At 41.7% G+C, this 278187-nt stretch overlaps 6 protein-coding genes, 2 non-coding genes and 1 pseudogene across 10 annotated transcripts; 6 read left to right on the forward strand and 3 right to left on the reverse strand.

The window, feature by feature from the left end:
- Nucleotides 1–14903: 14903 nt before the first annotated feature.
- ITK (IL2 inducible T cell kinase) lies at nucleotides 14904–80038 on the reverse strand. The gene is made up of 17 exons (XM_069484313.1): nucleotides 79901–80038; nucleotides 56143–56247; nucleotides 53803–53884; nucleotides 51833–51961; nucleotides 47563–47603; nucleotides 43031–43182; nucleotides 39378–39443; nucleotides 35047–35101; nucleotides 28346–28428; nucleotides 26344–26477; nucleotides 25895–25969; nucleotides 24078–24249; nucleotides 23420–23636; nucleotides 22383–22447; nucleotides 22174–22292; nucleotides 19027–19184; nucleotides 14904–14975 (listed from the first exon to the last, which is right to left on the reverse strand). Exons 1-17 carry the CDS (start codon nucleotides 80036–80038, stop codon nucleotides 14904–14906), a joined length of 1863 nt encoding a protein of 620 aa, XP_069340414.1.
- A 13554-nt stretch (nucleotides 80039–93592) lies between these two features.
- On the forward strand, nucleotides 93593–96104 carry GARIN3 (golgi associated RAB2 interactor family member 3). Its single transcript, XM_069484314.1, has 2 exons — nucleotides 93593–94198; nucleotides 95013–96104. Exons 1-2 carry the CDS (start codon nucleotides 93593–93595, stop codon nucleotides 96102–96104), a joined length of 1698 nt encoding a protein of 565 aa, XP_069340415.1.
- Nucleotides 96105–107118: 11014 nt separating this feature from the next.
- LOC138393304 (small nucleolar RNA SNORD60) lies at nucleotides 107119–107201 on the forward strand. Its single transcript, XR_011235130.1, has one exon. It is a non-coding gene; the product is annotated as a small nucleolar RNA SNORD60 (small nucleolar RNA).
- A 5210-nt stretch (nucleotides 107202–112411) lies between these two features.
- MED7 (mediator complex subunit 7) lies at nucleotides 112412–116260 on the forward strand. Of its 3 annotated transcripts, none has more exons than XM_069484315.1 (2): nucleotides 112412–112464; nucleotides 114858–116260. In XM_069484315.1, the coding sequence occupies exon 2, from the start codon at nucleotides 114875–114877 to the stop codon at nucleotides 115574–115576; it is 702 nt and encodes a 233-aa protein (XP_069340416.1). In that variant the 5' UTR covers nucleotides 112412–112464; nucleotides 114858–114874; the 3' UTR covers nucleotides 115577–116260. The 3 variants fall into 3 exon arrangements, with proteins under 3 accessions (XP_069340416.1, XP_069340417.1, XP_069340419.1); XM_069484316.1 differs by lacking the exon at nucleotides 112412–112464 and adding an exon at nucleotides 112672–112731 and having other exon boundaries at nucleotides 114858–115769; XM_069484318.1 differs by lacking the exon at nucleotides 112412–112464 and adding an exon at nucleotides 114111–114208 and having other exon boundaries at nucleotides 114858–115769.
- A 20506-nt stretch (nucleotides 116261–136766) lies between these two features.
- On the forward strand, nucleotides 136767–154117 carry HAVCR2 (hepatitis A virus cellular receptor 2). Its single transcript, XM_069484001.1, has 9 exons — nucleotides 136767–136824; nucleotides 138202–138540; nucleotides 139700–139789; nucleotides 144431–144471; nucleotides 145950–146076; nucleotides 149814–149850; nucleotides 152586–152729; nucleotides 153433–153598; nucleotides 153941–154117. Exons 1-9 carry the CDS (start codon nucleotides 136767–136769, stop codon nucleotides 154115–154117), a joined length of 1179 nt encoding a protein of 392 aa, XP_069340102.1.
- Nucleotides 154118–162734: 8617 nt separating this feature from the next.
- LOC138393328 (U4 spliceosomal RNA) lies at nucleotides 162735–162864 on the reverse strand (annotated as a pseudogene).
- Nucleotides 162865–171230: 8366 nt separating this feature from the next.
- On the forward strand, nucleotides 171231–196157 carry HAVCR1 (hepatitis A virus cellular receptor 1). The gene is given in 8 exon segments (XM_069484319.1): nucleotides 171231–171276; nucleotides 173834–174175; nucleotides 178386–178469; nucleotides 181183–181287; nucleotides 185887–185942; nucleotides 190073–190190; nucleotides 193509–193557; nucleotides 196043–196157. Coding segments are annotated over 8 exon segments (915 nt in total).
- On the reverse strand, nucleotides 176640–176746 carry LOC138393337 (U6 spliceosomal RNA). Its single transcript, XR_011235158.1, has one exon. It is a non-coding gene; the product is annotated as a U6 spliceosomal RNA (small nuclear RNA).
- Nucleotides 196158–230206: 34049 nt separating the features above from the next.
- On the forward strand, nucleotides 230207–265857 carry TIMD4 (T cell immunoglobulin and mucin domain containing 4). The gene is made up of 9 exons (XM_069484320.1): nucleotides 230207–230266; nucleotides 238820–239158; nucleotides 241619–241870; nucleotides 242924–243004; nucleotides 244465–244539; nucleotides 261815–261861; nucleotides 263316–263412; nucleotides 264634–264673; nucleotides 265628–265857. The coding sequence occupies exons 1-9, from the start codon at nucleotides 230209–230211 to the stop codon at nucleotides 265710–265712; spliced, it is 1074 nt and encodes a 357-aa protein (XP_069340421.1). The 5' UTR covers nucleotides 230207–230208; the 3' UTR covers nucleotides 265713–265857.
- Nucleotides 265858–278187: the final 12330 nt, after the last annotated feature.

Here is a 278187-nt window from a genome sequence, read left to right on the forward strand (position 1 = left end):
CACCCATTTTGTTCCAAGCACTGTGCCGGGACTTCGGTATGCACTGGTGTACAAAACACGGGATCCCGGCCCTCTTGGAGCTTATCATCTAGCAGGAGACACGGCATAAATTAACATAGCCCATGTCCCGTTCCAGCTGAGAAAACTTCTGTGCAGGGAGGGAGCTGGGTGCAGGGACAGAAGGTACAAGTGGGGGCTGGGGTTAGGGGCTTGCCACTAATTGAGACGGGTCCCTCATGCTGCTGCTTTGCTCAAAAATAACTTCTCCCACTCCTTTTCAGTTCCCTGGAGCACAGTCCCTGAAGCTGCCATCTCTTTATCAGTGGCCTGCCTCAAAGAAGAATCGCCCAGTGGGTAAAACGGTGTCAGGAAGCACTTCCCAGCAAAGCCCAGGGCCAGAAAGGAACAGAGAGGACAGACACCTTTCTCTTCGAGGCTAATCTGCCACTCAGGGCTCTTCAAAGAAACAATTCTCATTGAGATACAGCTTGGTGCGCCTTCAAACCAGGCTGAAACGAGGCTGCGCCAAATCCTAACCTTGAGACACCTAAGCAGGTGACTTCATCTCTCTGCTCCAGAGAGGCCACTGAGTATCCGTATCGTAGGCAATAGTAGTTGCACTTCTTACCTCCCAGGATAAATAATTTCATGTGAGACGTTGTGAGGTGTATATAGATATAAGGGATTAAAGTCTTGTTATAAGGGAAATTTTCTGAAATGATTACCTAGGGCCCGCAAACGTATACTTAATCTCTCAGCTGTCCCTATTAAGGGCTATTTATAGAGGAGCCACATTATCCAAGTCTCAGCAGAGGACATATGGAAGTCTTTGCCCTCACTGATCTCCTGTCATTTCCCAAGTGCCCAGAATTCATGATCATTTGTGGTTTGATGTTAAATCACTCATTCCAATTCAAATTGCTATTTCATAAAAAATGACTTTTATATATATACATACATTTCTGTCCCTGATGCTATGTGAGAAGGTGTGGGCGTGTTTGTGGAGGATGGGTTTATAAATGGAACTGAGGTTTCTTTTTATTTATTTTTTTTAATTTTTAATTTTCCACTGTGGTCCTTGGGATTTTAAGTGTCAGTGATTACAAACACCTCATGATGAGAATCCCAATAAATCAGATTTTCATTCTAAAGGGCATTTTATTTTAAATATTAAAGTTTTCTGGAAAACATATTTCTCCCTGTTGTTATTTTCCTGTCATTTCAGAAACAAGTTGCTTAAAAACAAAAAAGACTGGTTAAATCTTAGGCAAGAATAGTTCCCTGACCTCTGAATTCTAATTGCTTATAAGAGCAAGCAATTTGGTCTTTTGGAGCCGCTGTGTTGGAAATTCAGAGGTTTGCCTTTTGGTCCTAGTTTTGCAACTAACAGAAGAATGATCTTAGGCAAGTAACTTCACCCTCTCTATTTCCCCATCTGTAAAATGAAGTAGGTTGGATACACTTCAATGTCCCTCCATTTGTGGAAAGTTACATGAATTAAAACAAAGATCATGCCTCTCCCAGGCTTAAAGCATCTCACTAGCTCTCCACTGTCCTCAGGATGAAGCCCAACTGCCCTCCCACCTATCTCTCCAGGCATCTATCTCTCCTGACTCTTCTATGTGAACAAGCTTGCTACTCTACAGCTAAAAGGAACCTCTGTTGGTTCCCCAAACTTGCTGTGTTCCCTCTTGTATTTGACCTTTTCACAAGCTGGGCTTCTTGCTTGGTATACTCTGTCCCCACTTTCCTCCCCCTTCCACACTTTCTCCCAGTTTACCTGCCAAACTTCTGTTCATCCTTCTGGTATCCCCTTAGATGTCACCTCCTCCAAGATCCCTCCATGTCTGGGTTAGGTTAGGATTAGTTGTCTATGTTCCCATAGCTCACTGGGCTTCCTCTGTCATACTCTTTATTATGCTATGTTGTAACTGTCAATGCACTTTCCTGCATCTCACCGTTAGACCCTAAAATCTAAGGGAGCAGGAATATGTCTGCCTTGCTCTCTGTTGCATCCTCAGAGCCTGGCACAGAGCCTGGTACTTCACTGGAGTTCAGCAAAAACAGGTTGAATGAACAACTGAAGGTGAAATCTTTGCACTTTGCCATTGGAATGTGTAGCCCTCTGTCTCCTGCTTTCAGATTTCCTCCAGATTTCCTCCAGGCTGCATCATGGGCAATGAGAGGACAGCAGCTATCAAGTGAGAATTGCTTTGCCACTTGCAAAGCTGTGGCCCACACATTGTCTGTGTATGGTAACATTGCCTTGTTTTTAGAAAAGCTTCAAATCGCTTAGAAAATCTATGTCTCCATGTACAAATCATCTGCAGACCCTGCTTCATAGATACCAGGAGTGGAGTATCCAGAATGGGCATGAGAATTGCTTCTGGAGGGAGAAAAACATAGACAACAATAATAATAATGGCTAACATTTTTACTGAGTGCATTACCTCATTTAATTTTCACAGTTATCCTATGAGGAAAATACAATCATTTGTCCCATTTTATAATTAAAGCAACTAAGACAGGTTAAATAATTTGCTCAAGGTAGTGAAACCAAAGCCATGCTTTTTACCACAATTACGTACAGTATCATTTCCCCCCCCTTCCAAACTAAATCTGTATGTTTATTAATACACTACTTTATGCCAAAAACATATTTAATGTAAGTTACAAGGGTATACTAAGAAATTAAAAATCAGTAAGAAATTTAAAAAAAAAGAAAGAAGGAAAAGGCTACAAAGATGAAATGGAGAGAAAACTGTGCATAAGACAGAAAGCAAAGACAAAAACACCCAACAACTCCATGTGCTATGAGCTTGCTATATAGATTAACACATTTGGTTCTCAGCGTTTATGTAGTTAGCAGGAAAAGGAAACTCGATGGGTCAGTTACACAATTTACACTGGCCATTGTGTAGACGGAATCTGAACGCTTGCTCAAAATTGCCTCATTTTACAGATGAAAGAACAGAGACCCAGAAAGGGGAAGGGCTACCCAAGACTGGCTGGATCCAGACCCCAGGTCTTTCCATGGGAAACCGGGTTGCCCGTCTCTTTCTTTGAATCTGAAATAATTTGTTAAAACATATACTTTGAACTGACATTCATTAAATGTTTATTTGGGGCCAGCCTATGTGCGAGGTACTTTACAAGGTGGGCTCAGCTCATTTCATGCTCACAAAATTCCAAGAAGGAGCCTTGTTACTTTATAGATGGAAACTTAAGGACTGCGTTGTGGTTTAAGCACCACAGCTCTTCCCTGGGCCACTTGGAAATGTGGGCCTCCACCCTTGCTGTATTTCCCTCATTTTGCTCATTTCCCACAACTTCTGAAGCCCTGGCCTCCTTCGAAGGTCAGATCTTTTACACATAACTTGAGAGCAAAGAACATTTCATCTTTATTTAAACAAATACTATTTGCAATAATTTCAGATAAGAACTGATAAGGAGGGTCAGAGCATATTCGGAACTGGGTTTGGAATGCAACAACATAGGGGAGGTACTATGGGTCCATGGGTCGGTGCTGCTGTAGGCCCAGAGGGGAGCCTCAGTGGCCTTATCATCAGTTCCGCAGAACCGTTGAGAGCATTGGAACTTGGGGACAGACAGGTTTGTCTTCAAGCCCCTGTTCTGCCACTTGCTAGGACCATGAGTGATTTCTATAATTTACTGAGCTCTGTTCTCTTCATCAGTAAAATTGAGTCTATAGTAATGGTACCTATCCTTTCGGTTCTTGTGAAGACTCAATGAAATAACAAATGTAACACACTAAGCATACGTAAGAAATGCTCCTGTTGCTTTTGTGGTGCATAATAAATGCTCAAAAAATGGGAGCTATTACTATTATTATTATCAAACATGGTTTGAATTTCTGTGTAATCTCCAGGAAGAATACAGGACTTGGAATAAAATCTAAATTCTAATCTTGCTTGGGTTAAGTAGCTGTGTGACCGCAGGTGGGCCAGTTAACCTCTCTGTGTCCCTGCCCTCCTCTGTCAAGAGAGATACCCACCCCCAGGGCCGTCCCAAAACTGCTATAGAGATCAAATAAAGTCTTAGATGAAGAAGTGCTTTGAGAAGAACAAAACAGAAAAGCAAATAAATGTTTGTGTTGCCTGTCTCAGCTTATGTACACCTGGACTCAAAATCAGCCTTTGAGATAATCAAAAGGAACCGGAAATTTCTCAATAGCTCTAGATGAGTGTAGAGGGGTGGGAGTGGGGGGCCAATTTAGAGGGGCAGGAATCAGAATCTACAGTTGACCCTTGAACAACACGAGTTTGAACTGTGCAGGTCCACTTACACATGAATTTTTTCCAATAAATATATTGGAAAATGTTTTAGAGATTTGTGACAATTTGAAAAAACTCACAGATAAACTGAATATCCTGAAAATATTGAAAAAAATTAAGAAAAAGGTATGTCATGAGTGCATAAAATAAATTGTAGATAATTGCCTATTTTATCATTTACTACCATAACATACACACAAAATATTATAAAAAATGAAATTTATCAAAACTTACACACACAAACACAGACCCGACACAGTGACACTCACAGTCAAGAGAAACGTAAACAAACAAGAAGATGCAGTATTAAATCATAACTGCATAAAATTAACTGTAGGTAGCAATGCTGAACTACTGTAATAATTTCATAGCCACCTCCTCTTGCTATCGTGGTGAGCTCGAGTGTTGAGAGTATCTGCTTAAAAAGGAGTTTGATGCTAATCATCTCTGTGTGAGCAATTCTTCTCTCCAGTAAATTGTGTATCATGGTAAAAAGTGAGCTCTCATGGTTCTGGCATATTTTTCATACATTTAGTGTGTAAAGGAAAATAAAAATCTCAGGACTGCCCCCAATTCCTTATGGAAAAGAGGTCAAGCCTGAGGTTGAGTTATGCAACACCCCCTTCCAAATAAATGGCTGTTACTAACATTACGCATCGGCCAGATCCCCATGGAAAGGCAAAAGCCCCGGCATCTACAAGGACTGCCCCCACGGATCATTCATAAGGAAACCTCTTGCTGGCCCCCGATAAGCAAGGACATACAAATTGTAACTTTAGGTCTGCAGGCTAAGTCTAGCTCCTAAAACTAAACTCTGTTCAATTCCACTCTAATAATGAATGACAAGTTTATCTTCCCAGGTGTAGAACAGAGACAAGGCGAGATAAAACATTCTTCTACCTACCCAGGAACATCTACATAATTGATGCTTCCTCCACTCCCTTTTCCTCTTCTAACAATCACCTTATCTTATGTAAAATGTAGATTTCCCAGGCCTCATAAGAACATAACCATTTTGCCTCAGTGCCTAGCTGCTCATCGTTTTTTTACTTTCTGTATACCCTATCCCCTTTAAACACTGAAATTCCCAAATTCCCCTTTGGAAAAATAGTCATAGATTTGTCTATGGTTTGTGCTTTTCCCAGGCATGTCCTCCAACTTTGGCTTAATAAACCTCCATGGATTAAGACCTTTGCCCCAGTCACTTATTTTGAGTTGTCAAGTGCAAAACCATAAACCTTGAATAACACCATGAGCCCCATACAAAGTGCTAGTGATGCTGGAAGTGCTTCCATGAAGCAGAGAAAAGTCATGAGATTGCAAGAACAAGCTGAAGTGCCTGATACGTACTTTAGATAGAAGTCTGCATCTGCAGTTGCCCACCATTTCAAGATAAATGAATCCAGTATAAGGACCATTATAAAAAGAACAGAAAGGAAATTCATGAACTTGTAGCTGCAACTATGCCAGCAGGCGTGAAAACCTTGCACATTTTATGAATTACATTCTTATCTCATATTGAAAATATGAGATTTTTTTATCTCGTATTTTTATCTTTTATGTGAGGGCAGGATTGCTATAAGAAAGGCATACCTATAGACTCTAATAAGATTCAAGAAAAAAGAAAAGTCATTATATGACAACTTAAAGCAAAAGGAAGGTAAAAGATCTAAAGCTAGAGAATTTAATGTCAGCAAAGGATGGTTTAATAACTTTAAAGCGTTTGGCTTAAAAAATGTCAAGATAACATGAGAAGCAGCTTTTGCTGACCAGGAGACAGCAAATGAATAAAGACACCATGAAGAAAATCACCGAGGAGAAAGGATATCTGCCTGAACAGGTTTTTAATGCAGAGAAAAATGCCCTATTCTGGAAAAAAAAAAAATGCCACCAAGGACATTTATTAGTAAGGAAGAGAAGTGAGCACTGGTATTGAAGGCAGGAAGGGATAGGCTAATTCTACTGTTTTGTGTAAATGCAGTTGGGTTTATGAACTAAAATAAAATCTTAAGCCCCCACTCCAGACAACTGAATGGACCCCTCTTGGCCAAGGGGACCCAGCCCCTCTAAAAACCCTTAAAGCTGAGTTTCTGGCCATGAGGAGAAGGAAGGCCAGATATACTTAGTTATGCCCTGTTGCTTTTGGAGTTATTTTTTGTAATACTAAGATGCAAGATCCTTAGCAAGCCTAAGGCCATGTAGGACAAAGGTTAAACCACACCTGCAGGTCATCTATTTACTTAATAGATCACTTGAGTCTCGGTATATGTCCGGTGGCTTGTCTATAATTATCAGACTTCCTTATCTTTTTTTTTTTTTTTTTTTTTGAGAAAGAGTCTCACTCTGTTGCCCAAGGTAGAGTGCAGTGGCATCATCACAGCTCACCACAACCTCAAACGCCTGGGCTCGAGTGATCCTCCTGCCTCAGCCCCCCAAGTAGCTGGGACTACAGGCACACACTACCATGCCAGGCTAATTTTTTCTATATTTGATAGAGACAGAGTCTCACTCTTTCTCAGGCTGGTCTCCAACTCCTGATCTCAAGGGACCCTCCTACCTCAGCCTCCCAGAGTGCTAGGATTACAGGCATGAGCCACTGTGCCCGGCCAGACTTCCTTATCTTAATTTAAACCATTCCAAGCCTTTAGACAAAGCTTCATTTCTTTTATCAATTACAAATCAAAGAATGTTTAAACCCACCTGTAACTTGTAACCCCTTGCTTCAAGATGTCCTGCCACACCAATGTACCCTTTCCACGTATTGATTTATGACTTTATGTGTTATTCCTGTCTCCCCAAAAATGTATAAAACCAAAGTGTAACTCAAGTACAGTGAGACCACTTGCTCAAGGCGTCTTGGGCATGGCTCTCCAGGCCAGGGTCACACACACAGCTCAGAATAAACCTTTTTACATTATTTTACAGAGTTTGGGTTCTTTTCCCATTGACAGGTTTATGATCAGGACATCCCTTATCTGTAAAGCTGCTAACCCCTGAGGCTTGAGGGGAAAAGATAAACAGCAGCCACCAGTCTTTTGGCTGTACAACAAGAAGGCCCAGATAATGAGAACCCTTTTTCTGGATTGGTTCCAGCGATGCATTGTCCCTGAAGTCAGGAAGTACCTTGCCATTAAGGGGCAGATTTTAAGGTTCTTTTGATATAGGACAATGCCCCTGGCCACCCAGAACCCCATGAGTTCAACACCGAAGGGGTCAAAGTGGTCCACTTGCCCCCAAACATGGTGTCTCTATATTAGCCCCAGATCAGAGGGTCATAAGGACCTTTAAGGCTCATGACACATGGTACTCTATGGAAAGGATTGTCAATGCTATGGAAGAAAACCCTGATAGAGAAAATCAAGAAAGTCTGGAAGGATGACACCATTGAAGATGGTATAGTTATTATAGAAAAAGCCTTGAAAGCCATCAACCCCTAAACAATAAGTTCTTGTTGGAGAAAACTGTATCCAGATGTCGTGCGTGACTTTGCAGGATTTATGACAGAGCTAATGAAGTCAATCACAAAGAGATGTGGATATCCCAAAAAAGGCAGGGAGTAAAGGGTTTCACGATATGGATCTTGGAGGAATTCAAGAGCTAATACACATCACACCAGAGGAGCTGACAGAAGATGCCCTGATGGAGACGAGTACTTCTGAACCAGTGCCCGACGATGAGGAAGATGTAGAAAAAGCAGTGCCAGAAAACAAGTTGACATTAGACAATGTGGCAGAAGTGTTCCAATCAGTCAAGACTGCCTTTGACTTCTTGTACAGCAGGGACTCTTCTATGTTATGGTTACTAAAACTAAAGCAGGCCGGGCATGGTGGCTCACGCCTGTAATCCTAGTACTCTGGGAGGCCGAGGCGGGTGGATCGCTCGAGGTCAGGAGTTCGAGATCAGCCTGAGCAAGAGCGAGACCCCGTCTCTACTAAAAATAAAAAGAAATTATATGGACAACTAAAAATATATATAGAAAAAATGAGCCGGGCATGGTGGCACATGCCTGTAGTCCCAGCTACTTGGGAGGCTGAGGCAAAAGGATTGCTTGAGCCCAGGAGTTTGAGGTTGCTGTGAGCTAGGCTGACGCCATGGCACTCACTCTAGCCCGGGCAACAGAGCAAGACTCTGTCTGAAAAAAAAAAAAAAAAACTAAAGCAAACAGTGGAAGAAGGATTGCTACCATACAGAAACATTTTTAGAGACATAAAAAGGGAAAAAATTGGACAGAAAGTACAAAGTATTGCCATAAAGTTACACTGAGTGTGCCTGTCTCTCCTGCCTCCCCTCACACCTCCTCCACCTCTTCTGCCTCTGCCACCCCTGAGGCAGCAAGACCAACCCTCCTCTTCCTCCTCCTCGGCCTACTCAATGTGAGGATGATAAGGAGGAAGACCTTTATGATGATCCACTTCCACTTAATGAATAGTAAATATATTTGTTCTTCCTTATGATTTTCTTAATAACATTGTCTTTTCTCTAGCTTACTTTATTGTAAGAAAGTTTCCTTTTTGAGAACTCCCATTTAACCTTCAACGTACAGCTCAAACTTCACTTCCTCTGTGAGGTCCTCCCTGGTCCCTTAGATGTTTTTACTTAGTTCTTCGTGTTCTTGCTATGCTGTGACTATAGCTTCAGCACATAACCTTTGCAATTACAGTTGATTCTTATTATTCAGTAGTTATATTCTATAAGGTTGCCAGGAACACTGAATTATCAAATACCGAACCATTGCTTCTAGGGGAAATATAGAGTTAGGTTCCTGCAAGCCTCTGGTCACATGTTTTTCAACTGATCGATCTATAGCCTTGTTTTATGTATGTTTGTGTTTAAAAAAAAAACAAAACCCTTATTTAAGATATCATTGATTCATTAATACTGAACTCATGGCTGAATGAAGCTTTTCTGACACATATTTTTTGTATAAAGCATTACAGCCTTCTTGCATTTAGGAACACTAGACAACACTTCAACACTACATTTGGGGGCCATTTTAAACAGAAAAATCACCAAGAAGAAGCACAAAAGTACAAAATATGTGGCACTAAATAGACTTCAAAAAAGCTACTTGTTGAAGCATTGACAGCTGAGACAAGATGGCAGAAGGCTGTTTTATTAGACCACAGCTGGGAAGGTACATGTCGGGTGATGCAAAATTTTCACTGATCTACACATGGGCATGTCATGAATGACTACAGAAAAAGCCTCCAGTATTGGTTTTGGGGTTATAAATAAATTTTGGCAAATAGGCAAATTTGCAAATATAGAATCTACAAATAATGAGGATCAATTGTATTAGTTTATGTGTTGGACTTTTTTCTTTATCAGCCTGAGACCTTCTGATAGAAGGAGTTGGTGTCTGTACCAGGTACCTTCTCTCTGTCCCTCCAAATCCACTCCACTCTTCTTACCCTGCTGTCTGCCCTTGGAGACCAACCTCTACAGACTACCCCATTAGGGCTGTCTTATCCTCTGATTTCCGATTGGGTTTGACCAACAAAAATCCCAGCAGTTGATGGAAGGAAGAGAGGAGAGTGGGGGGCAGGGTACTTATTCCCCTGGATTCCTCCCTGTGATGTTGCCTTGGGCTTCCTCTGTCCCTCACTCAAGTTTCTCTCTTCTCAATGCAACATTCTCCAGGTGACACCTCCAGGTGTCCCTTCAGGCCTAGGGGTGGTAACTATTTCTTTCAGTCCATTCAGGATGCTATAACAAAATACTGGGTAATTTATAAACAATAGAAATATATTTTTCATAGTTCTGGAGGCTGGGAAGCCCAAGATCAAGGTTTTGGCAGATTCAGCGTGTAGTAAGGGCTTGCTCTCTGCTCCATAGATGACACCTTGTTGCTGTAACCTCACATGGAGGAAGAGTGGAAGAGCAAAAAGAGACTGACAGAGAGTCCCTTAAGCCCTTTTATAAGGGCGATAATCCCATTCATGAGGGCAGAGCCCTCATAACCTAATTACCTCCTAAAGGTCCTGCCTCCTTTTTTTTCCACTCCCTCCCTTTCCCAGGCCCCATACTGCCTCTTCATACTATTGCATTGGGGATAGTTTCAACAAGAATTCCAGAGGGAGTCAAACATTCAAACCATAGCACTAGTTCCCAGCTATTATTTTCCTCTGTACCACTTCCTAAGGTTTTCCTAAACCTGATCCACACAGTTTTAAAAAGACCTTTTTTGTAAAGAAGCTCTCCTTGAATTATCCTAATCTGAGAGTGACATGTTTGGTCCCTAACTGATAAGGTATCTTAGACGTCTTTTTAGATCCTATGCTTAACAAAGAACGATAGTAGTTGAATCATCTCTAAAACTCCAGACGGTATCTGCAAGATTCTGTTATCGTACAGACCAACTATGCATTATGCCTTGGGGAGAATCTCAAAGTCATTGTAGACATGCTCATACTAGTGCTGACACTGAGAGGTGGCTCTGAGGAGTGGACTTTCGTGCACCAAATGTCTAGCACCTCCCTTAAAGCCACTGCAAATTAATATATTAAATATATTCTAAAGTAAAAACGTGTGCTTACTGTGCAAATGCAGCTTTCACCCCTAACCTGCTCTTCCTGATCAGATCACCCTCCTGAACCCTGTAACTAGGGAACGTGCAGCTCCCTTGGGACGTGCTGACACACACACTCGCCGTCTTGCTGAATGAGCTATGTTCTGTCTCTTCCCGTGAATGGTGGGCTCGTTTGTGAAAAGATTCCAAGGAGAGTAGAGTCTGCAGGAAAAATCCTCTGAAAAGCAGATCTGTTTATCCAACCTGCTTTAGACATTTCTAGTGTGGAATATATGCTGGTGGGAATCAAGCCCAGAGGTGAGTCCGAGGAGGGACTGAAGGGAAGCCACAGGCTTTCTCACCCATGCCTGGTGGCCCACTGGTGCATGAGCTGGCTCCTGCAACGGACAAGAGCATGTGATGGTGTGAAAGGTACAGAGTGCTCAACACACCCAGGCTAGAACAGCCCTGCCTTTTTTTCACTGAGATTTCAAGACGGAGAAGAAAAGCTATTTATTGCTGTCCAACAGCGACTGAAGAACTCCGAATTACAATTTCCATATGTCACCCACACAGCAGATGACAGTGAGTGACTATGAACAATAATCTGGTACTGTGAACAAGGCAAAAATCATCTCCAAATTGATTTTTCTTCCACCAGCTTTGCCTTTCTCAAATCCACTCACCACAACACTGCCAGAATATGTTTTTAAATGCAAATTTGACCTTCTCTCACTGTGCAATGACATCTTTTCTATCTACAGGAAATTCCAACTTCTTAGTCTTTTCAAATATAGTCCTTGCTGAGATTTATAGTCTCAGTTTCAATTTGCCCACTCTTCTACCATCTTTACCCTTGCCGAGAAAACACACATACACTCTCTCTCTCTCTCATGTTCCAGCAATAGTGAACTGATAATAGCTCCCCAGTACATTCTGTTCCCTCTACCTGGAAAGTATTTCTTTTATTTCTACCCACTTGCTTACCTAAAAAAAACCCATGATTCATCTTCAACACTGAGTTTGACCTTATATCCTCTGTGACAGTGCTTCTCAAACTTTAATGTGCATATGATTACCTGTGGATCTCGTTAAAATGCAGATTCGTGTTCAGTAGGTGAGGATGATGCCTGAGTATTTGTACTTCTCACAAGCTGGTGGTGCTATTGCTGCTGTTTCAGGCACACTTTGAGTAGCAAGGCTCTAAATATTTCCCCTGATGTCAGCCCTCCCCTGGTAAGTGCCATCACTTTTTCTGGGCTCGTCTCTTCTTTGACCATATTTCTGTTGTTGCTCTAAATTGCTGTATTATCATTTTATTTGTTTATATATCTGCCTTCTCGACCAGACTGGAAAGTAAAGACTATGCCTTTTTGATCACTGTTTCCATGGGGATACCTATACTCTGCCGAGTGCACGACACATAGGGAGCATTTGCTATTTACTTGTTGAGTTGACGTTGTTGAATAATGTGTAGTTTTTACTTTTCTGTGGAAGATGAAACCATATAACCATTTTTACTTAAGGAAAAGTTTTGAGAGTTTGCCATTTGCCTAAATATGGAACCCAGGCCACACATGCTATGTTTATTAAAGCACAGCTTTATTTGCTATGTATAAATTTTAACTTTGTGCACTCTACAAAGGATAAAAGATATTTGTAATATTTTCATTTTGAACACTAGCAGTGACTGTACACTAATAAATATTCATCTGATCCAAATATAAATACAAAAGGTACAAAATGCAAAATCTACAATATGCAAGTAGAACCAAAGCCTTGTATAAGGGAATTCTCTGTGAACACAGGGCACCATTTACAAAATGTGAGAGGGGGAAAAAGCCAGGCAGGAAGCCCATTTTGAGGGATAGGACACCAGGAGGTGAAATATCTATACATGTTTAGTTAAGGCCCCAATGAATCTGAGCTTAAAAAAGATAATACTATGCAGTGGGGAATTTTCTAAACCAGACCACAGAGATCAGTCAATTCCAATGTTTTTCTTCTAGGCTGAATGTTCCAGAAATCATCTCTAATTAAGGGTTCCAAAAGAGAATGTACAAAATGCTAAAAAGTAAACAAGGATAATTTTGGATAAGTTGAGTAGATCATCTTCTGAATGACAGAGTTTTATCTTGAGGCTCCCCATTTTACAATAATTATAGTTAAAAGTTATGCGTCTGAATCTCAAGCCAGTCAAAATATTATATGATATAGAAAGAGCTAATTGCAACTCCATCCAATAATTTCTCTAAAAGCTTTATCTGAGCACTGTAGGAAAATTAAATCTCTCTTACATAAGGGAATATCCCTCCCCACGAAACATCCAAGGAGACTACTGCTCAAAGTTGGAATGATAATTAAAGGAAGCATTCATACTTTTTCAGGAGATCTTTTAAAGCTGCTTTGAAGCTCATCTATAAATGGCTTCATGCAAGACTTTAGTGGGTTGGGAGAATTAAAGGGTTAATTAACTGAGTGACTCCAAAGTCATTAACTATGACCAAGGTGAGGATACAGAAGAGGAAAAAGAAGATCCTATTCCAAGTTAAAGGGCCATACAACCAATGCCAATGGCATGTGCAAAAGCAACATTACTTGCCGGTGGTTCCATTTTGACTTCTTCATTGGCTTCTTATGTCTGTCCTTCCCCTCCGCTGTATTCATCTCCTCTGCAATGCCTTTCATTCTCAGTAGGAGGCAGTGTCAAATAGGAATAAAGAATCTATGCATTGGAGTCAGATTTGGGCTAGAATCCTGGCTCTAGACTTCCTAGTTTCTGTCACTTTGGGCAGGTGTCTTGGCTTTTTAAGGCCTCAGTTCTATCACCTGTAAAATGGGAATAATAACACTATCTCATGGAGTGTGAACTCGGTGAAAAACTCAGCTCGGTACCTAGTGATCATATTCACTTTGCATATACAAATGCTCAGTCGACAATGGGCATCCTTGTGCATCTTGGAAGCACCTCAGTCAGCGTCTGACTGTTTCCACCCAGATGGTTGGAGCAAGAATGGGAGTCTTGAAGTCTCAACCTTTAAATTGCTAAACCCTAGGGGCCTGAACAAGCTTCCATGTCTCTGCAATGCCACACTGACCGACACAATGCTGCCCTCTATTGATGAGGGTGGGACAGTGCGGAGAGGAGGCTGATTCCCAGAGGCTGGAGCAAAGGATAGAACAGTCATCTGCCAGAGTCAGTACTCAGAAGCACTCATTTCCTCCTGGGCTGCATTCTGTGCGGAAGAGGAGGCATCGTCCCCTGCATGGCGCGGTACAGAAGATGAGCACTGGAGTGGTAAAACCTAAGGCCTTTTTCGGTACTACTTGGTTCCCCCCCATCAGATGCCCCCTTGTTCCTGTCCAGACATCGATACCAACACTCCAACCACGGGATCTGAACGGCTCACCCCGATCCATCCAGTGGAGCTCACCACGCTCCCTTGAAGGAGAGGGGTCCCACTGTACTCTGTAAAACCTCATAAAGCCGCTTCTCAGAAAACCCGGCCTGCTGTGTGAGCAGCTGCTTTGCTACCCTCTGCGGCAGGAAGCTGTGGCCGGCAGCATCTTTCTGACCTTAGTTAACTCACTGCTTTTTCTAGAAAAAGAGTCATAGTCCCTGTGCCCCTTGTCCCCATATCCTGGGATACTGTGTTGCTGGTTCAAATAAATTTGATATCCTGGGATACTGTGTTGCTGGTTTGAACCGTAAATTTCAGATCCATGTTTAAAATAATAATAAAAATAATATCCGGGATCCTACCCCTGTCTCTCCCTATTGCTAAGAAGTGCAAGCAATGTTGCCTGAAAGCTGTCAGATTGAGGTTTGTGCACCGTGTACGACGAGAGGCTGGAGGAAGGGCAGAGATGTCGCCTCTGTCCTGGCCTGGCTCCCAGCTCTGTGGCCGACGCTGCTGCCTGTGGCCTGGCTGCTGGCTGCAGTCAGGGTCCTGCCTCCGTGGCAGCTCGGGGACAGGCGCCACAGGCCACGCTACCACTGGAGAGTCCTGGGCTGGTGGCAGCTTCTAATGCTCTGTGGAAAGGAGGACGTCCCTCCTTCGTTCAGGATCTGCAGCCCATGGCCTGGCCTCGATTCTCTACTAAAGTCCTGATTCTGCGATTTCAGCCAGTTGACCCAACAGTCTGGAGAAGGCTGGCCGGTCTTCTGGTCTCTAGAGAAGGAAACAAAGGACTTTGTGAGTTCCCTGTATGTGTGTGTCATAAGTCAGTCCAAAGCAAACTAGAATTTAATAGCAGTACCCTTTGCTGATGTTTTAAACATGCCTCCATATAGATTGTATTCCATATAGATTTCCCTAAGTTGTTAACAGCAGGTATTCTGGAATCAGATGGCCTAGTTTAAATCTCAGCTTTACCCCTCATTAGCTGTGTGACATTGAGCAGGTTACTTAACCTCTTTGAACCTCAGTTTTGTTATCTGTAAAAATGCTTGATAATAGCAGTATCTACCTCATGAAATTGTTTTGAGAATTAAATAAATCACATATAAAAATGCATCATAAATTAATGCTAAAGAACACCTCCAAAATGGAATGTTTAGTTATAAATCTCACAGTACTGGATCTGGATGAGGAAAATATAAAATTCTAACGAAAGAAATCAAAGAAGATCTAAACAAATGGAGAGATATTTCACGTTCTTGGAATGAAAGACTCTGTGGTGTTAAGATATCAATTCTTTCCCACTAGATCTATAGATTCAACACAATCCTAAACAAAATCTCTGCAAGTTATTTGGTGGATATTGACAAACTGACTCTAAAGTGTATAACGGAGAGGTAAAAAGACCAAGAATAGAAAACATAATATTGAAGGAAAAGAATAGAGCTGGAGGACTGACTCTCCCTGGCTTCAGGACTTATTCTAAAGCTACAATAATCACAACAGTGTGGTATTAGTGAAAGAATAAACAAACACATCAATGGAATAGACTGGAGCCCAGATATAGACCCATATAAATCTAGTAAACTGATCCTTATAAAAGGATCAAAGGATAAAAGGTAATCTTTTCAACAAACAGTGCTGGAATTATCAGACATCCATTTATAAAACAATGACTCTAGTCATAGACCTTACACCTTTCAGAAAAATTAACTCAAAGTGGATCATACACCTAAATGTAAAACGCAGAACTATAAAACTTCCATAAGATAACAGAGGAGAAAATCTGGGTGACACTGGGCTGGGAAATGAGTTTTTAAATACAACATCAAAAGCACAATTCATGAATGAATAAATTGATGTTGAACTTTGTTAAAATTAAAGATGTCTGCTCCGTGAAAGATGCTGTCAAAAGAATGAGAATACAACTCACAGACTACAAGAAAATATTTGCAAAACACATATCTGATAAAGGACTTGTATTCAAAATATACAAAGAACTCTTAAAACCCAACAAAATAAACAACACAATTGAAAAATGGGCAAAAGATCCAAACAGATATCACCAAGAAGATATACAGATGGCCAAAAAGCATATGAAAATACACTTAACATCAAATGTCATTAGGAAAATGCAAAGTAAAACAACAATGAAATATCACTACACATCTATCAGAACCTCTGAAATCCAACACAACAAATGCCGACGAGGAACTCTCGTTGCTGGTGGGAATGCAAAATGGTACAGCTACTTTGGAAGACATTCTGGCAGTTTCTTACAAAGTTAAACATAGTCTTGCCATATGATCCAGCAATCACACTCCTAGGCATTTGCCCAATCGAGTTGAAAATTTATGTCCAAACAAAAACCTGCACATAAACGTTTATAGTAGCTTTATTCATAATTGTTAAAAACTGAAACCAACCAAGATTTACTTCTGTAGGCAAAATGGATAAACAAATGTGGTATATCCATGCAATGGAACATTTAGTGATAAAAAGAAATAAGCTATCAAGCCATGAAAATACATGGAGGAATCTTAAATGCATGTTACTAAGTGAAAGAAGTCAGCCTGAAACGGCTACATACTGTAGGATTCCAATTACATGACCTTCTGGAAAAGGCAAAAGTAGGGAGACAGTAAAAAGATCAGCAGTTGCCAGCAGTTTGGGGATGGGAAGGAGGGATATATAGGTGGAACACAGGGGATTTTTATGGCTGTGAAATTATTCTATACTGTAAGGGTAGATACACGGCATTGTGCATTGGTCAAAGCCCACAGAACTCTCCAGCACAAGGAGTGAACCTCAGTGTAAACTATGGACTTTAGTTAATACTAATGTATTAACAGAGGTTCCTTAATTATAACAAATGGACCACACTCATGCAAAATGTTTTTTTTTTTTTTTTTTGAGACAGAGTCTTGCTTTGTTGCCCGGGCTAGAGTGAGTGCCGTGGTGTCAGTCTAGCTCACAGCAACCTCAAACTCCTGGGCTTAAGCGATCCTACTGCCTCAGCCTCCCGAGTAGCTGGGACTACAGGCATGCGCCACCATGCCCGGCTAATTTTTTGTATATATATATTTTAGTTGTCCATATAATTTCTTTCTATTTTTTTTTTTTTTTTTTTGAGACAGAGTCTCACTCTGTTGCCCGGGCTAGAGTGAGTGCCGTGGCGTCAGCCTAGCTCACAGCAACCTCAAACTCCTGGGCTCAAGCGATCCTCCTGTCTCAGCCTCCCGAGTAGCTGGGACTACAGGCATGCACCACCATGCCCGGCTAATTTTTTCTATATATATTTTTAGCTGTCCATATAATTCTTTCTATTTTTAGTAGAGACGGGGTCTCGCTCTTGCTCAGGCTGGTCTCGAACTCCTGACCTCGAGTGATCCACCCGCCTCGGCCTCCCAGAGTGCTAGGATTACAGGCGTGAGCCACCGCACCCGGCCGCAAAATGTTAATAAATGAGAAACTGTGTACAGGGGAGGAGGGTATATGGGAACTCTGTACTTTTTGCTCAATTTTTCTGTAAATCTGAAACTTCTAAAAAACAAAGCCTATTAATTTAAAAAAAATCAATAAAAGTTAAAAGAGAAAAATTAAATGCTAACCGAACGTCAGCCATCATTATTCTCATAGTGGTTCATCCTTATGAAGCGGACAAGATTTATTTTGTGCCCTTGTGGATGTCTTTATTGTTTGTTTCTTTGTTTCTGATTATAAAAGCTCTGTGAACTTACAGACCAAACGTTATTTAATTCTCTTACTGGAAAGAAAAAGGAAATTCAGAGAATTGTCCAAGATTCATGATAAAGAAATGGTAACGCTTGGGTAAAATCCAAGTGTTTTATTATTTTTTGCCTTCTACCTTGTTGTCCTTCAATGACCAGAATTTTTATTAACTATTTCGGCAACTTTCCACGTTGGCTGAAATTTACAATGTTCTAACTCGTCCAAGGCCATCTAAGATTCATGCTGATGTACTCAAGGCACGGCCTGTGACCCACGCACGGGGTAACTGAGCCATCCAGGTGGGTATGGGGTAAGTGGCTCACCATTCTGAATTGTTGAATGAATAAAATAAACCTTAACTAAGTTGTTTTATAACATTTTCATAGCATAAGTGAACTTCTGTTCCCCAATTTATATAACTAACCTCATGTACTTTTAATGGTTTTAGGATGTCACAGATTTTTTTTTCTCTCCTCAGAAAATCGAGGAGGGAGCTGACATAGGCCTCACCTCACCTCCTCTCTGGAGCTAGGCTTATGGTTTGTGACATTATGTAGCAAATGGAGTAACATTTTAGGTCGCTGTTAGCTCTGTTAGGACTGGGGAATCTATCCAGTTAATAGACCCTTAGAGGCCAGGTGCGGTGGCTCACGCCTGTACTCCCAGCATTTTGGGAGGCCGAGGTGGGAGGATCACTTGAGCCCCGGAGTTTGAGACCAGCCTGGCCAACACAGTGAGACCCTGTCTCTATAAAAAAATGAAAATAAAAATATGAGCCAGACGTGGTGGCACACGCCTATAGTCCCAGCTATTCAGGAGGCTGAGGCAGGAGGATCGTTTGAGCCCAGGAGTTCGAGGTAGCAGTGAGCTATGATTGTACCACTCCACTCCATTCTGAGTGACAGAGCAAGACTGTCTCTAAAAAATAATAATAATAATAATAGTAAAGACCCTTAAAGTCATGTTTTGCTAATCGATTTTGGTCATCCTTGTGGCCTTATCTTTCTAAGACGGTTCTTTTTTCTAGGGAAGGGAGCAGGCCCTGAAATTGTATATTATAACGCAGGGGCAAACCACTTCCTCTACTGACCTCTTTCCAGCAATGATTCATGATCTGGTAGATATGCGAGGAGGCCAGTCGGGGCTTGTATAACCGAAATCCGGTACTGATGTCTTCCACCACCTCTGAGTTGCTTCGGTTTTCGTATGGGATTTTGCCTTCGCTGAAGACCTCCCACATCAGCACGCCTATGAGAAAAGATGAGCACAGCACAGCTAGTGACAAAGGCTAAAAATATCAAACAAACAAACCTACCTGGAGAAATTACAGCCTCCTTGGCATTAGGTTTCAAGTCCCTACCTGCAGGAGTACACCGTCAAGCCCAACTGAGGCTTATTGGGCCTGTCCTATTTTTAAAGAACTGCAATTTCCCGGGCTTCCTAGTGGAGAAGGATTTTCAAGCTCAGTCCTTTGTTATATCTAAGTCAAAGTCTACGACTAAAAGTTGCAGGGGACTTAAACTCAACTGTCTACACACATGACGTAAATGAATGGAATGGGTGAGATGTGACCAATAGGGACTGGTGAGGACTGTGGAAAACTGGAGATCAAAAATTCTATCTTAAGGGGACAGCTACGATTTGGTGTCAGCCAAAGTACGACACACGGAAACGAGGGCTCAGGATTGTCACATCTTCTGATGTTCTAAAGGAAGTCAGAAATTGAGAGTTAAGCCCTTTTTGTGCCCTTCCTTTTGTTCTCCCTTTGCTGTGACAACGGGTCTAGCTCTCCTCTGTGGCATATGTGTCATGCTCTGTAAACCTACATCTTGCTCTTGCCCTATAATCCTATCTTTCTCTCCTCAATAAACCTGATTTTTATGCTGCCTTAAAAAAAAAAAAAAAAAGAAAAAGAAATTGAGAGTTAAAAAATATAAATACTGTGTAGACCAAGCAAAACACATCTTTGGGTTGTCTATTTTTGACTTCTGAGTGAATCTGTTTTCCCCTTCTGCCCTTGGTAGAAATGTCACAGCCAGCTTTATCATGTGCTAGTACAGTCATGGGCTGTCAGAGCAGGAAGGGAGATTGCAGATCATGTACCCCAGAGCTTTTCAAAGTATATTCCAGAGAATCTTCGGGCAGAGTTTCCCAAGGTATGATCCTACAAACACCTGAATAACAATCATCTCAGACGTCTGTTCAAATATCAGATTCCTGGGCCCCAGCCCAGACCCAGTGGACAAGAATTTCTAGAGGGTCCTTAGAGGTGCCTCACGAGTTGGAAATTCAGAACCTGAATGCTACATAAGAATGCTAAATAAGAATGCTCATCACCCCAAGATGCCAGGATTTCTAGTGAGATTTCTCTTGAAAATTGGGACTGCTGCTAAAACAGTTTGAAAGCAAATGCTTTAATATTTAATACAAACCTTCTAATGCATACAGGAGAAAACTGAGTGAGGCCCAAAGAGGTTACTCGCTCAAAGCAGCACACAGCTAATTGGGGCACAAAGTTAAAATGATGACGAGGTCCAATGGGCAGAGGCAGGCATGGAGCTCTCAGCCCACTCATGTTTCTGTTGCTCAGGCTGCCATCTCGGTTTTCTCTCACTTTCTTCACTGAACCCTTTCTATTCTGCATCCATCTACCAACCTTATCTCTGGACTCTTCAAATAACACATCCTGGGCAGGGACAAATTTCAGCCCAACCCCTCATGATAAGATGCAGCAGAAAATTCCCAGGCTGACACCCTGTGGCTGAATAAACCCCATTCAGGTCAGAAGGCAAATGTGCCAAAGTGGTCATTGCTCCAGATACGTCTTTACAGGGCCCTGGCTGGGCGCAATGTGATCAGTTTCATCACTCACAGAGACACGGCTGCACGTCAGCCCTAACTTCCTGGTTATCACACTGCGGAGAGGAGAGTAGTCCAAGAATGCTGTCAGAGCAATGTCTTCCAAGTTCCTTCTGTCACTTAAAACTGGCTAACAAAGTAGCAGCTAGGCCTGGTGAATTGGGGAACTGTTTTAAGGAACTGATCAGGAATGATAATTAACAAACCACTTGGCACCTGGAGATGGATGTTCTAAAATGCTGAAGATTTTGAAATCCATTATTTTCCTCCTCAGAGATTTAATTAGCCATCTTCTTCATGGTTTCCACTGCTAGTAAACCCTTAGTAAACCCTTCCTTCATACAGGATGGTCAAATCAACACTCAAGCAGTTCCTGTCCAAAGTGTAACCCTTCTTGTAATCCACATCAAAAAGGTTGTCTGGTATATTTTTGTGCATAATGACTTAGGGTGGCATGACAAATCTAGCAAGGACATTTAGCCACACCAACATCATTCATTCCTCCATTCATTCCTCCATTCATTCACATGCCCACTTGCACTTTTTAGAAATTCTAATTCCTTACCAGGGCCTGCCAACTTCATTGCCTACTGTTCTTGCACTAAGTCAGTACCCCCTGTTCTTTAGATACCCCAAGCTTTTGCACTTGCTGGTCCCTCCTTCAGGGACACTGTTCCCTGGCTCTTCGAATGGTGACAGCTCCCTCTAATCACTCAAGCCATTGCTCAAGACTCACTTCCTTAGAGAGGCCTTCCCAGACCACACCATTCAAAGCAGACCCTCTCTCCATTCCATTCACTGTATCCCATTACTGTCTTATTTTATTTATAGTTTCTTTCTTTACTGCATGACTTTATCTTCTGTATGTCAGCTTGTTTATGTGATTGTTATCTGTCTTTCCTCCCCTCTAAAATTTAGCTCCAAGAGGATAAAAGTCTTTTCTATCCCATGTACCACTGCATTCTCAGCACTTGAGGTTAGCCCCTGGGATGTAATAGATGCTCAGCAAATTGTTGTTGAATGAATGAGCAAAATACTTATTGAGGGTTAAGTGACGGAATATAGTGTTGGACAAAAGCATGATCCCTGCCTTCAAGAAGCTCATATTCAAATCTCCTCACTCTTCTAGATTTTGACCTCATAGAAGCTGCCACCAGAATCCTGTTTCCACTTTTATTTTTCCTATTTCATATATCTCCAAGAATAAATACAATAACGAGAGCCCCTTTGTACACTCCAGGGCTATTCTTACACAGATCGCCAGTGGGCTGCCCTCACAACACAAGTTCAAGGTGAGCAGGGCTGCCTGCACTCGACAGAGGAAACAGCTGGCCTGCAGTCCCAGACCGTGCGGGGGGCGGGCCAGGATGGCACTCACCAAATGACCACACGTCCGATTTGCTGCTATAGCGGCTGAAAGAGAAAACTTCTGGGGATGCCCACTTCACTGGGAATTTGGTGCCTGTGGAACTGGTGTATTGATCATCAAGAACGAACCTGGGAAGAGAGTAGAGGGAGAAGGTCAGAATGTTCCGGAGGCCTGAGTCCCATTCCCGAGACTTTGCTGGCCCCACGTGCCTGTTTTACCTTGTCATCCCAAAGTCCGACACCTTGATGACTTGGTTTTCTCCCACCAAACAATTTCGGGCAGCCTGGAGAGGAGACAGGCAAACAAAAGGACAAGGGAAACTGTTGATGGGTAATCAGTTATTAAGGAGTCCCCTATAATCACAGGTCTTTGCTTTACTGGGTATGTGGTACAAGGGCATCGAGGAGCTTCACAAATGTGCATTAAGCTTCATAACTGCCTGCTGGAATTAACTAGAAAGTCGAACATATAAGCTCCATTATTGGGATAAATAAGTTTACCTTCATTCCTGGATCCTAATTAGAAGAGAAAGCCATGGTGTTGTCTAAACAATGATGGGCTCTAGTGCCACTTGACCCGATAGGAAACATTAACTCTAGAGGTGATAGGAAGAAAGCATCTCCCATTTGACTAAAGTAAGAATGTTTTGAGGTTGTTAATCCTCGTAAAACTATCCCTCAATAGGGAGAGTACCTGGTCGGTCCCTGATGCATATCACAGAACGTTGTATTGGAAGAGTCCTTAGAGATAAAAGACTCCAGTGTGTCTCAGATTTTAACATGCATACAAATCACAGGTGGGGGAGTGTGTTAAAATGAATATCCGTGAATCCCAGCCACCAGAGATTCTGAGAGTAGCTGAAGGGTTACCCCAATGTGATGCTGGTAGATCCTTGGATAACACTTTGAGACAAACTGTCCTTGTCCATTTCCCTCATTTTAGCAGGAGGAAACTGAGGCACAGAGAGGTTAAGAAGGAGTGGCTGTTAGCTCCATTTCAGAAGATTATAAACTGAAATGCAGAAGGTGAAAGTTAGAGGTAGGGCTGGGATTAGAGCCCAGATCTGAGTTCTCATGAAGCACTTTCCCACCAGGACCCCTCAAAGTGGGTAGAGGAAGGAAGAAGTCGAAAGAGGAAAGGAGATGGCCTGTGATTTGTTATCTATTAACGTGTCCCCAGTTTCGGTAGCTCTACAGTTCCGTGGGATGTGCCTTTTCATCCTGGACCCACGGGTGTCCGCTGTGCACGCTCGTACCAAGTCTCTGTGGATGACACACGCCTCTTCCAGGTAGGCCATGCCCTCACACACATCCAGACACATGCCCAGCAGGGTCTCCGCGGCAAAGAGTCCCCGCTGGCTGCGCAGGTAATCCGACAGGCAGCCGTGCTCCATGAACTCAAACACCAGGCAGATGGGGGCTTGCTCCAGACACACCCCATACAGCTGGACAAGTTTGGGGTGAGAGAGTTTCCTGGAGGAAAAAGGCAAGAGTGAGATGGCCCAAACTCAGTCTCCCGAAAGTGTTGAACATTTTATGGAACCAAAATAGCCAGTGGCCACTTTGCCCAACTCATGGCTTTGAAAACAAAATCCATTTCCTCCTAAAACAACAATATATCATTGGAGCTGAGACTTGAAGGATGGCAGGGAGTCAGCTGGTGTGTGTAGATGAACGGAGGCCAGTGTGGCTGGCATGTTGAGGACCAGAGGAAAGATGGGTAGGAGCTGAGACGGGGAAGTGGGCAGGGCCAGACCACAGCGGGCCTTGCCAACCATGGTGAGGAGTTTGATTTTATTCTCTGTGCAATAGGAAGACACTGCTGGGATTAGAACAGGGAGGTGGCACCACATGGCATTAGAATGGTATTGAAAGAACACAGGGTGTCTGCATACCCTTGTTTTGACCACTCACATCATGACTTCAGCCTCCTCTATGAAGTCCTCTTCTGACATGGCACCTTCCTGAATGGTTTTGATGGCCACCTTGTCCTTGTTGAGCCAGTAGCCAAGATGCACCAGCCCAAACTGCCCGCTGCCAATTTCCTGCACAAAAGTGAGCTCCGATGGATCGATCACCCATTTCCCTGGAAGAGAGAGAGAGGGTTTTCCAGGGTCGGCAAGTAGTGAAATATAGGGCTACCCAGGGACTAGATAGCCCTACCTAGCATTTTAGCCTATTATTTCTATAACTTAGAGATGGTAAATGGTACAAGTCCTAAACTTAGAACCATCATAAATGTAAACAAACTTTTCCCCAAATAATAACATAGGATATACATTTAAAGCTATGAAAAAATGTTTGTGAGGAGGTTACATGGAAAGAAAAAGGAGGATAGCATTAATCAAGATATTAAAGAAAGTAAAGGGAAGGGTCCTTGCAAGGTCCCAATCATTTTCTATACCTGACTGTGAATTTTTTATTGTCATTTTTCACACAGAGCAAATTTCCTTTGAGCTGATCATTCATTCATCCATCCATCAAGAGCACCCACTACGTACACTATGTACACAGCACTCAGCTAGGCCTTAGCAATGGTGGCGGTTAGAGAGGTAGGTGGATTCAAAGAGAAGGCAGGGTCTAGCACAGTGTTTGGCACATGGGAGGCTCTCAATAAAAGTTCTATAAACTAGTAAAAGGATCCAAGGCTCAATTTTCTTATTGACAAAATGATTGGGCCAACCAGCTAATCTCTGAGATTCCACCCAGCACGGACACATTAGGATTCTACAGATATTAGAATATCCTTATTTTCATAGGGAGGCTAGAGAGAATTATCCTTCCCCAGTGCTTGGTCTGGTACCACAAATAGCCAGATTTCTACCTGTTGGAGGCAGAGACTCAACAGTAGACAGTACTGAGTACCTACTATGTGCCAACATGGTGCTGGTTAAGGACGAAGAAGCCCATGGCAGTGTTTCTCAAAGTATTGCCCTCTGACCACCTGGGTCAAAATCACTGGACACTTATTTAAAATGTAGACTCTAGGACCCTGACATAAGGGATTGTGTTTTGGTAAGTGTTGGGGGTAAGGTCCAGGATCCTATATGTTTAATAAGTATTCCAGGGGACTTTGATGCACACTGAAGTTTGAGGGTCACCAATCTAAGAGATACAAAATGAAAATTAGAGCAGCTGCCTTCTCAAGCAGCACACAGTTTGGACCAAGGACATACAAACTCGGAGTCCACAGGAAATCCCAAGTGGGTGAAGCAGTTGCTTAGAGTAAGAAGGCACAGTAAGGGCTACAGCCCTGGAGATGCATGCCCTGCCTAAAGGCATTAAAAAAAATCTTAATAGTCTATTGTGCAAACAAACACTTTGGGATGCTGCCAGCTTACAGCCATTGCAGTAGACCCATACCACACCAACTACATGATGTAGAAGTTCTAGAAGATAGTTGGAAACACGTTGCTAAGGCATTGTGTCTAACGTTTTTCTGATAGCATTTAGTAGAGTGCTTTGTACAAAGTCGGTGCTCAATAAACACTTCATTAGTGCACCTTTTACTAAAACCAGTGGCCATTGCTTTGGCCTAGATAGATGTGCTTATGCAAATATATGCACTTCTCTCACTCACACACATTGTAAATGTTCATCAGTGCTGCTCGCTCCAGACATATAGGATACTTGTTTCAATGGTCATTTGAAGTCTGGGGAGCAGGGAGGCGCATAGAAAGTCCATGTAGAGTTTAGGGCCATGGGTTTACATTCCCGATCGTTTTGCTCACCGTATCTCAGCCCTGCCTTGATGGGGGCTGTCTGCCTCCAGGAACAAACTGGGTACCGGAGCCGAGTGACCAGTCCTGGGTTGATCAAAAAAGCCAAAGGCAGGAGTTAGGGCTTTGCTGTAGCAACCGTCTAACTTAAATCACCAGCAAAGAAAAAAATCTGATGCAAAAGCTACTTTTATTCTGGAAAACAAATCCCAAGTCCCAAGCACTGATATATCACAGCCTCCTTGAGAAGATTCATAAGCACAGGTGTCTGGCAGGTGATAAAATCCCACGATTTCCATACTAGAGTTCGTTAATGGAACATATATAATCAAATATATGACATCCTTTCCTATTTGTATATTTAGTTATTATTTATGGTCAGGAAGAAAACAGGCTGGGCTTTTGTCACTTTTCCCCAAGTTCCCTTTGAGGGTACCCCCCCTGTGTTCTCTAGAGCTTACCTCCTCCATTATGTTGGTGATAATTGATGAGAAGAGGGATGGAATCAAACACATATTTTTCAGCCACATAGTATCGCTTAGGATTGTCATTTGTTTCTTTGATGTGATAATGCTTGATACAGGGGTTGTTCTCGCTTAAACAAATGAAACATAAATGCGGTGATTATGAAGAAGCAACGCGGAGACACAAAGATGTCTACTAGTATTAGATTCTTATTATCTTGGTTTTGTGACCTCTCACAAGGATGGCAGAGAGAGTTCAACTTGTATGTCAGTCTTGATAGGTTGGCCCTGAATGCCTCGCTTCTGTGTTAAGAAGGACTCTGAGGTTGCATCTGGACCCGGTTGGCAGCAGTGCTATGATAGATTGGTGATGTTTCCCCCATTGCTACAAAATGGGGGCATGGTATTATATGTGCTACATGTTTAACATCTCTGTTTTGTGAATTATTTTGTCAGCATACGTTGAGGAAGTCTCTCTAACCCCTTCATACTTATCTGACTTTGTGCCATGAAGAATTAACATAGCAGGCCTAATTGTTATCCTTAGAAAGGCCTGCTTGCACCATAACCCTTTGGCTGGTGTTTGGGAACCTGGATTTCGGGAGGGCTCTCACCATTCCCTAACTGACTAGGGTGGCGGGTTGTACTCAACTGTTTGTATGAACAATGTGCTTCACGCTGAACACCTACTTTCCTTCTGGGAGTCTAGAATTTTAGTATGTGCTCGGCAGAGGGTGTCTGCAGACCCAGCCTTCGATAAAATCCCTGGGTGCTGAGTCTCTCACGGGCTCTCCTGGTAGACAATACTCCACATGTGTTGTCACGACTCGTTGCTGGAGGAATTAAGCACGTCCCGTGTGACTCTACCGGAAAAGGACTTTTGGAAGCTTGTTCTTGCTTTCCTCTGGACTCTGCCCCACGTGCCTTTTCCCGTTGCTGCTTTTGTTTCGTATCCCTTCGCTGTAACAAGCTTTAGTCCTGGGCGTCCTCTGCGTGAGCCTAGCGGTGGTCTTGGGAGCCCTAACACAGGCTTTCTCTCTCATTCCTTCTCCATCACGCCTTGCAGGTTTCAGGTCACTCTCCTCACTGTCTCCCGGCCCCGGCAGAGGCACAGCCCCTCCGAGCTGTGCCCTGTGTTCCTCCCCAGACCTGGATGGTGCCTCCCTCTTTGCCCCGATCTGAACCTGCCTTTGCTCTGGCTCTTGCTCATGTCCTCAAGTCTTTCACAAAATATTCCCTGAGAACACCTTAAAAAATATTTTTCTCTTCCATGAATTCCTACTGCACTGTGGTCATTGCCAAGCTGCTTAGCTCTCACTGATTTTCTAATCAGAAAAGCACTTGAGACCTAGATATGCTCTTAGACATCATTTTACAGAGAAGGAAACTGAGCTCCAGAGAGGGGCAGACAAGCCGTGGGGGTCTCGCAGTCAGCTTGGCTGGAGCGTGAATGCGGCTTGGCCACTTTAGCCCCGTTGCCTTAGGGAAGTGCCATCAGCTCTTTGAGCCTCAGTTTCTTCTGTGTAAAATGAGCAGAGCAACACCTGCCTTCAGGGCTTCTTAGGATTGGAAAGGGTCTATAAAGTTCCTGGCGTATAGCAAGGACTTAATAAATGCTAGGTCGTTTTATTTACAGAGCCAGAACTGGATTTCATGTATTTTTACTTCCAGTTGGAAATATCTTCTCTGTTACTCTATGTATTAAATTATACACTCATCCTATACAGGGCCAAGTATTTTATTTCTCTGGAGCTCTGAAATCAGGGATGCTAACTGAGAAGAGGGCCTGGCATCCACCGCCAGCTCTGTTCCTTTCTAACTAAGCCTCTTCAGTTTTGTCCTTGATCTCCCCGGCCTCGGTTTTGTCAGAGGGGACAGGGAGAACACATCGTTTCTAGGCTTTGCCTCTCACACGCTCTGAGTGTGTTGTGTGTGACCCATCACTCACCCAGTTCAGAGTTGTCCCTGCCCACTTGGCTGAGCTGAGTTAGCACCGTACCTTACGATAGCCTTGGTGAAAACAGACACGGTGTATGTCCCTGGAGTCCTGGAATCTCGCACCATGAAGGCTCCTTCTTTGCCCTGGAATGATCAGAGAGAATGGAAGGGTAGTGATCTCATGCAACCAGGCTCATGCTCCCAGCTCCACTTTCTTGTCCACAGAAGGAGGAGATACCGCAATCCAGTTTGGCATAGAGCAGACTTTCAGTGATAATGGAACCGTTTCGTGTATTCTATCAACCAATAGATATTTCTTACATTCCTACACAGGGTGGGGACTGTTCGCGTGCTGACGTTAGCCATGAACGAAGACAGACAGACATAAGCTGTGCCCTTTTAGAGCTCACCATGTGCCAGATTCTTTACAGATGTTTTCCAACCCTTACTGGGACACTGCGAGCTAGAGATTGTCATCCTCAATCACCAGTGAGGACACTGAGGGCCAGAGAGCTTAAGTGGTGTTCCCACGACCCACGACTAGTAAGTGACCTGTCCTTGATCTCCCTGGCCTGAGTTTTCTCAGAGGGGACAGGGAGAACACGTGATTTCTAGTGAGCCTTCCACTTTGGCATGCGAGCAAAGCCCACGCTCAATCCACCACTCCATGAGGCCTCAATTCTGTGGGTGCTAGAAGCCACATCACTCCCCCACAAGGACGCATAACTATCTGTCCTGAAAACTTCATCAGTTCTTTGATGGGAACATATTTCTTTAGGCCCTTTACAGAGCGCTGATTTTGCTGCAGGACAGAAGGAGCAAGAACATCAAGCTCCTAGTTTCATGAGGTGGGTAGGAGGAAGGGAGCGCCCCAAGAATGTACCTTTGACCACCCTGACAGTTTTGTGACACTGATGAATAAGCACAAGCAAATGGACATACCCGTTTATTCATTCCCGATGGAAATTAAAAAATCTGAGATAAGTACTTCATGTCTAACACTCTGTTCCTACCCCTGTGACTCTGCTCTGGTAACATTTGTAAAGCCCATTATTAGACATAGTGAGGGCCCTAAGTGAAGGTCAGAGTTAGACGGGATCCTTGTGTGGAGGACATACACTTGTGGCATATGGAACAAAGTATATAGAATCTAGAACAACACAAGTCCCTCTGTCCCTCAACTGCAAAGGTGGGTTGTTACACAAGAAAACACACACACACACACACACACACACACACACTGCGAGTAATGCTAATTGTTTGCATTTTAGAATCTCTGGGTTAGAAAGGACCTTATAAAGACAATCTAGCCCAGTGTTATCCCAGCCTTGGCACTATTGACACTTTGGGCCCAGTAATCCTTTGTTGTGGGGGGCTGCCCTGTACATTATGGGATATTTAGTAGCATCCCTAGCCTCTACTTTCTAGATGTCAGACTTTGCCAAATGTCCTCTGCAAGACAAAATCACCCCTGGTTGGGAACCACTGAGCTAATGCAATTCCCTAAACCGGTGTGTTTCTAACTTTGTTGATCATCAAATCGCCTGAAGAATCTAAAACACAAACTAAGTCAAAATTAAACAACAACAAACAGCTGTCCATGCTCCTCCGTTCTGTACCTACGCACTAAGAATCTCCAGGACCGGGACCCTGGAACCTGAACTTTTTAAAAGTTTGCTGTGTGATTCTTATAGGCATCCAGGTTTGTGACCCACTGATTTAACTGAACATGCATCTGCTCTTTGTCACAGTCCTGACAAGTGGTCCCTGCCTCCCAGAACAGTGCTCGTAGTTAGAAAGCTCATCCTTGTGCAGAGTCATAACCTGCTTCCCGTACTCGGCCCTAATCCTGCAGGGGGTGGGTTTGGGGGACAATTGGCTCTTATATCATTGTGCATTCTCGCTAAACCTATGTTTATGTTTGCCACACAAACTCTGCATTTGAGTATTAAATACTTAGACTTTTGAAACTCTCAAACTCCTCTTATCTTTGCTGGGAGTTTCAGAAGTCTATTTTGGAATTTGAAGCTGAAGATTAATGTCTGCTTTTCAGCTTGGGCTGCCCTGGCTGCTGGGGAAGAGTTGAGGAAAATGAAGAAAATTACTATATTTGTTTTTTTTTCTGAGTGACCTGAAATGGTCTTAGTATTCTATCTTTTGCACATACTGAGTTTACTTTAATTACTTCATATTTCATAGTTTTTTTTTTTTAAATTCAAGAGAATGAGTTATAAATCTTTGGAAAATAATAACCTGATCTTGGGCCCATTGTCAACCTCCCTGTGGAACTTGGGACTATTCTGCACTTGTGCTCTCTGCAGGATCTCGGGCATGGTGAGGACACAGGAGATCTAGCCAGATTCTTACTTACCTCCTCTCACTTATGAATGGAAACTGTTCAATGAAACATTGAAGACCTTTTAACCTTTTGCTTACAAATAATCCTTTAAAAAAAACCTTGATTTTTCAAAAGTCAGATTCTTTTTCCTCCCTTTGGGGTCAGTAGTTTATTCAATTTCTGAAGTAAAGGTGATTTATGGTGCATCAAAACCCCCAGATTAGTTCATTTAGTTTTTAAAAATAGCTTTTGAAGCATAATTTATATACCAAAAATTCTCCCATTTCAGTGAATTTTAGTAAATTTAGAGTTGTGCAACCATTATCATAACCTAATTTTAGAATATTTTCATTATTCCAAAAAGAAACCTTTGTCCCATTTCCACTCCTGCCACACTAATATTTTTTCTGCCTCCGTGGATTTGCCTTTTACAGGCATTTCACATAAATAGAATCATATAACATGCGGTCTTTTGTGATGGGCTTCTTTCGTTTAGCACGTTGTTTTCAAGGTTCATCCAAGTTGTAGCACGTATCAGAATTTCCTTCCTTTTTACAGCTGAATAATATTCGTGTGTGTGTGTGTGTGTGTGTGTGTATACACATACCACATTTTGTGGACATTTGTGATGTTTCCACCTTTTGACTACTGTGAGTAAGTAGTGAATTTGGGTCTGGATTCCTTTGCTCAAAATCGCATTTGTGATATTCATCCGCATGTTACATGTAGCATAGCTTGTCTTCCCAGTTTTTCCCCATTTGCCAAATAATGTAGCTTTTGCTCTTGCCTCATTGAAATGTGATAGATTAACCTCAAGGCAGGAAAAAACAAAACTTCAACAGAGGCAGATTTTATCTGAATATGTAATTTATTCTAAAGGGGAAGAAACAGACCAAAAAGATTAGAAGTTTATCAACTGTGAAGACGGGAGTGTGAATATCTCTCCCATCTAGTTAAGAATGTTTTGTTATTGTTTTTGTTGTTAATCTTTCAAAGAAGCTATTGCTTTTCTGAAAAAAAGAATTTTAATTAGAGCTGGGCTCAGCTATTGAATATTAATGAGAGTAAATAGTCCATAGAAATCAGAAAAAGGAGAGGTGAGGTTTGCAGTCAGCGCTGTCGAGTATGGAACCTCAGCTTCTCTGAAGCCCCCTCTCCCTTCATCTTGGTTGCTCTGGGTGGCACTCAGTGACAGGGACAGGAAACTGTTTGGGGGCTGAGGCAGCCAGGAGTTCTGAGGAAATTGAGGCACTCAGCATGTGCTTTATCACTGACTTCCTGTATGGAGCTCAGAGGAAGTCACAACCACTGAGAACACCAGTGCCTGGGGCGGGGGTGGGGACACGTTACTCATACCACTGCCTTGCAGGGGGCACTGACCTGTGCAATGCAGCCAGCGGGGGTCCCTGCCCCCTTGGACATGCCTAAGGTTTCAGTCTGCCTTTTACTACTTAATCTAGAAAAATAAACGGCAAAAAAAAAAAAAAATCATGATAAGGAGGCGAAATACATGTTTCACCCTGGTGGGATGGGAGAATAGAAAGCAATTCATGTATTCTCTTATTAACTGTGTGTGCATGTGTGTGTGTGTGTGTGTGTGTGTGTATGAAGAAGCAACCCTGCTTTAGTCCAGACTATGCCACTGATTTCCCTTTCTGAACTTGTCAGTTTTCTTGCCTGTAATACAAAGGAGATGAACCAGATGCTCTTTAAAAAGAATCCTAGCAGCCTGTAATTTTGTGAATTCCAGATGTTCTCTGATTAAATGTAAGAGCTTCAACTTCCTCATCTGTAGAAAACTTCGTAAGGTTGTTGGGAGAATTAAAGTGCATAGAACAGCTTGTGGAATACAATACCAGAATGAGGACCTGATAGTTATTAAGTTAATAATAGCTAATAATAATAACAAATGATTCCATTATTATTATATGCTATGGTATATTATCTGCTGGAAGTAATTATTCCATTGTCTGTCTTCATCTGAGACATGTTGGTTGTGTTAGGAGTCTATTTCTTTCATTCTGTCCATATAATTTGAAGGTGACCTTCAGAAGATAATCTCAACACACAGGGTAAGTTATTGTGGAAAGACGGACTGATAATTCATAGCCTTGTCATGCTGCGTTACACTTTAACAGTGTCTCTGGCATATAGTCATCTTTCATTCCGGAGGTGTTTTTTTTCTTCTCTTGAAACAAACCTATTATTAAGTCAATATTGCATCTTTAATGACAGAATCATGGAAATATGATAAACCCATGCCTTAGATAAGCCTCCTGTCTGAAATTCAGGTCACTCAATGTGCGAGATGCCACAGGGTATTCTAAGTGAGTTACAGAGTACCTGCTTGCAAGGGTGGGTTAAGGCAGAAGAGAAACTGTTGAGATCTAAGCAGAGGGAGAACAGAACCGCTGGAAAAGTAATAACATCACACCGTAAGGGTTTAAAGGCAAGAAAAACCATGATCCACAGCCAGGGGGAGAGAAGGCATGAGGAGCTTCTTGGAGGAGGCAACATTCGAAGAATTGATAGGACACGTTAGGAGATGCTTTTCAGTGGTTCCCAAACTTTAGTATGTCCCAGAATCACCTGGGTGCTAACTCTAGAAGTTCTGATTGGGTAGGCCTGAAGTCCAGGAGTTTGTATTTTTAAAAAGCTCCCCTAATGTCGCTCATGACCAGCCAGATCCTCCTGGAGCTTACTTGTTAATTATAAAACATTTATTAGGCATTTGATGTATTCATTCATTCATTAAACAAATATTTATTGAGCAACTATTTTGTTCTAGATACAGTTTGGATACCTGGGTACGACAGTAATAAGATAAAGAATTTATATTCTAGTGGAGAAATTTGTATGGGGCAATATACACCAGGAACTTAAGCTAATAAAGTGAAATGAATCAATCCATCTCTTACGAGTCCTCTACTTGCTAGACAAGAAGATACACCTAGAAACAATGCAACTATTGTTTCAAACAGCATACAAGAAAAGTGAAAAATAGTAAGATAATGTCATTAAATTCTAGCTATCCAAATCTGGGCTAAATCTGATTGGGACCCTTTAACATTTGCCTTCATATTTGCCTAAGAAGGAGAAGAGAATTTGGTAAAGTAGTTCAAAATATGAGTAAAGGGGAATGTTTCAACTGCCCAAGCAAGCAAAATATACTTAAATACCTCAAAAGAACTGCTATAAATTAGGAATCATCTTTAGCTAGTTATTAATGTGGGCTGTTTTACGTGCTCCATAGACTTCATCAAGCAATGTGTGATTAAAAAGAACAAAACTGCACCTGTTTAAACACAGTATAACTCAGGTTTTTGATTAATTTTACACTCCTCCCAATTAGTTCATATTAGTCAAGTTTTACTATGTTGTCCAATACACAGGCTGGGGGGACCCAGGGATTGAGCTGGCTACCTATGTGTCGTAAGTTCAACTTGAGAAAATACAGATTCCCAGGAACGAACTCTGGAGATTCTGATTCTGTAGATTGGAGTGGGACCCAGGAGTCTGTATTAACATTTCCCAGCAATTCTAATGTGTGGTCTACAGGGAAGCACAGGAACTAATTAAATGCTGAGCTGATATAGAACCAGGGAGAAACCAGAGTCCAGTAATGACTCAGCCCGATTCCTTTTCCTCTGTGAAATCTTTTCCAAGTCTCTTGGAGTTTACCTTAGTTTATTTTAGATTATCCTCCCACTCTTTCTTCAGAGTTTGTCTTGTTTCCCAATAGAGTCCCAGTGCATGGACGGTGACCAGCTGCGTGGGCCAAGGGGGCAGGAGCAGAGTGACAGCGTGGGTGCCGGGGAGTTGTCATCCCTGATTTAGTTCAATGCTCATCTTGTACTCATTGAGAAACTGAGGTCCAGAAAGAAGAGATGACCCCAAAGGCACACACTGAGTTGGGAACAGAACAGGGACCAGAACCCAGTACTTGTCCCACCATATCACGCTTTCTCTCCTCCTCCTTTTCTCCCTTAATCCTGACATCCTGGGTAAGATCAGTCCTGCTTCTCATACTATGTGGCTTTAGAGAAAAACTGTTGATGAAAAATAAGTTAAAACAAATGCTATGTTTCCTTTGGACTCACAGCCCAACCAGGCGGAATCTGAGTCACAGCCACCCTGACCTAGACAGAGAAGTAGGATGGCTCTCCAAGTTCCGCCGCCGTCACTGTCACTGCAGGGTAAGGACGCTGCAGCACGTGGCATTTGCATGGCAATACCAAGCCCTGCCCAGGCTTCTTATCCTGTGGTTTGCTAGTCCTGTAAATTCCCAGCATGTTTTCACCAGACGTGAAAACCATTGTTAAACCAACAGGTCAACCCACTGCATTGGCGTAAACCACAGCAGGACTGAAAAAACAGTACAATTCATTTTATTTTAGGTCAAAAGACAAGTTAAGGAGACTTACTGTGTCCAAAAGAAGTTTTTCAGCTTTGTCTCGGCTGATACTCTCATTGTACCACCTGAAAGCAGGAAAAAGTCATATGTCAATGACATTTTAAAGTTTCATTATTTACTTACAAAAGATAATGCTAGAAAATCTTATGGTCATGTTCTGCTTATACCAGTGGTTTTTTTTTTTTTTTCTTTTTGTTAGAGACTGGGTCTTGCTCTGTTGCCTGGGCTAGAATGCAGTGGCATCATCATAGCGGGCTCGAGCGATCCTCCTGCTCCTGAGTACCTGGGATTACTGGTGCGCACCACCATACCCGACTAATTTTTCTATTTTTTTGTAGAGACAGGTCTCCCTCTTGCTCAGGCTGGTCTTGAACTCCTGGCATCAAGAAATCCCCCTAACTTGGCTTCCTAAAGTACTACCAGTGCTTTTACACTCAAAAGTAAAGGTATGATCCAAGTCCAGGTAGTAAAATGTTTAATTGGAGAGGAACAATGAAACAGAATTAGCAAAATATTAATGATTATTGAAGCTGGGTTTGGGTACACGGAGATTCATTATACTATTCTCTTTAGCTTGCATATGTTGGAAATTTTCCAAAATAAAGTTTTAGAAAATATTCATCTTCTCCATTTCATAGGTCAGTGGGTATTTATAAGTATGAGGGTGCTAAGACAGCTATAAAAATGTAATACCAATTTGAAAGTTTGGCAAATATCCTTTGAAAACAACTGTAGTATTTTCCTCTTTAAACCTGGTCTTCCAGACCTTCTGCAAAGTAATTTCATTATTTTTATAATTTTGGTGTCTCATGAAAAACAACTAAAAAGTGGTAAGGAAGAATATGAATAATTCTTAGGGATGAAATTTTTTTATGTTTTTAACAATATTTGAGCCACATCCTGGCCTCCCTGGCTACTTACTAGGTAAGAGGAAGCAGAATGATCACCAGTTAACAGTTCCGAAAATTAATAAATCCAGGAGGAGAGAAGTTCTAGTGGGGAAGGAATATCATTTGACCAAACCTGTGTGGCTATTTGAGAGTAGCCATGAATAAGACAATTAGTGGGTTCATTTGAGCTTTTTGAACATTATATGACCGAACCATATTTTATCCCTCCATGAGCTCCTAGAGATTATCTAACTGAGGGTTGGCAGATAGGCTTCATTTCATGTGCAAGCTGCAAACAGTTAGTTGTGGCTGCTTAGAGTTGTGCACTGAAAAAGTTGTCATCAGTCTGGGCAGAGTGGTTAACAGTGTCACTATAACAAAGAGTGATGTCTGGGCTGGGCACTGTGGCTCACTTCTGTAATCCCAGCACTTTGGGAGGCTGAGAGAGGAGAATTGCTTGAGGCCAGGAGCTCAAGACCAGCCTGAGCAATACAGTGAGACCCCGTCTCTACAAAAAATAGAAAAATTAGCTGGGCATGGTGGCGCACACCTGTAGTCCCAGCTACTCAGGAGACTGAGGCAGGAGGATCACTTGAGCCCAGGATTTGGATGTTGCAATGAGCTATGTTGATGCCACTGCACTTTAACTCCAGCAACAGAGCAAGACCCTGTCAAAAAAAAAAAAAAAAAGTGATGTCTACCTGAGTTCAGTGCATGGGAGAGGAATGTCAGGAAGAGCGTCATGATTTGCCTGCCTTCCTCTCATGTGACCCTTCATTTTATGGAGAGGGGATCTTGAGCTCAAACAGAGTAAAGTATCTTGTCCAAGGTCATGATTCCAAACCAAGGCAGGAGATCTGATCCAATCAATTTAACAACTCATGCTTATGTTTCTAGGCGGTACATTTTTAAGTTCTTATGCAGCTCTCACCTGAAACTAGACAGCACTGAGTTCAAGGATAAAAAGTCATCATCCTGGTTATCTTTTATATATCCAGCTGTATATACTAAATATTGCATACTAAATATCTGAATGTGTGCTTGTAAGTCATTGTCATTTTATTTTCCAACTGAGATCTATAGTCTGGAAAATGCAAACTGACGGCTCACAGTGTAGATAGGGCCCTAGGGATTTGTATGGTGTAGAGTTTTATTTAGAAAATGGCTTAAAATGCCTTTAGGTGGGGCAATATATTTTTTTATGTACTCCAGACTCCACCATTCCCTATTGATTTATATTCTGTTAGAATTGGGAGTTTGAGCCTGTAATCATAAACAAAGAGATTCTGATTAAAAGCAAAAACAAATAAAACTACCCAGCCTAGTGGTCATTTGAAATAAATGCCTACTCTTTTTTCTCCAAAGGCACTGACTATTTAAAAAAAAAAAAAAAAAAGGGAATTTGATTTTGTTTAAGCATAGCTCATGTATGTTTCGCTCCAGCTCAAGTATTCTTGGAGATGATGATTCATCTGCTAGCTAAGGGAAGGGCTGTTCACACATACTTGATCAAAACAAGTCTCAGGTTGAGAGACTCTTCAGAAAATGATAGCTCTTCCCTACAGAATCTATCAGAATTTCAGCAACAAATAGCCACATTTGAACTACTGAGGACCCATAATGCATTAATAGGAGTCCTCATTAGCTTGTACTCTTCAGCCTTGGTATTTTATATTGAGTACTTAAAACATTTTCATTTTTAAATAATTTCAAACTTGCAGAAAAGTTGTAAAATACTATAAATGAACTCCCACATACACTTTACCCAGATGAACCAATTGCTGACATTTTATACATTTGTCTTATCAGTTCCTCTAAACAGACATACAGATAGACTTTGACATCTGTATGTCTGTTTGAAATTTGACATCCATGCAATACTATTATCTAACTGTAGACCTTATTCAAATTTCATCACTTGTCCCAATAACGTGTATTGTAACCAAAAAGATATTTTTGGGGGGTTCCAGATCCAATCCAGGATTGTCAGTGAATTCAGTTACCACATCTCTTTAGTCTCCTTTAATGTGGGCTAATTTCTCAGCCTTTTGTGTCTTTCATGCTAGTATGCATTTTTTAAAGAGCACAGGACATTTAATTTATAGAATATTCCTTAATTTGGATTTGTCTAATATAGCCACATGGCTAAATCCAAGTCATACATTTTTTTTTGAGCAGGAATATCAGAGAAGTGGTATTGTATCCTTCTCAGTGCATCCCATAAGGATACACGTGATGTCTGTTCGCTCCATTATTGATGTGAGCTTGGATCACTTGTTTAAGATGAGGTCTACCAGTTATCTCTATCTCTACTTTGTAAGTGATTTGTGAAGAAATACCTCAAGGCCACATCAATGTGCTGTGCCTCAGCAAACTTTCATCCCCTAGTTGTGACATTCATGGATGATTCTTGCCCAAATCAGTGGGTACTTTGAGTCATGAAATGGTGATTTTAAAACTTTATCATTGATTAGTTGACCTTCTCTACTATAAGAAATAGCTTTTTCATCTTATTTATTCATTTATTTATCTATCAACTTATCTATTTATTATGGATTCTTATATTACTTTCAATGGTTTGTAGTCCAATATACTGTCATTATCTATTTTGATACTCAAATTGTCCCAGATTTGATCAGTCTTTTAAAACTGACTTCTGTGCCCATTTGACATGTCCATTTCATTATAAAAATTTCTTTTTGGGTACTTCTTTTCTTTCCGGTACAACAAGATATTCCAAATTCATCTTGTGCTTTCCTTTCTCCAATCCTGGAATCCCAAGCCATTTCTCTAAGAAGTCCTCATTCTTTTCAGTGGGAAATGTTATTTAGGAACCAAGATCTGGGTGGCATGAGTGCACATTGCTACCGCAGAATTGCTGCTTCTGGGCCCTGTAGGTCCCGAGCTAGGAGATGTATATACATGATGAGTACTTTGTAACTTCAATTGAATTTCATAAAACATTCTGTAGTTCCGTTAAAATTATATCCATGTGAACTCTTCTTCTAAATGATAGCTTAGAAATAAACCCTCATATAATTTAAGCAGATATTTAATATCTATTTGTACACCTGTTGTTTCAGTATTGGAAGTATTGCATTAAACCATGTTTTAAGTCAATTTATATTTGATCCAGTTTTCATAGTGTTTTTTCCTTCTCAAGTAAGAACAATATTCCTGGCATTCCCAGTAGAACCTTGTCTTTTCACTACAATCTGCTCAAGTATCTGAGCATCATCCCTTTGATACAAAGGTAGGTGAGTGCACATACCCTCCTTTTCCTTCCACTTAGGGTGCCCCCTACTGTTTATTTAGGGGTCAGAGCATGGGAGAAGAAAGTGAGTAGAGAAGAGCAAATATCTGGTATTTTTATAGTTAACCAATAATTTACTCCTAACCTAGGGAGCTTTCCTTGGCACTCTAATTTCCAAAGACAAGTAAAATATCTTACTCGTAGGTTTTCAGGTTATTTGGAGATTTTTCCACCAGATAACTGCTTGGTACATATCCTTCATGCCTGTTAAAAGGAAAATTAGTGTTTAGATTAGATAGAACTTTTACATCTTCATTTTATAGGCTTAATCCACTAAAAGTAATTTAAAGATGAGAGAGTCTCACATTATTTGGCATTTGTGATAAGACATTTCGAAGTTTAGAATATAAGAACTGGTAAAAAAATAACAACAACCTGCAATCTGTTAAAGGCAATAAATTTCACCTTAAAATATGAAACATAATAACTAAGAAGTGGCTAGTTTATTTAAAATGCTCTATCTGCTACTTTCCTCATTGTGAAATTTCCTCTACTGGAAAAAAGATTAATGTTCAGTCTCTATTTTCTTTAAGGAAACATTTTTTGTGTGTGTGTCACAGTCAGTATTTTTTCCACTTTAGTGCCATCATTTTATAGTCAGGAAACCAAAATAATTAAAATATAAAAGATGATTTTCCAACCACAGGTTCTAAAAGATACCATCAGGTGGTTTTGTAAGCTTTTTAATGTAAGGCCTTCCTAATTGAGCTTCTTCAGATATCAGTGGTATAAACATGAGGGAAAAACATAAGATCAGGTTGGATTTGGGGGTGGGGAATCACTTTTGGGCAATGATTAATAATTGTGCATAAATAAAAGCATACATTAATAATGATATAAAAATGTTTTGCATTTGTGTATAGCTTTGTAGTTTCCAAAGCAGTTTCACATTCATCACCTTATTTAATAACACCAGGTGTGAGCTTTGTCCCTTCTACTCTCTGGACCTCTGTCTTCATGTCTGCCAAATGAGGGACCTAAACCAGATTGTACATAAAATCCCTCCATACTCTGCCAATCTGTAAAGATGCCTGATAGTTTCTACTCCATAAAGTGTTTTAATTTTTCTTATAATAAGGCCAATTTTCAATCTAGTGATTATGGTTATGGGGAATATGTAACCTATGTCACAGAATTGTTTTGAGGAATGCAGAAATCAAGAGTGGAGATGCTCAATACAGGATGATTATCTCGTGTTCTGTGAGAAGTGGACACGCAACCTCGGAATCCTCATTAACACAGTGCTCAAGGCAGCCGTTGCCAATTGACGGGAGTTGGCTTGTTCTGAAATTTGCCATTCCTTCTCTGTCTCTCTTTTGGAATCCCTTAATTATGTCTGGTTTTGCCACGCCATATGTTTACAATGCTAACAAAGGATTAAATAATATTTTTGCTTTCGAATAGAAGAACTGTGTTTTAACAGAACAACCAAGCTGGATTATCTACACAAATGATGATAATTCTCATCGCTTGTATGTGGATATACAGAATTTACGAAGTTCTGTCACTTGAATCATCTCATTGATTTTCTGAACCCTGTGAGACAGACAAAGCTGATATTATCATCTGCATTTTGCAGGTAAGGGAAAGCATTCACAGAGGTTAAGTGACTGGACTGTAGTCACACATGACAAGAGGAGCTGTTACTAAAGCCCAAGACTTCTGTCTCTCCGTTTCATGCACTTTCCACTGTGCCACACAAAACAAACCAGGGACATTCTCAGAATGCTGAGTGGCCACTGGCGTGTCTTCTCTGATGCCCTTTGAAGTGCATAGTTAAGCCTTTCCACGGGTCACTGAACAAAGAGCCAACTGTCATCTGGGGAAGTAAGAGCTAGGAGAGGAAATTTCCTGGCACGTTAGATGTGCTAAATAATGTCAGTTGATTGAACTGATGAATTTCTGAATAAGTCCCTTTGGTGTTTGTAGACCTAGGCGGTCTTGAACCTGTTTCCGATATGGGCCTGCCCCTAATAGGCAAGAGAAGGTGATGTGACCAGCCTCATTTGCCTCCGTAAGTCAGCTAGAGAGGGAGGTTCCAGGTGAGGGGCTTTAGGGTCTGCTTTTAGCTAGCAAACTACACTGCCTCTCAAACCACAGGTCTGAATCTCACTACGTTTCACCCCATCTCACTTCTGCCTCCAACTGCAATGGGGTTGATAAGGCTACTTAAAGGGAAGGAACCTTGAAAACGTAAATTTTACCATGTGTAAAAAGCAAAGCTTTAACCATAAAGGTACTTGTAGCCCTCTTTTTTTAACCCATCAAATTATTTTTTTTTAAAAGTTTAACGATACCCAGTGTTGGCACTTCCATAACCCTGTTGAAGGGGAAGTAAATTTGGCAAGCTTTTTGACCAAATTATCTACCAAAATTAAGATATCACACACTCTGACTCAACAGCTCCACAGTCAGAAATGTGACATATATATGTATGTATGTATTCAAAAATTTGCCAAGATATTCAAAAAATACAAGATCCTCATTGAAGCCTTGTTTGAAATAGCAAAGAAAACAAATAACCTGGCAACTAAATGTCCCACCGTAAGTGATTATTTAAATATTTATAACACAATCATACATTCTCACACGAGGCAGTTGTTTTAGAAACCCTGGAAAACTTGGGACACTAGAGCAGTTGCTTTAAAAGTGAGGTAGATTTGCGTATGTTGATATGAAAAGATCTCCAGTGTTTATCATTAAAGGTTAAAGGCAAGATGAAGAGTGACTGGATCACTTTAGTGCAAATGAGAAAAGATACATTTGTATGTGTATAACTTTGTGTTTAAGATACAATAGAGATTATTTTTGGATTTGATGTGGGGGGTGGGCACATGGAGAGTGGCTTTTTTTCCATATATATTTCTTTCTTTGTTAGTTTTCTTTAAAAAATAAAATATTGATGTAGACTATTTAGATGTTGCAATGATGGAGTGTTTTCTTTTCCTTTTTTATATGTTAATAATAACCTCATACTTTGAAAACATTTAAATCCTTAATATTAATATACAAGGATGTTCATTGCAGTGTTGTTTATATTTGCAAAATATTGGAAAGAATCTAAGTGCCCAGAAAGAATATTTGCCAAATTAGGGTACATTTGTGTGTTGAATTTATATAATCTTTGAAATCATTTTCTGGAAAATAGTCCAGAGCATGGGTAAATACCTCTGATATGTTAAAAGGGAAAAAAATCCTTATAAAGCAGTGTGAATCTCATGCTCACAAGATGATTTTCGTTCAAAAATCTCATAGTGGGCAATTGGTATTTGTGCAATCTTACTTTCTTCATGAGTCATTTGGATGACTAGTTCAGTGACTGCGATTGTAACTAAATCTTTAGTATGTTCTTTCTGATGCTTCCTAATATAACTGCTAATCTGCGCTATTTCTACACACCTTTTCATTCCACCAAAGGTAATCACCTCATAATGGGATGTACCTTCCACCTCACCCAAATGCTCAAGAACAATAGCACTTTGCAGAACAAGTTGCCAATATTTCAAAATGTAGATCTCAGTGGGAAAGACCCAGGGGATTTTTAGATGAGTTTGGGTCTGCCGTGCTTGAGAGGGGTACGGGGAGCAAGCGTAACAAGTGGCTGCCTCCCAGCCACTTCTGAGAAGGAAGACTCGATTCAAGTACTTCCCTATCCTCCCCCTCCCTTCTGCCTCTGCTCTCCTACTGCAGCGCGGCGGTCAGGCAGAGGGAGGTAGGACAGATCCTTCTGCTGTTTTCTTTGTTCTGACCACACCCCAGACACTGAGACAGCAACCACGAAGATGCCTTACCCATTCCTGTCCTGAACTCTCCACCAGTGGATCTCAGAACTGTCCAGCAGGCAGTATTCTTCATTGCATCGCAGCGCGAGCTCCTGGGGATCGTTGGTCTGGTAGTCGTACAAGGCGATGACCACGGTTTCTTCAGGTTCTGGAAGTGACCGCTGGGGAAGGGAGACAAGAAGACCAAGCAAAGACGTTAAAAGGAAGTGAAATACAAAGCAAGAGCAGCAAACCCCTGGGCTGTGACTTGCTCCTGGGCCTATGCCCGGTCAACACCGGTTCCTACAATCCACTGAGATATCTACGGCGATGCTCTGCCTTCCTCTCCTTGGCTTTCTTTACGAATTAGAATTACGGTGCTGAATGTGACAGGAAGACATCAGTACCTGGAATTCATCACATGTCTCAGTCTATGAGGTAAATTGTAACCACAGTGAATTCGAAGCAGCCACACACTTTTCACAAAAGTCTGCAGGTTTCTACCTGCACCATGTCATACGCTGCAGCCTGTCTCCAAAATCATCACGCTCTTGGTGAAGGAGATGCGGCCAGCGGTAAGTCATTCTGCCCAAGCTTTGTGGATATGATTTGTGGGTTTGTCCAGATCCACGGAATCGTGGGCTACTGGAGCTGGAATTCCCCTGACAGATCATTTAATCCATTAATCTTTGCGGATGGGGAAACTGAGGCCCAGGTGGGGAAACGGACATGGCCAGTTTAGCACTTGACTTAGCCTCAGTGCTCTCCACTCTGGCACTTGGGCACCCTGCTTTCTCTTGTTGACTCTCTTGCTGAGGGGTCTCTGCTCCTCAGTACCTTTCTTAGGATGAGCTTTGAGGACATGAAGAAAAGACCAGAAAGCAGAACATCAGCAGAGTTCGGGATGGGCACACCTGCTCTGGACTGGCAGACTTTGTGAGACAGTAAATATGGGATATGATTGAGTTGCTGGCTAGAATGTGATTTAGTGTTGGGAAGTCACAAGTTCTCTAAGTACACGGAAGCATTTGGTGACATAAAAACACTGGAGCTAAAAAAAGGAAAATAAATGTCTTGTCATACTGATGTAGTATATCATCCCAGCTGAACCCAGATTGGCATTTAAAGTCCAGACATTTGTGGAGCTTAGGACGAGGTGGTATATTGGGTAGCACAGACGAGAGTTGAAGGCCTGACACTGTTGCCCTAAGAGCTACTGCTGGGAGGAATTGTGTTCAAGGTCACTTGAAGGAGACAAAGAATAGCTATGGCATGGCATTCGTCTCTCTATAGGTCAGCTCAGTGGTTAATTCCTATGAAGGGAAAGGACAGATCAGGGTCCTGAAGTTATGGTGGTACCTTCCCACAGTACGTGGTGGAGCATGTTGGACATCTATGGGGCTATTTCAAATGTCACAAAGTTTGAGGTGTGCTATGGGCATTTAATGAATGAGGGCCAAGAATGCAAAATGCTCTATAGGATCCCACATTTCCTAACCCTTTTAAATGTCCTGGTAGACATTCATGTGGTGAGAAAGCTGATTATACAGTGATTATAACATATAAGAAGATCCTAGATATTACCTCTACCCTATGCAAAGTACTGGGTTTCCCAGGAATGCAAATACCTTGTACATTGAGGGAAGATTATACTTTGTTTAGTTTAGAACTTTCCATTTTGGAAAATCATATCACAGGTAGCAATACTATATTTGAGTCACCAATACAACATCCCCGTATTAGTTGCATTTGAGCTGCCAAATGCAATGGGATAATTACAGGTGCAAGCAATTGATTATTTCATTATGTGTTCCAGTGTAGTCATGCACCAATATTTATATACAAAAACACATATTAAATTATTTTCTTTCCTTTTTAGTTTTACAGTTATAGCAATTATTGATTCTTTTAAAAAGTACGTGTTTACATAAGTTGTATATTTATGAATTTCTTTTCAGGGTAACAAAAGGAGCTTTACACATCTTTGCAATTGAGACTTGTGAGTGGATTAATCAAATGTGGCATATGTATACCATGGAGCACTACTCAGCCATAAAACATGGTGATCTGGCATCTTTTGTAACAACTGGAATGGAACTGAAGACCACTCTTCTATGTGAAGTATCGCAAGAATGGAAAAACAAACAGCACATGCACTCAGTACTAAGTTGGAACTAATCATTTAACACTTACATGCACATATGGAAGTAAAACTCAAAGGAAAGCAAGTAGGTGAGAGGGGGGAGGAGGGGATGAGTAAATTCACACCTAACGTATACAATGCCCACTATCTGGGTGAAGGGCACACTTATAACTTTGACTCAAACTGTACAAAAGCAAATTACATAACCAAAACATGTGTACCCCTGCAATATTCTGAAATTTTTTTAAAAAAAGGAGCTTTACAAAATATTTGTCATAAAAGGGGAGCATTGGGTCTGGTAGGGTTGGGAACCACTAGATGGGGTGAGAAGATCAAGAGATGGCATTTGGAGAAACTGAGTCTGTGGGCTCCAGAAGGGCTGCTTGGGCACTTAGGTGAAGAGGTGAGGCATGGAGTGAATGAGGGTCCCCTCGCCTGGCCGCTCTGCCACGGGTCTCAGAACAGCCCTGGCCTCTAAGAGGTCTCCTGGCCCCAGCGGGGGAGAGCTCCACTGGGTGGAGAGGGGCCCTCCCAGACAGCCCAGCTAGCAGTGACAGGAGTAGGGTGCTTTAAAAGGGATCCAGGGAGAAAGGACACATGCAGACACATTCCTCAGCGGCCTCTCAGGAAGACCTTAAAGGAAGGACTGAGCTCCCGTGGATGCCGAGGGCCTAGAGGAATCCGAATCTGGACTTCAGTGCAAAGCATGACCTCATTTGCACCCACAGGCTAGAAGAGGCCTGGGATTGTCGGTGACCCTGACCATGGACATTCTCCATCTTGACCCAGAATAACCACCCTCCCCCTCTGGAGGGCTGGCTCTGCTCCACAGTTTTTCTCTCATAGAACGGGAGGCCTGTGGGCTCAGAATAGATGAGAAACATAGCTTCTCTATGTGCCAACCCAAGATGTCGTTACCCCTCAGGTAACAGAACACGAAGGGGAAGAGAGAAATGACTTCCAGTGGCTCAGAGTAAGAAATGCTGCAATGGATTTAGACATGTGGTTGAAACTCGAACAGTGATTCCAAAACCCCTGTGGTCAGAATGCTCCAAACAGTGCTGCTCCTCCAAGAAGTCTGAAAGGCAAATGGCAGAGTCCGAGGAGACATGGACTGGCCACGTTTTCTGTCTTTTTCACCTTCGCTGACACTGAAAATAGAACAAGTGCAGACTGGCTTAAGATGAGAGGTTTAGCCGAGATTGTCGAGGAAACTGTCTGCAAGCGAGGGCAGTGGGATTCCGAACTGAGCCTTCAAGCCTTGCGAACATGCCTTCAAGAAAGATGGTGAAACAGTCTTCAGAAGGGGTATGAGAGAGAAAGAGAGAGTGCTTGTTTCCTGCTACAGTTTGAGTACATTGATTTCCTGTTGTGAGCGAGTAGGCTGATGACAGATTTAAAAGCCAGCCTGAGGTTTTGAGGATTTAGAGCTTCCCTTTATAGGGAAGCTGCCAGTTTTGAAATGTCACCATGTTGGCTGGAGGGAAAAAGAACAGAGCTCGTTCTTCAGGAAGAAGCATGAGGAAGCAGAATCAGCAGGTTCTAGAATAAAGGGCAGGTACTCAAATGTGGATATTTGATGTTAATATTATCATAAGGTAAGGGTCATATCCCCTATCAGTATACCAGAGACCAGTGGTTCTCAAACTTGAATGTACCTAGGATTACCTGGTGGCTGATTTGAATGCAGATTGCTGGGCCCCTCCCCCAGAGTTTTGGATGCAGCAGGTCTGGGGGTGGGGCCTGTGACCTGCATTTCTAACATGCTCCCAGGTGATGCTGGTGTTGTGGGTCCATGGACCATACTTTGAGAACCACCACTCAAGTTAACAACCACCAGAAACACTGCCTCCTACTAAGTTATTGAATGGCCTTGAGAAAGCCTCAAGACCTCCCTTGGGACTCGGTTTCCCAGGCTTTACAATGGGAATAAAACTGTAACCCTCTGAAATGGAATAAGAAAGACAGCAAGTTTTAAAACAGGTAATAAATCTGCAGATGTGCTTTGAAATACATAAAGTGTCATGAAATGTACGTCTCCAAAGTGCTTGTAAGTGAAGGCCTAGGGTAAGTACATGCTTTTATAGAGATGTGAGCTGTTATTCTACTCCAGAGTGGTCAAGTGACTGGACACACAGTTCGATAAGGGTGTTTGTTGAGTGACTAAAGGAAGGTGGAGATGTAGCAGCTGAGTGGCCCTTTAAGTGGACAGACCCACAGGACAGTTCAGGCCCCAGAACACCCCCTGCACCCCACACCCGCCCCTGTGCTGAGTTCAGTTGAATCACAACAGTCTGCTGCATGCGTCCAGGGTCGGGAAACAGGGGCAGACGGGAAAATGCAAGTGGGAATGAGCCCATCAGGCCACCTACAGTGCTGCGGGCCCACCCGTGCCTGGGGCGTGGGCCTTTTCACTCACCCTGTTGTCTTCAGGTGTAGGAGGAAGAGGCTTCTTTGAAGCTGAAACAAGAAAAACAGAAAAAGAAAAAAATAAGCATGAAACCCAACCAACCCAACCGGAGGTGAGCAGCCCCGAGGGGCTTTTCAGAGAAAAGGGGCCCAGAGAGAACAACAGAAGAAAAGGGGCCAGAAGGAGACAGAGACACAGGGAATCCAGAGCCAGAGCCCACCTGTAAGCTCTTCCAGCCTGCTGCTTCCCCTTCCCCTTTTCTAGAGGACACCGGAGGTTTCTAGAAGTCCATATTCTGAGTCCTCTTTTTCTGCATTCCGAGGAAAAGCCTGACAGAGGGGTTAGACTTGCGCCCTTCTCTGTAGGCAGAGACTTCCACGAATGCCTTTGCCACTTGCTAAGCCCAGGGGTGGGAATGGATGACTCAGGGGAACAGTGACTCAGACTTCCTAATGCTATCTCGGCCTGAGGAGGGGTGGAGGAGGGAGGTCTCTGGGCTGCGCAGCGGGAATCCACCTCTAGTTGCCCTAAGGCATCTGACCCTGTGTTCTCTGTGTTCCCCTCACACCACCTCCCCCCAGCATCTCTCTCTCTCTTTGCTCATCTCTTTGTGTCCCCGCGTCTCCCTCTTTAGCTGTCTTCTCTCTCTCTTCTTTCCTCCTTTCTCCTGTCTTCTCTCCCTCCCTTTCCCTCTGTCCTTCCTTTTATCTCTCCATCCCCCTCACTGTCTCTCCTCTGTGGCACTGCAGAGGCCAGGCCTGGGACCAGTGTCACACAGGCTCGTGTGTCTATGTGTCTGGGAGCCTGTGTGGCATGGGAGGCCCTGCACAGCCTTCAGCCCGATACAAAGATTTCTTTGATAATTACAGATAATAAGAAAATGGGCCGCATGGGTAGGTGTGGGCTGTTCACCTCTGTGTGAGGCTGACTTGAAGCTGGACAGCCCGTGTCAAGGATGCGGGAGAGGAGAGTCACACAGTGACACTGACGCCGTAAGCAAGGGCGGGCTGGGGTATTGACTTGGGCAAACAATTAATGAAGAAGAAGGAAAACCCACATAATCGGAAGTATGGTTCCCATTGGCACTCAGCCTGGAGCCAGGAGACTGGCCTCCCTACCCCAGCTCCACCAATGCGTGCTGTGTGGCCTCGGGCCCTTCCAGCCCTGGACATTCTGTGACTGGCCTCTCTTTCTTTCTTTCTTTTTTTTTGAGACAAAGTCTCACTCTGTTGCCCGGGCTAGAGTGCCGTGGCATCAGCCTAGTTCACAGCAACCTCAAACTCCTGGGCTCAAGTGATCCTTCTGCCTCAGCCTCCTGAGTAGCTGGGACAACAGGCATGTGCTACCATGCCCGGATAATTTTTTCTGTATATATTTTTAGTTGTCCATATAATTTCTTTCTATTTGTAATAGAGACGGGGTCTTGCTCTTGCTCAGGCTAGTCTCGAACTCCTGAGTGCAAACGATCCACCCGCTTTGGCCTCCCAGAGTGCTAGGATTACAGGCGTGAGCCACTGTGCCCGGCCTGGTCTCTCTTTCTACTCCCTCTGGCCCCGCTCTTCCCTTCCTTCCACTCCCTCTGTGGAAAGTTGGTAGGTGGGGATATCAGGGCCGGTTCTGGTTGCAGAGATGGGTGTTGCTGTGGGTTGGGTGTAGCAGGGTCTATTTTCACTCAACCACTTCGGCTGCTTCCCAGACATAGCCGTGTACTGCTATATCCCAGCCTCGGACTCTTCCGTCCACAAATAAGAAAGACTAGTAGACACAATTACCATCTATCGACAACTCATGAAGTGCCAGGAGCTCTGCTTCCCATAATCCACTGAAGTGCCCAACAACCCTACACAGTAGTTTCTTATTGTCATTATCCCCATTTTACAGGTGAGGAAACTCAGAGGCTCAGAGGGGTTAAATAACATCTATGAAGTCACACAGCAAGGAAGGGGTAGACTGGGACTCACCTAGATGTTATTTCACTCCAAAGCCCGTGCTCACAGACCCTGCGCTGTCAGTGTGCCCCAACCCAGGCAGCCTGTGACCTTTCACCCCGGGCAAATGACCACGTGCTGTGTTCACAGCACAGCGAGCTTCTCAAAGCCTCTGCTCTCCATTGTGTCAGAACTGCGAAGGGCCAGGTTATTTAGCCAACTCAGAAGAGGGGAGAGCGAGGAGATGCTCTCAGGGGGACGTGGCATCAGGTTGCAAAGCAAAGGCAAAACCGTTAGCAGAGCAAGTGCCCGGCACACACACAGGAGGCACCGCGGTGGTCAGGCCCTGGGTTCACGTGGGGAGGAGGAACTCGGCGCGACCAGCCCTCCCTAAGCGTAGTGCTGGCGAGTCATTCAGAGGCTCCCAACACCTCAGTCACGTGTTTATCACTCAGTGGAGGGAAATACTGTGCGCCCTGAAGAGGAATAGCTGCAACACACATGCAAAAATTTTCAAAATTGCACAATGGAAACACATTCAAAGAAGTTCAGAATTGGAAGGGCGCTTAGATACCAATTCATCCTAAGCCCCTAAGACCTCCCTTACTATTTTAGAGACGAGGACATCAGAGCCCTTGGTGGCCAAATGACGCATCTGAGGGCCCACAGCAAGGTGGTGTCAGGAGTTTGGAGACCAGATCTCTGGCTCTGGAAAGGGCTTTCGCTCATGGAGGCGAGCCCATGCTCATCCTTTTATGATGGCAGATTCCAGCCATATATGAAAACCACCCCGCTCTTTTTTGTTAAATCCTGGCCTTTGTGAATATGGCCAATGGGACCAACGTGGAGGGTCGTTGACTTCTGAAACTTGTTAAGTATTATTTTTTCTGGGCCAAGGGACTGATGACATTGAAGGAATTTCTTTCCCAAGGTGCAGGGTGAGAAATGGTGGTTTTTAACGTGGCACTGAGAGGCGCCGTGACTCAGGAAGCCACGGAAAACCCAGCCGCGTGTTACATCCGCCTTGGGCTGTCAATCTGAGGTATTAAATGTTAGTGCAGACAAGAAACTGACAGATGAGAAAGGGTAGCAATGGCAAAAGAGGTTGAGAGGAGAGGAAAATGGCAGCAAAGCAATTCACATGGGCCATGTAGCAGCTGTGTGGCCTGGAGTTATCCGTCCTTTAACATCACACCATCTGCCCAGAGGGCTGAGAGGAACAAGGGCACAATGAACGTGGAAGTGCATTAGGGTGGAGCTGCACACTACTGGCTAAGGTCCCACAGTCATGACATAAGGTGAAATCCAGTTGCCGTCCAATCCCGAGGACCTGAGCCTTTGCTAAGGCCAAGAAACAATTTCTTTTGTTTGCACTTTGCATTTAGACTGTAGCCTTCTTTTCTCTGAGATCGTGGAGGTCAAGAGTGAGTTTGAGGCCGGGCGTGGTGTCTCACGCCTGTAATCCTAGCACTCTGGGTGGCCGAGGCGGGTGGATCGTTTGAGCTCAGGAGTTCGAGACCAGCCTGAGCAAGAGCGAGACCCCTTCTCTACTAAAAATAGAAAGAAATTATATGGACAACTAAAAATATATAGAAAAAATTAGCCGGGCATGGTGGCGCATGCCTGTAGTCCCAGCTACTCGGGAGGCTGAGGCAGGAGGATCACTTGAGCCCAGGAGTTTGAGGTTGCTGTGAGCTAGGCTGATGCCACGGCACTCTAGCCCGGGCAACAGAGCCAGACTCTGTCTCAAAAAAAAAAAAAAAAAAAAAAAAAAGTGAGTTTGAAGGGGAAGTGGGGAGAAGCCACACAGTAAAATGAACAGCTTTTTTTTTTTTTTTTACTTCCTCTCCCCTTAAGTGTATAGAGTTGAATTTGTGTAATTAAACACATGTAGGGTGTGATGCCACTGTAAGAAATATATAATACTGTATACCGCTCAAGGCTGTCTTATAATTTAAGATTCAAGTAGACCAAGCCATTCGAATTTCCTAACATGAAGGTGAGAGCAGGGCACCTCAAACCTTACTGTGCGCACAGATCTCCTGGGGATCTTGTTAAAATGCAAATTCTGATCCACTAGGTCTTGGGTGGGGCCAGAGAATTTGCATTTCTAACTAGCTCCCAGGTTATGCCCATGTTGATCTGAAAACCACACTTTGAGGAGTCAGAAGCTATAAAGACATCAGCATTGAGATGAGAAAGCATGAACAGACGGGTGGTAAAGACACATGATTCTCCTTTGAAAATGTAGAAGTTTGTATTCTGTCCCTGGCACCCCTGATGATGGGAAGCTAAGAGCTTTTACTCTTTTACACTCGTTTCACAAAGAATGGGAATTCCTGGTCTCTTACCATTCTTGGTTGGATCATACTGGGCACAGCCCGTTGCAAGCTTCTCCAGCTGAGAACAGCACCTCCACCTCCCATCCATCCAGAAATTGGGATGGTACTTGGACACCAAACTGTTATTATTCCTCGTTTCTGAAAGGCATTGGCACCAGCAGAAGAGTTATTTCCAGGTCAGAGTCTATCAAGGGCCACCAACTTTATAACTGCCTGAGATTGGACCCTGCTGTGTCCAATCTGCCTGAATGAGCGTTACCCGGAATTGTCAGAAGAATGGCCTTGACCCGAACACATAAATTCACCGTGCTCCTTACTGTCGGAGTACGTGTTAGATTTAGGCGACAGCAGATCTGGGTTCTTTTCTGGCTCTGCCTTGGGTTAGTTGTGTGTCCTTAGGGTAGGCAAACCCTCATTTGAGCCTCAGTTTCCCCCATTATGCACTGACATTGTTCGACTGGATCTCTGGGCTCTACAAAAGTGCCTTCAGGGTAATGGGAAGATTGAGAGAGGGTCGATTTTGAGATTCCTACCCTTCGGACCTCTCCCACCTTCAACCACAGCAATTTTGCTTTTATCCCTTCTAAATCTGTGGCTTTGAAGTAAGATTTTGGTAGGGAAAGAAGGGATTCTGCTATCAAAAAAAAAAAAAAAAAACACAAACCCAAACCCAGAACTAGACAGATAATCTCTAATGCTCCTTCCAGCTTCTACATCCTGTGCGTAAAACCCCTTCTCAGGGGGAGAATGCCAATGGATATAGCTGGGCCTTTTTGATCACTGTTTGCTTGAGTGTTTCTGCTCTGTGTCCCGTGACTGCGGTATCTGGGAACACTTGCCAGTTCACCCAGCACTTGCCTAATTCATATCCCCTCTGAGGCTCACCACAACCTTGGAGGAAGATACACTTTGTACTTTTATTCTCGTTTTCCAGGTAGAGGAGTTGTGGCTCCGGAAGTATCAGATGGTTTGCTTACCCTTCGTCCTCGTAACTACTTAAAGACAGACGAGTATTGGAGCCCAGATCCCCCAACACATCCAGTGCTTCAGACGAAAGACCAATAATGTCATATTGATTGAGAGCTTACTTTGGGATGGAGATTGTTCTAAGTGCCTTTCACACCCTCATTTAATTCTCACAACAATCCTGTGACTGTTTTTAGTCAAAATTTTTAGCTGAGGAAATGGAGACACACGTGAAGGTCAAGGAGCTTCCCCAAGGTCACAGGCTAACAGTTGGCAGAGCTGGGATTTTCACCTTGGCTGCCTGGCTCCACCCACATGCTTAAACACAGCGCTGGTTCTAATTGTGCCGTCAGGAAGAAGAGGCTTAAGAAGGACCCTTCTGATGGTCTGAAAAGCTTTCAAGCTGGCTGACATGTCGTGTTGGGTGCGGACTGTGGGCCAGCCTGGTTCCCAGGACTTTACTCACATCAGCTCTGGAGGCAGGTTCTATATTATTTCCCTTCCTCTCCTTTATTAAAAGTTGGGGAAACGGAAGCCCAGCAGCTAAGGCGCTTACCCAGGTGTACATAGTAAATGTCAGAGCTGGGACTTAAACCCAGGTCAGCCCACTCCAGGGCCTACAGCTTCTTCACACTAAACCAGGAGTCAGCAAGCTTTTTCTTAAAGGGCCAGGGAGTAAATATTTTAGGTTTGCCGGCCATGAGACAAAATCGAGGGTCTAACCCTAATCGAGAGTACTTATATATATAACTATTCAAAATGGAATGCATAAAAATATAGGTCAGCGCCTTGCAAGAACAGGCAGCAGGTTGGATTTGGCCAATTCCTGAACTGTACTTGTCCTTGCCTCCTAGGCCCAGGGTGAGAACTAGAGACCTTCCTTCCATCAACACCAAAAGGAAAAAATGCTTGGCTATCAGCTGCTTTCAAACCACACTCTATTCTATTGTGGAACCCAAACCTACTATAAGATCAAGGGTATCAAAGACCCAATGGCAGAGGAGTTTAGTTACCTTCTTTAAGGGCCAGCACCCAGCGCTGCCGGCTCTCGCGGTCTGGAGCAAACACATACAGGAGGTAGTTGTCATGCACAACCTGGAAACACACACACAGAGTCCAAGGTGAGCAGTGTGCCTGGAGATGGGTGACTGCCGGCAGACTCATCTAGCTTACTGGGCCATGGGCGAGATCTCAGGTGTTTGTTCTCATATAGGTAAATATTTGGGTGATTAGGGGATAGGTATCTTTTTTTTTTTTTTCTTTTTCAACAGAGTCTCATTTTGTCACCCTGAGTAGAGTGCAGTGGCATCATCACAGCTCACTGCAACCTCAAACCCCTGGGCTCCAGTGATCCTCCTGCCTCATCCTCCTGAATAGCTGGAACTACAGGCACACACCACCATGCCTGGCTAATTTTTCTATTTTTAGTAGAGACGGGGTCTCGCTCTTGCTCCAGCTGGTCTTGAACTCCTGAGCTCAAGCAATCCTCCTGTCTTGGCCTCCTAGAGTGCTAGGATTACAGGCGTGAGCCACGTGCCTGGCCAGGTGTCCTTGTTATCCAGATGTCTGCGTGCTATGAAAACACAGGGTGAGCAGTTTAGGCTGCTCATCTCAGATTCCATGTCACCAGTAAGCAATATTCCATTAAATTAAAATAGGAGGAGAAAATTATCCTCTTGACTAGAAAGCACATCTACCTTAATTTTTTAGTGATTAAAAACAATCTCTGTGGAATATGAAAGAGTAAGATATTAGATGACAAATGTGTAATTGGGATATTTTTGTGATTGGGATTTTTAAAAGCTTCTTATTTGGAAATAGTTTAAAACTCACAAGAAGTTCCAAAAAGAGTACAGAGTTCCCATGTACTTTTCATCCACCTCTCCCCACTGGTAACACCTTACAGAACCAGAGCACATTTTCAAAACCAGGAAATTGACATTGGTACAGTACTATTTATGAATTACAGGCCTTCTTTGAATTCCACCAGTTTTTTCATGCACTCATTTGTAATTGGGATTTTTAACAACTGGGAAATATATAATAATACATGTCATTCTTTTTTTTTTTTTTTTCAGTCCTAAAAATTCCAACTCATGGGGGTCACTTTTCTAGTAGGAAAAAAGCTCTTTTCCATGCCACACTAAAAAATGGGACATTCGTCCCGCAGGTTGGCAAACACGAATGGTACCCTGGGTTTTGCAAGGAGATATCCATGCCCTTGAAGCCAGAAATGCCAAGAGTCAGAAACAAGATGAAGACTCTAATGACGCCCTCCACCCGCTCTGTCCAGTAGGACTTCGTGCAGTGATGGAAACACTCTCTAATCTGTGCTGCTCAGTACTGTCACTGCCAGTCACACGTGGCCACTGAACACGTGAAATGTGACCTGTGTGGCTGAGGAGCTGAATTTTTAATGCCATTTAATTTTCATTAGTTTATGTTTAAATGTAAACATCCACAGGTGGCTAGCGGCCGCTCTCCTGGACAGCGTGACGCCAGAGACTTCTGATTGTGCAACCTGAGTCGTCTTACCTCAGAACCTGCAAGCAATTTAGAACCAAGGATTGTCACGTGTCGCCTCCAATCAGGAGTAAAATGCACTTAAAGCACAGGAGGCCTGGAGCCCTTGATGGCAGCTGTTTTCCTTTCCTCGGGAGCAAACTTACTTAGGGCTTTCCTTGAAGTAGGGGGCACATGGGGGGAAAGGGGAATGAAAAATAACCACCTTAAGATTTTGTGCTTAATCTTTGTTAAATAAATGAAAGAATGAATGAATGTCATTGATTGAAACAACGCAGAGTTTTCTTACTGGCGTGGTCTAAGTGCTAAGCCGGGACCAGGCCAGGCGAGGTGGCTCACGCCTGTAATCCTAGCACTCTGGGAGGCCGAGGCGGGAGGATCGCTTGAAGTCAGGAGTTTGAGACCAGCCTGAGCAAGAGTGAAACCCCCGTCTCCATTAAAAATAGAAAGAAATTATCTGGACAGCTAAAAATCTATATAGAAAAAATTAATTGGACATGGTGGTGCATGCCTGTAGTCCCAGCTACTCAGGAGGCTGAGGCAGGAGGATCACTTGAGCCCAGGAGTTTGAGGTTGCTGTGAGCTGGGCTGATGCCACGGCACTCTAGCCTGGGCAACAAAGTGAGACTGTCTCAAAAAAAAAAAAAAAACAAGAAAAAGAAAAAAAGAAAGCCTTAAAAGCAAGATCAAGTTTAGTTGGGATTAAAAAAAAAAAAAAAAAGCCGGGACCAGAGAGAGTCCTCCCCTCCCTGCCCTCTCTCTCAGTGGCTGAGGTTTTACCTGTGGTCTGGGGAATGAGGAACCACCCGGCTCAGGCCTGACGGACTTACCTGAAAGGGGTATTTATAGTGGCACGGGATGCTAATGTCACTTTTCACAATCTCGACACATTTGATTCGGGAGAGTTCGATGGAGCCCTTCAGGGTACGCTTTTTCTGTGGGAAGACAAGCACATCCCGTTTACGTAAGAGAGAAGACAGGATTTTTGTCCAGATTGCTTCTAGAATTCCACTACTATATAAGGTCCATTAGCTTTGTAAACCAACCCCAGCCCTCCCAGCCAAACCTGCAGAAGCGGGCTCCTGGCTGTCGGTCTGAGAGGGACGCTCTGGGCAGACCCCTGGAGATCATGCCCCCTGAACCATTTTCTTGAGGGAGTGAGTGGTTTCCCCTCTCGAAGGCACAGGGTCATATTCTCCACTGCCCTCGTTGGGAACAACAGCATTTATAGAACTTACAGCTGGGATGGGTCATGCTATCTATGGAAAATAGACCACACATGTGCCAATTTGCTCTGCTCCGTGCCTGCCCTTGACCTTATTAGCACAGTAATTGAGCTCAGGCCTGAGCTGGATGGTGATTTATTTCATTGGTGGCACCTTTCTTTTCTGCATCTAGCTTCTCCATGTCCTTTAATGACACCCTCGCAGGACATTCCTGACTCCGCTCTGGAGCTACTCCTTCTCCACCCTCCCCATCAAACATCACTGGAGCCTGGTCTCATGCCCCTGGAAACTTGCTAGATGGATTTCCCTGATAACTAATTCACGTGATGGTGTTTGTGATTTATAATGATGTTCCGAGTTACCCATTGCTAAGGGTCCTTGTGCTTGGAGAGTGGATCTCAGGGGATTTGCTGCCTTACCCAGCGGGACAGATTCTATTGGTAGTTTATCAGTCTCCAAGAAAGGCTAGTTTGAGAAGTGCTTTTGGAGAGACGAAGCCTTCCACAGGTGCATAGAATTAGGCTGCCATTGGGAATAGTTTAATTCAGCTGTGGGACCTATTGCCAAAACATGTCCATGTCATTGTATCTGGTGCCAATCAATCCGGAAAGACACAATCCCGAATGCCATAGTTCTGGATGCCAAAAGATCAAAATCCCTAATGTCTAAAATCTCCAAACTCACAATTAGTGCATTTTCTGTTGTGTGCACCATAATCCCACCATGGTAGGCAGAGCTATAACTTTGCTACTGTCTTCATTTGGAAATTAAGTACAGTTTAAGGAGATGCATATGGGTGTCAGGTTGACAAGGGGTGGACTTGTGGACTTAATTTTAGGTGTCAACTTGACTGGATGAAAGAATACCTAGAAACCTGGTAAAGCATAATTTTGGGTGTGTCTATGAGGGTGTTGCCAGAGGAGATGAGTGTGTGAGTCTGAGTGGACCAGGTGAGGAAGATCTTCCCTCAGTGTTGGCTGGGGGCCCAGAGAAAACAAATACAGAAGGCAAATTGGTCTCTCTCCGAGAGCTGGGACAGACTTTTCTTCTGCTGTTTTTGATCAATCTCATCAGAAGACTTAGGTTGTCCGTCACAGCATTTCAGATGACCACAATTATATATTTCTTTATGATCCAGTTTATCTGCTCCTAACTGTTACACCTGTGTGATTCTCTTTAGTATAACTGAGTGTTGATGCTTGCAAAAATAAGAATGTTATTGCCTATTTTATGGTGTAAAGTGGCCTATGAAGTATGTTATCTTTTTATGTTTCTCTAATAAGTCTTCCTTTAAAAATGTAAATAAATGTATTTTAAAGAAATTTTTAAAATTATTTTTTCCACAATTAAACTTTTTGGGATTTTGACCTTTCAGATTTAATATTTGGGATTATCTGCTTTGGAATTATGACCCAACCCCCATTATACCTTATTCTTTAAAAAGAAGTGGCAAATGGTGGTAAAATGAACTCAAGGTTGGAAAGGCTAGGTTCAAAGTAGGCCTCTGACTCTAACTAGCTCTGGGACCTTGGGCAATTCATCAAACCTCCCAGAACCCTGGGGTCTACATCTCATAAGAGGATAATAATAGCTGTCTTTTAAAGGTTGATTGGAGAATAAAATGGGATGACATAAATAAGCACCTAGTTTATAACAGGTGCCTTCAATAAAGAACACCTGCCCAACCCCTAAAGAGGTTAAGGAAGTCCTAACTATTGCAAGACAGCTGCGATACATGAGTGTATCTGGTTGGTATTTGGAGAGCTATGACATCATCAAATTCTCCACAAGTGAGCTCAGTCTTTTTGTTTTGGGGTCCCCGGCCTGGAAGCTGATTTTTGCTTTAGTAGCTGAGGCACAGTACTAAGATAAAAAATTTAAGATGTAAGAAGTAGAGCCTGTCAAACACAGGGAAGCTTTGTGGTATTTCGTTCTTAATTTCCTTTATAAAAACTACTCCATTCATTTTTGAAAGTACAAAATCTGTCCATGTTTATCGTAACAAATAAAAAGAATAGGGGTATGTGAAGAAAATATTTATAGTGCCTTATCCCACTCTTCCCCATTACTCTGAGGTAGCCAAGGTTAACCATGTGGAATGCATTTGTCTTCTCCGCACATTTACAAGGTATATAGAAATGAAAATGAGCGTCTGCTCTACTTTTGTAATCTAATGACGTATTAAGAGGTTTGTCTTCCCTCAAAAGCCTCTGCAAACATGTGCCCTTTGGACTCCAACTATCTTCTCATTTGGAGTCTACCGCAGCTAGAAATACATGCTTTGATCTTGCCCATAATCATAGTTCTTTGGAATGGTTCATCTGTTTTTCACAAACAGAAGAGCACAAAGGAGCTGTCTTTTCAACAACCATCTGCAGCTACTGGTAACAGGGAGCCTGAGCTTTGAGGTTACCTTGTTTTGACCTCTGTTGGGTTATTTCCTTAGCAGTATGCATAGTGAAATGAAACAAAAGGCTCATGGCAGTAATATGACAACTCTGTTTGCTGACATTTTTGTCTTTGGAACCTACTAAGTCCTGAGCTCCCTAAGGGCAGAGATCAAGACATCTGTCCCATATCCCCAGGGCCTAGCACAGTGGCTGGCCCACAGCGGTGCCCAGTTGGATCAGAACAAAGGGCGCCAAGTTGGAACACAGTTTAAACAATCTTAACCAGATTTAAAGCTAATGCATTTAGCCATTCAGGAAATATTTATTAAGGGCCGGCTATGAGCAAGGTGCTATTCTGAACTCAGGAAATGGAGTCATGAACATGGTAGACTGTCTTGGAGATCACAGTATAGTTGGGAAGACAAGTAAGACAAACAGGTGCTAGAAGGAGAATAGAACAGAATGACGTGATCAGCCTGCGGCCAGGGCAGGCCTCTCTGGAGAAAGGGCTTTTGGGAGGACATCGGAAAGCTGACCAGGAGCCATTTGTGAGAAAGCCCGGAGGACTGTGAACAACCGCAGCAAAATCCTGGGGTAGAAAAGTGCTGGATAAATACGTTGTCAACAGCCTGGCGTCATCGTGACAAGGGCATAAAGTAGAGGGACACATCAACTGGAGTTGTGAACAGGGATAAAAACTCTGCGTGAAGTTCTGCAGCAGTACTATCCAACAGAAATATAATGGGAGCCGTGTGTGTAAGTTAAAATTTTCCAGTAGGCACATTCAAAAAAGCAGCACAAAGTAACAGGTAATATTAATTTTAACAATGTTTTAACCTAGTATCTAAAATACTATCATTTCAAATTGTAACCAGTATAAAAAAGTGAATGAGATATTTTCCTTTTTTGTACTAAATCTTTGAAATTGAGTATTTTGCAGCATATCTCAATTTGGACTCGCTGCGTTTCAAGTGCTCAGAAGCCACACATGGCTGGCGGCTACCTTAGTGGACAGTGAGACTCCGAGATTTCCGAGGAGGATTTCTCCTCTCAACTCAGATGATCCCCTTTGTTTGCTTAATGATTGCTGATTCCAAACACGGATTTTAAGAGCCATTTGTGCCTGAACAGTCTGTCGGCTGATGCTGCTCTCAGGCTCACTCTTCTGTTGGAGTGGATTTCGTGGTCCACCATCAACCTCACTCCCAGATGAGTGCTTGGGTCCCCCTCACAATCCATTCTGTCCGTCAGTCTGTCCGTCAAAGGCCCTGAGGCTGGTTCTCCTTGGATCTCATGAGATCTGGTACTTGGTAGACAGACAGCAGGACCAGCCGCGTGCTCCCCAGATGGTCACCAGGAAGTGGCTGGTCACCGAGCCTAACACAGTTCAGTGTCCGGGAAATGCTGATTGCCTGTAATCATCCCAAATAACTGGGCCATTTCTGAAAAATGCCAGGGTAAAGCCCTCCAAGGAAACCACACAAAAGCCAAAGCCAGAGAAAGAGAAATCAAACAAAACCTGCCCTCATTCTTACTTATTACTCTGTCTGCGTCACTCGGGTGAAAGTCACAGGACCTCGCTCACCCTTATCTCTTCTCTTGGCCACATTCAAAGCCACACTGTCCTCATATTCTAATGTTCCATCCCGGACATCTGACACGTGTCCTACACAATCCAATAATGCTAACGCCTACAGATTTGCACAAAGGCAAGCTTGGGCAATCAGATTTTATATCCTTTTTCTTTTTAACTTAATATTTTTCTCTCTTTTTCTTTTTCTCTTTTAACAACCCCCTATGTGGAGGGCTGAATTCTGACAGATCGCGGCGAGGGAGCTGATCTGCTGCTCGCAGAAGCCCGACACAGAAGCAGGTCATCTACAAATGGGTTAGCACCAGCTTCCCCACAAATGTGCAATGCGTAACGGACAAGGGGGCAACTTTTTATGTTAATATTTTGTACAAAATAGAATTGGATGGTGAGCTTCAAAGAAAGAGGCAGGAAGAAAAATAAAAGACAATACCGTTTTTGAGCATTTCCCATATTTCAGGCACTCAATATTCCATCTCATTTAATCATGATCCTACAAAGTATTATCTCCTCATTTTATAGGTGAGAAAAATGGAGGTTAAGAGAAGCCAACTCTCTTAATAAGCAGAAGAGCAGCATGGAAGCTCAAGTCTGTGACTCTAGAGTTTGAGCACCTAATATGCTTCCTGGCTTTGTACTTGCCCCAACTTTCCACAGAAGGATCTCATTCTCTGAACTGAGTGCTGGAAAATCAATTGTGTGACCTATTTCCTCCAGACATGGCCTAGCAGAGCTTTGTTTCTGCCTCATCTGGTTGTGCAGTGCTTATGCTGAATTTCAATGATGGAGCACGTTCCTTGGTTCTGCAGAATAACCACTCCTCTTTGCTCTAAAAACATGAGCTCCTTTGTTGCTAGACTAACCCAGCAGATACATCAGTGAGAAGTTATGTACCTGAAATGCACGGAAAGAGGACATTTCCACCTTTCTTCCAAACAGCAGAATTTTAGCCTTCTATTCTGGTGGGGCAGAGTAGAGGAGGCTGGAGCTTTTGGGTTGGGCAGCCTCGTTTTGAGCCCTGCCCTCATTCCAACCTGAGGCAAGTGTCTCAACCTTCCGTTTTTTCTTTTTCCTTAAAGTGGCAAAATAATAGTCCAGAGTCATTGAGCTAATTTAGAGGATTTAAAAGAGCTACATAAACTTACTAGCAAATTAAAATTATTGAAGTGATAAACTCACTCAAATGTTATTTGCTTTCCTTTCCTTTTCCAAACGCTGCCCATAAAATAAGACCTTGTTTTTTTGGTCTTTATGTGGCTGTATTTTCCTTGGGGCAAATATGTAATCGGGAACCACCATCTGGGAGGACAAGATTAACTTTTAACTAGTGATAACTGGTGATGTTGACAAGCAGAGTCATTTGTCCATTTTGTCAATTATTTGTAAAATCAGGGCAAAACCTAGAAAGGGGCTTGTTTCTAGATCTTTCCAACATGAGAGAGTCCCATTCTCTGTCACAGGGCGGTAGCTTTCTGCTTCCCCTTCTACTGTCCTGTCAGAACCTCCTCCAAGCACTCACTCACCGAAGGTATAACTTAACTGATGGCTCAAAGCTTGGTTCTTTTATGAGGAGTTCGCATTTGGACAGATATCAGAGACAAGACTTAAGCCAAGAGGGAGCTTTAAGAATGGAATTCTAGGCGTCAGCTGAGAGAGTATTTTTCAGCAGAAATTGCATATAGGAGTGGGGCATTTAAGACTTCCCGGGGATCACGCCGTAAAAGTAGCTATATACAGCATTTATCAGAGTTTCTTTAAAATCAGGAAATCTTTCTGATGATGATTTGAACACGGCATTACAAATATTTTGCTCCGTGCCTCTTCTGGGTACAGCACAGCCATTGTACCCATCTGAAATCACACAATAACATAAGTGAGATCAAGACTGATGTCATATGAAATGAAACTTAAGTGACTGATTTGGGGGTTATTTTCCCCACTCACACTAAAATGCAGAATATCAGTTCTAAAATTGGTTTTGGGGGCTCTTCCTCGATTCTGCTTTCATCCCCTCAGCAAAACTTGCTTGAAGAGACCCACAGATTCCCTCCTATTCTCTCTCTCTCTCTTTTTTTTTTTTTTTTTGAGACAGAGTCTTGCTCTGTTGCCCGGGCTAGAGTGCTGTGGCGTCAGCCTAGCTCATAGCAACCTCAAACTCCTGGGCTCAAGCCATCCTCCTGCCTCAGCCTCCCAAGTAGATGGGACTACAGGCATGTGTCACCACACCTGGCTAATTTCCTTCGCTCCCCAGCCCATCTTCAGCTGGACCTAACCTTACCACGCTGGGAAGCTCTGGGCAGGGCTTGAGCGAAGGCAGTTCATTTCAAAGCTCCCTGGACCAACTTAGAGCCTGGAACCTCTGATCCATCTCACACCTGCCTTCGTTTCTTTCCTCTTCTCCACAAGACCTCTTACTCATAGCCGGCTTGCGCTCTTCGGGCTTCCTCCACCGCAGAATTGTCACACTGTGGTTTTACTATGTGCCTAGCTGTGCTGTGGGGAAAACAATTCGGCTTTTCGTAAAGCCTGCCATCCTTTCAATAGTAGCACCTTGACGACCCAAAAGAAAAGAGTGCGAATTTTACAAAAAGAAAAAGAAAGAAAAGGAAAAGAAAAAAAATTATACTCACATACAGTTTTCAGAGGGCAATTTAGAATCCTCTATTAAAATTATGAATGTATTTTCTCATAAGAAACTATTAGGAGCAGACAGCTGTGGGGTGGTCCTGGGGTTTGGGAGGAGGGGGAGGAAAGAGAACATTTTTTTTCGCCTCATATCCTTCTGTACTGTTTGAACATGTATTTCTTTCATTGTACTAGAAAACAGTTAACTAAAATAAATAAATACATTTCCTTTATAGGATTTATCCTACGGAAACATTTGTTCAAAATATATAAAGATGTAGGAAGGAGGCTGTTCATAGCAGCATTATTTTTACACTATAAAACCTAGAAAAACTTAAATATCCATCAATAGACAAAGGGTTGAATTAATTATGGTGCATCTGTCCTGTGACTATTCTGTAGCCATTAACAAAAAATAAAATTGATCTATAGGAAAGGACAAAAATATATATGTGAAAAGTAAAAAAGCAGATTTAAAGCAATAGATGGAGCATCATATCATTTTTTGGAAAAAAGAGATAAAATATACATTAGTATATGCAATATCCAAAGAACTAATACAAGAAGGGACATACTCCAAGACGGTAACACTGGTTCTCCCTTGTGAGTGCCACTGTGGCAGAATTTCACAGTGAAAGGGATACATTTCTATGATAGTTGAAGTTTTTACAGTGAGTGTGAAGCAAGATGAAAAGCAGAGAAATGAAAATATTTTATTTTATTTTATTTTATTTTTTTTTTTGAGACAGAGTCTCGCTCTGTTACCCAGGCTAGAGTGAGTGCCGTGGCGTCAGCCTAGCTCACAGCAACCTCAAACTCCTGAGCTCAAGAGATCCTCCTGTCTCAGCCTCCCGAGTAGCTGGGACTACAGGCATGCGCCACCATGCCCGGCTAATTTTTTCTATATATATTTTTAGCTGTCCATATAATTTCTTTCTATTTTTAGTAGAGATGGGGTCTCACTCTTGCTCAGGCTGGTCTCGAACTCCTGAGCTCAAACGATCCGCCCACCTCGGCCTCCCAGAGTGCTAGGATTACAGGCGTGAGCCACCGCGCCCGGCCGAAAATATTTTAAAGCAGTCAGAAATTTAAAAAACACCACAGTGTAATGCAACTTTGGCAGGTGGGAGAAGGCTAAGGGGTACACATCAAATGCTGGGTGTGCAAAATGATGCAATTCCATTTGCTTTTGTAACCTCATAACCCCATTAACAGTCAGCGGCAGCCAGGCAGCACCTGCCACCTGCTCTTCTGTATCCACGGAAGTTCAAGTTCATGACAGTCCCTCTCTTGAATGATAGCATTTTCTTCATAGATTCTATTATAACAAAGCAATTCAGTGTGCTTTTATATGGGTATATTTATCTTATAAGTAAAGCAATAATTCAGAAATAATTTGTAAGCCCCATTCACGTTAGATAAAGATAACATGATCCTAGCATGAAAAAAATGTGTTTGTTTGGATTTGCTTACAAAAGTGGGCAGATAGAAAAGGACTTATGTGCAAACTAAGAGGAGAACTAAGTGACATGGGACAAGCATAAAGCAGACCCACAAGGTGTCCTGCACATTATTTCTCTTAGCATCTCTGGTCTCTTTCAAAGCCCTTCTTCCCATGATTGGGAAATATGAGATATTTAATGAGATTGAAAGAATGTAGTTTTTGTATCTTATTTTCAAGCACAGAAGAATCAAGCCAAAGTATTTAAGTTAATAACAATTTCATTGCATTTCAGGTCATAACTCCTTGCACAGAGGTGATATTCAATTAATATTTGCTAATTGATTGATTGAGGGAACAGCAAGTAAGACCAAGTATGCAGCCGGAAGTGATAATTGTGGACCCTATCACAAAACTCTTAATGGAAATGATTTGGAATAAGATTTCCAGAATGATTGGCAGGTGGATCAAAATCTCTGGACAATAAAAAGGTATGTTAAAACTAGTCTGCACAAAGGGTTTAGCTAATAGATAAAGAGCTCCTACAAATTATTAAATAAGATACTGACAATCTTAGAGAAAAATGGGCAAAAGGAATATAAATGTTTGAACCCATGAAAAGATGCTCAAAGTCACCATGATAACAGAAATGCAAATAAATTATAGTTAGATACCATGTTTAAAACCTATCAGACTAGCAAAGATCAAAACATAAGATAATGGTGTTGGTTAGGTTTTGAGAAAACAGATTTCTCGCATGCGGCCCTGGGGAATGTTCACTGGTACAACTGTGGAGAGTAATTTGCTCGTATTCAACAAAATAACAAATGCAAATATCCTTTGACTCAGCAATTCCACTTCAATAAATGTTTTCTATAGACCGGAGTTTCTCAGCCTCAGCACTATTGACATTTTGGGCTAAATAATTCTTTGTCGTGAGACGGCTCTGTACATCCTAGGATATTTAGCAACATCCTTGGCTTTTACCCTCTAGATGCCAGTAGCATTCTCCTCCCTAGTTATGACAACCCAAAATTGTCAACTGTCCCCTGGTGAGCAAAATCACCTTTGGTTGAGAACCACTATCACAGAAAAACTCATGGAAAGTGCCATTATCTACAGGGTTAGTTATTACCCATTGTTTGTTATTGCAAAAAACTGGAACCAGACTAAATATCCATCATTAAAATTTTTCTTTAGCCATACAATGAAATATTATGCAACTATAAAAAAAGAATGAAGAGTATCTTTGTGTATCTCTATGGATAGATCTCCAGGATATGTCGTTAACCAATTAAAAGAAAGGTTAAGAAGTATTTGTAGAGTATGCTATCGTTGTATACAAAGCAGGGACAAAAGACTGCTTATTTGTATTACATTTAAATGTATAAAGTACCATTGGAAGAATTTACAAGAAATTATCCTTTTTGCATTAAGGTGGATAATTAGTGTGCCTTGGGACAAGGATTGGAGATTTTATTACTGCATAACATTTTGTAACTGTTTTTAAAAATTATGTGAACATATTATCTCTTGGAGAATTAAAAATTAAAGCTGGGTGTGGTGGCAGGTGCCTGTAGTCCCAGCTACTTGGGGGACTGAGGCAGGAGGATCGCTTGAGCCCAGGAGTTGGAGGTTGCATTGAGCTATGATGATGCCACTGCACTCTAGCCTGGGTGACAGAGTGAGACGCTGTCTCAAAAAAAAAAAAAAAAAAAAAAATTAGCCCGCATTTTGCATGAAGTCACCAAACAAAAGTGACTATTAACACACGTGAAGTCCATAGGCACAGAGGCATGCGGGCAAGGGTTCATTCCAGCAACAGTGAATTCTGTTTTGTGAACCAATTATCTCAATTTGAAACACACTTGAAAAGCAATGTGAACAGTACTAAGCTAATGTCATTGAGATTTACAATGGACTTTTTCTGAAATCAGAACAGTCTTTTCTTGAATTCAGAGAAATTTGGGGTGGGTTTGTGGCAGCAGGTTCATCTGCTGTGCTCCTGGCACAGCACGGGGGCCTGCGAAGATCCCTTTTGCCCATCTTCCCTGCCCCTCTGTGCTTACTTCTATTTCCAAGTGCCCTGGACTCTGTGGATGTACCTCTGTGTGTCCAAATGGCCAGTGGAGGTCACTATATTTCACTCTCTGAACTATTTAAAAGCAAATTATCATGAGTCATGACTTGTGTTGCTATCCCGTGGATTCACTGTTCCCAGGCTTCAGTTTGCAACCCACCTTTGCAATTTCCACCATACTCTAGTTCCCTCAAATAGAATTGTATCCTTAATAGTATTCTTTAAATTGACTTACTTTTTTCACTTAAACAAATTTACTCCAGAAAGAAACTTTAAATCATCACCATAAAGTTAAAAACACTCGTTTCTAATATAAATTGTAATCAACACATAACTATTAAATTAAAGACATGTTAAAACCAGATTTGACCATCTTGTATGCCCCTAGTAGCACCCACTTTGGGCAACACCAACTCGGAACCTTGCCATGAAATTGGCCTCAGTATGGATTGGGAAAATGGGCAAGGTTTGGTGTTAGTGCCCTCGATCTCACTTTCTACCTGGTCCTCGTTGTATGACCACTCTGGGCACAGCATTCCCAGAATGTTCTTCCCAGAAAGTGCCCAATGAGTGGTCGCTGCTGTTATCATTAGCTAATCTGGTAAACTAAATGGAGCTGAGGCTTATACAGCGTCTTTCCTTGCCAGAGGTCATCCCAGGAACAGGACCGGGTCTTCAGGGTTACAAGTCCAGAAGGTCACGTTTACCAGTTCCCAGCGTCCAGGTGAACAGAGGCACACTCCACACAGTCACAAGAGACTGGCGAATTCACAAACTCACAGTGAGAAAGTGGCCGAGATGCTTGCGTCAGTTTTTTAGAGAATTCTCACGAAAGCTAATTCTACTTGGGTAACCAAAAAGATATCAGAATGAGGACACATTCATAAATGTGGGGTCAAAGGATTGGGAACCATTACAACCCAAGGCATGGCATTGCCTTTACACTTATCACCACTACTGTGATCTTGGGCAAATTACTCAACTTCTTCATATCCCGATTACTTCCTCTCTAAAACAAATTTTACTTTTACCTTCTTCAAAGAATTGAAAGGATTAAATGAGAAAATACGTAAAGTGTTTGGTCCTCTCCTTGTGATGATACTTTTTTTTTTTTATTGTTGTTGATGATGTCTGTGCTGTCATTCAGATGAGCCTCCCAGACATACTGGAACAATCCTTGGTCCCCACTCAGGACTTCTCTTAGAACATACTAGTAACTCACCAAAAAATCCTTGCCCCAACTCTCCCCTGTCAGCTTCTATTATAAGACTTCTCAGACCCAAAGAAGCTTAGATCTGAAGATGCCCATTGAAGAACATTTAATCCAACTTTTAGCATTTGTCCCAGATTGTGTGACCTTGGGAAAAATAGTGAGCTTCCGTAAGTCTCTACCTTCTCATCAATAAAATGGGGATGACAGGATAACCTAGTGCATGTGGTTACTGTGAATATGGATGGTGTAAAACATGTTAAGCACTTAACTCGATGCCCTGAAACACAGCAAGGACTCATTAAATATTGGCTGTTATTATTTTAGATTTTATTTTGGTTACATGTGAAATGTCTGCCTTCTGTTTTTAGGGTGCATTCTTGGGGTCATGCTGGAATTTTGACAACGCGCTTGTCATATGAGCCACACAGTTATTAATCACCTTAGATGTGTTACTTCCTGGAAAGGTTTTCACACTTCGCTAATCTGTGTGGCTTTTTGTGGATTCCTGACATTATTGGCAGAGAGATAACGATCACATAGTTTCCACTTTTTAGAGCTCGAAGAGTCTTTAGAGATCATTTAGTCCAACTTTATCATGCTAGAGATGAGGATAATGAGGTTTGGAGGTGAAAAACTTTCTACACTGGTTCTTGTCTTTCCTTTTTACTATTCAGTTTACACCCTGGGGAGAACGTGGCCATGGAGTTTTATCTGAAGACATCAAGTTAGTGTCTCTCTGAGCACTGATCTTTCCTCTCACGCAGACATAATTCTCACACAGTTATAATCACGACACATGATGATCGTATGCAAGGTGCCACAGAGACACCTTGGTGACCCTTGGAAGCCAGCGGCAGGCCAACGGGCACAGGGTTCTGGGCAGCCCCTGTCTTACTTCAAGCAGAGCACTTCCACTTCCGTCTATTTATACAGGCAATGACATGTGTAATTTTGCAGGAAAAGAGAGTTCCATGTTTTAAAAAGTTTGAAAAACCATTAATCAAGTCCAATCCCTTGGTTGTATGGACAAGAAGACAAATCCCAGATAGAGGAAGGAACTGGGCGAGGCCACCCAGGTGCCAAATCTCCATCGTATTAAGCTGCCCTATTGTTGCTTCCTCATCTCATCCCACTTTTCTAGAACTACAGCCTGTCTGAGCATTTCAGTGCCTCAGACCCGGCCTGAAGTTAGAACTGACCTCTATGGAGAGCTCAAATATGGCTCATGTGACACCGTCCTGCATTTCATTTGCTCCGTGAAAAGGCCTTGTGAACCTTTCAGACCCCCTATGACAATCAGTTACGGAGGTTGAGATTTTGCAGAGTAGGAGGCTTTTGGGCACCCCTTAAATCCTACTATGTAGATAATGGGTTCACCTACATATACATAGCACTGAGTTTAAATAAATCATCTCATCCATGTATGAAATATTACATATTTTTCCTCTCTCTCACCATAACATTCAAAGCCTGTAAAAATTGTGTACTTGAAATCACAACAATGGAATTCTTTTGTTTTTATTAGTTCCTTCTTAGAAACATAATCTTCTCTAATGGTTCTGATAACAAATACGATGCCTCTTTTAGTGGCCCTGGGTGCTGCCTTGATCTCTTTGGAAGATGATGTAGCAACAAATGATTGAGACTAGAAAATGTTCTTATTCTATGACACAGTTATCATACTTGGAGCATTCTGTCCTAAGAAGCTGATTTTTAAAAAAGAGACCATCCTATATTAGGTATACTATTTTTTTTTTTTTTTTTGATTCATGATGCCTGGAAACAACCTGAATTTTGAACCATAGATAATAGACAAGTTTGTCAGTTTGTCCACATTACAAAAAATAGATAAGTATGTCCTTGCAATGAACTGCCTCAACCATTAAAGAAAATCATACATATGAAAAATTATTACTTTGGAGGCCATGTAGACATGGAAATACATTTATACAAAAGAATAAGTGAAACAATTAGAATGCAAAATTGTCATGCATTATGATTTTAACTGTGGAAGTCATGTCTGCATGATAGAAAAGACCAGTGCTCACAGAGATAGTAAATTATGTATTTAGACTAAAGAGTTACGGAGAATATTTGGGGTGTAGTTTTTTCATTAATTTTTTTTAACAGTATGGGGGTCTGAAGGTTTGCTGCTCTGTCTCTTCAGACCAGTCAAAGTTGATTTAACTGAATTCTAACTTGTGTTCAGTCTTTGCTGCCAAAGGAGCTCAGTGTTGGTCCTGACCCAGGTGATACAGCAGGTACTTTCCCATCAAAACATGGAGTATGATGATTCTGGACAAAGTACCCCCAGGAAGGAGGATGCCACAAGAAAGTTAAAACATAAAATAACTGAAGAACAACTCATAGAATGCGACATTATACAACCAACCAGAAGACCACTGCAGTGGGCGTTACCCAGTTTCCTGGCTTCTATCCTTGTCCTTTGTATAATTTGCTCTCCCCACAGCTGTTGGAACAATCACGTCTAAATGTGAAATGGATGGGATCACACCCCTGCTTCAACCCTTTGGTGGCTTCTCATCGTAGCTGGAGTCTAATCCAAACTCCTTGCTGTGGTGCACAGGGGCCCACGTAGCTTGGCTTCTGCCCTCCTGTTGCACCCCTCTCTAGAACTCTGCATGTTCACGTCTCTGCTCCTCACACAAGCCAAGCCTTTTTCCACCTCAGGGCTTTTGCACTTTCAGTTCCCTCTGCCCAGAATTTTCTTCCTCACTTATTCACTTGATTGGCTCTTTCCTTATCCTTTAAACTTCAGCTTAGATATAAATTCCTTCTCTGACCACCCTTCCTCCCAGCTTGGTCCCAGCTGCTGCCTGGTCTTGCCATTGAACCTGCCGCAGTCCCTGTCTTTCCTACACAGCTGTGCACTTGCATTTGTCTGTCTCCTCCCCTGGAATGGAAGTTGTGTGAACAGACACCTTGTCTGCAATTTAACACTGTGTTCCCCACATCTAGCACAGTGCCTGACACATGGTAGGTGCTCAAGAAATGTTTGTTGAGCAAATGAACAAGTCTCAATATGCAAAAATAGAAACATTTCTTTGATACAGTGTTAGGTAAAGAACAAAACAAATGCAAAAACACAATAATAACAAAGCGTTGGCACAATATATGTAGTATTGGGGAAAAAGGCCTACATTTGTATTTTTATAATTCAAGCAGGTATAGTTTCTACAACTTTTTAATATGGAAAATGGAAAAATCCAATGGGAAGTTTGCTTATAAATAACTTTAGGTTAATGGAAATTATATGGCAACATAAGATCTTGTATCAAATTCTTATTCTTTCTTTATTTTTTCCTGTTTTTGAGACAGAGCCTCACTCTGCCACCCAGACTAGAGTGCAGTGGTGTCATGGCTCACTGCAACCTCAAACTCCTGGGCTCAAACAATCCTCTTCCCTTGGCCTCCCAAAGTGCTGGGATTACAGGTGAGAGCCACTGTACCCAGCCTCAAGTTCTTATTCTACTAAAATACTGAAAACATTTACTGAATTTTGAGGAACTGAGCAGATATTTGATCTAGAAAGGGAATTTTATATGCATGGGAAAGAATTACTGAGCTGTTTTCTCCTCTGGATCAATTTTAGTGAGGTCCCTGAGTGTCATGAAGGTAAGTCCAAACCGACTTGTGGATGAAAACTAAGTCCTGGAAGATCTGCTTTTTCCAGTAGGCCTAATAACTCATTGATGAATGGAAGAATTTATTATTGGTTGATTAAGAATATACGTAACCTAAGCATTTGTACCCCCATAATATGCTGAAACAAAAATAAAATGGGGGGATGAGTATTTACTATTTGACCCATGAAAATTTGGGAAGAGCTTTAAAATAGTCTTCTGTGGACTCAATTTCTGAGTTTGATATTAAAATATCTTATTTAATTTTACATAAATTATGTAAAATAAGAAACTGAGCTCTTGTGCTTTCCAGTTAAACCCTTTTTCTAAACTGAGCCAGAAACTTAGCTCTCATATTTGTAGTATTTCTCTGTGGCCTATTTTTACTGATGGATGGATGCACCAGTCCCTGGGCAGTAGGAATTGAATCTAATTTTAACGTGGAGTATTTGCTTCTGGAACAAAAATTCTGTATACAGTGGTTATCTCCATAAAGCATCGACCTCACATACACAGGCAAACAACACTTCACGATGAAACTCCATTAAGGCTGGCACAGAAACTACACACGTTTGAATTGCAAAATACTTTGCTTGGATCCTTACTTTTCTTTGCTTGGCTAGACAAGGCCCACATTTTTAGCTCCCTGATGCTTTTCTGAATTCCATTTGAGTTATGTGACCTTTGTTTGTTCAGCAGATACTTACTGAGCACCTACTGAGCCCAGCCCTGTGTTAGAGGATGGTGATACCGGGATCAACAGAATGGTCCAGACCTCTGCTCTTGTGTAGCTTCCCCTCCAGTAGATGTACAAATGGAAAATAAACAGGGAAGCGCATCCGTAAACCCAACAAAGTATCTAAGTGTAGACACTGAAGTATTGAAGTATCTATGTGCTTTAAAAAAAAAAAAAATGAAACAGGATCCTGGGAAAATATTTGAAGACGTAGGAAATCAGAAAGAACCAATCCTGCAAAACTCTGGGGTGTTCCAGACAGTGGGAACAGCTAATTCAAAGACTCTGCAGCTAAACACAAAAAATGCAAAAAGAAAAACAAACAAACAAAAACCAACCAATCCCCCCATCCCCCAAACAAAACAAAAACAGAGTTTGTACTTGGATGATGCTGACAATGATGCCTCCTTAAGTGTGTGACTCACGTGCCTCACTCTGGGCCTGGCCCGGTAGGAAGACCTTGAGCTTGGCGTGTTCCAGGTTCAGGAGGAAGGCAAGCATGGTAGAAGCTCGTAAAGGGAGTGTGGTGTGAAATGAAATAAGATAGGCAGGCAGAGACCACAGGAGGAGGGGTCTCGTAGGACACAGTTGAGAATTCTTGTCAATGCTCTAAATAGCCATGGAGGGCTTTCATGCAGGAAGCAATATCTGATTACAAATGTTAAAAGTTCATCCAAGGTGCTGTGTGGCTAACAGACTGGAAGGAGCCTCACGTGTCAGTGGCAGCCCAGCTAGGAGGCAACTGAACCCTCAGGAGTGAGGAGGCGAGAGACCACGACTGATGGATGTCTCAACAAAAATGCTCAGGTGGTTTTAAGAGTATTATCTCAGAGGGTTTAGCTGTAAAAGGCAAACAAGGAAAGGTAGGACAGAGTGGAGGAAAAAAGAAAACAGAGTTGCTCAGTGCTCCTAAAAAGAGCTGGGGGCTGGGAGCTGGCCTTCCTGCCAGTTCTGCATGTGTCTCTCTGACCCCACCCTTAACATCCCGACCACCTGAATCTTCCTCCTCCTCATTCGAGGATAGGCCATGAAATGCCGCCGCTAGGGAGTCTTATTTACTTACTCCTACACCCAGGAATCTCCCTTTTGAAGTTCTATATCACTTGCCTTGTTCTCTACTCTTTGGGCATTGAGCCTTTTTGTATTTGGGGTTCATTTGTGTGCCTCTAACCTCTCAAACTGGATCTACACCTCATACCCTTCCTTCCTTCCTCTCTTTTCGCCCTTCCTGCTTTATTCCTTCTGCAAAAAATGCATGAGTGAATAAAATGTGCCGGCACTGTTGTAGACACAGGTGATGCCATCTTCAGCAAATTGGGTGTTTGCCTTCATAAAGCTTATAGTCTAATGGAGGGTGAGCTGGGGAAAGGACGTTAATACAATCGTCACGTTCGTAGATGGATAATTACAACTTTGGCATGTGGTCTGAAGAAAGGGCACCCATTGCCATGGTAGAATGTGACAGGACAGCGTGACCGAGTCTAGGGAAATCAAGGAAGCCTTCCCCAAGCAAGTGACATTTAAAATGGAGGCTTTAGGCTGGGCTCGGTGGCTCACGCCTGCAATCCTAGCACTCTGGGAGGCTGAGGCAGGAGGATCGCTTGAGCTGAGGAGTTTGAGACCAGCCTGAGCAAGAGTGAGACCCTGTCTCTGTTAAAAATAGAAAAAATTAGCTACGCCTGTAGACCCGGCTACTGGGGGGGCTGAGGCAGGAGGATGGCTTCAGCCCAGGAGTTTGAGGATGCTGTGAGCTGGGCTGACACCACTGTATTCTAGCCTGGGCAACAGAGTGAGACTGAATGAATGAATGAATGAATTAATTAATATATTAAATACATAAATAAACAAATAAAGTGGAGGCTTTAAAGTTGAAGAAAGTCTGGTGTGGGTGGAGCCCAGAGATGGGAGAACATGGGAGGTGGGCTGAGATGGAGGAGACCACATGGTAGACTCTGGTGTCCATCCTCAGGGCATTGGGGGTAACTGCTGGAGGGACACACAGCTTCTGACGGAGGTCATGGGGGTTTGACCACAGTCAGATGTGGAAAGCTCACGCTGGCTGCCGTGTGGAGATCGGGTGGCAGGCGGCGGATGAGCGGGTGCGGGGAGACCGTGAGAGGTGGTCGCGGTCGCAAGTGAGCGGTGCTGGTGGCTTTCACGAGGGAGGTGACTGAGGGAATCTGGGCCAATTCTAGAGGAACTTTAGGAGGCAAAGCTTGCCAAAGCTCTCATTTCTCTTAGGACCCATAGCGGGGCTCCCCGAAGTGAATGAAGATGAAGATTTGTCCTGGAGAGCGTGTGGAAATGAGAGCCCTCATAACATACTTCACTGCAGAAGACCCATGTGGCCTGTCCTTTAGGACTGTCCTTTACACTGAGAACTTCAGAGCAAGAATGTATTGCATGCTTTGTGGTACTCCAATGGAGTCCCCAAATGTCTACGAGTAATGACTGCTTACAGTAATGAGCACCATTTATCAGGCAGCTGTGTAGGCTCTGGAGACATGTGGGACGGCAGGCAAGTTATTTAAACTCTTCTTGCCTCAGTTTCCAGGTCTATAAATTGGGGTCATAATAGTCCCTGACTTACAGGGTGATTATAAGGATTAGATGAAATAATCTACTTTTACCACAGTCTTGGACACATAGTAAGTGCTCAGTAAATGTTAGTTACTATTTTATTATTATTAGAATAACAGCAACATCCATCTCATTGAAAGGAAATAAGATCAAGAAGGAACATTAGGCCAGGTGTGGTGGCTCACATCTGTAATCCTAGCACTTTGGGAGGCAAAGGCGGGAGGATTGCTTGAGGCCTGGCGTTCAAGACCAGCTTGGACAACAGAGAGACCCTGTCTTTACAAAAAAATAGAAAAATTATCCAGGAGTGGTGGTGTGCACCTGTAGTCCCAGCTACTCTGGGAGGCTGAGGCAGGAGGATTGCTTGAGCCCAGGAGTTTGAGGTTGCAGTGAGCTATGGTGACGCCACTGCACTCTAGCCAGGGTGACGGAGTGAGACTCTGTCTCAAAACAAAACAAAACAAAACAAAAACAAACAAACAAACAAAAAAACCCCAGAAAGAAAGAATGTTTACTCACTTAAAAAATGTAAATAACTCTTTAGAGGATTGCACAGCACTATGCGATTTACACAAAGTCATACAGCTCCAATGATGGAGCTGGTCTCTGACCCAGATCTGTCTGCCACCAGAAGCAGTGTTTTTGACCCCTATGCAATAATGCTTCCAAAAGCAAGGAAAGGGGACCATGTCCCCCACCTACTATCTTTAATTTAGGAAGGATGCGTGCTGCAGGAGATGGCTCTGCTCCTGGGTCAGACGGCAAGTTCAAGGGAAGAGACCATGAAGGGTGGAGACCCCCGTCTGGGCACTGACTGGAATGGTGATCTCGAATGTTTATGCTGCCCCACATAAATGACAATGGCTCCCACACCGTGGGGAGCACAGCAAACTTGATTCTAAGGCACAAAGAGTCACCCAAATGGGGAAACCTTTCCAGTTCTCCAGAAGGGCTTTCAGAAGATCAAAGTGGTACCTGGGAAAAATTGTGACTAATACTCACCTTACCATGTAGCAGTTGGTCCAAAGCTTATTACATACTTTTCTCACGAAAGTGTCACCATCACTTGAGGCAGGTAGTATTGGGGTCCTTACTTTATAAATAGGACACAGGCTTGAGGAGGTTACATGTCTTGCCTGAGATCCCACCTCTAGAAAGTGAGAGAGGCAGGTTTTGATCTAGGCCACCTGGGCCTCACCCATCTGACGCTTGTCTCCATCCTAGGCTTACTCAAAGTGCCTGAGGCCTTCTGTTTTTTTTTTTCTCTTTTACCCCTGCACAGGAGTAATCTGATATCGGTCATGTGCAACTAAGCACGCCGCTCAGTCAGAGACTAACTCTCCAGAGATGACTCGTACTCGGTGAAGCTTGCCAGTGGTGTGCTAACTTAGCTTGTACTGGCCCATGAGAGCGAATTGTTACATTTTCAGGAATTTGTAAGCCAGTAGCCATCACACTGCTCGTTTGAAATTGGCCGTGCTGGGAGTATTTACACCAGAGAAATCGGCAAACACCATGAAACAGGGTTCCCCAACCAGCCACTATCACAGTGGTTGTTAAACATTTACCAGCACACCCGTGGTCCTCATCTCTCACCATCTTCTGGCATAGAATTTCAGGCAGCAGGGACCACTTTGCAAAAAAAAAAAAAATTGGCAGGCACAGGGGAGCATCTGAAATCGTGCCTGCCAGCCACCACCTGCCAAATCTCTGCTTCTTTCTGGCCCAGTGCTCCAACAGGGTGAAGGAACTTCTTGGCCCCTCTGAAAGCACTTGTACATCTCAGTAGAGAAAACAGGCATCTGCCACGAGAACTCAGTCCTTGCTAAAGTAAAAGGCTCATTCCATCAGTTATAATGACAATATTAACAGTACTATAATGGCTATTTAATATTATAATGACAGTATTATGATGGCTATTTAAAGTTAGAATAAGCATACTTAATTTGCAGAATTATGGAATTTATTCTTGAGTATATGGAAGGGTTGTTTTTCACATGGGGTTATAATTTCACAGAATATTGGAACTGCAAGAAATATATTTTACAAATGAGAAAAGAGAAGAGGTTATGATATACCCCAAGAGGGACAATGGCTGGCCCAGCATCACACAGCTCATAATGCATGTGTATCTCCCCATAAACTTGTATTTAGACACAGAATAAAAGAAATCCAGGACCCTGATCTTAGCTTGACTCACTTGAAAATGAATATGTTATGTCACCTTGCTAACTTCTTCAGAGATATGAAAATGATGCAAATAACAGCTAATTTTTACTAGGTGCTCACTAGGTGACAAGACCTATACTAGGTATTTTATATATTAAATTGAACTATATGAAGTTGACAATATCTGACTGTTTTTGATCTGCCAAATGATAATTGCACATAGTTCGGCCTAACTATATTATTTCTCTGAGTCTTTTCCATCTTCCCATGAAATGGGTGCTATTATCACACCCATTTTACAGATGTAAAAACTGAGGCTTTAATTGAAAAATGAAAAAGTTCTTCCCAAAAGAGTAAGGCTATTTATTTGTGAGTACTATACAGCATACTCTTGCGTGCAAATCAATCGGTGGCCCTAAACAAAGCAACATACACAGGGCATGAACAATAACTCATAAATCTTAGCTTTCTCAGAGGCCTTGGATAAATTTCTAATCAACAAATTTTTACAATATTTAAAGAAATACTTTTAAAAATGTTATTTATAAATGTAAGCCATAGGCACTAGAAAAGAAAAAAATTGGTGTTTGGGCATGTATCTTCTGTACCCATATGGAAATATTAGAAAATATAGCCCAGGGCTCCCCAAAATGAATTAGATATCCTGGAAATTTTTCATAATGCTTGAACAAAGAAGTGGAGTGATTTTACAACATTGTCTACACACACATTATAACCCACAAAAGTCTGAATCGAGACCATCTGGTTGTGTGATTATTTGCAACTAATAGTGGACTGAATCCACAATCAAACAGTTCACAAACAGCGATGCTGCTCCTCAGTACTAAGTAAATGAGATAATACGATATTCCGTCAAGAATATAAATCCGTGAAAACTGTAAAATGGGCTTTGAAAAAAATAGTTAAAGGCACACGACTGTTCTTTCAGTAGGAAACAAGAACTTCAAATGTCTCATTCACAAAATATTGACTGATGCCATGTGATTTACTAGCTTTACATGATAGATTCCCCAAGTTCAAAACTTGGCTCCTGGCCACCTACCAAAGGGGTCTTGTATATAATTCCATGTGCTTTCTGATCTAGTGCTAAATTGCTATCAGTAAGAATCTTCTGAAGACAAGCTGCCTTTCCATGTCTAAAGAGGCAGCATTATTTCACCTGCAACTTGAAAAGGCAAGTCTGACCTCCCTGCAATGCCATGGCATGGACTGCTTCAAAGTTTGCTTTCCAAAGACTCCAAACTCAGGCCTACAGCTACTAAGTCAGGCTCCAACAAGAAACTGGAGTACCTTTGTCTCCAAGTGATAATCCGATACCTAAGATTATTTCCTCTTCAGTAAAATATCAGCAATAAACCTGCCCTACCTACCTAATGATGTAAAAATAATATAATGATATAGCAAGAAATCAAATATGCTTTAAAAAATTGCTGAGAAGGACTAAATAAGTGCCCTTGCATGAAACAAGGAATTTTTGAAGAAAGAAGGGATCTTGTAAGTCATTATTTCTGGTTTTTAAAAATTTTAGGAAGAAAGAATCTGAAGCAGGAGGTAGATACTTGCCCAGGCTGAGTCACCTACTGAGTAGAGTTTGGCCTCCTGACCCTTTGTCCAGTGTTTCTTCTACCAAACTACATACTATGTTATTAGGATTATTCATGTTGCTTTTGATATCACTGATGTTACAGAATATGAGACTATCTTCAGGTGGTTTTTTTTTTTTTTTGAGATAGAGTCTCTCTCACTGCCCAGGCCGGAGTGCAGTGGCCTGATCATAGATCACTGTAACCTTGAACTCCTGGGCTCAATTGATCTTCCCACTTCAGCCTCCTGAGTAGCTAGGACTACAGGTGCACGCCGCCATGATCAGCTAATTTTCAAAAAATTTTTTGTAGAGACATGGCCTTGCTATGTTGCTCAGGCTGGTCTCAAACTCCTAGCCTCAAGTGATTCTCTCACCTCAGCCTCCCAAAATGCTGGGATTACAGACGTGAGCCACTTCTCCCAACTGATAGAAAAATACTGATCTAACTAAGCAGCTGCTATTTTCTGGGTAAGAACTGCTGGTGTGCACCGCAGAACACTTTGTGCTTAATAACCCTAGTCTCCTGGGAAGTTTTCCAAGACACAAAGAGGTTTGCCATCTTGCTTTGCAACTTTTAGACAATAAATTTCTGGGGAATATTCTTCCAAGATGTCAGGTGAGTAATGACCATTGAGATAGAGTTGAATTCATAGAAATGTTAACACTGGACCTGTCACTTAATTATTCTAAGTACCAGTTTGTTCCACTGAAAAATAAGGAAGCTGGGCTAGATCATCCGTTAGGTCTCATCAAATGCTAATATTTTATTGATCTATGTCCATAAGGTAGTATATTTCATATGAAGTTCAAGTTCTATCCAAATCATAATATTTGCCACATAAAATATTTTTATAATTTAAAAATTAAACCTAATCTTGCGAGGAGAAAAAAATATGATGAATGTTTCTTTTTGTTTTTCTTTTCTTTTTTGTAGAAATGGGGTTTGCTGTGTTGCCCAGTCTAGTCTTGAACTCCTGGCCTCAAGCTATCCTCCCACTTTGGCCTCCCAAAGTGCTGGGACACAGGCATGAGCCACCACGCCTGGCCGTGGTGAATGTTAAACTTACAATTTTTAGAACTGAAATCGCCTAGTACAACCATCTCACCTCGACACCTCTCTTACTTACATTTTCCTCTGATTACTCTTATTGTACTTTTTTTTAGGCTGTTATGACCAGGATGTTTGCATTCCCCGTGTTCTATTTTATCCTATGTATATCTTTTTGAGTCAGCCAGTCCAAACATAAAATAGTATATGAAGAAAGACAAAAGAAGTTGCTCACATACCCCAGGACGATCCTCGAAGTATGCCAGGCTGGCTTTGGTTAGAACAAAGAAGCGGACTTTAAAGTTCGAGGGAGACGTTCTTCTCTTTTGTTGGGATTTCTTGATAAGCTGTTCTTCAAGGAGGATAAAGTTGTTCATGATCCAATTCTTGCAAAGTGATGCGCTTTGGGCATCACTCCCTAGCACGGCCGGAGGAAACAGCTTTGGGGCAAGGAATGGGATGGGAGGCAGTTGATCTTCAGAGAGCTGCTCAAAGGCAGCTTGCCTCCAGCGTTATCTTTCTATCAGGGTTCAGTCAACACCGCGGAGCTTCTCCTCTGATGTCAAAGGCCATAACCACATCCTTTCAAACTTCACAAAACTAAGAGGCATGTGTAAAAAATATATACCCCTTCTGCTACATGGTTTGAAAATGATGTTTTAAGAAACTCAGACTCAAAATTATGTTAAAAATTAGAGTTGACTCTCTATAGTTTCTGGTTTGGCCCATCCAACAGTTAAGATACGTAACACAAAGTAAGGACTACGTTTAGTTTTGCTCACTGTTACATACTCAGCAACCATCACAGTGACTGGCACATAAAAAGAATGTTCAAGAAAAACTTGTTGAAAGGATAATCATCAAGTTGGGTTGGACGATTAAAAGAAATAATGAGCATAAAATATTCATATATTGAAATGAAGAAATATGTTGAAGTTTATTATTTTTTAAAATCTATGTGATGGCTCATGCTTGTAATCTCAGCACTTTGGGAGGACCGTTTGAGGCCAGGAGTTCAAGACCAGCCTGGGCAACATAGTGAGACCCCATCTCTACAAAAAATAGAAAAATTAGCCAGGCACGGTGGTGCATGCCTATAGTCCCAGCTACTTGGAGGCTGAGGAGGGAGGATCGGATCGCTTGAGCCCGGGAGTTTGAGGTTGCAGTGAGCTATGATGACACCACTGCACTCCAGCCTGGGTAACAGAGCAAGCCCCTGTCTCAAAAATAAATAAATAAATACAATTTAAATAAAAACTCATAGAAGTCTTTCAAAGCTCCATATAGATGATTGACTTTTCTCCTAAAATTTTGTGGAAGAGCAGAAAATAAGTGAATCTTTCAGAATGTCATAATAAGCAAAACATAGACGGGCTCTGAAAACAGACAAACTTGTGTTATTCCAGCTTTGTCACTCACTGAGCTGTTTTTCTTTGAGCAAATTACTTGCCCTCTCTAATCCTTAGCTTCCTTGTGAAGGTCACTTTGAAACTAAATCCATTCACTCTGTGAATGGCAGGTGCTAGTTACGTATCTTGCCTTTGAGTTAGTACGTAGTTGAAGCATAACGTGTGAGACTGACTTCCACCGTGAAGTTAATAATCAGGAAATCTCAGGGTGAGTAGAGATGGCGTCTACTAGATGGGGATACATAATGAAACAAAACAATCATTATTGCTATATAGGAATGCAAGTCTCTCTCTCTCTCTCTCTCTTTTTTTTTTTTGAGACAGAGTCTCACTCTGTTGCCCGGGCTGGAGTGCCGTGGCGTCAGCCTAGCTCATAGCAACCTCAGACTCCTGGGCTCAAGCGATCCTCCTGCCTCAGCCTCCCAAGTAGCTGAGACTACAGGCATGTGCCACCATGCCCGGCTAATTTTTTCTATATATATTTTAGTTGTCCGGCTAATTTCTTTCTATATGTTTTTTAGTAAAGACGGGGTCTCGCTCTTGCTCAGGCTGGTCTTGAACTCCTGACCTCGAGCGATCCTCCCGCCTCGGCCTCCCAGAGTGCTAGGATTACAGGCGTGAGCCACCGAGCCCGGCCAGGAATGCAATTCTCTGAAATTTATTCTTAAACACAAATTACCAGATAACAGGCTAATTTTATTTCCTATATTAGATGCCCCAGCATAATCAAGACACTCAGGAGGAGCAGGGTAGGGGGATATTTAAATGACACCCCCATTCTGAGATTTTAAGACATATGTTTGGAAATACATCACCCAAAAGAGCTAGTATTTTTTTTTTTTTTCTGAATATGGGCTTGAGGCAGGAGTTGCTATTTTCCTCAAATATCTACTCTTTCCTCCTTGCTAGAGTAACTGACTCCCTGAAGGTTATCTAGTCATCTGGCTAGTCAGAATAAAGACTACATTTTTCAGCCTCTGTTGTAGCTAGGTGTAGTCCTATAACTGTTTTCTAGCTATCTGAACAGGGCCAAAGTGGCATGCACAACTTCTAGGAAATGTCCTTAATGGGGGTTTTCATACCCTTTTCCTTCCCTTTCTTTTCCTGCCTGCTGACTCGAATGTTGATATGATGGCTGGAGCTGGAGCAGCTATCTTGTATCGTGAGGTAGAAATTACATGTTGAGGACAATGGAGGGTAAGATAGGAACAGCATAGGGTCCTAATGACAATGGATCTTCCTTGCCAGCCCTAGTTCCCCTTTTTTAATATAAAGAGAAATAAGGCTGGGCGCGGTGGCTCACGCCTGTAATCCTAGCACTCTGGGAGGCTGAGGCGGGTGGATCGTTTGAGCTCAGGAGTTCAAGACCAGTTTGAGCAAGAGCGAGACCCCGTCTCTACTAAAAATAGAAAGAAATTATATGGACAGCTAAAAATATATACAGAAAAAATTAGCCCGGCATGGTGGCGCATGCCTGTAGTCCCAACTACTCAGGAGGCTGAGGCAGGAGGATCGCTTGAGCCCAGGAGTTTGAGGTTGCTGTGAGCTAGGCTGACGCCACGGCACTCTAGCCCGGGCAACAGAGTGAGACGCTGTCTCAAAAAAAAAAAAAGAAAGAAAAGAAAAGAAAAAAAAGAAAAGAAAAAAAAAGAAGAGAAAAAAAGAAAAGAAAAAAGAAAAGAAAAAAAGAAAAGAAAAAAGAAAAGAAAAAAAAAGAGAGAAATAAACTTTTATTTTCTAAGATTATTTTGAGGTTTCTGTCACTACCAGAAAAACCTACTTACAGCTAATACAATGCTATCTTCTTAAACTAGACCATAAACTCCTTTGGGAAGGATAGATTTATACCTGGCTTGGGTTAAAAGATTTACAGACTTCACAAAATGCTGTCATCTGGGAAAGCAAAATATCATCAGTAACTGTTACAATAGTTACAAGTCTTTCGTCTGCTAAGTGTCCAATGGATTGTAATCATAAATAACTTTATTCTCTCTCATAGAGACTTCGAACCCACTTTGCCTACTTCTAAATGTCACCTTAGGAGCTCAATATTTTTTCTATCACTTTAAGGAAAACATAAACAAAAACAAGTAATCCCTTTGTTTGTTTTGGTTTTTAAATGTTCTGTTCACAGGAGCTAAATTCAAGGAGCTCCCACTGGCCAAAGATAAAATAATTTGGAATCAAAAGGAACAATAACTGCAATGAATTGAAGAACAGTGAAAACTTCAAAATCATGAGTTCATAAGAGAATTGAAAAAAAAAGATTCCAACCCATTGATGAGTTTTGAAGGATGCTTAACAACCAAGTTTTTATTCTGAAAACTGGAAAAAAAAAAAAGAATAAGACACATTTCCCATATAACTGTATCTCAGCTCAGTAATCAAATATTTAATGAGAGAAAGTCTTTTCTTAAGAGAAGCTAATAAATGAAGGCGTGATAGAATGTTATCATCTTGCAGTCTGATGAAATAATGGATCTAGGCTGTTAAAATCGTAATGTGAAAAGCCGATAGGAAAATGTCTAATCGGTATATGAAGCTTACAATACTATAACACACTGATTAATCTTAAAAGAGAGACAGGCAGACACTCTATGTCTCCCGGGGTGACGCAATAGGAAGTACACAAAACCACCAACGCAGACGTCTTGCCAAAAGAAAAAAAAAAATCAAGCACGGATCTGATCAAACCTCTAGATCTGGATCCAAGTTTGCAGGAAATACCGGAGATAAAGGATCATGACAAATGACACCGTGGAGATGCAACTGGATAAGTCCAGCATAGGCAAAATGCCAAGGATGAATAACCCAGTATCAGTAACAAATAAGTCAGAGGGGGGACCTATAGATTAAAAGAGACGCAAAAAGACGTATCAGCATGTGAGAGCTTTGTTTGGACTCAGAGTCAACCAAATCAACTGTATGAAGATGCTACGAGATTGGGAAAATTTGAACACTGACTAGATATTTGATGATATTGAAAAACTACAATTGATTTTTTAAGGTATGATAATGACACTACTGTCATGTTAAAAGAATCTTTATTTTGTACAGAAACATACTGAATTATGATAAAATAGCGAAGTGTCTGAGATTTGCTTCATTATATTCCAGTGGAGAGGGAGAAATAGGGAGGGGAAGAGACGAAAAATGTTAGGCCACGAGCTGACCATTTCTGAAGCTGGGTAATGGGCACCCCCGGGGGCTCATTATTCTCTTTTTCTTACATTGATAAATATTTGAAAATTTCCATAATAAAAAGTGAAGGAAAGAAAAAGAAAGCCGAGTTCAGTTGAGGGGAATAATCAAAATGCCAAACACGTATTCAGCTGAATGCTTTTCCTTAATGTTTGCCTGGGTCTGCTTCAGGATTTGAAGCGTGTTGGCTTTTCCACTGATTTCTCCTCTTTCCTCACACACAAGCCTGGTTTTTGACTCTCCCTCTTCAGGCTCAGGATGGAGGCAGAGAGGAAGAGGGGCAAAGGGCGCAGCATTCGATGAAGCTGCAGCAGTAATCTGGAGGTGACGCCCTTCCCTGGGATGTGGTGGATACAAGATCGATGCCACTCTACCTGGCCGAGGAGCCCAACCCGCAGCCCTTGGGCTTCTGCTGGTCCACGTCCCTCTTGTTGGTATCCCCTTGCCCGCTAGGTTGTCCTCTTGGGTGAGATTTCCTTGAAAATGAACTACACCACTTATTCCCTCCGGTGGCTTTCTTGGAAGACTCAGGCATCCCTGCTCTGCCAGTGGTGGACGGACCACTTGCCCCAAGTACGGCCTCTTTTCCCTCTGACACCAGGTAAGCAGGTCTTCCACAAACTTTCACCATTATTTTTCTCCAAGTGGGATTTGGACCGCAGTCCTTATGTCTCCCAAACTCCCTGAGACTCATGCCAAGCTCACCGAGTGGTCCCTTAAAGTCTCCATCACTTGGCTCTGGTAGGTGCAGGTACCCACTCTGCCACCCCATGGGTTGGTGGTGAGAGAAAATGCACAGCACACCAAAAGTCTCTCTCTTGGACAGGCGTGGTGGCTCACACCTGCGATCCTAGCACTTTGGGAGGCCAAGGTGGGAGGATGGCTTGAGCTCAGGAATTCGAGACCAGCCTGAGCAAGAGCGAGACCCCATCTCTACTAAAAATAGAAAAATTAGCTGGGCGTTGAGATCTGCGCCTGTAGTCCCAGCTACTCGGGAGGCTGAGGCAGGAGGATCGCTTGAGCCCAGGAGTTTGAGGTTGCTGTGAGCTAGGCTGACGCCACGGCACTCTACTCAGGGCAATGGAGCGAGACGCTGTCTCAAAAAAAAAAAAAACAAAAAAAAACTCTCTCTTGATTTTTCAAGCCTTTTTTTCCAAAGGCTGGAGGTTGACGAACACTTTTATTAGCAGAATCTGTTTTTCTTCTCATTATGTCAAGCATGAATGATATAGTACCCCATTTTAGGGTATGGAGGTCCTTGGTTCTTTTAATCATATTATTATATTAATAGGACTTTGGGGCCTCAATTGAAACTGGGTTGGAAAAGCCTCGTTTAAAATCCTATAACAAAGAACAAAAACCAATTCAGCTTGGTGCTGGTGGGTCCCAGTACTTGATAATGACAACGAAAATTTTGGGTTTCATTTCTTAGTTCTGGGCTGGCATTATGCTTAAGCAGGCTTTCCTCTGCGGCAGAAAAATGGATGCTAGGCTGACATTTTATTAGTGGAACTGGGTTCTCTGTCCTCATATTTCCAGTAAAACTCCCAGAATTGTGAATCATTGGCCTGGCTCAGGGGACATGCGACACGGATCTCAATCATTAGAGCCAAAGCAGTGGAATATTTGGTTGTCTCATTCCAGGTCTGGACACTCCTGGATTTGGGGCTGGGGTAGAGTTAGCCCTGCCCGACCACAGGGACTGACAGTGGGGACGAGTGGGTCTCCTAAGGACACCAGAGTGTTGCCACCAGAGGAAGGATGGATGCTGGATCATTGATGAATGATCTCACCCTTGCTCTAACCTCAAGCCCATCTTTGTTGCTTTGTCCTTTGAGGTCCTACAACTCCAGTCCTCTTCTCTACTCCAGGGGACAGCCCTTTGCATAAGTGGAGATGCTTCTTATGTAACTCTGGAGCCTTCTTGGGGCCAGGACAAAGAGATCCTTCAACTGTTCTCTTAGGATGTGGCTTTGAAGGGCCTTCATTTTCCTTGAGGTTCCCATCCTAACATAATCAGGTTTATAAATATTCACTTAAGAGTAATACTCAGAATATTTTGGTAACTACGTAACCTCTTTCTTCTGAAAACAACAACAAAAATTATTCTTTCTAAAACTATCAATCCTAAAGAAAAAAATAACATGAGCACAGAGAGATATCTATATAAGATTTTTATTGCAGTGTTTTTTGTAATAGAAACTACGTATCTATGTATCAATGAGTGACAAAGTAAATAATCTATGGTATATCCTAGTACCATGGAATACTATAAGATCATGAAAATGAATAAAGTATATCCTTAATGGATCAATCTAAAAAAACTCCAAAATGTATTGTTAAGATAGAGAAGATGCAGAACAATATGTATGGCTGATATGTTTTTACATACAAAAATTCTGTGTTCATATTAATATATATTTACATGCACAGAGCAATGTCAAGAAATTTATGTATCAACCTTCCAGCAAAGGAAACTGGAAAGGTGGAGAGATGTTTCACTTTTTAATGTTCATGATTTAAAAACTGACATCATGGTAGAAATTTTTACTTTCCAATTTCAAATAGAAGAAAAATATGTCCTTTGTCAGAAATCTTTGATTTAATAGAGACAGTGATAACTGAGGTGGCCTTAGGAAGCTCAGAGCTAAGATTTTGAACTATACATATATTTCTGTTAACAAAAGTAAAATGTATTCTTGGCGGAAAAAGCAGACCAACAAATAAATAAAAATTACATCTAAGCTCACCTTTCGGAAATCATCAATGTTAATATTTATTTTACAGGCTGGGCGCAGTGACTCACGCCTGTAATCCTAGCACTCTGGGAGGCTGAGGCGGGAGGATCATTTGAGCTCAGGAGTTTGAGACCAGCCTGAGCAAGAGCGAGACCCCGTTTCTACTAAAAATAGAAAAAATTAGCTGGGCGTGGTGGTGCATGCCTGTAGTCCCAGCTACTCGGGAGACTAAAGGCAGAAGGATGGCTTGAGCCCAGGAGTTTGAGGTCGCTGTGAGTCAGGCTGATGCCACGGCACTCTAGGCCAGGCAACAGACCGAGACTCTCTCTCTCAAAAAAAAAAAAAAAGTGTTTACATTTTTCCAGTACCTTTTCAGAGTTAAATTTATTTTGTTTTTGTTTTTTTTTTTGTTTTTTTTTTTTTTTTTGAGACAGAGTCTCACTCTGTTGCCCAGGCTAGAGTGAGTGCCGTGGCGTCAGCCTAGCTCACAGCAACCTCAAACTCCTGAGCTCAAGCGATCCTCCTGTCTCAGCCTCCCGAGTAGCTGGGACTACAGGCATGCACCACCATGCCCGGCTAATTTTTTCTATATATATTTTTAGCTGTCCATATAATTTCTTTCTATTTTTAGTAGAGATGGGGTCTCGCTCTTGCTCAGGCTGGTCTCGAACTCCTGAGCTCAAACGATCCGCCCACCTCGGCCTCCCAGAGTGCTAGGATTACAGGCGTGAGCCACCGCGCCCGGCCCAGAGTTAAATTTAATATTTACTTACAATAATCATTTTCTCCCACGTCTTGATTCAGTCACCTCCCTTTACCTCTATACAGTTTCTGATCTTGATTTTTATCTTTAATATTTATGTTTTATTATTCGTGCGTGTGTTTAGCAGCAAGCTTCTTCAGTGTCACCCTAAAGCAATGCATATGAAGACTGAGGTAGGACAGCTCATGGCTTATAGACAGCAAAATAAAGGGTGAAGAGAGGGAAAGTCCTCGGCTTTGGATGAGCAGGGAAGAGTTCTGTTGGGAGTGAGGCTGAACACCCTGAGCAGGGCAGAAGCAAGATGGGAGCAGGGGGTGGGTGGAGGAAGAGGGGGGAGCGAGTTGGATCATCATATTGAGAAATAGAATTATTTTTATTGCCTATCTGGCTTCTTTTATGTACATATACTAGCTCTAGCTGATTTTTCTTTTAAACCCAAGGCACAAGCAAGCCGATTTGCATACTGGCCTGCAGGGAAAGAGTTAGGTGACTGTGGTCTTTGTTGAGCTAGAAGGTAAGGCAGGAATTGGGGTGGCTTCCTGAAGTCCTAGGTGCCCGAGGCTGACCGCAGCCCAGCCCACGCCATCTCGGCTCAGCGGCATTGACATAAAAGTACTGTGGATTATATTTTAGGCCAGGGGATTTACCCAGCAGGTACATAGTGTGTACAGTGTGGAAATCTCCCCACCCTCACATCCTGCCTAGCTCACAGTGCCCCCTGGGCTGCACACTCATTCAAAAGGCTATATATAGCTGTGTGCTTGCCTTGCTTTTCAAAGTCGTAGCTGGGGAACAAAAGTTATTGACTTGAAACCTCTTCCCACTTTTAGATGCATGTTTAGACTTCAGCCACCCATAATCTTGTATGTTTACATAGACTCAGTACTTTATATGCAGTGTTTTGTGTTACCACTCGGCACATCTCTTCAACCCCAGGCCAATTTAAACTGTATGAATAACTCTCCTTAGAACTGTGGTTTTGATGGTTTGTTTTCTTACAAAACAATTATTGTTGGTTTTGAATATAGTGGTAAAAGTTATTAGGATCACTATTCATTCAACTCACTCGTTATTACTCTACCATGTATTTATTAATATTTGCCCTCCATTCTTCCTCTCTCTTTCTTCTGTGTATGTTCTCCTACTGGTTTGTAAGCTCCCTGAGTTAGGAACCTGGCTTATACATGCTCCATCATATTCCTTGTTAAAAAAAAATTACCCAAAATTTGAAAATAAAAAAGGTGTGAAGCAAGCAACAGATACATTTGATGTCATGTTAAAGCTTTGTTGAACATGCCTGCCCAAGGATTATTTAGTTATCTAAAAGAATGAAGGAAGACAATGGGATTGGATCAATAAGTCAAGACTGAAATATTGCAATCTGTTATTTTAACAGCTTTATTGAGATATATTTCACAGACCATAAAATTCATCCATTGAAAGTCTACCGTTTGGTGTTTTTTAGTATATAATATACTCATAGAGTTGTACAACGATCATGATTTAATTTTTAGAACATTTTCAACACCCCAAGAAGGCTATCTATTACTGATGAAAGTCTCAGCTCTGTGAAGTTCCGGAATAACTTGTAGATTTTCATTCAGAAGAGATGCAAATGATTCCTGTTTAGTTGGAAAGGATAACCCCAAAGGTTATGATTTTATTACACTGTAAACATTTATGCAGTTTTATTTCTAACTTGGTAATGCTAGTCCAAGATTCTTTCTCCAATACCACTGCCTCTTCTTCTAATTCTCCTTTGTTTATTTATTTATTTAAAGTTTTCAATTAGCAATAATCGTGCCTTGGGTAAACCTCATTGATACTGCCACTGTGCAAAGCTTCTAATTCTGCTTTGAACTAGCTTTCCCATTCTGCTGGTTCCCCCATTATTAAGGTAATTAAATCCTTAACATGTGTTCCTTCCATATTTGTATGAGAAAATGGTTTAAAATTTTTGAAACATATTTTGACAACCTGAATGCTCTTAGCATAATAATGGGCACATAGTAGGCAATCAATAACTATAGCTTGGCCTGGTGCGGTGGCTCACACCTGTAATCCTAGCACTCTGGGAGGCCGAGGTGGGAGGATCGTTTGAGCTCAGGAGTTCAAAACCAGCCTGAGCAAGAGCAAGACCCCGTCTCTACTAAAAATAGAAAGAAATTATCTGGACAACTAAAAATATATAGAAAAAATTAGCCGGGCATGGTGGCGCATGCCTGTAGTCCCAGCTACCTGGGAGGCTGAGGCAGAAGGATTGCTTGAGCCCAGGAGTTTGAGGTTGCTGTGAGCTAGGCTGATGCCATGACACTCTAGCCAGGGTGACAGAGCGGGACTCTGCCTCAAAAAAAAAAAAAAAATATATATATATATATAAATAAATAAATAATAAAATAAAATAAAATAAGAAAGAAAGAATTATATCTTGATTGATATGCAATCTGTCAGATTTTAAACTTTGGGAAGAGAGAATAAATTTTCACAAGGTTTTAAGGAAAAATCAGAAAATGAATTTTAAATGGTAATTTGTACTTTTGTTCTCAAATTCTGAAATTTTGTGCTAGAAAGATTTAAATTTGAATGAAACTATTTATTTGCTTCTTTTCTATATCAAAGCTTGAATCAATAAATATTCTAAGAATATAAATTTACTGGCATAACATTTTGTAAATCTATAAACTTAAAATGTTATTTCTTTCTGTGTAGGTAATATATGCAATGGAACAAAATCTGAGAGATATAAAAGGAATGTCCTGGAAAACGAAGTCTCCATCCTGCTGCTCCCCTCCGACACCAAGTTGCCCCGAGGTACGGCCTGTTACCAGCTTCCTGTGCATCCTTTTGTGAGCGTACACACACACCTTCCATTTTTCATTCAAACATATATGACATACCATGTATGCTATTTTGCAACTTGCTTTTTTATTTGCTGATATTTATTGAAAATTATTCCATATCAGTATACATACTAGTTGCTTCAGGCTAAGTGTGTCCTGGTGGCCGATCACGTCTCATTACTTTCATTGCTACCATGCACGTCTTACCCACCGTCCTCTCCTGCGGGAACCATCTGTCTCCCCTGCTGTCTCCTCCGCACCTCTACAATCTCTTTTCAGTATGGCAGCCAGAATGATCCTTTATATATGTGGGTCAGATCATCTTCCATTCAAAGCAAAGCCAAAGACCTCACCATGGCTTACAAGTTCTATCTGACATCATCTACCATCTACCATCACCCCAGTTGCCTCATCTCTAACCACTCTCCCCCTAACTCATTCCATTCTCATCACTGCAACCTATTGGGAGGTCCTCGAACATGGCAGGTCTTGGCCCTTGCTACTCCCTCGAACTGAGAGGCTCTTTCCCCAAACATCTGCAGGGTCCCCCCAACCCCATCTCCTTTGTGGCTTTTTTCAAAGGTCACTTCTCATTGAGCCGTTCTTAACTGCTACCTCCCCATTCTCCACAGAACTTATCAGCATTGGATATACTATATAATTTACTTCTTTACTGTCTATATACGAGCTCCATGAGACCAAGGATATTTGGATATTTTGTCCACTGCTGTATTCTCAGTACCTAGAACAGGGTTTGGCACCAAGTAGACACTTAATAATATTAATGGAATGAGTGGATACATTTATACAGCATGGGGCCAAGCACAGTGGTTGATGCCTGTAATCCCAGCACTTTGAGAGGTCGAAGTGGGAGGATAGCTTGAGCCCAGGAGTTAGAAACCAGCCTGAACAACATAGCTAGACCCCTTTCTATAAAAAAAATTAAAATATTAGCTGGGTGTTGTGGCATGCACCTGTAGTCCCAGCTACTCAGGAGGCTGAGGCAGGAGACTCCCTTGAACCTGGGAGTTTGAGGTTGCAATGAGCTATGATGATACCACTGCGCTCCAACCCACGCAACAGAGTGAGACCCTGTCTCAAAAACAAAAAAATATTATGCTGCATGGTACTTTGGTACTTGTATTTTTGTGTTCTATTAGTGTGACCTAGCCTAGTGTAGTTAAACAATTCCCACATTTTGGGACTTCAATATGCTTTTGGTCATCTCTTGTGATCTTGGTGAAGTTTCTTAACTTCTGTGAGCCTTGATTTTCCCTCTATAAAATAGGGATAATAGTTGTAGCTGCATTTTATAGGGTTTTTGTGAAGATTCCATTTTTTTAAAGCAAGTATAGTGATTAGCACCATGCCTGGCTTATAGTAAGTTTTTAATAATACAATTATGATTTCTCTCATTATTAATTGTTCATCACAAATGGCATGATGAGAAGAATACATAGTGCAATCTATATATCTCCAAGTTATTTTAAATCTAATAGTGTTGAGTTTTAGTGATTATTCCCTTAGAATATAAGTCACTTTGTTCTTTTTTTTTTTTAGAAAAGTCATTCAACATCTTTAAAAAAAATATTTTAGCTCTTCAGCGGTAGAGAATTTTGTCTTTGCATTTTCGTTTTCTAGCTGATCCCAAACAAAATGCTTGCTCATTAATATGTTGAATAAATAAATGGAAGACTGAATCTCAATGGGCACCAGCAAGTTCATGTTTATCGAAAAGCTGCCATGTGCCAGGCACTGCTGTGGGCACTAGGGGCATAAAAAGGAACATTCTGTGGTTGAAGTTTATTTCAAGACCTCCACGAGTAATTATTGAGTTTGCGGGAATGTACGTTTATCTCAGAAATAGTTTTCTACCTGGGGGAGGGGGAATTTGCATTCCCCAACTTGTGCAAAGTGAAAACAGAACCAAACAAAAAAACTCCAGAAAGATACCTTTGCCACAATTTCTCTGAAGAGCTTTTCAAAGAAACAAAATGTCAATGGCGCATCAAGGAGACATCAAGCGTGAAGCAGCAGACATGCCAGTGTGGGAAATCCTACGGCGATTGAAGACCTCTGTGAATTCCTGTGGTTCTGGGTCCCTGCGCATCTTGCTAACTGTCGGGGACACCAAGAACAAGATGAGCAAGAGTGTAACAGTGAGCCGTGCAGCTTGAGGTGGAGGAGAAGCTCCATCTACCCTGGGTTACGAGAACTGGGTTAGAATCCAGCTTTGCACTCTGACCCCAAGCAAGACAATCCTGAGCCTCAGTTTCCTCACCATAAAATAATATTTTTAAAAATTAACCTGCTTCAAATGAGAAAATGGGTGAGAAAATCCTCCATATCCTGGAAACCACTGTACGAATGGGACTCTGGTTCTGATAGCCAGCAAAAGTCCCTTTCGACCATTCATTCAACACCCACTTCTGAGTGCCTGCTAGCACCGTGCTCCCTACGCAGGGGGGTAGAGAGTGCAACAATCCGGACAGGATCCCTACCCTTAGCAAACACACCACCCACATCCAGGATTTTATCCCCAGGAAGTAATTCAGCAAAAGCAAAAATATATTTGCAAGATGATTCTTGAAGGGGTCTTTGTAACAACCACAAACTGGAAACGACCCAGATATTTAGAAAAGCCTGCAGGCTTCGTCAATTATGCATCCCAACATTTTGATTAAAAAGAATATCCAGCCTACCTACACCTACCCCCTGGCAGGGTCAGCCTGGTCCCTGTGGTGGTGGTGATTTGTTTAGGGAGGAGGCTGGTGACCCTGCCCCAAGGGGTGGCTGCTTGGAGGCTAGGACAGAGGGGTGTGTGAGAGTGACAGGTCACAAAGGACAGAGGAGGGTAAATGCGGTGGTGCAAGGAGGTTTAGGCAGAAGCCCTGCAGGGAGATGGGCAGTTGCCTTCACTCCCTCTCTTTCTCAGGGACTCAATTCGAGGCTGGCGGAGCTGTCTTAAATGAAGAGAACCATGAGCAGTGAATGTTTGTTACCCTATTACACGGCCCAAACCTATCGTTCGATGGGTGTGTTCAATACGTCCATGGGGGACCTGCAACGACAACTGTACAAGGGAGGAGAGTATGACATTTTTAAGTATGCACCGATGTTTGAGAGCGACTTTATCCAGATCAGCAAAAAAGGAGAGGTGATTGATGTGCACAACCGTGTCCGAATGGTGACTGTGGGCATTGCTTCCACCAGCCCCATCCTTCCACTGCCTGACGTCATGCTGCTGGCCCGACCCGCTAAAATCTGTGAAGAGCACGCCAGACAAGGTTGGTTCACCAAGGGGAGAGGTCGCAAGACTGCAAAGGCTCTAGAGCTCACCAGGCTACTTCCCTTGAAGTTCGTCAAGATCTCCATCCACGATCGTGTAAAACAGCAGCTGCGCCTCAAGCTCGCCACTGGCCGTACTTTTTATCTGCAGTTGTGTCCCTCTTCAGATGCACGAGAAGACCTCTTTTGCTATTGGGAAAAACTTGTCTATCTCCTGAGGCCACCAGCGGACAGCTGCAGCAGTGCTCCGACAGTTCAAAATGCAGGCACACCACCTGGGGACAACAGAAGCCTAGCGGTAAGCATCCGTAGAGACTCAAGGAAATGGGGCAGGGGTCTTTGAGAGAGGAGCTCCAAGCTCCTGCAGAGCCTTGGGTACTCTCTGAAGCTCACCTGGAAAAGGCATTCCATTTGCAAGGGCTCAGGACCACATGAGTTACCCTAGTGAGTCACCACACTGGGAGGTTCGAGTGCTTCTCCAGAGTGTCCCATAAGGCTGAATTTCAGAGACCTTGGGTGTCAGCTACTCTGGTCTCACACCCAGGGTTGTAATCCCTTCCACAGCATCCTGATTGTCCAATCTTTTCCTGAACACTTACCACCCCAACCCGGGTAGTCCGATTTGTTTTGGAACGTTTTTAATAACAATGAGGAAGTCCTTCCTCCCTTTGAGTCATGAGCTGCCTCCCTGTGACTACCAGGAGCTGATTTTGGAGTAAATCAGCACAACCTGCCTGTGTGTGTGCATATATGCAATTTTAGTAGTCACCAAAATGCAACACGTGTGTGTCCCTTGACCTGGCAATCCCACTTCTAGAAGTCTGTCCTGCAGAGCACAAGTGTGTAAAATAAAATGTACGAAGATGGGGGATTGTATCAGTGCTTTCTGTAGTACTGGAATTATTCAACCAAAACTGAGTGACCATTGGCCAAGGGGTGCCGTAGATGGAATCTTGCAACAAATGGGTGCAAGACTTAGCCTTGGTAATTTCAAAGGTTCTTCTAACTTTAAGCCCTCGAGTTGCTCAGCTCTGGGATCAGAGAGGTGCAGACAGTTCTGGTCTCCCTTTCTGTTGTCTCTATCTTACCTGTTTCTCCTCCCCTTGGTGCAGGCTTCAGAGCTCCATGGAGAAGGGGATCAGAATGAGGTTAGGCTCCACAAGACTTGTGAGGTGTCTGCAGCCAGCTCTTCTGCTTATGCTGGGGGAGAGGGAATCCAACATGCTTCCCATGGAATGGCTGGTGCACCAGCAGGGACAGCAAGTGGCATGGCAATGGCAGGGGTAGCAACGAGCCCTGCAACAGGCTCTGTGAGCAGAGCAACATCCAAGTCTGCAGGCCCAGGCCAGGGGACCACTACCCTGGTGGGAGCAGCCACCAAGAATCAAGGAGAAAGTGAATCTAGCAAGGCCTTGGCAGGTGCTGCCAATATGTCCTCAGATGGCATTAACTTGGCCTTGGTGGGTGTCACCAGCACCTCCTCGGCGGGGACGTCCAGCATGACCGCAGGGGCTGCCAGTCTCTCCCAAGACAGCGGCTCGAGTCTGGCGTTTGCCGGCACCACGAAGACCGGTGCATCTGCTGCGGTGGGACCCCTCGTATCAACCTTGAAGAGTGAGGGCTACATGAGTGAACGGGACGGAAGCCAGAAGGTTCCCCCTCTCCGTGTTGAAGCCCGGAAGGAAAAAAGGGAAAGAAAACAAAAGAAGGAGAGAAATCCCAGTAGGAAAAGTTCCCATCACCACAGGAAAGGGGGGGAAAAGACCCGGAAAGCATCCTCCCACCGGTCCTCATCCAGCCCTAGGAACACGAGAGACGACAAAAAAGGAAAAGGGCATAGCAGCCACTCAAGGAGCAAGAGGCACGGCCCCTCTCGCAAAAGCTCCAGCCACACCTCCGCCAGAAAGGAGTCGAGGACAGCTCACAAACTGGGGAAGAGCCAATCCTCAGCTAGTTCAGGCACTTTGAGTAAGAAAGCCAGTAAAATCAGCTCTTTTTTTAGGAGCCTCAGACCCTCTCTGGGTTCAAAAGCTGTGGTCCCATCGCAGGATACAGAGGTGGATATCATGACTAAGACAGTGGAGAAGCGCAACATAGAGGCCAAGATGGAGAAAGCCGAGAATGGCAAGGAGCTGGAGGTGATCAGCAGCTCCGTGACGTCTGAGACGGTGGAGATGATAATTTTTGAAACCAAATCCCTTTAAAGAGGAGCCAGGGCAGGAAGCGGCAACGGAGACCCAGGGCTCCGGGACTTGTCCTGAGAGAGCCCATTCCAGCTTTCTTTACTGCAGTTTAAATAATAAAAGAAACCGTAAGACTCCAAAAGAAAATGCCATCTCCTGTTTGAATTTCTCTGTCCCATAGCCTGGCAGTGACCTCACAGTGGGTCCTGTGATGGTGACTGCTGCAGCCTGAGACCCCAGCCATCTCTCACCCAGGCCCGGCAGAGCCAAGCTGAGTACTCGGCCTTGCCTCAACCCCTTCCTGCCTTTGGCTCCCAGAGACTGTGAGCTGGGATGCACCAACAGCACCGCGTCCCCATGCCCAACCTCCTCTTCTCCCCAAAGATCCCTGCACATGGACACTCAGTCCAGCCCGAAGACTAAGCAAAGACAAGATTCATATCCCCTTGGGGGATATTCAGGGGAGGAAGGGGAGGGTGCAGCAGCATTTGTAGGCAATTAGAATAGGAAGTCTGTTTATCTAGATGGGAAATCGGCAGACCATGTTCTGAGGACCCAATCTTACCAGCTGCCTGGATTTGTAAATAAAGTTTTATTGGGAGCCGGCGCGGTGGCTCACACCTCTACTCCTAGCACTCTGGGAGGCTCAGGTGGGAGGATTGCTTGAGTTTGGGAGTTCAAAACCAGCCTGAGCAAGAGTGAGACCCCGTCTCTACCAAAAAGAAAAAAAATTAGTCAGGCATTGTGGTGCGCACCTATAGTCCCAGGTACTTGGGAGGCTGAGGCAGGAGGATCACTTGAGCCCAGGAGCTGGAGGTTGCTGTGAGCTATGATGACACCACTGTACTCTACTCATGGCAACAGAGTGAGACTCTGTCTCAACAACAGAAAATTAGGATTGTTTTTAAATCTCTGTCAGCCAGGTGGCAATTATACATCAGATGTCCTAAACAATTTGTTTTACCAATGTCTTCCTTTTAACATATGTGCAAGAGAGATTTATGACAAAAATATCTAAATCTGAAAGGTATCTTTCAATAAGTAAAAATAAAAATTCTAAGTGACATAAAGAGAACAACACTCAGAATACAGAAACATGGAAATGTTTAAATACATTGTTAAGAAATAATAGAATAGTCCAAAATACTGTGTACTAACCATGTAAATCATGTGTACATATGGAAGTTAATCCTAAAAATAAACAACATTATACATTCTAAAAACATCTATTGTAAAAAAAAATTACATCATCTTTCAATTTTAAAAAATCTGTAAAATGAGTGCTTGAAAATCATTAAATTTTTAACAACAGATGATAAAAGTTGTATCTGAGAAAAACAATTCTGGGAAACATGTGCTTTTGTCTAAGCCCAGAAGGGCGGCACCTGCCAAGCTTTGCAAGTCTCTGCTCATTCTCCTCTGCACCAATATTATCTACTAGGACAGAAGCTGGGTTTCCAGGAAAACTTAGGGACCTTCTCTGAAAAGCAAATATGTATAGTAGAGGTGAAGGAGGTGAAAAACTAGGTATTCTGGGATGGTGGTGGCTTGGCAGTATCGGGGAAGCCCTTCTCAGATGCTCTGGTGGGTGGCTGAAAAATCTCATGTTGTGACTTTTGGTAAAGACCAATAGATGCTGGAATCAAGATGCCCTGGGAGTTGACTATTGAAGCAGCGGGTATGGGTAGAAGGAGAGAGAGAGAGAGAGAGAGGGAGGCATGTTCTCAGAGGTCTGATTGAGCCTCCCAGGAATGTTGGGTAGATGAGAGAGGTAAAGAGGGAACTCTTTTCAAAGCCTTTGGCTGGAGTCCCAAATGTCAGCTATGCCAGAGGCTGAATTATTCTAGCTACAAACAGCTTAATATCAGAATTGCATATGCCATGGCTTTATCTTTTGTCCTTCTCCTACTCTTGTTTTTGCACCTCCCAAGCTCCCTGCCTGAAGGGTTTCTTCAACACAAACACAGTTTATCCACCACAGTTTATCCCCGGTCTCACTGAGCAGACCGGCAATTTACACAAATGCCACTGAAGTAAAGTGGAGGTGGGGACCTGCCCACCACAGTGTGTTCCACCTTGCGCTTTCTCTGCATTTCCTTTTCTATCTTGACACTTCATCAAGAGACACATGCTTAAATACTTACACGTTTCAAAGCAACAGGCCTCTTCCTCCAGAGGGAGATATCAATTGGAGCATCAAGTCAGTGCCCTAGCAGATAAAAGCCACCATGCTTTTTTTTAATTTCAAAATATTATGAGTGTTACAAACGTTTTTGGTTACATGGATCACTTTTGTAATGCTTGAGTCAGGGCTATAAGTGTGCCCATCACCCAAAATAGTGTTCATTGTATCCATTAGGTAGGTTTTCACCCCTCCCCCTTCCCCCTCCCCCCTGCGTGATTTCCTCTGAGTTTTACTTCCCTCTGTGCACGTGTGTGCTTATCAGTTAGATCCAATTTAATAGCGAGTACGTGTGGTGTTTGTTTTTCCATTCTTTAGATGCTTCACTTAGGATAATTGTCTCTTCCATCCAAATTATTGCAAAAGGCATTAATTCATCCTTCTGTATGGCTGTGTAGTATTCCATGGTGTATATATATATATATATATATATATACACACACACACCACATTTTGTTAATCCACTCAGGAATTCATGGGCATTTGGGTTGATTCCACATTTTTGCAATTGTGAATTGTGCTGTGATAAACATTCAAGTGAAGGTGACTTTTTGGTAAAATGACTTCTTTTCCTTTGTGTGAATACCCAGTAGTGGAATTGCTGGATCAAATGGTAGGCCTACTTTTAATTCTTTGGGGCATCTTCATACCATTTTCCATAGAGGTTGTACTAACTTGCAGTCCCACCAACACTGGATAAGCATTCCTTTCTCTCTGGATCCAAGCCAGCATCTATTGTTTTTGGACTTTTTAATAAAACCCATTCTAACAGGTAAGGTGATATCCCATTGTGGTTTTAATTTGCGTTTCCCTGATGATTAGTGATGTTAAGCATTTTCTCATGTTTCTTGGCCATTTGTCTATTTTCTTTTGAAAAGCTTCTGCTCATGTCTTTTGCCCACTTTTGAATAGGGTTTTTTGTTTTTCTCTTGATGATTTGCTTTAGTTCTTTGTAGATTCTGGTTGCTAACACTTTATTGGATGTATAGCTTGTGAATATTTTCTCCCATTCTGTAGGTTGTCTACTTGCTCTGTTGACTATTTCCTTAGCTGTGCAAAAGGACAGCCAATATGTTTAACAGCAATATTCATCACCATGGTAGCAATTCTGCTACTGCAAGTGCAATAAGGCAATGAATGGTTGATCACCACACTAACCAGTATCCTAAACTTAAAGTCTGGCATACACACATAAGTACAAAGATTAACAAGGGATATTTTGCTAATAGCAGTATAAAATCACTCGTGGTATTGTCATGTTGGAGTGGAGTCTTTCAAGCAGAGGAAACCAGTGCTATGGCAGGAAGAAGCAAGGTGCCTCAAAATAGTGGAGGCAGGCCGTCATGGCTGGCAGGGCAAGAATGGAAGGAGAGATGTTGGAGAGAATAGCAGAGTATGTAACAGAGGGAATGGTCAGGAAAAAACGGCAAAAATATTTTCTATCTCTTTAAAACATCCTCCACTCCTTCTTGACAACTAAAGCCTGCATCCCTGCCTCAGGCCAGTGGTTGGAAGGGGCAGGATAAGTCTTGTGTTTATTTGTGCAACACGAGATGGCCCAGCCCAACCTGGTAAAGGTTGATCCTGGGCAGAGGTCATGAGATTGTCTTCAGTGGAAACAGGATGATTAGAATCATCAAATGTAGTTGAATAGTAATTGCCTGAAGCTGAGAACCCATCCTTTAAAAGCTCTGTATTTCTGTGAATATTTAGGAAATCTGGATTTTGAGATGAGAAGATCTACCATCTTTCCTCCTTTGCCAGCAAAGTAAATCTCCTTCCTACTCCCCAGAACACTTGTCCTCATTCTTCTGATTTGGCCTCATGGACAAGTGTCACATTTTCAGTAACAGGGACAGGCTGTGTAAGGCTTTGAAGTCTATGCAAAGAACTTGACTTCTGTCCTTAGAGCAATGGGGAGCCACTGAAACATTTTAAGTTGGGGAGTAACTTGATGACACTTGTACTTTGTAAAGGTCACTGCTGTTGCCATGAGAAGAAATATTTGGGAAGGTTGTTGTTAATATCCGAACTTATGTCACTTCCTGTCTTTTACCACAGGATCTATAAAATGAGATTAGAGGGGATGTTTTCAAAAACACTTGCTTGTTAGAAATATCCGTGGGAGGTGGACATGGTGATGCCCCACCCAGACACCCCCCGAATGAAGGACCAGTTGCTGAGAATGAGGCCCACCCCCAGACAGCTTTCAGCTGGTAGTGAGCTTGGAAATTGTGTCAGCTGCAGAGAACTCTTTCATCTAAGGTGATGCTCTTCCCAGAGCCCACATCAAGGACTGAGTGACACAGGGTGTGAAGGTCTGGCCATCTAAGCCCAACACAGGCCAATTCTCCAGGGTTATTCCAACTCCAGAGCTTCCTTCGGGGCTGCATCAAAGCTCAACTTCTCCCTGTGTGTACTCCTACTTTCACCTCCTTCCCTTCCACAGGTGCTGGTCCTAAGGGCACTCCTTAATAAACATCCTTCCCACAAAAATCCATCTCAAAATCTGCTTCTGAACACCACAGATAAATCAAAACAGAATTCTAAAAAACTGTTCAAGTAACCCAAAGGAAGGCAGGAAAAAGAAAATAGAAACAAAAAAATAGAAAACAGAAAACAAAAAGTAAAATGGCACAAATAATCATATTAGTAGTCACATTAAAAGCAAACAGTCTAAATACACCAATTAAAATACAGATATTAGCCGGGCGTGGTGGCTCACGCCTGTAATCCTAGCACTCTGGGAGGCTGAGGTGGAAGGATCACTCGAGGTCAGGAGTTCGAAACCAGCTTGAGAAAGAGCAAGACCTCCCCCCCCCCCCCCGCCCCCGTCTCCATTAAAAATGGAAAGAAATAATCTGGACTGCTAAAAATGTATATAGAAAAAAATTAGCCAGGCATGGTGGCACATACCTGTAGTCCCAGCTACTCGGGAGGCTGAGGCAGAAGGATTGCTTGAACCCAGGAGTTTGAGGTTGCTGTGAGCTGGGCTGATGCCACGGCACTCTAGCCCGGGCAACAGAGTGAGACTCTGTCTCAACAAATAAAAATAAAAATAAAATAAAATACAGATATTGGCAGAGTGGACTAAAAAGCATACCTACAAAAAAACTCACTACAAATATAATAAATGCAAATTGAAAGTAAAAAAATGAAAAAGATATATTATGAAAACATTAATCAAAGGAAGGCAGAAATGGCTATGTTAGTATAAGATATACTACAGAGCAAAGAAAATTACCACAGAGAGGCATATTATACAGTGATAAAAGGGACATTAAAGGGACCGAGAAGACATACCAATATGACAAGTATATTAACCAAACAAAAGAGCTACAAAATATGTGAAGCAAAAACTGATAGAACTGAGAGTAATAAACAAATCCACAGTTGTAGCTGGAGACCTCCACATGCCTCTCTTGGCTATTTAAAGAACAACGAGACAGAAAATTGGGAGTACATAGAAAATATCAATAACACTATCACAGGATTTAATCAACATTTATGGAAAACTATTAATACATCCATCAACAGCAGAATACATATTTTCTTCAAGTTGCCACAGAATGTATACCAAGATGCTAGGACCACCTCCTGGACCATAAAACAAACTTCAACAACTTTGAAAGAATTGAAATCATACAGAGTATGTTCTCTGACCACAGTGGAATCAAACTAGAAATCAATAACGGAAAGATAAGAGGAAATCTCCAAACAGAATCTAAACAACACAGTTCTAACTAATCCATGGGCCAAAGAGGAAGTTTAAAGGGATATAAAAAATACATTGACTAAAAATGAAAATCATATCAAAATTTGTGGAACACAGCTAAAGCAATGTAAAGAGGGAAAATTTATAGCAGTATATGCATACACTAAAAAAGAGAAAAGGTCCAAAATCTGCTAAGTAAGTCTCTATCCGGAGAACCTAGAAAAATAAGAGAAAAATAAACACAAGCAACCAAAATAAACCCAAGCCTATAGAAAGAACAAAATAATAAACTAAGAGCAGAAATGAAATTAGCCAGGTGTGGTGGCTCACGTCTATAATCCTAGCACTCTGGGAGGCCGAGGCAGGAGGATTGTTTAAACTCAGGGGCTCAAGACCAGCTTGAGCAAGAGCTACACCCTGTCTCTATTAAAAATAGAAAAAAAAATAAATAAAAATAGCCGGATGCAGTGGTGAGCACCTGTAGTCCCAGCTACTCTGGAGGCTGAGGCAGGAGGATCGCTTGAACCCAGGAGTTTGAGGTTGCAGCAGTGAGCTATAATGATGCCACTACACTCTAGCCCAAGTGACAAGAGTGAGACTCTGTCTCAAAAAAAAAAAAAAAAGAAAAGCTATGAAATTTAAAATATTAAAACAATAGAGAATATAAACGAAACAAAGAACTAGCCCTTTGAAAGGGTCAATAAAATCGACAAACCTGTAGCAAAACTGACAAAGAAAAGAGAGAAAGGACACAAATTACCCGTATCACAGATGGAAACCAGGGATATCACCACAGACCCTGCAGACATCAAAAAGATGACAAGGAATACCACAAACAACTCTACACACACAAATTTGACAGCTGGGATGAAATGGACTAATTCCTCAAACAACACAGACTACCACAATTACCCAATAAGAAATAGATAATTTCAATGGACCTATAACTAACTATTGAAGACATTGATATCATAATTTTAAAATTCCCCTAAAAGAAATCTCTCAATCAAGATGATTTCAATGGAGAATTCCACCAACTGTTTGAAGAAGAATTAATACCAATTGTACACAATCTCTTCCGAAAGGTAGAAGAGGAGAAAACGTTTCTTAATTCATATTATGAAGCTAGTACTATCCTGATACCAAAACCAAAGATAGTATAAAAAAAAAGAATACTGACCAAACTCCCTCATGAATATGGACACACAAATCTTTAGCAAAATATTAGCAAATAAAATTCAGTAATTTATAAAAAGAATTACACACCATGAATGAGTGGAGTTTATTCCAGAGATGCAAGGCTGCTGCACCATTCCCCGCCATCAGTATAACCCACCATATTAAGAGGCTACAGAAGAAAAATCACATGATCATATCAATTGGAGCAGAAAAAGTATGTGACGAAATTCAAAATCCATTCATGATAAAAACACTCACATAAATAGAATGAGAACATCTTCCATTTGATAAAGAGAATCTACAAAAAACTTACAGCTAACATTACACTTAACGATGAAAGACTGAATGTTTTCCTCCTAAGACCAGGAACTAGGCAAGGGTATCTACTCTCAGCACTCTTACTCAACATAGTGCTAGAAGTTTTAGGCAGTGCAATGGGCAAGAAAGTAAAATAAAATGAATATAGATGAGAAAGGAAGAAATAAAACTATCCCTATTTGTAGATAACATGATTGTCTATGTGGAAAATTCCAAGGTATCTACAAAAAAGTTCCTAGAACTAATAAGTTGAGTTCAGCAAGCTTGCAAGATACAAAATCGTTTCTACATACTAGCAATGAACACAAGGACACCAAGATTAAAAATACAATACCATTTACAAGTGTTCAAAAAAGAAATATTTATGTGTAAATCTAAAAAAACAAAACTTGTCCTGGACTTATATGCTGAAATCGACACAACACTGAGGGAAGAAATTAAAGAAGATCTAAGTAAATGGGGAAACAGATCGGGTTCATGGATTGGAAGTTTCAACATAGTAAAAATGTCAGTTTTCCCCAGATTGATATATAGGTTTAACATGATTCCTACAAAAATCCCAGCAAGATATTTTGTAGATATAAACAAGATTATTCTAAAATGTATAAGGAATGGAAATAGAACAATTGCGAAAGAGAAGAATGAAAAGGGAGGAATCATTCTACCCAACCTCAGGGCTAATTATATAGCTGTAATAACCAAGGCTTTGTGGTATGGGTACAAGGATAAAACAGTTGGCTAAATGGAACACAATAGAGTATCCAGAAATAGATCCATACAAATGTGGCTGATAGATTTTTTTATAAAGGTGCAAAAGGAATTTAATGAAAGAAAGATAACCTTTTCAACATATGGCACTGAAGCAATTGGACATCCATAAGCAAAACAATAAACCTTGACCTAGTCTTACACCATAGTTTTAAAACGTGAACTCATTCCCTTTTGTGTCTTTAACTGAAAAAAAAAAGTAAAAAAAAAGTAAAAAAAAGTAAAAAAAAAGTAAAAAAAAAAAGTAAAAAAAAAAGTGAACTCAAAATTGATCAAAGACTTCTTTAAATAAAATGTAAAACTACATAACCCATAGGGAAAATATAGGATATAATCTTTGGGATCTAGGACTAAGAAGAGAGTTCTTAGACTTAACACCAAAAGCATAATGCATAAAGGGAAAAATTGATAAATTAGACTTCATCAAAATAAAAAACTTTTGCTCTTTAAATGACCCTGGTAAAAGAATAAAGACAAGCTAAAAACTAAAGAAAATATTTGCAAACCACATAGCCCACAAAGGACCAGTATCTAGATTATATAAGGAAATCTCAAAACTCAACATTAAAAAAACAAACAATCCAATTAGAAAATGGGCAAAAGATATGAAGAGAAATTTTACCACAGGATACACAGAGAGTAAAGAAGATATGCAGCCTCATTAGCCATTAGGGAAATGCAAATTAAAACCACAATGAGATAATACTATACACCTATCAGAATGATGAATAACAAGATAAAAATAATAACTAGGAACAGCACCAAATGCTGACGTACATCCAGAGAAACTATATCACTCATGTATTGCTAGTCGGTGTGTAAAGTTATACAGCTATTCTGAAAACCAGTCTGATAGTTTCTTCAAAACTAAACACACAACTACCACAGGTCTCAGTAGTTGCACCCTTGGGCATTTATCCCAGAGAAATATACTCACATAAAAACCTGTGCATAAATGTTTATAGAAGCTTTGTAATAGCCATAAACTGGAAACAATACAGATATCCTTCAAAAATCCTATGGTACATCCCTATCATGGAATACTGCTCAGAAAAAAAAAAAAAAGGAATATACTGCTTATCTATGCAACAATCTAGATGAATCTCCAGAGAATTACACTGACTGAGAAAAGCCATCCCCTAAAAGTAGCATACTGATTGATTCCATTTATATAACACTCTTGAATGAAGGAATTATAAAAATGGACAATAGATTAGTGGTCGCCAGGGGTTAAGAAGAGGTTGGGGGCAAGAGGGAAGTGGATGTGATATGAAGGGGCATCCCGAGGAACTCTTTTGTAGATGGTATGTGTCCTGAGTATAATTATCTCAATATCCTGGTTGTGATATTATACTGACGTTTTCCAAGATATTACTGTTGGGGTAAACTGGGCAAGGTGTACAAGAGATTTCTTTGTAGTATTTCTTACAAGTACATCTTCAAATACCTTGAATTAAAAATTTTATACAAAAGATATACAGATGGCAAATAAGCGTATGAAAAGATGTTCAACATCCTGTATCATTCGTGAATCTACAAATACGTCAAATTAAAAATTTTAATTTACCTAACAAATTATTTCATGGACATTGACAAACTGATTTTATTTTATTTTATTTTATTTTTTTTTTGAGACAGAGTCTCACTCTGTTGCCCAGGCTAGAGTGAGTGCCGTGGCGTCAGCCTAGCTCACAGCAACCTCAAACTCCTGGGCTCAAGCGATCCTCCTGCCTCAGCCTCCCGAGTAGCTGGGACTACAGGCATGCACCACCATGCCCGGCTAATTTTTTCTATATATATTTTTTAGCTGTCCATATAATGTCTTTCTATTTTTAGTAGAGATGGGGTCTCGCTCTTGCTCAGGCTGCTCTCGAACTCCTGAGCTCAAACGATCCGCCCACCTCGGCCTCCCAGAGTGCTAGGATTACAGGCGTGAGCCACCTCGCCCGGCCATGACAAACTGATTTTATATGTTAAAATTTATATGGAGAGGCAAAAGACCCAGGATAGCCAATGCAATATTGGAAGAGAGGAACAAAGTCAGAGAACGGACAGTACCAGACTTCAAGACTTACTACAAAGCTACAGTGGCTGGGACAGTGTGGCACTGGAGAAAGAATAGACAAGCAGGTCAATGGAAGAGATTAGAGAGTCCAGACCCACACAAATATAGTCAACCGATCTTTGACAAAGGAGCAAAGGCAGTTCAGTGAAGAAAGGACAGTCTTTTTGACAAACGGTGCTGGATCCAACTGGACATCCATAGCAATAAACTGAATCTAAGACAGAACTTATACTCTTCACAAAAATTAACACAAAATAGATCATAGACTTAAATGTAATGCAAAACCATAAAACTCTTAGAAAATAACATAAGAGAAAATCTAGGTGGCCTTGGGTTTGATAATCAGTCTTTAGATACAACACCAAAGGCATGATCCATGAAAGAAAAAATTGATAAGCTGAAATTCATTAAAATTAAAACACTCTGGGCCAGGCGCAGTGGCTCACTCCTGTAATCCTAGCACTCTGGGTGGCCGAGGTAGGATGAGCGCTTGAGCTCAGGAGTTCGAGACCAGCCTGAGCAAGAGCGAGACCCCATCTCTACTAAAAAAAAAAAAAAAAAAAAAAAAAAATAGAAAAATTAGGCAGACATTGAGGTGCATGCCTGTAGTCTCAGCTACGGGTGAGGATGAGGCAGAAGGATTGGTTGAGCCCAGGAGTTTGAGGTTGCAGTTAGCTGTGATGATGCCACGGCACTCTACCCAGGACAACAGAGTAAGACTCTGTCTCAAAAAAACAAACAAACAAACAAAGAAACAAAATGAAAAACTTGTCTGCTCTGTGAAAGACACTGCCAAGGGAATGAGAAGAGCCTGTGATGAATTGCTTTAATTTCTGACACCTCATTTGAAAGCTACATGTGCAGTCTGATTATTTTGCAAGTCTGAGGCTTGGATGAAAAGAAGACCAAAAAGAAAGAAAGAAAAGAATAAGAAGACAAGCCAAAGTCTAGAAGAAAATACTTGCAAAAGACATATCTGATAAAGGTCTGCTATCCAAACTATACAAAAAACTCTTAAAATTCAACACTAAGAAAATGAACAACATGATTAAAACATGGGCAAGAGATATGAACAGAAGCCTCAGCAGAGAAGATATACAGATGGCAAATAAGCATATGAAAAGATGTTCAACATCCTATGTCATTAACAAATTATAAGCACAATGAGATGTCAATACATACCTATTAGAATGACTAAAATCCAAAATACTGACAACAACAAATGCTGTTGAGGATATGAAGCAACAGGAACTCTCACTCATTGCGGATGGGAATGCAAAATGGTACAGCCACTTTGGAAGACAGTTTGGTAGTTTCTTACAAAAACTAAACATACGCTTACCATATGATCCAACAATCATGTTCCTTGGTATTTATCCAAATGAGCTGTAAACTTATGTCCACACAAAAACTTACACATGGATGCTTATGGCAGTTTTATTCACAATTGCCAGAACTGAGAAGCAATCAAGATGTGCTTCAGTAGGTGAATGGATAAACTGTGATACATCCAATGGAATATTATTAAGTGACAAAAAGAAATGAGTTATGAAGCCACACAAAAAAATGGAGAAACCTTAAGTGCATATTACTAAGTGAAAAAAAAAAACAATCAGAAAAGGCTATTTACTGTATGATTCTGGATGGAAATAAAAAGACAATAAAAAGATCAGTGATTTCCAGGTTTGATAGGAGGGAGGGATGAGTTCCCTAGAACACAGGAGATTTTTAGGGCAGTGAAATTATTCTGTGATACTATAATGGTGGATACATGTCATTATATATTTGTCAAAACTCACAGAATGTACAACACCAAGAGTGAACCCTAGTGTGAACTGTAGACTTTAGGTGCTAATGATGTGTCAACGTTGGTTCACTAACATCAAATGCACCAGTCTGGTGTGGGGTTGATGGTGGGGGTGTGTGGGATGTTGAATGGGACGGTGGAGTATGTGTGAGGAAGGGGTGTATGGGAACTGAACTTGCCACTCAGTTTTGCTGTTAATCTAAAATTGCTCTAAAAAATAAAGTCTGTTTATAAAGTAGACTGCTTATGTAATTACAGAACATTTTTTTTCAGCCCTTGGGAAGGAAAGGTTTTCCCCCCATTGGACATGACTCTTCAAATGCTCTTTGAAATCTGTGAGGCCGGGCGAGGTGGCTCATGCCTGTAATCCTAGCACTCTGGGAGGCCGAGGCTGGAGGATCATTTGAGTTCAGTAGTTTCGAGACCAGCCTGAGCAAGAGCAAGACCCTGTCTCCACTAAAAACAGAAAGAAATTATCTGGACAGCTAGAAATATATATAGAAAAAATTAGCCGGGCATGGTGGCGCATGCCTGTAGGCCCAGCTACTCGGGAGGCTGAGGCAGGAGGATTGCTTGAGCCCAGGAGTTTGAGGTTGCTGTGAGCTAGGCTGATGCCACTGCACTCTAGCCCTGGGCAACAAAGTGGGACTCTGTCTCAATTTTTTTTAATTAAAAAAAATAATAAAAATAATAAATTCCTCAGCCTGCAAGAGATAACTGACAATGTCCCTCAGTGGGACCTCCATATGTGGGACACAAATCCTCCTGTTAGGAAAGTTTAAACTGGGGATCATTCCTACATGCCAGGGTTACTGCTGCCCTCTGGTGGTAAGAAAAAATGTTGCTGGCAAAGCAAACCACAAGCACCCTCCCCTTCCATCTGCTGTACAAAGATCTGGGTGGTTGAGATTGCTGTTAGTGATAAGGTCATTAGTACTCACGAAGCAACAACGATAACAAAAAATGGTGATTAGAAATTGAAACTCTACTGCAGACTGAAGGAAAAATGCATTAGTGATGACTTTCACTCAAAGTATTTGCTTAAACAATATACAGTATATGAGCGGTTAAAAATCACATGACAGGAAGAAACAGAGGCTAGAGATAAAAATTTTTATTTGTTATCTTCCAATTCTTCTGCCTAGACTGACCAACAAGCCATAAAGTACAAAGTAATTGACTGACAGGAGCTCAGAGATTATTTACAAACCTGTCTACCAATGACAGAGGGAGTAAGACCAACAGAATCAATTGGGTGCTGGAACAATTGGACTTCCATTTCAAAAATAAATAAATAAAAGGAATCTCCACCCTTACCTGCACCATGTACTAAAATTAATTCAGAAAGGATCATAGACCTAAGCGTAAAACTTAAAAGTAAAACTTACAGAATAAAAAATAGGAAAAATCTTTGTGATCTTGGGTTAGGCAAAGATTTTTGGGTAGGACACAAAAAGTATAAGCCATAAAAGAAAACAACTGATAAACAGGATTGCATCGAAATGAAAAAAATCTCTGCTCTTTGAAAGACCCTTTTGAGAAAATGAAAAGATTAGCCATAGACTGGGAGAAAATATTTACAAAACACATATCTGATAAAGGACTTATATTCAGAGTCTCTGTGTGTGTATGTGTGTATGTATGTATATATGCACTTACAACTCAACAGTAAGAAGACAAACCAATTAAAAAACGGGCACAATTTTGAACAGACAATTCACCAAAGAAAAGATACATATGGCAAACAAACACATGAAAGATACATAACAGTAAGGAAATGCAAATTAAAACCCCTATACAGCTATTAGAATGGCAAAAAGTGAAAATAGAAAGGACAATACCAAGTGCAGATTGAAGATGCAACTATTACTCTCACAGATTGTTGGCAGAAATGAAAAATAATATAGCCTCTTTAGAAAACTGCTTGGCAGTTTCTCGTATAAACATGCAATTTCGGGCCGGGCATGGTAGCGGACGCCTGTAATCCTAGCACTCTGGGAAGCCAAGGTGGGAGGATTGCTCGAGCTCAGGAGTTCAAAACCAGCATGAGCAAGAGCAAAACTTCATCTCTACTGAAAAAAAAAAAAAAAAAAGTCACATTATGAATTCAGTTGAAAATCATGACTATATTCATTTCATCACTTACTCAATAAATATTCGTTGCATATTTGCCAATTTCAGGCACTGTTTGAGGTTCTGAGAACACAGCAATGAAGGAAACAGACAAAGGTCTCCTACTCATGAAACTGATATTTTGATGGGGAAGAAAAACAATAAAAAATAAACAAATAAATATTCTACATAAGATGATATCAGATAAATTCTATGAAGGTGGGAGGGGTTTGGGGTATACCCCAAGAGAAAAATTGGGGTGTGCTATTTCGTATGAAGTGGCCTGGGAAGAACTCTTGAGAAGGTCACATCTGACAGAGAATGGAGTGAAGTGAGGAAGTAAAGCACATGAATATCTATGGAAGGAGAGTTCCAGGCAAATGCAATGTCCTGAGGCAGGAGTATGCTTGGCAATTTTCTAGGGCCTTATAGAGGCCATGGGAGGGACATCAGAGTGTATTCCAAAACTGATAAAAAGCCTTGGAGAATTTTGAATAGAGGAATCATAGGATCATTCTCATATTTTAAGACAGTGTGGTAAATAAACTAAGGGAGGACAAAGGTGGAAGTTATTTCAGAAGTCCAGGTAAGAGATAACGGTAGCATGGACTAGGACCGTAACAGTGGGGGTGGTAAAAATTAGTCACATTTGGGATTTATTTATTTTTAAATAGAACTAAGACAAAAAGCTGGTATGGTAGTTTTGGTGGAATATGGAGAAAAAGGAGAAAAAGATGACTCCTGAGTTTGAGCCTTTGCAATTGGGAGAAGCACAATTGAATAAAGATGTCTAACACCGTTGGATATAGGGGTCTGGAATGCAGAGAAGAATATGTTCTAGGGTGATATCTAGGTAATATCCGACTGAGACTTGGTTCAAGAACTGAGTCCTGGGGCAATCCGGATGATGAAATTTGCCAAATGCGGCTGACGGATGGAGTAAAATGAGGACTGGGAATGACCATTTAAAGCCACTGGAATAGGACATACTGGTGTCTGTGGGGGAAAGAAAAGCCTAATTGGGGTATGCTCAAAAGTGCATGGATTTCTTCAACGAATAAATTCGTGTGTGTGCGTGTGTGTGTGTGTGTGTGTTTGAGGGGGTGAGATGGGGGAAAAGAACCTATAGATTAAAAGGTAATTAAAAGACACATCAGCCAGTCCGAAAGGCTGGATCTTACTTGGAAACCGAGAATATCAGAATTCAAATACTGACATAATATTTGATGACATTAAATAAGTATCAATTTATTTTTAAATGAGACAATGATTTGTGGTTATGCAAAAAAAAAAAAAATAGAGCTTTTAATTTTTAAAGAAGCATGCTGAAATATTTGGAGATGAAATGAAATGATGTCTGTGGATAGATAATTGTTGAAATGGGGTGATGAATATACTGTTCTCTCTACTTTTGAATATGTTTGGAATTTTCCATAGGTTTTAAAAAATGAAATTAAGGCTTATATTTAAAGTGGTAAAGCTGAGAACTTTTACCAGAATAACAATCTCTTTTTTAACTGTAACATGCTCTTTTAAGACTCCCATAAATTTAGAAATTTATGACACTTCTTGTGAAAATAATCTCCAAAAGACACCTTTAAGTCTAATTTTTTAAACTTGGTAATTTGTTTCCTAGAAATCTTTTAATAGATGTCTCTGAATTCCTAAATGAAAATAAGAGTGAATGGATGGTGAAGAAATAGAGATTCTGAATATATTACTGATCTCCAATCATGTTCACAAATATTTCCAGATTTATATATATATATATATACACACACACACACACACAGCAAATAAGAGTCCAATGTCATTTTTTAAACGTTATTTGGGGTTTGAGTTGATATAAGTTTTAAAAATACCTGCTCATCTGTATTGTCGAATTTTTACGTGAGACATACCGATGTCTTGCTTAATTTTATGAATTAAATAAAAAAAAGAAAAAGAAAAGGAATGGAGCTACCAACTGCTACTTTTGCTGATTGAAAGTACAAACACACACACACAGTGCAAAAGCGGTATGTCCACCCCTAAAAGTGAGCGTGAGGGGGCGGGGCGCAGAATACACGCAGGCGCAATAGCAAGCGATCGGTCTGAGGCGGGACTATTCAGTTAAAGGACAGCTCTTGCAGCCAATCAAAGGCAGGGTCGGTGGCTATTTCCTGGAGCAGGAGAACGGAAGGCGGTTTCGGCCTCTGCAGTGAAGGAGGCTGCCAGTGTAAACCGAGAGCTGAGGTGAGTGGGTGGCAACGTCTTGGGGCTCCGGCCTGCGTGCGTTTTTGCTTCCCGAACCCGCGGCTGCTTCTGCGCTGGGCTGGGAAACGGGGAGGCCTGGCGAGGTGCGGCCTCCGAAGGCGCTCGCCGGCCTTCACGTCCCGCGTCTCTCGGAGAGCGCGGCCTCCCCGCCGCTGGTGGAGGCCTCGGGGTCGACAGCCGGCTGCAGGGCCCTCCGCGCGGGAGCCCCGGGGTTTCCTGCGTGGGGAACGCCAAGCCGGACTGGAGGTTAGGAGGCCTGGGGTCTAGTCCCTGCGCCGCTGGTTTTCTAAGCTGTGTGGCTTTGCGAGTCATTTGCCCTCTCTGGCCTTTTGTGTAATGCAAATAACCATCCCTGTCCTTCAGCCTTTTGATAGCAGTTGTAAAATCAGCTGAGTTCATTTGCGGGGTGGAGGGGATAGATCCTAAGTCTAATCGTCAGACTCACCTAAAGAGATTTTAAAAAGGACATTTTGGGGACCGCATTCACAGTAGACAAAATGAATCAAATCTCCGGGGATGGGGCCCTGAAATACCTTTCTGTTGGTGAAACTCCCCCACTCCTTGATAGAGCAAACACTAGAAGGCGGATCTTTCCCCATATTCTCTTGGGCAGTGTTGGTCTAGCACCTAAGGGCATTGTGCAGTGGTCGTGATGGTGGCTTCTACCGTGAGAGCGGGGTGAGTGGGAGCCCTCCACCCCGGGAGGCTTCCTGGGTGTGCCTGAGCAGCTAAGGGCCTGCTTCTGAAATTGGGATGACCACGCTGGAGCAACAGAGGAATGTGACCACTGCTGGAATTCAGAGCCTACCACGTCGGAATAGTTCTCCTATTTGTTTAATGATGGAATATTTGCAATCTTGTTAGACTGCTAGATGAAAAAAGTTCTGAGACACACCGACATTAACGTTTAGATAGAAAAGGAGAGGCAGAGGCAATAAAAGAGACTGAAAGGGAGTGTCCTGGGGAGGAAGGAGGAAAACATGAATGTCAGAGTCACAAATTGAGGGAGGAGGGGAGTGTGTGTGTTGAGAAGGAAGAAAAAACCTGATGAGATTAAGATGAATGTGATTGGGTTAAGTCATGCGATTCTTAATGACTGAGCAGTTTGATGGGAGTTGAAGTCGGATTGGGAAATGACAAAAGTGAATATACAGAAGGCTGGTAAAGCAGTGAATTGTGGGTTGGTGCAGTCACAGTAATTCATGTTGTCCATCATCCTGTGCACCACTGTAGCTTAGTGGAAACTCAGGGCTGCCCTCCAGCTGCCCTCAGTACCTCTCAAATTCTAAATATAGTACGACTTCTAGTATGTTACCTGCCCCACCTGATGTTGATGGGGCTTACATCTTTTCTTTTTTTTTGAGACAGAGTCTCACTCTGTTGCCCCAGCTAGAGTGCCATGGCATCAGCCTCACTCACAGCAACCTCAAATTCCTGGGCTAAAGCAATCCTCCTGCCTCAGCCTCCCAAGTAGCTGGAACTACAGCCTTGCGCCACCATGCCTGGCTAATTTTTTCTATATATTTTTAGTTGTCCAGCTAATTTCCTTCTATTTTTAGTAGAGACGGGGTCACACTCCTGCTCAGCCTGGTCTCGAACTCCTGAGCTCAAGTGATCTGCCCGCCTCAGCCTCCCAAATGCTAGGATTACAGGCGTGAGCCACTGCGCCCGGCCCAGGGCTTACATCTTCAAACTCTGATAACATCACTCTGAAAGAGCACTGGTAAATATTCTCATTGGCTGATATACCTAGACTTAAAATGGAGTAAATTGAGGTTATTGTGGCCATAGGAGATACTGAGTTTGAATTTGGTTTTGAAATTTGTGTAATAGATGTAGAAAAGTTATAAATACCTTTTATAACTATAAAGTTACAGAGTACACTGTGACAAAAGGGTATGGAATTGGATTATCATTTCATCTGGGAACCTTGGATAATACCAGGTGTCTGGAATTTAGCAATGTTAATTTTGTCAGAGTGTTCATTAATAGAGTTGTAAGTGTTTGCTGTTGGAAATCAATCTGTAATATAAAGCAAAAGTGATTGTGACATGAGACTGGGAGACAGCATGTGAGCTTGGCTATAGAGGAGTAGAGAAATGGCCATAACTGGTGAGGGATGTGGAATCCAGAAGATTTTCTTTATAGATGAAAATATCAAGGAGTGAAGGATAAGTATGTGGATGGTGGATAAGTATGGGAATATAATGCCTAATTAGAAAAGGATGGCAAATTTTTAGAAACTAAGGAGATTATCTTGTCCTGGGCCCCAAACTGCCAGAAGAAAAGGAAGAAAATATTCTGTCTGTAGTCATTTACTGTAGCAGGCTTGTTTTGTGGCTCTACTCTGAATCTTTTGTCTGTTTCTGTAGGTTCTTGATCTTCCACAATGGGTGAACCACAGCAAGTGAGTGCACTTCCTCCACCTCCAATGCAATACATCAAGGAATATACAGATGAAAACATTCAGGAAGGCTTAGCTCCCAAGCCTCCCCCTCCAATAAAAGACAGTTATATGATGTTTGGCAACCAGTTCCAATGTGATGATCTTATCATCCGCCCTTTAGAAAGTCAGGGTATTGAACGGCTTCATCCTATGCAGTTTGATCACAAGAAAGAACTGAGAAAACTCAATATGTCTATCCTTATTAATTTCTTGGACCTTTTAGATATATTGATAAGGAGCCCTGGGAGTATAAAACGTGAAGAGAAACTAGAAGATCTTAAGCTGCTTTTTGTACATGTGCATCATCTTATAAATGAATACCGACCCCACCAAGCAAGGGAGACCTTGAGAGTCATGATGGAGGTCCAGAAACGTCAACGGCTTGAAACAGCTGAGAGGTTTCAGAAGCACCTGGAACGAGTAATTGAGATGATTCAAAATTGCTTGGCTTCTTTGCCTGATGATTTGCCCCATTCAGAAGCGGGCATGAGAGTAAAAACTGAACCAATGGATGCTGATGATAGCAACAATTGTACTGGACAGAATGAACAACACAGAGAAAATTCAGGTCATAGGAGAGACCAGATTATAGAGAAAGATGCTGCCTTGTGTGTTCTAATCGATGAAATGAACGAAAGACCGTGAAGGATGTCTCTTTCCTTGACTTTTTTCTTTTTAATACATAGCTCATATGTATTAAAAGTTATATGTTATTAAAAGTTAAAAATTAATTTCTTTTGGACAGTCTTAGAGGTATAACTAAAAATGTAAATCGTGTTAATCTTTACTCTCCAACTTCTTCGATTATGAGATATCATAGGCAGTAATTTTGGTGTATAACAAGCATGGCAAATGAGTACTCCTACATTAAGAGTGATCACTTTAAAAAGCAAAGTATGTGCTGCTATTGTGTGAGATATTCCTATTTTTTTGGAGTTGCAGTAAAACTTTGAAGATAACCTCAATGATGGCAAGCTTTCATCCTTGAAAAGGAGATTTATCATTTGCTTTAAGAATGATAAATAAAAAATAGCAAATGTGAAACTGTGAAATCTTTAGACTTAGTTCATTAAAAATTTTGCTTAAGCTCCAAGAAGTAGCGTAGCATGTTAATAGTGAAGAACCCAGTAGAGTTGTGAAACGGGAACTTTCTTTTTCCTCATGACTGCTCCTGTAAACCCACCATCTCAGCCTCTTCTCCCTATACTGGATGGAATCATGCAGGCTAGTCCCATAAGTTTGTTTCCTAATCACTCAGGTAATAAGTTGTTTGGTCATTTTCAGTTATAAACATTCATTTTAATAATTACGTCATTAGCTACACATTTTTTTTTGTGAGCGGTGCTAGGTTAGAGATAACCAGGTCCATATATGTTTGTGTCTTTCCACAGTGTCAGACTTCTGCTGATGCTATTTCAATCATCAGAGCCATGAGCTACATGGAGTTCCCAAGGATGGATTCTCCTTAGTACGGCCTGTTCGATCAGTAATCAGAGCTGCTAACACACAGGCTCGGGCCACTTCACAAGTCGGGCAATATTGCAAACCATACATAGTAGTATACTTAATCAACGTATAAAGTTATAGATTAAAATTTCCACATTTCCAAACAAAGTAATGTTTAACATCAAAAGAGAGAAAGGGGATAGAAAAGGGGGTTAATGAACACAGAAAGTGACGTGGACAAGAAGAAGGTCCTGGGCTGACCCTGTTGATTGATTGTCAGTGAAGCTGCCAGCGTCCTGCAAGGGAGAGTCTTTGATTTTGGCAGAGCCTTTTGGGGTAGAAACCTAGTTGCTTATGACCAGGGACAGCAAGGCTGTCAACATCATGACAGCCCTACGCATTTTCTTTAAAGCTAAGCTCAGACTTGCTTAAGGCTGGAAACCTGCAATGGGAAAGGGAGTGATGGCAGAGACAGGTCTACCAAAGAGTCTTGCTCCGCTTTGAGATGTGCTGTTGAGATACAGATGACCAGCCAGGGACTGCATTTCCTCACTCCCCTCGCTTCTGTGTAAGGCTGTGCGGCTTAAGTTCTGGGAAATGAGACACAGGTGTGGTAATCTAGGCCTGCCCCATGAACATTTCTTGGATGATCCTCCATTCTCTTTTCCCATTTGCTGGTTGGATGGCCATACGCAGGATAACTTTGGAAGCCACTGAAGATGGCAGAAATTGTCAATTTGAGTCTTAGAATGACTGTGAGGATTAAGTCTTCCTTTTATTAACTCACCTCTCCCTCCAGCTAATTTGACTTTGAGCACTCTCCCCTCCCCCCTGCCACCCCTCTTCCACCAAGGTGTTGGTGAAGAGTTGTCCCTGTATCTGAGGGTCTCTACCTGCCATTTTCTTTATGTAGACCAGTGGTTTTCAAAGTGTGGTCCTGGACCAGCAGTGTTAGTATCACCCAGGGACTTGTTAGAAATGAAAGATCTCTGGTTCCACCCCAAACTTTGTGAACCAGAAAACTCCGGGGGTAGGGCCCAGCAGGCTGTGTCTTAACAAGCTTTCTATAATATGTGATTCTAATACATACTCAAGATTAAGAACCACTGGTAGCCGTAATGCCTTTTCCTAGATGTCCACTTTTTTTTTGAGACTAGAGTCTCACTCTCTTGCCCAGGCTAGAGTGCTGTGGCGTCAGCCTAGCTCACAGCAACCTCAAACTCCTGAGCTCAAGCAATCCTCCTGCCTCAGCCTCCCGAGTAGCTGGGACTACAGGCGTGCGCACCATGCCCGGATAATTTTTTCTATATATATTTTTAGTTGTCTATATAATTTCTTTCTATTTTTAGTAGAGACGAGGTCTCACTCTTGCTCAGGCTGGTCTCGAACTCCCAAACGATCAATGCTCCCAACGCTCAAACGATCCACCCACCTCGGCCTCCCAGAGTGCTAGGATTACAGGTGTGAGCCACTGGGCCCAGCCTAGATGTCCACTTTTGATTCCTCTGTTTGTCTCTGGTTTCTGACACAGGGATTTGCTCCATTTGCTCTCATTGGCCCTCAAGCTAGTGAAATTCAAACAGCTACAGGCTACTTCTATGTGAAATGTACATTGTTTGCCTTCACAGATCCAGGGAGTGTAGACACTTGTTTATCAGATAGGCAGCTAGTTGGCCAGTCTTGTTTTTTTTCTGCTATGTGTTTATTACAGACCTTGGGCGACAGAGACTCCAGAGGACACGGTCCAGGCTTAAGCTTAAATTGGAGGTGGGAGCACCTCCCACACCCTTGTGAGGGAGCAAGGTGGAAATTGTATAGCACTTAAACATCTCTTTCCTTCTTTGACTCTTAGAACCTTGAGGAGGGTGTTGTACTGAGTTATAAAACCAGTTTCTGGCTACTTGAAAAATCTTTGCATGTAAAAACCAGGGAATCACATGGTGTTATAAGTCACAACAGTTATATGCATTTGTGTGTGTAGTAGGGGGAGGGTTGAGGGTTGAGGAATTAAAATGTCATCGGGAATCTTCTTCAATTTAGACCTCTGGAAGATCCGATCTTGCAGGTCTGTGAGTGTGACCTGACATAAACTTTTAAAGGGTTCTGATGTAAACTCTCGCTGTTACTGTGGAATGAAGAAGCACTATGGTCTCATAGTGGTCACAAGTTTAAAAGCTTATGGCCAAGGTGCGGTGGCGCACACCTGTAATCCTAGCACTTTGGAAGGCTGAGGTGGGAGGATCGCTTGCGGCCAGGAGTTTGAGACCAGCCTGAGTAAGAGTGAGGCCCCGTTTCTACAAAAAATAGAGAAATTAGGTGGGCATGGTGGCATGCGCGTGTAGTCCCAGCTCCTTGGAAAGCTGAGGCAGGAGGATTGCTCCAGCCCAGGAGTATGAGGTTGTAGTGAACTATCATGACGCCGTATGATGACGCTATGATGATGTACTCTAGCCTGGGCAACAGAGCAAGACCCTGTCTCCACAAAAAAAAAAAAAAAAAAAAGAAGGTCTTTCAATCTTGTAAGGATTAAAATACATGTCTGCACGCCTGCTTATAATGAATATTCTTGAAAGAGTGATTCATTGAAGTGAAATATCTAGAAGAATCAACTGAGTAGCTCTTGAAATTTACCAATGCTCAGGCCCCAGACTGCAGAGATTCTGATTTCAGTTTTTTGGACTGGGGCCCTGGCATTGGTTTTCAGAAATCTGAAGATGATTCTACTGTGTAGTGGTTAAAGAGTATTGCACTAATCAGTGGTCCGTTTTTGGTGACAAAAACCTTACTTGAACTAATTTAAGCAAAAAGATGAAGTTATTGAAAGAATATGGGGTGTGTTGATTGAAGGATAAATTGAATATCCAAACTGTGAGGAGGACAGAAAGGGTCGGAATGAAATTTTCAGTTAGTGGCCTGGAGACCCTCCCTGTTGGTGTGATTCTCTTTACAGACCAACTTCTTTAATGATATAAAGTGGAATACGTGGCTACTAATATTTCCCAAGTGTTAAGTATTTCTATATCTACTATGTCTGGGAGTTACCAACTTAAATACAATCTTAAACAACTCGCGAGGGGAGGCTAATCAGCTAGGCATGAGGAGTTAGGATTTGTATACCTGATTCCACCTGGACAAATCAGCGTGGACCTGGATCCCATAAGAATTTGACGGTCCCCAGTATGTGCTTGTGTGGCAGGGTCAGTCCATCTTTCAGAGGAGGAAGGGGTGCTGAGCTAACAATACTGTAGATATCCACTACAAATTAAGTACGTGTAAACTGTTGATATAAATAGTGAAAATGAACATTGTACAAATTCACATTTCCTTCATCTCTATGATGGTAGTTTTCCCCAACTATTCATTTATTCCCTGTATTCATTTGATGAATACTTTTTGTGGTCCTGTCTATATTTGACATTGTTTTAGGCATTGAATATGTAGAGAGAGGAAAGGAAAATGTAAGACAGACAATAAGAAAACAAATGAGGCTGGATGTGGTGGCTCGGGCCTGTAATCCTAGCACTTTGGGAGTCGGAGGCAGGAGGATTGCTTGAGGCCAGGAGTTCAAGACCAGCCTGAGCAAGAGTGAGACCCCCGTCTCTACAACAAATAGAAAAATTAGCCGGGCATGGTGGTGTGCACGTGTAGTCCTGGCTACTCAGGAGGCTGAGGCAGGAGGATTGCTTGAGCCCGGGAGTTTGAGGTTGCAATGAGCTGCAATGGGCTGGTGCCTGGGCACTCTAGCCCGGGCAACAGAGTGAGACCCTGTCTTAAAACAAAAATAAACTAATAAGTTGATTTTTAAAGGTGATAAGTTTGTGTCTTAACCACTCAGCCATTACAGCACCCTCCAAAAAATCTTGCTTCCAATTATGTTTCTATTGCCTGTTCAAAGCACCTTGTCCATGTCATCTTCTCTTTTCAAGGCATATTTATATAGTCACATTTGTTTAGGGCTTTAGAAGGCAACTTAAACTTCTGTGCTATATTTCAGAGAAAAAGCCTGTGCTGGGTGGGCCCTGAGGTCACTGGAAATGGCAAGTGCAAATGTCTTCCTGGGGAAATAAAAAGCATAATTTGGATGAGAAAGGCTATTATGGCTACACACAGTGAGGGAGGAGGATGGTTGGGGTTAAACAAGCACATGAAAGGGCTGAGCGTAGCACTCTGGGAGGCTGAGGCGGGCGGATCCTTTGAGCTCAGGAGTTCGAGACCAGCCTGAGCAAGAGCGAGACCCTGTCTCTACTAAAAAAATAGAAAGAAATTATATAGACAACTAAGAATATATACAGAAAAAATTAGCCGGGCATGGTGGTGTGCACGTGTAGTCCCAGCTACTCAGGAGGCTGAGGCAGGAGGATCGCTTGATCCCAGGAGTTGGAGGTTGCTGTGAGCTAGGCTGATGCCACGGCACTCTAGCCTGGGTAACAGAGTGAGACTCTGTCTCAAAAAAAAAAAAGCAAGCAGCAGATGAAGGGCAGAAGGTACAGGATTTAGAAGGCCAAGGGAAGGAATTCGGTTTTTATCTTAAATCTGATGGGAAATCAATTGCAAACATGCATAGGAAATTGCTGGCAGTATTTTAATTACTTTACATAATAAAGTCATTTTATTCTCACAACCACACAATGAAATCAGTATTATTTTTACACCCAGATTACAGAGGAGGAAGAGGAGGCTCAGAGAAGTTACGTAATTGACCCAAAGTCACCCAACTACTAGTGAGTGGCAGAGCCAGAATTGAAACTTGGCATTCTAGTTTCAAAGCCTACCCACTCAATCTTCATACTTTGTTGTCTCTCCATTCCATGATATTGTTACTAAGTCATATAGGTAAACAGGGAAGCCAAGAATGGAATCCAATATTTTTACCCTAAAGTCCATGCTTGTAAACACTACATGATACTGGACTGGAGGAGGAACAGATTTCAGATGGGAATTATAGGTTCCCTTTGAACATACTGAGGCACTTGTGTCTTAGCTTAGACTTCTGTATCTTAAGGAGATGCGGTGCTTATAGTTCTAATCTTCCTGAAAACTCTTCTTAGGTATTATCCTCATTTTATGAGTAATGAAAATTGAGTATTAAAGTTTCGGTTTGCTTGGGTTGGAATCTAGGTCAGGAATTGGCACACTTTTTTGGAAAGATCCAATAAGTAAATGTTTTAGGTATTGAGGACCATACAGTTTCTGTTGCAGCCACTCAACTTTATGGCTCGAAAGCAGCCACAGACAATGTGTAAACAAATAAAAGTGCTATTGTCTAAAACAGCTTTACATATGGACACTGAAATTTGAATTTCAATAGTTTTTCCATGTGAAATACTCTTTATTTTTTCCAAGCATTTAAGCACGCACAGTCAGTCTTAGCTGTGTGAGTACAAAATCGGACAGCAGACCGGATTTGACTGGTGGGCCATGATCTAGGTGATTGGATTCTAATCCCTGGAGTGTTTTCACAAAGCTACTAATAAAAACTTCAGAAATAAAAATTGCAGAAGCTTCTTCATAGGATTGTGCTAAGCATTGACTAAGAGAATGGCTACAAAGCAGCACAATTTATGGTACTTAGAAAGCTATCAAAGGTCAGCTGGTATCCTTCCTACTGAGTTTTTTAAAAGTTTGATTTTATTTTTATTTTTAGTTGACAAATAATAATATACATATTTAAGGGGAACAATGTAATGTTTTAATACATGTATACCCTACTGAGTCTTTTGTCTTGTGTACCGCAGCCATTTAGCATTAAAGATTTAAGAATTGGTTTCAAGTTGCAGTGTGACAAGGCTACCACTAAGTGGCACTCTTACCTCAATTTTAAGAGATGGTAGCTGGTTGCAGAGGATGGGACCAAAATGAAGAAACCCATACCTTAACTATGATACTCTAACTCTGGGTAGTTAGTGTCAGAATTGAATTGAATCATTAAATGCCCAGTTGGTATCTGTTGAATTAGAGAATTGGTTGATGTTGGAAAACGCCCCAGAATGCTGGCATTTGGTCTCCACTGTTTATGAGCTGTGTATCTTGGTTTGGCATGCGAACCTCCGTGAAACTCAGTTTCTTTAACCACGGTAAATATAGTACCCATCTCATAGTGTAGGTACCATCTAATGTTAAGAATGGAAGAAAGACCCACCATAATTCTTTCTGAAATTCATTTGCCTCCAAGCAACATACTCAGTCAGGTCTCAGGCCTGCTAACCACCTGTGCGTAAGCAACTGACCTGAAAAGGATGTGAGGATGCCCAGGAAGCTTTAAGTGGTGCTTGAGCCTGGGGTTCTGGGTCACTGCTACTTGCAGGGATGAGTCATAAAGAGGAAGGCACAAATAATAGTGGAAATGAAAAAGGGACATTAGTATAGATTTTACAGACAGTAAAAATTACCAAGAAAATATGAATAAGTTTATTCCAATAATTTGAAAATTTAGACAAAATGGACAAATTCTTAGAAAATTACCAGTACTGGTTTAAGAATAGGAAACCTGAATAGTTCTGTAATCAAAAAAAAAAAAAAAATGAGTCAGTAGTCAAAATCTCACAAAGAAAACTTCAAGTTCAAATAGCTTTGCTGGCAAGTCTGCCAAACATTGCCAGAAAAAAAAAACACACATACACATACAAAAATAAAAAACAATTCTAGTCTTATACAGACTCTGTCAGAGAATCAAAAAAAAAAAAAAAGAAAGAAAGAAAGAAAGAAACATTTCCTACCTCTTTTTTGCTCTTATGAACAAAATATTAGCAAATTGAACCCAGTAAAATGTAAACACAGAAGGGAATGTTTTATGACTCGTGTTTATCTCAGGAATGTAGAATAGAAAATGAATGTAATCTAACACAATAATAGACTAAAGAAGAAAAATCACTTGACCATCTCAACACATGTGCAAAAGGAATTTATAAAACTTAGTATTCATTCATGAAAAAGAAAAAAAAACCTTTAGAACATGAGGGATAGAAGAGAACGTCCTTAATAAAATAAATGGTAGCTCCATAAAACCTATAGGATGTGTTAGGCCCAAGATGAAAACTTTAACTTTTCCTTTGAGAGCTGGAATAAAACAAGGATGTCTGCTATCAAAACTTCTATTAAATATGTACTAGATTTCCTAACTAGCATAGTAAGGAAAATAAAAGTAGTATTGAAAGGGGGAAGAAACTAAACTGTCATTATTTACAGAAAATGATTGTCAACAGAGAAAACTCAATATAACCCACAGATAATTTGTTAATAAGAGTTTACTAATTGCTGAGAAAAATATTCAAAAATAAATTTTATTTCAGTATAACAAAATAAAAATTTAAAAGTTAGATACTATGTAAAATAACATTAGTAATGTCAAGTAGCAGGAATAAAATCAAGAAATAAGTTGAAGACTTCTATAGAAAAAATTTTTTTAATCTTTAAAGAGATATTAAAGAAAACCCAAATATGAGGAGAGATGAAACATGCTTCTGGATTGGAACACTCAACATTGTAAAGAGGCTAAATTAACTCCAAATTGATCTCTGGATTCAATGCAAGCCAACCAAATTTCCACCAGGTTTTTTTTTTAATTTGATAAGGTGACTCTAAAATTTACAGGAGGAGCCTGGCACGCCTGTAATCCCAGCATTTTGGGAGGCTAAGGTGGAAGGATCACTTATGGCCTAGAGTTTGAGATCAGCCTAGGCAACATAGTGAGACCCCGCTCCCCATCTCTACAAAAATGTAAAAAATTAGCTGGATGTGGTTGTGAATGCCTGTAGCCCCAGCTACTTGGGAGGCTGAGGCAGGAGGATGGCTTGAGCCCAGGAGTTGGAGGTTGTGGTAAGCTATGATGATGCCACTGCTCTGAAAAAGAAAAGGAAAGAAAAAAAAAAAGTCTGTTCAGATCATCTTTTGCCCGTTTTTTAACTAGATTGTTTACTTCTTTGGTATTGAGATGTTTGACTTCCTTGTATATTCTGGGTGTTAATCTTCTGGTGGATGAATAGTTTGCAAATATTTTCCCCCATTCTGTAGGTTATCTTTTCACTCTGTTGTTTCCTTTGCTGTGCAAAAACTTTTTAGTTTGATATAATCCCATGTGTTTATTTTTGCTTTTGTTGCCTGTGCAATTGAAATTTTATTCATAAACTTTTTTCCTGGACCAATGTCCTGAAACATTTCACCTGTGTTTTCTTCTAGTAGTTTTATAGTTTTGGGCCTTACATTTTAGATCTTTGATTCATTTTGAGTTAATTTTTGTACAGCTGAATGGTAAGGGTCTAGTTTCATTCTTCTGTGTATGTACATGTAATTTTCCTAGCACTATTTATTGAAGAGACTGTCCTTTCCCCAGTAAGGGTTCTTGGTATCTTTGTCAAAAATCAGTTGGCTTAGATACCAAGATATCAATATATGGGTTCTCTATTCTCTTCCATTGGTCTATTCAAAATATTGAAAAAATATTGAAAAATTTTATTTTAGTATAATAGCAAACAAAATAAAAATTTTAAAGTTAGATACTATGTGAAATAGCATTAGTAATGTGAAGTAGCAGGAATAAATCAAGAAATAAGTTGAAGACTTCTATAGAAAAAAAATTTTTAAGGAGGCATTAAAGAAAACCCAAATGTGAGGAGAGTTGAAACATGCTTCTGGATTGGAATACTCAACATGGTAAAGAGGCCAAATTTACTCCAAATTGAACTCCTGAGCTCAAGCAATCCTCCCGCCTAGGCCTCCCAGAGTGCTAGGATTATAGGCATGAGCCACTGCATCCAGCCTTGGACTTTTCTTTATTGGGAGAATTTTTTATTACTGATTCAGTCTCTTTACTTGTTATTGGTCTGTTCAGGTTTTCTATTTCTTCTTGGTTCAGTCTTGGTAGGTTGTATGTGTTTGGGAATTTATCCATTTCCTCTAGATTTTTGGCATATAGTTATTCATGGTAGTCTCTAATGATCCTTTATATTTCTGTGGTATCCATTGTGACATCTCATTTTTTGATTGTGATTTTATTTATTTGGGTCCTCTTTTTATTTTAGTCACTATAGCTAATGGTTTGTCAATTTTGTTTATCTTTTCAGAAAACCAACTTTTTTGTTGATTTTTTGTATTTTTTTTTTAGTCTCAATTTCATTTATTTCTGCTCTGATCTTTATTATTTCTTTCCTTCTACTAATTTTGTGCTTGGTTTGTTCTTGCTTTTCCAGTGCCTTGAGATACATCACTAAGTTTTTTATTTGAAATCTTTCTAGTTTTTTGATATAGGCATTCATTGCTATAAACTTGCTTCTTAATACTGCTTTTGCTGTGTCTCACGGGTTTTGATATGTTATGTTTCTATTTTCATTTGTTTCAAGGAAACAGCTATTAATTTATTAATTATGTTTTCTTTTTTTTTTTTATTTTTAGTAGAGACGGGGTCTCGCTCTTGCTCAGGCTGGTCTCGAACTCCTGACCTCGAGTGATCCACCCGCCTCGGCCTCCCAGAGTGCTAGGATTACAGGCGTGAGCCACCGCGCCTGGCCTAATTATGTTTTCTATACCTTTTCCCTTCTCTTTGCCTTCTGGAATTCCCATAATGCAAATATTTGTTCACTTAATGGTGAACCCATAGACCCTGCAGGCTTTCTTCATTATTTATTTTTGTTAGCCTGTGGTATTTCAAAAGACCTGTCTTCAGGTTCATAATTTCTTTCTTCTGCTTGGTCTGAGCTCTTGCAGAAGTTCTTGATTGTATTTTTTATTTTATTCATTGAATTCTTCAGCTCTAGGATTTCTGTTTGGTTCTTTTTTATGATGTCTATCTCTTTGCTGAATTTCTCATTCAAATTATAAACTATTTTCCTGATTTTGTTGAATCATCTATCTGTATTCTCCTGGTGAAATAGTTGCCTCTTCCAATTTTATGGAGTATGTTTCATAGGCAAAGACTTATTTGTATAAATGGGTCTTGGGCTGTTGGTTCAATGGAGTGCATTCTCTTTGGTTGTAGGTGGACACAGTAGCTCACTCTCCATGCAGTTTTTTCAGCTGTAATACACAATAATGACATTTGCGAGTATCTCAGTGGCATAGGCTGAGATAGTTTGTGGCAGTAGTGGGGTGACTTTGCTGGAGGTGAGCTAGCTGGGTTGTTTCTCAGGTCAGGGGCACATGTGAATACATAGTGGGTTGGCCAACTTAAGGTCTGGCTCTTTGGAATTGGGGCTGTGGGGCTTTTACTGTGGTTGGGGGTATTGGTGCACTATCTTAGCTAGCCTGGGGGCGTGGCTCTTTTTTAGCTTCAGGAAGTGGGCAAAGGGGCATGTCTCCCATGGGGCTGTTTCTTAGGCTTTCAAAGAGGCTCCATGGCTTCTCAGGTGGCCTGGGTGCATGTCTGATGGGGGTGGACCATGGGGCTTTCTTAGGCCCAGTATGGGTGCACACAGCTACACAGTTGGCATGGGGCTTGCCAGCCAAGAACACTCTTGGGCTATTTCTCAAATCCTGATTGCTAGTGTGGGGCCTTTGGGCAGGTCAGGGGAATGTCCAGGGGTTGGGGGTAGACATCACAGGGCTGGTTTTCAGGCCTTGCGCACAAGCGTGTAGCTACCCAGCTGGCGTAGGGTATATCAGCTGTGCAGGGACCTCTTTGCCCTGGACAGAACTGCAAGATTGTTCCTCTGGCTGGAAGTGTGAGTGGTAGGGGTTGGTTTCCCTGCTGTGCAGGACCAGAGTCACAGCTGATCATGGGCCCATTCTCCATGCAGTTGGGGTGTGGCATTCAGCCGCTTGTGTGGGCTTGGTGGAATGAAGATGGGGCCCTGGTGCTGGAGAAGTGCAGTGGAGGAGGGTACATTTCAGATGTAGCTCTGGTCTCAAGATGGCACCATGCTGCAGCAAGTTGGCTCACCGGGGTTGAGGGGGTGGTCATACCTTGTGCTCCTGATCTGAAGAGTACAGCTGCATGAATTCTTGGTAGCTCTCCAAATTAGGCTTAGGGCTTTTGGAGACTATGGGGTCCTCCTCTAGTAAGGACTGTAGGTATTTGTTGTTGTAATGGGGGCTGGTGGGTTTCTGCTACTTACCTCTTCCCTGCAAGGGATAGTTCCTCTTGTCTCCAGCCTGATCCAATCTGGGCAGCAGAGATGGGGCTACAGAGGCTGAGTGCCTCCATACTGTCCTCCTGGCTTCCAGTCACCACAGGTGCCTCTCCACTTCTGCACTGCACTGCAGCCACTCTCCCTTCAGCACTCCAGTCATATCTGACCTGTTTATTCATTGCTTTGGTCCTTTCTTGCATAGGAGATGAGTGCCAGTGTCTCTAGTTAGCCATCTTGCTCTGCACGATTTTTAAAATGTAATAGAATGACATTACAAAGTAGTGGGAAAACATGCAAAAATCAATTCCAGGAGGATTAAAGACCAAAGCATAAAAGACAAAGCTAGAAAGATTTTAAAGTGAATATAGGCAGATATTTTCATAATTTCTGGATAAGCGAGGAACTTCTTAAATAAAATACAAAATTTACTTCTCACAAAAGGAAAGATTGGTCAATTTCACTCCATTAAAATTAAGAAATTGTGTTTAAGAAAACATGCCATAAATAAAGTGAAAAGCCCCAATGTGGGAGAAAATATTTGCAACAGCTTAAACCAGCAGAGAACTAGTATCCAGAATACATAAATTATTTATTATAAATCAATAAGAAAAATATAGAAACCGAATGGAAAAATGGGCAAAAGACTCGAACAAGCATTTGTCTAAGAAAAGAAAAATACAATGGTTCATAACTAAAATAAAAGGTGCTTGGCCAGACACGGTGGCTCATGCCTGTAATCCTAGCACTCTGGGAGGCCGAGGTAGGAGGATTGCTTGAGGTCAGGAGTTCAAGACTAGCCTGGGCAAGATTGAGACCCCATCTCTACTAAAAATAGAAAAAAATAGCCAGGCGCGGTGGTGCATGCCTGTAGTTCCAGCTATGTGGGAGGCTGAGGCAGGAGTTTGAGGTTGCTGTGAGCTTGGCTGACGCTGGAGCACTCCAACCCAGGTAACGGAGTGAGACTGTCTCAAAAAAAAAAGTGCTTAACTTATTAATAACTAGGAAAATGCAAATTAAAGCCATAGTGAGATGCTGTTACATCCTTACTAGTTTGGCAAAAAACAAAAACAAACCCAAAATTAAAAAAATCAAAAAAGCCAACTCTGGGCCGGGCGCGGTGGCTCACGCCTGTAATCCTAGCACTCTGGGAGGCCGAGGCGGGTGGATCGCTCGAGGTCAGGAGTTGGAGACCAGCCTGAGCAAGAGCGAGACCCCGTCTTTACTAAAAATAGAAAGACATTATATGGACAACTAAAAATCTATACAGAAAAAATTAGCCGAGCATAGTGGCGCATGCCTGTAGTCCCAGCTACTTGGGAGGCTGAGGCAGTAGGATCGCTTAAGCCCAGGAGTTTGAGGTTGCTGTGAGCTAAGCTGACGCCACAGCACTCACTCTAGCCTGGGCAACAAAGTGAGACTCTGTCTCAAAAAAAAAAAAAAAAAAAAAAAAAAAGCCAACTCTGGCAATACCAACTGTTGATGAGGATGTGGAAAAAGAGACATTGTTATATGCTGCTGGTGGGAGTCTTGGAAACGAATTAGGCATATCCAATAAGGTTCAACATGTTTATGCCTTCTGACCCAGAAATTCTACTCTTAGAAATATACTCCAGAGAAGCTTCTTTACATGTGTACCAAGATTCATCTATGAGAACATCCGGAATGGCATTGTTTATGATAACCGAAACAAAAAATGAAATGTCCATCTGAAGTATTATAGAATGAACAAAGAATTTAAGGTACAGCCATTCCCAGGAAAACTATTAAGTAATAAAGATAAACAACCTATATGGACACATAACACTATAAACGGGTTTAATAAATACACTGTTGAGTGAAACAAAACACAAAAGACCACAGACAATATGATTTCATTCATATAATGTTCAAAACCAAGAAAAACTATACCTATAATTTTGGGATGCCTAGGTAGGTAATAAAACTATAAAAAGACAAAGAAATTAGTATTGCAAAGGTGCAGATGATGATTACCCATAGGAGGGAGGGAAGGTTTTGTGATCAGAAAGAAACCTATGGTCTTGGAGTGGGGGACCAAAGGAGCTTTGGGAGACTGGTAATGTTTTATTTTTTGTTGGAGTCCTGGTTACTTGAGTGTTTGCTTTATAAATAGTCATGAATTATAAATTTATGTTTATGCAACATTCTGTCTTCTGTTATATTTTCCATTAAACGACAGTTTAACCTTAAAGCCACATTGTGACATCATCACATACCCATCATTTTGGAAAAAGTTAAAAAGTACTGATGTTGACAATGACGTGGAACATTGGAAGAGTTCTCACTGTCAGCGGGACGGGAAGCTTTGGAAAACTGCTTGACATTCTCTTCTAACATGGATGTCTATGACAAGAAAAAATGAGAATTGGGTCAGAGACAAAGGGGGAAAATAGTCAAATGAAATAAAACAAGAAAGGGACCTCATCAGGACTGATGATGAGTATGTCTGTGAACTGAAGAATATGATGAGCTTAACTATCTGAACCTGGAGTAAAAGACTAGTAAATAACCAGGAAACAGAAAGTAATAAGTGGTGCCTCCCTGGAGAACGTGGTCAGAATGAGAGACCACCCATGCTGCTCCCCCACCAGCGAGGCCTCTGTGGTAAGTAGTGGGACCTGAACTTTCAAGATGACACTGCGGGTGGGCTTTCCCACAGTGACTCACAGCCCAGGAGATTTTTTTTGATGGTGGAACCCCTTTGATTCTTTTCAGTTTCTTTCTTCTTTCTTTCTTTCTTTCTTTTCTTTCCTTTCCTTTCTTTCTTTTCTTTCTCTCTCTTTCTTTTTTTCTTTCTTTCTTTCTTTCATTCTTTCTTTCCCTTCCTTCCTTCTTTCCTTCTATCCTTCTTTTCTTTCCTTCCTTATCTCCTTCTTTTCTTTCCTTCCTTCCTTCCTTCTTTCCTTCTTTCCTTTCCTTCCTTCATTTCCTCCCTCCCTCCCTCCCTCCTTCCTTTCTTCCTTCCTCCCTCCCTTCCCTTCCTTCCTTCCTTCCCTTCTCTCTTTTTCTTTCTTTCTCTCTCTCTCTATCTATTTCTCTTTCTTTCTTTTAGAAAGGGTCTCACTCTTTCACCCAGGCTGGAGTGCAGTGGTGTCACCATGGCTCACTGCAACCTCAAACTCCTGGGCTCAAGCAATCCTCCTGCCTCAGCCTCCCAAGGAGCTGAGACTCCAGGCATGCACTACCACACACAGCTAATTTTTTCTATTTTTGGTAGAGACAGAGTCTTGCTCTTGATCAGGCTGGTCTTGAACTCCTGGCCTCAAATGATCCTCCCACCTGCGCCTCCCAGAGTGCTAGGATTACATGCCCGACCTCTTTTCAGTTTAGTTACTGGGAGCCTAGCTGAGCTATTAAGGGTGTATTATTTCCACATCCCTCTCTTTCCATTCCCTCTACTGTGAAGATGTTTGGTTACTCAGGCAGAAGCATTAACTTCCCTTATAAGTTACTTGCTGGGTAATTGTTGCAATACCTCAGAATGCTGACTTGTCCTCACCGGCCGCTGATTTCTGTCCTGTGGGGCACAGAGCACTGGGGAGGGCTCTAAGCTGGCTCTTGCACTCGAGTGTGACCTCAAGCTAATCTCTCTGGCATCCATCCATAGTTACTAAATATAAAAACTCTATAAACACAAGAGCTTTTTATCATCTCCTGGGGTTGTGAAGAGCATGTCCTTGTAAATTAAAAAGCACTGCATTAGTAAAATGCCATTTTTTTTATTGGTAAGAAAAAGAACCATACATTCTTGGAGAAGCAGGTTTTTTTCCCCATCTCCCTGCCTCATCCCTTTTGGGGTGAGGAGTTTCTAGTGGACGTTTGTTTTTACTGCCCAGCGCCTGTTTCTTCTGAAATGCACTGTAGTTTTTACTTGGGAGAATCACTTTTCTCTCACTTTCAGAACATGAGGTTTGGGGAGGTGACCCAGGCCTAAGCCAATTAATGCTTTTTGACCTTTTGGGCACAGGGATTGTTCAGGAATGACTCTGACCCGAGTTGGGCCTCTGAGGGAGTGTGAATGCCTGGACCTGTGTGAAAGCAACCAAGAGATGTCCCCGGTGTGTGGGTGTGTGATCGGCATGTGCAGGAGAGGGACACTGCGTGGAATCTGAGAAAGGAGCCAGCGCTGGAGACAGCCGAACGTTGACCACAGCTAGAAACTAGGTTCTTGGTGACCTCACTGGAGGCCACTGAATCAAGTCTTCCCTGAACCTGGATTTTTCAATAATGTCAGTCAACAAATTCACTTCATAGTTTAAGCCAGTTTGAGTTGTTTTCTGTCATTTGCAGCATAAATAAAGTATGGGGTCTTTGATGCAAACAGTTTGTTGGCTTATGATCACATAAAAATCAGTGTAGGAACACACACCAAAATCATGCTATGAGAGGTGGTCCATGGCAAGGGAAGTTTATTTGTGTTTGTAAATGTGTCATTCTGAAGACCCTGAAAGACCTGGAGTTCCCTCCAGGTGTACCAGGATCTCAGTGGTCTGAAGTAGCCCCCTCCATGTTGGGATGGGGGACAGGGGACGACGAAAGTGTCCAAAGTACCTTGACAGATGTGAGAGGACCGAGACCACAAAGATAACAGTGCTTCCCTCTGAGGTAGAGTCTACGAACTAATAGGTGATTTAATGGGGAGTGCAAAGAAATGTTCCATACCTGCTCTTCGATCTGTGTTCATGATGTTCCCAGTTGTCCAGGAGTCAGTATTTCTTTTTTCCTGGTAATGTACCCATGGGGTGTGCTGATATTAATGAGGAGTTACATGTTTGTATGTGTACAGAGGTCTATAGAGAAACAGCTGCAAGAAGACCCGTATGTTGAAAGTGGTTATTTCATGGTACTGGGATTATGGCCTTTGTTTCATTTATTTATTTTTCATTCTTATTTTTCAAAATTTTCTACAGTGAATATGACTTATACAATAAAAAAAGGTTTTTCAAGTACTGTACAAACATACAAGGTAACAAATGCTCTTAAAGGGAGGTCACATAGCTAGCCGCAATCTGGAAGTCAGAAAATCTAGCTCAAAATTACTTAACCACTTACCCTTAATATTCAACTTCAATGTCTCCCTTTGCAAAATATGGGGACTAAGGGTCCACGTGACCTAACTGAGATGTTGTAATTTAAATAAGAGTGGATAATTGATTCAAATCAAGTACATATAGGGTCCCCACCTTTCGTGGTCAGTTACTCCACAATATCCACTCTAGTGTAATTCCCAATTGTGTAGGGAAGATTCTAGTTGGAGTGAGCCTTCCCTGGTAATCCCATCTATATTGCCCATGTTTTCTTATCTCTTGACCTGGATAAAATTCTCTAATTTCCACTTTACGAATTTTGTCAAGCGACCCCTTAGTTATCTATAAAAGTGTAATTCTAGTTATGCAAATTTCTAATGTTTCCATTTGGAGCTTGGAGGCTATCTTTAAAGGAATCTGAGCTTTTTCTGTGACTTTTCCTGCTAACTAAGGGGAAAAACAAAACACAAACTTCATCTCTAGCAGAGCAGCCCTCTGTTAGATTTCAGCCTGAAATGTTGGTTCTTGGTGCGCTCATGGCTGAAGAATGACCAGACACGCCAAAGTCAGGCAAGCATGAAAATGAGGTTTATTGAGGAGAGAAAGATAGGATTACAGGGCAAGAGCAAGATGTAGGTTTACAGAGGATGGTACATATGCCACAGATGACAACCAGATCCACTGTCACAGCAAAGGGAGAGCCAAAGGAAGGGCACAGAGAGAGAGATTGGCTATGGTCTGAGTCTTATTTTTATAGTGCCTGGGTAGGGACCTCCCTTGTGGTTCAGATGTCACCATGGAGCCACTTTGATTAGACAGTTGGGAGTCACATGACCTGAGCCTTAACTACGGCACATGTGGATTCTAGGTCACTTTCTGGACTTTATGATACCCATGTGGCTTGGCCCATGGGCTAAAGAGTCCTCTGCATTCTTTTGCAGCTGGCACGCCAAGTTCTGATTGGCAGATTCATAGGGAATTACCTCTTCCCCCAGGTATGGAGAGTTAGGGTTGGGCAGGACCAAGATGGCGGCAACAACACGTACTTTTGTTCCGAGGAGACCCGGACTTTTGTTCCTAGGAGACCTGGAATCCTTCACTATCAACCTAACACCTCCACATATTAGAGCTAGCTAACACTCAACAACTGGCCCTTAAGAAAATTCATGATACAGCTTTCTAAACACAATTTAGAAACTAATTAATTATAATACAAAAGACTCCTTTACCAAAACACATGCAAAGTTCCCTTTTAAAAAGCAAACTCCCCTCTGAGAGGCTGAGGTGGGAGGATCGCTTGAGCTCAGGAGTTCGAGACTAGCCTGAGCAAGAGTGAGACCCTATCTCTATTATTAAAAACAATAAGAATAAAAAAATAAAAAGCAAATTCTCATTGGCCAGGCGTGGTGGCTGACACCTGTAATCCTAGCACTCTGGGAGGCCAAGGCAGAAGGATTGCTTAAGTTCAGGAGTTTGAGATCAGCCTGAGCAAGAGTGAGATCCCATCTGCGAAAAAAAAAAAAAAACCCCGGCTGGCATGCCCGTAGTCCCACCTACCTGGGAGACTGAGGCAGGAGGATTGCTTGAGCCCAGGAGTTTGAAGTTGCAGTGAGCTATGATGATGGCACTGCACTATAGCCTCGGTGACAGCGAGACTCTGTCTCAAAAACAAACAAAGAACAAAAGCCCTCCCGTTGAGTATAATTAAAGAATCCTAGTCTTTGGGTGGGTCTTTTGTGATCATCTTTGCAAATGAGGACCTGAGACAGGAAGTATCCATTTGAAGTGACTGATAAATAGACTTTGTTATTTTCATCCAATGTTTTCATCCAGTGGAATCTATGTAGCTGTAATAAAGATTGAGGATATTTTATATGAGCTGAAATGGAAATATTTTCAGAATGTGATATGTTGAAAAAGAAAGTTGCAAGCTGATCAATCTTGGCATCTCTAAATGCGGACGGAGCAAGTAGACAGTGTGATGCGAGAGGAAACACAGAGCACCAGCTGTGATGTGCTTTTGCCAAAATGTCAAACCTGATTCTGACCAAAACCTTTAGAGCTCAGTTTCATTTCATACCCGATGCTGACCAGAACCTGCAGAGCTAGGTTTCATTTCATACCCGATGCTGACCAGAACCTGTAGAGCTAGGTTTCATTTGCAGGAAATACAACGAAAAGAGGAACACTGTAAATGACTCCACAAGGTAACAGACAAATCCAGGATGGGGGACATTCCATTGGTTTGTATAACGAGTCGATGGCAGGAGGAAAAGAGGAAAGACTGTCTTAGATTAAAAGAGACTTCAGAGACATAACCAAATGCAATGTGGGTAACTTGTTTGGGTCTGGATTTAAACAAACCGATTGAAAAAGGATGGTTTTGAGATAATCAGGGAACTTTGACTATGGACTGAAGTGTCAGGTGCTGCTGAGGCATCATGATTAATTTTGCTATGTGTGATAAGGGTATTGTGATCACATAGCAGAATGTCTGTTAAAAAAATTTTTTTTAAAACAGAGTGACGAACACTGGAGTGAATTTATATGAGCCTGAATATCAAATCAAAATATAGAGTGCAATAAATCATAAGGACTATATTAAAAAAAACAAAAAAAAACAAAAAAAAAACAGAGTGACGAAGAGTACAGAATATCCATTTGCTAAAAGAAGATGATGACGCCACTGCACTCTAGCCCAGGCAATGAAGCCAGATCCTGTCTCAGGAAAAAAAAAAAAAGAATTTGAAGGTCAGTGCTTTTAAGAGCCTTGCCCAAACCAAAGTCATGCTGCTGGTGACAATGATCCCTGATCCCATGTTTAATCTACTCTACCTTACACTTGAATATGGGCATTTGCTGGTCGTTGTTAGTTATGTTGGCAGACATACTAAAGACAAATAATAAATTAATGAAACCTAGTTGATAGTAGGAAAAATCTAGCACTTAGGGGACTTGTGTTCTCATTCTAAATCACCAATCATGTGTCTTTGGGCAAATCAATCTTCTGGAGTCTCAGATTCTCCGTCTGTAAAATGAGGAAATTGATTATGATCTCTCGAGTAACTGCCACTCTGTGATGCTACGGAGGTGCACACACACTGAGAAAGCTGGACATTTATATTACATGCATTTAGTGCCATAGAGGTGAGTGACAACTCAGAAAAGCAAGACAGAGAGGAAGGCCACTGGGTTTTCAGAAACCGCTCAGTCTGAGATCATTTCCCTTTTGCAAAAAAGCTTTGGCTTTTAAGGTATCCAGATAAAAGTCACTCTCCCAGAGCTGAGACTATCTGGGTCTGAGATACTTACTCAATGATGGACGTTGTGGCCGGAACTCAGCACTTTCTGACGATTCACGCCCAAAACCTCTTGCGTGGGAAAAAAGGGAGGAGAGAGGACACCTTGTGTGCATGAGATGAAACAGAATATTGAGGGCCCCTCAAAGTAGAGAAAATATCAACGCCACTCAAAGTAGAGAAAAAGAAGATTGTAGGAAGGAACATGTCTTTCCTAAATTGCAGAGTTTGAAAGTTTGAAGTTCAAAGTCAGATATTAGAGCAAGGAGCTGTGCATATATCATCTAAGGCAATTTCCTCATTTAATAAATTTTATAAACAAGGAAACTGAGGCCCAGCAAGGTTATATGACACAGACTAACCTGTGTTAGAGGAAGGATGAGCATTGGGCTCATGACTGGAGTGGAAATGGCTCATAAATGTGAGGATAAGAAACATGTCATTCATCATTGTGTCCTCCAGCTCCTGGTCCAGTGCTGGGCACAAAGTAGGGGCTTCATAAACATTAGTCACAGACCTGCCCGATGGACTGACTTGAATGAATGAATGAATGAACAAATGTTATGTTTGTGCTTTGTGTTCCCTATTAGCCAGCTGGGCTCGCACACGGTCCGTTTCAGACCTATTTCATCTAAGGTGTTAGAGGGCTGTCTCTACTTGCCATGACTAATACTTTTCTTCCTCTGAAGTATTGCTTCCTCTTTGATGGTATAACAGGATAAACATCAGAACGCTTATGGGATGCATGTAGTGCGGCATGACAGAGAGCTGGCGTTTCCTTTAACGTGACTGTAGACCCGGCAGTGCTAATATAGGAATCACTGGTAGTCAGACACCCCCATGTGCTGGGCCGGGGTTCAGCGAGGGCGGCTACTGGCTTATGTGATCATCGTGGAGTAAGCGGTTGGAGGAAGTACCCAGTTCAATCGGAGAGTTAAAACTGCGCCTAACAGAGCTGTCCTTTGACTTTTCTTCCGCAGAACCCATGTTTTCACATCTCTCCTTCAACTGTGTCCTGCTGCTGCTACTGCTTCTACCTACAAGTAAGTCTGGGCATGAACATTTCCAATTGAATAATGGTGTGCAGAGTGCACGAGAGAGATATGAGGGTGGTTGTCGTAATGTTGTTTGCAATAGCAAAAGTTTGAAAGCAACCTAAATGTCCAACAGTGGGGGAGTGGGTAAATAAATGTGATGTATCCATGATGCAAACAGTGAGGCTAACTAAACATACTGGTATAGAACGTCTCCAAGTTACAACGTTATTGAAAAAAGCAAGGTGCAGAATAATGTATATATTAGGCTTCTATTTGTGTGTGTGCATTGTAAGGGAGAAGGAATATGTTAAAACTTCTTAATGTATAGGCTCTAGGAGAAGGAGCTGGGAAATGGTAGAGTTGGGAGAGGAAGTCATATTTTTCATATACCCTTTATACTGTTTGATTGTTTCATATTATATATACAAGTATATGTATATATGTGTAGGGTTTTGCTTTTTTTTAAGGAATTAACTTTAAACCTCAAAACAACCTGTGAGTAGTTTCAAATATACAAGCTTCTTATTTGGCCAAGAGTTTTTATTCACTGTATACCTGGTGCTTAAAAAAAAAAGACATTTATGTTAGGATAGCCACCCTTTGTTGATGAAGACAACTAGCCCAGATGGTTAGGCTGCTTTCCTGGCTGACAATAACCCATTTTCTGATTGTCTATTTCCATCATCCCTGAATTCTCATGTTCACAGAGCTGGTCCACAATTCTCTGCTAGGGCAGTGATTCCGAAAGTGAGGTTCCAGGACTAGCTGTGTCATTACCACCTGGAAACTTGTTAGTAATACAAGTTCTCTTTCAATACATGAATTTTGGAGGAAAAAAATATGTAAGTTCTCAGGCTCTACCCCAGACCAGCTGAGTCAGGAACTCTAGCAATTGAACAATTGTAGCCCACTGCAGCCTCCAACTCCTGGGCTTAAGCGATCTTCCTGCCTCAGCCTCCTGAGTAGCTGGGACTACAGGCATGTGCCACTACACTTGGTTATTTCTTCTAATTTTTTTGTAGAGACTGGGATCTCACTACATTGCCCGGCTGGTCTCAAACTCCTGAGCTCAAGTGGTCCTCCTGCCTCATCCTTTGAAAGTACTGGGATTACAAGTGTGAGCCACTGCACCTGGCCAGCCATCTGTTTTAAAACGGCTTCTCAGTGATTTTAATGCCTCTCAGGTCTGAGAAGCATTGTCATAGTGAATCATTAGCCAAACAGGACAGCAACAGTGGTTTCCTTTTTTTTTTAATTTGTATTTTATCATTTTATTTTTTAGTGGTTTCTTCTTTATTCTATAAGGCATTGCTTGCAGTTTTCCTGAGATGGACTACCCTCACTCATTGCCTGGGTCTTGGACTTCCTTCCCTCTCTGTTCAGGGTCTTTGGAAGATGAATACATAGTGGAGGTGGGTCGGAATGCCTATCTGCCCTGCTCCTACACTCCCACCAGCCCAGGGCACCTCATACCTGTATGCTGGGGAAAGGAAGCCTGTCCTGTGTTTGGATGTGGCACCAAAGTGCTCAGCATTGATGAAACGAACGTGACCTATCGGGCATCCAGCAGATACTGGCTAAGGGGGAATTTCCACAAAGGAGACGTGTCCCTGACCATAGAGAATGTGACTCTAGCAGACAGTGGGACCTATTGCTGCCGGATCGAGGTCCCAGGCCTAATGAATGACAAAAAATTTGACCGGAAGTTGGTCATCAAACCAGGTGAGTGGACCTCTGCATGCCTTCTTTCTGCATGAGATTCATCTGAGGATCATGTTAAAGTTACTGATTGTTTTCACCTCTGATCTCCCTAATTACAGTCCTGGAAGTGGGACCCCAAGACCTAAGGTTTAACTGGCCCCATCAGTGATGCCCAGTGGTGTTTAATACCCTCCATCTATTTTAAAACTCATGCTCGTTCTATAGAATGGGAAGAAAGGCCTGGGTCAGTGGTTGGAGACCCTGACTGCTCATTAGAATCACCTGGAGAGTTTTTAACAACTACAGACGCCTGGGCTCCACCCACAAACCAGAGAAATCAGTATCTCTGGAGGTAAAAACCTAACTAAACATTAGCCTTTTACAAAGTCTACCCCAGGTGATTGTACTCCAGGTGCAGCCAGGATTGTGAACCGCCGGATATTGCATAGATGCTTGGAGGTAAATGGGCTTGCATGTTTTAAGATTTATAGAGCACATACTTTGTGGCCAGATGGGGTCAAGTTCAAATCCAACTCTACCTCTTACTAGCTATATAATCTCGGGCAAGTTATTTAAACTCTGTGTTGTCCTCCTCTGTAAAATATGATAATAATACTTATCATGTGGGCCACTGGAAGGGTTTTCTTTTTAGTCCACTGAAGTAGTAGCAGAAAGGATTTTATAAGATAATATTTTATGCAAAGCATTCACAATTTGGGCATCCCAAATCCAAAACCCAAAATGTTCCAAAATCTGAAACTTTTTGAACACCGACATGACACTTGAAGGAAATGTCATTGGAGCATTATGCTCACTGGAGTATAGGTATAATGCAAATATTCCAAAATCCAAAAACATCTGAAATCCAAAACCCTTCTGAGCCCAAGATTTTTGGATAAGGGATACTCAGCCTATAGTATGGCCATTTGTGTGGCTGTTAGTTCTATTATTAACAATTAGAATGTGACAATGATGACGGCCTCTCACCTCTGTCAAACATTTGAAGTGTGTCATACACTCTCAACAAAGATGTCCAGGCAGGTTTGGAAGCTGAGGATGTATTTCGCTTCATCTGCTGTCTTTCACGTGTTTTCTCCCGTGTTTTCTCCTGCCTCTTTGATTCCCTGAAACAAGCTCTCTGCTCTCAGAGAAGTCTCATCCTTATGTTGGTTTCTGACAGTGGCCAAGGTCATCCCTTCTCCGACTCTGCAGAGACACGTGACTGTGGCCTTTCCAAGGATGCCCACCACCAGCGGGGGATATGACTCAGGTAATTACACGTGAAGTGTAGGAGGAAGCCTTCACCCAGTTTCTGAGTTCAGAGGATTTTGAATATGGAAGAAGAGGAGAGACAGTTTCCCTGGGTCAGGATTCTGGATTAACCACAAACTGGCCAGGTGACCTGGGCCAAGGTCCTTCATGTCTCTGGATCTCAGCCTCCTCTTCTGTCCAAGGAGCAGGTTTAGAGATTTTGGGATTTTTGTGACTCAGTAGAATTCCCTACCTCCAAAGAAAGAGTTTTGGTGATCTACATATTTTGCCAAATAAAGAAAAAAACTTCTGCTATTGCCACCATTGCATTAAAAGACAGTCTTAGTCGTTATTTTACTTAAATTTTAACTTCTGAAAAAATTTGAATAAAAAACTTTAGTCTTTTAGTTAAATATTAAGTAAATTTAATCTAATGAAAAACTGATTACATTGTCCTTATTTTCTGATTTACTCACAGACTGGTAACAGTTCGTCATGAATCGGTCCCAGTCTGTGTTTGGGGACTAGGAGGTTTGGATTGAGTGATTTCTAGGATGGCTGGTAACTGGAATGAAGCCCATTAGCTTTCCTGGGTTCCAACCTCAGGGGGAGTAACTAAATTCTTCGTGTATGTAGCCAGGACTTTTCCAGGCTGTTCCAGAAAAGAACATGGGGCAGAAGGAGCAGAATTCAGGTCACACTGATCAAGGAGGATAATTTTAAGTCATTTCCTGTCAGAGTGCTGGTCTCTCCTAAAGTCTCTGGACCTCTTTTTTTTCCTGTAAAATGAGGTTAATAATAGGTAACCCCCACCTCATAATGTCATAAATCTTATAAATCACACCTTGGGAGATTTAAATAAGAAAATATGTCTAAAATGCTTAGCCCAATGTCTGATCATAGTATATACTATAATCCTAGCACTCTGGGAGGCCGAGGCGGGCGGATCGTTTGAGCTCAGGAGTTCAAGACCAGCCTGAGCAAAAGCGAGACCCCCGTCTCTACTAAAAAAATAGAAAGAAATTATATGGGCAGCTAAAAATATATATATAGAAAAAATTAGCTGGGCATGGTGGCGCATGCCTGTAGTCCCAGCTATTCGGGAGGCTGAGGCAGGAGGACAGCTTGAGTCCAGGCATTTGGGGTTGCTGTGAGCTAGGCTGACACCACGTCACTCTAGCCAGGGCAACAGAGTGAGACTGTGTCTCAAAAAAAAAAAAAAAAAAAAAAAATATTGTCAGTAAAATCAGGAGGCAGAATGAGATTGTGTTGGCCGGGCATGGTGGCTCATGCCTATAATCCTAGCACTCTGGGAGGCCAAGGTGGGAGGATCACTTGAGCTCAGGAGTTTGGAACCAGCCTGAGCAAGAGGGAGATCCTGTCTCTATTATTAAAAAAAAAAAAAAAAAAAAAGGAATGAGATTGTGGTTAAGTACTTCAGTGACAAGGAGAATGAGTTCTCATTTCAGCTCTTCTTACTGTGAACTCAGTAAAGTCACTCAAACTCTCTCAAGCTCAGTTTTATCATCTCTACAATGGGGATAATTCCAGTGCCTACATCATGAGGTTGTTGTAAAGATGAAACATGCTAATGTAGATAAAATGCTCAGCACAGTATCTGGCCCAGAGAAAGCACTCAAATGATAGTTAGTAGTATAGTTATTCACGTTAGTTCTGCCAGGGTTCAATCTTTGGTTGTCTTTTAGTGATTGGTAGCCAACATCTCTTATGCAATTAGTTAGTGAGGAAATTAAATACGGTGGGAACAGATGATCACCCATTTTGTGGGCTAATCAAGTCATACCGGATATTAATTGTATGCCATTGTTATATTTTAAAGAATCCTACAACCGCAGACCCAGAAGGGACTTGAGGGGTCATTTAGTCTCCCTTTCCCTTCCTGTGCTTCCACGCTCTTTGCATCACCACCAAGTGGACGTTCCCGGCGTGGGGCGTCCACTCCCTCAGGAGGTGGGAGGAGGTGGTGCATTTCCTGATGCTCATCTACCCCAAGGGCAGGTGTCTCCTTCCCTTTTATTTGTGTGTTCCTTCCCTCTAGGGCAACAAAAATGGGGCCAGATTTTGCATCAGGGAATACAGACACAATACCTCGAATCTCTGAGCTTTTCAAGAACCTGACTGAGAAAAATATTTAAACGAACAAAAATAGGGCAATGGCTCCAAAACAGGGAAATAAAATGAAAAATTAAAATTAATGACTATTTAATGGCTTGTCTATAATATTAATATGTAACATTATGTCCATGAGCCACTGACAAGTCAACTCTTATGTAATTATGTTATATATACCTTTTGTTTAATGTGAGTTGTGTGTGTGCATTTAATATATTTGATATAAAATGGACGGGAGCCTTTAAAAGTAAGAGGTCCAAGGATGTGGCGTCTCCTAAACCCACTTTGAACACAGAACAAATGCAAGCTCTCTCTGACCTGAAGGAGGACGGGCTGACGGCGTCATGGGAGAGTCCTCAGCTCTGGAGTAGACCTGGTTTAAATCCCAGCTTGCCCAACTAATAGCTGTGTGATCTTGGGTACAGTAGCTCTCTGAGACCCAGTTTCTTTACCTAAAAAACAGGAAAAATAATAGTACCCACCTACTGTGGTGAGGACTAAATGAGACTGTCTGTGTATAGCACTAAACACCATGTCTGGCACATAATACTTACAAGTGGTGAATGGATGGTAACTACTACATTTATGAGTTTTAAGCCCATCCCCTCCCCCCTCGCCGCTGCCCCCACCCAGCCAAATCTCGGGTTCTCCGGGATAAATGCCGCTGTTCCTCCACTGTGTCACCTGTCTTGGGTGATGGCCAAATCAGTGTGGGGAAAAAGCTGTGATAACACAACAGTGCTCAATTTTACAGATAATTTTCACAGCAAAATGAAGTTAGGAGGAAAAAAAAAAGGAAGTCTGTCAGTCTTACCATTTAGATCAAGAAAAGCAATCACAGGGAAACAGAAACTGGATTTGAAAATCTTGTGTGCAGTTAGGATTCATGTTTACTAAAGAGTGCGATGAGCACTGTCTGGGGAATGGACACGCTTGAAGCTCTGACTGAGGGGGTGGGGGGGCATGGGCAATATACATAACCTAAACTTTTGTACCCCCATAATAAGCTGAAATAAAAAAAAAATCATGTTTACTTAGCAGTTCCACCAATGTGGTTTTTATGCTTCAAATTCCTTTCAGGCAATAAGAGCACAGGTACATGGACCATAATCTCTTTCTTCATTTTTTCTTAAATCATTTTGGGCTGAGGCTACGTTTTTATAATATTTAAACTGTCGTCTGTTAAACCAGCGTTGAGTCAAACCCTTTACAAGGGTTTAGGCTTTAAGGTTTCCAGAAGGTGATAGTGACATTTAAGGAGTTTCAAAACTTCTGACTCAGCCCGAAAATGAGTAAGCGTGCTTCGTTTTCCCAAAGCTGACGACCTCTTTATTCTCAGAATGCTGTGTCCCTGTGGTCAGGGCCTGTGCCCGTCTCGTTCTCTGCTCTGTCCCCTGTGCCTGGCGTCGAGTAGGGGTGTAGCACATATTCACTGAGTAGATAAGCAGATGAATGAATAAATTAACAGAGAGGAAAGATGGTGAGCTGACAGCTGAGCAACGTGACCCTCTTCACAGTAGTGACAATCCTGAGATGAAGGCTGTTGAAGGCAGTATAGTTAACAGTGCTTTTAAAGCCATGTGGACCTAAATTGGAAGTCCCTTTCTGTCATTTGCTAAGCTGTGTGACCTTGGGTAAGTCACTTCACTTCCCTAATTCTCAGTTGTTTCATCTGTGCAATGGGGATAACAGTGCCTACTTTAGGTAGTGGTTTTACAGGCGTAAGCCACTGCTCGAGACCGGTACCGGGGGTTGAGGACCGAAGTTCTAAGGCATAAATGTGAAATTTTTAAAAAAACTATTTTTTGTTATCTTTCAAAATCTCGTTAGAATATAACGACTGAGGCCGGGCAAGGTGGCTTACACCTGTAATCCTAGCACTCTGGGAGGCCGAGGCAGGAGGATCGCTTGAGGTCAGGAGTTCAAGACCAGCCTAGCAAGAGCGAGATCTCGCCTCTATTAGAAGTGGAAAAATTAGCAGGTCGTTGTGGCATGCACCTGTAGTCCCAGCTACTTGGGAGGCTGAGGTAGGAGGATAGCTTGAGCCCAGGAGTTTGAGGTTGAGTGAGCTATAATGAGGCCACTGCACTCTATTTGGGGCGACAGTGTAAGACCCTGTCTCAAAAAAAAAAAAAAAAAAAAAGAAAAATGTAAAAATGCCTGAGTGTTAACAATGTTGTTGGACTTTTGTAGAACCCGTTAGGGTCCTGTGGACAAAAAACAAACAACAAACCTATATATTTAACATAGGTCTTTCTGGAAGAAGTCTCCATTTCATAAAACAGTAGGGTTCATTATCTAGATGAAAAAAATATGGTTATCCTAAAGTTGATTTCAAAATATTCAGTAAATTTTGTTGGTCTCCCAATTAATGATTGCGAAGCGTATAGAGTAGAATTAGTTTCAAGTAGTATTATAAGCATCTTTAAGCATAATTTTTTTTTAAACTTAGATAAAAGAAAACATTCTTAACTATTTATTCTATTGGCTATTTTACCTCTTTCTTTCTTTCTGTCTTTTTTAGCAGAAACACAGACACTGGGGATCCTCCAAGATAAAAATCAAACAGTAAGTAACTGTTTTTGGTGAGCTAACATCACACTCGACTCAGAGAAAAAGAAGTATGGCTTTAGATTTCTCCTTCCTGCCCGTCCTTTCCTTGGGGAAAAGGCCTGAACCTCCCTTAGCTTCAGATCCTTGGCTGTGGCATGTTGATGATGACAGTTCTGACCGCATAGGCCTGTTGTAAGGAAGGAAGGGGGCTCTGAGTGTAAAGTGCCCGGCGCATAGTAAGTGCTTGAACACCAACAAGATGAAACCTCAGCATTTCATCCCATCCGTCTGCTCCAATCGCACAGCCGTGCGTCCTGGGGAGGTTTCAAAGACCCTTTATCTCCCAAGAATATGTTTCTTCCTGCTTCCATTGCAATCCTGATGGGAAAGATTATTGGCTTATTTAAATTTTTTAAATTTATATATGATAAGACACTGACCAGGAATAGTCAGAGCCAAGAGTTTATGTATTTGATGATAAATAAAGCAATATTTTAATTAACCACAATTTTAATGCCCCTCCCCCCAACCTTCTCTGAGTAAAAGGAAAACAATTAGAAAGCACACTTGCAGCAGGGACTTAAAAATTCTTCGAGGACATCTCCAGGGGCCCACACTATTTCATTCAGTCTCCTGCTTGTATATTCACAGTGGATGCTCAGCATCTTGTGTCTGTCCCTCCCCTCTCTGAGGTCAAGGCCTTTTAAGTACCTGTGTGTGCTCCTCGTGCCTCGTGAACAATAATTTGCATACAGGACTCCTGCTCTGGCAGGAGTAATGTGTATTGAATAAATGGAAGATTTAACTTTCTTGACTTCTTTGTTTTAAAACTACGATTACTGTTTTTAAAAGGAAGACATGGACTACAATTTTAAAAACAGGAGGATTTTTTAGTGTGAGTCTCAGTTATCAGAAAATCAAATTAATTATAGCAATAGCAATAATAGCTACTACTGATTAAATATTTATTATATACCAGGCCTTGTGCTACTCGTTTTATATTTTTTGTCGCTTAATTTTCCCAATAACTCTCAAGGTCACTTAGCTCTTAGGGACAGGGCTGGGATTTGATCCCAGAACTGTCTGGCTGCAAAGTCCTGGCTCTTGAATCACTGTCTTTTTGTGGACATAAACCACCAAATGTAGACCACTCTAAAATTGCCTGGGGAGTACCAGGGGATGTTGAACCAATAGGACTCCACTCTAAAGCTCATTTTTGTTTTTGGGGGTAGGGATCCATTTACTAAGAGCTCCTTTTCTACTCCACAGTACAGAAGGACACATTTGTTTTCTTGCTAACTCCAAAGATTAAGCTAATCCCTTTCTTGGATGTGGTTTGAGGCTTGTCTAGAAGGGGATATAGATCAAGGGTGGTTTCAAGGACCCTGTTATCCTGCGATGTTGTAAAAGGGATGGTCTGATTTGCAAATCACGAGAGTAAGTACACAACGATTTGGCCCTTGGCTGCTTAAATTCCGTTTGTGTTTCCACAGCAAATATCCACATTGGCTAATGAATTACAAGACCCTGGAGCATCTACCAGAATAGCTGTCTACATTGGAGCAGGGATCTCCGCTGGGCTGGCTCTCGCTCTTATCTTTGGTGCTTTACTTTTCAAATGTAAGTCATTTGACCGTTGCTTCTCTCCCTCAGATAAGGAACTGTTAACATAGGAACCAATACAAACCTAGATAGAAATGTAAGTTTAGAATTATACCTAAAGGTCCTTAGACTAAATGCCCTTTTGCCTTTCCAGATCCTAACAATCATAGCTAACTTTTATTCTGTGCTTACCCTGCGTAAGGCAGGTACTGTGCTAAATGTTTTCCATACATTTTATCATCATCATCTTGTAAGATAGGTAGTATTATCTTTCCCATTTTACAGTAAAGGAAAGGAAAGCTCAGAGTAAGCCAAGGTCAAGGACTGCCTTTTAAGTAGCTGTGTGTGCTCATAAACAATAATTTGCATACAGGACTCCTGCTCTTGCAGGAGTAATGTATATTGAATAAATGGAAGATTTAACTTCCTTGACTTCTTTGTTTTAAAACTATAATTACTGTTTTTAAAAGGAAAACATGAACTCAAATTTTAGAAACAGGAGGATTTTTTAGTGTGACTCTCAGTTATCAGAAAATCAAATTAATTATAGCAATGGCAATAATAACTACCACTGATTAAATATTTATTATATACCAGGGCTTCAGAATCAGTAAGTGGTCCCCTATGTGAATTGGACTTAAAAAACAAAACAAAACAAAACAGAATTAGTGAATGGAATCCAAATATAGGCAAGCTGATTCCAGTATCTGTTCTCTTATCTTTAGTTAAGAAAACTAATCTTTTTGATTTGTAATACGTGTAGGTTTATTAGAAAATGCAGCCACAAAAAGCCATTTCCTTCTGTTCATTTTTCTGTCATTTGTTTCTCAGACATAGCTCTTTAGAGAGGGGTAGCAGACCCTTTACCACTGGGTCATGACCAGGTTACAGAAGGTTCTCCTCCATCATGACACTCAGCACACATAGTTTTCTTCTAAGTTACTTATCTTTATTTTTAAAAAATGTTATAAAGTATAATTTATGTACGATAACCTGCATATTTAAAGGGTGTTCAATGTGATGAATTTTGATGGATAATTACAGTGGGAGCCAGCACCACAATCAAGATCCAACTCTCGTTTTGAAAAAGGGGAAAAATTCAAATATTTCCATCACCCCAGAAGCCTCACACATTTTTATAATTGGATGTATTTTCTTTTCTTTGAGGGCAGAGGCCCAGGCCTTACACTCCAGAGTGCAAAACATTATAGCAGCCTTTCTTACTAATTCACAACCGGGGACTAGGTGTGAGGTGACCAGCTATCCAGATTGGCCCAGGACTGAAGGGGGTTCCTAAGATCTGGGGCTTGCAGTGCTAAAACCAGAAATGTCTAAGGAAAATAGGGATGAGTTGGTTATCCCAATTGTGGCCTGAAGCTGCCAAGTGCTTTACGTGCATTAAATCCACGTAACTACTGTATGAGATGGGTGTTAATACTAATGTGATTCCAGTGGAAAACCAGCAGGCTGAAAGGTTAAGTAACTTGCCCAAATTCACACAGTTAATTGATAGATAAAGGAGTTGAAATTTGGGCTGTTGTACTCTCCACCACCATGTTTTCTGCCATTATTGTTAAATGGTTTCCAGAGAAAGAAACCACTCCACTCATAGTTACGTGGGTTTGCCCAGAGGTAGTAGAATTTGTGAGTTGATCACATGAATATGAAGCCTCAGAGCAGTTAAGAAGCAATGATAACACTCACTACTTTCTTGAGTTCTGCCAAGGCCTATATATTAGGGACCATTCTAGTTTGTGTAAAGGGTTAATGGGGCATGGGAGAAATCTGATGCTTTGAACACACACCTATAAGGTATGTTACTCTGAAAAACGTGGCTACTTAGAAGAAGAACAGATGAGAAGTTCTGATCAGTTTGCAATCTTTTCCCTGGAAGTTGCTGGAGAAAATCTTACACTCGAGGTGACAGATTTTTAAGTCATAACCTCATAGACACAGACTGGCCCTCAATAATGTCCCAAAATCCTACATGTTTCTAGTGCCCTCTCTGAGATGACCACCTCACTGCCACTCAAAACGCCTCTGCTCCTCTCTTAACTGATGCTATATCAACTGTTCCATCTCTTTGCCTTTGCCAAGACTTCATCCCTCTTTTTATCCCTTTCTTCTGAGTCATCTGCCCCTTCTTTTCTGCTTATGCTGCTAGTTTCATTAGCATGTATGTTCTAGTCCATGCATTCCTCTTTGGCTACTCCCATTTCTCCACTCTCCTTCACAGCCATGCTTCTCACCCCTCTGTGTTCTTCCTCCCACCATCATCCAGCTTCTATCCTGAAGAGCCATGGAAATGGTTGCAGTCAAGGTCACCAATGACCTCCATTTCGCTAAATTTAATAGATACCCTTGTCCTCAACCTTTAATCAGTATTCTTCCAAGTTGACCTCCACTCATTCTAGCAAGCTCCCTTCTCTTTGCTTCCAAAACACCATTCTCCTACCTGATTGGTCATTCCTTTTCAGTTCTTCCTCTCCCTGATCTTTAGATGTTGAGATTCCACAGGGCTGGGCCCTCTTCCTCTCTCTAAACCTTCTAGGTAATAACATCTATTCTTGTGGACTCAAAGGTCATCTTTAATTTCTCTCTCCAACTCTTAAAGTTTTGGTACGGCTAGTGTAACTGTCCAGTTCATGGCTCCACTTTGACGTCTCACACATTTAATGTGTGCAAAGTGGAGCTCTAGATTCTGCATTTCACCTTCCCAGAACTCAGCCTCACCCTTCCTGGTTTTCTCCACCATCCATCTGGTTGCTTAAACCAGAAATGCAGAAGTCATCCTTGAATCCTGTCTTTCCTCACTCCTAATAAGCAATCCAACTTCAATTCCTGCCCCTTTTCTCCAAAATATATCTAAAATCCTTCATTATTCTGTAACTTTCTTGGCCACCACTTTACTACAAGGCACTATCATCTCTACTTATCTCCTCATTTCTTTCTTCCTCCTTCTAATCCATTTTCCACATAACAGCCAGAGTGATAGTACGACCCAACTCATTGAAAGACATATGTCTCTGTCTTTCAATGATTTCCTACAGTTCTTAGAACAAAATCCAAACTCCTGATTATGGCTGAAAACGTCTTACAGGAACTAGCCCTAGTCTACCTTTCAGACCTTATCTTGGGTCGCTTTCCTAATCTAGCCATGTTTTTATTTTCAGACACTTGCCAAGATTTTTCCTAGGAGCTCTTTCTACCTGGAGCGCTCCCTCTGGGTCTTCAATGGCTGACTCATTCTCTCCTTTCAGAATGAGCTTAAAGGTCATCTCTGAGAGTTCTTCCCTGACCATCCTTTTTATTATCTGTTTCAGTGTGTTGTGTTTTCTTCATAATTCATCACAATTTGAAACTATTTTATTTTCATATTTGCTGTCTGTCTTTCTTTCTTTCTCTCTTTCTCTCTTTCTTCTTTTCGTTCTTTTTGTTTGTTTGTTTTGTTCTCCACTAGAATGCAAGCTTCATGAAGTTAGGGCTCACAATTCACATTTATGTTCCCAGTGCTTAGCAAACTGCTGGACATATAGCAGATACTCCATAATATTTATTAAATAAGAAAAATGTGTCTTTGTTACTTTCTAGCATAGTCCATGTAATACACTGTGAAACACACAGAGAGTTTGATTTAATTCAGTGTAAGGTGACAGGATTTCCCTAAACAACTCTTGCCTCTGGTGGGCCTATTTTATTTTTTATCTTGTTTATTTTATAAAAGCATTTTTATTGCTGTTTCTTCTTTTATCTAGGGTATTCTCATAGAAAAGAAAAGTTACAGAATTCAAGGTAAGAATAATGGAATGGGGTAGGGGAAAGGTGGGGATCTTGGAGGTCTCTAACATGGCTTTGATCTTTGCTCTGAAAAGTCCTTCCCTGGGGCTTTGGGATCAAAGCTTATACTTCCTTTTTTGTTGTTGTTGTTTGTTTGTTTGTTTTTGCTATTGCCCTGAGTAGAGTGCTGTGGCATCAGCCTAGCTCACAGCAACCTCAAACTCCTGGGCTCAAGCAATCCTCTTCCCTCGGCCTCCTGAGTAGCTGGGACTACAGGTACATGCCACAACGCCCAGCTAATTTTTCCATTTTTAGTAGAGACAGGGTGTCCCTCTTGCTCATGCTGGTCTTGAACTCTTGACTTCGAGCGATCCTACCACCTCAGACTCCCAGAGTGCTAGGATTACAGGTGTGAGCCACCTCCCCTTGGCCGGCTTATAGTTCCTTTTTGCCCTAGGCCTAATTATGAAGTGAAAATTTAACATGCTGCTGTGTGTACTTCCTGGTACCTCTAGCTTCCTTAATTCTAAAGGTATAAAACTTATCTCCCTAATAATAAGAAATGCTTATTTATCCCTAAATTAATGGATTTTTTTTTGATGAACTGAAACTTCAACCCTTCAACTGATTGAGTGCCTACTATATCCAGGATCTGGGCTGGACTTTGGGGGTCACCGAAGTGAACAAAAACCCAGAATCGCTGGGCGCAGTGACTCACGCCTGTAATCCCAGAACTTTGGGAGGTCGAGGTGGGAGGATCACTTGAGGCCAGGATTTTAAGATCAACCTGGGTAACATAGTGGGCCCTGGTGTCTATAAAAATGTAAAATTTAAAAAAAAGGAAAAAAATGTTGAAGTAAAATTAAAAAAAGGAACCCAGAATCTAGTCTCAGGGTTTCTATAGCCCAGCCCATGCATTTGCAACTTTGATTTCCTATTAGAATCACCTGAGCACTTAAGCATCCTGACGTAGGGCCAACCCCAGAGCAATGAATCAGAATCTCTGGGGGTGAGGCCTAAGTACACATATTGCTCTAAAACGTCTCCAGTTTGAATATCATGGAGATATTATAATAAAACAAACAAATAAACAAATAAATAAATGCTCTCCAGGTGATTCTAGTGTGCAATCAGGTCTGAGAACCACTGTTCTACTAGATAGCCCTGTCTTAATTTCCGTTCCTGACTATACACACACAGCCATTCCAAATAGGCAGAGCTTATATAACTTTTACTAGATTTTGGAGTTTTAGAGACATTTGGTACATAAATAGAATGCAATATATTTTCAGGAAAAAAATGACTGCCCATTGAATGCTCTCTAAACTACTAATAATTTTAAATTAAGTAAAATACAGTGTATGATGAAGACAAAATAATCTGCACTAAAAAAGTCACATAAGGTCCAATAAAGTATTTAATTATCAGTGCTTTTAGATTACCTATGCCAGTATTCTTTACTAGAGCCAAAACTTAGATATATCATAATGGTCATAGTTAACATGTACATGTATTCATTCATTATTTGTGAAATTATATGGTTAATGTTCATCTCTTACAAATTATCAATTTACTTATACATTGTAAACTCCGTGGAAAGTTAAGACAATTAAGAACTTGCCTAAGGCTAGGTGTGGTGGCTCAGGCCTATAATCCTAGCACTCTGGGAGGCCAAGGTGGGAGGATTGCTTGAGGTCAGGAGTTCAAGACCAGCCTGAGCAAGAGTGAGACCCTGTCTCTACTAAAAGTAGGAAAAAAATTAGCCAGATGTAGTGTCTCATGTCTGTAGTCTCAGCTACCCAGGAGGCTGAGGCAGGAGGATCGCTTGAGTCCAGGAGTTTGAGGTTGCTATGAGCTAGGCTGATGCTATGGCAGTCTAGCCCCAGCAACACGGAGAGACTCTGTTTCAAAAAAAAAAAAAGAACTTGTCTGCCTCTTACCTACTGTGTCCCCAGCACAGTGCCTGAGGCATATTAGGCACTTTGTCAATATTGATGATTGAATACTCCTCCCAGTGGTACAGGTCCCACCATCCCTTTCACAAGTAAAGATACCAAGACACAAAATTCATTAATATGCAACTTATATGGAATTTTTTTGTTTTGCTCACTGCTGTATCTCCAGGTACATAGAATCGTGTGTGACACACTAAGTATTTCTTAAATGAAAAAAGACTCCACAAAACACAAAGTCACATGGCTGGTGCGTGACAAAATTCAAACTCAAGTCTGATTGGATTCATAACATATTCATTTCTTTGTCTTTTAAAAACTGTTCAAGCCCACAGACGAATTGAAATAACAGTGAAGTTTGAGTATCCCTCATCTGAAAATCCGAAATCCTCCAAAATTCAAAATTGTTTGAGCATCAACATGACACTCAAAGGAGATACTTATTGGGGCATCTTGGATTTTGGATTTTTGAAACTGGGATGCTCAACTAGCAAGTATATATAATAAAAATATTCTTATACCTAAGAAAATGAAGATTAATTCAAATTTACTCAATTGTTTCCATATTCTTTTTTTTTTCCCCCTTATTTACTGGAGCCACACCCAAGAAGACTTGAGCAAGTGGACTCCTCCATATTCTTTTATGGCAGTTTTACGGCTTTACCTTCCATTGAGCACCTGATCCAAGGATCATGCGCTGCATTTGGCTGCTGTCTGTTTAGCAAAGCCTATTCTCTTAATCCAATTCTGTGTTGCCTGGGAAATGCGTAACTCAACCACAACATTTTATTTCCACAGACTCATCTCTTTTGCCAACCTCCAGCCGTCAGGACTAGAAAATGCAGTAGCAGCGGGGATGCGCTCGGAAGAAAACATCTACATCATCGAGGAGAATGTATACGAAATGGAGGATCCCAATGAGTATTACTGCTCTATTCAGCAGTGAGTGGCGATCCTGACACCCTCTGGGTTTGTCACTTGCAACACCATGGATCCAACCATTTCATTTTTGGGCTTGGTATTATTATCTTTTTCGAAAACTATGAGATGTGTAAGCTGGCCAGTTTTAGAGGTTCTGTCCACGACGGCCAAACAGAGTCTTCCTATTTCTAAAGATACTTAGCTCACATGGGGATTGAACTGTGACCTGCACTGAACTCAGACAGGCTTGTCATCACCTCTGTATTTAAGCCAACAGGGCTACCCACCCCAGAGACCGTTAATCATGGGTGGTTAGAGCTCAAGCAGGCTTTTATATACATTAGGAATTCTGGACATGGGGTCTCTGGAGCTCCGGGAAATCCAGGCACACGATGTGTCCATGAAGCTCCTGAAGACCAAGGGAAAATTGTGTGCCGAGACAGGTGCATGTCTTTTTTGGTGCAGAAAGTCTAAAGGGGGCCACTGATTTTCAAGGAGATCTGTGATTATTAAAAGGTTAAGAAACAACTGGATCAGGACCGCATAATCTTGAGGATTCCCTCCGGTTGTCGAGGTTTAGGCTTCCCTGAGCATTGTCTCTCTAACAGTACGCACAGCTCTGCACAGCTCTCCTTTGCCTCCGTTAGAAAGACTGGCCTGGGGAAAAAGGAAGTGCATTTGCTTGGTGTGTGTTACCAAGTTTTGCTTGTTGTGCACTCAAAAGGAAATACCTCCGACCAACTTCTCCATTCGGGGAGCGAACTGGAGCTGTATTTTTCACAGAAGGAGAAGCAGTGACTGGGACACAGATTCTGCTTCCTGGTGGAAAGAAGGCAGAGGTCTCCAGCCAGCTGTCTTGTCAGCATCAGATCTTCAATGGAAACACAGCGGTCCCTAAACTTATATTCCAAAGTGGTGGAGGCGACGTCTGTCTTGCTTATTGTTGTCTCCCCAGAGCCTCGCATGACTCTGACACATAATAAAAATTTACTAAATATCTTTGGAGTGAAAAACTTAAATCAGCAGAGAGATGGTTTTCTGGAAAGACTTTTCCATTGGAGAGCTCAGTCAGAACGTGACTTTGTAACTGCACTTTGGAGAATTCGTAAATTCCCTGAAGCTCCCATATCTGCTCTTACCCAGGCCAAAGTGGCCTTTGTTTCTCAACATCATCTCCCAGCTCAGGACCTTGGGACTCTGTTACTCTTTTGTATGTTTCTCTTTTTCTGCAGAGCCCTCCTTTGCATGTAAAGAATGAATCAACAACACGGGCCTATTGCTGCCTGAAAACTGCTGCTCCCCAGGCGATGACTAAGCTGCTACCGTGCTGCATGCAGAAGACGTTGATCGCCAGGGCTACAGGCAGCCTGTTTGTTTCTAGAAGTCACTTTGGCAGTCTTGTCGTGTGAATTATAGTGTTTGGGCTGTATCTAGAGTTTCAGAAGACACTGGATTTCTACAGGGAGAAGTGTAAGGTAGATCATTTTGCAAAATTAATTATGGGAACCAGCCCTCATACAGGCTGAAAAATTAATCCCAAGTGTTTTAAAGTCACAAAATTCAAAATCATTTGAACCCAATCAATGATTCTCCCCAAAAGAGATTCTTATCCTACAAAATTCTTTAAACGAAAGTAGGTGTACAAGGATGATCATTGCAGTGGTATTTGTAAGAGACATTTACATCAATAGGGGAATAGTTGATTGCACTGTGTTATGTCAATACACTGGCGCAGCTAAAAAGAATTAGGCAGTTTCATCACTAATCTTTTTTTTCTAATTTGGCAAATCCTTATGAAGTGCATATGATGTGCCAGGTATTTTTGAGCTGGAACCATAGACGTGGACCAAATAGACACATCCCCGACCCCATGGAACTTCTAGTTGATCTCACAGAAAGGAGGATTCATGTCCATTCATTCATTCGGTGAACATTTATTGGTATCTGCTCTGTGCCAGACACTGTTCTAGTCTCCAGAAATATAGTGGTGAATGAAGCAGTCACAATCCTTGCTCTCATGTAGCTTATATTACTTGTCAGAACAGAGTGCTATATTGTTAAGTCAAAAGAAAAAAAAGTTCTATATTGATATATATAATTGATGATAATTTTTTTTGCCCTAAAAAATATGGAGGAATATACCCAAATTAATATGGTTACCCCATGGAGACAAATAATAGAGAGAGACTTTCATTTTTTCCTTTTACCTGCTTCTGCTATAGTTTGAATTATATTTTCTCCATTTTCTTTTGTAATGAAAAAATTAAACTTAAGCATTACAGCAATGTTTTTCTGCCCACCCTCCTCATCACAGAAAGAAATGAAGACATTGGATGGGTTAAGTTCACAAGGTCAAAGTCAAGGTCAGCAGTATGGTGTAGCTATCACTTAGGACTAGAACCCTGGTTTTCTGGATGGGATCCACTCTACATCAAGTATTTGGACCGGGGAAGATGGCACAGAAAGACAAAAGTGAGAGAGTTACTACAAAGGGCCCAGAAGATGGCAAGTGGTAACTCAGAGAATTAAAAACAATACTATAAGGCCAGGTGTGGCTCACTCCTATAATCCTAGCACTCTGGGAGGCCGAGGCGGGCGGATGGTTTGAGCTGAGAAGTTCGAGACCAGCCTGAGCAAGAGTAAGACCCTGTCTCTACCAAAAAAAAAAAAAAAATAGAAACAAATTATCTGGATAACTAAAAATATATAGAAAAAATTAGCCGAGCATGGTGGCGCATGCCTATAGTCCCAGCTACTTGGGACGCTGAGGCAGGAGGATCGCTTGAGCCCAGGAGTTTGAGGTTGCTGTGAGCCAAGCTGATGCCATGGCACTCTAGCCTGGACAACACAGTGAGACTCTGTTCCCCCCCCCCCAAAAAAAAACCAAAAAAAAAAACAATACTATAAGATTGAATGTGTGGTTTGCTCTTAGAAGTGCCTTAGGATTTTTCTTCCAGAGCTGCCAACAGAGAGCCCTCAGGCTCTGAAAAGAGAGGGGGATCCCTGATCTTCTCTTTAGACTGAAAAAAGTAAAGTTTTACCATGTTTTGTCTATCACTTCTTCTATTAATAGATTTAGAGTTCCCAAGGTAGAAATTCCAAGCAGTTCAATCTCTCACTGATTCAGATAACATCAAGTCAATTTATATGAACATAAATTGTTTTTTTCCCTTTTATTAAATATCATAAGAGAATGTATTTATGGAATTAACGTATTGCTTTTTTAAACAGATATAATTTACATACCAAAAATGCATTCCTGTTAAGCATACACTTTGAATTTGACAAAGGTATACACGTATGTAAATATCACCCAAGCAAGATATAAAACATTTCCACCATCCAGATGGTCCTCATGCCTACTCCCATGATGATTTACTGATTTACAAAATTAAGGTGAACACAATTTTGTCACTAGATTTCGATTGAAAAAGTCGGGATGCTTCTGGAGATAAGTAGAAATGCCCAAAGGCAATCATTTTAAAGATTTTCTATCATCCTTTTCTGGGACTCAGGTGGGAAGTGGGGAAAAGGTGAGGGACAGCTGGCTGCGGGGTTCTCAAGCTTGAGAAGGTTTGGGTTTCGATCACTTTTCAGTGGAAAAACAGTGCAAGGGAGCTGTATGAGTCAGAAATGTCAGTTTCAGGCTTCTAGATCCTCTGTTTCTTTTTCTCAGCCATAGAGACGGTGGTGGTAAAGGTTATTCCAAAGTCACTCATTCAATCACAATGGTGAATCTCTTTTGTAAATTCTTGAATTTCTTCTGCTTACGGCATGACTCTTTTTCCAAAGAGAGAAGTGGGATTTACAAAAAAAAAGTTTGAGAAGGGTTTAATTTAACTACTTATTTCAATGTTAGACAACATTGGATGATCTCTATTAAGAAAAGAAGGAAATACTAGATTTCTCCATGTATTCCCATCTACCTACCAGCCTTTTTTGTTGTTGTTACATGTGATTTTATTATTACTATTATTATTGTTGTTGTTTTTAGCATAAACAACAGACATTTATTTTCTTACAGTTCTAGAGGCTGGAAATCCGAGATCAAGGTGCCAGCAGGGTTGGTTTCTGGTAAGACCTCTCTCCTCACCGTGCAGATGACAGATGTCACTGTCTCACTCTGTCCTCACATGGCCTTTGCTGTGTGTGTACATAAAGTGGGAGAGAGAGCTCTGGTGTCACCTCTTCTTGAAAGGATACAAATCCTATTGGATTAGAACCTCACCCTTAGGACCTCATTTAAACTTAATTACCTCCAAACACAGTCATAATAGATGTTAGAGCTTCATCCGATAAATTTGGGTAGTGGGATACAATTCAGGCTATAACAGATTGAAAGGATTTTTTTTTTAAAAAAAGGTTATTTAAGCTATTCATACGTGGTAGTGATGGTGGGACATCTGTTTAAATGTGCACATTATTTTACTATAATAATTGTTTTGTGGGTGAGTCACCTTTGGGAAAGACTTTATTATAACTTTCTGTTCTATACTTAAACAATCTGCTTCATGTTGATAAGTTGTCATTTCTATATTTTGTATTTGTTGCAATTTCTATATTTTATATTCGTACTCTTTCATTTGTTTTAAACCTTGTTCATGTAAAATAGAAATATTTTACACTCCAATTCAGTGTTTTATCTTCTTTGGGTCAGTTATGAAGTATCCAAATATCTGTCTATCTGTGTCTCATCTGTTTTTGATTTTATTATCCACAGTTTTACTTGTCATCACCGCTCAATTGCGCGCTGGATTTAGTTCTGTGTTAGCGTAGGTAGGAAAGTGAGATTGAGCAGAGGAAGTATGAAGAGGCCGTGTAAACAAACGGGGTGCCGAGGAAGAAAATGCCCTGCAAGATGAGGGTAGCCCCAAGTGTCACAGAATGTGAGCGTGAGAAAAGGGGAGCATGAGCAGAGAAAATACGAAAGCAAGCAACTTAAATGGGATGCTGAGTAAGAGAACGTACTGGAACAATAACAAAGATAAGGGGAAACACAACTGTCACAAAAAGCATGACAGAAACAACACAGGACACGTTATATGTTATGGTTTGCACCCCACCCACCCCACTGTGGGCTTTGGACACCACCACACATCCGGGCCTAACCATAAGGTGAACCCCCACCCCCACCCACAGCAGGAAGGAAACAACATCCCCATTGGTCAAGGAAAAAAGGAGAAGAGACAATGTCAGGAAGGAGGAGAGACCAGACGAGAGTGAAAGGGATGATGGTGCAGAGACCCCAGTGCCTCTGTCCGCTGGGACATGTGCCCACTCCTACCCCTTCTGGGTCATGCTATCGCTTGCTGATTAGAAACCGGAAGAGACCCCAGGGCCACAGTCCGCTCGGACGTGTACCCACTCTTAAGCCCCTTTAAGAGTGAACTTTCCTCTGGCGGGAGGATCACTCAAGGTCAGGAGTTTGAGACCACCCTGAGCAAGAGCGAGACCCCGTCTCTACTAAAAATAGAAAGAAATAATTTGGACAGCTAAACATCTATATAGAAAAAAATTAGCCGGGCATGGTGGCTCATGCCTGTAGTCCCAGCTACTCGGGAGGCTGAGGTGGGAGGATTGCTTGAGCCCAGGAGTTTGAGGTTGCTGTGAGCTAGGCTGACGCCACGGCACTCACTCTAGCCTGGGCAACAGAGTGAGACTCTGTCTCAAAAAAAAAAAATTAAAAAATAAAAAAAAAAAAGAAAAAAAAATTAAAAAATAAGAGTGAACTTTCACTTTAATAAACTTTGTCACTTGCTGCGTCCAAACTGTCCCTTGCTTTCATTCTTCCATTGCGAGAAGACGAGGACTTCAGCAGCCGGTAACACTTGTTCAGAAAACACTTAAGTGAAAAGTAACAACTGTATAGATGTACGGAAGGTTGTTTCACACATTTTTCTTCTAATAATACAGGTTTCTTGGTTCATGTCTTCATCCCCAAGTTCACTACTAGAGATTAGCAAGAATCTCTTGACTACAGGGTTGACTAAATCTGAGGTTGAAGTAAGGAGCTGGCAGTGAGGGGACTTTAAAACCTGCCAGATGCCCAGGCCTCAGTGACATCCCCCAATTTTTTATTGTTTTCTCCGACATCCCTCTTACTCCAACAATCTTCCTGTTACATAAGTAGCAGTTAAACAGCTTGTAATCACCACGGGAGAAAAGAGTTATCTGAATTAAGAGAAATTCAGGTAAAAACTAAGAAATGTGACATTTATTCTAGCTGCCTTATTTCAAGCGAATGTGTTTACAAGGGACGCTTGGGCGAGACGGCCCAAACTGAAGCCAGTGGCCTTACAGTATGATGGCACTCTATAAGAATCTCTATTTATGTGGAAGACACACATCTTGTTGGATTGCTTGCTTCCTTTATTGTTTTTTTTTTTTTATTTCAGCTTATTATGCGGGTACAAAAGTTCAGGTTATGTATATTGCCCATGTACCGCCCATCCCCCCGAGTCAGAGCTTCAAGCGTGTCCATTCCCCAGACAGTGTGCATTGCACTCATCATGTAGGTGTATATACCCCCATCCCCTCGCCCCACCCGCATCTCCCCGAGTCTTTATTGTTGTTTTTTAACTTTTTATCTTGAAATGATTTGAGACCGACAGCAATATTGCAACAATAGTACACAGAGTTCCTGTATTCACCATTTCCTCTAGTGTCAACAGCTAACACAACCATGGTACGTTTGTCAAAACTGAGAAACTACCATTGGTGCTGGACTGTTAACTAAACTACAGAAGTTACTTGGATTCCTGCTGTTAGTTTTGGAAATTTAAAATTAAACCCTTTTAGAAGAATTCAGTAGAATTTAAGTTGAAGCTGGAATTCCCCATTCTCTGTCTTCCCCATGAAACCAACCCCCCAGGAGCAATTAGAGTTGTTTTTTGGTTTATCCTTCTAGATCAGCGCTGCCCAGTACAAATACAGTGGGAGTGGCATGTATAATTTTGAATTTTCAACTAGACATTAAAAAAAGTAAAAAGAAACAGGTGAAATCAATTTTAAGAATACACCCTCCCCTCCCCTCCTCTCCTCTCCCCTCCCCTCTCCTCCTCTCCCCTCCCCTCAAAAAAAAAAGAATACATTTATACATTTATTTAATTCCATACATCTAAAGAGTTGTCATTTCAACATGGATAAATATAAAAATCATTAACCAGAGAGTTTACATTCTTTTATTCATTGTAAGTCTTAAAAATTCAGTGTGTATTTTACATGTATAGCACATCTCAATTCGTTTTTATTTGTATAAATGTATAGGGTACAAGGGTAATTTTGTTACACGGATATATGGTGCAGTGGTGACGTCAAGGCTTTTAGTGTGTTCATCATCCAAATAATGTACATGGTACCCATTAAGTAATTTCTCATCCTTCGCCCCCTCTCATTTCCCCACCCTTCCCAGTCTCCATGGTCTGTCATTCCACACTCTGCCACATGTTAAGTGCTTAATAGCCACATGTAGATGGTGGTATTAGCATAGTTCTGAGGGGTAGCAGAGGCGGAAGAAGTGGAACAGGTGGCAGGGAGGCAGGAGAGGCAGGCACACTCAGTGTAACTTTTATCGAAAAAAATTTGCATATAAAAGGACCCATGCAGTTCAAAGTCAGTTGTTGAAAGGTCAACTGTAATGACCTGTTGTATTTTCTACTTTGTAGAAGAACATGAGCTTCATAGTACAGCCCTTGTATGTTTATTAAAGCATTATTTCATCATCTTCCGTCCTTCTAGATGCTTGGTGATGTTCAAGTTGCTTTCTTTTCTGTCTTCCTGGGATAAATAAAAGGATGATTGTACTAAGGTTGTGAAAAATATGTCATGTGAATATAGAAGCATTTCCACTTTTGTAAGAATGCAGCTTTGGGACTTTTTTTTTTGTTAAAACATTTTGAATACATTATGTAAACAGTACATTGGTACATTCTTGTTGTAAAATGCTCAAATGATACATAAATGTATAGCCTCAAACTGACACGCCCTCCTGTGTCAGCCTGCTTCCCTATCAGATAGGATATTCAGAATAGTTTGCTGGGTCCTTTCCCATGACTTTCCCATAGAGATGCAGATGCGTATATATGTACATATGTTGTCATTTCATTGTGCTGTTTTTGCAAAATGGGTTCCTATGAAATAAGTGGTTGTGGGAATTTTTTAAATTTAATATTTCTTGGAAATATTTCCATGTTAGAGTGTCCCAATAAAATGTTGACATTTTAATTAATGTATATCGTTAATAAACAGAGTCAAGACTTTTGAAAGCCACAATGCCCACCACCAGCACAATGTCTGGACATGGGTTTTGACAGAACTCGGAGCACATTTTACATAGTTGCTACCAGCACAGGCAGCTCCACTTGGTGTCCAGGTTCCGTGGTGGTCTTTGTTTGGGAGTGTAGAGAGTCCTTTCAAAAATTTCCCTAATCTAGGCCGGGCGCGGTGGCTCACGCCTGTAATCCTAGCACTCTGGGAGGCCGAGGCAGGTGGATTGCTCGAGGTCAGGAGTTCGAGACCAGCCTGAGCAAGAGCAAGACCCTGTCTCTACTAAAAATAGAAAGAAATTAGCTGGCCAACTAAAATATATATAGAAAAAAATTAGCCGGGCATGGTGGCGCACGCCTGTAGTCCCAGCTACTCGGGAGGATGAGGCAGGAGGATCCCTTAAGCCCAGGAGTTTGAGGTTGCTGTGAGCTAGGCTGACGCCACGGCACTCACTGTAGCCTGGGCAACAGAGTGAGACTCTGTCTCAAAAAAAAAAAAAAAAAAAATTTCCCTAATCTTCCTAGAACAGAAGGGGCTTAATGAAAAACAAACAAACAAAACTTCCCCAATTATGTCTGGTAAGAGCCGAATGCTATTAAATCTCTTTGACCCACCTATCTTCCCAAAAATGAAGGTGGAAGAAATTTCTCCATTCATGCAATGCTTATGCAGCAGGGGACACAGGTTAAAAGACAAAGTTTTAATCCCAAAACAGATCTGTGCTGTTGTCTTCAAGGTCTTTAAGCAGACAAAGCACATGGTTTGGGTTCTAGGGGTAGGAAGGCCCCATTGTCTCATAATTCCAAGGGAAATACTATGCTTTACACGGGGTAGGGTCCTGTAGCCTTGTGAACACAACCTGGTCACATCCAGTTTCCTAACACCCTTTTCATACACGGCTTCAAAAGCCCCATTAAAAAGTGGGCAAAAGACACGAACAGAAGTTTTCAAAAGAAGATAGACAAATGGCCAATAAACATATGAAAAAATGCTCAACATCATTAATCAGGGAAATGCAAATTAAAACCACGGTGAAATATCACCTTGCCCCAGTCAGAATGGCTTTTATTAAAAAGTCCAAAAGCAATAGATACTGGTGTGGATGCAGAGAGAAAGGAACACTCATACACTGTTGGTGGGAGTGCAAACTAGTACAACCTCTATGGAAAATAGTATGGAGATTCCTCAAAGAACTAAAAATAGACTTACCATTTGATCCAGCAATCCCACTACTGGATATTTACCCAAAGGAAAAGAAGTCATTTTATCAAAAATACACCTGCACTTAAATGTTTATTGCAGCACAATTCACAATTGCAAAGATGTGGAATCAACCCAAGTGCTCAATTCATGAGTGGATTAACAAAGTGTGGTGTGTGTATACTATGGAATACTACACAGCCATGAAGAAAGATGAATTAAGGCTGTTTGCAACAATTTGAATGGAACCATAGACCATTATGGTAAGTGAAGTATCTAAAGAATGGAAAAACAAACACCACATGTACTTGCTATTAAACTGGAACTAGCCAATGAGCACACATGTGCACAGAGGGAAGTAAAACTCAGTGGAAATCAAACACGGGGGAGGGCGGGATGGGCAAAAACCTACCTAATAGGTATAGTGAACACTATCTGGGGGATGGGCACACTTGTAATCCTGATTCAAGTGTAACAAAATTGATCCATGTAACCAAAAACATTTGTACCCCTGTAATATTTTGAAATTAAAAAAGGAAGCACTGGCAGTCTTAATCGACACATTATTAGCAGCTGAAAGGTGTATATAAATTACACTGGGGCACAGCTTAGCTCTACTTCAGTTTTCAATTAGCAATTATCACGCCTTGGATAAACCTCATTGGCTACGCTACTGCCACTCCGCAAAGCTAGTTTTTAAAGATAACAACTTGTTTTCCTAAACTTTCAAGGGCAGAGACTATAGATTTGTTTTATTTGCTTAGAATGTTCCATTCTTAGCATGGGAGACTCAATAAATATTTATTGAAATAATGTTCGTTGCATGGCAAGAGCAGCGGACTAAGAGTAGTTAAACCCAGCTTTCACTTCTTCCTCAGCACCCCCCCCCCCCCGCCCCCATGACTTCGGTGGGTCCCGCACTCAATTCCTCTTTTTGGATCTCAGTTCATTCATCTATAAATTGATGACGTTTGCCCCACGTAGCTTAAGGTCCCTTTACGAATTAGCAATCTTAAAGTCTGTATGATTTTTCAGGCATGGAGTCTGACTTAAAATCAAGATTTTTGCTGAATCTTTAAAAATAGCCCAGCAGAAAACAAGTACTCCTTCAGCCCACTAACAGCGACCTGTTTTTCAAGTTATAATCTGTTCAAATTAGTAAATGCATCAAATCTAGCTAAAAGATTGGCCAGCTGGAGAAATCTTATTTTCAAACCTACTTCCCACTGTTCTTATGGAAAGGTGTGGCAAAGAGATAGAGAATGGAATTTTGGGAGAAAGTCGTCTTTACATATAAACACCTGTGGCGATAGAGTTACAGACACACCTGGCAGGGGAAGGGAGCCCTGTAAAAGAGGAGCTGGAAAACCGCCTCTTTACTCTCTGGTGAGTACAGTCCTCTGCAAGCCTGTGCCAAAGAGAAAACCAGGACATTGCTGCTTGGACTTTCTCGGTATTAAATGGGATATAAGGACAATGATGATTGAGCCGATAGAAATTAGGGGAGGCCGGGCGCGGTGGCTCATGCCTGTAATCCTAGCACTCTGGGAGGCCGAGGAGGGTGGATTGTTTGAGCTCAGGAGTTCGAGACCAGCCTGAGCAAGAGTGAGACCCCCGTCTCTACTAAAAAAATAAAAAGAAATTAGCTGAACAACTAAAAATATATAGAAAAAATTAGCTGGGCGTGGTGGGACATGCCTGTAGTCCCAGCTACTTGGGAGGCTGAGGCAGGAGGATCGCTTGAGCTCAGGAGTTTGAGGTTGCTGTGAGCTAGGCTGATGCCACGGCACTCACTCTAGCCTGGGCAACAGAGTGAGACTCTGTCTCAAAAGAAAAGAAAAGAAATTAGGGGAAATTTACACATAATGGAGTTCTTTGGATTTCTTGGGAGATAGATTCTCATTTAAATGGAATCATGGACATATACCCTGAGCTATTTAAGCTTTCCTGGCCAAGTTCACGGTGAAAAAAAAATAAGGGAGGAAAAAAAAAACCTACAGAAAATTGTGTGGTACATTTGTGTTAAGCCATATTTCTTTAGGCTGGCTTGAAGCTGACTTTAGGTTCAACACATACTTTGGCTGAGCCTAGCTTCATCTGAAAGGTGGGTATTATATAATAATATGGAAATGAAAATATGTGTGTTGAGGGCAAGGCTAAATTAGCACTTTTATGATTAGTAAAAATATTTACAAAAAATAAGTCATGTAAAGTATAATGTTCAGTAAAAACAGGAGCTGGGCATCAGCTTCTGAGGTTTGAAGGTTTGGGAGTAATCTCTTCTGTGTTAGAAATGACCAAACTTCCAATGGGTACAAATGGCTTAGTTTGGTTGGAGTTTTGGGAGGCTTGGAGTGGAAGGGTGTGGCCTGCCTGGGAAGGTAGGCAGCTCTTAGAGTCTGGACTTTGCCTTGCAGGCATCGGTAAGCCATTGAATGCTTTTAAGATGGTAGAGATATTTAAAGAAATACCTAAGAAGATTAAAAAGTTATCTGTTGATGTAGATTCTCCCCACCCCATAGCCTGGAGAACAACATCAACCTCTTGAACTTGGTCTCCTTTTCATGACCTCCCACTTCCAGTGACACCCGCAGGCTGACAGATGGCTGTGCATCCATCCCTGGTCTATTCGCTCTCCCAAAGCTCTCAAATCCCCCAAACTTCTTCCCCATCTTCACCGTCAGCTTTTAACTGAGTTTCCTACTTCACTGAGGAAGCAATCAACCCCAAGCTTCCCCCAGACACACAGACTCACCTAGCCTGGTTGTGTCTAAAGTGAATCTTCCAATGGGGGACTGGATCCCAAGCCTCCATTGCTCCAGCAAGCTTTCCCTTTCCTCAGTCAATTTTTTTCCTCCTGCTGATCCTCTCCAGATCATGCAAACATGCTGTTAATTTTACCATTTAAAACTAACTTTTCAGCCCGGCGCAGTGGCTCACACCTGTAATCGTAGCACTCTAGGAGGTCAAGGTGGCAGGATCGCTGCTTGAGCCCAGGAGTTTGAGGTTGCTGTGAGCTATGATGATGCCACTGCACTCCACCCAGGGCGACAGAGCAAGACCGTCTCAAAATACAAACAAAGAAACAACATTTCCCTTGACCCTACTCCTCAACCCGCCTCTATTTTTGCTCTCCTTTTTGCAAAACTTCTTGAAAGCATTCCAGGTTTCCAGTTATCTCCTTTTTTTCCTTGTAAATTTCTTACTGAAGTATAAAATCCTAAGATCACTAATGATCTCCAGGTTGCTCAGTCCTATGACAAGTCTCATCCTTTGCCAAAACCCAGAATATTTCCTCCAAAACCTGTGGTGCATGCAGCTTTCCCCATCTGGGTTGGTTGGTGTAAGGTTTTTTGGATTGGCCAGTGCCAGAGAAAGGAAGACGAGCAGAGTTGAAATGGATAAGTAAAGTGGCTTTATTGGAGCGCTCCTGAGTGAGGGTAACGGGTCCCAAGAGAGGGGGGCCGGCAAGGTTCTCAGGCCCGGGGGTGGGGGGAGTGGGGGGGGTGGACGGAGAGGCCTGAGAAGTCACATCACCCAGAAGTCTGAGTGGGTTTATATATGTATTTTAGGGCTAGGGGGTAGGGGTTTCTTTGGCGGAAAGATTTATGGCGGGGAGAGTAAGGAATTTTCCGTTGCAGTTTTAGGGCAGGTGTGGAGAAATAGGAGGGGCTGGTGGTATAGGTGGACTCCAGGAACCATGACGGACTCCAGGAGCCGAGACCCTTGTCAGGGTAACCATCCAGGTGTGGTTATTCTTTTAACTCAGCTGGGCCTAGCAGGCATTGTTCTCGGCAGGTCTCGTGGGCTTTTTCTTTTTTTTTATTAGGGAGGGCAGGGGTGCCCGCCACCAGCCTTACAGTTGGCACCTCCAGTCCTTGCAGTTGCTCAGCCCTGAGTCCCGGGGAGTCATCTCTAGGCTCCTCCTCCTGCTCTCCTGAGAGTGCAGGAAACCGTGTGTGCTCCACCTGCTTAACACACAGAGCCTTAGCGCCCCCACTGCCACCCCTGCCCTTCTGGATAGTTTCCTGACAGGTCTCTGCTTCTCAGCCTAGCAGCTGCAGCAACTCTTCTTGAAGTCGGGGAGCTTGTCACCCCGTGTCCCTGCAGTGGCTTTCTCTCACTTGGAGTGAAACCCTACGTCCTCAAAAAATGGCTGGTAGGTGCCATACATCTGTCCTGTCCCCTGGCCTCTCTGTGCTCCCTGTCCCTCACTCTGATCCAGTCTCACTGGCTTCTCCCCTGCTCTGGAACACACCAGGCCCCTCCGGCCTTGGGGCCTTTGCCCTTCTGTCTCTATTCCTGCAAAGCTCTTTCTGGCTTGGCAAATCCTTGTTCTTTGTCTTTGCTCAGATATCACCTTCTCAGTGAACCTAGTAGACACTCTGTGTAAACCTGGCCACCTTACTAAAAATTGCAACCCTTTAAGGCGAGAAGATGAATTGTAAAAAAAAAGAAAAAAAAAAATTGCAACCCAGCCCTGCACTCCCAAGCTCCTTTACCTTGCTCTGCGTATTCCTTTTCTTTTTTCCATTAGTACCCATCACCTTGTAACATGCTGATAAAGTATATCTTTGTTAGTTTCTAAACATTTGTATATTTGTGGTTTTTTGGTTTTTTTTTCTCTTTTTTTTTTTTTTTTTTTTTGATACAAAGTCTTGCTCAATTGCCCAGGCTAGAGTGCTGCAGTGTCAGCCTAGCTCACAGCAACCTCAAACTCCTGGGCTCAAGCGATTCTCCTGCCTCAGCGTCCCAGAGTGCTAGAACTATAGGTGTGAGCCACTGCGCCGGGCCAAAATTTGTATATTTGTATTCTAGTTAAATATAAACTGCATGAAGCCAGGGATCTTTGGGCCATTGATGTATTCCAAATGTATAGGATTATGCCCAACATATTACAGATAGTAAATTTTGTTAAATGAGTACATTTTTTGGTATTATATTTTTATATATGTTCTATGTGAAACATGGGTACCTTGTGATTTTTATATCTATCTTTATGATTTCAAAATGTTATGAGCATCGTATTACTTTTAATTAAATCAGTAGCAAGTGAAGGAAAATAACTAGCTTAGGCAGGGGGCAGGGCAGGCAGGGGAGAGTAGGAAGACAGGAGACAGTTCTGGAAGGAATAGCAGAAGTCTGGGTTATGGACAGGCCTGATATAAAGTAGTGGGGATAAGAGGGGCCTGACAAACACGATGGGATGGGGTGGGCCTGATTTGGGTGAATCCCTAGTTGTGGAAGGAGGGGAGGAAGATCTCGCTCTGGTGAAAGCATGGGGAGCACCAGCAGGTGAGCTGTTCTGTGGGAGGCTGGAGCTGGAGGAATGCGCTGGAGATGGCAGGCAAGTGGTAGCTGCGGGAAACAACAGTGAATTAATTCATTTTTGGAATTCACTGCATGTTAATCCTGCTTTGCACAGATGAAGCTTGCTAAGAAGCTGCTGGAAATTCAGGTTTGGTGCCCAAATACTGTCACCTCGTTGAGCCTTACCCTGCAACTGGGGTATATCCTTCAAGTGGTCCAAAGGTGACCCTAAAGAGTAGTAATTCATGCCTCTGGTGGTGGCTCACGCCTGTAATCCTTGCACTTTGGGAGGCTGAGGCAGGAGGATCACTTGAGCCTAGGAGTTTGAGGTTGCAGTGAGCTATGGTGACACCATTGCACTCTAGCCTGGGCGACAGAGGGAGACCTCTCTCTCTCTCTTTCTCTCTCTCTCTCTCTATATATAAAAGAGTAGTGATTCATGAAGGTTGTATTCTTTCAGACACAGTGGAGTCTCATGGGAGATGGGCTTGTGTTAGAAAATTCAGTCCTATGGAATTATACAGTTACTTAGCCTCTCAGAGTCCTCATTCTACATCCCTGTCTAGGCTCTTGCTCTTTATTTCCACCACTTAAACCACCCACTACCCCTCCCCCAATTCTTCTCCAACTGTTAACCTTACAAGTCACTTTTTTAGAGATTTCTTCCTGTCCCCCTCCCCCTCACCCTGTCAAAATGGTGTCTCCTCATGCCTCCCATGCCTTTGTTCTTCCATCTGTTTATCTATTCTATCAATACTTAAATTGCCTTAAAGGCGTTTACAGGCTAGAGTTGCGTGCTGTCCAACAAGGTAGCCATGTGTACCAATTGAAATCTTAATTAAAATCAAATTAAATTTAAAAGTTAAAAATCCCCCAGCGGTACTAGCCTCATTTCCAGTGCTCAGATAGTCACATGTGGCCAGAGGCTGTTGTGCCGCCCGGCGTCCCCTGCAGAATAACAACTCATCATCAGAGAAAGTTCTGTCGGGCAGCACCATACGGGAGCGAAGGGAGACAGATACCGCGCACATCACACACGCAGATAAACATATCAAGGGAAGTGAGGTAATTGTGCTGCCTAGAGAATTAAGATAGGGTGATAATAAAGAGAGGGACTGGCTGGCTACTTCAGATTGAGGGACCAGAGAAGTGTATGGGCGGGGACATTTAAGGAGGGATCAAAATAAAAAGGGAAAATGGTATAGGGGGGAAAGGAATAGGGAGCTGGACAGAGAACACAGCCAGGGGAAAGGCCCCAAGGTCAAGGTAAATTGGAAAGAAAACTTGAGTGGCTGGGGCTGGGTGGGCAGGCGAGCGGGTGGTAGGAGAAAAAGTTACACGTAGGTAGAGGGGCCAGATCACCAGGGCTTTGTAAATCTAAGGAGTCGGATTTTTTTTTTTTTTTTTTTCTGAGAGCTATGGGAGATTTGTAATTGGGGGAGTGACATGGTCAGATTATATATTGACCATTTATCTCATTCTGCCTGATTTTATTAGTTAGTTGCTTATTTAACTGTTTCTGCCCAATTGTACAATCCTGGATTTTTTTTTTTTTTTTGCATCCTTAGTATATTGAGTCAGGCCTCATTAGCCTCAATATGTTAGTAATAACTGGTAGAATCAGCTAAATGGAAAAAAGTCTTTATCATTGACTGGGCTTTGGCCCAGTCTGAGTATAATAAAAACTAGTCATAAAATATTTTGCCTCCCAAATAAATAAAGCATGATTTAATTCAGTGTGAGCCATTTGAGAATTTATCTCCCCACCTTTGGTTTTTTTTTTTAATTTCATCTTATTATGGGGGATACAGAATTTCAGGTTACATACGTTGCCCATGTACCGCCTGTCCCCCCAAGTCAAAGCTCCCCCACCTTTGGTTTTTGAGGTGGGATCAATAGTGTCCCCTCCAAGCCTACAAAGGCAGAGAATAAGACAGTCTAGCAAGTCTCTAGAAAGGTGCTTATTTCTTGGTGGAGCTCATCTTGTTACACAGTTGAATTCAAGAGTGTGAAGAATTTGGCCTTGCAAAGCTGGACTGGCTATTAAAGATCATGGTCCAACACTTCGTTTTGTGGAAGAGCATCATTTCAGCAAACAGCCTGGGGGACAGCCAGTGTGAAGGCTCAGTGACAGCAGGGACACTGCGTTCAAGAAGGTGGAGGAAGCAGACATCTAAGGCAAGGGCCTCCTTTCCACCAGGGCCTGTCCTTGTCACTGGAGTCCCCGGGGTGGGCTGGGGCAGGCGGAAGAACTCAAAGGGAACAGAGAGGAATGGGTTGTATTGTTGCCAATCTCATTTTATTTCACAAAAAGTCAAAAAGCTGAGTTTCATGTGTGCTCTCTGGATTTTAAAATTTAAAATTTTGGCTATTAATTAAGAAATGAATTTCCAAACACTGCCACACAAAACACTTCCGCAGGCCAAATACAGTCTTTGGGCCACCAGTTGGTAGCATCCGGCTTCCGGTCTCTTCCAAGTGCCGAGGCTGTTGGAGTCGGGGGTGCGGCAGCGTGGGGTCCGTGAACACGGTATGCCAAGACCACCCACTTCTCCACAAAGCCCGTCAGGGGCTGCAGGAAGGTGGGAACCAGATCACCATTGCCCCTTCTAGTAGGAAGTTACCGAATCTTCAGAATAGAGGGGAGTTAATGAATACTAGGCAGGCTTACTCATGTTTGTGTCGTTTAATGATTAAGAGCAGAAGTCAAGAGCCAGAAGCCTGGAATCTAAGCTCACTTAACCTCCCCAAGACTCAGCTTCCTCCTCCACAAATGGGGTTGATTGCAGACGGCCCATGCCTTAAGTGTTCTGTGAGGATCCAGTGTATGTGGATTCTTGGCACAGAGACTGCTGCGTAGTAAAGTCTCCAAATTCTCCAAAAACCTTAGCTAGTATTACTAGTGTGTATTATATATAGGCTTCGTTTTTTTTTTTTTTTTTAAGTTCTCTCTGTATAATCCCTTTTCCCATTATACCAATCCGTTGAGGGAGACAGAGCAAATATTTTTAGTGCTGTTTTACAAATGAGGAGATCAAGGCCTGAAGGGGTCAGGAACTCTAAGGGTTCCCCAGCTCTGTGAATGGCAGAGCTTGGATCTGAACCCAGTTCTGGTCCAGACTTCTGCTTCTCGAAGCATTCTCTTGAAATTCCTCAGTAAGATGCAGTCTGAGTCATTGTGCCCAGTAGCATGAATGGTTGGGCACGGTGATTCACATTCTTTCTCAGTTCCTCTAGCTAATGGCAAACTTGGCAATATAACTGTTAATGATAGGAACTAACCGCCGTGGCCACCAAGCAGGAAGAGCCTCACATCCACCAGAGGGCAAGTTTACTTTCAGAGACCAAGAGCAAGTCCTCTCTGCCATTGGAAGGCTGGTCTTTGCTCTGGTGTACTATCCCTGGGCCACCCTGCTTATATTTGCCTCTAGTTTCCCTTTTTTGTTTCCTTCCTTATCTCCTGTGTCAGGACCAGCGGTTGGTTTGGAGGATCCGTGTGGGGAAGAGGCTGGGAAATGAGAGGTGGTTTCTGAGGACAGCATTCTCTGTCCTTTGGAAGGCACAGAGCCCTCAGCTAACAGCCCTGAAGTCCTTGTGTGTGGTCTGCTCTTATCTCCAGCACAGCGGCTCATGTGATTCACACAGTCAGGGAGAAAAGAGAAGTTGAGAATTGAGACCACGTTGACATCTTGTAGGGGAAAATACCGACCAGTGTGCCTGCTCATTTTCCTTCAGGCTGACCCCAAAATGCATTCTCGCCTGGTCATCGTAAGCCTCACACTACTTCTAACAGGTAAGTTAAGTAGGTGTGCTGAGGGGCTTAGAAGCTTCTGGGCTGGGGGAGTGGGAGGGAAGGGGGTGGGGAGGTGGAGGAAGATAGATGTAGATAGATGTTCTTTGGGCATTGTTGGATGGTTATTATTTATTTATTTATTTTTCTGAGACAGTCTTGCTCTGTCGCCCTGGGTGGAGTGCAGTGGCATCATCATAGCTCACAGCAACTTCAAACTCATGGGCTCCAGCGAACCTCCTGCCTCAGCCTCCCGAGTAGCTGGGACTACAGGCACACACCATGGCACGCAGCTAGTTTTTCTATTTTTAGTAGATACAGGGTCTCCCTCTTGCTCAGGCTGATCTTGAACTCCTGAGCTCAAGTCATCCTCCTGCTTCATCCTCCCAGAGTGCTAGGATTATAGGCATGAGCCACACCGCTCCTGGTCTTGGATGGTTTTGAGCTAGTGAGCAGAGAACCAGGATGAAATTTTACTCCAAAGAAATTGTTTAGCCGCTGTGAATTACAAAATCCATGGCTAAGTGAACAAGGTAAGATGCAGAACAGTGTGTCACATGCTACCATTTAGGTTTAAACAAAAAAGAGCTGTGTAGGCACAGGTATATAAGAAATGGTAACCATGGTTACCATGGGGTGGGTCATGGGATGGGGAGAGGAAGTGGGCATCAGAGGTAGAAGGGAGAGGTCGCCCTTTATTGTCTGACTCTGTGATTTTTGATTTTTTTTTTAAAACCATGTTCAATTACTTTATTTTAAAATATTTTAATTCAGGCTGGGCGAGGTGGCTCACGCCTGTAATCCTAGCACTCTGGGAGGCCAAGGCAGGTGGATCACTCGAGGTCAGGAGTTCAAGACCAGCCTAAGCAAGAGCGAGACCCCATCACTACTAAAAATAGAAAGAAATTATCTGGCCAACTAAAAAAAAATATATAGAAAAAATTAGCCGGGCATGGTGATGCATGCCTGTAGTCCCAGCTACTCGGGAGGCTGAGGCAGTAAGATTGCTTGAGTCCAGAAGTTTGAGGTTGCTGTGAGCTAGGAGGATGCCACGGCACTCACTCTAGCCCAGGCAACAGAGCGAGACTCTGTCTCAAAAAAAATAAATAAAAAAAAAAAAAATTAAAAAAAATAAATAAATAAAACATTTTAATTCAAAACATTCTATGAGATGGGGCAAAATTTTAGAGTAGGCATATCCTAAATTTTAAAAACTAATCTCTGGAGGGTGATATGATGGGGAAAGTTCATTATTATATATTTCTATTAATCTAGTTATTAATATCATAGCATGCATTATATTCATAATCCCAAACATGATATCAGTATGAGGCAAAATTAAGTTGTAAGAATTCTAGTGAGAAATATACTCTTATTTTATGTTGCAATGAGTATTTTTTCCCAGAGCGCTTAGCAAACTCATAGCCCATTTCTAAATATGAATAGTTAGGGAATCCCAGATTTCTTTTATGGGCCACCTTGACTGCATTTGGCAGCAGGGTTTTTATGCCATTACCCCACGAGATAGTTTTGTTTTTGTTTTTTATAAGTGGCAGAATTTAGTACTTAATGGAATGTTCTCTGATTCTGTGGTTTCACCTGACTAAGTGGGCCTTGCTCAGTTGCTGGGCTGTCACTGACTTATGAAAAGGGACCCTTACTGAGGCTTTTTCTGGACTGATCCTAAAGGCATGATAAGCCTCAGTTCCTCCTGGGAGTATTATAAACCCATTTGCTAAAAATTGACTTCTGAAGAGTTTACTAGACTTCTGTCTTCAAGCCAACAATGCTTTAAACAAAACATTAACTCTGCTTTCTGTGTGGGGTTGGGGGAGGGTAGTGAGAAGGTGATTTCGTTTGCAATAGTAGTTTTTAAAATAAAAATGAAAATGAAAAATTTGAAATTTAAATGCAATAGAATTAAAAAAAAAAAGAAAACATATTTCTACTGATACAGTGAATCCGGGAGAGGAGACAGGTGTACTGGAATGGGAGGAAGACTTTTCACTACATCCTCTTTGGTGATTCTTTAATTTTTAAAAGTCACATGCATGTCTTACCTATTCAAAAATCAATAACAAGCAGATACCTGGCCAACACAAGGTGGAACACAGATTCATGTGTTACTTGAATGCCATTTGGTTCAGACCTTTTGGAGAGCAATTTGCCCATATTCATGAAATGAGTGAAAATTTTCCTGCCCTTTATCCTGGTAATTTCTTTCTTAGAATTCTATCCTATTAGGAAAACTGAATACAGAAATGCTTTATGTAGAAAGATTTTGTGACGTTATTTACCATGGTAAAAATGAGAAACACCTTGACCATCATACAGGATAATACATTGTTTTATCCACAAGTATATCCATTAAACAATACTACTGATGAATGCTAACATAGGAAAGTGTTTATAATAGTAAAATTTAAAATTCAAGCTATAAAGTCATACTTATAAAACAAATAAATGGCACAAAGAAAAAGAATAAATTAAAAAGTGAAAATAAGTTTTCAAAGAGAATATTGAGGCCTCATTGCCGGTTTCTCTTCTCTTTTCATTGCAGATGCTGTGGTTGCTAATGTGCAAGTGAGTGGAGTGGTGGGTCGGCCTGTCACACTCCCCTGCGTCTACTCCGTGGCTGGTGGAGCCGTCACGTCCATGTGCTGGGGCCGAGGGACATGTCCCATATTTAGATGCCCAAATGAAATTATCTGGACGGATGGGTCCCGGGTCACCTTTCAGAAGCACGATCGTTACCAGCTAAGAGGGGACCTTTTGAAAGGGAATGTCTCTTTGACCATAGAGAATGCAGCTGAGGCTGACAGCGGCTTGTATTGTTGCCGTGTTGAGCACAGGGGGTGGTTCAATGACATGAAAGTCACCCTGTCGTTGGAGATTAAACCAGGTAAGGTTGCCTTTTTTTCCCTTTGATATTTCATGCCAGTTAATTGAGTTTTCTGTTTGGAAGTATTTTTCTCTTTTCTTTTAATAGGGAAAAAGGAAGTTCATTAGTCCTGTTTTCCAATAAACTCTTGCTCTTGGGAAAAAGAATAATTTTTTTTTTTTTTTTTTTTTGAGCCAGAGTCTCACTCTGTTGCCCAGGCTAGAGTGCCGGGGCATCAGCCTAGCTCACAGCAACCTCAAACTCCTGGGCTCAAGCGATCCTCCTGCCTTAGCCTCCCAAGTAGCTGGGACTACAGGCATGTGCCACCATACCCAGCTAATTTTTTCTATATATTTTTAGTTGTCCAGATAATTTCTTTCTACTTTTAGTAGAGACAGGGTCTCACTCTTGCTCAGGCTGGTCTCGAACTCCTGAGCTCAAACAATCCTCCCGCCTCGGCCTCCCAGAGTGCTAGGATTACAGGCATGAGCCACCACGCCCGGCCTGAATAATTTTTATCTGTGTAGATGAAGTTGTAAGACCAAGCTTGATTCAAGGCCATGGACTAGAATCAGCACACTACTTCCTAAACTGGTACAGTCCCTTGGTATCCGTGGGAAATTGGTTCCAGGATCCCCTGAGGGTTCCAAAGTCCACAGATGACCAAACCCCTTATGTAAAGTGGTACAGAAGATATTTATAACCTCTGCAATCGTCCCATATACTTAAAATCATTTCAAGATTACTTAACACCTAACACAACGTACATGCTATATAAATAGTTATGCTGTATTGTTTAGAAATAATGACAAGAAAAGTCTGTACGTGTTCAGTACAGACACAACCATCCATTTTTTTCCCCCAAATATTTTCCACCTGAATTTCATTGAATCCACAGATATAGAACCCACAGATATGGAAGGCCGACTGTACTTCAAACATGCTTGTGGGTCCATGAAATAGCATTCACTGTTTCATAGTGAAATATAGTGAATATTTTTATGAAATTGAATTGATTCAACTTAAAGAACTGCCTTTTTTCTCTGAGATTATGTCTTAGAGGAACATTTAAAAATATCCACTTTTTAATATTTTAAAACTACAATGGAGATCAAACAAAAGTTGGTAATATAATGTCCTGCTGTGTAGATACGTCACCCAGCTTTAACAATCGTCAACTCAGTCTTGTTGAGCATATACTATAGAAACATAGTTCTATCCCTTTCCCTGCCCAAACTTGCGTTTTTTGAAGCATATCTCACATCAAATCACAAATTTCTTTTTTAAAACTTAAAATGATCTGATGTGAAATCATTCGCATTCCAACAACTATTTACAGTTGTTTTCAGAAGTTTGTGAAATCCAAAAATCTGGGAACATCATATCTTCCCATCTTGATGTGGACATCCTCATTTTCCTTACTGTTTGATGAAAGAAGTAGGTTCTTGAGGATTTCCTGGTCTCTGGTGCTCTTTCTTTCTTTCTTTCTTTCTTTTTTTTAAATATTTTAATTTTAAAAATTTTTTATTTCTTTTTTTTTTACTTCTTTCTTTACTTCATGGAAAGGAAAGAAGATCTGGTGCTCTTTCTTAATGAATCTCTCTTTTTTTTTTTTTTTTTTTGCAATTAGAAGGATTTATTTTATTTTATTTATTTTTTTTTTCCATTCTTTTTTTTTTTTTTATTTCATCTTGTTATGGGGGATACAGAATTGCAGGTTACATACGTTGCTCCTGTACCGCCTTTCCCCCCAAGTCAGAGCTCCAGGCGTGTCTGTTCCCCAGGTCGTGCGCATTGCACCCATCATGAGGTATATATCCCTCCCTTCCCCACCCCCCCCTTCCCGAGTCAGCACCTTCAAGTGTTACCACTCCCCAAACGGTGCCCAATGCACTCATTGTGTAGGCATACCCCCATCCCCTCCCCCACCCCCCACCTCAGTCTGATATCCGATTGGTGTCGTTCCCAGATTTGTATTTAGGTGATGATCAGGGAAACCAATTTTCTGGTGAGTTTAATGAATCTCTTTCTGCGAAGGTTTTACACCGATAATGAAACCCAATACCTGTGGCCTTAATGAGCTGTGTTTTTATTTTTATTTTTTTTCAATTAAGAGGAACTTTATTTTGCAGTCTCTCAGCTTTTGGACTTGGCTTGCTTTTCTTACAAGGGCCAGCAAAACAATTCTGATGGAGACAGTAGCTGACTGGGGAAACTGGGAGGCAGGGCAGGGAAGGCAAAGGGCACTGGGCATGTGGTGTGTTAGGGGCAGATGTGAGGAGGCAGCTTGTGCAGAAGAGGTAGTAGATGTGTAATTGCAACTTTCTTGGAGTTGCCAATTATATTATTAATCCTTCTACATTTTAAAAAGTGACGTAAAAAGAAATTAATAGGAGACTTTTATGATATATATAGACTTTCATATTTCCTTAAATTCTGTGGACTTTTATAGAGTTTAAAGAAATTCTTTTTTTTTTTTTAAATTTAAAATATAGAACACTTCACGAATTTGCATGTCATCCTTGTGCAGGGGCCATGCTAATCTTCTCTGTATCGTTTCGATTTTAGTGTGTGTGCTGCCGAAGCGAGCACATAGAGTTTTAGATGGATATTTACAAAGCTACTGTTAGATCCCATTGGAAAATGGGTCCATAATTGAGCCAAAGTGACCCTCTGCCACATCCCTCGATAATCAAGTCATTGGTTAAATTTTCTTGTACTTTTCACAGGTTGAGCTAACTCTCAACTCTTAGGGCTTCTCCCCATCAGTTCTTTCTATCTTTGTAGTTTCCCAGCTTTTTCGCAGGGAAAATAGCCCCGAGGAAGAAAAGTTCCCTGGGCTGATTAAGTTTCCTTTTTATTCCCACAATCAATTTTTGACCAGATTTTTTGCGTGCTAGTTTTTTCCCTCTAGATTACATTTTAAATTGTGGAGGGAGGGGATTGGATTGTGCTCAAGCCTCTGACCTTGTAGTACATCAGGGCAGCAAACTATAGCCCCAGGGCCAGATAAGATTATATAATAGGTCCAAAGCCCGGGGACTATTTTTCTAAATAAAGTTTTATAGGACACGCAGCCCCACCCATTCATTTACATATTATGTGTGGCTGTTTTCAAACTGACAAGAGTTATAGTTGCCACTGAGACCACAGGACCCCAAAGCCTAAAATATTCACTATCTGGCCCTTCATAGTAAAAGTTTGCTGACCTCTACTTTAATGCCTGGTATGTAACAGGCACTCACACAAATTTTTTTTCTCCTCAAGGCAAAAACTGGCTGGATTCCAAATTAAACTGTATCCCACAGAAAGAAGAGTTTTCAAGCCAATCATCTCCTGTTCAAAGGACCTCAGGTTTTATTTTATAGTTAGCAGAGTTGAGATTTAAGGAAACTTATAGGGGAAAAAAATGTGCCTGGTGAGAATAAAAGTACATGTTCATTCTTGATTTATTCCTTCCTTGAATGACGATGCTTTTGTGCCAGACACTTTGGCCTTAGCTCTAGTCTTGCTGTCTCTCTGGGTAGCTCTGAGACCTTCAGTAAACTGTTTGGATTCCTACTGCATCTCTGCCTCTGGAAGAGGTTATTATTACCTCTTGTAAATTTGTAAATTATCTCTTAGGTAAGAAACCTTAGAAGATCTTGTCCACCATCTAGCCAAATGCATGAATCCTTTGTGCTGGCCCCTACCTGTGCTCTATCGGAGGCTGATGGGTGTGAATTTGCTCTCAGTTAAGATCAAGTCCATCGGGTCTGTGCCCTCAGGACTGACTGAAGGGACCCTCTTTATTTGGTAAATGTACTAGGCCCAAGAGCGACTTTCTTAGCCACTTATCACTGAAAGAAGGATCAAGAACAGCTACAGGCTCTTGATACTTTTCCTACAGTGTCTCATAGAGACACAACTCATAGAGGTGTTTATGAAGCTGCATAAATCAGATATGCATGACTGGTCTTTTAAAAAGCGCTTCAATGCAAATAAGAGGTATCTGTTTTCACTTGCCTTTCCTTGCAGCTGCTATTTTTTTTTTTTTTTTTAATGAGCATGTCTCCAAAGTCCTCCCCTGTCACAAATTCTAGCTGGTTAATGACAAAGAATGAGAGTTCAGGAGAGACAATTCTGCTTGAGGACAGACTCTCATTGGTGTGCTAGGGTACAATTCCAGCACGAAGCTCTAGTTTCTTGCTCCTTGATTAATCCTCGCTTACATGTTGATTTCTGTCTCCAGCCCCAGTCACGAGTGCTCCAACGTCACCAAGAGTCTCTACCTCTGCTCCTCCAACGCCGTCACCCACACAGACCCACAAACCAGGTAAAACATGTTTTGGGAGCCCCGAGGGCTTCTAATGAGAGACTGTGGACCACCTAGACCGTTGTGTTGAGGCAGAAGGACAGCTTAGGGTGAGGGTTCTTACCTGGGTTCCAAACAGGTTCTCCAAAGGGTTTGTAATTGTTCTTTCCCTCTCAAATTATATGCACCTTTTGTACATAGAAGCATTTTTAGAGTGAGGGGACCCATTGCTTTCTATCAGATTCTCAAAGGGATTAGTAGCCAGAAATAGCAGGATCACTGATCTAGGACATCTAACGGAGATTGTGTGGACCTGGCTCAGGTGGGCATGGTGTGTTGAGGGAAAAACCAGGGAATGTCGGAGAACAAGGGTCAGGTTAATGAGATTCTGCCCTCACAAGGAGCTCTGAATAGAGATCATTAGCCCATTCTGAATTCAGGTCCTCCACTTGGTAAGATTTCAATGAAGCTAACACTTACCGTCTCCTATGCACCAGGCACCATGCTACATGCATTTAATTCTTACTGACAACTGTATGCATTGTAGGTGTGGTTCAACCCTATTTTATAGTTGTGGGAACTGAGACACAAGAGTCTAAAAGTTCATTGTTGAAAGTAATACAGGTAGAAATTGGTTGAGTCAGGATTCAATCTCTGTTAATTTGAATTTGGGACCTATGCTTTAAACTACCAGATTGGGCCTCTTAGCTTGAGCACTGAGCTTTATGTTTGAATGGATTTGACCTGATCTGACGTCTCCACTGAAAAAGCTTTGACACGACCACCCTGTCTTTTGGCGGCAGTCAGTGATTTACACAGTTTTGCTTCAAGGGTCCTTTAATTTATTTATGTAGCATGAAAATTGCAAAAGATGCTATTTATGCTTATGAGAAAAATAGACATTGGATTTAAGGACTTCAGGGATTTAGAATGTACAAGTTTATTTTTTTCCCTTCAGACCACATGGTTCATACTTCAAATTTCCCATAGATGAGTTTAGATTTTATACAAATGGAGAATAACTTGACTTACAGGTGGGAAAATAACTTGTCATTCTGAGGACAAGTTTAGGTTCAAATCTTCTTTTTCCAGGATTAAAAAGATAAGTTTTAGTGGAGATTCTCAAAGCCCCCCAAACCCTTTGACCCCATGAGGTGGCTCTGGATTTGGAGGAGTAACAGAAATGTAACAACCTCTTAGCCAGAAAAATCTGATGGAACATATTGATTTCCCTTGACTTCCACTGAACCGTGTGTGCATGTAACCAGGAGGGATCTGAAGGATTGGGCTATTCGCTGAGCTTGGAAGGGAGGGCTTTTGGTAATAACTGGGATTTTAGAGCCATAAAAGTTTGTAAGAAAAACAGCTTTGTTCCAGGCAGCTGAACACACTAGAGAATCTGCTAAACTTTCTCGTATTGATTTAACTTTTTAATACTTAGTTTGTGCCTGCAAAGGTGGATGGATTAGTGGACTTGGTTTGGAGAACATGTCTAAGTTATTGACTTCATTTAAAGCTGAGAGTTAGGCAAAAAGTCTTGGTTTATATGTCCATGTGGCCTCCTGAGGGCTGGCATTCATTGAGTCTTATTCGTGTCCAGTTTCCTAAAGAGTTTGAGTTTAGAGTTGAACTTCTCAGTACAGGAAGGAGTAAACAATGGAGCAAATCTAATGTATGGATGTGTATCTTATATCTACCCCGATCCCTGCACTCGGAGCCTCTAGCACATGCCTAAAATGTCCATGGAACAATTGGACATGAGGTCGAAAGAGTGGGGGAGAAAAGAAAATGCCACAAAGACCCAAACGTGGGAAAGGAGTTAAGCTCAAGAGGTCTTTTGCACAGAACTAAGTTGGGTAAAGGCTGACCATCTGACTCTCATGTGTTGTCCTGTTTTTAGTTCAGAAAGAGAGCCACATCCTCTTACAGGTTTGAGCACCAGGGGAAAACAGGAAAACAGAACATGAGAAAGGGTGATGTTGAAATGTGAAGTTACCGAGACTGATGGGGAAGGGGAAGCAGATAGGCCAGGGAGGGACGCTAAGGAGAGCCCAGGTTTGGGAATTCTTGTCCAGCCACCACCACTAATTTGCTCTAGATTTCTGTGATGCTCTAAGGCAAGGGAATCATAGAAAGACTTTGTAAAGAGGTAAGTGGTCAACATTGCAGATAAGATGAAATGTCTGATAGGAAGTAAAGGAGAGATTTCAGGAAAGGAAAGGGACACACAGCCCTGTATTACAGAGTTCCTAGTGGAAGCTTTTTAGTGAGAATTGGAAGATGAGTCAGACAACACAGGAAATCACCCTTAAAATGGGAATGACTAGAATGCAAGTACAGAAGAACGTGGGATGGGGTCTGCCAGGGACCTGGTTTTGAGGGTTGCAAATCATTACCAAGGCCATGACATTGGGCAATATTGTCAGCTTGAAGGGACTCGAGGAATTCATATTATGAGTATCTATTCTGTGTTGGTTAATAAAATAACTCATGATAATAAATAACTAGATAGCAGTGCCATGCCCAAAGGCCATCTTGGAATAAATTTCCAACAGGAGCTGAAAGGACTAGATGTGGGTAGCTGGGAGCCATTCATGCCTCCTGAGGAAGGCTGGGTGGAGGCCCCATGGAAAGTTGATAGTAATTTCTGATTTTAGTTCTGTTATTTATCTTTCCTGGGGAGCAAATTTTCCTCCACAAATGGACCACAGTTTTTCCATTCATTTTATTCCAGTAGCTACGTCACAGTCTCCAGCTCAGCCATCAGAAACCCAGTCTACAACACTGCAGGAAACAACGACACAGGCCAACAGTTCACCATTTTACTGTTATACAACAGGTAACTGGATTCTCTTTCCTGAACACCTGGGATAATTCAAATCTTGATAACCACTGACATTGCTGAGAGCACACCTCTGGAATAAGACAGATCTTACTTGAGGGCCAACCCCAGCCATCAAAATCAGCTATTTGACCTGTGAAAATGTCTAAACTTTGTGAATCTGTTTTGTCATTTGTAAAATGGATATGATGTCACTGATCTTGTAGAATGCTTGTGAGTATTAAATGAGATGACAGATTTGGGATACAGTCACAAGGGGTGAGTGATAGATATATTAGCAACTACTGTTATTACTTAGAATATCTAGAATCCATGTGTCTGACTGGCGAAGGTAGCTTGTATGATTTGAAAACATCCACATGCATGTTATTTTTATAAATCAAATCAACCTCTTGACTCCAAACTTATTATTGGATTTGATCCCTTGGGACAGGATCTTAAAACAATTAAATCCAATCACCCATACTTCTTTCATGGCCCAGATCTTAAATACAGCAGGAGTCTCCTGCTGCCTCGGGAAGCTTGTATTTACGTGAGCATTCTGAGATGGGGCTATATGGTCTAGATCTTTGTGTCTCCCCAAAATTCATATGTTGACACCTAATCTCCAAAGCAGTAGTATTAATAGGTAGGACATCTGGGAGGTGATTAGGTCATGAGTGCTCCACCTTCATGAATGGAATTAGTGTCCTTATAAAAGAGGCCCCAGGGAGCTTGTCTGTCCCATTCCCCCCTACCCCCATGAAGACACATAGAAGGCGCCATTTATGAGGAACTAGCTCTCACTAGACACAGAATCTGCAGGCACCTTGATCTTGGAGTTCCCAGCCTCCAGAATTGTGAGTAATAAATTTCTATTGTTTATAAATTACCCGGTCAGGTATTGTGTTATAGTAGCCTGAATAAGACAGATGAATTGGGGACACCGACACCAGTGTCCAAGAGGCATGTCCCACTGAGATCTTGCTATTCCTCTCCAAACAATCTTTCTCACTCTCCTGAGTCTGAGCTGGCCTCCTCTAGTCTCTACTCTTTAGAAAGGTAAAACTGGCCTCTCTTCCTTGTGGTGGAGAAAGGTGACGCTGAATCGTGTCGTCTTCCCCAGCTAACTCCCTTGGTTACCCACAGTGGCAAGCTTTGGGAATGCCCTGTGCTGAGCCCTTCATGAGGCAGACCTGGCTCATGTGTCCTTGTGCTGCATCCAAGCAAGGTCACGTCTTGCAGGGCTCCTCCTGCGTGTGACTCACTGCACTCAGCAGTTGCCAGTCTGTGGGCAGCCGCCTCCCACCCCATATGGCTTACCTTTTGCCAAACATTCCTGGAAGCTGGTTAATTAAAAATGGACCTGCAGTGAGATTCACAGAGGGACTCATTCAGTTGGGATGAGATCATGGTGACATTTGGTTTTGAAAGTGGAATCCTTAGTGCAAACTGTTTCCAGGCGCAAAAACAAAATGAAAAGAGATAAAAACACAAGGTAACAGCAGTAGGAGCAGCTGCACCCCGCTCTTTTAGGATGTGAGGAGGAAGAAAGTAGGAGCGGGGAATCATGCTCTAAAATATCATGTCACTGAAACCTGGTCGAGCTAGAGCTTTCCAGGGTGGAACAGACCGTGGAGCAGCTGGGTCCCTGGGACTCTGCGTAGCGGCTGCCATTTTGGCCGTGTGTCTGAGGCTCTTGGGCCAAGTCCTCACTGCGCCTGTGTCAGCCCTCAGTTGCCGAGAGCCTCTTGGAAGCAAAGAATGTGAGATCTGGAAGGGATTTTGGTTGTCATGTTGCCCATTCCCCACCTTTGACAGACGTATGTGCCAGGAAACTCATATATTATCTCATTTAATTCTTTCCAGGCAAGCCATATTTGTTGCCATTGTCAGATTGGAAGGCTCTATAAATCTGCTCTGGAGGCACACAGCTCCCCAGTTCAGCCACCAGTTACTACTTCCGTGCCCACTGGCAAGCTGTTGACATTCCTCCCTGGGTGATTAGAATCTATGATAATTAGAAGGTGCAGCGCACAGCATCCCTGTCTCTCCTCATGGATCCTTCCATCGTATAATAACAATAGCTGGTGTTTAGCCAACATAGTGTCAGCTATGTCTCATGCATAATCTAATTTAATTTTAACAACATTGTGTGCTGTGTACTATTTATAGCTTGTAGTTCAAGGGCTCCTAGGTAGAAATATACATACGGTAGTTCCCCCTTACTCTGCAGTTTCACTTTCTGTAGTTTCAGTTGCCTACAGTCAACCACAGTCTGAACACTTTAAGATAGTTTGGAAGAGAGAGAGAGAGAGAGAGTATATTCACATAGTTTTTATTATAGTACATTGTTATATTCTATTTTATTATTAGTTATTATTAACCTCTTGCTGTGCCTAATTTATAAATTAAACTTTGTTAGGTATGTATGTATAGGAAAAAACATAGTCTATATAGGGTTTGGCACTGTTCACTTTCATGCATCCACTGGGGGTCTTAGAACATATCCCCTGCAGATAAGGGAGCACTATTGCATGCACACAACTTCATATACAGATACATATACATACCTGTGTACATACATAGATACTTATGTGTGTATGCAGAGGACCTTGAGTATCAAGGTCACATTGCTAACAGACATTGTTAGCATTGGACTCTAATTTTATCTGATTCAAGTCCTTGCTATTTTTACTGCATCACCCAGCCCTATTCCTGAAGGTCCTAATTAAGATCACAAACAAAGCCTAGACTCTAGATATTGCCTTTGGCTCTCTAGGAAGTGGTTTCAGAAAGTATAAAATGTAAACATAGTGATGTAAATATTTGGGAAGGAGGATATGATTAGTGCAATTCTATTCATGTTGAGGCTCTATACCTTTATCAGTTAGGGAATTTTATAGACCTATAAGCATTTCCTTTTGATGGAGGTACGATGTGGTGGTGGTTATCAGCAGCGGCCCTTGTCATTTACTATAATTGGAAACTTATGTATCCATTGCCGGTGTCTGCTTCTTCATCTATAAAATGAAATTAGCTTTCAGAGGCTGAGGCAGGAGGATCACTTGAGGCCAGGAGTTCAAGACCAGCATGGACAACACAGTATGACCCAATTTCTACAAGAAGCTTTTAAAAATTAGCTAGGTGCAGTGGCGTGTGCCTGTAGTCCCAGCCACTCAGGAGGCTGAGGCAGGAGGATTGCTTGAGTCCAGCAGTTGGAGGTTGCGGTGAGCTATGAACTTGCCACTGCACTCCAGCCTAGGTGACAGAGAGAGACAGTCTCTTAAAAAAATAAAAAAATAATAAAACAATTAAAAAAATAGGATGAAGAAGAACCTGGTGTTAGGATGTAATGTGCTTAGTATATAGTAGGTACTTAGTAAAAAGATAATTATTTCTTGGGAGGAGGAGGGAAGGAAAGGAGCAAGAGAGGCAGGAAGGGAGGCAGAGGGATTCGAGGTCAGGGGGATGGAGGGATGTGGAGCTCAGGCACCAGTCTGGAAAGCCTCTAGTTAAAAAGAGAATTCTGTACTTGACCTATAGTTGGCTAGGAGGGCCAACAGAACATACTCTCTATTTCAAAACTGATATTTCAAAACACTTTGAAAACTTGAATGATTTTAAGACCAATGGATTTTATGCTACATAAAATCTTTTTTTTTTTTTTTTTTTTTTTGAGACAGAGTCTCTCTCTGTTGCCCAGGCTAGAGTGAGTGCCGTGGCGTTAGCCTAGCAAACAGCAACCTCAAACTCCTGAGCTCAAGCGATCCTCCTGTCTCAGCCTCCCGAGTAGCTGGGACTACAGGCATGCACCACCATGCCTGGCTAATTTTTTCTATATATATTTTTAGCTGTCCATATAATTTCTTTCTATTTTTAGTAGAGATGGGGTCTCGCTCTTGCTCAGGCTGGTCTCGAACTCCTGAGCTCAAACGATCCACCCACCTCGGCCTCCCAGAGTGCTAGGATTACAGGCGTGAGCCACCGCGCCCGGCCTACATAAAATCTTAATCCTCATATGTGGTATAATATACACTGGTCTTGCAGCTGATAACATCTTCTAAGCATTTCTGGATTAAAGTCTAGGCACATTAGCATACAGTGTCAAGTTATATACTCCCTGTTGTGGATATCATGGTACATTTTAATCATCTTTTGAAAGTGAAACCAATGTGATGGCCACTTGGAATAGGTTGGTTCTGATGTTTGGAAGTGCATATGGCCTCTGGGCACTCATCGACAGCTTTTCAGCTAGCATGACAATATTGCTTGCCATTGAATGCTATTCTTAACCTGGTACCATGAATGGGCTTCTGTGATTCCCCTAAAATTGCAGGGAAAACTTTGTGTGTTTCTGAATTTTTTTCCATAAAGAAGAGAAAAGGAGTTCATTTTCAAAGAGCCCATGACAAAAAGGTTAAGAAACTCAACTTTACAGGAGAAATTAATAAAATGTTAATAAGTTGGTATGCCTCTTGCAATGCTTGCAGCATTTGTTCGTATGATTCAATTTTTCACTCATCACCAGGAGGCGATGTGAATATATTTAGTGTCTGCAGTGAAAATTTAATATTTTTTGTAATTCTAATTAAATTTCCTTCTTGTTTTGAGCAGATGGGAATGGCACCATGACACAGGCTTCAGATGGCCCTTGGCATGACAACCAAACTGTAAGCATCTTCCTTCCTATTTGATTAGCTAGATTCACTTGTAACTTGCTTCCAGGAAGATAGACATTTAAAGACTATTTCTGTAAGACTAGCCCACTGATTTTTATTCTCCTTAAAAAAAATTTTTGACTCTTAAATAGGATGCTTTAATTTGAAAAGTTTATTTAGGTTGATCAGTTCGTTAGAGATGCCCCAATAAGTGATATTTTACTGAATAACACACACACACACACACACACACACACATATACACACATACAGTACAATGACATTCCCCTGACCAAAATTGGTAAAAAAAAAAAAAATAGAATGAGCTAATTTGAGGAGAGAAAGTTAATATAAAATACTCAGGAGGACTTCAGTGATTAGGGAGACAACAACAACATGCTTTGATGGGGTGGGGTGGAGGCCATCTCAAACAATAATAAAATGTAAATGAAAAAGTGCTTGCTTAAAGATAAGTCCTCTAACATCTTTTTCCCACCCAATAGCCATTTTATGTAGAAATTTTGAGACCACTGTTGATTTTTTTTTCTATATATAAACCAACCTATATGTGACTTTTAAAGGTATTAAGGTCTTAGACAACTTTTTTTTTCCCCCTCTTTAAAAGAGATAGGACCTTGCTCTGTCAGCTAGGCTGGAGTGTAGTGGGGAGATCATAGTTCACTGTAATCTCAAACTCCTGGGCTAAAGCAATCCTGCTGCCTCAGCCTCCCAAGTAGCTGGGAGTACTGACATGTGCCACCATGCTCGGCTAATTTTTCTATTTTTTGTAGAGACAGGGTCTCTCTATGTTGCCCAGGCTGGTCTCAAACTCCTGGCCTCAAGTGATCCTCCGGCCTTGGCCTCCCAAAGTGTTGGGAGTACAGGCAAGAGCCTCTATGCCTGGCCAAGGTCTCAAACAACTGTGATTCTCTAAGATGTTCTCATACATTTTTTACAGTGAGCTTGAGAAAAATCTAAGGGATCCTAGTCTCCTGATGCTCATAAAAGTTTCAACTTTGCACATAAGTTAGACAAATTCATCAGTGGGACCTTTTCTTTTGACTCCTGGGTGAAACAACCAGCCTTTTAGTATGTGCAAGTAACTCTTAGAAGCAACAGACAAAAACAGTCTGAGGTTATGAGAATAATCTTTCTAATAGCAAGTTGTGAAAAATGACAACATGGCCATTGTAAGAGAAACTCAAAAAGCTCAGGCAAAGTGGGGCTGTTTAGTGTAGGACCAAATAGCCTCATGCTGTATATTTTAGTGACAATAAGAACACCACTACATAGGAGTGATATTAAAATTTTAACAACTTGCATGACATGGGCACTGATTGATTTGATGGATGCATGCTGAAATGTACATCCTGGCTAAATATCAGAACTGCCACTGTATACACATTTAACGTATTGCCTTATGACCAGACTTATGCTGAATTAAAAAAAATCCACTCTGAATGGTGAGGTTGTTCATGATCTTGGTTACCTACAGCACATGTGTATGCAGCAGCAAGTAGAAGCAATTTAGAAGCAAAGTTCAAGACAGGAAGTAGCAAAAAATTGTGAGATTTTTGTACCTTGACTCTGAAGATATCAAGATGTCTCCCAGGGATCTTGAAAACATGCAGCGTATATTTTGACCCAGTAGGTCAATTTCCTGAGCCCTATCTTGAGGAGAAAATTCAACAAATACATAAAAATGTATGAGAGAGTATGTTCATTAATGTTATTTATAATCATGGAAATGTTATCAACAACCTAAATGTTTAATAGTAAGAGATTAATTATTTAGTCAATTAAGCATGTCCACATATTGTCATTAAGAACGTAGTAATCATTGCAGTACACTTACTGACATGAGTTATAATACATTATTTGGTGAAAGAAGCAACTTTTTTTTTTTTTTTTTTTTTTGAGACAGAGTCTCTCTCTGTTGCCCAGGCTAGAGTGAGTGCCGTGGCGTTAGCCTAGCTCACAGCAACCTCAAACTCCTGAGCTCAAGCGATCCTCCTGTCTCAGCCTCCCGAGTAGCTGGGACTACAGGCATGCACCACCATGCCTGGCTAATTTTTTCTATATATATTTTTAGCTGTCCATATAATTTCTTTCTATTTTTAGTAGAGATGGGGTCTCGCTCTTGCTCAAGCTGGTCTCTAACTCCTGAGCTCAAACGATCTGCCCACCTCGGCCTCCCAGAGTGCTAGGATTACAGGCGAAGCAACTTTTAAAATAGTATATATACCGTAAAGAAAAAATTCTAGAAGGATAAAATTCTAGAAAAGTATATAAAGCAAATGGTAATAGTGCTCGTTTCTTGATGTTAGAGTTATGGTTGATTTTATTTTTCCTTTTTATGCTTAGCTGCACATTCTAAAATGAACATGTGGTATTTGTGTCATATAATTTGAAAAATGAAAGCAAAGCCAGCCTCCTGAAACCCCATTCTCCATCTACCCACTTTATACCCTCCTCCCTGCTCTTACCCTTCCCATGTGTAAGGTGATAACAACACAGTTTTCCCTTCCCAGACTCTGGCTATCTAAGCAAGGATGGCACAGTTGTTGTTAGCCTATGTCCTCATAGTGTTTATCAGGAAGGACCTAAAAAAGGACCTTTCCGAAACCCTATTGAATCTGTTGTTTATAGACATAGAAATAGGTTCAGAGAGCCTAAATAATTTGTCTGTAGTTACACAGAGACTCTAAGTACAAGAGCTGGAATCCTGACTCCAGAGATTAAACTCTTACACAGGAAGACACTCGATCCTTTTCTCCGATCCTCTACTTCCATTCTGTTAAAATATTTCCCCTGTGAGTTCTCTTTAGGATCAGAGCTAAGCTATGAGAGGGGACCTCACATGATGGCTTTTTCCAGAAGGTGACTATGTCTTGTGACCTGCACCAGGGGATTTAAACACAATTCTACATCTTTGTGTTTGTGAATTGTGCTGCTATAAATATTCAGGAGCAAGTGTCTTTTTTATAAAATGAATTTTTTTCCTTTGGGTAAATACTTAGTAGTGGGATTGCTGGATCGAATGGATGGTAGGTCTCCTTTTAGTTCTTTGAGGTATCTCCATACTACTTTCCATAGAGGTTGTACTACTTTGCAGTCCCACCAACCAAGTGCCCATCAATATATGAGTGGATTCATAAAATATGGTATATGTATACCATGGAGCACTACTCAGCAATTAAAAAAAAAAAAAAACAGTGATCTAGTTTCTTTTGTAACAACGTGGATGGAACTGGAGACCATTCTTCTTAGTGAAGTATTGCAAGAATGGAAAAACAAACACCACATGTACTCAACACTAAATTGGAACTAATTGATCAACACTTAGGTGCACATATGGAAGTAAAACTCAAGGGAAATCAAGTAGGTGGGAGGGGCGAGGAGAGGAGGGGATGAGTAAATTCACAGCTAATGAGTACAATGCCCACTATCTGGGTGAAGGGCACACTTATAACTTTGACTCAAACTGTACAAAAGCAAATTATGTAACCAAAACGTGTGTACCCCTGTAAAATTCTGAAATAAATAAATAAATAAATACAATTCTACATTTCTGCCTGATTGGATACCATTAAATTGTTAATCAGGGCCATGTCCGTGAGCAGCTATTTTCAAATCTATTTATACAGACATAGAATCTTGAATTACATTTGAAAAAACAAGACTGTAAACAAGGACCACATTCAATAACCGAGCACATTCAGATAATATCACAGCAAATCAACTTATTATGAACAGAAATTGTTTTTTTTTCCTGTTTTTAGTATCTTAAGAGCATATATTTATGGAAACAGCCTATTGACTTTAAAAACATAATTTACGTACAGTACATACAAACCCATTTTAAGCATATAATTTTAGTTTTGACAAATGTATACACCTATATAAATACCACCCCAAGTAAGATATAAAACACTTTCATCATCCTAAAATACATTTTGAATTTCAAATTCTCTTAGACTTTCACCATTAGTTATAACCTCAGATCATTTGGTCTTACCTTTGTGTTCCAGAAGTAGTTAAGGTCCAGTAAAGATAAATGTGGCTGGGTAAGTTATTCCAGGAAATGTTTTCTATCCATAATTCTAACAAGATGCTCTTTCAATCTACTGATGTTTCCTTAGCAAGTGTCCCCAACACAAAATATACAGATGAGCACCGCCACCAATGAGGGACTCTATGTTGGAATCTCCCTTGCTGCCTTGATATTGCTTGCTGTTTTGGTTGTTATCATCATCAAAAGTAAGTCATTTCATGATTATTCCCAAGGGTCTACACCAAAGGTTCTATAGCTAAACTGCCTGGGTTCAAGTAGCTCCATATGGCATGTGATTTTGATTTCACATGACTTCCCTATGTCCTCAAATCCTCACGTGTAAAATGCATATGGTAGTACCATCTACGTCAAGAGGCATATGACTTTTATATGCATTACTACACACAAAACACTGAGAACAGTGATTGGCACATGGTTAAGTGCACGGCAATCTTAACCTGTAATTACTGTATTTATTAATAGAAAAGATATTTTCTTTTTTTTTTTTTTTTTTTTTTTTTTTTGAGACAGAGTCTCACTCTGTTGCCCAGGCTAGAGTGAGTGCCGTGGCGTCAGCCTAGCTCACAGCAACCTCAAACTCCTGAGCTCAAGCGATCCTCCTGTCTCAGCCTCCCGAGTAGCTGGGACTACAGGCATGCACCACCATGCCTGGCTAATTTTTTCTATATATATTTTTAGCTGTCCATATAATTTCTTTCTATTTTTAGTAGAGGTGGGGTCTCGCTCTTGCTCAGGCTGGTCTCGAACTCCTGAGCTCAAACGATCCGCCCACCTCGGCCTCCCAGAGTGCTAGGATTACAGGCGTGAGCCACCGCGCCCGGCCCAAAGTTCTAAGTGTGCCCATCACCCAGATAGTCTGCATTGTCCCTGTTAGGTGTGAATTTACTCATCCCCTCCTCCCCCCTCCCACCTGCTTGATTTCAATACCATTGTTTCTTAACCTTTATTTTTCATTTATTGGCCCCCTAAAGAGAAAAATTATATACTCTTAAATTAAAGAGTATTAAATTAAATATAGTTATGTCTCAGTATCCTTGTGGGATTGGTTCCAGGACCCCCATAAAGACCAAAATCTATGGATGTGCAAGTCCCCTACATAAAATAGTGCAGCATTTGCAAATAACCTGCACACATCCTCCCATATAATTTAAATCTTCTCTAGATTACTTATAATACCTAACACAATGTCAATGTCATGTAAGTCATTGTTATGCTGTATTTTTATCTGTATCATTATTTTTAAAAGTATTTTCCATTTGCAGTTGGTTGAACTTGCAGGTGCAGAACTCATGGATATGGACGACCATCTGCATTAAGAAATTAATGTTTGGCCGGGCGCGGTGGCTCACGCCTGTAATCCCAGCACTCTGGGAGGCTGAGGCGGGAGGATCACTCAAGATCAGGAGTTTGAGACCAGCCTGAGCAAGAGAGAGACCCCTTCTCTACTAAAAATGGAAAGAAATGATCTGGCCAACTAAAAATATATATAGAAAAAATTATCTGGGCATGATGGTGCATGCCTGTAGTCCCAGCTACTCAGGAGGCTGAGGCGGGAGGATTGCTTGAGCCCAGGAGTTTGAGGTTGCTGTGAGCTAGGCTGACACCACGGCACTCACTCTAGCCTGGGCAACAAAGTGAGACTCTGTCTCAAAGAAAAAAAAGAAAAGAAATTAGTGTTTGTTGGGTAGGGTTGAGATTTGGAAAGCAACAAACCATTGTAATAGATAAGATTTGTTTTCTGTGCCCCTCAAAATCTAATTTTTTTTCCCCCTGTGGGGATGATATTGTTGAAAAGTTTTACAATGGCCATTTGGCAGAAAAGGCAAATGAGACATTGAGAGGGAAAACTGGTTGCAAGACTACAACTAGAACAAAAATTTTCAAAAAGCAACCACCCTGGGCTTCAGATCTCTCTTCTGCCAGTCATGTGTGTGTAACGTGCCTCCCATAAAAGAACCACAAATAGCTGGGTTTTTTTTTTTTTGAGACAGTTTCGCTCTATTGTCCTGAGTAGAGTGCCATCACATCAGGCTAGCTCACAGCAATCTCAAACTCCTGGGCTCAAGTGATCCTCCTGCCTCAGCCTCCCGAGTAGCTGGGACTACAGGCACATGCCACGATCCCCTGCTAATGTTTCTATTCTTTTAGTAGAGACGGGCTCTCACTCTTGCTCAGGCTGGTTTCGAACTCCTGAGCTCAAGCGATCCTCCTGCCTCGGCCTCCCAGAGTGCTAGATTACAGGTGTGAGCCACTGCGCCCGGCCCACAAATAGCTATTTTGCAAGACACTGTATTTGAACCTAGTACTGATCTGTTTCATTGTGCCCGGGCTGAGTTTGAAAATTAAGAGTATGCTTGGCAAATCTGAGGAAGTTTCCACATAATTATTTTATTTATAACTTGGTTAGTGAAAATGATTATTTAGAAATTGGGCAAAACACCTTTTAGGGAAGTTTACACTTTCCCTCTGAAGGTTTGATAATTGAGTATACTGAAATAAACTAACAGCAGACAGACTAACAGGAGAAAACGTATACATATCTCGTGCACATGTGCATGGGAGCCACACAAAATGAGACTCAAAGACCCAATGGCTGAAGCTTAAATACCCTTTTCAAGTGGGAGAGGGAAGTGGAGGATGTAGGCAATCTTAGAGGAAGAGTAAAGGATTTTTAGAGGAAATGAATGGGCCCAAAGAACAGACCATAGCCTGGGACAAAGTTCTTCTGGGCTCTGGGTATGTTGTCACCTCTAGTCTACCTTCCTGTAATATGCACCCATTTCTCTGGGGGAGGGACGCACAACAACTGAAAATCTTCTGGAGGATTTGGCCTGGAGGTAGAGCAGGGAACGTCAGAGAAAGCCCTTCCCTGCATTCACTGCTGCCCAGGTGCTCTCAGTTTGAAATCCAAAGCAGCATATTTCGAAGTATTGTTTTCTGAGCTCCAGTAACCTCAAATATGCTTTTCTCCTTAACTAAAGCAACTCTTTATTGCCCTCTTAAGGAAGGGGTGACTGGTAGTGTAAAAGTCTGGCAGAGGTATCCTTTGATAGGTATCCTTTGATAAGACTGGTGTCAGTCCTGGTTAGTGCCTGGTCTCCAGCCACCCATCAGAAAACTGTCTCCGTTTTTTTTTTTATTTTTTTATTTTTATTAATGGGTCCCAAGAGAGGGGCCCGGGCGAGGTTCACTGGTCCTGAGAGAGGGGCCCGAGAAGTCTCCAACTTTCTCAGTTTCTAAACTGAAAGAAAATTTAACACTAACGTAAATCCGGATATGGAGATGAATACACCAAACCACTCGTGAAGATGAGATTCTGAACAAAAAAAGGATTCTTTGAGTTCTACAGACTCAAAAAGAGATACGGGAAGGGGTTACCTCAAGTTACCAGGGAAGGGTCCGAATAACAACAGAAAGAATATACTTGATTGGAAGAGGATAGTGTGAACTTTTGCTGGCTTGTTTAATTTTCTCTTTAACTCCTCCCTGTCCTCCCAATTTAGAGTATTTCTACATCAGAAAGAAGATGCCACAACTAAGGTAAGCTTGAAAGTGTTTGTGTCAGTATCTTTGGATGTTCCTACTCTAGTAAGATAAAGAGAAATTTCTATCTCTTTCCACTTTTTCTTCTAAAAACTCCATTTTATATCCTGGATCCTGAAAAGCTAGATGAATGAGCACCTCTGTTGCTGTTCATTCCTTCCAGTGACATTTGAGCTTTCTGTGTCCCCTAGAGCTGGCACAGAGGGGACACTTCACTCTTCCCCTCTTACAGCAAGAGAACTAAATCGCAAATTTTGCTTGATGGGCCTGTACATTGAATCAGTTGTGTTGGTTTGTTCTTTTATTTTATTCAGTGCTTTGTTTTACTTTGTTGAGTACTGATGATAATCCAAAGAGATGAACAAAACAGAAAAGATATAAGCAAATAGACAGGGTCCTTTTAGGTGATTTCAGACAAATACGATGGGGTCTATAGAGCCGGGCGAAGGGCTGTTTGAGCCCTGAGGGAGCAGAAGATTTGGAGGAAGATAATTCCTGGTTGAAAGGCAGGAAGTGCAAAGGCACTGAGGTAGGGCAAGTGCCTCCAGTTCTCTGCAGCTCCCATCATTCCCTGCTGCTCCATAGCCAGCCGGCTCCACTCATTTACATTAGTTGTCTGGCTGGGTAGGCACTTGAATTTACTATCTTTGTGAGGATCTTTCAGTCTACCCTGCAATCTAGTTAAAACTTAAATCCTCTTTACTGCCTCTCTGCCATGAGGCTATCGGCCCCAATGCCTGTAAATGGCAGGAGACAACTACTTAGATCTAAAGCCAACTAACCTGCTCTGTTTGGTTCCGGTTGGGCTTTAAGCAAGGACTTTCTCTGATTCCAAATCCATCCCTCTTAGGCTACCATTCATTAATCCTTGTTCTCCTTCACTGGATGTTCACACACAGACTTAACTACGTCCGAGTTAATTACATGAGCCATCCACGGAACGTGCTTTGAGCAGTGCCCAGCACATCGTAAGCACTCAGTACATGTTGGCTTTTGTTATTACAATCATGCCTTTCTCAGCAATATACCTGTGAGACAGGCACTATTCTCATTTTACAGATTGCAAAACAGGCTCAGAAATGTTAAGGGGCGTCTAAGGTCACAGCACACAGTGTATAACGGGCTCAATCTCCGGAGCCCACGCTCCTAAGTAGTTTTGACTAACTGCTTCTGAAAGTGGAAAAGAAATGTTCTCATGGGTGGAAAAGCATGAAACATAGCATCCTTTTAGTTAATTGATTTCTGTTCTTGCACTGCCGACCTATCTTTTTCAAAAAAAGATTCACTTTTTATCATCTAATTATAAAGAAAATATTGTAGAAAACATAAAGTATTAAAAAGCGAAAAAAAAAAAATGCACCACTTAAGGAGTATTTTCTCATGACATTACCTTTTTGGCAGTTATATCACAATGACTCATTGAAGCTTATTGACACCTAAACTAAGTGTTTTCACACATGTTTGATGCATTTAAGGACGATAGAGCAGCTTTGTCTCTCTTGTTATTTTGCATACATTTAGTGTGGGCATGTTCTTCATCCGTGGCTGAATGAAGACTCAGGTTCCATATTTTTTGAGCCAGGCTTTGGTAATGGAAATAGTCACTATATACAAATTTGAAATAACCAGCTACATCAAAATGCCACGAGTTAAACTTGGACATCTGCTTTCTTCCATGACTTGTTTCTTCCATGACTCTTTCTACTCACTTCCATTAAGCCCAAACATCAGTCTGCTGAATACCCTCAAATAACATGATATACAGAACAAGCTCTCCAAGCAGTCACAGTAAAGCCCCTCTCGTAATTTGATTTGTAAGGCCAGCACATGAAACACCAATAGCTCTCTCCAAAATATTAATCTCTTAATCTCCAATACTTGACCTTTTTGTACACTTGGTGTGTGGGGGCGTATGTGCTATAAAAGTAATCTAACCCTGGCCTTTGAAATTTGGCCATAAGACACAGTAAGATTTTGGGCACCATGATCCAGTATACATTGGTGAAACAGTGCTATTTTACTACATTCAGTATTTTTCTACTCTATGTTTTTCTTAAATATAGGATGGAGATCCCTAAGTAATTTAGCAACCCTCTCTAAAGAGTCACAATCCACAGTTGGAAAAAAACACCAGTCAACCAGTTCTGGGCCAACCACATTTGAAAATATGCATCTTGATTTAGTAACTTAGTTTGATGTCAGATATCTGTCTTTAGATTTTTCATCTTTGTATTCTATTATGTGAGTTTCCTGAAAGACACCAGTCTGAGTTTTCTGAATGCTTTTTAGATTGTCTACATGCTTATTTTACAGACTTTTCTGCAATACTCAGGGCTACACTTCTCACAACTCCAGAAGGCACTATTGATTTCATAGTTTGTATGAAGGACTCCTAGTGTCACAAATACCCAATCTTCTGAATTATAAACAAAAATGCTGCTCATACTTTAGAAGTTGTCTACTACTCATGTTATTCTTCAACTCTTTTCTGCAGTATGGTTTCGTTGAATGACTCTAAAATTGGAGCTTTGCAACATGCAGCTGAAAGGCGACGCCCAGTGGAAGACAATGTCTACATTATTGATGATAATCCTTATGTCATGGATTAAGACCCAGTGGTGCTCTTCAAGGTTTGGTCCCTAGGACTGCAGAAGACAGTGACCAGATATCACCATGTCAGACATCTTTCATCCTCCAGGACCATTTTTCTGTGTCTGTTTCATGCAGTATTCCAACATGTCAGTGATATTGGATAGAGTCTAGCTCAAAACTGTGTATAGTCAACCTCATTGTTAATATGGTCCTAATATTTTATCCCAAAACTGGACTAATCTTTCTGATCATTGCAGTGCTGTCTCTCAAACATGAACACTAGAATTGTATGTTCTCTTAAGACCCCATGAATCCTGTCATCTCCATCAAAGAGAATTGTCACTGGGAATAGAGGAAATGAACTTTTGTCTTGGCCACCCAAAGCTGTCAAGAAGAGGGGAACAGGACTTAAAAAATCAGCAAATCTAATGTAAGACTTCATTTGGATGTATTTCATTATTATTTCTTGTTTCTATATTATAACTCCAAATGTTACATTTCTTAGGTTTCCCAAGGGTTTCAAATCATAAAGGTTTTTATTTTCTCTATGGGGAAATAGAAATGAGTCTAATTTCACCATAACAAATACACTTGTTTTCTCATGGTTCTGGAAATATGGTGCATTAAGTGCCTGATCCTGGATCAGGATAGCTATTTTAGCAGTCAAAAGAAGCTACAGCAGTGAATATGCCAAGTAGACATTAGGGGGAGACAATCATTTGCCATGTGATTCAACACATTTATGCTATTTTTGCTACACTTGTGTCACAATGCTAGGCACTCATGTAAACCAACCATCTGGCTCTCTGAACTAATTTTCAGAATGAGTCAGTGCAGGGATCACTTATTCTATTTTATGGAATGAAGTGTTGCCCAATTCTAGAATTGCAAATAAAGCTAATTGAAATTTTTAAACTAAAATAAAAAAAAAAAAGAATGAGACAGTGCAGAAATGAAAGGCAAAAAAAGAAGAGAGTAGGCAAAAAAAGGATTTCTGCCTTAGAAAAGTTATATGGCAAATATAATAGTGTTTGAAAGTGTCACTAGTTTCATCCTAAATTCTAAATTTCTCAATTGCCTCCAAACCACTTTTATATTTAAAATTGTTTCAGAAAAGTGAAGAGTGGGTCTTTTTAAATATCTAGTCAATTCCAATGTTATTTTTTCACAGTTAAATTAAATTTTTAGTTTTTCCAGGAGAGTTAAACAAATGTTTATTGTCAGGATATCTTCAGTCACTGGTATAATTGTTTAGAAGTACAGATTTTCAAGGACTAGATTTGTCAGAAGAAGAAAAATTTCTACATGAACTAAGGCTGGGTTTTAATTCCAATTTCTATTTGAGTAAACCCTGAAATAATTCATGCTAGCGGCCATAGTGGTCTAGGAGGACAGGATGATTGCTTTTTTTTTTTTTTTGAGACAGAGTCTCACTCTCTTGCTGGGCCAGAGTGCTGTGGCATCAGCCTAGCTCACAGCAACCTCAAACTCCTGGGCTCAAGCGATCCTCCTGCCTCAGCCTCCTGAGTAGCTGGAACTACAGGCATGTGCCACCATGCCCAGCTAATTTTCTCTATTTTCAGTTGTTTCGCTAATTTCTTTCTATTTTTAATAGAGACGGGGTCTCGCTCTTGCTACACCTGGTCTGGAACTCCTGAGCTCAAGCAATCCTCCTGCCTTGTCCTCCCAGAGTGCTAGGATTACAGGCGTGAGCCACTGCGCCTGGCCAGGATGCTTGCTTTTGAAGATGACACTGATCTGCAGGGTTCCAGGAAATTAATAGGTCTTTTGAAGGTCCCGTGGGCAAATAAGATTGTGACACATGGTATTCTGGGTTTCCCAAGAATACCAGGCTGATCTGGTCTAAAAATTCATTTTTTTTAAACTAGAGCTTTGTTGAATGTGAGGCAATGTGCATAAACCTGAAGATTTGAAATTAAAGCCCAGATTTGTAGCTTCTCTGGAAATACTTGGCAACATTGGCCTGCATGTCTATGGACTCAGGGCCCCACTGTTGGGGCCACGCCCTCTAGCCACCAAGTCCTCGCCTTTTCTGCCTGCACATTTTTGTCACCTGCCCTATTCTCCATACCCTTCCTGGAGCTTTTTGGTGCATATTAAAGGCCCTGGGAATCTGGTTAGCTTTGTTTAACCCAGCGATTCCAAAACTTGGTTGAACATGTGAGCACAGTGACTATTGGCATTCTGTGAAACAGAATATATGGGCTTAGTGCGGTATACAGGATTAAGAATAGGATCTGAGTTCTAATCCTAACTCTTAGCAGTAACACTGGATAACATCAAAGCAAAGTGTTGTGGTTTTTTTTTTTTTTTTTTTTTTGAGACACAGTCTCACTGTCTTGCCCAGGCTAGAGTGCCATGGTGTCAGCCTAGCTCACAGCAACCTCAAACTCCTGGGCTCAAGCGATCCTTCTGCCTCAGCCTCCGGAGTAGCTGGGAATACAGGCATGTGCCACCATGCCCAGCTAATCTTTTCTATATATATTTTTAGTTGTCCATATAATTTCTTTCTACTTTTAGTAGAGACAGGGTCTCGCTCTTGCTCAGGCTAGTCTCGAACTCCGGAGCTCAAATGATCCACCTGCCTCGGCCTCCCAGAATGCTAGGATTACAGACATGAGCCACTGCGCCCGGCCAGAAAAGTGTTTTTGTGCCTAAATTTTTTTCATCCATTAGATATAATCAATTCCATACCAACTAGAGTATATAGTGGTAATTCCAATGAAATGTTACTTGTGAGAAGTCTTTGAAAAGCAAAAAAACACTACATACATGCAAGGTTTAATTTCTTAGCAGACTTTGTAGTGATAGAAGATATAGTATTAGTGCTCAGTAAATAATTTCAATGGTGTTACATAAGTCTCTTGCTGCATGGTATCTTTTTTTTTTTTAAATGTTGCTTTTTTGAAAAAGTTGGGTAGTTTGGCTATCATCTTATGCTGTAGATAAAATTCATCAATACCAGAATGGGTAAGAAGGGAGGAAGGGAAGAAATTTAGTTAATGTGCTTTTTCCCCCTCTAAATATATCATTCTTATTGATCATATTGGATTTTGTTTTTGATTCTTGGAGACTGATTCTTGGAGACTTTGATTCTTGGAGATTCTTGTCTTTGATTCTTGAGATTCCATTACCTACAATCTGTCTTGGGACATTAGAACACTGGTGTAATTAAGATCATATATTTAAACGTAAGAAATTTTTGCACATCTTTAAGACGTAGCAGAACCGATTTTGCACAGACGTCTGTTAAGGTAGAATAATGTCATGAGTACATGGCAGTGTGAAGTACTCTTAGTGGTTGTCTTGTTTCATTTGTATGTACATTCATTAATAAAAGTTGTTTTTCTTCTTTTTTTGTCATTTCAAAAACTGACTTGGTATTTTCTCAGGCTCGTCAGTCTGGGCCAGGCATCTTCAATTTGTGGTCTCCTGGGACAAAGTCAAATTGGGTCAAAATTTGTTGAGAGTCAAGCAGGTGCCCTGTAATCTTTTAGATTCTGGGGATATTGAAGAGAACAACCCTGAGTTCCAGTTCTGGAGGAGTGCCAACTTAGCAGGGAAGAAGTACAAAACCCATCATTTCTGGTACTGATTAATGCTTAGGAGAAGAATATTGTAACAGAGCCTGGCTTCTCAACCGTGGCATTTGGGGCCAGAGCACTCTGTCAGAGGCGGCTGTCCTGTGCACTGTTGGATGGTCAGCATCATGCCTAGGCTCCACCCTCTGGATGCCAGTGACACCGTCCAGCGACAAACGACAACATCTCCCAAGGGCAATATCACACCTGGTTGAGAGCCACTGTGGTAGAGCGTGTCTGGGCATGGGCAGGAAGTGGTGCAGCTTTAGCCGGTGGGTCAAGGGCTGCTTCTGGGAAAGAGGTGACATTTAAGTTGAAACCAAAAGAAATGTCTAAGTAGCAACTACATGAAAATCGGGTGCACAGGATCCATGAAATGCAAAGGGCCTGGGGCAGGAAGGAGCTCTGTGTTAAAAGAGGAAGTTGTGTACCAAGGACTGGAAAAGGCAGCCAGCGAGAAGGGGTGGAGAGACGAGGCTGGAGAGATGGGCAGCGTGTCTGGCCAGGCGCTGGTGGAAGGGGCTCTGTGAAACGTCTATTTCAGAAGAGTCCCACTGTAGGCAAACAAAGCAAGCACGTTTGCATGTGAAAGGTTAAACCCGATACCCATCACCTAATTATATTTGAACATCTATTAACATGCTTCAGTGGTGCTGTTCTGAGTTCAGGTATGGCCCCTTGAGAAAAAGTCAGCTTAGCTGGAGTGACAGAAAGGGGTAGAGGAAGGAGAAGGGGAGAAGGGCACATCTTGGCAGGAAGGGGCTTCACACAGGGCTGTGAGAGGCACCCAGGCCTAAGAAGAGGGATCTTGGAAGAGGAGGGAAAGGGCACCAAAGTTCGGCTCTGATTGATCTGGGCCCAAACTTGCAGCTTTGAGAGGCAATGGTGGGGTGGTATAAGAGCTGACTTCATTTGGTCCACAAGTGGATTTTTAAAATAGCTATGTATTTCAACCTACATTTTTTTCCCCTTTTTTTTGGTGAGAAGGGGGAACACTGTGTCCCAGGCTGGAATGCAGTGGCACCGTTATAGCTCACTGCAGCTTTGAACTCCTGGGCTCAAGCGATCCTCCTGCCTCAGCCTCCTGAGTAGCTGGGACTATAGGCATGCACCACCACATCCAGCTAATTTTTCTATTTTTTTGTAGAGACGGAGTCTCACTGTATTGCTCAGGCTGTGATGTGAATCTTTTTTTTTTTTTTTTTAAGCCTCAAATCCATGATTTAATGGATATTGTTTGGCTAAAACTAAAACTTTAAAGTTCATTAATCTAAAATAATATGAGTGCATAATAGCAAAAGGGCAATGTGAATATGGCAAAGGTTATGTAGATTCCTGAAGTCAGGGAGGCAATAGATTAGTTCAACTGGGAGCACGTTAGAATACAGAACAGGTGCCTGGGCCCCACTCCTAAAGATCCTGATCAAATATGACAGATGAGACCTTAGAATTTTTGTTTGTTTAAATGACAGGAAACAAGTGACTACAAATTATTTTACATTTCAAAAAATCATTCAGATTTCATGAGAGAATATGTAGAAATAAAAGCATATGATAATCCTTCATTTCTACTTATTTAAGATGTAAATTTCAGAAAATGAACACGAAAAACTTTATTTGGAGGAGACTGTCTTTGTATTGTGCTGCCACTTTTGAAGCTAAATAAGATTATTCAGTGAAATCCCCCAAATATAGGAAAACCCTAAGAAATGTAGAGGATTCACACTTAGACTCTGGTTTTTGTGGTCTACTTTGTGAATGTTTCCTCTAGGTTCACAGTGCTTTCTGGAAGGAAAGGAATATGAAAATTTGTCATTTGATCTCCCTCTGATCAAGGTATTCTTTCGTCAGTTGCTAACAATTTTGGAGGGTTTCAGGATATTTATCCTCCCAAGACTTTCTTTCTTCTTTGACTCTTGATCACATCAGATTTTCTAAGGAGCTAACAGCAATATCCATTGTTCCACCAAAAAAATACAGTGGTGCCCTTGGTGGCCTTGTAGAACGTGAGTATGTGGGGCTGAGAGAGAAAGATTCTAGAACTTAGAACTCCCAGGAATCTAATTGTAAAGTTTCCTTGGGGATTCGCAACACATTCAGGGCTTTCCCACTCTTACCTGGAGTCTTGGTGGCCACGTGTGCCTTTCCCCAGTCTCTTGAGTCCTTCCTCTGCACAGCCGCCAGCGTAATCTAAAAGCCAAGATCTGACTGTGTTACGTCTTAGCTGGAGATCCTGAAATGCTCCCCACTAGGTAAAATCCCCAACTCCACAGTGAGCCCTGTACCTTATCCCCAACCCAGCTTGCCTGCTTGGTGGAGTCCCTGCCTGCTGTGCTCCAGCGGGTACAAATGCCCCAGATGCCCACTCTCCACTCCACGGGCCATCCCACCTGCCAGGAAGGCTCGTCTCCTGTTTCTCCACTGGGCATGCCATTCCTCAAGGCTCAGCTCCAATGTCACAGTTTCAGCCCTTGTGGACCTCCTTCATAGGGACAGAATTAATCCTCTCTTCTCAATATTTCCATGAAGCTTTTTGTAGTCCTTCAACAACTAGGGAAGAATGGAGTGCCTTCCGTACACCAGGCATGGTGCCAGTGCCCAGCTCAGGCATTCTGCACAAGGCCAGGGTCCCACTGACCTGTGGGACACCTTTGGATGAATTACCAGGAATCTCCCCTCCTCCTGGCTGACATAGTCCTGAGCCAGGACAGAGGCTTGTCCAGTGGAATCTGATTTGGGATCTTTGTGCTGTATGAACCAAAACCATAAATGGTGATCTATGTCCCTTATCTAAGTAGTGTAGCTTGATGGTGCTTTATGCATTCAGCCCTTTGAAGGAATTATTTTCTCAGCACTTAACCTAATACTTAATAGGTGTGTTCAATAAGTATCTACTAAAATTGTGGATAAATTGACAGAAACAATGTTTTCTAGAACCTTCCTGTGTATGGGGTGGAGTAGGGAAGAGTGTCTTTAAAAGCCTTTTACAGGCCAGGTGTGGTGGCTCATGCCTGTAATCCCAGCACTTTGGGAGGCCAAGGTGGGAAGATTGCTTGAGGCCAGGAGTTCGAGACGAGCCTGAGCAAGAGCGAGACCCTTTCTCTACAAAAAACAGAAAAATTAGCTAGGTGTGATGGCGCCCACCTGTCATCCCAGCTACTGGGGAGGCTGAGGCAGGAGGATCACTGGAGCCCACAGTTTGAGGTTGCAGTGAGCTATGATGACACCACTCTAGCCAGGGCGACAGAGAGAGACCCCATCTCAAAAATAAAATAAAATAAAATAAAATCCTTTACACATCGATTTATGTGGCTGGAGCAGAGGAGTCTGTGTGAACCTCAATGACTCTCTGAGACCGGTAATTTGCAACCACAGTTGCACACTAGAATCACCTGGGAAGGTGGGACAGCTACCCATGCCTAGGCCAACTGAATCAGAATCTCAAGAGGTAGGAGACACAGGTATCGTTATTTCTCGATTTCCCCAGGTGATTTCTGATAAGAGATTGAGAACTGCTGACCTAGAGAGACTTGCGGAGGGGAGACGACAGCATGTTTCACGTTCTGTATGTCAAGTGCTCTGGAAGGACATAAATGACACAAAATAAAACCGGGAGCCATCAACAATACGCTACTGCAGGTGAGCAACCAAGAAGGGAAAAGGACAAGAGGTTGGTGACAGCAGGTCTGTCGTATGTCTAGCTTGCGTGACAACAGCATTGTTTTGGTGGTAGCCCTGGAACAAGAAGTCTGAATGCTCCCATACTTTTGTAAAGCTGCCCACGAAGCTGGTTCACAGCTGTTTAGCTGACTTTGTTTCTGTGTCTCCTAAAACCTAAATGTTCCCCTCCACAAATCGTACAAATAAGCAGAGAAGAAAGTCCCCTTTGGACTGTGAGGAAATGCTCCAGGGTAACCTCCTTTGTTTTGTACTGTGGGCAGCTGAGATGGGGCTTGCTCTGTCTGGCAGTCCTTGCACCTGCTTGAGCATAAAAAGTACTTTTTTTCGTTTTGTTTTTTTTTTTTAAATGAAGAGCCAGGATCTCTCTATGTTGCCCAGGCTGGAGTGCAGTGGCTATTCACAGGCACAAGCATAGCTCACTGCAGCCTGGAACTCCTGTGCTCAAGCGATCCTCCTACTTCAGTCTCCTGTATATTGGGACTCTAGGCATATGCCACTGTGCCTGGCTCTATAAAATGCTTTGATGGTGACTGATTCACACATTACTTAATGGAATTTATTTTTTAGAGCAATTTTAGGCTCACAGCAAAATTGAGCAGAAGGTACTGAGAGTTTCCACATAACCACCCTCCCCACCCAACACTTACACACAAGGCCTCCCCCATCACAAACATCCCCCACCAGTGTGGCATATTTGTTACAAACAATGAACCAGTATTGACATATCATTATCAACTAAAGTTCACAGTTTAAATTAGGGCATATGCTTTGTGTTGTGTGTTTATGGGTTTTGACAAATGCGTAATGGCATGTAGCCATTGGTATGGTATCATACAGAATAGTTTTACTGCCCTAAAAACCTTCTAGATCCACCTACTCATCTCTTCCTCTCCCCAGATCCCTGGCAATCATCGATCTTTTTACTGCTTTCGTAGTTTTACTTTGCCCAGAACGTCAGGTAGTTGGAATCTTACAGTATGTAGCCTTTTCAGATTGGCTTCTTTCACTTAACAATACGCATTTAAGGTTCCTCTATGTCTTTTTGTAGCTTCGTAGCTCGTTTCTGTTTATTGCTAAATAATATTCCATTGTCTGGCTGTGCCACAGCCTGTCTATTCACTCACCTGTTGAGCGACAACTTGATTGCTTCCAAATTTTGGCAATTGTGAATAAAACTGCTATGAACGTTCACGTGCAGGCTTTTGTGTAGATTTAAGTTTTCAATTGACTTGGGTAAACATCAAGGAGCATGATTGCTGTATCAACTGGTAAGAGAAGGTTAGTTTTGTAAGAAACTGCCAAGCTGTCTTCCCAAACAGCTGAACCCTCTACATTCCCACCAGAAATGATTGAGAGTTCCTGGTGCTCCACATCCTCACCAGCATTTGGTGGTGGATTTTAGCCTTTCGGATTGGTGTGTAGTGGAACCTCATTGTTGTTTTAATTTGCATTCTCTAATAACATATGATGTTGAATATGTTTTCATATGCTTATCTGCCGTCTGCATATCTTTGAAGAGGTATCTATTAATGTTTTTTTGGCCAATTTTTAATCAAATTGTTTGATCTTACTGTTGAGTCTTAAGAATTCTTTGTATATTTTATCAGATGTATCTTTTGCAAATATTTTCTCCCAGTCTGTGGCTTGTCTCCACATTCTCTTGACAGTGTCTTTTGTAGAGCAGAAGTTTTTAGTTTTCATGAATTCCAACTTGTCACTCTTTTCTTTCATAGATCATGTCTTTAGTGTTGTATATAAATTGTCATCACCAAACTCATAGTTATCTGGATATTCTTCTGTTATCTTCTAGGAATTTTATAGTTTGGCATTTTACACTTAGGGCAATGATCCATTTTGAGTTAGTTTTTGTGGAAGGTATAGTCTGTGTCTAGGTTTATTATTTTTTTTTAACATGCGGAAATCCAGTGATTTTAGCAGAATTTATTAAGACTCTCTTTGCTCCATTGTGTTGCTTTTACTCCTTTGTCAAAGGTGAGTTGACTATATTTGTATGGGTCTATTTATGGGCGCTCTGTTCTGTTACATTTATCCCTTTGTCTATTATTTTATCAATAACACACTGTTTGTTTACTGTGTCAATTATAGTAAATCTCAAAGTTAGGTAGTGTCAAGGCTGGAGTTCAGGGGCATGATCATAGCTCACCGCAGCCCCCAACTCCTGGGGTCAAGGGATCCTCTTGTCTCAGCCTCCCAAGTAGCTGGGAGTACAGGCACAAGCAGGTGGGCCCAGCCAGACTTTGAATATTAATCTCCTAGTATCCTCAATCTTGCTATAATTGCTTATTGATTCTACGAGTTGGTTTTCCATAGATTCACATTTTTTTTTTCTTTTTTTTGAGACAGAGTCTCGCTCTGTTGCCCGGGCTAGAGTGCCGTGGTGTCAGCCCAGCTCACAGCAACCTCAAACTCCTGGGCTCAAGCGATCCTTCTACCTCAGCCTCCCGAGTTCCTTCTGCCTCAGCCTCCCGAGTAGGTGGGACTATAGGCATGCACCACCATGCCAGGCTAATTTTTTCTATATATATTTTTAGCTGTCCAAATCATTTCTTTCTATTTTGTTAGTAGAGACGGGGTCTCGCTCTTGCTCAGGCTAGTCTCAAACTCCTGATCTCGAGTGATCCTCCTGCCTTGGCCTCCCAGAGTGCTAGGATTACAGGCGTGAGCCATCGTGCCTGGCTGATTCACAGTTTTTAAGAAAACAAATTCTCATTGATTTTTCTACCTGCCACTAATCTTCCATTCAAAATTTAACAAATCTTTTTTTTTTCTTTTTGAGACAGAGTCTCACTCTGTTGCACTGAGTAGAGTGCCGTAACATCAGCCTAGCTCACAGCAACCTCCAGCTCCTGGGCTCAAGCAATCCTCCTGCCTCAGCCTCCTGAGTAGCTGGGACTACAGGCACATACCATGACACCTGGCTAATTTTTTTAATTTTAGTAGAGATGGGGTCTCACTCTTGCTCAGGCTGGTCTCAAACTCCTAGGTTCAAGCGATCCTCCTTCTTCAGCCTCCCAGAGTGCTAGGATTACAGGCATGAGCTACCGCGCCTGACCCAACAAATCTTTATATATATATTTTTTGTAGAGATAGGGTCTCACTATGTTGTCCAGGCTGGTCTCAAACTGCTAGCTTCTAATGATCCTCCTTCCTTGGCTTTCCAAAATTCTGGGATTACAGGCATGATCCACCACACCTGGCCACAAAATTTAACAAATCTTTATTAAGCACTTTCCATGCAAGGCATTTTGAAGATTTTAAGTAGGAGAGAACCTAAATGTGAGTATTCAATACCTTGGATTAGGAAATGCTTCTTAGCAATAACACCAAAAGCATGAGGAACCAAAGAAAAAATAGATAAGTTGGACTTTATCAAGATGTAAACCATCTGTGCATCAAAGGACACTATGAAGAAAGTGAAAAGATAACACAGACTGAGAAAAAATATTGGCAAGTTATAAATCTGATAAGAGTCTATCACCCTCCGCTATGACTGGGAACTGAAGGATTATGGACCAGCTAAGGGAGGAAAGAAGGACCCTAATGCCCCCAAAGGCTACCGTCTGGATTCTTCCTGTTCTGTTCAGAATTCTGCCCCAAGATCAAATCCACAAATCCTGGCATCTCTATTGGAGATGTGGCGAAAAAGCTGGGTGAGATGTGGAATAATTTAAGTGACAGTGAAAAGCAACCTTTCAGCACTAAGACTGCAAAGCTGAAGGAGAAGTATGAGAAAGATTTGCTGACTGTAAGTCTAAAGGAAAGTTTGATGGCGCAAAGCGTCCTGCTAAAGTTGCCCCGAAAAAGGTAGTAGAGAAAGATGGAGAAGACGAGGAGGAGGAGGAGGAGGAGGAGGAGGAGGAGGAGGAGGAGGAGGAGGAGGAATAAAAACTGTTTATCTGTCTCCTTGTGAGTACCTCAGAGTAGGGGAGCTCCATAATTGACACATCTCTTACTTGAGAAATGTCTATTGCCCCCACTAGGTTTAATTACAAAATTTGATCACAATCATATCATAGTCTCAAAGTGCTCTAGAAATCATCAGTGGTTTGTATGAAGTGGCCACAGGTGTCTGGAGCACCCTGAAACTGTATCAAAGTTGAACATATTTCCAAACATTTTTAAAATAAAAAGGCAGTCTCATGTTCTCCTCTGTGCACTTTGCTGTTGGTGTGCCAAGGCATTTAAAGATGTTTCTGGCATTTTTTTTTTTTTTTGCATTTGTAAGGTGATGTTAACTATATGATTATTGGCTAGAAACCCTGTACATATCTATAGTTTGTAAAAAGAGCAAAACAACTGAGACCAACTCCTGCTGCTCCTTGCTTGGCATTGAGGCCGTGGGGAAAGATGCCCTTTGGAGGGGCCGTGGCTCAGGATGCGCACTGTGAGCTGGACCTGCTGACAGTGCAGCGGGCATCCATTCAGCTTCAGGTTGTTTGTTTTTGTATAGCGACATAGCATTCTGCTGCCATTCCTAGCTGCGGACAAAGCGGGGTCAGCTGGCATGAGAAGTGTTTGGTTCTTTTTTTTTTTTTTTTTTTTTTTAGTTAAGTGCAGTAGTTTTTAAACTGTTTTAAAGCAAACCATAGAACTCTTCATTGTCAGCAAAGCGGAATTGATGCCACTGCATCAATAAGAGTTCAAGAACCTTCTGTACTTAAACACATTTGCAACATTCTGTTATTTTTTGTATGTAGAATGCTGACATGTTTTTGAAGTTAAATAACCAGTATTACATTTTTTTTTTAAAAAAGAGTCTATTATCCAAAACATATAAGGAACTCTTACAACTCAACAGCAAAAAAAGACAAACAACCAATTAAAAATGAGCAAAGACTTGAATGGATATATCTCCAGAGAAGATATACAAATGGCCAATAAGTACATGAAAAAATGCTTAATATCATTAGTCATTAGGAAACTGGAAACTGAAGCCACAAAGAGATATGACTTTATACCCATTAGAATAGCTATAATTAAGAAAAAACAAAAATAAACAAAAACAGAAAATGACGTGTTGGTGAAGATGTGGAGAAACTGAAATTCTTATATGTTGCAGTTGTGAATGTAAAATGATGCAGCTACTTTGGAAAACAGTCTGGCCATTCCTCAAAAAGCTAAATAAAATATAGCACTTCTATATGATTCAGCAACTCCACCCTTGGGTATATACCCAAGGGCACTGAAAACATGTATTCATATAAAAACTTAAACACAAATGTTTATAGCAGCATTATTCATAAAAGCAAAAAAGTAGAAACATCCCAAATGTTCATAACTCATGAACGGATAAATAAAATGTGGTGTACATATACAATGGAATATCACTGAGTCATAAAATGAAATGAAGCAGTTGGGAGGCCGAGGAGGGAGGATCACTTGAGGCCAGAAGCTTGAGACTACCCTGGGCAACATAGTGAGATCCTGTTTCTACAAAAAATAAAAAAATTAGCCTCAGGAGGCTGAGGTAAGAAGATCGCGTGAGCCCAGGAGTTGGAGGCTGCAGTGAGCTATGATTGCGCCACTGCATTCCAACCTGGGTGACAGAATGAGACCCTGTCTTTGTAAAATGAAATAAGAAAGGAAAAGAAAGAAATGAAGTACTGATTTATGTTACAACATAGATGAATCTCAAAAAACTTTATGCTAAGTGAAGGAAGCCCAACACAAAAGGCCATGTAGTGTAGGTATGGTTCTATAAAATATCCAGAATAGGAAAATACAGACACAGAAAGTAGACTAGTAGCTGCCAGGGGCTGGGAAGGGGAGAATGAGGAGTGACTCAGTGGGGTGTGGGGGGATATGGGGTTTCTTCTTAGGGTAATGAAAATGTTCTAATATTAGTGGTGATGGTTGTACAACTTTGTGAATATACGAAAAACCACTTTAAGTGGCTGAATTTTATGGTGTGTGCATTATACCTCAAAAACTTTAGTTTCCAGTTTCCTAATGACTAATGATGTTAAGCATTTTTTCATCTTAACATCATTAGAAACTAATGTGTAGTAAAAGTTACTACACATTAGAAACTAAAGTGTAGTAAAAGGACTTGAATTAATTGACAGAGGGGCATGTGTGACTTGGGCACTAGGAGAGAAAGGATTTTTTTTTAGTGGGATCCACTTAGGAATAGAACGACTTAGATGGAGGACATCTGGGCTTTGAACAAAGACCATGAATATGAGATCACTTGACACATGCCAATTCCATTCTCAACTATATCTCCTACCTGCTGCCTTCTATTGGCACCTTACCCTTTGCCTGTGAGCATGTTCAAATGCCCACATCCATAACCAACAAAAGGAAATGCCAAAAGCCCCTAATATTTCCCTCGATCCTTTAATAGCATCTAACCGCTCCCCTTTCTCTTTCCTTCTGATACAAAGTTTTCTGTTCCAAATATTCATTTCCCAGCCTCCCATTTACTCCTCAAATAAATGCAGTCTGGCTTCTGGCTCCACCCTTGCGATGAAGCCACAGGCAAAGTTCAATGTAAGTGCAGTGGCTGTTTCTCAATCCTTGCTATACTTGTTACGCTCGACCCCACTGACCAGACCATCCTTCTCTCTACTGTATCTTCCCTTTTGCTCTCAGGGAGTGGTACCATTTATCCTGGTTTTCTCTCCACCTCTCTGCACTTGTTCTTAGCAGTGGTGGCTGGATCCTCTTTTTCTACCTCCATAAGTGTTTATGTGCTCAGCCTACCGCCTGCTTCCTTCCAGGCATCTTCTCCTTAGTCGCTGGAGACCCCCAGATCTCTACTGCAGTCAGATCTCTCTCCGGAGCTTCAGACCCAGTTGAAAACCACCAGCTGGACCTTTCCTCCTGGGTGTCTCACAGGCAGCTGCAGCCTTCTGTGTCCAGATCTGAACTTAGCATCTTTTAGCCCTGCTCCTACAAACAGCTTCTAGTTGAGAAACCATGCATCCTAGGTTCTTCATTCCTGCCCAAAGCTCTTTTTCCATCCCCTACAAGGAATGAGCACAGCCTGTTGATCATATTCCGACTGCCTTTAATTCATCATCAGCCTCCCATTCCTGCCACTGTGCCTTCAGTTCAGGCCTTGGTTAGCTTTGGCTGGATTACTGCGGTGGCCACCCCGTCCACGCTCCCTCTTCCCTTACTTCAGTTCACTGTCCACACAGCCACTGCAGATGTGTCGTATTTCCTCCTGCTCGGGACTCTTACCTCATTACCCACAGAACTGATGCATCTTAATATGGCCCCACTGTCCGCCCCTGGTTCTCCCTGTTTCTTTCACCTTATCCTCCAGACAAGCCAAAAGTCTCATCATTCTCTCAACATGAGATGCTGTTTCTCATTTTGCCCCATTGCAAGTTCTGGTTCTACTGCTTAGCATAACCTCGTGTAACTCGGAAACTCCCGTTGGCCTCTCCACACCCTGTCCAGGATTCATCTTTTCCTGACAGTCTTCTCTGCATCATCCTCTGTGCCATTCAATACATCGTATGTGTTTTTGTTCTTGCAGTCATCACAATGCACTGCACGTGAAGGTCTTTCTCTCCTATTGGCCTGTGACTGTGTTGGGGGCACTTACTGTGTCTGTCCCCAGGCATCACAGGGGGCAGACATGTTTCTGCCCATGTTTCTTTGGCCTACTCTGACACCTGGATGGCGCATAGCTGGCACTCCATAAACACTGTTGAACACACGAATATTTGTCAGTTGCCTTTTGGTGTTTAGCAGCAACCCCCCGTGGTAGATTACAGACGGCCCTGCCTTCTTTTGTACTTGTGGTAGGCAGACTCTCAGATGACCCTTGGTGACCTACCCTCCTGGTATTCACATGTGAAATCCCCTACTCATGAGTGTGGGCCAGACTAGTGATTTCCTTCTAACCAACAGAATACAGCAAATAAGACCACAACTTCTGTCTTGCTGACAGTTTGTCTATTGGCTCTGTGCCTTTCTGGCTTTGATGCAGGAAGCCATCATTGGGAGAGACCCAGAACTCTGGATGACAGGCAACAAGTTGGTGAGGACCTCAGTCTGATGGCTCACGGGGAACTGAGTTCTGCCAACAGGCATGCAAGTGAGCAGTGAGCGTATCCTTTCCCAGTTGGTCCTCTAGATGAGATCGCAGCCCTGGCTGAGACCTTGTTTGCTTGCTTGTAAGGGACCCTAAAGCAGAAGACCCAGCCAAGCCACGCCCAGATTCTTGACCCATAGAGACTATGAGATAATATAAGTGTGTGGTTTAAGGTCATCATATTTGTGGTAATTTTTACCAGTGACAGATAACTAATTCATTATCCTTTCATTGGCAAGTGAAGACGAATTCCTCTCACCTTGAATCTGACTTAGTCTTAGCGATGCTTGCCCAGCAGAATGTGGCAGAGGTGATGTTGTGGGACTTCTGAATCTAGGTCGTAAGAAGGCTTGCAGCTTCTACTTGGACCTCTTGGAGCATTTGTACTTGAGATGCTCCCTTTTTGAAGCTTTTGCTCAGAATTCGGCTGCCATGATGAGAGCAGCCTAAACCAGGAGAAAAGGCTGGGTAGATGCCCTGGTTGTCAGCGCAGCCAAGTTCTCAGCCGAAAGCCAGCATCCACTGCCAGCCGTGGGAGGGAGCCATCTTGGACGTCCAGCCCAGTTGAGCCTTCAGATGACTACAGCCCCAGCCAGCATCTCACTGCCACTGCATGGGTGACCAGCTGAGTCAGGTCAGAAACCCCAGTGAAGTGAATGTTAGCTCTTTCTTTAGTCCCTCAGGTCACTGAGACTCTATTCCCCACCCCCAGTGTGTTTTCTCTCCATTGTTCACATTGGGTCATTCCTATTAATTGTCCTCATGTTGACTTTTCCCATCCCTCACCATCTCCTCTCGAGCACTGAGCCCATCCACCAAGCTTTTATTTCACCTATTATATTTCTCAATTTTATCATTTCCTTTTGGTTTGTTTTTATAATTTCTACTTCTTTACTCACAGTTTCTATTTTTTATTTGTTTCAAAAGAATTTGCAATTATTTTTTGGAAGGATTTTTATAATGACTTCCTTAAAGTCCTTATCAGAAAATTTCATCACACTCCACACTGTCTAGGGAATGGACACAACTGAAGCTCAGACTCGGGGGGATGGGGAGGCATGGGCAATGTATATAGCCTGATCTTTTGTACCCCCTTAATGAGCTGAAAAACAAACAAACAAAAATAAATAAATAAATAAAAATTAAAAAAAAAGATAATATTGCAGTTCTCAATCCTCTCTAAAAATCTATTTTCTTCCTTCAAAAAAAAAAAAAAAGAAAAGAAAATTTCAACATCTGATTCATTTCAGTATCAATGGCTGTTGGTTATCTTTTCTCATTCATTTTGTAATTTTCCTTATTCTTTTATTTATTTTTTATTATTTTATTTTTTTTGAGACAGAGTCTCACTCTGTTGCCTGGGCTAGAGTGCCATGGCGTCAGCCTAGCTCACAGCAACCTCAAACTCCTGGGCTTAAGCTATCCTCCTGCCTCAGCCTCCCGAGTAGCTGGGACTACAGGCATGCGCCACCATGCCCGGCTAATTTTTTCTATATATTTTTAGTTGTCCAGTTAATTTCTTTCTATTTTTTAGTATAGATGGGGGTCTCGCTCTTGCTCAGGCTGGTCTTGAACTCCTGACCTTGAGCGATCCTCCCGCCTCGGCCTCCCCCAGTGCTAGTTTCCTGATTCTTAGTATGTTGACTGGTCTTTGCTTATATCTTGGAAATTTTGGAAATTAGCTTATGGGACTCTCGATACTACTTAGTCTTATTTTGTTATTTTTATTTTTTAGCAGGCAGTCCTCTTGTGAGGTATAGTGCAATGGGTTGGGTGGATGTGCGGTTTCAGATTCCCACTAGGTTCTACCAACACCACCCTGAAAAAAGTGGGGCACTGAGTCATACTGCCTCATTACAGTAATGGGATGGAAGCTCAACTGTCCCTTCAGCCCCATTGACCCATTTCTAGTGGCAGTTGGGCACTGTCTAGCACAGCCTAATTGCCTCCACATATGGGGACAATGGCCTCCAGTTACTACTTTTACTTTGATCCTCATTTAGACAAACCATAAAAATCAAAACAAAATATTTATAAAGCAATTAGGGGAATTTAAATATTACTTATTTGTTGAAACTAAGGAATTGTTGAACGATTTTAGACATGAAAATGGTATTTTGGTTACGTTAAAGAAAAATCCTTATCTTTTAGAGATTCACACTAAGATATTTATGGATGGCATGATAGAGGTGTAGGATTTGTTTTATGTAATCTGAGGGTAGGGAAGTGGGAGGTAATACGGAGGAAACAACATTTACCACCAATTAATTATTGTTGAACCTGGGTAATGGGTAAAAGAGAATTCATTTAACATTGATTTTACTTTTTTTGTGTGTTTGGAATTTTCTTTAATAAAAGAGTTCAAATAATTTTTTTTCAAGTACAGATAAAATAGCATTGAAGTAAGCCTGCATTTACCCGTCATCTAGATTTAGGGTTAGTAATGATTACTTAATTTGATGCATCCATTTTTTTCTTGCATTATTTATTTATTTATTTTAGAGACAGGGTCTGTTCTGTCATCCTGGGGTACAGTGGCTCTATCACAGCTCACTGCAGCCTTGAACTCCTGAACTCAAGTGATCCTCGGCCTCAGCCTCCTGAGTAGCTGGAACTATAGGTGTGTGCTATCACAGCTGGCTAATATTTTAATTTTTTTTTAATAGAGATGAGGGCAAGATATATTGCCTAGGCTGGTCTTGAACTCCTGACCTCAAGTGATCCTCCCACCTCGGCCTCCCAAAATGCTGGGATTACAGGTATGAGCCATTATGCCGGGCCTCCTGCAATATTTAAAAATAGACATTTAGTATTTAAAAATTAGACGTTTTTAGGGACCAGGATACTTTTTAACATGATAACCATTTATTATTTAGGTATTTCTGTATGCATCTCTATAAGGACACATTTTTACATAATCACCCTTATTGCACCTAACAAAGCTAATGATAACTCTTTAATACTGGTCCATATTTTGAATTCTCTGTTTCTTTTCCCAAATATCTTTTTATAATTGATTCATCCAAATCAATCCAAACAAGACCCATAGATTGCCTTTGGTTGTTATTTTTTTTTTTTATGTTTCTTATCATCTAGAATAGTAACTTCCCCCTTTTTATCCATGCCATCGACTTGTTGAAATGCTAGATGAGTTTTTCTGTAAAAGATTCCACATTGTGGGCTTTCAGATGGTTTCATTTCCTGTAATCTGGAAGGTAGAGCTAAATTCTTGATGAGATTCAGTTTTAATATTTTTTTGGGAAAAATTACTTCATAAATGGTGTTATTAAGTGCTGTTTGTAATAGTAAAAATTTGGGAGAAGGAAAATCTATTTAGTAAAGGGGATTTATTTAAGTAAATTGCCACATATCCATACAGGGTACAACCAATTATGAAGATATTAAAAACATTTAGTAGAGGAAGGTTTACATTAAAATTTAGGACTATGAAACATGATCATGGTGCAGTTCATGAACAAATCAGGTTACAAAGCACACGTATGCTATGTGTGATTATAACTGGCAGGACCTACATCACAAACTTATTGATTAGTGGTGGGATCATAACCTATTTGCCCTTTTTTCCTTTGTAGGAAATAAAGAAAAGAGAGATAAATAATAATCATGCATTATTTTGTAATAATACTAATATCAAACCAATGGAATTTATCTTTACAAAGCATCCCCTAGAAATAAAATGGTGTAAAGATGGTGTAAACCTCTGTGGCCTGCAGGTTTCTCAAGTCCCCCAGGACCACCCTGTTTACTGAAGGAGGGGTGGGGCAGCAAAGCCAGAGATCGCTGCCTCAGGGCTCTCTTCCGTGAGGAGCCCAGAAGCCTGGGGAAGAGGGAAAGCAAGACAAATGAGAAACAAAATGGAAATGTATGGTAGTTTAACAATAGAGTTGTTAGCTGCTCCTTTTCAACCGAGAGATTCAGAGAGTCCTTGGCACACAAAAGTCCCGCCCATGACTGAAACACACTGGGCTGTCACCCTAGACACAGTCCCGACTGTCATGTGGTCACCCCTCCCCTGTGTCCATGGTAAGGGGCACCAGAGGCCAGCGGGGCTGCAGCTGTGGAAGGAGGACCTGACTTTAGCTCCTTGTCATTTCTCCATAGGGTTCCTTCTCCGTGTGCAGCCACCCCATCTTTGCCACTTCTTCTATCCAGAGGACTTCCTCCTCCTGGATCCCTACCACCCCGTCTCTGATTCTTGCTATGTAGTTATATGCAGGGAGCTTCTCTTGGAGGCAGGGTAGGGGGAGCACCAGGCGTTCAGGCTCCATCAGATTGCAGGGTCTATGCATACTCAGGCCAGTAATTAACAACTTTCAGACTCCATTTCTCCAAAGTGTCACTGGAAACACAAAATGTGGACTTGAAGATTTTCCAAGTATTTAACATCTGATGGCTGTTTTGCCAAGTTTCCAATGGTAGGATTTTGTGTTGAAGCTGGGGAAGTTCCTCCCGCCCCCCACCGTTTTCTAAGTATTTAGCAGAGAACAGTATAAAAATAATTTAGAGGATATGTAGTTTCCCCTGAACTGTTATGTAAAATTTAACAGAACTAAAAGAAATCATGGGAACAGATAACAATTATTCCTTTTTCTCCTCGCTTACACCCACTCCTCCTTTTATCAAAGGAAAATTATCATTAGCTGAATATATTCTAAGGTTGTTTCTTTGTACTTTGTTTTGTTTCAAAAGAAATGAACTCAAGAAAAATTTCTCATTTTTCTGTAGAGCTTCATATTTTACAATATATTTTTACATAGTTTGATGGTGTTTTTTTTCTTAAGTTTTGCTGTATGCTGTTAAAAACAGTAGTATTGGGGTATGATTTACATGCAATGAAATTCACTCATTTTAAGGGTACATCAGATTGGCAAATGCATACAATGGTGTAACCACCATCACACTCAAGGTACAGAACATTTCCATCACTCCAACAAGTTCCTATGTGGCTCCTTGCAAACAAACCCTTTCCCTCCCCACTAGACTCAGGAAACCACTGATCTGCTTTCTGTCATTAGAGTGTTGCCTTTTAAAACAGTTTCATATAAATGTGCAGTCTTTCCTGTCTGCATTTTTCACATGGTGTAATGCTTTTGAGATCCATCACTGTTGTTTCATGTGTCAGTAGCTTGTTCTCATTTATTGCTAAGTAGCATGTTGTTGTATGAACCTTTGGGTTGTTTCCAGTTTGGGGCTAGTAGCATAAGACTGCTATGAACATTCGCATGCAAGTCTTTGTGTGGGCATATTTTCATTTCTCTTGGGTCAATGCTGAAAAGTGGAATTGCTGGGCCTCATGGCAAGTGTATGTTTAACTTATTGCTAAACTCTTTGTAGGTCGGTGCTCTGACTCATCACAAAAATTCTATGCCAAAGAAAGGCAGCTATTTCTATTTTTATAAATAAGGAAACTGAGGCATGAGAAAAATTTGGTGATTTACTTAGACTTTTCTGTTACTACACTTTGAACATTCTAAGACTAGGATCTAGATCTCAAGTGCTCATTGGACCTTTGATTTGTTTTATATTTTTTCTTCTTTTAAAATTTTTGCTTTAATATGAGAATATAAGTTGTTATACAAAATTGGAAAATATAGCTATATACAAGAAAAAGAAGCCGAAAATCACCCGTTTCATTGGTCCAGAAAGGACTATTGTTAACAGTTTGTTTTTATAACATTTTAGGCTTGTGTCTGTGTATATGTGTTTACAAAAGTGGGTTAATGCTATACGTAATCTTTTGTGTCTTGATTGCCACACTCAGTTATAAAGATTGTTTTCCTTACTTTTATCCTGGAGATGTTTTCATGTCAATAAATATGCACCTACAATATCCTTTTAAATGGTTGCTGAATCTCCATTTGATGACTCAACATGAATCTTTCATGCTGATGGCACATGACACAGATTACTTTCCATTTTATGATATTAATGCTAGTCTTGTATTCATTTTTAAGAAGTTTTTTTGTATGTCCACCTATTTATAAGCCATACTTTTACATTTTGATGTGATGATTTGATTTTTAAGATCTACTGCTCTACAAAAGTATAACCTTGTCTTCTTTCCTAGGTACCTTAGGGATGTTGGTGAGGGAATTGGACTTGGGTGTGTAGATAGAGAAATGGAATTCATCTAGGTGAAGAAATATGTCTGTTATGTAAGACACTCAGGTGATGGGTTTTGCATTTTGTCTCATATATTTTTCTTACTTGAATATGGAAAAAAAAGTCTTTTACCCGACAAAAGAGGAACTTTGAGTAAAAATTTTGTAGTGAAGGGTCTGAAAGGACAAGCTTCCTAAAGGAAGTTGCATTTAGCAATGCAACTCCAGAAGTTTCACTTCTCCCTCTTCCTCTTCTCTTCCCAAATGAAAAAAACACTTAACAAACATGGACCCAGTTGAAAAGAGCTTCAATATTGGGGGTGGTGGGGGTGGGTAGAGCTGACAACAGGGAAAGAGCCAGTGCAGTAACCAACCCAAATGACAATGGTGAAAATAATTCCTTTCCAAAGTGTCCGTTCTCACATTGTCTCTGTACATTTATAGAGGCTAAATTTATTCCCCCTGAGTTCTCTTAAATAACTCAAGTTCTCAAAGTATTTTTCCTGGAAAAAATGATGGAAAACTCAATAGGGGAAATTAATTCACACAAAATTATTTTTCCACTCCCACTTCTTCATTTTCTAAAAAGAACATTATCAGAGACTTGAGGCAGAAGGAAGCTGAGATATCATTGAGCACAGACTCTTCATTTTATAGATAAGGAAGTAGGTGGGGAATACATTGTTTAGATTTCATTCTGATCTTTTTCTGTAAAGGCTTAGTTCTTCAATTCTTGGTTTATGTAACCATTTTTTAAAAGGGTTGTATCCCTAGTAACTCCTTGATTCAGGCATGTGCCACCACGCCTGGCTGATTTTTAAATTTTTTTGTAGAGACAGGGTCTCGTTAGGTTTTTGAGGCTGGTCTCCAATTCTTGGCCCCAAGCGATCCTCCTGCCTTAGACTCCCAAAATGCTAAGATTACAGGTGTGAGCCACCATGGCCAGCCCTGAACTGGGTTTTCTAACACGAAAGTATTTTCTCTCTTCCAGGGATGAGGTTTAAGCCCCTCAGGTCTATTTCAACTAGGGAAGTGAACTGCTTGACTTCCTTTACTTAATCCACTACATTTTTCTGAATCTTTAACCTTTCTTATTTCACTGCTTCTCATTTTAGAGGAAAAAATAGTCTTGTTTCTATGCAAAGGCAAACTGTTCATCTTTGTTCTTTTTTTCGCTTTTGTTTCCTAAAAATTTTTTTTGGAAAAGCAATTCACGCTGATTAAATGTGAAGTAGAAAGTAGTTAAGAAGTCAACAGCATTTCTCTATCTCAGCAGTAATTTTCTAGAAAATATAAAAGTAAGGTACAAGTCACACTGGCAATAAAAATAATAAAATATGTAGTAATTAACCTAATCAAGAATGCACAGAACCTTTATGGTGAAAAACTTAAAACTCTATTGAGGATCACAAGAAAACCTGAATGTGCCAAGTTTTTGGACAGAATGACTTAACATTTATAAAGCTGTCAATTCTTCGCGAGTCAGTCGGTCATTCAGGGCAATTCCAATGAGAAGATCTAACAGGATCTTTTTAGGGACTCAACAACTCGGCTGACTCTAGAATTCTCATGGAAGTATAAAGATAAAATGGCTAAACAAAATTGTTTAAAAAGAGCAAAGGCAGTGGGAAGCATTGGACTCACACTTTATTAATATTAAACTTATTCCCATATATAGTCTAGTGGTTAGGAAGAAAGTAAATTAAAAAAAAAACAAAAAACTTGTTACAAAGCCTTCATAATAAGTAATGTGATCCTAACACAACAACAAAAAAGTTAATGCCACAGAATAAATAGCCTAGAACACACATACATTCACACATACATTTACCTTTATCTACTCATCTAATATCCTACATAGCATATTATTGATATGGTATCACATATCAATGAAGAAAGGATGGAATTTTAGCAGAAGGCAGTGGAGTGGGAAAACTTGATTATAATATAGAAAAAAATAAAGTTTAGTTAAAAAGCAATAGATGTTGGTGTGGATGCAGTGAAAAGGGAATGCTTATACACTGTTGGTGGAAATGTAAATTAGTACAACCTCTAAGGAAAACAGTATACAGATTTCTCAGAGAACTAAAGTAGATCTACCATTCAGACAAGATTGGGCACATTCAGGGTGTTAGAGCCGTAGACTAAAAGTAGATCTACCATTCAATCCAGCAGTCCCACTACTGGTTATCTACCCAATGGAAAAGAAATCAGTGTTATCAGGCCGGGCGCGGTGGCTCACGCCTGTAATCCTAGCACTCTGGGAGGCCAAGGCGGGTGGATCGCTCGAGGTCAGGAGTTTGAGATCAGCCTGAGCAAGAGCGAGACCGCGTCTCTACTAAACATAGAAAGAAATTATCTGGCCAACGAAAATATATACATAGAAAAAAATTAGCCGAGCATGGTGGCACATGCCTGTAGTCCCAGCTACTCAGGAGGCTGAGGCAGTAGGATCGCTTGAGCCCAGGAGTTTGAGGTTGCTGTGAGCTAGGCTGACGCCACGGCACTCACTCTAGCCCAGGCAACAGAGTGAGACTCTGTCTAAAAAAGAAAGAAAGAAATCAGTGTATCAAAAAGAAATCAGTATATCAAAATCATATGTTTATCAGAGCACAATTTGCAATTGCAAAGATATGGAATCAACCTAAGTGCCCATCAACTGAGTAGTGGATAAAGAAAATGTTGTACACACGCCATGGAATAGTACTACTCAATCATAAAAAAGGATGAAATAACGTTTTTGCAGCAGCTTGGATGGGACTGGAGGCCATTATCCTAAGTGAAGTATCTCAGGTATGGAAAACCAAATACCTCATGTTCTCACTTATAAGTGGGAGCTAAGCTATGGGTTCACAGGAGCACACAGAATGGCACAATGGACACTGGAGACTCAGAAGAGGGGAGGATGGGGGGTGAAGGAAGAAAAGGAACTTATTGGGTGCAATGTACGCTATTTGAGTGATGGGTACACTAAAACCCCAGATATCATTACCATCCAAATCATCCAGGTAACCAAAAACCACTTCTACCCCTAGATCTATCAAAATATATGAAAATTGAGAAAAAATAATATTGAATCCCTACCTCATACCACAAACACAGATGAACTCTTGAAAGATTAAAGACCAATTATGAAAGCAAAACTAAAAAGTTAGAAAAAATATAGGCAAATATTAGGATAATCTTGAGGTGGTAAAGGATTTCTTAAATAACACCCCCAAAACAGAAGCCATAAGGGTAAAGGTTGATGATTTATAATATGTCAGTATTAAGAATTTCAGTGCAATGAAGTATTCAATGGACAAAATTGACAGAGGGATGATAGAGCAGAAGAAATTACTTTTAATGTTCAGAGAAGACATATACATGCTCATACAGAGAGAGAGAGAGAGAAGGGAGGAGGAGAAATAGACAAATGGGAAAAAAAGGTAAGAAGTCAATTCACCGAAGGGGAAAAATAAACAATAAGTATGTGAAGAGATCATTCAACTCACCAGGAATCAAAGAAATCCAAAGAGAACAACAATGAAGTAGCACATTACATCTATCAGCTTGGCAAGAATTATTAAGAGGGATAATATTAGCAAGGACGTGGGTAAACAGAACTCTCATGCATAGATGGTAGGAGTCACTTTGTTCTGGAGAGATATCTGACAGCACTTAGTGATATTAAGTGTGTGACTAGCCTATGATTTAACAATTCCTTTTCTGGATACCTACACCTCTTTCTCAGGTCCATATGGGGATATGCACGAGGTTGTTTAATGAAACATTTTTTTGTGATAGTGGGGAACTGGAGGCAACCTCATTAAGAGAATGGATGCATACAATAGGGGATATGTCTACAATGGCTTAATATGTAGAAATTAGGAGCTATACGCTAAAAATCCATATGGTAACACACAGTTAGATCTTAAGAACATAGGACTGAGTAAAACGGGAAGCAGAGTGAGATCTACAGCAAAATATTTTGTAAATTGAAAATGTAATATACAAAGCAACACTGAGCATCTTTCAAGGATGCTCACGTATCCTATAATATTTATTTAATACATTAGAGAAAAACTGGAGTATGTATTGAGATGTTGGGGAAAATATGAGGAAGCTTAATAGACCCATGATGATATTGTGCCTTAAACTGTATAATGAACTCAATTCTGCACCTGTGAAAAAATATGCACATTTACTTACACAAAGAAAATTTATTCATTTGATAAATACCTAGTAAGCACCCACTGGAGTGAAAAAAAAAAACATACCACCCAAATCCCCCCACATAGAAATAACTACTTTTGACATTTTGTACACCTGCACTCTTCTATACTTCTTTGTCTCATTTCTGAATCTTTCACTAACAAAAATAATAGTTACGTGCTAAAACACATTTTCATATTCTAATGATGTCTTTTTCAATGCTACTAAACTTGCTGTTTTTTCATCCTAAAAATAAACGCGAATATTCTCTGAATTCATCATTCTTAGCCTTTCTAGTTCTCATTTCAAGACAATGTCTTCAAATTATTGAACAAACCTACTTTCTCATTCACTTCTCAATTTAAAACCACTGTCATTTCTTTCACCCTTCCCTTAAAGCTATTTTCTCAAGGGCCATTGATGGTTTCTTAATATTTAATCAAATAGTCTTTTCTCTGTTTAGATCAATAAGTATTCATTGGGTATATAACTTGATACATGATGCCAGGATCTGTGTTAAGTGTGGAGGCCACAAGATGATTCTAGTGCAGTCTCTGTGTTCCAGGAGATCGTACTGTGTTTAAAAAATAGATAATCTTAATATGATGTTCTAATCATAGAGACAAGGTATGCTCAGGTTGCCAAAGCTCCCCCTAGAGCTCATGTGGGAACTTTGGATTTAGGAAGACTTTTTGGAGAAGATTCAGTCTGAGTGTTGAAAGATGTAGCAATAAAGTAAGATTAAGAAATTCTAGACAGGTGGTTTTCAAATCTAGGTGTATATTTAGGCTTAACAAATATTACTAATGCCTAGGCTCCACCCCAGACCAATGAAATCATGTCTCGGGGTGGAACTTGTGTATTATTTTAGAAGTTCCTCTTGTGATTTTAAGGTGCCTGAAGATCTGAGAACCACAGCTCTGGACTGAGAGAGGAACAAGAGCCAGGGCACAAGGGTCTGGAATGGCGGGAAATGCGGCCAGTAAATGTTAGAGCCTCCAATCCCAGACTGCCTCACTCCAAAGAATGTTCTTAACCATTTCTCATGACTGAGATGGTATTAGTCAGGATATGTTAGGTTATACTGCAGTTAGACAAACAACAAGTTAGTGGTTTAGAATAATGAAGTTTTGTTTTTGTTTTTGCTTGCTTCCATTGAGGGTCATGAGGGTAGGGGGTGATGTCATTCCCAATCAGGGACCAGGCTTGTGGAGCTTTCACTATTTGGAGCCAGGGGAAGGGAAAATAATGAAGTGTCCATCCATTCTTAAAGGCTTCCACCTGCAAGTGACCCATGACCCTTCTGCTTACATGCACTAGCCAAATCAAGTCATGCGGCCATACTGAATGTCACGGGAGCCTCCATTGTGTGCCTGGATGATAAATGGAATACTTGCAAAAATAACTATCACTAAGCTGTATGAAATGAAATGAAACTCAATTGCCAGAGGCAGCCATTTATATTCATCTGAGGTTCCACACTATCTTCATAGTGTGGAAGTAGTGATTTCATCATATTTGTGTCACCTAGGATATCCCCAGGGCAGTTTAATTGCTGTACTTTTTCATTCTTATGTCTAATTCTTCCACTTTCAATTTCTTACCAAAGGTCTGTCCTTGCCAGGAAAGTAAGAGTTGGTTTTCCAAGATTTCAGCACTTTCCGTACTTCTTCAGATGGAAACTCTCTTTCCCCTTCAGAGTAAAACAAACGTAATAATGACTTTTTGAACCCACCGTAACATGTATCCACCCAGGCTCCATTTCTCCTTTTCTATTTGTGGATCCTCCCTCTGTATGATTTCTGAGGCCAATTGACTCATGCCGGTCTCCTCCCATCTTTGTTTCCTTTGCTTATAAATCAAAACATTTCCCTGAGTCACTATGATTTCAAAGAACTTGCCCATAATTTGTCTCATTTAATTCCCAAACCAACTCTATGGTGGGGGGATCATTCAATCCTATTTTACAAATGAAGAAATTAAGATTCAGAGGTGAAAGAAGATATCACCAAGATTTCTGAAATATTTACATCTTGTGACAGCTACACTTGTCTCTTGTCTACTTTGTATCTTTTTCTCCCTTTAATGAGTCAAAATATTCACTGATTCCTTGACTTATCAAGAACTTATTATCTATCGGAAGCCTGGCATTGGACCAGCTGCAGGAGTGTATGTACATGGCCTCTTGTGTCTGCTGTCCATTGCTCAACCAACAGCCTTTTCTTCTTCTGATAGAACTCAACTTTTTTTTTTTTTTTTTTTTTTTTTTTTTTTTTTTTTTTTTCAGATAACCAGCCAGCATATTCCATCTCCTGATCTAAGGGATCCTAGACCCCTACCCAGGCTCAGGGCATGGCCCTCACTGGTCCAAAGCAGTTGAAGCCATCTCATACCATAGATTTGAGGGCAAGCTGGTGGCCTAGTTCTGGAAACTAAGTAATAAAGAGAAGCCTACTGAGAAGGGCTTCACTTCCCAAATAAAAAGTCAAGGACTAACGATGTTAAAGCCTACATGCCTCCCCTTTCCCCTTGCTAAACATGACCTTGATGTCCAGAAGTTCACCAGCCCTCCTGTGACCATGCTGTGACAAAACAACATGGAGGAACAGGAAGAGAAGAGCCTGGGTCCTTGAGGATATTTTTGGATCCCTGGGCTGCCTGCATCCGGGCTTCCTGATAGGAGAGGAAAAACAAACCCCTTATATGTTTAGGCTTCTGTGAATTGAATTTTCTGTTACTTCCAGTTGAAGGGATTCCAGTTGAAGGGATTCCTTACCTGTTTTGGTGACAGACTCATAAAAATATTCCTATCCATATTATACTTATTAGTCACTGCCTACCAACCCCAGCCACGTCTGAGCAACTGTAACCCATCTGCAGCCCCCAATGCAGAAATTCCAAATGGAATTGTTGGGTTCTCCACAGGGGGATCTTTTTGTCCCCATGGGTAAGGCTGATCCTAGGGTGGCAAAACCACAGACCAGCCAGTGAAAAGCAATCTGAGCCCTACCCTGGAAAATGGGAACCAGGGGGACTCAGGTTCTCTCCCAGGAGTTTGGAATTTAGAATTGAGAGAATGAGTCAGTGCAGAGATCTGAGCTGAGGGTGGTGAAGAGGGTTTGGGGCTAGGGTATATGAAATAGACCATGAGAAAGCTGACATCATGAGGAAGCTGCTTAGGGGAGGGCTTCAAAGAGGGGCAGAAAGAGATACCCCTGAGAAAAGCAGAGGAAGTGATGTCTTGATGTCTCCTAATGGGGCACTGATTCCAGACCACATGTGCCCTTGTCATGAATCACTTCCTCCTTAGGGCAATTTGAGGGAATCTCTATTCTTGTCCTGAAATAAGCTCTAAAACACTAGGCAATAAGAGTTATATTTTGAGTTAACTTTTTAATGTCTTCCAATCCCTTTTCCTTGTATGTATAGTGTAAAAGGTAATATACCTCCTTGACAGGTTTGTCATTGGAATTGTATGTGAAGAAGACCTAGCACAGGGCTTAGCACATAGATACAGCTTGGTGAATGTTAATTCCTCTTCCATTTCCCTAATAGCTAGGTCTGTGTGGAGGTAGAATGAACTGCCTTGGAAGGAAGTATGCAAGCAAACACTTGGCCACAGGTATCAAGCTTTGGATGGATGGTTAAACTAATGGTCCTTCTGTTGCCTTTGTTTTCCAAGATTCATGATTCTCCATGTCTCTGATTGATCAGCTTCTCCAAGTAAACCAGTCTGCTTCCTCTGCCTTGCACCAATGCCCACGAGGGAGTTGGTTGCAATGATTTGTTATGTTTAGGGCGTGTGCCCACCCTGCTCACTGCACTGTGAGTTATGCTTCACCTCCTTGAGTGGGGAGCAGCCACATAAATTATTCGTAACCTCTGGGCAGAAGATTGGTCTATTCTCCCCCACTTATTTATGGATTCAATAATTTACTTATATCAGTAGGGACTCAGATATTTATTTTTTTACTTATAATCTAGTACTATTTTATTTATTCTGTTGCTCAGATCGTTCCAGCTTTGGTTTAGAGCTTCCGGGGAAGCTCCTTTGATTGTATCCTTTGCTTTTTAAAATAATCTCATCATTGTGGAGGCTTTTTTTTGTTTGTTTTTATTAAGCACTTCCTTACTTTTCCTTTCTGGCACTACAAGCTGCTCCGGGCTCAGCTTTTATTTGTTCTACCCCAGTGCTAGAGTCAGCCACTTCTCCAAGAAGCCCTGGTTCTTTTTATTTATTTATTTATTTATTTTTATTTTTGAGACAGAGTCTCACTCTGTCTCCTGGGCTAGAGTGCCATGGCATCAGCCTAGCTCACTACAACCTCAAACTCCTGGGCTCAAGTGATCCTCTTGCCTCAGCCTTCTGAGTGGCTGGGACTATTGGCATGCGCTACCACGCCCGGCTAATTTTTTCTATTTTTAGTAGAGACAGAGTCTCATTCTTGCTCATGGTGGTCTCAAACTCCTGACCTCAAGCTATCCTGTCACCTCGGTCTCCCAAAGTGCTAGGATTATAGATGTGAACCACCCACCTGCCCCTGGTTCTTTTTGTTGGGGATTGGTATTAGAAACTAAGATGTGAGTGCTAGGGGTGCTCAATACATATATTTTTCAAAGTAAAATTATTATAAAGCATTTATAATTTTAAAAATAGTGAATTTTTTCTCCACTCCTTTCTATTAAATTTAAACGCTTTTGAGCTTTTTCTTCTGTTTTTTACCTCCATATTACTGACAGTCTGTCTGTGGGAGCATTGTCTGATTGATCAATCTGAAACATTATCCATAAAGGTGAATAGAGTTTGCTTTTCTTGCACGTCCAACTCACTTCCTCTCTCCCTATCCTCCCAATGTAGTTATATCACAATTTTGTGTTAAGCCAGTAGCCAGATTTTACGTTATCGTGATCATGTAACTATCTTTCACATTTAGCAAATGTACCATAATTACATTTCATTTCTTGTACAACATTTGATCTTTCCTGGTTGTAATAATTGTCTCATTCTTTCCTTTTTTTAATTTCCCAACTATCCATCAAAAATTCATCCCAAATGTTCCATCATGTCTGTCAAAAAGATCTATCAAATTTCTTTTCAAAATACCTAAATGCATGAAATCATCAGTTACATACACCACCAGTGCCCCAAACCTTATTCCTCTGTCCTTCTCCTCCAGCCTGGGCTTGGTTGTCATAGTAACTAGTCTCCAAAGATGCTTCCACTGCCACACCAACGAACCACATTTTCTTGTGTTCACATCCTTGTATTGCTGCCTCCACTTAAGTCTGAGATGGCCTTACAACTTGCCTTTTGACAGTAGAATATTGTGGAAATGATTCTGAATGACATCTAAGGTGAGCTCCTAAGAACCTTTGCAGATTTTTCCTGAGCCTATTGGAATGCTTCCCCCCGCCCCCGCCACACACACACTCCCAGAGTTTCTCTCTTTCTCTCAGGCTAGAGTACAGTAGCTCTATCATAGCTCACCGCAACCTTAAGCTCCTGGGCTCAAGCGATCCTACTGGTTCAAGCCTCCTGAGTAGCTGGGACTACAGGCACACATCGCCATGCCTGGCTAAATTTTATTTTCTGTAGTCAGGGTCTCACTATGTTGTCCAGGCTGATCTTGAATTCCTGGCCTCAAGCATACTCCCATCTTGGCTTCCCAAAGTGCTAGGATTACAGGTGTGTTTCGAAAGTGCTAGGATTACAGGTGTGAGCTACTGTACCCAGCTGGAATGCTCATTTTTGAGAAAGCTAGATGCTATGTAAAAACTTGACCTACTTCTAGAAGTAACACACAAGAACCAAAAAAGCAAAAAACAAAAAAACAAACTTCATCCACTCTGGGCACTGCCATGCTGTAAGGAAGCCCAAAGCTGCCACGTGGGAAGGCCATGTGGAAAGAGAGTTGGCAGTCCAGCCCCAGCTCTTCTAGTCATTCTATCACTTTGCTAGACATGTGAGTGAAAAAGTCCTCTTGATCGGTCATGTGAAGGAGAAAGTTATCTTGGACAAATAGTCCCATCTAGTCTTGAGATAACTCCAGCTCACACCTGTAATCCCAGCACTTTGGGAGGTAGAGGCAGGAGGATCACTTGAGGCCAGGAGTTCAAGACCAGCCTGGGCAACATAGTAAGACCCCCATCTCTACAAAAAATAAGGAAAATTAACTGGGCATAGTGGTGCATGCCTATAGTCCCAGCTACCAAATTTGGGATTTGGTTCAAATCCCAAAACGAGGATTTGAACCCAGGAGTTTGAAGCTACAGTGAGCTTTGATCGTGCCACTGCAGTCTAGCCTGGGCAATAGGGCAAGACCCCATCTCTAAATCAAAAATAATAAATAAATAAGTAAATAAATACTAATTTGAAGTTCTGCACGTATGGCTGAGGCTCATGCACTGGTGACTTTACTGAAGGGGAATTGGGAGGTATTGTTGGGGGCACCCAAATAGCAACGTCTAGAAATGTTTTATTGAGGTCATTCAGTTTTTTCAGAGATTAAATCTCCCAGTTTCCTGCGGATAGTGTGGAGAAGGGATCCCACAGTTCCATGGGTATTCAGAAGGAAGATTTTCTCTGAATCCCCCTATTTGCATCTCTGTCCCTTGTCTGTCTGACTTCTCTGAGACCAGAACCTCACCTGATATTTGTATTTTCACTGATAGCTTCAGTGTGAGCAATGTTGAATGTCAGAGCTTCGTTTGGCTGGTTGTAATCAAATGAGGATTAAAAGAAAATCTCGAACCTTTGTGCGTCCTCAGATTTCCTATCTGGTGCTAGCTAGGAGCCAGCCACAGGTAGGCTTGGTCTTATTGTGGCATTACCCTAAGGGTGACAGGTCAAAGGAGCATGCAGTGATTAAGCATGGTGTTTTTCTTGGGGGTGGGGGGAGAAGAAAGCAAAATTTTTATTTATGTGATTATGTTAAAAAAACAGTAACAGTTTTGGCTAATATTTAGAATTAGTACACTAGTACACTAATTATGGTTTTTAAAATTACAATCCTGGTAGATGTTATGTAAATGAAAACATTATATAAGAAAAAGTGACCCACCCCCTTTTATGTTCTTATGATATCTATTAAGTCCCCAGCTTTTCTGATGTTGAGGTGATGTGAGGTTAAAGAGCTATTAATGCAAAGAGTAGGAGAGAACCCATAAGTGAGGTAGAACAAGAGAGAAAGCAGGTATGTTTGTTTGGGGTCACAGGTAACAAGGGAAAAAAGTCTCCAGTTGATGAATTATGAGGAGCCAACATTTGAGGTGGAGACCTGTACATTATACTCAATAAACTCAGCACTTTCTGTTCTTGGTGTTTAAGCGTGGACTTTGGAATCAGAAAAGTCTTGGGCTTGGGTCTGGTTCTACAACTTTTTAGCTGTGGGTATTAGGTAATGTATTTAACGTCTTTAAGCTTCAGTTTCCTTTTCTGTTAAATAGGAAAAACACTCTCTCTTAGGGGTATGAGAATTAATACATCTATATCACTTAGCAGGGAGTCTGGAATATAATTAAGCATTCAGTAAATAATGGCGATGTTATAATCCTGTTTTAAAAATACATCTGCTTGGTGAGCATTAACTTAATTCCTCTTTTAACTTGTCCTGTGATATCTGATGTATCACTGAATCTATGGAATCCAAAAGGGCCGTATATACCATCGAGTTCAGGCCCTGCAATCTGGTTTGTGAATTATCTTCTGTGCTCTTCCCCATTGAGTGGCTTCACTAACAAGTCGTGCAGTTGGGCCTAGACCTTGGGTCTGTTTGTTGCCTGAATCTGTCTTGTAACTGCCACAGTGGCTTCGTCTCCCAAACCTCCTTTTTCCTTTCCCAGCAAACTCTAATGTGTTTTGGCTTATGTGATGAATGTTTGCAGCTCTGTTTTTCTTTCTCCATTGCTGGGGCAGGGGGACCAGTGAGGGAGGACCCAGAGTGGGGGTGGAGCCAAGTCCAACCTCCCTTTCCTTTGGCCCCCACGAGGAATCTACATGTAAACAATTGCCAGTGGGTAGAGTTAATTGCATTTTGTCACAGTCTGCAAAGCAGTCAGCATGACCGAGGCTTGCGCCCAGGTTATACATGCACATACGCCCCAGCACACACGTGGGTGCTTGTGCACATGTAGGAAATCCCACTACACACATGGACGGAGATGCACATGTACCCCCACGCCATCACTCCACACACACGCTGGTCTCCAGGAGCAAAGCGCTCAGCACATTTTGCCACACACCGCCAACTGAGAGACGCCATTCAGGACAGGGGAAGGGAAGATAATGAGGCAAAAAGAGAAATGAAACTAAAGGGTCCCACCCTGTCAGCATTAACTGGGGTATAAGAAATGGGCTTTGGACAGACAGACAGACTCTTGGGGCCTGTCAACCGTGAAGATGTGCAAAGGACTTCTCGTTTTCTGGCTTCTGATTGAGTTTGGGCGGCTTTATCTGAGTAAGTGTTCTGAAGCTGCCCGTGGAGGCGTCCCTGGTGGCGTCCCTGGAGGCGTCCCTGGTGGCTTGTGACGGGGGGATGGATGTCCATGCACTGCGTTGGGCCTCCGTAAAGCAGAAGCCCACTTTGTTCCTGCATCTCTCCCTTCTACCCCGACCCAAGCTTTCCTCTGCGGAAGGTCTCTCTCCTCCCTCTTCGCACAGAGGTTTATCCAGAGACTGGTTTGAGGGTTTTAGGGTGGGGTAATGTGTGCTTGTATTGGAAATGGTAATTTAAGAACAGACCCAGAAATAAGAGGTCATATAAAATGGGGAAAAGAAATTTCCTTTGTAAGTGTTATTTGCATAGTCAAAGTCAGGAGAATTTGTTCTGGCAAGAGGTGTTATAATTATTAGTCTCCTTATTTTTAGAGATGTTTGGTTTCCATTTTGTTTTGCTGGGGTGAAGCTTCATGGCAAGGTTTCTTTTCTGCACATTGTTGCCAGGTTTTGGACAATGCTCATGTACATGCTTGGTTTTGAAGACCTTTGCATCCTGCTGGTGTAGGGCCGAGTGCTCTGCCCTGAGCTGCAGCTGCGTCTCAGGCACTAACGCTTGACATTGGGAATGTGTCTAGATTCCTCTGCCTCTTCCAGGTTTGAAATGACAGACAATCTATGATTCTAGGACTAGATGATATCTAATGGCCCTTGGCTAGTTTTGTAAGTCCATGCTTTTTAATTGATACATAAAAATTGTACATATTTATGGGCTGGGTGTGATATTTTGAAACACGCAAACAATGTAATGATCAAATTAGAGTAACTGGGAAACCCATCACCTCAGACATTTATCACTTCTTTGTGTTGAGAACATCCCAAATCTTCTCTTCTAGCAATTTTGAAATATATAATAAATTATTGATAACTATGGTTACCCTACTGTGCTATCAAACAACTAACATTTATTCCTTTTGTCTAACTGTATTTTTGTACCGATTAACCAACTTCTCCTCATCCTCCCTTCCCTCTCCCCTTCCCAGCCTCTGGTAATCACCGTTCTATTCTCCACCTCCACTTGTTTAGCTCCCACGTATGAGTGACAGCATATGATCTTTGTCTTTCTGTGCCTGGCTTATTTCACTTAACATAATGACCTCCAGTTCCCTCCATGTTGCTGCAAATGACAGGATTTTATTCTTTTTTATGGCTGAGCTGTATTCCGTTGTGTATATGCACCACCTTTTCTTTATCCCTTCATCTGCTGATGGGCACTTAGGTTGATTCCGTATCTTGGCTATTGTGAATAGTGCTGTGATGAACACGGGGGTGCAGATATCTCTTCTCTAGACTGATTTCCTTTGTTTTGGATACATACCCAGTAGGGGGATGCTGGATCATATGGTAGTTCTATTTGTAGTCTTTTGAGGAATGATCCTGTTCTCCATAGTGACTGTACTATATACATTCCCACCAGTAGTGCGTGAGGGTTCCCCTTTCTCTGCATCCTTGCCAGCATTTATTTTTTGTCTATTTGATAATGGCCATTTTAACTGGGGTGAGCTGATATCTCATTGTGGTTCTGATTTGCATTGCCTTGGTTATTAGTGATGTTAAGCATCTTTTTCATATACCTTTTGGCCATTTGTGTGTGCATGAATCTTTCAAACACGCTGCGTGAGAAAACACCTGCATTCCAAGGGAAACAAACATGTTCCCTCTCCTCCTTAAACCTCTGTCATACTATTCTTTCTGCCTTTCTTTCACCTGTAACTCCATGCACCCTCAGGTTCCTACTTACATTAGGCTTTTCCTGACCACCCATAGCCTCTGGACTGGTTTAAGAGTTTCTGCTATGAGCACTCGTCTTCCCTGGAGTTGCTGCATCAGAGAACTTGTCACCCTATAGTAATTGCTCACTTAAATGCCTCTTTCCTCAGATACTCTGTAGGCTCCATGAAGGCGGGTCAGGTATGCTTTGTTTCTTATATTTCCTCACCTAGTTCCATGCTTGGTACCTAACAGACATGCAAGAAATTATTTATGGAACGAAAACTGTCCTTGTCACTTTCACACTTTCATTTTGGATTTGGTGTGAGCACCTTTTTTGTTTGTTTGTTTTTTTGGATGTAAGATCTAGTCTGCTTTTTCATCAGTGTTTTTTACTGGTCTTTATCTTATCCTGGAAACTTGGGGTTGGAGGGTTTGGTTAGGTTGAACGTTGCTGGGGTGTTTGTCAACGTGTCCTGCCACTGGCAGGACACCGATTGAGTGGGCTTTTTCAACCCTGCTTAAAGGAAGCAGCACTTGGTGAGCTGTTTTTTGTTTTTTGTTTTTATTTTAACTTCTGCAATTATTAGTTTATTAGTATCATCCAGGACTCAAATGTTCAGTATTCCTCCTGAAATTACATAAACAAATGCAAATGTAAAGAATACAAATCAAAATTATTGTAGGGTGACAAACAAAGCAGCAGTCTATCACAAAAGCATATACAATGACAAGAATGCCATTTGAAAATACTGGCACTTTAAAAGAATGATAACCTCAAATCCCACAGAACTGCCAAGTTATTCCCTAAACTGCTAAGCAGGTACACAAGATCCTAATGAACGAGTGTGGGTTTTGTGAAGAAAAATTAAATTCAAATAAGTTAAATAATTTGTATTGAGATGCAAAGTTTAAGTGTCTTCTTTCCTCATATCTATTTGATTTCTTTTTTTCCTTTTTTTTTTTTTTTAATTTTAGCCACCTGTCTTTAGCCAGACCTATTTGATTTATGGAGGGAGAAACCACAATACAGGAAAATATGCCCTATTTTAAAGGTGACACCATCCTAAAGGCTGGCCAATTAATTAATTGAAAACCACTCTTCATGGAGAATCTCCAGTTTCCCGAGCAGTCCATATTTAGATAAATGGAAAAAGACATGTACAGCCAGCACTTTACTGGTCTTCACTGGGACCACAATCAACAAAAAATGTGATATGGCAGGTTTGTGTCTTTAAACTTACACTTATGCAGATATAATCTCAGGTCTTCTATAATGCAAGAACTGCAAGAAATTATATGGTAGTTATATTAATGGGAGTTAAAGAATAGAGTCCTCACGTAAAGATTAGAGCCTACTTTCTATTAGTGCTTCAAGAACAGATGTTCCAAATGTCTGATTCTAATAATCCCATGCTGTGGGTAGATTGGTTATTCTTCACTTTGTAAATATAAGTGGGCTATGTGAAATTGTTATCAGCTGAACAAGATTTTAGAGTTTTGGTTATGGATAAAAACTATCTCAATTTAACTTTTATTCCCCCCATCATGATGTACAGGGTATGTAGACAAATCTTTTTATCAGCTAACTATATGAAAAGATAAACACTGTAATAATTCATGTGGTCCAAAATGGGCAAAAGTAAAAGACTAGCTTCCCCTCAAGAGGAAAAATTTCAGCCCTATGGAAAGGACAACAATACAAATTTTAAAAATTGTATTTACTTAGAAACATTCGGACTGTCAACAAAACAACTGCAATTTTTTTTTCTTTTGCAATTAGAATGGTATTCAGTTAACAGAACAACTACTGTTTCACATAAGCTGTATCCGAGAAAACTGAAGATAAAACAAACTACCATCCCCATATATAACTAGTTTTGCTGTGCACCAGCAAGAACCTGCTTTGAATTTCCATGCCAATTTCCACCCCCTATACTGTACCAGGCAAGGTTGTGGCTACTGAAAACACCCCCAGGACAGGGCTAGCTGAAGACACATTTGCTCGTGTGTTAAATACACACAAAAAGATACCGTGCAGCTTAAAAACAAATTTTATACAGCCTTACATTTCAATTTTTTTCTTTAAAAAGAGTTGTGTATAGGGGGGTTAAATGCTTTATATACAAGAAAAAAACTGTGCTAGAACCAACTTACTCATCATCATCATCTACTTCTTCATCTTCCTCCTCTTCTGTTTTTTTGTTTGTTTGTTTTGTTTTGTTTAGTTTTTGCTTTTCCCAGCCTTGGTGACTCCCTTTCTTAGGGCATCAGGCTTTCCTTTAGCTTGGTTTGCAACAATTTCCCTGTCATATTTTTCCTTCAGCTTCGCAGCCTCCTTTTCACAAGGCCACTTGTCGTCTGCAGCAGTGTTAGTCCACATTGGTTTCCTTGCAACATCGCCGATGGGTAGGCTGGCATGTCCTCCTTTGATCTGGGGGCGATACTCAGAACAGAACAAGGAAAAGGCCAAAGGAAGCCCACTGAATGCACTGAGATCCCTGGACTTCTTTTTTGTTTCCCCTTTAGGAGGGATATGCTTTCATTCCTCTTTCATGATGTCCGTCTTTGCCATGTTTTCGAATTTTCCTTTCTCTTGAGCAGACGTGGCCTTCCACCTCTCTGAGCACTTCTTAAAAAACTCTGAGAAGGAGAATGAAGCGGGTGCTTCGTCTTGTGCTCCTCTCGACAAGTCTGCACAAAGAATGCACATGATGACATCTTGCCTCTCAGCTTCTTAGAATCTCCTCTGCCCGAGTTTAGCTATTTTTCCTTAGCAAGGCACGGAGTCGCCCAGTGCCTGTCTGGCTCTAGCTTGCCCCTCTCTATGGAGCTCAACGTACTGCCATGGCTGTGAGGGCAGGAGCCAGACCCGGCCTCCTCACTCTCTCTGCTCTGTAACATTACTCTCATTTTTTTTTTTTTTAATATGTGGCTTTTCTAAAATGACCAACTTTAAAGAGAGTGACTGCTCAGAATCACCAAAGATCAGAGCTACACGTGTTCTTAGAAGGTGCCCTTCACTCTCTAGATGGTGACGCTGAGACTCAGATTGGGGAATGGCCTTGCTTAAGGTCACCAGCTAGAAGAAGGAGCCAAGCTGGTACCAGAACCCAGATTGTATCCACCATCCGGGGTAATTCCACAGAAGTGCAACCGATTTGATACCAACGGTCACTTTTCTCCAAGATGCTTTTGCACCTGGAAAGCATGTCCTACTTCTAGATTCCGAAGTCCTTGGGTACTTGTACTAATGCTTTATTAATTTCACGTGGCAGTTGATACTCCATGTCATGTAGGCCTCGGAGCTGTTTCTGAGGTGAGTATTACCCCATTCACCTTACGATGACAATGAGGTCAGGATTATGGTGGCTTTCTTCCAAGAACACAAAAAGCAGTAACTGGCAGAATGGGGTTTACAGTGTGAGTGTGATGGATGCTTTTCTGCCACACCCAGCTGCCTGCTTCCTTTTTTGATGTTAATTTTTAATCAGATGAGTAATACAGAAACACTCTTGATGAAAAAATTAAAATGTTATAAAGCTAAATTCCCTTTTGACTGCCACCAGTCCCTTTCCTCTGATCATGGAGGCAACTGACACAATGAGTTTGGTGTCTGTCCCACAAGCTACTTCTCTGTGCACTCGCTTTCATATATCTGAGCACACCAAAAAAAAAAAAAAAAAAAAAATGCAAACTGTTTTATTTATTTATTTTATAAGAAGAGTTTTATATTTTATGCCTTCTTTTGAAATTTACCCTCTTCAACATTAATATGGCTTGGAATTTTCATGTCAATTCATATAGGTCTGTCTCATACTATTAATCTACATAGAATTCCATGGAATAAATATGCCCCAGTGTAGCCATTTCCCATATATACATTGTCCATGCCATTCACGTAAATATGAGGCTGCAATAACCATTTGCAAATAGGTGCTCTTGTGCACACATGTTGTTCTAGGGTAGATAACAAACATGAAGTTGCTCAGGCAGAGCTAGGACACATGCATATTGAATATTAATAGAAACTGCCCAATTGCCCCATGATGTGCCTGTACCAATTCATACCCCCATTTCACTCCAGAAGCCCAAGTCCTTTCCTAGGTCCCTTCCCAAAGTATCTCAGAGTCCCTTTTATTGACAGCCTGGCCAACACTTGATATTATCATCATTCTAAGTTTTTTCTAGACTAGTGGGTGTTTTTTCTAGACTGCTTGTGTTTCCTCATCTACGAATTGTCTACTATGTCCTTTGCTAGTTTTTCTATTGGGTCTTCTCTTATTCAGTAGTAGGATACCTTCTTTAATACTATGATACTTGGGAACATAAACTGTTGAACCTCCAGTGGACTACTTCTTGCAAATTTTTAAAATTAATTTACCAGATATTCATGGGAACAAGCTTATATTTTAGTGGTTATTAGTTTTAGGTGCATGTGTGCTATGTTCACAGAGCTGAGGGTGATGACAATGAATTTCTTATTTTTCCTCTTGGTATCATGGGGAGCAAAATGGACTTTCCACTGCGTTTATAATCTGCAAAAACATTTCTACTGTGGCAATATAAAAAGACTGAATTCAGGGAAGGCTACAGGCTGGCCCACATTGGGAATGATCTTTCATCATAAGAGCCAACTGTGAAAAACCTGGGAAACACATGGCTTGGCTTACTATCTGGGTGACTCTTTTTTTTGAGACAGAGTCTCGCTTTGTTGCCCGGGCTAGAGTGAGTGCCGTGGCGTCAGCCTAGCTCACAGCAACCTCAAACTCCTGGGTTCAAACGATCCTACTGCCTCAGCCTCCCGAGTAGCTGGGACTACAGGCATGCGCCACCATGCCCGGCTAATTTTTTGTATATATATATTTTAGTTGTCCATATAATTTCTTTCTATTTTTAGTAGAGACGGGGTCTCGCTCTTGCTCAGGCTGGTCTCGAACTCCTGACCTCGAGCTATCCACCCGCCTCGGCCTCCCAGAGTGCTAAGATTACAGGCGTGAGCCACCGCGCCCGGCCTGGGTGACTCTTAGGGCTCAGGTTCATCTCCTAGAGGGAGGAATACCTCTCTTTAGGACACCTTGGAGAAAACAATGAGCAGGGGCCCAGGTACCCAAAGGGGAGCAGGGTGTGGTCCTCATAATCTGAGAGTTACAGTCTGCCTGGCTTTCACTTCACTAGCATTTTTGGGGGACGGGGGGGAGCAGTTTAAAACAATCACTGATGCTCAATTAAACCTATGGGCTTGACATTTGCAACAGCGAAAATGAAATGTTTCTCAGGTTATTAGAGATGGAGGTCATCTTAGAAGAGCTTGTCCAGTGGTTCCCAAACACTGTGTGAATGGTCAACTACATCAGAATGACCTGGAGTACTTAATCCATGTACATATCCACAGGCCTTGGCAGCAGAGATTCAGACTCAGATACAGGCAATAAAGTATTTTTAACAACCTCCCCAGCTCATGCTAATGAGCAGCCAAGATTGGGAAACACTGATGCTTCCCTTTGGAAAGGGTGAAACATTCCATCACACATAGCGGACATGGTAAACCCAAGCCTTACAGCATATTTGTATGTCACGGCTGCCATTCTATTATAGCTAATTCATGTGGCCCCTTCTAGCTCTAACATTCAAAGAAATACATTCTGCTAAGTAAAATAAGCCAGGCACAGAAAGACAAATACTGTATATGATCTCACTAATTGGTGGAATCTAAAAAAGTCGACCTCGTAGAAACACGGAGTCGAAAGGTGGGTACCAGAGGCTGGGGGAGTGGGGGAGTAATGGGGAAAGGGAGGATGTTGGTCAAATGGTACAAAGTTTCAGTTAGACTGGAGAATTAAGTTTTAGTGATCTATTGCACTTCATGGTGACCACAATTAATAATAGCGTATTGCATATTTCAAAATTGCTGCAAGGATAGATTTTTAATGTTCTTATAAGAAAAATTGATCAGTTGGGGAGGTGATATGTTAGCTTGATTGAATCTTTCTACAATGTATACACTATACCCCATAAATATACATAATTGTCCATTAAAAACAATAGTTCACAAAGTCTGCCTAACTTTATATTATCTCACAGTGAGAAAATGGTGCGGAGCAGGTAATTTGCAATTGCAGTACTGAAAGGTGAGAAGGACAATGGAATATAGGTTTATAGCGTAGCTTCGTGTCATAGCACTCTATGGCGTGGGAGACCTATTTGGGGCATTCGAGTCAGCAGTGCACACCGTATATTAACTGAGACACAGCCTGTAGAGTGCTGCTTTTGGAGCACCTCTTTATGTGAATTAGTGGAGCTAGGTTACAGGGTCAGGATTTTTCATTTGAGAGTTTCTTGGTTATTGAATGCTACTCAAGATCGGAGTGTTTTAATCAGCAAAAAGATCTAGCAGTGGAGATGAGTTTAGACTCAAGTGATCAGCTGTCTCCACTTGGGGGTAGAAGCACGTGAAGTTAAAAACTCAGCAGCACTGAAAGGCACATCAAGATTTATGTTAAAGAAACATATAGCCTGCAAGGCCAGGCGTGGTGGTGCATCCCTGTAGTCCCAGCTACTTGGGAGGCTGAGGCAGGAGGATCGCTTGAGCCCAGGAGTTTAAGGTTGCTGAGAGCTATGATGATGCCACTGTACTCTGGATCCAGCAACAGAGTGAGACTCTGTCTCAAAAACAAACAAACAAAAAACATAAAAACTTCAACTCTCTTCATCTTCCTGGAAGCATCTATTTGTGCAATAACTGTGTAGCATATTAGAGAGATTCCAGTGCCACACATCCTAGTTTTCTCCTTTTTCCTCGCAGCACCAGCCGCGGCAGAGATTGTTGTGACAGCGTATTTGGGTGAGCCGGTGACTTTGCCCTGTTTGTACGCGTCCTGGTCTCAGTACAACAGCATGTGCTGGGGCAAAGGCCAGTGTCCCAACTCCAGATGCAAACAGGAGCTTATCAGCACTGATGGGACGAAGGTGATCTCCTGGAAGTCACCAAAATATAGCCTTCAGGGGGATATCAGGAGAGGCCAGGTCTCCTTGACCATCTCCAGCCTCAGTGAAGATGACAGCGGTGTGTACTGCTGCCGCATTGAGGTGCCCGGCTGGTTCAACGATGTAAAGACGAACGTTCGCCTGCTGCTGAAGAGAGGTGAGCACGTGAAGAGGCCAGTGTCTGTGGAAGGAGAGAGTCAGTAGTTAATGGGTAGTGGGTGGTGATGAAGAGGTTAGAGTTGCTTAAGCAGTGAGTGCGAAGACTGAATTGAAACGAGGAGCCATGCGATGGGGTAGGCAGGTAAACTCAAATGCCCGTGGGGGCCAAGAAAGCCACAGCGATGACTGAGTGGAAGGAGGGGAAGGAACCATCGCATTGTAGGGCCACTCTGAAGAGGGCACCTGCTACTTATTTAGGGGATCGTTGGCTTGCAAAAATTTGGGCCCAGTGTTTTCAGCTCTCTCAATTTATGTGAACCATGTTGGAAAGGACAGCATTGCTAGTAAACCATATGACATTAAGAAAAGAAAAAAACAAAACATTGCACACAATGCCCCTTTGCTTAACCACCTGTAGCTTACCTTGTTTTCTTTACTAGTTAGTTTTACAGAACTTGAAAAGAACTGAGCAGACAGAAAAGAGCGCGTAGCCCTCCTCCCCATCTGCCAGACCACATTCAGATAAAGCCAGCCTAGCAGAGAAGAGAAAAAACCAGCTGCCTCCCATTATCATTTTGCAACAATAACTACTCTGCCCTTTATAACTGCAATAAAAAGCCCAAGCCACTCATCCTCGGAGCCAGCATTCCTCCTTTCTTTCCTGTTGTGCCCTTTCCTCTCTTGGAAAGTAAAATAAACTTCTTGCTTCAAAACTTGTCCTCATCTTTGAGTTGAGTCAGCCTGTGGCATGAGCCCACCCCCTTCTTTAACAATTTTGGTTTTTGCATATTGGCAGATTTAAAAATAATAAAAAAAAATTTGTGCAAACTCAATAAAACGTGTCCATGGATCGGCTTCAGCCTGTAAGCCAATAGTTTGCTACTTCTGGCAGAGGAGAAAGGGCATGGGATTTGGAGACAGTTATAGTAGTTTTCAGGTACTCTTTTCTTCTATTACTATCAGTTGTTTTTGATGAAATTTGGAATATGGTGGGAATCCTAAAGATCTGAGCTGCATGGAGCCTATGGTTGAATAACGCTAACAATAATCAATGTTAGTGCTTGTCTGGAATGGAGCTTCTCAAAGTGAGCTCTGTATTCCACCTGCATCCACATCACCTGGAGGATTTGGGGCTCTACTCCTAACTAGATCAGCACCTGGGAAGGCAGGGTCTAGGTAGGGATATTCTTAAATTTCTCAGGTGACTATAATGCCCCACTTTAGAATTTGAGAACAATTGATATGGATGCATCTAATTAGAGAACTTGCACACATATTAGTATATTCATTTTTTTTTTCTTAAAGAAACTTTATGAGGTAGACGGTATTGCTCCAATTTTTCAGAAGAGGGAAATGAAGTTTATTGAAGTTAAATGACTTCAACACTAGTCTTCTTTTATCAAGTCTGGTATAACCAGCTATTCTTTTATAAAATAATTGTTGACCTCAGTACTCCACAGGGTCATTTCCAAGTCCATCTGGAACAAATGGTGTCTTTCTGGTCCATTAGAGTCCGTGGAAGTTTGGCATATTCCAGAGAGGGTGATATCTGTAGAATGAACTGTGGCTGATGAACCCAAATTCAGATGTTCAGGGGGTGAGTGCTGTTGGTATGAACCCATCTTGAATATCCGAAAGATGCTACGTTCTTACCCTAGGTTTTAAACTTTGGGCTCACTTTTCATGCAGTCATTCATTTACACATTTATGCCATGTTTTTGAAGCACCTACTATGTGCCAGTCACTGTGACAAGCATTGGATTTGTCGCAGAGAACAAAAGAAATACCAGATTTTCCCTTCAGGGCACTTAAAGTATAGCAGGAGAAACAGACATTAAACAATAATAATAAAATAAATGTGTAGTTATGAAATGCAATGAAGGCTGAGAAGGTAAAGTATGAGAGCACGTAACAGAAACACCTGATTGTTATTGCAGAATCTGGGTGGTCTCCCTGCAGCTGCGACCTATGAGCTGAGGCAGGAAAGTTAGGTAGGAGTCAGCCTGGTGAAGCACGAGGACAGGCAGCAGCAAGTGCTAACGTTCCTACAGCTGCAAGGTCCCGGATATGCTCCAAGCTGTGTTCCCAGGGCTGCAGGAAGATCTGTTGGCTGGAAAAGAGTGAGAAGAGGGAAGTGGAGATATGAAAATGGAAAGAAAGGCAGGGCCAGGTCAGATGGAGGCCTGTGGGCCAAGGTGTGGGACTGGGTTCTTTATCTCAAGGTCAAGGAGAGCCCAGTACAAGCTTTAAGCAGCGGATGGGCATAGATTTGTCATTTTAAAAGATCAGAGGTCGGGGCAGGAAATGAAACATTACTGGGCATTACAAGGGTCCAGGCCAGTGGACCGGGTGAGGGCAACAGAAATGGAGAGGATTGGATGGGTCCCAGATACATTTATGTTGTTTCGCTTTTCCTCCATCTCTGCTTGGTGCCAGGCATCTCTTTTGTTGGTTACAGCCCCAACAACAACACTTCGAACGACAACCATGCTCCCGACCACCACGTCACACGTGATGACAACCACGTCACACGTGACAACAACCACAGCTGTGCTTTCGACGACAGTCGTGGCCACACCTGACCTCACAACCAGAACGCCATTTCAGACAAGCACCACCGCTGCCCTCACGACAGCAGCAAACACCTGCCCTCTGACCACCCCGAGCTCCCTCCCAGAGGCAGCCACGGAAGGGCCCTTCCTTACTGCAGGTACACAGTGCGGTTGGACATTCATTCCTCCTGGTCCGATGTATCTTGGGTTTCTTAGAACAAGGTTCTCTCGCTGAATGGGGTAGCCCAGCGACTTGCTTGTGTGTGTGCATGTGTGTGTGTGTGTGTTAGTTTGCTAGGCCTGTTATACTGTCCTAACAAACTCCAAAGGCTGCGTAGCTTAAACTACAGAAATTTATTTTCTCACGTTTCTGGGTGCTAGAAGTCCAAGGTCAAGGTGTCAGCAGAGCTGATTTCTTCTAAGTCCTCTTTATTTGGCTTGTAGTTGGCATCTTCTCCCTGTGTCTACCTGCTGTCTATCCTCTGTGTCCTAATCTCCTATCAGGATACCAGCCATATTGGATTAGAGTCTATCAGTATGACCTCATATGAATTTTGGGGGTGGGGAGACACAATTTAACCCATAATTGTGTGTGTGTGTGGGGGGGGTCAGTGCCAGGATTATAGGTGTGAGCCACCGTGCCCGACCTCAACCTCTGATTCTGAGGTAAAAATACTGGAAGCAATCATGAGATCGCTTGAAGGCCTGCTAAGGCATTCGGCTGCCTTCATAAAGCCTGGATAATTAAAATAGCTTCACAAAATTGGCTTGACTAATTCTATTTTCCTCTGAGTAGTCACCTAAAATCCATGAACCCTAAACCAATCAATTTTTGTATGCATTTTTTATTCCTTTGGGCTGTAACCATCTTAAAACACAACATTTGTACTTTCTATTCTTTGATTCTAAAAATTACTTACAATCCTTGAAGAAAACCCGAACTATAGTGAGAAGCACAAAGACAATTATAAAAATAGCCCTGAGTGTGGTGGCACGTGTCTGGAGACCCAGCTACTCGGGAGGCTGAGGCGGGAGGATCGTTCGAGCCCAGGAGTTCGAGTCGAGCCTGGGCACCATAGTGAGATCCAGTCTCTAAAAACAATTAAATAAATAAACTAAAAATAAAAATAGCCCTGAATCCCACCTTCCACCCACACACAGTAATACTGTTATTTTCTAGCTGCCTTTTATCAAATTTTTTTCTCTTCCAGAATCAGAAACTGTCCTTCTCACCAGTGACTCTCGGGGAAGCACCGAGTCTACCTCAGACGCCGGCCTGCTCACATCCAAAGGTTGTAGACTGAGGAGAAGGAAACCTGGAATAGAATGTTGTTGAATCAGATGACTAGAGATGACCTTTGGCTCTTTGGGGCCATGAGACCCACCTGGGGCGAATTAACATTGGGGCAGCATTTGTGGTTTGTTTATTCCTGTGTCTGAGAGAGAGAGAGAAAGAGAGAGAGAAAGGAAAAAGAGAGCGAGCAAGCCTTTCTTTTTTTTTTTTTTTAATTCAGAAATAAAATTTAATGACTTAATTGTTTTTACTAGTACAAACGAGGTTAACATGCTTCTGAACAACCCTACACATGTCCTATCTTTAGCAGGAGCTCAAAGAAAATGTTTGATAATGTACAGATTTATTATATCATAGTTCAACCCCTATAGTTAGCATAAATACAAAGCTATAGTCACCTTTACAAGGTAAAAAATTGTGCAACAGCTCTGTAACTAAAATATTAATAGTGCAGTTTCTGAGAATCAAAGTATCAGCTGGCTGATTTTGCTTTTATGATGTATATTAACATCTTCTTCTAGCATGACAATGCCACCGAAAAAGGCTGAAGCTTAATCAAGGCAGCCACTCATATATGAGCTGATCGTGCTGGTGGGTGACGGCCACACCCTCGGCAGAGGTATTGGACCTCTTGCATGACGCAGCCAGTCTAATGGTAAACGCTTTTAATCAAGTGAAAAAAAGTCCCCGTGAGGATGCCACCGACAATAATAGTCTTCACTGAATGACAGGAATAGTTTTTCTTGCCTTTCTTGATTCATGCAATTCTCCACGACAGCACATGGAACGTACCTCTAGCATATCTCTACCCAGGGGCAGAGACATGACATGTCATAAGACATGACTCTCATCCATAGGGATGCTAGAGAGGACTGTTTGGGCTTGATCCCAGTTCTCCTACTTTTGCTGGAGGTCTCTGGCTGCAGTTTATTCCTAGTTTTTGGTAGAGTTGTATTAACTGCATGTAAAGGACTCACATGAGTGCCTGATTAGTGAGCCCTCAAATGGTAGCTGTTACCTTAGCAGAGCTTGTACTCTGGCAGAGGGAAGCAGACATCTGCAGGGCAAGTAACTCAGTGTTTGTTCTAGTACAATAGAAGGAGGCAGTATGACGGAGTGATGTACGTGTGCATTGTGGCTTCACGCTGCCTGCAGACAAATCCTGCCTCTTACCTGCTGTGTGACTTCAGGAAAGCTACTGAATCTCTCTGGGCTTCAGTTTCCTCACTGGTAAAATGGGAATAAGAATAACATCTACCCTGTGGCTCTTTCTGAAGATTAAATGAGAGAATGCACATACATCACTTAGGACAGTGTCTGGCACATGATAAATGCTCAGTAAACATTAACTCTTCTATTTTTATGATAGAAGTTGGTATGGGGGACAGTAAGTCACCAAAAGCAGGAAGACAGGCATTTACCTAAGTCTGTTTTCTTTTTTCCTTTGTTTTTCTAAAGAAACTGAAGTTTCAACGTCCCAGGACGCCTGGGTATGGAAAATGAGGGATTCTATAACTGCTCCTCAGCCTAGAGGTAAGGAGGCTGCGTTCTTATGAGTGTTTGTCTTTGGCGGTGGTGTTGCCTGCCTGCTTGTCTTGGAATTCAGCTGTTTTAATTCCTGTGTGGCCACATCCCACATCCTCCCGCATGCTGGGACGAAAGCAAAACACCCCGCAAGCGTCATTGCTGGCTTCTCCCCTCTTCTGCTCATCTCGGAAGCCCATTTGTTGAGTTCTCTCTTTCTCATTAGCAACTTCTGACTTGAAGCCAGGAATGGCAGTAGAAAGATCACCTACTCAGTTTTATTTTATTTTATTTTACACATCTATGGTTGTAATGGCATCCTACTCAGTTTTCAAACTATTATTTATTTGTTTTAAATGACCCAAACGTTACACTGATGCACTTTTTTAGAAGTACATAAAAACGGATAGAAAGAAAATTCTCTTTGACTCCCTGGCCTCAATTCCAGCCCCCTCTGCTGAGATAATCACTGTTATTACTAGTTGGAGATAATCATTCTAGATCTTTTTGCCATTCCCTTATGTCTGTATAGATATGGAAATTAATAGTTTTGTTTATAGAAATAGTTTTGTGTATAATTTTTTTAAAAATGTTCTCATATAGTATGCAGCCTTCTGCATTTTTAAAAATTCACTTAACATTATATATTGGACCACTTTCTTTTTCAGTCCATGTAGATTACTATTGTTAAACTGCTGTATAGTATTTCATACTATGGGAACTCCTAGCATCTATTGTCTATTGAGGGGCATTTGAGGTGTTGCAATGTTTGATTATTATAAACAGCGCTGCAGTGACCATCCTTGTACATGAATGCCTCCCTGAGCATTTATGCCAGTGTTTCTCTAGTTAGGGTGGTGACCAAGAAGTAGAAATGCTAGGTTAAAAAATGTGCATTTTTAAATTTAATAACTTTTAAAAAAATGTCCTCAAAAAAGGCTGTGCCAATTTATTTTCCCCTCCACAGAAAAATAATCTGTTTCATTTATTTCAATCTCCTGGGAAGAAAATGTCACCTTGTTCTTTCCCTATTCTGATTAACAGAGGGTTTGAATGTCTTTCTATCTGTCTAGTAGCCAGGAAACACTACCCTTCAATGCTGTGAAGGAGGCAGTGTAACATCACTCACAAAGGCTCAGAAGATAGAATTGGTGGAAACAGACAAGGGGTGAGGAAAGGGATAGGTTTTGAAGTCAGACTATTACTGAGGATGAATGCAAGGTGACCATCAGTTAAAAAGCTTGAGCATGCACTAACTCAGTGGCAAAGGGAAAATCTGGAGCAGGAGTTGATAACATAAGGGAAGCTGGGTGCCAAACACCCTAACCCTCTTTTTACCATGGGATGCGGTAAGAGTGGGGAACTATTTTTTCTGGCAGAAGAGAAGGCAGTGACCAGAAAGATGATGGAGGGTGGACAGAGCATTCTGAAACTATTACCCTTTATTCCATTTAAATCTTGGACTATTTTATATTGAATTACGGGGAACAAGAGGTCATCTTATGTTTTACCCTCTTCTACATCATCCCTGGTAATTGTTTCTCTTGTCTTTGACCCAATCCCAGGAGGGACATCACTTGCTGCAATATCCATAGGCCACACTGCTGGAGAGTAGCTTGGTATAAGAGGGCCAGTTGGTCTCCAAGTAACATTTAGTCATTAGGAAAGAAACCAGGGTTTACTGAGCACATACTATGTTCTGGGTCAGCGTCAAGCTCTTTTTATGGGTCATTTCCTTTAATCCCTCTTCAGCAGATGCTCATATTCCTATCTTACCTGAATTGCCCAAGGCCACACAGCTCTCAAGTGGCAGATTCAGCAAATCTCGCTCCAATTCCACACTCTTAGATTTCATTTTATTGTATCTGGTCTTTCAGTCTGAAATTAAAAGTCATGTGTTTTTCATTTACCATCTTCTCTTCTGATTATTTTTTTGTAAGTAAACGTTCATAATAATAATTGCAGTTACCAGCTACTGAGGACTTCACTATGTGTTGGGTACTGTACTCAGGGTTTTTTGCATTCATTTTCTTATTTAAGTCTCACAACAAACCTCGGCAGGTAGAGAATATCCTCATTTTATAGGCAGAGACATGGAGGATCAGAGAGTTTATTAAAGAGACTAACGTCTACTGAGATCTGTCTTTATTTTAACACTATGCATTTGGATTTTTTGTGAATTCCCATGCAATACGTAACTATTGCCAGCTTCATTTTAGAGCCCATGAAGATTAATATCCTGTTCAGTAAATGGTGAACTTGGATTTAACCCACGTCTTTCCCACTCTAACACCCTGCCGTGCTGCTTCCTCCTGAGCTCCCCTCTGGAGCCTCTTGCAGAATAAGACTACTTCATTCACATGAAAGTGCTTTCAACCCACTTGAGAGGACCTGCAGCCTCTATGGGTATTTCTTTCCCTGGCTGACAATTCCCAATTCCCTTCTCGTTTTTTTTTCCTTCATGTAATTTCTGGATGGCAAGGCTTCCACCGTTAGGGGCTGGTTTAAATCCTTAAAGAGGGTCTTGTCAACTACTATTCCCTAAAATTAGCATTACCCAGGGTAGCAATTCCTTGCCTTCACTGTACGGCTACCTAGAATGGAGCTCAGAGATGTGGAGTCACTTGTCCATGATCACACAGCTGAACAGCAGGAGAGCTGGAGTCACATTCAGATTTCAGGGATTCTGAACTGTGTCCATGGACAGCTGGATGGAGGTTATCTACAGATGAGCTTGTTGGCGGGGGAGCATGAACCCCCTGAAATGATAGGCATAATTGTGTGTGCATGTGTGTACATACATTTTTCTGGGGCAAAGTCCAGGACTTTCATTAGATTCTCCAAAAATTATGCAAGGCTCCAAAATGGTTAGGAACCATAAATTGCATGACAGACAAAAACAACAAAAACTTACATGAAAATATTGCCCTCCTCAGAAGTCTGTTACAAACTTATTTTCTCCAGGTATCTAGGAACTCTAATCATGCTTTCTAGTCCCTAGGATTAATTTTATTTTTTGCCTGGTAGCAGGAGAATGTGAAATGGTCCCAAATTGCTCCCTGAAGACCCCATCTCTGCTGGGTAGGGATCTGAAGCCAGGCTGTGGAGAGCCACATGACCATGCCATTTCCTAAATAAAATCAGGTGACCTGGGGTTAAATTCCCTGCAGATTCTATCTCAGGCTTACTTAGACTGCCCAATAACATCCTCAATCCTTGTCCTTCTTCCTTGCTCTTTCTTTTCGCAGCCTTCTGGGTGGCATAGGGTGGGGATTAAGAGAGCTTAATTGGGGAGCCTGAAAGCTTATGATTTTATCTCTGCTCTGCCATTTTGTGTTTGTGTGTGTGTGTTTTCTGGTAGAATCTCAGGTGAGTTACTTGTTCTATCCTGTTCTAAATCCCAATGCCCTCAAAATGTAAAATGGGGATGATAATAGTGTTTATTTCACAGGGCCGCTAAGCGAGAAGACTCGTGAGAAAACTGCCTAGAGCGTATTACCAACTCATAAATAACAGTCATCACGAAGGGTTCCTACTTTTCCTCTTCTTTACATCTCTGCTGTGACTCCAACTCACATGCCTTCAGTTTTAGGCAGCCCAACAGGGTGAGAGGAGGCCACTGCCGCCAGCTCCCAACTGACTTGCTGTTCCTGATAAGCACACGGACATTTTTTGGCTTTATAAGTTTTTTTTTTTAACTGCTGATCACACTAGGGAGACAGCCAATGAGTGACAAAATTACAAACTTGGGGAAGTTACAAAAGCTTTTAAAATCTCATAATAGTAATTCTCTAATAACTATTAGAATAAATTGGACGTTCTGAGATCTTTTTTGCTGACTTCTTTTTAGATGGCTCCGTAGAACTCTCAATTATTGGTTTTATTCCTGTGGGTGAACATCTTGAATTTTCTGCTGCCTCTCACTTGTTTTGTTCTCCCCACATTGCTCAATCTACGGAAGCTCCACTCTATAATTTGGGCTTGAAAATCAAGTTACTGCTGAAATAGGGCTGTGGTCTAGTTTGCCATTGAAGGGCTTCCAGATTCATGTTATTTATTTTATAAGGCAAGTCCATGGACATGACTTCTACTTCAAGGCCCTCCTCCAATTTTAAGGTGTTTGGTCTGCAGATATTATCTAAAGAAGCCCTGCCCAGGGTCCTTACCTCCACGCTCTGGCTGCCTAAAAATGGAGCTCAGACATGTGGAATGACTGACCCAAGATCACACAGTTAGACAGAGGGAGAAATAAAACTCACAGGTCTGTGGCCTGTTAGGAACTGGGCTGCACAGCAGGAGGTAAGTGGCGGGTGAGCAAGTGAAGCTTCATCTGGAAGCTTCATCCCCATCGGTTGCATCACCACATAAGCTCCACCTCCTGTGACATCAGTGGTGGCATTAGATTCTCATAGGAATATGAACCCTACTATAAACTGCACACGTTGTGCTCCTTGTGAGAATCTAATGCCTGGTGATCTGAGGTGGAGCTGAGGCGGTGATGCTAGCACTGGGGAGCAGCTGCAAATACAGATTATCATTAGCAGAGAGGTTTGACTGCACAATAAATGTAATGTGCTTGAACTGGTCCAAAATCATACTCCCATCCTCTGATCTGTGGAAAAATTGTCTTCCATGAAACCAGTTCCTGGTGTCAGAAACTTTGGGGACTACTACTTAAAGGGGTCACACTTTAGTGGGATAGACAGGCTTGCACTGGAGCATCCTCCAGTATGCTCTGTTTTGGGATAGAGGTATGGAAAGTTACACTGGAGGCCCAAAGAGGGAGAGATGATGCTATCTTGGAAAGGAGGGCCAGGGTCAGGGATGAGTTCACTCACTGACCTTCAGATTGGTTCTTCAAGGATGAGAAAATGTCATTGAGGAGAGAAGAGCAGACCTGCAGAGAGAACAGCACGAGCAAAAACAGGGAAACTTGTTAAGAGTGTGATATCTTTAGGGATTGTGTAATAGTCTGGTTTAATCTAATGGAGACAGAAAGCTGGCAATGGTCTAGGAGGTCTAGGATTTTAAGGGACTTGAGTGATGGGCTAAAGAATTTAGATTTTATTCCAGAGTCATGAGGAACCGTTCATGTTTTTTGAGTAGGAAATGACACTTTTGGTTCTGCTTCAGGAAAAATTGCTCTGGCAAGAGTGTGGACGATGCATTAGCGGGGAGCAAGCCTGTAGGCTCCTGAAATACCCCAGGTAAGAGATGAGTGTCTAGGGTAGAATGATGGCAGCAGCAACCAGAGAGAGGGGACAGAGTCACAGCCATTTAGGAATTAGAATTCAGAGGACTTGGTGGCCAAAGAACAAAGGACGACTGATTCTCCACACCAGGAAGAATGGGTCAATGGGATGAGTTAACTGGTAAGGGAAGCCCAGGGGGAAGAGTAAAACTTGTCTGGGAATCTTGAGTTTGAAATGCCTCTGAGAAATGTCTAACAGGCAGCTGGAAGTGTGGGTCTGGGCTGACTCATGGACGCCTGGGAGGGTGTCTTTGATAATTGGCACCTATCTCTGATCAAAATAATTACTATGATGATTCACATTATAAGTGCTAAAAAAAGACTTGCCAGTATACTAATGCTTTCGTGTATGTTCTCTTACAAGGGGTAGTTCAAACTGAAGATATACATTTGGAAGTCATTGCTCATGAGTGATGCTTATTGAGCACTTATTATTTGCCAAGGCTTGGTTCAATGCTTTCGATGCATCATCTCATTGTGAGGCTTTGTCTGCATCTATGAGGAGGTTTCTATTATTATGTCCATCATAAAGGCAAAGAAACTGAGATTTGGAGAAGTTAAAAAATTTGCCTGAATTTGGTGTTGAACCTGAGCTCTTAAACACCTTATTACCTTACCTCCTTGGCAAAGGAGGGATAGCTGAAGCTCCTGTAGGATCACCCAAAGGTATTGTGTGAGAGGAAGGGACAGTGGAGAGGTACAAAGGGAGACCCCCTCCCCTGGAAGGAATAATTACACTGGGGGATATTGTGGTGGGAGAAGAGGAGCCAGCTAAGGGGCTAGAGAGGGAGACAGCAAAAGTGGGATGGGATCCGTGGGAGTGCAGGGGCGGAGGAAGCCAGGCTGACAAAGGCCAGGGAGGGTGTAGTTAAATATTGGGAAATTCTAGGATGAGGCATTTAGAAAGGTGGCTGTCAGCTGCGGCAGGGTCCCCATGAAGTGGACAGTGTGGGCTCTGGAGGGGAGGGATTCCACAAAGTCCAAAGATGAGCACTCGCCAGAGAATGAACATTAGATGTTCTTTCAAGTTCAAGGGTATTTAGAGGGGTGGCAGGGCAGAGAGAGATGGGGGTGGTGAATGGAGCAAGGTGTGTCCTGGCATTGGAGAGGGGGATGAGTCAAACATGGGGGAGGAGGGTTTAGTCTGGAAATGGAGATAAGGGAGGAGGAGGTGAGAAAAGAATAAATAAAGGAATAAAAACAATCAGATCTCACGTGGAGCTCCCAGGAGGTAGTAGTTGACTGGGAAACCACGACCTTGAATTTAGAGATGATCTAATCCATGAATACCTGACCTGGCCATGGGCTGGAGTCACAGGGAGCTTATAAAGACAGAGATCACGCTACTGTAGCTAAGACCTGCAAAATTAGAACCTCTAGGGGTGGCCCCCCAAATTATTTGTTTAAGCTTCTTCAGGAGATCATTTTGAAGCCAGCCCAGTTCTGATCCCAAGAAAGAAATTAGGAATTGTTGGCATAGCACACTCTCTTTATTTTACAAGGAAGGAAACTGAGGCATGGAGGTATTTAAAAAATTCAAAGAGGAGTGAGCACTGGTCCCTAGATAGAACTCTCTTCTGACTCCCAAATTAGAGCTCATTCCCATACCCTGCATTCTTTTATTAAAGCAAAGATAAAATTGAGCCCTGTCAGAACGTGACAATTTTCTGAGTCCTTAACCGATCAAGGACATAAAAACGTTGTAGGAGGAATTGCCATTCTCAGTACAAGCTCAGCAGAAGCAACAGAGGCAGGCAGGGGAGTGAAGCAAAGCTCATTTTTACTCCTAAACGCCATTGTTAGAAAGAAAGAAATTGGATGCAGTTGATTGCAAAGTCAACATCTTTCGCAAGGCATTAGCAGATTGGTTTTGTCTCTCATGGCCAGTGCTGTTCACAGGCTTGAATCAGTAGGTAGGCCAACCGTCTGGGGGATAAAGGAATAGGACAAAAAGTGGATTCTTATGATTTTTCTCACAATAGCATTCTAGTCTATCAACTGTACAAATGATTTTTTTTTTTATTAATACAGTTGGAACTGAATCCATGTAATTCCAGCATCTAACAGCTCACCTTCGGAAAGGTCGACCAAGTGAGATCAGAGAGAATTGCCAAACTTTAAGGGAGGTCCATGCTAAGGCAAACAAAGAATGAAAAAGAAGGAAAGTGTGAGTTGTTGAAATAGAACACAGAGCCAGACCTAAGACAGGTCCTCGTTGATGGCTAGCAAACTGAGCTAGGTGGCCACTCTGCAGGCCACCATGTCCCTCTGATACTGAGCTGGGGGGTGGGGGAGCGAGTTTCCAGGCACTGGAGAGGTCTCTGACTTCATAAGGGGTAGAATACATGTGTAAACCTCAGCGAGTTCTTTGGTGAGGTTTCTGTTCCCTCCATTGTGAACAAGTCAACAAGTAAAGGTTACAAATGCCCTTTGGCAAGAATCTACCACCTGCACTTGAGGACTGTGAACCCCTGGTGTTCAGCAGAAGAGTAGAGGGGAAAAGAACTGGGATCAGATGTCACTGTCCTACCGTGTACTAGCATCATTATTAGCTTTGCAGCCTTGCACAAGGAATAAGCCTCTCAGAGCTTCCTTTTCCTCTTCTTTCAATAATTCTACCCAAGTTTACTTAGCTCATGCAATCATTTTGAAACTCAAATGAGGTACCATGTGGAAGTACACAAAGCACTTTCAGGCGCTCACATTGTGCTCATAATAATCATCATGACTGACAATATAGGATTTCTTTTCTAGAAACTGTACACACCCAGGCAGCCGAGGACTGGGGTTCCATTCTAAGTGGATCCTTTCCCAACATATTCACTCTCCAGCACTGATCTTTTTAGAGCAAGTATACGTGAGCTCTTGCCACATTTTCCGAAGTCCATATTGCCCAGAAGATAAGAGCTTGGGCTCTGCAAGTAGAAAACCCTGGCTCTGAGATTTGTTTTGTCCCTTCCCACCATGTGACTTGAGAAAGTAACTTGACTTTCCCAGGCCACAGATTTCCCGCTGTGAGATGAGGACAATAATCGTGCCTCCCATAGGGCATTTTCTAAGGATTAACTGAGCTCATACATGGGAAGTACTTCGCATTGCGCTTGGCTGGTTGTGAGGGCTCAGCATATGGTAGCCATTTATTATTATTGTTATCAATAATTGAGGGTTATTGGTGAAATGCAAACCTTCCCACCTCCCTCAGTCAAGATTTATTGATCAACTTGTATGGACAGAGCAGAGTCCTAGACATTGCCCTTCGGAAAGGAGTCCAAGGGGAAGAATTAGAAATGAGGTCTTGCTGGTGCCGTGGCTCACGCCTGTAATTCCTAGCACTCTGGGAGGCTGAGGCAGGAGGATCACTTGAGGCTGGAGTTTTAGACCAGTCTGAGCAACATAGCGAGAACGCGTCTCTACAAAAAATAGAAAAATTAGCCAGGCATGGTGGTGAGTACCTGTAGTCCCAGCTACTCAGGAGGCTGAGGCAGGAGGATCGCTGGAGCCCAGGAGTTTGAGGTTGCTGTGAGCTAGGATGATGCCACTGCATTCCAGCCTGGGTGACAGAACAAAACCCAGTCTCAAAAAAAAAAAAAAAAAAAAAAATGGGAAAGGAATGAGGTCTTATCTGTGCTTATCAAGACCCTCAGGGTTGGAGCCTGAGAGGGTGACTCTGGGCTCTCACAAAAAGGGTGAGATTTTGTTGCTGGGGTGTCTCAGGAGCAGTGGAAGGTTGAAGCAAAGTTCTGAACTGGGGTGCCTCTTTAATAATGGTGTTCTAGAGTCTCTGGTTTCCTTTGTCCACCTCATCTGTGTGCAATGTGATCTCACCATTTATTGCTCTTTATGAATCACATTGGGTGCCAACACAACTTACTTTTTGTTCCCTTTCAAAATGAAGACAATGGACCCCACCCAGTTTGCCCGTGGACGTAAGGAACACCTGACTCACGTATGTAAGGCTCTGTTTGTTTATTCATTTAGGTGTATAGTGCTCTTTCTGATCATTCCGCGTGTTAAACACATGTAGAGGCCTCCAGAATTTAAAGGAAGTATGTGAATTCAATAAATGTGTGTTTCCACTTTCAAAAGGAGTTTTGAAATTCTATATCTGTGTTAATGTTGCCAAGCAAGGTCAGAAAATATGCATCTTTGAGCAGAGGTCAGCAAATATGTATAGTTACTTCCTGTATTATTTACTGTGAAACCTTGAGCAGATGAACTTTTCTCTCTAGACTTCAGTTTATATCTTGACCAAAAAAAAAAAAAAAAGGAAAAAAGGAATTGGAGGAGATAATTTCAACTCCATTCCAACTCTACTCACATTGTGATTTTTAGATCCTTTGGCTCCCTTTTGGATTTTTTTGAGGTCATACCACTAGTGATCCAGAGGGGGCAGCATAAGCCAGAGGCTTCCCACGAAAGGGAAGAAAACTGTTCCCCGAAGGCTTGCAGTTGTCACTTTTAAAATTCTAGGATTGCCTTAAGATCGTATCGTTGAATTGACTTATTTCAGAACTAGTTTTGTTTTAAAAGTAGAGACAGATGAGTCTCAGTGTCTAAGAATTCAATGATGAGTTAACACATGTAATATTTGTTTTAAAATGTACCCACTGAGAAGATAGAGCGCTTTCATTCCCAGTTGATTTCTGGCCAGAAGCCCTCTCGTTAGAGAGCTTATGTTTTCAAACAGGATTTTAATATGCTTTCTTCCTTTTCTGTCAGAGTGGTTACAATTGTGATTTTTTTTTGAGTCATTCAGAGGTGGGTTGAAATTTCCTTTTATAGTTTGTGTCACCTTGGGCAATCAGTTTAACTTCTTTCAGCGTCACTTTACAGGTCTGTAAAATGGGTTTTATGATCATTAAATGTGATAATTTATATGACGTGTTCATCACTGTGCCAGGCACATGGTTAAGTATTCAATAAATCGATTCTAAGAGAAAGTGTCTAGTAATTTTAAAGCAAATTTCTACTAATAGGATGGGAATGGGGATGATATTAAAAATGGATCCTCGAAAGATCTTAGAGTCTAAAATTTGAATGCCATTTCAGAACTGCACATAGCACATAGTTTTAGTTGAGTGAGAGAACAAGTTTGAATTTCATATAGTTTTCATGTGTTATGAATTATTCTTCTTTTGAGTTTTTCCCAACGATTTAAAATTGTAAAACCTAATCTCACCTCCCAGGCTGTACAAAAACAAGACAGTGGACTGGATGTGGCCCTCAGGCTGTGGTTTGCAAACCCTTGATCCATCCAGATGCCAGAAAGGTTCCTTAGAAAGGGCAGATGTAAAGCTATTTCCATAGGGCTCTTCCAGAACATGCACTAAACATTGCCTCCTACCCTACTAGATTTTAAGTCCTTTGCAGGTAAAGGTGGTGTTTTTATGCTATAGTTTTAACATTTAAACTTTATTTTTTAGGTTATAGAATAAATACATACACTTGCAAAAAAAAAGTTAAAACATTGTACAGTAAAAATTTTTTGGTATCCCAAACACCACTCCCACACATGAACAAGAGGAAGAGATAATTACTGTAACAGTTTTGGCTATATCCTCTTACATCCTTTTTATTTGCCTAATACCAAAATAACATATATTATTATTTTTTACAAAATTAAAATTTTTTTTCCCAAAATCATTCCATGTTCTTTTAAATTCACTTTAAAATTCATTCAATAATTTTGTTCAATAAATCTTTACTGCAAAGTTACTATATATCATGCCTATGTTAGATTGAACAATATAAAATGGCTGATATTTAAACAATTTTTAGAAAAACGTTATTTTAAAATAATTTTAGACACACAAGAACTTGCAGAAGTAGTACAGAGAGGTCTTCTGTACATTCCTCCAGCGTCCGCCAATGGTCATATCTTATATAACTAAAGTACCTTGTTAAAAACAGGACATTGCACGGACATAATATAATTAAACAGTATATACACCATACTAGGATTTTGTCAGCTTTTTCTATGCACTCATTATTAAAAATATTTTTTGATCTATAAAAACAACCAATATACAGATATCTTTCCATGTCAGTACTTTTGGATCCAAGGAGTGTCCTTTCTTACAGCACCATCCATCGCTTTTTTGGCTGTAGGTTACTGGGTTTCTAACAACTAACTTTAGTGTTTCGTATAGAAGATCACTGTGGCATTGCTTCAGGGAAAAAACACACACCCCAAGAGTTTGCTCTTGATTCAGGCATCTCGGGGGGTTTCCAATGATTAATGCAAGACACAAATAATATTTTACAGTTAAAAATTTCCCATTTGGGAAAATTTAGAAATGATACAAAAGTACTAATGAGAGAAATAATCTGATAGTCTATAATATTTTCACTCAAAGTCAGATGTATTTAGTCTTAGAATTTCTTTTTAGTTCTCTTTGGGGAGCTAGATGTATGCGTGTATTTCTGTATATATTTTTAAGTATTTAAACACTCATTCCTGATACTAAGTTTTTACCCTTTTAAAAGAATACTATGTAATGATAATTTTCTCGGGTTATTCAATTCTCAGTAAAAAGGCATCCAGAATTATAAAGGTGAAAAAGGCCATAGGAGATCAGTTGGTGAAAATATCAGCATTTTCAGATGAAGAAATTGTGGCTCAGAGAAGGCAAGTAACTTGCCGAAGGTCACACAGCTGGGAAGGCTGGAATAGGTACTTAGTGATGGGGGAGAGAGTCCCAGTATGCCAGAGTGACACAGGCTGAGAGGCAAGCATTTGGCGGTGCTCTAAGGTCTGGGGTTAAACGTCACAGGGATTCCATTTTGCCAGAGTACCCAGGCCTACCAAAAACTCAAGAGTACAAAATATAAGCCAGAAAGCTAATTTACAGTGAGAATTATAGCTACCAAGGGATCCACATTTTTACATTTCTCATATAAATACATTCTCATCCTGCAGGAAAATCTAATATCAATCAGAATGCGTGGGCCTGGGAAAAGTGGAATTAATGTTCAGATTTTTTGTTGTTATTACATCTTAATTAATTTATTTTAAAATACATAATACACATACATGGAAAAAGTACCAAGCATATAAAAAATTTTAAAGGAAAAGTCAATCTTCCTTTCATGTCTTGTGCCTAGCCCCAGAACCACCATTTTTTGGAAAGATCTTAGTGAGTGACTGGTGTCTCTGTATTAGTTTCTTGTTGCTGCGATAATAAATTTCCACAAACATACTGGCTTAACACAGATTTATTATCTCATGGTTCTGGAGGTCAGTCGCTCTAAAATCAGTATTCCTACCGGATATATCAGGAGAGAATTTGTTTCCTTGCCTTTTCTGGCTTCTAGAGGCTTTCCTTGGCCCCTTCTTCCATCTTCAAAGCCAGTAGGATCGCATCTTCAAGTCTCTCTCTCTCTGATCTCTTCTTCTTTTATCACACATCCTCTGACTTTGAACATCTTGCCTTCCTGTTACAAGGACCCTTGTGGCCAAGCATGGTAGCTCACAAAGTGGTAATCCCAGCCCTATGGGAGGCCAAGGCAGGAGGATTGCTTGAGGCCAGAAGTTTGAGGATGCAATGAGCTATGATGATGCCACTGCATTCCAGCTCGGGTGACAGAGTGAGACCCTATCTTAAAAAAAAAAAAAAAAAGAAAAGAAAATTTAAAAAAAAGCAAAAAAGGACCTTTTTGCTTACATTGGGCCCACCAGATAATCCAGAATATTCTTCCCATTTCAAGATCCTTAACTTAGTCACATGGCAAAGTTTCTTCTGCCATATAAGGTAATATATTCACAGTTTCTGAAGATGAGCATGTGGACACCTCTGGGTGTCATTATTCTACTGACCATAGTCTACAAACTGCATTTGAGAGACAAATGACTTCTTCTTCTCTAGACCAGATGAATAATGTATTCTGATAAAAAAAGAATGTATTCCTTTTAGTAAAACATTTGTTTATGATTTGTTCACGTATACTTCCATACCAGTATGTTAAATACCTTTTGAAATACATCCTCCTCAAAAGTATTTAAAGAATGAGATTTAAATAAATGTAAATAGAAGATCTCATTTTCCCCATGCCCAGTGGATGGCCTAACCCACTCCTGGTGGGCACTGAGCCCATTTTAGAGATCTCTGTTCTGGACCATCCTTTTTCTGGATTCAATGCAAATCGTTGTCCTGCACAGTCGGCAGGACATGCTGTTTACATGGTGCAATGTGCTTGAGCTTCGGTATAGTGAGGTTGTTAAAAGCACAGGTATTTTTTTTTTTTTTTCTTTTGAGACAGAGTCTGGCTCTGTTGCCCAGGCTAGAGTGCCGTGGCGTCAGCCTAGCTCATAGCAACCTCAAACTCCTGGGCTCAAGTGATCCTCCTGCCTCAGCCTCCCGAGTAGCTGGGACTACAGGCATGTGCCACCATGCCTAGCTAATTTTTTCTATATGTATTTTAAGTTGTCCAAATAATTTCTTTCTATTTTTAGTAGAGACGGGGTCTTGCTCTTGCTCAGGCTGGTCTCGAACTCCTGACCTTGAGTGATCCTCCCACCTTGGCCTCCCAGAGTGCTAGGATTACAGGCGTGAGCCACCGTGCCCGGCCAAAAGCACAGTTATTGATGTCAGTCAGACAGGTTCGGATCCCAGCTCTACCACTGCAACCTGCCAACCTGCATCACATTGCTCCACCCTAACGGGCCTCAGCTTTTTCATTGGCAGTACAGGGTGCTCGTGGGGAGGAAATGTTCAATGGAATGTTAGTAACAGGACATTAGATGAACACTCTTTTGAGTTTAATGCTAGAGCCTTTCATTGGATTTAGTCTTCCTGCTTGTACTCAGAACCCATTTCCTGACATGTTCTTAGGTTGGTTACCCCCATTGAAGGCCACTCTCATCCTTTGCATGCTGATGTTCTTGAATTTAATTCCTCGGGCTGCTGTAACACAAGAGTGCCATAAACTTACAACAACAGACTTTTATTCTTTCTCAGTTCTGGAAGCTAGAAGTCTGAAACCGAGAGGTTGGCAGGGCCACGCTCTTTCTGAAGGTTCTAGAGGAGAATCCTTCCTTGCCTCGTCCTAGATTCAGGTGCCCCAGGGATTCCTTGGCTTATGGAAGCGTCACTACCTCTGTCTTCACATGGCCTTCTCTGCGTGTGTCTCTCTGTCCTCCTCTCTCTTTAAAAGGACATTGATCATTGGATTTAGGGCCCATCCTAAATCTAAGATGATTTCATCTCGAGATTTTAATTAATTACATGTACAAAGACTCTATTTCTCAGTAAAGTTACATGATTTTGGGAGGAGGGGCTTTACTGTTTAACTGACTACAATTCCCCTCCCGCAGAATTGCTTTACTATTAATAGCAAGTTCTGGGAGGCTCCTGCCTTTGGATGTACCTGTGTCAGAGCTCAGTGCCTTGAGAACTTAAGGGCCAAGGGAACACAGATGACACGGAAACCGGTAATCCTGACTTGTCTAACCCCATTCCCTGACCCCCAGCATAGCTACCTTTCACAAGGAAGAAAAGTCACCATCAACGTGTGCTTGGTGTTGCTATTCTGTACACAATGCTGTAGCCCCCGGAGTGCTTCCCATTTGGGCTTTTGGCATTTTCTGAAGAAGAACAAAAAAAAAAAAAAAAAAACCAACCTGCTCTTTGGTATCACGCAGCAGGGTTTGTGTTTGCAAAATGCCTCTCCCATTAGACAATTCCAATTTAAAATACAGATTAGCTCTGACAAAACTGACCCGGGCTGGCTTTTCCCTTTGATGGTTTCAATTTCAGGCTTATCCATCACAAATGATTATAACACAACAGGATTTTGACAGAACAGGGGTAGCCGTTTTGAATTCTTACCTGCAATTTCTGGCTCTGGGGGATAATAGCAGAGAGAAAAACAACAACAATAACTTAGTTCTAGGATATGAAAACACACTGAATTTCCCCTTTGGTTTTTATGCTCTAGGCATTCAACAAGTTCTTCTCCCTGATGAACAAAGAAGCTCTCTGGTACCAAATTAAGAGCCTTAGAAAACCTCACACATTTTTCCTTTTGCCTTAAGTAACAAGGAAGCATGAGAGAAAATGTAATGATCAATTTCAGTAATTATTAGCTTAGATGTTTATTACATTTATGCACGCGCTCTCTTTCTCTCTCTCAGTTCTATTTCCAAGATTTTATTATACCTATGACTTTATATCCCTCCTGGATGTATTTTCCCTGTCCTGATCTCTTTGATCATTTCTTTTCTTTTTTTTTCTTCCCCCTCTCCTGCACCTCCACTGCCCACCTCTTAGTGCCGATGTTTCCCAGGGTTCCTGCTCTTCTCTCTGCACAAGCAGCCCTTGGATTTCTTAGGTATGCAGGATTTTAGCTGCTCCCTGGATACTGATGACTCCCAAATCAGTACGTCCAACAGCACCCTTTTCCTGAGTTGGATTCAGGTTCAAAGATACCAAGTGTTCGTTAGGGAAATAGTGTTCACATGTGTCTCACAGGAGCCTAAACTCAGTGACTCTAAATGTGAGCTCATGTCCTTCCTGCTTATGCTTACGCTTCTCTCCTTCCCCTGTTCCCGATCTTAGTGGACAGTTCAGGCAATGGCCTGGGGTCTCAAGCAGGAACTGGTGGGTTATCTAAGACTCTCCTCTCTTTCTCACCCCTACGGTCAACATGCATATACTGTTGACCTCCCTTCGAAGCATTTCTGAGTCTGTTGCTCTTCATTTTTACTAGCTCTGAATTTCAGAACTCGAATCAGGTAACTTTCATCTTGGCTACTCCCTGACCCGCCTCACTGGATCATGCTTAAACATTTCTGTGGTTTCCTACTGCCTACAGAATCCAGCGGAGACTTCCAGAATGAAGCAAAGGCCCTCTGTGATGGTTCCTTGCCTACATAAGTCTCACCTCCTGCCACTCCCTCCCCTTGTTTCACACCTTCACAGGTGCTCCCCTTGACCTGCACACCTGCTGTTTCTTGTTCCCATAGCTTTTCTGATGCCAATGCCATCTTGTCTACCTGAAACGTCTTCGCCACCATTCTCTGCCTGGCTCATTCTTACATGACCTGAACTCAACTCAGGTGTTATTCCTTCAACAAACACTTATTGAGCACCAAGTATGTGCCAAGCAGTGTTGGGGACCCAGGGGTGAACTGGCAGACAGGGGCTCTGTCTTTGCAGAGCTTTATTCTAATAAAACTTTCACTGAATTACATAGGATGTTGGGCCGGACGCCCCTCCCTCTTCCCACCCTCCGCAGCAACCTGTGCACGCTCCATCACTACCCTCGGTCTGTTAGGCTGAAATAATCTTCCAGTCTCTCTTCCCTAATGTACCGTAAAGTTCTTGAGGGTAGGGGTGTGCCATCTTCATCTCAGCAGTCTTAGTAGGTCTAGAGCAGTGCTTAGCACTCGGCGGAGTCTCGGTATGGTTCCCTTGTAACTCGACTATAGGTTGTGAATAAATGACTCCATGTCTCAGCTTAAGCTTTCCATTCTCAAGGAAGCTTTCCTTGACCCTCCAGAACAACCCAGCCATCCTCATGATATGCCCCTACCATATTCTATACTATTTCTTTCCAGCATTTTTTACTTATTCTGTAATTATTTTTTCAGCTATTTATATTCTTTGTTTAAATTTGGTTTTCTGCACTAAGATGTAAATTTATGAGGTCCAATGTACAGCCAACATACTGCATGGCCTATAAATCTCTGTTAACCAAAGGACTGACAAATTTTCTGGCTGTGTAAAAATCCTGAATGTATTGCTGCAACCTACAGAAAAATTATAGCCAACTGCCTGCTGGTCCGATGTCTCTACCCATCTATAAAATGGAGACATTCCTGTGGGATAATGTTGTAGAGCAGATGAACTTTACATTAAAACCATATTGAAACAAATATGCATAAATAAATTAGACAAAAAAAAGAAAGATGAGATTAAGGAATTAAATACACGAGCTGGAATTCTGGACAGGCTTTCAAATATTTCTTTCAGAATGTGGTATTTTATTCTCCCACAGGACATATAACCATTTTCTTCTCTTTTCCCTTCCCAGAATCTGAGACAACAACTGCACAAAATGAAACGGGAGTACAGGAATCTGTAAGTGTCTGAAGTATATGACTTAGATTTAAAAAATCCACAGTAGAGGTTTGCAGAGATGGGCTGGGGAGAGCAGGATGCAGCTAAGCGGGGAAATGTATCACAACCCTTATGAAATAGCTAAAGAATCTGTAGACTTGTACTCTTGGCAGAAATAACGTTGATCATTACTTCTGTATGTGCAGATGCTTTTGAAAAGCAAAAAGAAAAAATATACAAAAAACACGCAAAATCCTTGTGTGTTTCTTCTGTGTGGCCCAGGATTAATGACATACTGTAGAATCAACACCTGCTGCAAGTGTTCCTCTCACTGTCTGAGGGTACCCTTCATTTATTTTTATTACTCCAATGAAAACTGGGGGCAGTGCAAATGTCTATAAAGGAAAAGGGAAGGTTCCCTATTCCCTCTTTCTTCTTCCCTGATCTCTGTCCTCACAGGCAATCTGTTTTCCTACCCTGGCCACTGTCCCCACTGCCCCCAGGATTCTGTGTGTTGGAGAATGGATCAGGGAGGGAAGAGAGGAGAGCCCGGTCAACGGAGATGGCACAGTTCTTGCAAGATGCATCCACGCCTGCCCAAAGAGCACCACTTAACAAACTTTTTGGTGTCAGGGCCCCTTTAAACTCTTAAAACGCAGTTTCTTAAAACTGAAAAATTTTAAAATATTTATTAATTCATTTAAAAACAAGAATAACAAATCCAATACATGTTAACATAAAGAACATATGTTTTATGACAACTATTTTCCCAGATGAAAAAATAGCGAGAAAAAATACCATTGTTCTACATTTTTGCCAACCTTATTACTGCCTGGCTTAATAGGCGACAGAGGGATGCTCACATCTGCTTTACAAATTCTGTATAAATGAGAACAATGACATCATCACATGTCACATTAACTATGGGAAACTCTACCTCTCATTAAGAGAGTAACAGCGAAAATGGCGAAAACATCTCATGAAAATCATTTTGATCTCATGCACTCCCTGGCTAGACTGTGAGAACCAATACTGTAGAAAATATGAAATTGAGCTCCATTTTCTTTTTAATCTTGTTTCCTCCGGAAACCTAAGTCAGCCGTGAAAAGAGCTGCACAGGGGTAGGGAGAGCACAAAGGATTTAGGCAGTGGCCAGGAAAGAGATTTGACGGTGGCAAACACAACTCACCACACAGTTATTTGGAATCTTCTGACCCTCTGAGCCTCACAGCCTCCTATGCCTGATGTCTAAAACTTAAGAAAATTTTGGGATATGCATAAAATGTTTTAGATTTTCAGATATTTTTGGAAAAATAGCTGATTTGTAAAGCTGGCTTTGTTTTGATTTTGAGACACGTTGGGCAGAAGGTGGCTAAGCTGTTGCTGATTGGAAGGTGTTGTTGGGCTGGGCTGTGGTCCTGCCATGATGGTGTCGAGCAATGACTGGGCCAATGGCCTTGCCTGTGTCTCCCCAGGTGATGGGAACGCCCAACTTCAACAACCTGGTGATAATCATTGCGTCCTCCTTGGGGTTTGTGCTCTTGGCACTGCTCCTGACGTTTCTCCTACGAGGTAAGGAGGGGGACCAGCTGAGACGGACCCCTTCACAACCCTGGCGACTCCAGGAGGATCTGAGAGTGGGTGGTTTCTGCTTCGTTCCCCTGCCCCGCCTCCCCAAAGAGGCTCAATTCTATCACTGTCCCCATCCCAGTCAGTGAGGTCATAGGGAAACTCACTCTCCATAAGGTGCTAATGGCTTTGTGTATTATCCTCCTGGTAGAGTTTACATTTTGGAAAAAGAAAAAAAAAAAAAACATAATAAGAGCACCTTCATTTATTGGACACATATTCTGTGCCAGTCCTGAATGTGCCTAATTCATTTCATCCTCATGACTGCCTTCAGTGCAAAGTACTATAATTATCACTGCCCTAGTGCTGAGAAGGTGCTGGCCTGCCTCTTCTCCTGGCTAGCACCATCCCAGGAAGAAAACCATGAATGGTCCCGGTCTTCTTATGTGTTGCCTGAAAGCAAGTTTTCTTAAGCTAGGGGCCACAGATGGATTTCAGGGGAGCTGTGAATCCCTTGAAAGTGTATGTAAAAGTGCTTATATGTTCATGCCTGTATTTTTCAGGGGACAGGGTCCATAGTTTTTATTAAATTCTCAATCTGTTCCATGACCTTGTACCTCTGCCACCCAAAAAATTTTTAAAACACTCCAGAAAGGAGCCATGAAACAGGATTTACAGTTTTCATGCAAAGTATAGGCACATGGCGCCTGGTACCATTGCAAAATGGAGAGAAATTGTTCTCCTGTCATTAACAAAAGCTGTTTCAGGGCAGTCCGTCGGGTAAGACTAGTAACTAACTGTCTCAGCTGGTTTGAACACTAGTGAAACTTATATATTTCAACACCCGCCCTAGGTGAAGTTGCAAGAGGGAATTTGGAGGGCTAACCGCTGTTAGCCCTCATACAAAGGTTACAGTTTTGGAAAGTTCTGCGTATGTCTCATGAAGAATTGTTTTAAAACCCAAGCGTGTACTTGAATTCTGGATAAGCAAATGACTCAAAATGAAACAGCTTAACATCATTGCCCACCACGTTGGAACAACTTTGTAATTGATGGGCACTGACTGGGTCCTTTAAAAAGCAAGCATTTGACCTGGGAGAAGGTATGGCTGACCCTGTCAGTGCCAGGCTGTACCCCTCACCTTTGGCCCGTGCTTGCCCCCAGCACTTTACATGTTCTATCTACCATAGCTACTCTGCTCACACCGTGGCCTTGTCTTTTCAGGGAAAGTCATGGAAACCAATTGTTCACAGAAACACTCAAGGTAATTTATCTTGCATGAGTGATTGTTGTAATGATTGTACAAGCTGTTACAAATGATTAGCTACTACTCAGTGGTTTGATGACTTGTGCTTGTATTTTGATTAAGCACAGGGTTGGAAACATGTGACATTAGAGGGGAAAAAGTTATGTAGATTTAGCTCACATTAACCTCTGTCTTTATTAACACTGTATGTCCAAGCAAAATGCACATACAAAGGCAGGTGGCATTAATAGAGGTATGGCATGCAAAAGAAAGAAGGTGATATGTCACTCTGTGCTGGAAATTCTTTGCTTGACTCTGGGTGACTCACTTTAAGAGGACATTGTTAAACTGGAGTTCATTGAGAGGAGAGTTGGCAGTATGGAAAATGAAAAAAACATGTAGAATATTATTCCTAGGATTTTGTTCCTCTGCCCAATTAGACCATGGGAGCAGCTTTTTTATTTTTTGGGTTTTTAAAAAAGTACTATTTGAACATTCTCTAGTAAGGAATTTTGGATATCTGCCTTATTCTATAGCTTTTCGGGAAAGAAATGAAAAGATTTGGTGTCAGCCGTTAACGAAAGCCTTGCCTTCATTAATTAATTGTATCAGTACAATCATATTTATTTACAAATAAATATTAACAAGTAGGAAAACCGAGGCCCCACAAGGTGACCTTCCAAGATCGTACTTGGAGATCTTTTGGTAAATAAATGCATTTAGATCATAATTTTATATTTTGTTAACGAACTTTTTAATCTCCTTATTATAATAGATTGGCAGAAGCCCTTTCTCCCTTGAAGCCTCAGTTTTCCCCTCTGTAAAATGTGAAGCTTGGGCTAAAGGGACTCTGAGTCTTTTGAACTCAAGGGTAGTTGCATTATAACTTAGCAGCGTCTGGGTTTTTTGGTTTTGTTTTGTTTTTTCTGGTCTTGGTGGCTCCCATCATCAGCCCCTCTTTTCTGTTTCCAGGCTAGACAATGCTGGAGAATGTAAAAGTGTCCTCAGTGACATGCAGCACGGACGGGAAGATGAAGATGGCCTTTTTACGCTCTAACATGCTACTTTTTCTTAGCATGACAGGATGAGGGCATGACACTTGACGTGTCAAAATCAGTCTTAATATGTTTTGTGTTTTGTTTTCTATAAAAGCCCCACCTGTTCCACAGATGTTATGGATCCAGTCTTGCTTTAGTTTTGCAAATGAAAGGTACTTTAGAGACCACACCTTCTCTGCCCATGCTTGCGTCTTCTCTTTAGTAGCACTGCTAAGTGATCTTTCACAGTGTGCTTGAACACTTTCAGTGACGATGAACTCATTACCACACCCAAGGGAATCCACTCAATCTCAGGGCTGTCCTGAGATTAAGAACTATTTAAAGCAAGATCTGTCTCCAGATACCATCTGCCTGTTGGTCCTAGCTGAAATCATTGTGCTTACACAGAACATGTCTAATCTCTCTTTTACCTGGTAGCTCTCCAGATACTGAAAGGAGAACCTGATGTTTCTCCAGATTTTCTTGTTTCTGGGACACGATTTCTGGTCCCTTCGCTACCCCAGGTGCCTTCATTGCCTTGTGTTTGTATCTCTCCTTTTATGCCCAGCTTTCAGAGCTCAGTGACCCACTCTGGGTATGGTCTGAGCAGCCTAGAGTCTATGCTTCATTAATAATGCAGGGAGTGACACGGAATCACATGGTAATTGACTCACTCCTAAAATTCCTGAATTTTCTATTATTTTCTTTTCACATTTGAGTGTCTTGAGAGGTGATCATAGTGTCACATCTTAATTCTTGCCTGGGGAATTTAATTTTGGAACTAGCCAAGAGTCCACGGGAGCAAAATGTGATGAATGACAGGGACATTCAACTAGGGGCAGTGTTTGCACGTGACAGCAAGGCAATCTGAATAAGTTTCTCTAAATATAATTCATGGAAATTGGCTCCTCACTAAGAACAGGTTTCTTGTAAAACTTTAATAACTACTAGCACAAGGAACCCTGGGAGAGTGATTAAAGCAAACAGTTGTTGAATGAATGAATAGAAAATGCATGCTTGAGGGAGAGAGGCTTCTGATTGGGCAGAAATGTGAAAAGTAAACCAGATCTGAAAGACATTTCTCTGAAGCACTTCCCTGAACATTCAGAGCAATAGCAGCATTAACAGGATAAACACACAGCCCTCAGGGGTAACCATCTTTTGGATTTCTACTCTCTTGATATTCCTTTAAGAGAGAAAAAAAAATCAGTCTTATTACTTGCCTGGTCCAGCCTATAGATTCCTGCACTTGCCCTGTTAGTTCACAGACAGTGATCCACCCCTTAATAAAAATCCCCATCACCTGGGCACTGGGGAAACAACTGGCCCGGGGCAGCCTGCCTTCTGGATTATTCTGTTGCTGTTGGGCAGAATGATAGGTTTGGCCCAAGTGATAGAAACAGCTAGCAGCAGATTGGTGGCTTCTTCTTTGGGTTTGTTTGTTGGTTGGTTTGACTTGTTGGATGTTAGCTTGAGATACTGGAAATGACTTTGACTAGTGTGCTAAGCTCAAACATTTATTTAGCAACTGAGTCTAGAGTCAGGCTCAGAGCCTCAATAGCCCTGTCTGGAAAATGGAATGGAGCTAGATGACTTTGTACGTGTAGTCAGGTTGAAGTATTCTGTGAGTCAATGACACACCCCACCCTAACTCAGCTCATGCTCCCTCGTCATCTTCCAAGACAACCACCATCATCACAGAACCACCCCCCCACCAATGTTACTACCGACCGGGGTCTAACTAAAGAAGGATGACAGGAAATGCTTCCTCAAGAGAACATTTAAACTCTGAATATTTTTCTGTTTTGTAAGGGGGCCATTTTCAGTCATTTCCCAAATGCATTCCTGAAGCTCCTTCTCTAGGTAACAAACATTGGCATCAGCATCCTAACATTCTAGAACTGGTAATGGCCTCTGTCCTAGGAGTTCTCAGTGTCAGCTAGTTGAACGCTGCGGTCAACTGGGGAGCTTCTTAAAATGCCAATTCCTGAGTCCTGTGCTTTAAGAGTTTCTTTTGCAATTGGTCTGGGGTATGGCTTGTGCACCTGGGTTTTTAAAAAATGTCCCCAAGTGTGGCCAAGGGCTACAAACTGTAGCTCTAGCCTGGTGGTTCTCAAACTATGCACTTCAGACCAGAAGCCTCGGCCAGTCTGGAACTGGCTAGAAATGTCCATTCTTGGCCTCATTCTATACCTACTGAATCAGAAACTTCGGGGTGGAGCCCAGCAATCTGTATTTTAATAAGCCCTCCAGGAGATTCTGATACACATTGGAATTTGGCAACTATTACAGCCTAATAATTCCTAACAGGTGGATTGAAATTTCAAGAAAAGATTCTCCCTTTGCCAGGGCTGTATGGTGATGGGGTTGGCCAGACAGGGGTCAGGAACTTCCAGTGCCAGCAGGTAAAGGCCCTGCTGCTTCTCCTCGTTTAAGCTGGTATCACTTCCTGCCTGGACCCCTGCAGTTGCCTCCTAACTAGAATCACCACCGTTACTCCTTTCCCGCCCTAATTGTCCATGCTATGGCAGAGACATCGCCCCTCAATGCAGAGCTCAGATTCCTGTCTCCTGACTTCCAGCCCTTTCCACCCTCCGTCCTTAGACCTATCAAGATGAAGCCTGAGGCGGGGGCCCGGGGCTGATTCAGCTGAGTGAGGTCGTGGGAGGTGGTGTGGCCTGTGACAAATCGGAGTGTGTGTGTGTGCCCACGTAAAGGCGCTGAAATTCAAAATTAGTTAAAATAATGTCCCGAGCAAGCACGTTAAACAAACATGGCTGTGAGCTAGAACAAGGCAGCCAGTTTGAGAATGAGGGTAGGGGGTGGGTTTTACAAAATTTTGAATAAATACATAATTCTTACACTGAGACTCCCTGATCAGAGGAGTTGTTGATGTAGTCATTCCTCTCATGCCCTCTTTGTGTCCTCAGGATGAATTGGTAGTCATCTACAAATAACTTTCTAGTATTTACTGTGTGGGGGCTCAGGAGAGAGGATTGCCTCCCTTAAGGAGCTCCACATTGAAATGAGACAAAACTCACATGGGAAATACAATGGAATGGAATCAATGTCGTTTCTCCATTTCCACAAGGAAGGACTTTGATGTAGTACATGGCTCCTAACAGCTGATGTTTTACATGTTGGGTCCACAATCAAACCTTGAGGATTTAAAACAGCCTAATTCTTCAACCTTGACCTCAGCCTTTGTAGGCTACATAAAATGGACAAAATCTGATCTGTAACGAGCACTTACTGTGTTCTGGGTACACTACTGAATGCTTCAAGGCAATTATCTCGTTGAATCCTCACAGGAGCAGCTATATTATTCCTGCTTTGCAGCTAAGAAAACAGAAGCAGAGGCAGGTGAAGGAACTTGCCCAAGGTCGCATCGTCCAGTCTCCTGCAGCAGAGCCAGGTCTTGAACCAGACCTGAAGGACTCCACACTCTTACCGCCAGCCTGTGCTGCACAGTGAGGGCTCCAGTTCAAGACTGCATGCAGGTGGCACTGTGGCATTGGCCTGCATTGGACCCAAATGAATTTTAGTCTCCTCAGGTCCAGGCAACCTGAGTGCATCGATGGCTCTCCCATCCCAACCCCCTTGGAACTCAATCTTCCCTTGTCCCCAGATTATTTACTCGGAATCTGATTTGCATTTGCAGAGGAAGTGCAAGGGGAGAACCTGGCAGGAACCCTAATGAAGCCAGGTGGGACGCATTTAAATGGGAATGTGTTGAACTAACTCATAAAGAGCTGGAGCCAGCTGTCAGCGGGCTTAATGAAAGGTTAACAGGAATCCAGCAATGGGTGGCTGGGGAGATTCCTTTCCTCTCTAAAGAAAACAGAAAGTTGAGAAGTGAGCTCCCTGGGTGGAAGGGAGAGCAGAAGGAGGAAGCCACTTGAAACCAAAAGACTGGATCTGGAAATAGAGTTTCATTTAGATTTGTAAACATGTTACAGCTTAAAAAAAAAAAAAAAGCACTGTGCGTTCTCAGCTCTCTGAGCATCAAAGGACAGGGAAGGGAAGTGTTCCCTCATAAGATGAATGCTAATGCTATTCGGGAGTAGCTTGGGGAGCACTGAAAATAGTTGATTGCAAAACAAAAGGTTGGTTCACGCTCTGCTTGAGCTGAGAAGGTGCTGGTCTGCAGTTATATGCATTATCCATACATATATATATTTTTTATAGAGATAGGGTCTTGCTCTGTCGCCTAGGCTGGAGTGCAGTGGCATCGTGATAGTTCACTGTAACCTTGAACGCCTGGGCTCAAGCGATCCTCCTGCCTCAGCCTCCTGAGTAGGTGGGATTACAGGCATGCACCACCTCACCCAGCTATTTTTTTTTTATTTTTTTGTAGAAATGGGGCCTTGCCATGTTGCCCATTCCTGGCCTCAAGTGATCCTCCTACCTTGGCCTCCCAAAGCACTATTATCCATATTGTATATTGAATAGTGGTTGGGAGGGCAGGAAAGACACTCCCACATCTTTCAGTTTAACTCCCATTTTTCAGCTGAAGAAACTGAGGCCCAGAAAGGAGGAATGAGTTGCCCCAGGTTACACCGTAAACCAGTGCTAGAGCAAGGACCCAAGCTGTGTCCCCTAGACTTGTCTCTGGGGCCATGTCGTAAACTCAGACTCTTGGGTTTTTCAAAGTTCACGTGGATCTGCCCGATTGTTGCCCTTCTGGAGTCACATCCAGTAAGTTCTTGCTGGGGCAGCCGTGCAACTCAGCATTTCTTTTCCTCGAGCCGTCTTTCCCAGCACACCCCTCACTTCTAGGCAGGCAGCTGTCCCCAGGAAGAGAAATTGGAATGTAGAAGTGCAAAGCTTGACTGCTCTGTTGTTCTCATAATGCCACCATAACTATGGTGTCCAACTTATCTCAGTTTGCCCTGAACTTTCCCGGTTTTAAAACTTGAAGTCCTGCATACTGAGAACCTCTCAGTCCCTGGCAAACAGGGATGGTTGGTTGACATAAGTCTGTAACAAGAGATCAAAGACAACCACCCTCTCAGTTCTTTGACTCATAGCTCCTGCTCTTGACTTTACTGCAATGATCATTATTCCTGTGGCTTTGCGGTTGGATCCAAATGGAGTCCACTTTGTTCAGATCCAGTGTTAGAATAGAATACTGTTAGATCTAGATTCTAAACCCTTGCTATTCAAAATGTGGGGCTCAGACCGGCGGTATTGTTGTCACCTGGGGGTTTGTTAGAAGGGCAGAATCCCAGGATCTACTCCAGCCCCACTGAATCAGAATCTGCATTGTAACACCTAAGATCTCCAGGTAACTCATACACGCGTTAAAGTTTGAGAAGTGCCTGTCTAAGGTGTTAATTTTCAGACTTGGCTGCACATTGGAATCATGTGAGGAAAGTTAAAAAATAGCGATGCCTAATACATGGATCAAAACATCACATTGTACCCCATCAATATACACAATTATTATTTGTCAATTGCAAAGAAATAAATTTTAAAAATATGGATGCCTGCTCCCCTTGAGGTCCTGCTTTGATTGGCATGAGGGAGAGCTGGACACGAGGAGTTAGTAAAGCACACCAGGTGATTCTAACATGCAGCGATGTTTGCAAAGCACTGCTCTAAAGTGAGGGTGGTTTTGTGCCAGAAAGTAATGTTGCTAATTAATCAGGATAAAGCTTGGCCTAAGTGACAAGTTTATGTGGGTCTAGTACCCCCTCATGAATTTGCTCAAAGAAATGATCAATTAAATTACTCAAGAAGATCTGAGGAGTAAAGGTAATGACCAATTACTATGGAAGAGGCCCAATAAAGTAATTAAGAACCAAGATATAATAATTGTCTATGGGAAGTGACAATAAGAAAACAGAAAAGATAAGCAGAGAAGGAACGTCCTGAGGTCAGGGTGGTGCTATTAATTTGTTCAGAGGACATCAGAGAGGTGATGAAGAGATGACACCAAGATTATAGGAGAAATATGGGGGATTGGTTAAGTAGTAACTTTTGTTGCACAACAAGGAACTTGGTCAAAAGGCAACTAACTACCTGTCCTCCTGCATGTAAATATAATGGGAAATCCTCCTCAGGGCACATTCATTGTCTCAGGAAGATCATATTCTGCTGCAAGTAAGAGAATACCAAAAAATAGTGATTTACTTAGTAAAGACTTTTAATTATTTCACACAACCGAAAGTCCTGGACATGGGACTGTTTCAGGGTTGGTTTGGCAGCTTCCCTAGGACGAGGTATTAGGTCGCTGTGACTTTCTTGGCTCTTGCCTTGTGGTTGCAGGATGGTGAAGAGAACTGTGATGTTGCCCTCACACAAAAGCATCTCAAGCAGGAAGAGAGGAAGTGGGTGACAAATGAACTTTTCCTCCCATATGACTCTTTATCAAAAAGAGAAACCTTTCACAGAAGTTACTAGAAGACTTTCCCATGTGCTTCATTGCCCAGATGACTGGGTCACATTGCCAGCCCTTGGCAAAGGGGATTGAGATTGCTAAGACTAGTTTATATCAATCATTACTCATCCTCCAGGCTGTGCACCTTGCCATTGAAACAAAACTTAGAATCAGTTAGCATGGGAGAAACAGTGGCTGTTGGGTTGGACTACCTGGATTTCTGCCATATTCACTCAGCCGACACAAGCTCATTGGTGGGTTCCTATGTGCCGAATGGCTCTGCGGGATCCTGGGGTATAGAAATGCATAAGACCGTCCCAGTCCCTTCCCTGACAGCTTACAGTCTACAAAGCCATTTTTGTATTTATTGTGCATTTCACGATTCCAAATATTTGGGTCATTTCTGATGGACCTGAGAGATAAAAAGATAAAACGTTTAGAAATTCTGCACACACATACGAACCTTCTTCTTGAGCTTGTGGAACTGCACCTCTGATGTAAGGGTCATGAGTCCGTGGAGGAGCGGGGCTGAAACTTTCAGACCTAAGAGGTGATGGCAAATGACAGCAAGAATTCTTAGCTATAGCGGAACTTCATTAGCTTGGCAGAGACTAGTTGGCTTTATCAAAGTGCAGTGTCAGAGTAATAGAAATAATCCCACCTTATATTTCTGTGCTGCTTCACACTTCTCTAAGCTTTGCAAACACGTAGTGCTCTGTGTCAGAGGAAGGGTGTATCCCCATTTTATAGAGGAGGAAAATGGAAGCACAGGGAGGCAAAGCGACCACCTGTTCCCACCATAGCGAGTGAGACAGGAATAGAATCAAGTAGCTCAATTCCTCCATCAGTACAAAGCACGTGTCAAAGAAAGAAAAAAGGAATAAAAAGCATCCTGATGCCTCCTCACTTCCGTCTCATCTTTATGGGATGCCACCCTGTGCACCTGGCTTTGTGCTGAGATCTAACAACGGCCCATCATCATCACCAATATTATTTCAGCACTTACAGTAAGCAGATACTGCCCTAAGCGCTTTAAAAACATTTTTAAATTTAATCATCACATCCCTCTCTGAGGTAGTTGCCAGTTTTATCTCTGTTTGACAGATAGGAAATGGAAGCTCAGATAAAGTAGCTGGTGCGCAGATGAGCAGGGATTCCAACCCTGGAGCGGCTCCAAAGCCCAGGGCCTCGAGCGCTGTGCGTAAAGGTACCTTTCTGATCTCTTAATGACTATACTCCCGTGGAAGGTAGCAAGGACTGTTCAGCTGTGGGTTTCAGCTTGCTCCCATTCCCCCCCTTATCACCTTGGTAAGATGATGTGTTCCCTGTCCCCAGTCTGTCTGAATGCCACCAACTTGGAGATGGGTGAGGGAGCGTGGAGTTAGAAGAGTCTTTGGGCCTGGGTCATTTTCTCAAAGAGGCTTAAGTTTAGACCCAGATCTCCAAGTGAAGTAATGTATTCAGGCACAGAGATGGAATGATCGGTATCAAACATGTAAACTATACTGGGAATTTGTTTTCCTCCCTCCTTTTAAGGTGTACCCTGAAAGATGGGGAGGAAAATGGGGTGGCCTGGGTCCCCTTCTCCTCCAGAGAGCCCTGGTCTCACCACCCTCCTCCCTGGCCTTGCCCTTGCTCAATCTCTTATCTCTATTCTCCACCATGTTCATCGAGGTTCCCTCTGTTCTATGCCTCTCCCATCTCTCCTCCCTCTGAAATGAGCTTGGTGTCTTATCTCCCTTCAGCAGCTTCATCAACAAAGCCTTATTTTTTTTCTGGATTTGGATTCCTCTACATCATCTTAATCTGTTCCTCTGAGTTTTGGTTTTCAATCTCTTCCCAAACTTAATCTTGGACCCTTCTTCACTGAGATGATGAAAAGGCCTGACCAAGATTGCAAATGCTGGCCATGCCTTTTAGCTCTAGGATCAAGGTGATCCGAAAAGACAGCAGGGTCCGGCTTCACCATAATGCCCTGGGTACGCCGTGGTGAATCACGTTTCTTAATTAGCCAAAGACTCACCATCAAATTGATGCTATGCCCTCCACTGCCCCTTTTAAAAAATCTATTATTAAAAAATTTTTCCACGTATTGGCATGTGGAAAGAACACAGGTCTTGGAGTAAAACTGGCCTACAACCTGAAGCTGCTGTTGCCCAGCTGGGTAGTCTAGGACGAGTTGCTTGGCTTTGCCTAGCCTCAGCTTCCTCATCTATAAATTGGGAACAATAGTGCTACCCTCCTTGTAAGTGGTAAATGTAGTAACACCAGTAAAGCAATCAGCACAGTGCTTGGCACAGTGTAGGTGCTCCATGATCAATAGGTGCTGCTGTTGTTGTTAGCAACTTGAGAGTTGTAAGTGTACGTTTATTGATATTTGCTGGCAGGACCTGTGTAGTTTTCCCAGGGAGGACACATCCAGTGTACATGGAGAACTGGATGTCAGCCACGGGGATTTCTGTCCTATCTCAGAAGCTGAGTATGTATCCCCTGGTCTGAGGTTTTCACACTTTAGAGAGCCTAAGAATGATCTGGGAACATGTTCAAATGCGTATGTCTCGGCCCGACCCCCAGAGATGCCAATTCAGTGAGTCTGGAATGGGGTCCTGCAGCTCCTCCTTGCTCTGTGGAGTTCTCAAGCAGAAGTCGGAGGCTCACATTCCGACATGTAGATTCCTAACCAATCCCATCTTGCTACCCTCTTCTAAATTCTCACCCTGCTTGGCATTTGTTTGTGTTTGGACCCAGTGCTCAGCTCTGATCGTACTCTCTTTCTTGGCCCACTGTGGTCACCCCCAGGGCAGTACCCTCTTTTTCTCTGGTTCTTAACCTCAGCTATTACTCCTGGTTCACAGCTAAGTTCTTTGAACACTCCTATCTGACCGAGGTATGGCTTTGGCTTAATTCTGGGTTCTATCCTCAGTTCTTCCAAGGTGACACGGGCCCTCTTGTGACCTCTGTACACCTGGTATGGTCGAAGTGTGGGTTCTCTGTGTAGGGTTGTCACTTGCCGTCCTTTCTTGCCTCTCCTTTATGCCTCTGGTATAGTGCCCCTTTGGGCTTCCAATAGGATGGGGGATCTTGGAAGATGGCTCTTGCTCGTGTGTTTTAGTTTCTTGTGTGCCTGCTTATCTTTGATTATATGGAGGTTATTGCATTTGAAAAATTATTTGTAGGAATAATTTGAGGCTCAGGAAAATGTGTGATCTTTTCTAGAAAACTCGCATTTATTTTTGTGCCATAGCTTAATTCAAGTTCAAGGCTTTAAGTTCCATGAATCACTTAGGTGACCTGGAGCCAGGTTACAAGCCCATGTAAGAATAGAGTTCCTACTGGTTCACACTCACTCTAAAAGTATAGCCCTTTTTGTCCTAGCTTATCCTGGGTAGTAGTTTGTCAAAGTCCCTAACTTTGGTGAGTTCTAGGTTTTGGCATGTTTTCTTTAGCTCCATGAAGCAGCCAAAAGTACAGCTCAGTTTTGCAGATATTCCTTCCAGTTTGGAAAATATGTCCAAGGCAAAAGCAACTTTGAGTTCTAGATTTACCTCCATGGGCTAGCATATTCTTTAGTTTTAAGTCTACCAATTTTTTTTTTTTTTTTTTTTTTTTTTTTTGAGACAGAGTCTCACTCTGTTGCCCAGGCTAGAGTGAATGCCGTGGCGTCAGCCTAGCTCACAGCAACCTCAAACCCCTGAGCTCAAGCGATCCTCCTGTCTCAGCCTCCCGAGTAGCTGGGACTACAGGCATGCACCACCATGCCCGGCTAATTTTTTCTATATATATTTTTTAGCTGTCCATATAATTTCTTTCTATTTTTAGTAGAGATGGGGTCTCGCTCTTGCTCAGGCTGGTCTCGAACTCCTGAGCTCAAACGATCCGCCCACCTCGGCCTCCCAGAGTGCTAGGATTACAGGCGTGAGCCACCGCGCCCGGCCTAAGTCTACCAATTTTTAATTATTTTTTTAGCTCTTTGATATTTTAAGGAATATTTAAAAATATTTTGTTCACCTTTTGTGTGAACAAAATATATAGGATTGTTGGTCCAAATGACTCAATCAGCATTATCAGAACTGATCATCCTTGAAAATGTTTATTTCCCCAATAGCCTTGCCAATGCTTATCATTACCAAATTTATTAATAAAGCCATTTTCTTCAAAACCAAGTTGAAAAGAGCAAAAATTAAAAGTTATATTTAGTTTCCATAGTAAGACTCTGTTGTCTAGCTAATAGCATGCATTGATTTATTTCCAATCTGTATAGTCTACTCCCTGCTGTGTAATATGTTTAACCTGGAAGAAAGTAGATCAGGGGAAATTCAATGTCTGTCTATGAAGAGTTGAAGAATTGCCATTGGGAAGAGGAAATGGTCTTGTTCTATGTGATTCCAGAAGGTAAATTTAGGACTGGGAACAGAAATTCCAGAAATTGATTTCTGTTTCACCAAAGAAATGCATTACTAGGATAACTTACAGTGGTGAATATCATGGAGAGCAGGATTTTGGTCATCTAGCATTCATTTGTTCTGTTTTTCCATTTGGATTTGTTTGATACCACTTTTCTGATCTTTTATTATTTATAGGCCCCTTGGAACTGACTCAAACACCATCCAACAATGGTATGAGAGCTGAGCTTGGTGAATCAGAGCACTGCATGACCCCACCTTACTCCCCACACCCCAATAGTCACTGAGTATTACAAGTCCAAAGTTAAGGCAATCAGAACTCAAAAGATGCAGTCCTAAGACTTTTGTTTGTGTTATCCAGGATGCTGAGCTTTTCTTGCGGGCCCTAAAGAAGAGAATGGGAGGCTGCCATTTTGCTATCCCACTAGAGATCCTATTTGGGATGAAGCAGAGCTCACATGTGGGAATAAAAACCAGACCCTGGTGACATTGGTTGAATCTTGATCATGCCTAGACTGAAGTTATGGTCCTAGATGGTTCATGATCTATGCTGTGAGAAAGTGAATTTCCATTTTGCTTAAGCCAATTTGGGTTGGGATTTCTGCCATTTGAAATTGAAAGAGTTTTAACTAAAATGGGTAGCAAACTCTCCATTCACAGTAGTATTCACACAGGAGAGGATGACCAGCCCTCAGAGTAGGTATGGATGCCCCGATTGTGTGAAAGGTGTGCTTTGAGGACTTCCAACTCTAAACTCTTGGCTTCTCCCAAACTCTGCTTTGTTTTACTTGTATTCTTCCCAGTAGACTTGGTAGCCTGAGAGAGACTCCAAGAACACTGGACTGGCCATCCCTCAGGGCCAAGCAATATGGAAGTTAATACATGTCCAGGTCTACTATGCATATTTAAGGGATAAATATATAATGTTTAATCCTGGAATGAATGATTTACAGAGCGCTGGATTATTCACTTTGCACTCAATTATCTTTTTTAACCAAAATAAGGCTTCCTGCCGGGATTTGCATCATAGCCTTGGCTGAGTAATGCGTTTCTTTGCCAGGATGAATTATTGATTAGACCTTGGTAGATGCCTGGCAGATGAAGGAAAACTGTTTAAAGATGTTCATACTCAGACACATATGCACAATAGAAGTTTCGAGTACTGTACTTTAACACTCCATCGTTTAATCATCCCATGAATATTTATGGAAACTGGATCTGAGTTATAGCGCAGTGTCGGGTTATTTTTAGGCCAATATAAGTAATATTCCCCATCTGTGGATTTAAACGTTTTTCTCTTCTTTTGTTGCCATAATTATATATGGTTTAGGTCCAGATGTTTAATTTATTTTTTAAAATGGGAAAATTTCTTTTCAAATCAACTGAAATAGCAAGTACATAATAATGATGATGACTTACATTTGTGTGATGTGCTTAATTTTGCAAAATGTTTTCACCTCAATTTCCTCGATATATAATAGTTAATTAGCACTTAGCAGGTACCAAGCACTTTGCTAGGAACATTACATGGATATTATTTAATTCTCAAAAAACCCTATAGATTGACTACTATTCTTATGCACACTTTGTAGATTAAGAAACTGAAGTGTTAGGAGGGTAACTAGCTTTCCCAGAGCCACACAGAGAGGCTTACAGAGCGAGTTTAAACACAGGTGCTCTGACCTGGACCCCAAGCTTTTAACCCATATC

This window comes from Eulemur rufifrons, chromosome 10, assembly GCF_041146395.1.
Source record: "Eulemur rufifrons isolate Redbay chromosome 10, OSU_ERuf_1, whole genome shotgun sequence".
Lineage (NCBI taxonomy): Eukaryota > Metazoa > Chordata > Mammalia > Primates > Lemuridae > Eulemur > Eulemur rufifrons.

What these genes read in the sequence shown, in the direction of transcription:
- ITK (XM_069484313.1), bottom strand. Translation starts at nt 80,038, where the DNA reads ATGAACAACTTTATCCTCCTTGAAGAACAGCTTATCAAGAAATCCCAA. An exon ending in AATAACCTGAAAACCTACGA is followed by an intron (nt 35,102 to 39,377) that starts GTAAGATATTTT and finishes TCCTGCTTTCAG; the next exon opens with GTGGTACAATGAGAGTATCA. An exon ending in TCGGACTTTGGGATGACAAG is followed by an intron (nt 22,293 to 22,382) that starts GTAAAACAGGCA and finishes CTCTCTTCCCAG; the next exon opens with GTTCGTTCTTGATGATCAAT.
- GARIN3 (XM_069484314.1), top strand. Translation starts at nt 93,593, where the DNA reads ATGAGCAGTGAATGTTTGTTACCCTATTACACGGCCCAAACCTATCGT. An exon ending in GGGACAACAGAAGCCTAGCG is followed by an intron (nt 94,199 to 95,012) that starts GTAAGCATCCGT and finishes CCCTTGGTGCAG; the next exon opens with GCTTCAGAGCTCCATGGAGA.
- MED7 (XM_069484315.1), top strand. Translation starts at nt 114,875, where the DNA reads ATGGGTGAACCACAGCAAGTGAGTGCACTTCCTCCACCTCCAATGCAA.
- HAVCR2 (XM_069484001.1), top strand. Translation starts at nt 136,767, where the DNA reads ATGTTTTCACATCTCTCCTTCAACTGTGTCCTGCTGCTGCTACTGCTT. An exon ending in GAAGTTGGTCATCAAACCAG is followed by an intron (nt 138,541 to 139,699) that starts GTGAGTGGACCT and finishes GGTTTCTGACAG; the next exon opens with TGGCCAAGGTCATCCCTTCT. An exon ending in CAGCGGGGGATATGACTCAG is followed by an intron (nt 139,790 to 144,430) that starts GTAATTACACGT and finishes CTTTTTTAGCAG; the next exon opens with AAACACAGACACTGGGGATC.
- TIMD4 (XM_069484320.1), top strand. Translation starts at nt 230,209, where the DNA reads ATGTGCAAAGGACTTCTCGTTTTCTGGCTTCTGATTGAGTTTGGGCGG. An exon ending in GTTTGGGCGGCTTTATCTGA is followed by an intron (nt 230,267 to 238,819) that starts GTAAGTGTTCTG and finishes TTTTCCTCGCAG; the next exon opens with CACCAGCCGCGGCAGAGATT. An exon ending in CGGCCTGCTCACATCCAAAG is followed by an intron (nt 243,005 to 244,464) that starts GTTGTAGACTGA and finishes GTTTTTCTAAAG; the next exon opens with AAACTGAAGTTTCAACGTCC.